The sequence below is a fragment of the Tamandua tetradactyla genome, chromosome 2 (genome assembly GCF_023851605.1).
Source record: "Tamandua tetradactyla isolate mTamTet1 chromosome 2, mTamTet1.pri, whole genome shotgun sequence".
Classification (NCBI taxonomy): domain Eukaryota; kingdom Metazoa; phylum Chordata; class Mammalia; order Pilosa; family Myrmecophagidae; genus Tamandua; species Tamandua tetradactyla.
Genome location: NC_135328.1, coordinates 174899251 through 175187608, shown reverse-complemented (window position 1 = coordinate 175187608; position 288358 = coordinate 174899251). Strand labels below are relative to the sequence as shown.

The 288358-nt window shown below is 49.1% G+C and overlaps 1 protein-coding gene across 1 annotated transcript; it reads right to left on the bottom strand.

Annotated features, from left to right (window-relative positions):
- Window positions 1–55684: 55684 nt before the first annotated feature.
- On the bottom strand, window positions 55685–284406 carry TRABD2B (TraB domain containing 2B). Its single transcript, XM_077149747.1, has 7 exons — window positions 284305–284406; window positions 281788–282348; window positions 90262–90408; window positions 86346–86520; window positions 71891–71981; window positions 68687–68956; window positions 55685–60324 (listed from the first exon to the last, which is right to left on the bottom strand). The coding sequence occupies exons 1-7, from the start codon at window positions 284404–284406 to the stop codon at window positions 60105–60107; spliced, it is 1566 nt and encodes a 521-aa protein (XP_077005862.1). The 3' UTR covers window positions 55685–60104.
- Window positions 284407–288358: the final 3952 nt, after the last annotated feature.

Here is a 288358-nt window from a genome sequence, read left to right as displayed (position 1 = left end):
CAGGCAGGACACGTCCATACACAAGCTCAGATACCTCCCCACTTACATCAACATGTGACACATGGACACAACCACCCAAATCTGCCCACAACACCCATGAAGACATAATGAATGCACAGAGAGGCACAGGCACTCACATAGCACATCAACTTGCAAATACCCAAAGGCACCCTGAGTCGTACACCCACACTCACACGGAAACATATGCCTGCACACACACGCACAAACACACCTAGACACAGATGCCCACACAGCATATGCTCCTTCACAGGCTCCCTGGAACAGGGAGGTAAAAAACACATGCATGAAGACGGAGAAACTGCTTAATCAAATCTACAGAAACACACATTCTCGAAACCCTGCATCAGTGATTCTCAATCAGTATCTCATAACAATCAGATATGAGAGTATATGAGTATGACATGGTATCAGATGAGATATCAGGTATCTGACATTTGATTCAGAAATCTCATGAGAATCAGAATTCTTATAATGGAATCACCACAGAACTTTGTATAAATACTCATACAGGATGCTTCCAGTAGCTGATAAGCTGTGGGGGTGGAGTGCTCGGATACTCATGTGAATTTTAAAAGGCTCCCTTATATAATTAACTTTTATTAAAAATGAACATTTAAATTAATTGACTCACTGCCAACTTTTAGGAGGACAAACAATTTGAGTTGGTGAGAACTGGTATGGTTTTTAAGTGATAACTTTTTGTTGTATTGTTTCAAGAACACGATAATTCAGAACCAAGTTTTTCCTGGTTGATTTCCTATAATTAAACAGATAAGATCAGTGACAACAAATACAGTGTGCTCAGGAGATTGGATTCAATCACAGGTGTTTCAGAACCACTGTCTCAGCTGAGGGGAGGGGCCTCAGAGGTCACCTGGCCCCACTCCTTCCTTCTACAGATAGGAAACAGACCCAGGTAGAGCAAGCTGCTGCTCAAAGCCATAGAGTCATGCATGATTTCTGTGAGTTCATCTATGGAAAACACAGTAAGTGCTCAATACCTTTTAGCTACTATATTTTTGTTATGGTTATCATTGTTTTTATAATTATTATCATCATCATTAGCAGAGCCAGGCAATGAGTCCACATCTTCCTCTTCATTTGATTTATGGACTCAGGATTTCCCTCCAAGCTGAGAAGACCTAAGAGGGCTGTAGCAGTGGGGGCCCAGCCCAGTCCCAGCTTCTTTAATTAATCCCTAATTGACATACTTCAATCCATTCACTTGGCAGTGCAAGGAGCAAAGATGGGTTGCTGAGTGGTGAGGATGGAGGCAAGAGGAACTTGGGGTGGTGGTGGTGGTTTCCTTCCATTGGTGAGGAGCCTGAAAGAACCACAGCTTCCTTCTTGCGTATTGGGGGGAGGCCTTTAGAGGTGCAGTTTTTGATTACTATGAGCAGGACACAGGGGAGCAGCTGCTGGTTGTGGGACTAGGAGAACCCTATCTGCACGCAGCTCTCCAGGGAGTCTCTTCAGGCCTACCAAAGCCTTTGTTCTAACCACTTCTCCCTGAACCAAGGTTGCTGGGTGGTCTAGGGGCAAGAGGAGTGGAGGGCAGAGTGGGGGTGGGGTTGGGAATGCCTTGGGGTACGGGAAGGAGTATAAAGTCGCAGATTTGTAAGGGGTGGGGAGAAGGTGGAATCAGTGCGTGTGTGTGTTGGGGGAGGAGGGCTGGTGCAGAGGGGGGAATTGGGATCCACGATAGGAAAGTTTGGGGGCAGTGGGGGCGACCAGCAGATGTCAGAACTGCTAGGAGGGTCCACGGAACCAATGGAGGTGCATGAGGGTGAGGGTGTAGACGAAGCCCCCCTCCCCGAGACGCTGCAGTCCCAGGTGGCTAGCGGGAGGGGTCCACCGCGAGGCGCTGAGCCCCCTTCCCTGTGCACTGTGTGTCTGGGGCTCCAGAACATGTGGCCGACGCCCCCTCCCCCCCGCCCCGCCGAAGGGCTGCCATTTGGAACGCATTTGCAGACACATGGATTGTTTTTAAGTTAATGCTTTTTAATTCACTCTGTTTCCCAGTTGTCGTTTTTTTATTGAAAAGGCGGATTCTGCCGGTGTGTGTTCCTTTGCGGGTGGGGGCGGGGGGAGCTTCACGGGCAGAGACGCGGAGAGGCAGAGACAATTGTGAGACAAAGGCACAGCGAGACACCGGAGAATAGGTTAACAGGGCCAGAGAGCAAGAAAGAAAGGGACTGGAAGAGGGACGCCCAGGGGCCGGGACACAGAGGCACAGGGAACCCAGGAGAGGAGGGGCACGCGGCCCCAGGGGCAGGGCGGGAGCGAGAGGCCGCTGGTGGGGTGAGGAGAGGTGTGCTTAGAAGTCAGGCTCTCGAGGATCCCGGCGGATTCCCCCACCTCCAGCGAAGGCCCCGGGGGCCGAGCTGGCTTTCTTGAAGCTCTCGGGTTCCCTTCGGCGTCTACCAGGCTGAACTGGCCGCAGGGAGAGGGCTGGAGGAACGCGGCGCACCGTGGACTGAATACACAGGCCCAGGATTGGAGAGGGTGAGGGATCCGATGTTCAGACAGCAAGAGAGAGAGAGGCGGAGGTGTTCCCTCTCCGGTCGGGGCAGACCCACTGTCATCCAACTGAGCCCGAATTCTGCGCGGGGCTTCCGGGGTGCGCAAACTGAGGCAAGCGTCCTAACACTTCTGAGCCCTGGCAATGTCACCTGCAGCCCCAGAGAAGCCAGCCAGCCCTGAGGCCGATTCAAGCAGGAGGCAGCGGACGGTGGAAACCGCTCACCGGCCGGGAACACGCGACTGTCCTTAAAACCTCGACTCCGCGGTTACAGCACAAATCCCCGGGACTTTGAGCCTGGGCCACTGCCCCTGGTTGCTCATGTTTATGCAGGACTCGCGAATGGGATTGAGAGCTGGACCCTAGCGCTTCCTTTCCTCGCAGCTGAGAACCATTTCGCCCCTCCCCATCCCCCGCCCCCGCGACCTTTCCACTTCGCATCTGCTCCCGGTTCCCGCGAACCTGCCCCAGCGGCATCTTCCAACGCGCGAGTGCAGGCACACCAGTAAGGACACACAAAGACGCCATCATACCAGCACATGGTGGTCATATATACATACTTGGGCACACACACATACATGACGCAAGGTCCTGGACTCGGATAGAGCCCGGGTTCCCCGTTCCCCATTCCCCCGGCGGAAAAGGGTTGCGCAGAGCGGCAGCCGCTCCTCAGCTGCTTTCACCCCCGGCGCGCGGCTCTCAGGCCGGGTGTCTACGAACTGAAAGCTCGGGATAATTAGAGCTAATTACTTGTGTGCAAACAGCCTCAGCAAGGGCGCGGGCTGGGGCCACCGCGGGCTGGGGCCACCGCGGGCCTCCCCTTCCTCGGCCTGACCTTGGCTATCGCGCCGCTGCAGAGGGGCTTCGCAGGCGCACTCCAGCCGAGAGCGGGGTGGGTGGGGGTTAGGGTGGGGGTGGGCGCTCAGGCGGAGGGTCCCGGGGACCCAGGAATCTGGGTGCGCCCTCAGCCACTAGAACGCGCCTCCTGACCACACAAGCTGGTGTGCGCTGCTGCCCGGGAATCCCAGGGATGGCAGGACCAGAACTGGGTCCGAAGACCCCCAGGTCCTTCGCGCTGAGCTGATCCGGGCGTGGTCGGCGAGAACTTTCCGGCCCTGCGACTTCTCAAATTGTCTCGACCCTCTTCTGAGCATTCCAGTAGAAGATCGGAAGCAGCTCTTTCAGCGCCCGGCTGCCCGAGGTCGGCACTGCCAAGGAGCGCGGACCTGGAACTGAGGCCGCGGGTCTAGGGAGGGACGGAATCTGGTGCAGGCCTCGGGGCACCTGGCTTGCGGGCCGTCCCTGCCCGAGCGAGCGACACAACCCCGGAAAAAGCCACCTCTCTGAGCTTTCGTTTGCTCGTTTATGAAAATGGGAATGCGGGACCCCACTGGCCTCCTCTGAGGAGCTTAGGTTGCGAAGTCTAAGGAGAAGAAGAAACGCACGAATTCCTTACGTATGGACCGCGCTTTACAGTTTGCACTGTGCTTTGCAGCTTGTACTGCGGGCTTGAATCTGCGATCTCATTTTGTGGCCTTAGGAAGCATTGGTGGGCTGGTATGGAGTGGGGACGGCGGGATAAGGAATTAAATTTCTGTCGTATGAATGAAGCACAGAGAGGTCGAGCGTCTCATTAGAGGTCACGCAGCGAGGCGAGAAAGCCGCGATTCCGAATATTGGAGTTTGAGTTCAGGCCTTGAGCAACTCTCCGCCTCCTCTCCCGGACTCCCCTGGAACCTCAGGTTTCTCTGGGCGCTCCGTGGAACCAGGAAGCTGCCGGCGAGAGTGCAGAGCGCGAAATCTGTCTGTCTGCGGGTCAGGCCACGAGAGCTCGCTGTGGGCCCATGGCGCCCCCTTGCGCTCATGGCTGGAGACACACAGGACTCCCGGCCTGGCGCTGCACCCTGGTCTGTGCTCCATTTCTAATCCCGGTGTTGCCACCCCATTCATCTTGAGTCTTGGGCGAGGCAATAGCCCCTCAGCCTCAGTTTGCGATTGTGGAGACAAGGCTTCTTTACCTCGGAAAGGGTGACATGAAGTGGTATGGGGAAGTGCTTCACAAAGCCCCGGGATCACTGGGTCCCTGATTTTGGATGTCACTGCAGCTTTCTAGGCGCTTCCACCTCTGTTCTGATCTTTGCAGAAGTCCTGTGAGGCAGAGCAGGAGTCATCATTCTCAGACCGAGAGTAACTGAGGCCACTAACTAGTGAATAGTGAAGTCAACCCCCAGACTTGATCTCCTTTCCCTCCCTGTATCACACTTCTCTCCAGTGCTGGGGCTCTGAGCTCTGAATGATCCCAGGTTAAGGAAAGGAGCTTTGGAGTCAGACAAACTCGGGGCTGGAATTCAAGTCTTGTGCAGCTGTGAGATCTCAGACAAACCACAGAACCTCCCTGGGCCTTGGTTCTGAATTGGTAAAATTGGGCTGCAGGTGCTTCAGGATTGTGGGGATAGGGGTGGATTATTGAAACCTCGGGGGCCTCCATGGTGTTGGGAACAGCACCTGCCACCTGCACAATAATCAGGGTAGTTGCTGTGACTGTCCCTGCTGGGGGTGGGGGATGGGGCTTTGCACTCCTCCAGGGGCCAGCTTTGGGCATCCCTCAGGCATGGTGCAGTGCGGGACGTGAGAAGTAGGGCTGTATGCATACTCCTGTAATCCAGGAGCCTTGTCCAGGGCCTTGGGCAGCTTCCTGGAGTCCCACGAGAAAAAGCTTTGGGCTTGCCTCCAGAAACACGGAGGGCAAGGATGCCCTTGGGGGTGAAGCTGGGGTCTTGACCACAAAATGAGAAAAGGAGGAGGTGGCAGGTAGAGTCCTTTTTCTCTACAGAAATAAGATCCAAGAGGCTTGCAGGGCGGAGGAGTTTTGAATCCTGACATAGTGGAAGGGCTGACGGCAAAAGGCACATTTGGGGCCGAGTGAGAAGAACAGAAAGGGCATTGGAGCTGTCTACCCTTTCTCCTCTGCAAGACTGGGGGCCTGGAGCCTTAGGGTGAACCAAAACCAGTGTGGGGCAATTGCAGCTTTCTGAGATCTAGCTGAGAAGCTAGATGCCCGGTTGCAGGTGCAGAGAGGTGGTAAAGTTTGAGCCTGGTGATTCTCAAACTTCCAGAGCATCAGAATCACCTAGCGAGCCTGTAAAAACACAGGTTGCTATTCCTTTTCCCGTTTCTGATGCAGTAGGTCTGGTGTGGGGCAGAAGAACTGGCATTTCTAATAAGTTACCAGGTAATGCTGATACTGCAGGCCTGGGGGCCATAGTTTGAGAATCGGCGCTTTAAACCTTCAGAGAACTTCCTTAAGGCTCCACAGCTTACCAGCCCCATACTCATAGCATGCATGTCTGGATGACTCATTCTGATCAATTTCAGGAAACATTTCTGGTCTTGTGCTCAACATTAGCAGGTACAACATGGCTGGGCCTCCAATCCTCTTGCCCCTGGACAGTCTACTTTAATTGCTGCCTGATGGGGCAATCAAGGCAGGCTTCCTGGAGGAGGTGAACTGAACTTGAAATACTGCTAGAGTAGAGGGAAGTTAGGTTACAGCTTGGGAGAGGTTGAAGGGTAGAAATTAAGCCAGAGTAAGACCTTCTGGTAGTTGTGTATGTTCATGGCAGAACCTAAGGTCTGACTCTAATTTTCTCCCCAAAACATACACAGCCGAAGGCTAGGAGCAGGGAGATAAGAAAGCACAATAAATACTGAAATAGATGAACCATTGAAATCCAGCCAGAAAAGGGCCTGGGCTGGCTGGGGGAGATCCAGGTGGCTATACGGTCCTACTGATGGTGTTGTGAACAGGCGCGGGGCAGGAGTGGCCGCAGCAGCTGTTCCTCCTGCCTTGGTTTCTCCATCTGAGGAATGCATGTCATGTGGTTGCCGTTTCCCCGACCTTCCCAAGCTGCCAGCAGGATAATATATGGAAATTGCTTTGACCTCCTGAGAAAAGAGGGTCTCCAGGAATAGAAAGTTCAGATGCTAATCCTGTCCCCCCAGACTTCCTACTAATTCCTGTTTCCGATGTCAGCCTGGCAGGTTGAGTTTAGCAAAAGAAAGAACAACTTAGAGGGATGATGGTTTTTCTAATGGCCCGGGTTCTCCAAACACATCCACACACAATACACACGCACACATAGCCTGGTCATTGGCCCAGCCTCACGTACAACCTTTCACTACCCTCACTCTTGCACATGCCTCCCACGGAGCAGTCATAATTGTGGAGAATAATTAGAACTAACATTTGCACAGTACCCTGCCATAGACAGAGAGCTTCCACCCCACACTCTCATTTAATCCTCACAATAACCCAGGAGGCAGGGATTATTGCTATTATTAACTAAGGCTCAATGAGGTTAAGTGACTTGTCCAAGGTCACTCAGCCAGTAAGTGATGGGCATGGCTCCAGCCTGGGTCTCCTGCCTCCAAATGTTCTATTCTCGCTGCTGGCCCATGCTTCTTCCACTATGTACTTATGATCATTCATTTATTCAACAAGTATTTATTTTGCATCCGTTATGGGCCAGATTGTATATTAGGTGCTACCCAGCTACTCTACTGTATCTTCTCACCTACTCTTCTTGACATTTTCCCAATCGCCATTTTACAGCAGAAGAAATGAGAAAACAGGGAAGTTGAGTGACAGACTTGAGATTTGAGTCCACAGTGTGAACTGAGAGCCCTCAGCTCTGACCCCTATACTTTCCTGCTCCATGTACACCCACACGCAGAATCTCACACACACACACACACACACACACACACACACCCCTGCCTGTGCGCTGTCTGGATACACTCTTCCAGGCCCATCCCACCCTCCCAGGTGGGGGCTGGAACAGCAAATAGCCTGCACAGGCGCTGTGTATCAGAGCCCCCAGCCTGTCTCTGTCACCCAGACAGTTCAACTGAACAGGCCCAGAAAAAAATCAAGGATAGGATTTTCTCCAAAATGCCACTGGTGTCTCTGGGGATAGAGTCACATTTTCCTACTGATTACACGGTACGGTAGCATTTACAATAGTCACTCCATCCGTCAATATCAGTCGGAGGCAGTGAGGCGCGTGCCCCCCACCCCACCCCGCGCTGACCCAGGCTGAGAGCAGAAGCCGGATGGAAGGGAAGAGAGGACGTGACTCCTGCCCTTCACGGAGCCCAGGGCTGAAGGAGAAATGTGTCCTTTCAGGGGTGGGCCTGGGGCCCCTCTGGCATTGATGCCTACACATGGACTTGAGAGTCACAGGGTTGGATTCTGATCCAGGCTCTGCACTGTCTAGCTGAGTGTCCTTGGATAGTTCAGTTACTTGTCTTGGGGACTCGTTTCCTTGTGTGGAAGATGAGGACAATGAGCAGGGTTGTCTGTGCAGACAGAATGTGACCCTGTTCTGAGCAGCGGGTGAGCCGTGAAGACTTGCAGGCCGGCTGACCTGAGTAGAGATGGTCCCGGGCCCCTGCCTGGAGGTGACCATCCCCATCATCCTCTCTTGTCAGGACAAGTCTGTTAAATGGAATCGCATGGCTTCTTTCCTGCTTTCTGCCCCAAAGAGGGTCAAAGGAGAGACAGGTGGTTAAGGGGGGTCAGCATGTGACATGCACTTATCATGCCAGGACTTGTCAGCCTTGCTTGGAGGTCTGAGTCAAGAGGCTTCTCTTCCCTGGACACTGAACCAGCGGGTCAGAAAGTGCACGAATCTGTTTCCTGCTTTTGGCCACCCCAGGAAACAGAAACGGGATAAGGACTTAGGATGACAGACCCATGTCACAAGGACGGTGTGTGTGACTGTGAAAAAACATGGGCTTCTGATGCTTAGTTTACTTCCCCACTTGTTTAGTAAATTTGTATGCGTGTTAAGTAAATGTATACCAATCACCTACTTTGAGCCAGGCACTGTTCTAGATGATAGGGCTACAACTGTGAACAAGATGGGCAGATTTGCAAATCTCGTGGAGGCTGGTTTCTAGTCAAGGGACAGACAAGGTTCATGTAAGCAAAACACACAAGCAAAAAAAAACCATGAATCCTAGTTCTGCTGTGTGTCTTTGGGCAAGCCATTTGGCCTCTCTGAGTGTAAGTTTCTCCATCTGCCTTGTAGTGCTATTCCTAGACAATGCATTTAAACTGAAAATCACTGCAGACTGCAAAGCCCCATGCCTTTGTGCATTACTCTAATTGTGTGTAAACATGTGTGCTTGCCAGCACCCCTTTTCCTTGGCTCAGTGAACACAGCACCTGTGGGACTCCGGAATTGGTCCTGAATTCCATAAAATTCACAACTCCTCCCACCAGTAATGTAGGGAGGAAACCATATGGTTCTGATATCCTGACTTTGGGTTTGGTTTTGCCCCAAGACAACACATCCTGTAAGTTTCTCTGCTTGGAACTTATTTACTAAGCCTCTTGCTCTAATAGGTTTCATTTGAAGGAAGGCAGAGGAGGTTGAGCTGAACACTGGATATGTCCTAAGCCTGAGGATAGATCTGACTTGGGTGAAGGGGACATGGGTCTGGCCCAAGGTGGTAGACAGGAAGCCCAATGAGGGAGAATGAACAGAAGTGCCACTGTCATCAACACCATCATCCTCCGTGTCCTCCCCTCCCAGCTCTGAACTGACCAAAAAATACTCACACTCCATTGGGCTCAAAGAGCATGACAGTGGTGTCCAAGCACTGGCCTCATAGGGACTCCCAACATATAACACCCATCCCAACTCAACCATTGCCAACACCACCCAACCCAGTGGCCAGCTAAACCCACCTCAACCACACATTTCCCAAACCTTCCAGCTTAACCCAGTCCAACCCATCCCAACAGCTCTTAACCCAGCCTAGTACAATCCAGGCCAATGAACCCGCCTCCCAACCCATCCCCATCCAGCTCAACTGTGATAGCTGCAGTGGACCAGCTCATTGGGCCTCTATTCCTGCCCCCTTCTAATATTTTTATTCTCCAGAGGTTGAAAAACTAAAAACTACATTTCCCAGATGGCCTTGTGGTTAGAGTGCTGGAAAAGATTTAGGTTTCACCAAATGCCACGCACTTGTGCAAGACTTGAAACAAAGACAAATGTGCGAAAGTAGAGAGAATAGTATGGTGTACCCCTATATATCTGTCACAGCATCAACAATTATGAACATCTTTTCCAATTTTGTGTTATCTATCCAAAGAAACTTCTCCTACTTTTTTTCCTGGAGATAAAACCTGTCAATGTTTTGATAATGAGGTGTGCGTTTAGCCAGGGTGGACATGCAGAGAAGCATGTTTCTGGAGCCGGAAGCTCAATTGGCAGCTTCCTGATTTGGCAGATGGTTTCCTGATGGTTGCAAGAGGAGCAGCTGCCTTGGTGGTCCAGTTGTGCAGCACAGCCTTGGGGGTGGTCCTGAAGATGCAGCCTGCAATCTATTCCTTCAGCTCTCCAAATATCTCTGTGAGCTGCGATAGAGTCATTAATACGCTTATTTCTGCTCAGGCCATCCAGAGAGGATTCTGTCTCTGAAACTAAGCGGTAACCCATCGCCGACCCAATCTATCTCCAACCCCGTCTGACCCTTCCTGAAACCAACCCATCCCTAAAAACCAACTGATCCAAACCTGTTCAACCAATCCTATCCCAGACCGGTTCAGCCCGATCATTCTACTCCTGTTTACCTCTTCCAACCTCAGCCTTTCTGAACTCAATGCGACCCAGTCCAACCCAACTTAATCTCCACAAGCCATTTCTTTTTCTAGTTCAATCTCAATGATCTTATCCCAACTCATCTCAACTCAGTCTTTCCTAGACCATGCCAATTGACCCCATGAATTTCAACCATGTGAACTGACACTGCACAGCCCAATCAATTCCATACATCTTTTCTAAGTATCTTCTTTGGGAGATACTGCAAGACTTCTCTACAGACAAGAGGTTGCATATTTTGTTAGCATTTTTCTTTCTTTTCACCTTCTCTCCTGTCTCTCCTCCTTCCCAGCAGACCTTACCTCCTTGTCCATGCCTTGTCCTTTTGACCACACAGTACTTCATGGTGCTTTCTGGGTGTTCGAAATCTCTGGAAGGAAGACCCTTTCCATCCCAGTCCTGCCTTGCTGGAGAATGTCTCAAGAACCACTCACAAATCTCATCTATTATAGGAGTCAGAATTTCTAAAATGGCCTTCCAAAGATTTCCAGCCTTAATCCCTGGAACTTGGGAATATGATGAGATATCACTCCCGTAATTACTTTATGTTATGTGGCACAGTTAGCCTTAAACTGGGGAGGATATCCTCCCCAATGTAATCACATGAGTCCTTAAAAATCAGCAAGCTTTCTCCAGTTGGCAACAGAGGAAGAAATCAGGGAAATGGGGAAGGGAGGGAAGTTAGAGAGACTTGAAGATGGAGAGGACCATGTGTAAAGGAATGCAAGTGTCCTTAGGAATGCAGCTCTTTAGCTAACAAAGGGGATCCTGGCTGACAGCCAGCGAGGAACTAGGGATGTAATTCCTACAACCCAAAGGAACTGTATTTTGCCAATACCCTAAATGAGCTTGGAAACGGATTCTTCTCAGAGCCTCCTGATAAGACCCTGGCCGGCTGATGCCTTGACTTCCGTCTTGTGAGACCTTGAGCAGAGGACTCAGCTGAGCCCACCTGGACCTCTGAGCTGCAAACTAGGATATAATAAATGGATGTTGTTTCTAAGGTGCTCGGTTTGTGGTGATTTGTTATGTAGCCACAGAAAACGAACATGCCCATCTTATGTTCACTCTCAGAACGTTCTTGCTATTTTTTTCCTCAGCAACTTGAGAGATTAGTTATTGTGGAATGGGGAGAAAAATGCGTATTGGACACAGATAGACATAGGGTCAAATCTTGCCTCGGTCATCTTCTATCCATGCAACTTCAGCCAAATTACGTAACTTTTCTAAGCAGAGCTTTGTACATCAGTAAAACATGATGGTAGTAAAGTCTCTAGGTAGATTCTCTTGGAAGAGGAAACACGGTGCACATCACATCCTAACACATAGTAGTAGTTTAATATTTCTGTCATTTCTTTGGGATACAGCTGGCCAATATCAAGTCATCAGTTCAAAGATAGGAGTGTGAGGGAAGCTATTGTTTTGTACGACCCTGACTAATGGGAGGATGATTTTAACAGAAGACCAGTGACTCAAGAGCTAATAGTGGAATTTAAGGCCCAGCATTGAAGGTGGAGTGCCCGCAGGCTGACCTCCACCAGACGCTGGCTACTCTGCCTGTGTTTGCCTCTAGGTCTCAGATGAGCTAACTGGACGCGAGGGGTGCAAATTACCCGATGTAAAATAAATAAATAACTGCATATGCTGGAAATGAACCCACCTGACCTCCCCGCCCGAACCGAGGGGACAGCCAGGCCCAGCCGTGGCCCCTTCCCTCCAGAACTACAAAAGCAAGCAGAGCTCTGCTCACCCTGCAGCGTTTTGCTAATAATCAGGGAGGTTATTAGGAAGCAAACAGTTAGCCTTTTCTTCCCCAAGTCTGAACTCCACGAGTCATTGGAGAGTGCACAGAATGAACAATTCTTGCTCCGCTGAAGGAGACGGAGACGTAGGCTGATGCCAAAACCCTGCTGCGTCTGAAAAGGACCGTGACTGCCCGAGCCGAGTGGAGAAGCAGGACCCCTGTTCGTCTTGGAGGCGTCTGCGGGGTTCAGCACTTTGTCCATCCTTTCCAGTGCTCACAGCCTCCGCCCACCTTGCACCGTCCCTTGGGTAAAGATCTCCAGTATTGTCAGAAAGCCCCGGGTCCAGCCAGTGGTATGCCCGAGCTGGGTTGCACCAGCTCAAGAGAGCCGGCTCTGAGGCCACCATTCAGTGACATCACTTCGGTAGCTTGGAACCGGCCATGCAAGAGCACTTACACCACAGGAATTGGCAAAGGCTACAAATCAGGCTTTATCCAACCTGGAGAACAAAGTATTCTCCATTTGCCAACATGCTGATGATTCTAGCCTTCGTGGCCTGGGGAGAGGGGAATTCCCTTTGGCTTCAGTTTCTTCCTTACTCAGATTCAGGCTGCCTTGGCTATTCTTTAAAAGCCTTTTTTCATTTTTAGCTTATTTAGATGCCAAGGGAAAGAGAGGAAGCTCTGATAACCAAATTGCTGCTTTCATAATAAAGCTTTAGCAATAAAAAGAGTGCTCAGAGCAGTCACATTTAGGGGGAATTTTCTCTATGCCAAGCACTATGCTACGTGTTTTCATCTAAGTCCCCTGTCTGTTTAATCCATTTACACACCTTCTTCGGCCATTGAGCTACATGGGAGCAGAAGCTTTTTATTTTTACCTTGACTCTGGGAATTTAAAAGTCCAGTTAGAAATCTGGGCTCCACCACTTACTTTCAGAGTTACTTTGACCAAGTTTCTTACTTTCTTGGTCTTCTATTTCCTGATCGATAAAACGGAGATAATACTAGTTTCCGCTTCACAGGGATGTTGTAAGTGCTAAGTGAGAAAAATCCGAGTAAGTTGCTTAGAACAGGACCAGGTACGTAGTAAGTGCTAAATCAATGTTAATTATTATTATCCTGGTAACTATAGGCCCCGCACAAGGCCTGGTCTATGGTAGTGCCCAGTAAATGTTTGCATAAAAAGAGAAAGGAGGAAAATAGGTCAAAGATGATAGAGAAGGCAGAAGCTTTGTGCAGCTGGGCTGAGAAATTAGGATGCCTCGCTCCCAGGTCTGGGCTACGTCCCCACTCCAACATGCCACTCTGAACCCGAAGGTCAGATGGTCCTGCTTTTGAACCCTGGCTCTACTACCCATGAGCTATGTAGCTTGTTCTTGGACAAAGTCCCTCTTTTTTCTAAGCCCTGATATCCTCATAAGTAAAACGAGGGAAGAGTATCCACCCCACTTAATGATTCGGGTCCCTAGGTGTGTGAGGGGTGGAGGGCGATGTCGGCAGCTGGCACATAGGAATGTAATGAGTATATACTTTTCCTTTCCTCTGGGCCCCCTTCTGAAGTAGAAGGAAACGAAGCTAACGTTTATTAAGCACCTGCCTTTGCTATGCACTCTAATTAAGGGAGGATTTCATTCCGACAGTGACCTGCCTCATAGGTCTTCTGTTTTAAAATGGACTGAAGCCCAGAGGTGAGGACACTTCTCCAAGACCACATTGCACGGGGTGGAGGACCAGAACTCCACACCAGCTCCAGGCTGACCACAGAGCCTGCATTTTGCATGCTGCGTGGAGGAGAAGCCGCTGGCCCAGGCTGCAAGAGGCTGCAGGCCCTGCTCAGCCCGCCTTATTTGTCCCATACAAATAAACCTAGGCGTGGAGGCCGGGGCCTCCCTGGGGATTGCTCTAGGGCAGGGCTTGAGTTTCACTTTTCACCCAGCTCAGATGGGGGAGTGACGGGCCCGGGGGGCTGCCTGACAGTTCAAAGAGGATGTGTGGCTCGGAGGTCGCAGTTCAGCTGAGAAGTCATTCCCCAGCCCCCTCAGCTGGGAAAAAATGTGTTCAAGCTGTTCCCCACCCCTCCTGGAGTGCTGTCTTTTTCCTCTCCCCTCCCCTCAGCCCTCCCATTGCACTGCAGGGTCAGTGAGGAGGGAAGGGAGGACTGTGGGATCCACTGTGCCTGGCTCCAGCCCACCTCCTACAGGGAGTCTATCTTGAATACCCCTGCTTCTGGCAAGCTCTTTATTTCCTTCACTCTAATTGCACTGAGCACTGGTGATGCTGCATGGATGAAACCGTGTCAGGTAAAAGAGCTGATGGGTTGGGTGGGAGAAATAAACAAACGCAGATCATGTCAGTACAATATGAGATGTGGTAAGATAATGGTAGCTTCCATATATTGCCTGTTATGAGTTCCAGGTTGTATATGCTGTTTTAGTTTTCTAGGCTGCTGGAAGCAGATACCATGAAATGGTTTGGCATGCACAATGGGAATTTATTAGCTTACAGTTTTGAGGCTGAGAAAATGTCCAAATAAGGCGTCATTAAGACAATGCCTTCTATCTGAAGACCAGCTGCCAGTGATCCTAGGCGCTTCTGCCACGTGGCAAGACACATGGTGGCATCTGCTGGTCTCTCCTGAGTCAGGTTTCATTGATTTTAGCTTCTGGCTTCTATTGCTTCTCTCCCCCACCCCCCTTCACTCTTAATTCTATTTATAAAAGATTCCAGTAATAAGATTAAGTCCCATCCTGAATGAGGTGGGTCACACCTTAATTGATGTAGCCTCATCAAAAGATCTTGCTTACAATGGGTTTACACCCACAGGAATGGATTTGATGTAAGAACATGTTTTTCTGGGGGTACATACAGTTTCAAAGCACCAAATATGTACTAATCTCATTTGATTTCACCAGAAATATCATTCCTGCTCAGCAGTTATTCCCTCTGACAGCTGAGGAGACTGAAGCTTTCAGAAGAACCCAGCCCCCCCAGCCACAAGCCTCTCTCCACCTGCTGCAGTCCCAGGGGCTATGGGAAGCCTGGAGAACCTAGTATGGCTTTGGAGAGGAGAGTGCGTGGGATGGTAGCTCAGACCAAGATGGGAGAAGTGGGGATGGGAGACACGGATGGAGGTAGAACTGCCCGGCCTTGGATGGGGAGGGAGGGTGGAGGAGGTGGAAACTGGAGATGGTACCTGGGCTGCACTGACTAGTTGGCTTGGAAAAGGGATGGCTTTTCAGGCAGCAAGAGTGGTTTGCACAGAGATCTGAAATGTGAATGTCTGTTCTCTCTTTGGGGTCATGCTTTCTTATTCCGGGTGCTTCCTCTTGGGTCTTTTGCTCGTGCATCCTCTTCTCCCAGGCCTTTTACCTTCTATCCTCTCCTTATCCCACTGATCCTTTTGCCCAACATGACCACTCACATCCCAGGCTTCAGCTACCATCTCTCTGCCTCCTCACAACCCACTGCCTAACTGATCTCTTCACTTTCATGTCTTAAAGGACCTGAAATGTCAACAAGCCCATTCTGGGGCTCTTGCTTCTGCCATTCAGCCAGTGCCACCTCTCAACCATGGGACAGTCAGCCTGCCACCTCCTCCACCCTCCCTCCCCATCCAAGGCCAGGCAGTTCTTCCTCCATCCATGTCTCCCGCCCCCACTTCTCCTATCTTGCCCTGAGCTACCATCCCATGCAGCAGTGGTCTCCTCGGTGTCTTCCTTCACCAGCTCTTTAAAAAAAATTTTTTTTTATTTAAACAGTTTTATTCCCACACCATACAATCCATCCAAAGTGTGCAATCAATGGCTCTTGGTATAATCACGTAGTTATGCATTCACCACCACAGGCAATATGAGAACATTCCCATTTCTTCTACAAAACCAAAAAACCAACCAAACAAACAAAAATCCCATGTTCCTTATATCCTCCATTATTGACATTTAGCTTTGGCATAGTGCCCTGGTTACAACTGATGAAAGAATAATACAATATTACTGTATTTTATTTTATTACAAATAAAATTCAGGAAACAAAGACACCACCTAACAGGCAAGGGTGGTCTACTCTAAGGGTCAGGGGAAGCTTTCTGAGTAGGAAATGTTTGAGGTGAAATCTGACAAGGGAAGCGGAATGAATGAGGGTAGGGGCTGAGCTGAGCTCAGGAATGGCAGTGGAATCTGGGTATTCCAAAGCTCTCAGGTGGGGGACAACCTGGAATATTCAAATAACTGGGAGTCCACTGCCTAGTGGAGAGAGAGAGAATTTTATTTAATTATAGCCCTTAGTTTGCATTAATTGTATTTTTCCATATGCCACCCTATTATCAATACCTTATAATAGTGATGCACGTTTGTTCTAGTTCAAATAAGAACTTTCTCATGTTTGTTGAGAAAGTTGAGAGGCAATTAACCTCTGTCATCCTCTACTCTAAGTTTTGTCAAGTTCAACAGTTCCAGTTCTTATTCTGTAGCTTTTCTTCTGGTGACATACATGACCCTAGCCTTCCTCTTTCAACCACACTCCTATTCAGCACTGGTACTTACGGCATCATGGCACCATCATGCAGTATTCTGCTATCTGCTTCTGAACCTCTGCAATCAACCCTATTAAACATTCTGTATTCTTTAGGCACTAATTGCCCAATCTCTGTCCTCTTTCCATCTCCTGAACACCTATGCTCTCGAATTTAATTCCCAGAATTTGCTCATTATAGTTAGTTCCTATTAGTGAAACCATACAATATTTGTCCTTTTGCTTCCAGCTTATTTCACGCAACATAACGTCATCAAGGTTTGTCCATGTCGTTGCATGCATCATGACATCATTCCTTCCTACGGCTGCACAATATTCCATCGTATGTATACACCACAGTTCACCCATTCCCTTACCAAACGATGGACACTTGGGCTGCCTCCATCCTTAGGCAATCGTGAATAATGCTGCCACAAACATCGGCGTGTAAATGTCTAATCGTGTCCCCGCTTACAGTTCTTCCAAGTATATACCTAGCAATGGGATTGCTGGATCATATGGCAATTTTATACTTAGTTTTCCAAGGAGCCATCAAACTGCTTTCCAGAGTGGCTGCACCACTGTACACTCCAAACAACCCTTCACCCACTATTGCTTACAGTCCAATTCATCCTCAATGTTGCAGCCAAAGTGATCTTTTGAAAACACAGATCTGGTCATTACATTTTGCTACTTATATCCATGGCGTGCTATTATTTGGATAAGATTCCCATTCCCTCCTGAGGCTCCCAGGGACCTGCATGATCCGGCCCTGCCAACTTTTTCAGGCTCACCTTCACCACGGTACCCAGTGATACTTTGTGCCAACTGCAGTGGACTCCTACTTATTTGAATATTCCAGGCTGCCCCCCACCTGAGAGCCTTAGAAAACCCAGATTCTACTGCCATTCCTGAATTCAGCTCAGCCCCTACCCTCACTCATTCCTCTTCCCTTGTCATATTTCACCTCAAACATTTCCTACTCAGAAAGCTTCCCCTGACCCTTAGGGTAGACCACCCTTGCCAGTTAGGTGGTAACTTTGTTTCCTGAATTTTTCCATCATAGCACTTATCAGTTTGTAATTATATATTGGATTAAAAATCAGATGGCCTCCCATGTGCATTTTGCTCACCACCATGCCTATCCCTAGTGCTATGCACAATAGATTTTTCTGTAATAAAATGTTTTCCTTGTTGGCCATGCTTATCTCCCCCATTAGGCAGTGAGCGCCTTGAGGGCCCGGCCCACGACTGAGTCATCTCTGTCCCACTCACCGTCCCCAGCACAGGGCTCAGCCCAAACCAGGCCCTTAGGTATGATCGGCCAGGGAAGATTCAGGATTTGGCGTGGTTTGGGGGTGACGGAGGTATAGACTTAGGCTGATGTTGGCCAGGGGTTGCTGAAGGGCATGTGAGAAACATTGCATCTGCAACTGATTCTTTACATCTCAGAAAGAAGATGAGCTCAGGCCTTACCACTGGTTTGCTATGTGACCCGAACCAGACACTGCACCTCTCTGGGCTTTAAATTACTCAAGGGGTTGGACTCAATCACCTTGTGGCTCAGGCTAAGATTCCAAATTGATGTTTCTGGACCTGGTGGAAAGGGATTTGCAGAAGCTATGCAAGGCTACGGAAGAGGACGATTTGGGGGCTCAGGGACCATGGGGCTTCATTTCTTGCTCCTGATGTACATGGGGAGGTAAACCACCGATAAGTTGAAGAGGAAATCCAGGCTTGGTCTCCCAGGGGGTGAGCACTAGCCGTGATATCCTTTTATTCTTTAATCAGGGACTTGTCTAACTTTATTGTACAGTTGGATAAACTGAGGCCAAGAAAGGACTGGCCAGAGCCCTATGCAGGGAGACAGGAAACCTGGGTTCTACATCCACTGACTCAGTGTTGTGACCTGGGCAAGGTGCTCTGCTTGTCTAAGCCCAAAGTCCTCACCTGCCTTATGGGAGGAGAGTAGAGTCAGGGGCAGATGGCACAGCAGATGGGAGAGTGTGGATGGTAGTGTCAGCTTCCAGAGCTCCAGGAGGCTGTGATGGTCCTCTGTCTGGCATGGCCTTCCATCAATGACCCAATAGGGCTCTGAGCCACATCCCTTTCCTCCACAGGTCACTCATTTACCAGGACAGAGACACTGGGGGAAGAGGCCTACATGTGCTCTTATCTAATCAGGACTGATCAAGGAGGTGGCTGAGGGGGTAGGGGTGGGGTGGGAGGCTGGGGGAAGAGTGGAAGCAAGGGCCAACTGCTTCCCTGATTCCTCAGAACTTTGGGTCAGGTCCTCCTGGGCACAGCTGCATTTTAGGGTACACTTCTTTCTGCAGGGCATTAGCATCCCTGTGCCACCCACTATGACAAGGAGGTGTCTCCGTTCCTAAACGTCCCCAAGGGAGGTATGTAACCCTCTCTGGGCCACCTCATTAACTCTTCTGCTCAGACCTTATGAGTCCATCTGCCTCCATGGACTGCCAGGCTCTTGGCCAAGGCCCACAGGGCAGAACAAGGTACTCACTGCCTGGCAGGGAGATGGACTGGGCCTCTTTCCCTCCAAAGCGCCATCCCCTCACCCCCTCTACCCCCATTCTGTGAGGCACACTCATTCACGTCTAGTAGCTGTCTGGAAACAGGGCCTCCTCCTACAGTGCATACCATGGGCAGCCAGCACCCAGCAGCGCATTGCTCGGACCCAGTCTCTCTAGCTCCGGTTTAACCCCTGCTCTGATACTAATTTGCTGAATAAGCTGAGGCAACTTCCTTACTCTCTCTGAGCTTCACTTTGCTCAGCTACAAAATGGGAAGTAAAACAGCATCTTGAAAGAGACCAGAAGACACTAATTTACCACCAGGGTGGGTGCACACAGCATCTCCTTTACCCTCTATCTGCCCAAAGCACTGCATTTTAAGCCTACTGCCAGCAGAATTACCACCAGCAGCAGGGTGCTGTAGAGAGAGCACTGTTTGAATCTCAGTTCCTCTACCTACTCATTTTGGGGATTTGGGACAAGTCTCTTCCCAAACTCTCTGAGCTTCAGTTTCCTCTTTTGCAAAATGGAGTGAAAACAATAGGTGTAAGAAAATGTAATTTGATACCATTGCAGTGCTGGGCACTTTGGGGGCATTGCATTAAATATACACTATGGCAGCTGTCCTGATAAACGAGGATGGAGGTGCTAGATGTAAACAGCCAGGAGGCACTGGTCTGATGAAGTGGAATCTGCCTGGGCTGCAGATATATGAACAGGCCCCACGGGGATACCCGGCCAGGAGAAGCATCTGGACACTGGGTAAATTATTCAGACGGACAGCTGTAACACCTGGACACCTGTCATATGCACAGCTTAGGGTACAGCCATCCCTGTGTACATGCACATGGCCCACATGTACACTCACACAACCTATCTACCCACGAACTCAAGTGCAAATGGGTCAGCCCTGCTCTACCCCTTCCCCTCCCCCAGCACCCGTTTCAGGGGAAGAGTCTGAGGTTAAGAGGGGCAAGGGACAGGCCGGTGGAGATAGGGCAATGGCAGAACCAGAACTGCACCCACGGCTCCTGCTTCCCAGACTGGCCCCTTCCAGTGTACCAGGCTGCCTGCTGTAGTCCACTTCAGACATACAAAGTTTCGGTTGCACACCTGCAGGCATACATACGGTCACACAGACTCACAGAAGATGCACACAAATTCCCGCATCGACAACGACGCACGTACACACCACACAAAACAACCAGGAGCGCACAAAGGGGTCTGACAGGGCGCCACACGCAGGGCCTGAACGCACGTACTGCCTGCCCCGCGCCGCCCGCCCGCCCGCACTCTGCCGGCCACATCGCGCGCCTCCCCCGCCCCGCAGTGCGGTCGCTCGGCCTCCTTCTAACCCGGGCGTGCGGTGCCGGCGGGGCCCGGGCCATTATGCGGGCGCATGGCCGGCCGCGCCCGGGCGCAGAGTAAACTTAACCTTCATTTGGGAGCGCCCAGCGGCCGGAGCACGGCGCGCAGCCATCGATCGCCGCTAATGGCCTCGTCTAAATGCGAAGCCGCTGCCTCCGCCCCCCGGGTCAGGGCGCCCCCGCCCTCGCCCCACGCTCTGTGCAAAATGGTGTTTACCAAAGTCAATATTGGCCACGGCGCCCTGCGCACCCGGGAGCCTGCGCTGGCCTCGGCGAGCCCGGGGCGGGATCTGGGCTGCCAGGGCCTCATCCCGCTGTTCCAACTCACCGGGGTCCTGACTAGGGGCGGGGGACCCGAGGGCCTGTAGGAACCAGAATCTCGGCCCTGCCTCGGCTCTCGGGGCGCTGTACCCTCTGCGCAGCGCCAGCTGTGGGAAGAGAGAGCGGGTCGGGCATGGGACCAGCGTCATGTGACTCTTGCCTCTGTCTCTGTATAAATTTGGCCAGGTCATTTCTCTGAGCCCTCGGAGCTGTCATTTTTTTTTTTTTTTTTTTTTTTTTTTTTTTTAGGAAAGACAGAGAGAAGGAAGGAAGGATAGAAGGAAGGAAGGAAGGAAGAAAGGGAAACATTTTTAAACATTTTCTTGTTTTTATTGTATTCTGTTTCTCCGTTTTTGTTACATGGGCTGGGGCCGGGAATCGAACCGAGGTCCTCCGGCATAGCAGGCAAGCACTTTGCCCGCTGAGCCACCGCGGCCCGCCCGGAGCTGTCATTTTTAAATGGAGGTAATAATTATGTCTCACCCCCCCCCCCCCCAGGGTTCTTAGGAAGATCAAAATTTGAGATAGGTAGGGTCGGGTGCCCAGCACAGACCCCAGCAGCAGGGGGTGTTCAGGGCATTTTGCCACATGGTAACTAACTCAAGGGGAGGGATGTGTTTGCCACCTGCTCCCCACCTATGGCACTCTTACTGGTGCTTGTCTCTGGGCTTGTTCCCTTCAGTACAATGGACATAGCACAGATCCTAGAAGGTTCTCCCTCTGAATCCTGGTCTCACCACCGAAGGGCCTGAGACAAATTGATAACCCTTTGGAACCTCTGTTTTCTCATCTGTAAATACTGCAATGATAATTCCAGCTCCCAGGGCTGCTGGGCAAATCTGCCCTCTCAGACCAAAGCGGGGCTGAACTGGAGGAGCTGAGGGCCACATCGCTGCAGACAGCGTGGCAAGCAGTGGTAACCGTGGTGAGAAGCCTAGAACGTGCTGCTCTCTTGGCCCGTGTTCTCTAGGCTCCGAAACACCTTTCCGGGATCCAGCCATTAAGCCAACTGTTGAAATGGCGTCACATTAAGCTCATTTCTCAATAGAACTACCTCCCGTACACTGTTCGGGTCTCCTTTCATCCTGGCACTGCTGATCTTCAGATTGATAAGAACAACATGGTAATTGCAACTACCCCTCACTCTCCCTTCACTCTATGTTTCCATCAGAGTAAGGAACTTTTAAATGAGGGCTGGAGAAAAGTTTTAGGGGCTGGTCCCAGGGACTGAGTGAGCTCTGGGCCAAGCTGGTTGCAGAGGCACCGGCAACCCGCGCCCGCCATCTGGTGGCCACGGCTATGCTGACAGCGCTGCTCCTGAAACGAGGTTGCGGGGTCCTAATTCCTGGAAACTCACAGAGTCTGAAAGTCACAGACTGTTCGAATCACATTATAGTACACTCTTAGGACTGGAGAAGTTTCGATTCTTGAGATATTGCATTCATGGAGTGTTTGAGTGGTAATACTAATCACCGTTTTTCTAGACTGTCTTTGTGAATCTTAAGAGATTACAATCAGACAACTGCAAGGTTTTAGTATCTTAGAATTGTAGGGTGTTAGGATCTTAGAAATGAAGAATCTTAAGATTTGGTAATCATCAAAGAGTGAGAAGATGACACTTTAGACTTGGGACGCAGGAACCGTGGACCATTTGGGCTGGGTGGGTCTTGGTGGGTCCCTCGTTTTGCACGTGAGCGAGGCAGGGAAGGCACCTGGCAGGATTGTGCAGTTCCTGGTGGGAAACCTGGGCCTCCCATCCCCTGACCCAGGGTTCTTTCCATCATGGGTTTCTCAATCAAGGCTTTTCAATCATGTTCTTTTATGGCCATTGCAATAAAGCTGTGGACTTTTGCTCCAGAAGAACACATAAAATATCCCATTATTTGCCTCTTAACCTGAGCTTCTGTTTTACATCCTAAGTCTAAAGTGTAAGCCTCATAAAAGGTAATCATCTAAGGCCCGTTCAAAGAAGAGTCATAAATGGACCATTTAGTCAATGAGTCTTTATTGTGCTCCTACGGGGGTACCCCACTGGTAAAAAACCTGTGGCAGAGGGAGCATAAACCTCAGTCCCAGACTGTGAGCTACTTAACTCTCCTTTGGGGAGGACTGCAGAGATGCAGAATCAACCCAAGATACATAAATGTCCCAAGAGATGGCATTCCATAGTTAGATATGAAATGGGTGCAGGGCATAAGGGAGAGGCCACTGTGGGCTGTGAAAAAGTGAAAGCAGAGGTGGGATGTTTTGCTGGTTGTTCATATCTGTTGCATAACTACCATGCACTAGACTCTCTGCTGGGTGTGTGATGTGCATTCTCACATTGAATCCTCATAATTTTGGGATACTATATGGGAAAATCGAGGCTCAGAGAGGTTAAGTGGTTTACCTGAAGTCACAGAGCTATTAAATTCTGGTGCCAGGAATTGGACTGAAGCCCATCTGATTTCAAAGTCTTTTCTTTTAACCACCAGGTCATGCACACTGCTTTGGTACTGGTCCTTAAATGACTACAATAGTTCAACAATGGAGGGCACATGGAGCCCGTGGATGGGCAAGGCTGGAAGATGGGAAGGTTTGCTCGGACAGGAAACAATACCTTCGCAAGACAGGTTCACCTCACCCAATCTAATCGCATTCGAAGCTTCAGTGCCTTCTGCTCAATCAAGAAAACAGGTATTCTCCTAGGCCTGGAAACGCAGAATTCAGCTCCATCCTTGGAGTGTTTTGGGCTGGAACTGGACCATGTTACTCTAGACAACCAGGCTCCCCTGAACCATGCCTCAGGGGAATACTGCAATCCCTGCTCCCCACTTTCTCACTGGAGGAGGCTCTCCTGCTGTCTCCCCTCTTTCCCGCACACCAACACTCAAATCTCCCTGAGACCCACACAAGTAGATAAGAACCTCCTCCCCACCCCAGGAAAAGGTCTTGCTGCCTTTCCAACCGAATGTCCAATGGAAGGGTTTTGTCACCATCTCCCCGACAGGGTCTGCTACAAGATTCCTTTGGGATTTGGGGGACTCCTGCCCCTAAGGCCAGAGAACCGGCCCCATTCCTACCTCCGCTAGCTCCTGCACATCCAAAGGTTACCAGATTCTGCTTTCCCTCCTCTTAACTATCCCTAAATCCTCCACCTCCTCCTCCTAAATTTCCCGAATCTCAGTCTTACTCAGGCCTCCTTATTTCATATCTGCATTAGGGCAGAGGCCCCCTTCTGAGTCTTCTGGCCTCCACCCTTCCCTGTTTCATGCACCACACACGCAGACAAAGGCTCTGCCCAGGTGAAAATCCTGCCATTGCTTTCTGGACTGCATTTAATGGCTTCTCATCGCCTGCATCTGCTGCCCTTCAGCCTCTCCTCTTTTGTGGCTCTTTTGAGTACAAGGTGTGGCCCTGGATTCAAAGGATAGCTCACCGCTTGCTGGCAGTGTAATCTTGGCCAGGTTACTCTATTTGTAAGTGTGTGAACTGGGGATAATAATAGCACTTTTCTCGCATTGTTGGAAAGATGCAATGGACCCAAAAAAGGCCAAGCACTTATAACATTGCCTGGCACACAGTATACACTCAGTAGAATACTCAGGATTAATAATTGTCATCGTCATCACATCAGTAAGGGTTCTCTGGAGAAACAGAACGCACAGGATATGTGTGTATATAGATGAGATTTTTTTTTTGTAAGGAATTGACCCATGTGATTACGGGAGCTGATGAGTCTAAATTTATAAGGCAGGCCAGAAGCTGACCATTCTGGTGAACGTGATTTTAAATTCTTGAGTCTGAATTCCTTAGGCTGGAAGCTCAGAAGGGAGTGGAGGATGGAGTCTTCAAGCAGAATTCCTTCTGATGCTTGGAATCCTCAGTCTTGCTGTTAAGACCTCCAACTGATTGGATGAGGCCCATTCACATTCTGGGGGATAATAGCCTTAAGGTCAACAGGTTGTAGATGCTAATCCCACCCACCAAATACCTCCGCGGTAACAGGCCAGTGATTGACCAAACAACTGGCTGTCATAACCTAGCTAAGTGGACACATAAAATTAGCCATCAAAAACAGCGTCTTCTTACTTCAATTACTACAGTCCCCCTACATCTACTTGCAGTAGAGGTGGAGGCTGGGACCCAAGGTAGTGCCTATGTCATCTGAGGCAGCCAAACCACCATCCAAAGGAGCTGAGCCGGTTTATGCTCCCCCCAGAGATGCGAGGCTGCTGGCTTCTACCTGCTCTTGTCAATAGAGTATATTCTCAAGCTTTTCGATCGTAGCCGGTCTGGTGGGTGAAAAACAGATCTTAGTGAAGACTTAATTAGGCTTATAATTCTAAGCAGCTTTTCATCTGTTTAGGAACTGTGTGTAGTTTCTTTTCTCGTGATTGTATGTTTTATACTCTTTGCCTGTTTTGGAGGGTGGAGAGGAGTGTTGATGTTTTTAGTTGATTTGTTGGAGCTTGTATTTCAAAGGAAACTTACTTTTGCCGGTGATAGGAGTGGAAGGTTTTTTCCCCCAGTTTATTATTTGCTTTTTATTTATTATAATATCTTCCACATTTACTTTTCTATGTGATCCTTAGAAGCAGTTTGTATAAATTAAAAAAAAGTTCCTGTTGATATTGTTTCCCATAAAGAAAATTTATGTTTTATATAATCAAGTTTATCACTCTTTTTCATTTATAGCTTCTAGGTTTCATCATATTTAAAAAGGCTATAACCACTCTGAGACCATAAAATCATTCTCCCTTTTTTTTTTTTTTTTTATAGTACTTTTAGTTTTTACATTAAAATCTTTGGAATTTATCCTGGGATAGGTAAGGTATGACTTTAGTTTATCCCAGACGATTAGCTAGTTTTTCCAATACTATCTATTGGGTAATTTATATTTTCCCTATTGGTTTGAGATGTCACCTTCATGACACACTAAAATCCTATTATATAGTTTGATCTTTTTCTGGAGTTTCTATTCTGATCTGTTGATCTTTCTGTCTATTTGTGTGCTAGTACCACATTGTTTTAATAATTGTAGCTTTATGAATGCTGTTTTAAAATGTAGAGTTAGTCCTCTTTTGTTACTTTTTTTCTAAAGAATTTTCTGGACTATTATTGCACACTTTTTTTACCATATGAACTTTAGAATTTATTTGTTTAAAAAGCATGCCCATGATCATTTTATTGGGATTACATTAGGTTGTATATTAACCAAGAGGGAATTAACATCTTTATGAACTTATGTCTTTCTATTCATGGTACGCTTTCCCTTTGTTCGAATATGCTTATTTGTCTCTCAGGAATGTTTTAAAGTTTTCTTCACATAGATCTTGCACCTTTCTCATTAAATTTTTTCCTAGATATCTTATATTTATTGTTGGTAGTGTAGATTTTTTTTAATTATATGATCTCTTCTAATTCAATGTTGTTGGAATATATTAAAGCTATTAATTTTGTATCCAGCTAAATTACCGAGTTCTCTTAGTCTTTTAGTTGATCTCTTGGGTTTTAGCTATTCATTTTCTTTCTTTTTTTTTCTAACCTCAAATTTCTTTGTCTTGTCTTCCTGCACTGGCTACTTACTGCTGATGGAACCTCAAGGGGATTCAACAAATAACTCTTCTCTTCCCTGTGCAAGTTCTGAACCAGTGGAAAGAAAGTAGTGAAGCAGATGAGAGCCAAGCAGTTACCAGCATTACTGATGGAGGCTCTTGTTGGAGAATACGGCCCCTATCTGTGGAGTAAGGGGATTTTCTAATAGTGACCCACCCAATCATGGGCAGTGCGGGAATGGACGCGGAGCCTGTCCGGTGGTGGCGTCGGGGTGGGGTGGGGGGCTGCTGCTCCTGGAAGAACAGCTTGGGGCAGGGGCACAGCGGAGAGGAAGGCGTAGTCTCAGGCCCCTCCCTAGAGAAAGGCTCCCAAACATTCTCCCTGGAGTGGAGTGAATAAGAGGGTAGAGAGAGGCTGGGTACGAGATCTGGATTCCCTCCACGATTGAGGAGTGCAGACGAAATACTCCAGCACCCCTTCCTCCTGCAGCGTGGGCCTCCAGAATAAGGAAAAATAAAATTGGAAATCGTGGCCATTCTAATCTTTCCTTTGAAATTCGGTGATACTGCTTCCATGACGCTGACGATGATCTTGGTTTCTTTTTCCTAAGAAAGCTCTCCGTAGACGCTCCCATCGATTTCCAACCTTATTTATTTATTTGAGGTGGATTGTTGAGTTTTATCACATCTTATCATTGTCCGTGGGGACTATTGTCTGATTTTCTTAGCTTACTTATATTTACCTTTTTTTTTATTAGCGATTTGAAGGTTTACCGTAAAAATCATGCATAAGATGCAGGGTTCCCATATAGAACCCTATTATTAATACCTCTTTAGCTCTTTTAATGTGATGAGTAGCAGTAATAGATATCCTAATATTGAAGCATCCTGAAGCATCCTTGCATTCCTAGAATAAATCCCATTTGGAAATAGTGTAGGCTTCTCCTAATGTTCTTCTGGATCTGTGTGTAAATATTTTACTCAGGATTTCTGCATCCAAATCTGGGAGATTTCCCTGTAGTGTTTTGTTTTGTTTGTTCCTGTTGCAAATTTTATGAGTTTTTTTCTAATGTTATGACCTCTTTCTAAAAACTTTCCTCATTTTTCTGTGCTCTCAAATAATTTTTCTATGCTCCAGTAATTCCAATAATACTGAGTGAGCACGGGGGAGGGGCGGGAAGGAGAGGGGAGGAGTCAGGCGTATGTCTTTGACACTTTAAGCTTTGCAGGTGATAGTTATAGCATTGACTATTAGGATTTAAGAAATCTTATCTACCAGTGTCCTCCAGGGCACCCTTTATGCTACCGTACTTTTGGCTGTGTGTCGTGAGCTGGGGTTCCAGAGATGAATCAGCTATTATTCTTGTCTTCAAGGAATGGCAGTCTAGTAGGAATACAGTTATGGAAATAAGTAATTTTAATATGATATGCTAAGTTACAAGATGCATGGGAAGTGTGGAGACATGTGCACATAAAGTACTCATGTGGGTCTCCTTGTGCTAGGCACATCTAAGGTCTGCGTGCTCAGGAAGGCTGGCAGGTGGCTGCCTGCCATCAGATCCGTGCTTATAACTACATGTCCCTCCTTCCTTTTTCTAACACTGAAGAAGGTACCCTCCATGCCCTTGTCCCTTCACTCGTGCTCTGGATCCAGCCCTTCCCCTGACTTCCCTGCCTGGTGACCTGTCTCAGGAACCAGCTTGGAGGTCACCTCCTCCAGGAAGCATTTTCAGACACCCTGGGCATCTTCTTTGGGTTCCTTTTGGACCATAACGCCCTGTATTATAAATGATGGTCTTCCAGATTTATCTTCCTATTCGATGTGAAGTTCCCTGAGGACAGAGCTTGTCTGACTCACTTCATTCTTTCCAGTGTCCGGTGCAGTGTATGATACATATTAGGAAGAACATGTTTGATGAATTGAATTAAATGACCTCATTTAATACTCACAATAACTCTACAAGGCAAGCGGTATTATTGTCTTAATTAGACAGATAAGGAAACCAAGCCTCAAAGTGATTTCTTGCCCAAAGTCCCATAAGGAATTACTGAAGAAAACATGTGACTCAGGGTCAATTCATACCAAAGTCAAACTCCCGTTTCATGCATTCCATCCGTCATTCTTGCCACCATCACCACAGAGATGAGGAGTTAAGAATGGGCGTATCTTGACAGTGTCTCAGCTCTGCCACTTTTCGTAAGTGTAACCTTGAAGAAATTAGTTCACGTCTTGGCATATTAGTTTCCTTCTCTGTAAAATGGGTATAATAATGCCCCTTCTTTCCTAGGTTGTTGTGCAGATTAAATGATGCAGCATATGTGCAAGCACCTAGCACAAAAGGGTTCAGATGCAACAAATATTTAACGAGCACCCATCGTGTGCCTGTGCTGCTCACTGGGCACATACAGGAGACCTGGCCCAGCCCATTGCTCCTCAGTGATCAGCCAGCCACCGGCAGTCTTACAAATGGTGAGTGTGGTCGTCAGATTCAGGTGTCAGCTTGGCTAGGTGAAGGTGCCTAGGTCTATTGCTGTGGACCTAAGCCAAAGGCATGTGAACCTCATCTGTTCCTGATTACATCTGCAGTCGGCTAGGAGACATTTCTGCTGCAATGAATGATGTTTGATTTCATTTGCCGGTGCTTAAATGAGAGAGCTCAATATAGTACAGCCCAACCAGCTCAGCATACCTCATCTCAGCACTCGCAGCTCAGCCCAGGCCTTTGGAGATGCAGAAAGGAATCACCCTGGGCAAAGTTGTTGGAACCCAGAGGCCTGGAGAGAAGGCCAGCAGAGATCACCCTGAGCCTTCCCATGTAAGAAAGAACCTCAGTTGAAAGCTAGCTGCCTTTCCTCTAAAGAGCTAATGAAATAAATCCCCTCTTATTAAAAGCCAATCTGTTTCTGGTGTGTTGCATTCCGGCAACTAGCAAACTAGAAGCGTGGGAGTGGAGAGGAGAGGCCAAGCCTGGGGTAACAGCTTTCCCACTATTGTTTCTCGTGTTTGTCTTGTTTCTCTCAATAGACTGATGCTTTGAGGCAGGCAGAGTGGCTGAACTATGTTCTTTATAGTTGGGATCCAATCACATTGCTGAGTACCCAGGAGATGCTGACTGAGCTCATGGCAATGGAATGACTGACTCATGTTTCTTGGGTTTGAAACTGGTGGATCTCAGAGGACCTCACAACTCTGTCCTTGTTTCTAGTCATACTATTTCAACAAGTGAATGTGATGTAATTTACTTAGCCCGTCTTCCATGGAAGTACAGGTAGGTTGTTTCTACATATTCGCCATTATATGTAGTGATATCCTGGGCATCTCTGTTTAAAAAGCTGTGTCCACATAATGGAATCACTGGACAAATATTTAAGGGACTTGGTACAAATTGCCAGATAAAGCCTATGTTTTTAGAGAAGAAGAAATGATAAGTTGAGAACATGTGCAAGACTTGTTTCCATTCGCGTGGCTTCCTCAGGAGCTCCACAAGTTCCTACTGAAACATTGTATGAGGTTGTAAATATTGTTGGTGATAGTGAAATATTTTCTGTATTGGGATAGAAATAGAAATTATGAGCTAAAATTGAGACAAGAGGAACAGAGTTGGAGAGAAGACAGAAAAGAGATCTAACGTTAGAGGAAGTTCTAACTTTGAACCACAGCCATAACCTCCCTGAACTGCTGTAGTTTGCTGTATTAAGGTATCCACTAGGTGTCTGGGGACATGGTAAAAATGATGACATCTGAAACCAGGAAAATAAAGGGTGAGGACCCAGAGATGTACCCAGGACTTAAGCAAGGCAGAGTTGGGCTGGGCTGAGCTGGACAGCGGTCAGCAACTCTGAGGTTGGCCCCATTTCACAGATGGACTCTAGGTGGCACTGTGGCTGCAAAATCTGGGGGCTGAAGAATTTTGGCAAAGCTGCTAGGAATCCCTGGGAAGGAGAGGGGGGGGATAAATATGAAAGAGGAGCAGCAGACTGGGGAAATGAGTGGGGGTCAGGGGTAGAAACCAGTGGACAGAGAAAGGGCAGAGGGAGATGCCCCAGCCAGTGTTTGGTCCAGAAAAGATGAAATAAGCTAAGGACTCATTCATTCTTCATTCAGCAAGTGTTTTGCTGAAGGTCACCTTCTGCCTGTGGTAGTTAATGGAGGTAAAATAGTGGGCCCAACAGCCACATCCCTGATGTCATATTGCTTATGTAAAATGGGAGTGACAGACATCGATCCATTAACCCCACACATGAATAAGCAGTGGCACACCTGAGATGGGCCTGGATGAAAGAGTGAGGTGCTATGAAGACCTATCATTGAGGAGGTGACCCAGTTTGGAGGATTGTCAGAGATGGTTGCTCTGTAGAAGGTGCTTCAGGTGAGATTTGCAGGTAGCCAACGAGTTGATAAGAAGAGAAAAGGTGGTATTCTGGGCAGAGAGAACATGTGCAAAGACCTGTGGTGAGAGGGATGGTGCACATTTGAGAACTGAAAGGAGAATCATGGCCAAACATACAAAGGAGGAGAGAGGGAAAGAAGGCTAGAGAACAGCTGGTCTTGTCTGTGTGGTAGGCTGCATGGATTAGAGATTTTGGTCTCTATCTTAACATGGGAAAGGGCTGTAGGGTTTTATTCAAGATAGGTGACATACTTAGTTTATTGAGATTATGCTGGTTGAAGTTCCGAAATGGACTTAGGTATAGGGAGACTTCTTAGGAGGCTATGCAGGAACCAGATGGGAGGTGATGTTGCTTTAGCTAAGTAGTGACTGTGGGAATGGATAGGTCCAAAATGCAAGGTTGAGAATACATGATTTGTGAGTAAGCATAATCCTTCCCTCTAGACTGCTGATGTTGGCACCTGGAGGGATATTGGTACCATCACTGAGGTAGGGAATCTTGGAAGATGACCAAGTTTGGAGAAGAAGATAATGAGTTTGATTTAGGGCACATCTGTAGGGCAACCATTTGTTCCTTGTGGTGTCTCTACCTTGGGTTCAGAATAGACAGAAGTGTTAGAAAGAGACGCTCCCTTCTTTTTTTCTTCCTCCATAAGGAAGGAAAGTGATTTATCTGTTAGTAAGATTACAGTACACAAGTGTGCCCTTGCCACTTTCTCCATCTTGCTGGGCTTTGCCTGCCTGCAGTATTGGTATGCTCTACTCTGCTCCCTCTTTACGAGGAAAGCACACTGGGGCCAGGGCTCAGCCTACCTTCTAGAGGTCATCTGAAGATTGAAGCCTCTTTGTGCCCATTATTGTGGCTCAGCAGGCATGAAGATGTGATTCTGCAGAGTTGGATTGGCCCAGTGAACCAAATGCTCCACTGAGTGGATCGTCCCAAGGACTTGACTTGGGGATATGCTAAGGCTGCTCCTGGAAAGTACCACAGAGCAGATGGCTTAAACAACAGAAGTTTATCATATTATGGTTCTGAAGGATAGCATCCCCAAATCAAGGAGGTGGCCGGGCCATGCTTTCTCTTAAAGGGGAGAATCCATTCTATGCCTCTCCCCTGGCTTTCGGTGGGTGGTCAGCAATCCATGGTGTCCTTTGTCCTGTGGTAGCATAGTTCAGTCTCCATCAGATGGCTGCTCACTGTCTATCCCTTTGTCCATGTCCAAATTTCCTTCCCTTCTAAGAACACCAGTCATATGGTATTAGAACCCATCGTAATGCAGTTTGGTCTCATCTTGACTATTAGTATCTTCAAACATTCTATTTAAAATAAGTTCACATCCACAGGACTGGGATTAGGACTTGAATATTTTGGAGGGTATGTTTAGGAAGCAGGATTGTGCCCATACATCCAAACAACATTTTCCAACCAAGATTTACTAGTAACAAAACTGATATTTTAATTTCCACCTCTATTATTCACATATCCTTCTCTCGGTTGGTTCAGAATGAAGAGAAGAGTGTGACTTCTTACCTTAGTGACATCTAAGTGCAGCTATGGATTAGGTCTGAAGCTTGGAGAAGAGGTTTGGCCCAGAGACATGAATGTAAGAGTCACTCTGAAGAAATCAGAATGGAGGAGAAGAGAAGAGGCTCTTAGACTGAGACTTGAGAAACCCCAACACTTAAGGGCTGGGTAGAGAAGGATGAGCTTGCAAAGCAGATGGAACAGGAAAAGTAGGAGGAAAGCCAGGGAGAAGGGGTGCCCCCGAAGCCCACAGAAAACAATGTTCCGAGGAGGAGGAGGTTGACCAAAAGAGGTGCATGTCTCAGATGAAGAGACAGGAAGTGACCTTAGCAAGCCATGTCTCAGGAGGGTAATGGGGCTGCATAAACCAGAATGTGGTGGATTGGAGAGAGTAGGAGGAAGAAAAGAGAGGACCAGTGTAGACAACTCTTTTGAGAAGTTTGTGTGAGACATGGGAGTAGACAGTTGTCATTCTTTTTGGTTGCACAGCTACTACATCATCTCCCTATGTTTGGGAAATTCCCTACTTAGGAATCTGGCTGAGAAACAGCGCATGCCTCCCCAACACATAAAGAAGATGCCAGATACTTATCTTCCCAGCTGGCCTTGAGCTGTGGTGTGAGCCCGGGACAAGGTTTGCCAATCAAAGCATCACTTCAGGCTTGGAATCAGGAGCTAGTGAAGCACAGCGAAGGGACACAGAGGGATAGTTTTCTGACACCAATGGTAGCTGGAAAAGGAAGAGTTTCTGGGCTCACAGGGCAGCAGGGCTGGTGTTAGGGTGTGAATGGGGCCTACTGGAGTACCAAACCAAAGGGTAGTGGTGATGGTTTTGAAAGAAGCAGATCTAAGCTGGTTTTCCCATCCTCCTGGCAGTTCTGTAAACTAACCAAATACCCTTTTTTAAAAAATGTAACATTAAAAATTAACTTTAATGAGATATGCTTCAATGAATTTTGAAAAATGTCTACACCTGTGTGACTACTACCTTAATCAAGATAGAGAAAACTCATTACCCTAAAGAGTTTCCTTATGCCCACCCCCCCTCACCAACCCTGGCTCATGGAACCACCTACTTATTTCTATATCTATAGACTGATTTATTTTGGCTTTTTCTAGAGTTCCATATAAGTTCATTCAATGTTTTTGCATCTGGCTTCTTTCCCTTGGCTTGATGGTTGTGAGATTCATCCATGTTGTCTGTTTATCAGAAGTGCATCCCTTTTCGTTGCTAAGCATCCCACTCTAATAATATACCACGCTATGTTTATCTGGTCACCTGTTGATGAATAGCAAATCTGTTTCCAGTTCTTGGCTTCTATGAATAAAGCTGCTATGAACATTTGTGTACAAGTCTTTTTATGGGCATATGTTCCAATATCCTTTTAATCAGTTCCATTTTTGCTTAAATCAGCAAGAGTTGGCTCCTGTTCCTTGTAGCTGAGAAATCTGCCTGAAACAGAAGGGGAGAAGGGAAATTAGTTGGCAGCTGGAAGGGGATGTTGGATCAAGGAGTGGATTTTATTTTTAAGATGAAAAAGACTTAAACATGTTTAAATATTGATACTCATGATCTGGTTGAGAAGGAAATGTTGATAGACGAGAAAACTGATCATGTGAATTCCTGAGACCACGGGAGGGAGAAGCCCGGGGAGCAGGAATGGCTTTGGCCGCTGCTGGGGGTGGCGAAAGAGGCTCAAGTGGCACAAGGGGGCTTAAGGAGAGGGTGTGCTCTGCTGGGCATGTAGGTCTGGTAGCAGGAGGTTGAGGGAGCTTTCATCTAAGCTCTCCAACTTTTACTAGGAAGCAGGAGGCAGGATTACACACCAAGAGTAAGGGAGGAGACAGGGTGTCAGAAATTGGGGAGAGGGGGAAGATATGTAATGGTTGTTGCAAGGAAGGAAAGAAGGCATTTACCGGAGAAATGAAGCAGAGATTCAGGGCAGCATTGAGAGACCAGTTAGGCCAGCGACTATAACATTAGAGTCATACCAACCAGCCCCATTGCTGACCCCCATGCCCACCTCCAGGCAGTGCTTATGTGCTACATGCCAGCCTGAAGAAGGGGTTGAATGAATGGAAGATTTTTCTAAGACGTAAGTAGCTGAACTGACAATCTTTGCGCTACCCACAAGAGCTAACACAGTGCCCTGCCTATGGCATGTTAAAAATTTGTTGAATGAATAAATGAACTTAGAGGGCATAAAAAATTAGAATCGGTGGCATCCTGAGCATTGGTCTAGTACTATGCCCTCATTATATAGAAGAAATAAATGAAAGTACGGAAAAGAGAAGGGACTTCACCAAAGTCTTATGGTAAACTCGTGGCAGAGGTGGAATTTGACCTCAGGACTGTATGATCTCAAGTTCAATGGTCTTTCCAGGACTGCTTCAATCACTGTTGACTGAATGAACAAAGTCTGCATTCAAATCCTGTCTCCACTACTGATTTGTTGGATAAGTCACTTAAATTCTCAATAGCATTATTTCTTCCAGTTTACGGATTTTGATTCTGGGTCTCAGAGAGGTTAAATGAGAAGCCTAAGACTGCACACCTGGGCACAGGTAGAGCAGGGATTTCATTCATTCCCTCATTTAGTCAACATTTATTGGGTACTGTGGTAAATTAAATGACTGATTCCAGTCTTCACTCCATCCTGTTAGGAGTACACATCCACACTCTTTGCCACATACTTTTTAAAAAATTTATGAAACATAACCACATTCAAACACAAACATTCCTACCATATGATCATTCCATTTTTGTTATATAATCAATAACCCACAATATTATTGCATAGTTGTATATTCATCATCATGATAATTTCTTAGAACATTTTGCATCAATTCAGAAAAAGAAATAAAAATAAAACAGAAAAAAATTCATACATACCATACCCCTTACCCCTCCCTTTTACTGATCACTAGCATTTCAACTTACTAAATTTATTTTAACCTTTTTCCCCCTATTATTTATTTATTTTTAATCCATGTGTTTGACTCGTCTGTCTGTAAGGTAGATGAAAGGAGCATCAGACACAAGGTTTTCACAACCATACAGTCACACTGCGAAAGCTATATCATTATACAGTCATCTTCAAGAAATATGGCTACTGGAATACAGTCCTACAGTTTCAGTTTGCCACATGCTTTTGCAGTGAAGAAAGTTTATTTTTTCCTCTCATGGACATTGGACTTGGCCGTGTGACTCGATTTGGCCATAGGAAAGTTGGTGGACAGGACACAAAGCAGACGACTCAAAGGATGCAGGAGAATGCTTCTGATAGCTGCTGCACTCCAGTGGACCAGCCCAGAACCCAACCTACAGCCTGCAGCCTGCAGCCCACCCAGCACAGCTCTACAGCTGAGCCCAGACTAGGACAACAAAACTGAAGTCCCAGGAGCAGGAGAATGAAATGCCTGTTATAGTCAGCCACTAAGTTTTGGATGGTTTGTTGTGTAGCATTATTATGTCAGTAACTGACTGATACAGGGCCAGGTCCTGTGCTAAGTGCCGACTTTGGGTGCAAAGATGAGTCAGACACTGTCTCTCCTCTTAGGAGCTCACAGTTTAGTGGAGACGAGTACGGCATAACGAGATAATTTGAAAATCAAATGCTACTTAAAAAACTGATATCTAAATCAAAGAGACAAATGCAAATTTGCTCAGTGTTTCTTTTACGAGGCAGCTTTAGAGTATCCTTGAAAGATGAAGTCAAAAAATTAGAAAAACATTTGCTGGACTCTCTGCAGTATACAAATCTCGTTCATACAGCAGAGGCAGCCAAACTTAGAAGGTGCATTTATTGAATGACGCCATCCCACAGCACGTTTCATTGGCTCAAAGACAAACATTAGCAACTGGCTGAATGAAGGAGATTTACTTGACTCTTAACCCTAGAGTTGTATGAAAACATGGATGTTGATGATTTGGCCATTTTATTAGTCTCTTTTTTCCTTCCCTGAAAGTATTAATGATGATGCCGTTGAAAACATGGTAGTTTGCAAAGTGCTTGAAAGCAACTTTCAACCAAACAGGAGTTTTTGGTGAGGGTGGTACCCACAGGACAAATACTTAGTTGTGTGTGCAGGGGGCAGGCAGGGCCACGGAGTGCCTGCCTCCAGGCCGCTGCAGATGCTCATTCACCTGGAGTGAGAGGCATTTACCCAGAACACCTCGCCTCGCTGGGGGGCCTCTCCATGTTAATGGTGCCTTCAGGAAGGTAGCTCAAATGCTAGATTTTATTAAAATATAAAAGAGCAACTGTAGCATTCATCTCTTAAAGTCAATTTGTAATGACATCAGAATTGACTTTGAAAGCACAGGAGCTCTTTGAAGAAAGCAGAAGATGCCTGTTAAAGCATCCCATCTCTCTTTTCTTTTTTCTTGGCATGGGCAGGCACCGGGAATCAAACCTGGTTCTCTGGCATGGCAGGCAAGAATTCTGCCATTGAGCCACCATTGCACTGCCCCCAATCTTAGGGTTTTTTTTTTTACTAACCCCTGGTGCCTCTGAGGAGTGGTGTGACAGGGTGGAAGGAACCTGAGCCTGGTTTTGCATGGAAGGAAGGAGGCGAAGAAGGAGAGGCTGAGGATGAACGAGTGAGAGGATTATTGACGGATCAGGGTCCGGGAGAAGGTGAGCCTGTGGAGGGGCCAGTCTTGCAAAGGAAGCGGGCTCTGCCTCCATTTCCTGAGACTGTGGGAGATGACGGGCAGGTAGTCAATATGTCTGGTGTATGAGGGGGTGAGGCGGGGCAGAAAGTGGGAACACTTCCAAACCAAGGCTTTAGTGAAGTAGGAAGCAAAGATCTTCCTTTGCGAGCCCATAATGGGGTTTGGAAAGAGTCATAAAGGGAGTGACAGCAGAAGGAAAGGGGCTGACAGAGGTGCCAAAGATGGCGAAGGGCTGGGAGGGAGGCCAGGTGAGGCCGAGTGAATCTGTAATTTCCTACCTGCTCAGCTGTATAATCTTATCTTTCAGGAGTGCTCTTCATGATTCAGCACCTGTAATGCCTCCTCCAGGAAGCCATCCCTGATTGGGCATTCTACTTTCCCAGGCTGGGGTTGGGCCCAGTTTTGGGTGTGCCCAAAGCCTGGTGTGTTTCTTTCTGTCATAGTACTTTTCCTAGTGTTTGTGGGACCCTTCACCTTGTATCCTCAGTCCATGTGGGTCACAGATCTGGACAAGTTCCTGCCCCTTGGTCTGGTAGGAGAGGCAAACCTAGCAAGCTTCCCCTTCCGTCAGTCAGAATTAGGTTGAATAATTGAAATAGGGTCAGTCTGACCTTTTTTTTGGTGCATGGGCAGGCACCGGGGATTGAACCTGGGTGTCCGGCATGGCAGGCGAGAACTCTGCCACTGAGCCACCGTGGCCCGCCCCCAGTCTGTTTTGTCTGTCCTCACCCAGCCCTGGCTTTCCACCTTCACCAGCCCCAAGGCCCTGCCTCTCCTTATCTTCTTTCTTTGACTCCTCCTTTGGCTCTCAGACTCAGAGGGTTCCTTTCCTTCCTTGTCCCTCCCGCAAGCAGCCCATGTGCTTCCTGCCTTGGGATTCAGCCTTTTCCTTCAGGGACTTCATTTCTCAGATGTAAAAAGAGGACAGTAACACAGCCTGCTTAGGGTTGAACAAAACGAGGGGTCCAAATGAAGCACTTAACAGAGGCCCCTGGGCACAAAGCAATATCCCCTCTCCGCTTACCAAGGCCCTGCTCTCTGGCTCCGTTACTAACTTACAAGTCCGTTTCCCTCTCTGGGCCTCAGTCTCCCTATCTGTAAATTGCCATCGTCAACATAATTGGTTATGTCCCACTGGACTGTGTGCCCTTCAGGGCAGGGCCTGTGTTTGATTCACTACCTGCGGCATCTCCAGTAGTTGGCACGGGCTGAGCATGATCATGGGCACAAAACAGGTGAGTGTTCAGGGCTGGTAACGTGATTGTAGTGGTATCTGCCAGCCTAGAACCACGGCCTAACAGTGCAAGTGTGGGCAGGTCCAGAAACCTTGCTGCTAACCGCCCATCCGAGTCGGAGGAACGTTCTTTAGTTCAGATTCCAGTCACATCCCGAAGAGCAGGTCTCATTTATCCTTGAGCCCCTGGGTCCCAGCCAGGGACTGAAATGGCACGCGGTCTTACACCTAGCCCATGGGTCAGGCCCTGCACCCTAGTCCGGGCACCAGGCCTCCAGTTTGCCTGTTATCACACACATCTCGTTAAGATCCTGAATTCATTCCATGCAGAACTTTCAGCATTCATACCAGAATTTTTTTATTGTTTTATTTTTGTGAGGGGAACTGGGCTAGAAAGGGGGAATGGAGCAGTGGATATACGGAGAAAGTATGAGCCACAAGAGGCTTGCATTCTAGTGGTAGTGGTGAGAGAGAAAACACATAAGAAATCTATAATATAATGTCAGGTAGTGACAAGTGATATGAAGAAAACGGATAGCAGGTCAGGGATAGAGAGTAGTGGGGGTGACATTTTATAGAGGATGGTCAGGGGTGGCCTCTCTGAGAAGGTGACATTTAAGCAAAGATGTGGAGTGTGTGGGAGGGAGTCAGCATATATCGGAGGGAAGAGCATTCTGGGCAGAAGGAACAGCAGATGCAAAGTCCCAACACTGAAAGGTGCTAGGGAAGTTCAAGGAATGACGGGGAGCCCAGGGTTGTAGGTGCTGAGCAAGCAAGGACAAGGGGATGGGGAATGGGGTCAGAGAGGTGACTGATTAGGGAAGGTCTGGCAGACTGCAGGAAGCAATGGTGATTTTATTTTGAGTATGATGGGGATTCTGAGCAAGGAAACAACATAATTTAATTTACATTTTAAAAGGATCACGTGACCTTGTGGAGTGTAGACTAGGCTTGTAGTGAGAAGGAAACCAGTTGGGAGGCGGGAGAGATAATGGTGGCTCAGCTCAGGGGGTGGCAGTGGGGGATACGAAGTGGTCCATTTCTGATTATCTTCTGACAGCAGAAGCAAGAGGATGGCGAATCTGTAGGGAATGAAAGGGGGAAGTGATCCAAGCTGGCTCCATGGGGTCTGGTCTGAGAAAGCAGGTGGATGGTGGACCTGTTAAAGGAGAAATCACTGGTTTGTTTTGGAAGATGCTAAGTTGGAGATGTCTTTTGCCATCCAAGTGCAGAGGTCTCGGTAGCAGCTAGACGCCAGAGGAGAGGAGAGGCTGGCTGGAGTGTAGATTTGGGACTCACTGGCAGGAAATTTAGAGCCATGGGAGTGGCGGCGGTCTCTAATGAAGTGAGTGTGGGCAGAGAAAAGGCTCCGGATGCAGGGAGCCATTAAAAAAAAAATCCGGTAACTTATAAATGTCATTACGTAAATCAGACTGATGTGCGCTGTAGGAGAGACCAGGTGAAGAAGTGTGAAGGGACTGTAGGAAGCAGAGGAGTTGGTCTGGCAGTGGAAACGGCAGAGTTCGCGGGAAAATGGAGACGGGCTGGGTGCCAGGGGTGATTAAGAGCTGGAGGTGACAGAGTTTTCGGCTCCAAAAGGTAGGAGCTGCAGATGGGCCAGTCCTTGGCATAGGGTAGCTGACAAAGCACAGATTTGGAGTCTTATGGGTCTTAATTTCCATCCTGTAGTCACTTCCTAGCCATGAATCCTGGGGAAGGGTCTCTCATCTCTGAAAATCTCAGTATCCTTATCTATAAAACAGAGTGTGCCAGTCTGAATCTGCAGTGGACCCCAGAAAAGCCATGCCCTTTAATCCTCATTCAGTATTGCTGGGTGGAAGCATTTTGATTGTTTCCATGAAGATGTGACCCACCCAACTGTGGGTGGTAACTTTTGATTAGATGATTTCCATGGAGGTGTGTCTCCAGCTACTGAAGGTGGAGTTGCTTACTGGAATCCTTTAAAAGAGGAAACCTTTTGGAGAGAGTCCCTTTTGGTAGAGCCACGTGAAAGCCAGCAGACACTGCCATGTTTGCCATGTGCCCTTCCAGCTGAGAGAGAAACATTGAACGTCTTTGGCCTTCTTGAACCAAGGTATTTTTCCCCGGATGCCTTAGAACGGACATTTCTATATACTTAGTTGGGACATTTTCTCGGCCTTAGAACTGTAAACTAGCAACTTATTAAATTCCCCTTGTTAAAAGCCATTCCGTTTCTGGTATATTGCATTCTGGCAGCTAGCAAACTAGAACACAGGGTTAGTACTGACTTCTCAGGCCATGGGCAGGGCACCTGAGAGGACAGTTACATGATGCCCTTCTTAGGAACACGTGGAAAATGAGATTCTAAAATGGTGTGAGTGAATGGATATTTGACACTGGCCTTTTACACATGTTACGTGAACTTGAGTGATTATTTTCAAGGTAAATTTATGAATCAAGATCTTACATTAAGCCAAGGAAATTCATCTTTAAGGGTCTTTTGCAGCAAATCCTTTTATAAAATGTATCACCATATACATTTGTGGCTGCTGGATGCTGCCATGGGTCTCTCTGGAGCCCAGAATTTGGGCCTTAATATTTTCCCCAGTTCAGGTATATCCACCTGTGCTGGTTTGAAAATATTATGTGCCCCAGAAAAGCTATATTTTAATCCTGATCTGATTTTGTGGAGGCAGCCATTTCTTTTAATCTTGATTCAATACTAGGTTGGAATCTTTTGATTAGATTATCTCCGTGGAGATGTGGTGCTCAATTGTGGGTGTGACCTTTGATTACAGGGAGATGTGACCCCACCCATTCCAGGTGGGGCTTGATTAGTTTACTGGAATCCTTTAAAAGAGGAAATATTTTGGAGAGAAACTGCAGAGCTGATAGGAAAAACAGAGGCAACAGAGAGAGCAGAGACATGAATGTTTGGAGACGTGTGGAACCCAGCAGATGCTGCTCTCTGCCTTCCCGTGAGATGTTAAGTGAGAACCTGGAGAACCTGGAGAGAGCCAAGGGAAGCCAAGAGATGAAAGCCAGCCCCAGAGATGCAAAGTGAGGAGCTCCTACGGGAACAGATGCTGAAGGCAATGGAGGCCAGGATCAAGGAAGGAACCAGCAGATGCCAGCCATGTGACTACCTAGATGACAGAGCTGTTTCAGACCCATCGGCCTTTCTTGAGTGAAGGTAACCTCTTGTTGGTGCCTTAACTTGGACACTTTCATTTCCTTGGAACTGTAAACTTGTAACTTATTAAATTCCCCTTTTAAGAGCTATTCCGTTTCTGGTATATTGCATTCTGGCAGCTTTCAAGGTAGAACACCACTTAACAAAATCTGCAGTGTTTTCTTCTTTTTTTTTTTTTTTTTTTGGTAATAACTTGGACCTCCATTTTGGGAATGTTTTAGCCATGTCCTGTAATGAAAATTATACGTAGTTTACTTTGTAGTAAATGCAATCATAATTATATGTCACAGTTTCTGAGACTGGGCTCCCCTGTCCCCTTACAAATGAACTGGAGAAAGGATTATCCGGGGTGATCAAAGGCAGAGTCTCAGGGGTTGTCTCATTTGGATTTTTTTTTTATCTCCTTACTCTGCCTAGTTTGGCTTGTGTGACCTGCTCTACTGGCCTGGTTTGCAAACATAACCCTGCTGACCAATCCCAGTTGGACTCAGCGAGGTACAAAGAGGAAGCAACTTGAATTTTTCACTTTTTACAACCACTTCCTTTGACTGAGTAGATGGCGTATCTCTTCCCCATCCCTGGAGAACTTCTTGTGTACATCCCATAGGTTTTTCCATCACTATCAGGTATCAGAAAAGTCTCATTTTTATGTATTACAGCCTTTCATCTGATAAAAATCAATAAAATTTCTCATCAAGTTCAAAGTTTTTATTCCCCCCCCACCATTCCCCCCATATCAGGGTAAGTGCAGTAACCACCTCACCTCACTTGACATTGTTTCCAGCTCCTCCAAGTCTGGGTGGGGAGGTAGAATGAAAGGAAAAGAGGGTATCGGTTCCTGCTGTGTGCAGATGGCCAAATGCTGTTTCTTTGGGTAGTGGATTCTCTGTGTTTTTTTTTCCAAAGACCATACATTATGGACCCTGTGCTTGTTCAAAAGGATGTATGGACCCTAGAAAAATCATGTTTTAATCAAAATCCCATTTCATAAGGGCAGAATAATCCCTATTCAATGCTGTGTGTTTGAAATTATAATCAGATCATCTCCCTGGAGATGTGATTTAATCAAGAGTGGTTGTTAAGCTGGATTAGATGATGACATGTCTCCACCCATTTGGGTGGGTCTTGATAAGTTTACTGGAATCCTATAAAAGAGGAAACATTTTGGAGAATGAGAGATCCAGAGAGAGCAGAGCAGAATGGTATAGCCACAAGAATCAAAGTCCACCAGTCAGCGACCTTTGGAGATGAAGAAGGAAAATGTCTCCCAGGGAGCTTCATGAAACAGGAAGTCAGGAGAAGGAGCTAGCAGATGACGGCCATGTTTGCCACGTGCCCTTCCAGATGACAGAGGAACCGTGACCATGTTCACCACGTGCCCCTCCACTTGAGAGAGACCCTGAACTTCATTGGCTTTCTTGAACCAAGGTATCTTTCTCTGGATGCCTTTGGTTGGACATTTCTATAGACTTGCTGTAATTGGGACATTTTCTCAGTCTTAGAATTGTAAACTTTCAACTTATTAAATTCCCATTTAAAAAAGCCATTCTGTTCCTGGTATATTGCAACCCAGCAGCTAGCAAACTAGAACAGACCCCAACATTGCACCCTTTCCTGATGGCATCTTTGAAGTCCCTTGCAATTTCTGCTTTGATGACCCACTCCCTGTTGCCTCACTCCCTCAGTCCAGCCCCCAGGATCCTGGCCTCCTTCTCACCCACTGGCTGGCCGTGGGCAGTGGCCTATGGAGTGTGAGTCAGTTTTTCCTGTTCCTCAGTGAGGCCTGGAGGGGCTGTATGGCTCCCTTCTTCCCAATGGGGATGTACTGTCATCAGTTCTGAAGCTTCATCTGTGACTCCCAGACCCCAGGTGCTTATAGTCTGGGCTGCTAAACCAAATACCACAGACTGGGTGGCTTAAGCAACAGGAATTGTGTCTCAGTTTTGGAGGCTAGAAGTCCAACAGCAGGATGTGGGGAGAAGCATGCTTCCTTTGAAGTCTGTAGTTCTCACTGGCGGCTCTCTGGCCGTCCATAACTCAATCTCTGTTTCTGTCTCGTGACAATCTGTCATTTTCTATCTCCTACTCCATTCGAGTCCAAATTTACTCTGCTTATAAGGACCCTGGTTGTCCTGAATCAAGGCCCGCTTTAATTCAGTTTGGCCTCATCTTTTTTTTTTTTCCTGGGTGCATGGTCTGGAAATCGAACCCAGGGCTCCCGCATGAAAGGCAGGCATTCTAACCTCTGAACTACCCGTGCACCCCTTGGCCTCATCTTAAAGTCTTCCAAGATCCTATTTGCAAACGAGCTCACATCCACGGAACTGGGGCTTAGAACTTGAACATTTCTTTGTGGAAGACATGTTTCAATCCATAACTCCGGAAAAGTTCTATGTCACATCTGTTGTATGAGACATTAATTCCTTTGTCTCAAAGGCTCAACTTTATCTGATGCATAGAAGAGTGATTAGGAGTGTGGGTTCTGGAGTTTGACATTAGCTGTGTGACAAACGGACAGCTCATCTAATCCCTCAAAACCCAGTTTCCTCATCTGCAAAGCAGGGTCAGTGGTCTTTACTCTCAATGATGTTGTGAAGATTGAATTTTTCTTTATGTGCCAGGTGGTACATAGTAAGCCTCAATGAAGGGAAGCAATTATTTGTGCATTTCTGAGGAGTCCTTTCTTCCTCCAACCCAGGCTGGATGTCAGTTCTTATTCATCCAGGAACGGCTCCTGACATTTGCCTGGCCCCAGGGCTCTCTTTCATAATGATAATGTATCTTGGGCATCCTTATCTTATCTTGTTTGCACCTTACAACAATCCTGCAGGACACTTTATCATTACCATTCACAGATAACAAAACTGAGGTGAGGAGGAATTCAGTGATCTGTGCAGGGTTAAGTGACCTGTAAATGGCAGAGCTGGGGTTTGATCCCAAGCTTGTCTGACTCCAAAGCCTAGTGTGTATTCTACCACTCATTTTACCCCCCTAACTTGCTTGCTCTTTGTTCCCTCTGCCAAGAGGAAGCTGTTCTGTGCTTTATGGACATAATAGGCCATCCCTGTGGATGAGGTCACTTCCTGCTTGGAGTGCATCCTGGAAACAGATCCCCCACTGTTCAGTAGAATGAACTTCCTGTGTTGCATTATGATAATCCCCCCAGCAGCTGCTAGAGGTAATATTGACTCCATCCCTTTTTGGTCCACTATTATCTGAACTACATGAAGTTGCATTTTCTATGTGCTTTCATGAAAAGCATCCAGTTTGTGTTGATTCAACATCGACCTGTGTCCAAAACTGTCCAGTACTATTAAGTATGGAGGTGAAGGTATTTTCTGATCAGAAGCATGAAATCTATTTTGAGAGGTAAGACACATAAAGCAATGCCTAGCAATGCTAAGACATATGTAAAGGGCATTTACTAGCGAGGGAAGCCAGGGTCACAGGAGCTTAAAGGAGAGACCAATTTGTTAGTTGAGTAGGTGGAGAAGGGTAGGAGCTGAGAGAGGAAGTCACAGAAGGCTTCCTAGAAAATATGGTGCTGAGCTTTGGAGGCCAGGTAGAATTTTGATAGGTGAAGGTGAGAAACACATATTTTATGTGTTTGCAGCAAAGAGTGAGCAGGGCCTCAGAAAGGCAGGAACCCAGCATGGGTGCAGGGAGGTATTCTTTCCAAGAAGCCTCTCTTTTACAACCATAAGCGTCTTTACTCCTTACTTGGGGCTTTTTATGACCCCATCCATCTGTTTGCAGTCAGTCTCAGGTTTGCTTTGAAATTCAAAATCTGAAAGGGAAATCTTATATTGGAGTCAGAGCAGGAGGCTGGGCAACCTTTTGAGAAGGAAGGCGCGGCCTCACAGAGCCTGAACCACTGCAGGCAAAGCACCTCTTTGGGTTGGCCTGAGTCCCTGTGAAGCCTGCAATCAAGAGGGCTAGAAGGGGTTGTTGGTTGTTGAGCAAGGGAGAAGCTCCTGGCATGGTTGTGCCCATGAGCAGGAAGCCCTTTGAAGGTGCGATGGCCAAGTGTGAAGACTGAGAGGGCCTTGGTGGGTGCTTTGGGTCTGATCCAAATCCATCAGGCCTGTGTTTGTTTCTCTTTCCTGCTCTGGCAGACGGGCTTGGGCCCGCTGTGTGAGTTGGCTCAGTCCTGGATGCCTTCTGAATTCCCTGGCCCGGTTACCACCCCTTGCATTCCTTAGGAGCCTCAGTATCCCAAGAGAGGCAATGCCTTTTTTTCTTTCTTTTTTTTTTTTTTACCATGCTCACAAATAGAGCAGACTTTCAGTGACATTCATAGATCAAATCCAAGATCCACAATTTGGACTTCCAAGTCCTGCTCCAGAACCCCTACGTCCCTCAGGCCATGTCCCCAAACACCACCTCTTAGGTAACATTGTTTGCTGGCACCAGAAGCCTCTGCTTCCACATCTCTCCATGCCCTCCTTCTCTGTCATTTACAAAGCTGCTGTAGTTCTGGAACCCACCTCTTCAGGAGCGCCTCCTTGTGGGCTCCCTCTTACCTGTCCTGCTTAGACCCCATGCTCTCTTTCATTTGTCCTGCCTATATGCCATGCGCCCATGGCTGCTTTTCCTGCCTCCCATTCCAAACGCCCCCGAGCCTTGCCCTCCCCGCCATAACAAACCGCTTACCCTGGGTGTGCCTTTGGGCCTCTGTTTAAAGACAGGGTCTGCTCGAATGTATTTGGAAAGCTTCTGACATGGATCTGGAGCGCCTAGCCATGTCCTGGAAAATTCAAATGGCCCCTTTATGAGCAATTTCTCTGTTTCAAGAGTGGGAGCTGCTAAAGGAATCAGCTAGAAGGTGAACTTTAGCATTTGGTGCAAACTAAATTTTTTTTAAAGAAGGGTTGGCTTCAAAGCCTGTGAGCTAAGAGGTTGATGGGTGGAGAAAGATCTTGAAACTATAGCCTGTCATAGAGAGAAGACTCTTTAAAGAGCATCTGCTTTAATTCTGTCATTTTTTCCAGTGTGAGAACAGAATCTCAGTCAGGGGATGCCAATAACCGAGGGTTATTTATGAAGTTAGTGGCAAAGCCAGGATTGGAACCCAGTTTGAGGTTTGAATGAGCCTAACCTTCCACAGATACTTGGGGCCTCTGAATGAAGGTGGTGAGTTTGTGGGAATTCAGGACACACGCCCCTCTTCTCTTAGGGCAACAAGAATAATGTCCATTGATGCAGACTTTACCATTATGAAGCATTTCGGGTCTATGGCATGAACCTGGCAAAGCAAGTCATGCTTATCCCCAGGTCCCAGATGAGGCAGTTAAAATGGGGGCTGAGTGACATACCCAAGGAAACATGACTTGGCCTGACCCAAGGCCCTGGCTCTTTGCAATAGATCACATTACCACCCTCTTCTTCAAAAAGGGATGCTGCGGTCTTCTAAAAATCATACAGAACAGGCTGGGGGCAGAAAGCCCACTTTAATTATTTAGTTAAGTGAGTGGATTTTAGCTCCAGCTCCCAGGAACTTACACTGCGGGTCAGGACTTTTCAGTTCTCATAGTCAAAAGAAACACGCAGAACAGGGGCTCTCTACCCAACTCAGATCCTTTATTACAAATATTTTATAATGCCCCTTTCTATACTCAAAGGAAATTTGTGGATGATGTAACATAGCTACACACAGGATTAAAAAAAAATCAACCTAATGCACCAACTGTATGGAAAAAGAGGAACGAAAGGACAGTGGTTTATAATAACATAATATGTAATTTGGTATGTCAGTGCTTGGGCACCTTAGAAGACGTAATGCAGCGGTCAGATGCCTGCACAGATCTGGTGAATGACCGGGCAGGTGGCAGCTAACATTCAGTGTGACACAGGTGTGTCAGTTTGATGCCTCAAATACACAACCAATGCTGTTGTCAGTAAGTCAGCTTCCAGAAATGGGGAACGACTCTTGGTAAAGTTCAGAACAAAGCAAAGTGTCTTCTTCTCATGCACATACATGATACTGCATTCCTCTAAGTTTCCTCATATATTAAAACTTTGCAAAAAAATACTGATTGCATAAAATGGTTCTAGGCTCAGACAATTACAAATGTTTCTTTCACTAATGAATGTCTGGCAAGACATGCAAAAATTATGCAGAATGAGGGATAATTCATTGTGTGGGATTCTTTACAGGACGTCAAGCACCCCTGACCCCTGACCACAAACCCCCCCAATGAGTGTATAGAAGCCAAAAACTCCTCCACGAATTTTTCCAAACCCCCTGTGGGTGGTGATACTACCTCTGTTGAAAACACTGACCTGGAGGTCTTCTCTTGGCAGCTATTCACAAAAGAAAAGGTTTGGATGTGTGCTCTATCTATCTAGATGTTTGCATTTCTTCCAGTGTTGCTTTTGATAAACTTAGTTTAATACTACTCCTAAATAGTACTTAGTCTCCACATTTAAAATTAGTGACATAGATATTAGTAATCATGTGCTCTCTTATTTTAAAAGAGGGAGGCGAAGATGCATACAACCCAGGCTGTGTATTTATGGACTTTGCCTTTTATCGTGGCGATGAGGCATGAAAAACCTCTAGTCTAAGGTTGGATACATATAACGTGTGGCTGTGGGACTTCAAAAGAGGTGGGAGAACCAGGGCAGATTTTTAAGAGGAGGTGGAAATCAAACTAGGCCTTGAAAAACAGGGGGACCTTTTTTTCGGTGAAAATGCAGAGAATGGGTAATTTGCCGAAAGCTGGAGTCAAGAAAATGGGGGTATTGTGTTCAGGGAACCCCAAGTTGGTTTTTGTGGCTGGATTACAGGTTCCTGGGGAACAAGAGGATGTCTGATTGGAGAGACTGGCTGGAGGCACTGCAGGAGGCCTGGAAGGGAGGAGCGAAGGGAAAGGAAGGAGGGAAGCAAGGAAGGGAATAAGGAAATGTGCATTCATATTTGTTCAGATTCCTTGATGGAACCAGGCTTATTTCACTGTTACTACTTCATGTCTGCCTTTCCCCACTACACTGCTGGCTTTGTGAGAGCAGGGAGGGTGGATTTGTCTAGCTCAGAGTGCACTGCACGACACAGGGTAGATGCTCAATGATTATTTGTTGAATACATGAATCTTCTGAATGAATCTAATGAGCCCAGTTCTGAGTGTAGGGCCTGGCACCCCACAGGGCCTAGGTTTGGGGAACGGATGGTTTCTGAAGCCGAGGTGAAGCCGAGTCTCTGGCTTAGTGCTCTGTCTCCAGGAGACCCACAATGGTGTGAGGGTCAGGACACTTGGGTCTACCCCTTAGTGGTTTTGGGCAGTGCTATCCCTTGGCGGTCCCTTTGTCAGTGCAGTTGGGGGCCTGAGCCCCAAGTGAATCAGGTCCTCTCTGGATCCCACATGTAAACCCAGCTCCTTAAGGTCATCTGCTTGAAGGCCAAGGTCACAGCCCAAGTGGCAGCTGTGCAGCTGACAGACCCTGTGCCTTTGGGTCTGGCCTGACTGAGGTGGATAGCTCTAAGGTGGCGGGGCAGGACAGCATTGCAGAATTAATCCTTTCTCAGGGGGTTCTCAGTAGTGCTGCTAGCGCCCTTCCCCCTTCTCCCCATCACGGAGGAAACTGCCTGGGGCCATGTGACTTCACTGTGTGTTTGTGACCAGGCATGGGATATGGGTGTGCATATGCGTGTGTGTGTGTGTGTGTGAGTCAGTGAGTATCTTCTTCCCTCATCCTCTTCATCATCATCATCATCACCACCACCAGGAAAGAATGCCAGGCCTTTAGGCTGTACCAAGCACATGCGCATCCAATTTATCCTGGGACCTTTTACTAACTCTGGGCTCAGGGTAATCATTTCCCATGGTGCTGATGAGGAAAGCAAGACTCGGCAGGAGGATGAAGATTGGTCCCAGGTCATCAGGCCACAAACTCCAGGCTTTTACACTATATATCACGCCACTCCTCCATTCTAAAGCAGCCCATGGCTCCTAGCTGCCCCACAGTCCAAAGTCCCAGGGCTTCAGCCTTCTGGCCATCCCTCCTACCTGAGCTGGGCCTCCAGTGCTCCTTTCCCTGAACCTTCCTGGTTAGAAGCCAGTTAGGATCCCTCAGGTGCCCTAAAGGACTCACCTGTTCAGATCTGGTGACTGTGGGCACACCTCCTGCCCTCACCTAAGAGGTTAGACTTGGGATCAGACTCAGGCACGGACTCTTAAATGTGAAAATCAACTCTCAGCAAGCCAACGTCAGCCTTCCTCCCCGCCTCGGCCCTCCTGCCCTGCTCCAGGGTTCTTGCTCTCCCATCTTGCTCACAGATGGCCTTGGGCCCCTGACTGGTCCCACCCACCTCCACAGGGCAGCCACAGTGATTTGCAGAATCAAAATTCTATCAACTACCTGTAGCACCAGCATGGAAGGACTTCAAACACCGGACTTTGTTCTCATTGCCACATATGTTACCTCAGTTTTAAAAATTAATTCTATTTTAAAAAATTCTAAAATTTACAAATGCTCTATAACCACCCAGCAATTACTCCCCCTTCCCACTGTCCCCAGGTAACTATTAATCTGCTTCCTGTCTCTTCAAATTTGCTATTTCTAGATGTTTCATATAAGTGGAATCAGACAGCATTTGCCCTGTGACCTTTTCACTTAGCATGACATTTTCAAGGTTCATCCGTGCTGTTGTAACATCAGTACCTTGTTCCTTTTTGTGGCTGAGTTGTATTACACAGTATGCACGTACCATATTTTATTCATCTCTTCGTCTGCTGATAGGCATTTGGGTTGCTTCCCCCTTTTGACCATTGCAAACAATGCTGCTAAGAACACTGGTGTACAGATAGATATCTGTTTGAGTTCCTATTTTCAATTGTGTTGGGATGTACACCTAGGAGAGGGATGGCTGGCTTATATGGTAATTCCTTTTTTTTTTTTTAATTTTATTTAAGAAAACCAACAGTACACCGAGAACCACCAAAAAAATGGATATCTTAGTTAGCTGTTCTAGTTTGCTTGCTGCCGGAATGCAACACACCAGAGACGGATTGGCTTTTAATAAAAAGGGATTTATTTTGTTAGTTCTTCAGAGGAAAGGCAGCTCACTTTCATCTGAGGTTCTTTCTTACGTGGGAAGGCACAGGGCGGGGCGATCTCTGTTGGCCTTCTCTCCAGGCCTCTGGGTTCCAACAACTTTCCCTGGGGTGATTCCTTTCTGCATCTCCAAAGGCCTGGGCTGAGCTCCAACTGCTGAGATGAGAGGTGTGCTGAGCTGCTTTGGCTGTGTTAGTTGCGCTCTCTCATTTAAGCACCAGCCAATGAAGTCAACTGTCCTTCATTGCAGCAGGCACGCCTCCTAGTTGACTGCAGATGTAATCAGCAACAGATGAGGTTCACGTACCATTGGCTCATGTCCACAGCAACAGAAGTAGGTGCCTTCACCTGGCCAAGTTGACAACGGAATCTAACTACCACATTAGCTTAACCATAGGCATATTTAAATAAATATCCATCATATGGGAATTCTATATCTAACTTTTTGAGGAACTGCCAAACTTGTTTTCCACATTTTACCTCCCCACGAGTCCCTTCATTTAATCCTCATGGAAACTGCATGAGGGAGATACTCATTTCCTCACCTGCTACCACCATTTTGGAGATGGGGAGATGTAGAGCAGGGAACACAAAGTCACACAGCTAATGAGCTGCTCCCATCATCTTCCTAATAAAGTACCATCTTCCACACGGGGCTCAGCAAAGCCACTGATGTCTGGGCCCCCTCACGCCCTGGGTCCTGTGCTGTCACCACCTCGCCGCCTGCAGGAATGCCAGTAACAACTAACAAGGGTGCTGGGCTTTCGTCTCCAGGGTGCTTTCATACCCACTGTCTCATTCAAACTTCTCCGCAACCCCTTGCCAGACGTAGGTTTCTTAGCTTCATTAGGGACATGAGGAAAACGAGGCTGAGAGCAGGGAAAGGGTGCACGGGGGAAAGGCTGGGAGGGGACCCAGGCCCTGTCCTCCAGCCCAGGGCCCTGGCTGAGCCTAGAGAACTTTGGGGAGGCGTGGGGGAACCACCCAATGAAGTTGGGGAGAAAAGGGCTCCCTGGAGGCCACTCTGTTTCAAATTTGCTCCCGGCGCTTGTCTCTAGTGGCCCATCTGTCGTGGCGCCTCATCTGAGGCCCAGCCAGCGCTGTGAACCCCAGCTGGGGCCTCCTGTCACTCGGCGGGACCCTGCTGGGTTCACACCACACTCCCCCATCCACCCCTAGCCTCTCTGTTTTCCTGTCTCCTCACTCAGGGCTCTTCTGCCCACTCTCTCTTTCATATTCTCTCTCGAGCACTTTCTGTATCTCTATGGTTCTCTCTCTCTCTGTTGATTTATTTTCCTTCTCTGTGTCTTCACTCCCACTCCATCTTTCTATGCATTTCTTTTTCTTTCTCTTTTCCCCTGCCCCATTCCTATCCCCTCTCTCCGGTCTTACGTCCTGCTCATCTCCCTTTACCACCTTCAGGAGTCTCAGGGAAGAGGAGGTGAATGACAAGTAGGAAGGGACGTTCTGGGAAGGCTGCAAGTCTCCAACCCCTGCTTGGGACTTGTGTTTGCGGGTTGGAAGTTTTCTCACTCTATCTCTTTTGTGACTGATCAGGGAGGAAGAAATGGAAAATGAGGAAAAAGAAAGCACAGGCACTGTTTTGCAAGCCCAGAACCGACATAAAACAAGATTTTATGACTATTTTCTGAGAATCATTTCATTTTACAGTGCTGTAACAGTGGCCGGCCCAGCCTGCCTGGCTTGCAGGCTGTAGTGGGCAGCGGCTGGAATCCCCCACCCCTCACCCTGCCCACTCCGGCCCAGCCCAGATCCCGTTCTGATGGCCAGGGTGCTCGCTCTGCTGTGGCAGGCCTGGAAAAGAGGTGATGAGACGGGAAGGTGTCCTGTTCAGCTCGGTGAGCCCTGGGAGATATGAGATCTCTGAGCTCATAGAGGGCCAAGGCGGGCAGGTCTAAGTATATGATTCCTCCCTACCTGTAACCCGGATGTGGCCAGGGCATTCCTGCTCCAGGGTACCTGGCTGTGACCGTCTGGGACCCCCATCCCTTTGGCTGGGCGCAAAGCCTTCCCAGAGTTCCTACATTCCCTGGGGCTTCCACACTTGTGGGGTTTTGGCCTCCAGCTCCCTGTCATTGAGCTTGTTGTCCCTGCTTCACACCACATCAACTTGGGTGTGAAAATCAGCTCCTTTCCTGGTTCCTCCTGCTCCAAATCTTCACAAGCAATGGAAAATTCACTGGCTATTTGCAGAGCAGATGGGGAAAAGAGTCTGGCAGCACTCATGGAAATGACTCCTGTCTGCAGGCCTGTTCCCCACTGAGAAGGCATTGTCCCCACCACCCCACTTTTCCTGTCCATCTTCCTACCTCCTTGGTCTTGTTCCTACCTTCTCTTGCTTTCTTCTTCCTCTTGTTCTCTTTTGCAAGCGCAAAATGAAAAAACTCATCCTCCTTTTCATAAATAACATTTCTCTGCTGTTTTTTTTTTTTTTGCATGGGCAGGCACCAAGAATCGAACCCAGGTCTCTGGCATGGCAGGTAAGAACTCTGCCTGCTGAGCCACGTGGCTCACCCTCTCTACCGTCTTTGATGTGGGAGGAGGTAGTCTTCCTTCCCCCTTTAATACCCAGTGCCTCCACTGTGTTCCAAGCAAAGATGCTGCCCTTTCTGAACGGAATTTAGTGATTGCAATTTGCTTCACCTCCTTTCATGCAAATAAGGAGACTGAGCTCCAGTCAGGGGCAGAGCTTGCCAAAGACACACGGACTTGAACTCAGGGCTTATGATCCAAGTCCCAGGAGTCCGTCTGCTGCAGGAATGGGCTGACCGTGCCTCAAAGGTTGGGCTGAAGAATCCTAGACCCTCAGGGGAGAAAGGGAGGAGCCCCAGAGAACTTCTAGGCCAGCCCATACCCTGAGGTGAAAACCTCTTCCCCATAAAGAGTTCCCAGCCCCAGTTCACGTCCCTCCCATGTTAGATACCTCACGCTGTCCTGATTCGGGGAAGCTCTGCCTCTCACTAAGTTGAAATCTGTCTCCCTATAGTTTCATCCTTGGGTGCAGCTCTGAGCTTTGTAGCTGTGCAGAGAAGTCTGCTCTCTGGGCAGCCTTAGAGAGATTTGGGGTTACGATGGGATCCCCTGGGTCTAATTACTGTTAGGTGCGACTCAGTACAAACTCTCGAGTCTCCCCACTTGCTACCTGCTGCCATATGGAGAGCAGCCTGTCAGGGGCTCTGAGACTTCTCTTGTCCCCTCAGTCATCCATTCATCGTGCCTGAGAGTCCATTCCTAGACCACGGCTACTTCTTCTCCAAGGAGTACTTGAGCTGAGGATTCCATCCCCCCAAGGAAGGACAAGGGCTCACTGTCCTGCTGAGCTTCTCGATGGGGGGATGAGAAACATCTCCTTTCCTGAGAGCACCTTATATGTGAGGGGCAAAGATTATAAGGGCAGCAACGAGTTTTAGACCTCACAGCTTGGCCTCAAGGGGACAGATCCATGTGGGTCTTCCCACCATTGATGACAACCTTTAAAGACCGAAGGGCAGGGTGTCTTTCTCTGGAGCTGCATTCAGCGTAGAGCGGGTGGAATCAAGGTGTGTGGGGGTGGGCTCCAGGACATGGGAGAAGCTCGCTGCATTGGACATTGGATGGGCCCGACCTCCCTCACCTGGCCTGTGAAACGGGGATGCTGGTGTCTTCCATGACCATCACACAACTTGCAGCCAGACATGATGACGCAGAATAGTCGGGTTTAAAGTTAAGAAAATAGACTTGGAGCTTACTTGAGTTCCAATTCTGACTCCAGTATTTAACAGCTGTGTGATTGTGATCAAGTTACTTAACCTCTCTGGTCTCAGTCTCTTCATCTGTAAAATGGGAATAAGGAGCAGTAATTGTGAGAATTAAAAGACTTAATACATGTAGGTGCCTAGAACATGGTCTGGTATATTAAGAGGTGCTCAATAAATATTCGCTAACAGACATTTTATTATTATCTTTATCTGGAAGCAAGTCTACCATGAGTCATCCCTATTGCTCTTAATAGGAGTCAACAAGAACTCATTAACCATGGCCAATGAATGCCCCAGTGAAGGTTTCTGGGGTCTTAGAAACAGAGAGAGATTTCGCCTACTCCCAACTTTTCAGTGACCTGTCGCCTCTGCCCAATCCCTGACCTCCCAAGTTGGAGTGGCCAAGTAAGTCCCTTCCCTGGTGGAACTTGGCAATGTGGAGGCCTTGTGTAGATCTTGCCAGCTCACACTGAGGGCATAATATGTGTGATATGACATGATTATGCTAGGATAGAAAAGATGGAAGACTTCACTCTCTCCCTTTCTTCTTTCCTTCATTCTCCATTTATTCCATCATTTCTTCCTGAGCATCCCCTCCATCCCCTCTATGCCAATCACTCTGCTCAGCGCTGACAACAGAGATGAATGACCATGGTCTTGGCCCTGGGGAACCAAGGGGAAAGGTGGCACATATAGAAAATCTCAGCACAACGTAAGTGTTGAAATGAACAGAGTGCTGTGGGAACAGAGAGTGGTGTGACGAACTCAGCTTGAGGATTCAGGGCAGACTTCATGGAGGAGATACCACTGAATCTGGGTCATGCAGGATAGGTAGGAGCTCAACAGAGCAATGAGTGAGGGACAGAGATGGAAAAGACAGCCAGGTCCTGGGAACAGTATGTGCAAAGGCGGGTGGTAAAAGGGATTTAAGAAACGCTGACTCTGGAGTGTTGAAGACCAGGAGAGGAATTGGTTAAAGGTGAATTACATGCTGGTGACACAAGCAGGGACCAGATCTCAAAAGGCCTTCTGTGACCTTGAACTTGGTCCTGGGAACAATGGGGAGCCAATGAAGAGTTTTAAGGGCAGGGGAGAGATGGGGTCATTTTGTTGTTCATGAAATCTTCCTGGGAGCAGTGGGAAGAATAGACCAGAGGGGACAGAGCTGCAGCTGGCAGTGGTTCCAAATGGAGGGGAGGATGGCCTGGACTGGGGGTGGGGGATGGGGTAGGGGCGAGTGCAGTCCAGGGGAGAGACAAAGGTGGACAGAAATGATAAGGTCTTGATGAATGAGTAAGCACGTGAAAAGGAGGCCTGAGTAGTGAATCCCAGGCCCCAGCTTTGCTCTAAGCACCTAAGTAACTGTGTCTCTAGGCCTTGGGCAGCTTTTTCTGGCTGAAGAGGGTTATCTGGACTTCACTTGGCATGGTGCCTCCCAAGCCACTGGCTCCTTGCCCAAACTACCCTCCCAGAACCTGCCTGATTCTTTGCATGAAATATGGGCCCATTCCGGTTCCTCCACTCCACTGCCTCAGGTCTTGGCTGTTCCAGCAAAGGCGGTTTCCCCAAGTGTTCCCTACTGGGAGGAGGGGGGGCCTGGAGTACACAGACATGGGACACGTTGTATTCATATTGTCTTTTATTAATATATTATGCTACAAAAATATTTTTGGCAAAATAACATTAATAGCATCTTTCTTTTTCTTCTATTATACTCTTAAAGAACTCTTCGTGATCATTCACAGAGGTGAGGGGAAGAGGTGATTAAGAGAACAACACCATGAATAGTTTTCAAATACATTAAGTTCCGAAGCTTGTGTCACAAGGTGAGAGTCAGGTCTGGGACCATCTGAATCTCTTTGAGGCTCAGGAATGGGGGAGTGAGGGGGACTCTGGCTCCATCTCCTCTGGACTAGGGCCTCCCTTGGCCCAGAGTCAGCTGCCCTCCCAGCGGCTGGGAGCCCAAGATGTCTGAGAGCTGTTTGTCCCTGGCAGCTCCTTGGAAAAGGCTTAGACTTGGGACCTGTTCAAAGCCCACTTTCCCTGCAGCAGTGCGAGAACAAAGAACTTGGGGTGGAGTGGGACCTTTGAGGCGGGCGAGTCGGCCACCCCTTTCTGCCTGCCATGCGCTCCCAAGCCCGTGCCAGCCTGTGGGTCCTGGGAGGAAAGCCAGACTCAAAGCCGAGGGAAGGGCTGTGCTGCACCTTCATGGAACCCCAGAGACGGCACACAGGATTTCCCCCACTCCTCACCATCTCCACCGGAACAGCTCGGGTGGGAAACAAGATCTCCATCTGACAGTTGAGAAAAGAGAGGCTCAGTGAGAGGAAGGGGCTTGTCCAAGGTCAACCAGCCAAGTAAAGGAGTATGCAGGGCACCAGGTTTAGGGAAAGGGTAGGGAAAGCTGAGGATATGTTGCTGCTCCTATGAAAGGACCAGCTAGGAGTTCAATTTGTTCTCTTGAAGTCTCCTTTCCCTCCAGAGCAGGAAGGACCTCTGGGCTGGGGCGCAGCTCTCCACCACTGCCCAGAGGGCAGCGGGCAAGCCCCCCAATTCACATCAGGCCCCCTGGTTGCTGCAGAGTGGGGAGGGTGAGGCTGGACTAATTCCTGAGCCTCTCTGGTGTAGATAGCTAGCTGGGGTGATTTTTTTGGCTGGTGGATGAATTTTTTGGATAAATAACAATGTTCAAAGAACCTGAGCATTACAGAGCCAGAAGGACCCTTGAGGTCATCTACACCAAGTCCTTGCCAAGACTTCAACTCTCTTACCATATCTACAGCCAGTGGGCCTCCTGCCCTTGCTCACACACCTCTACAGATAGGAGCCTCACTACCTCCAGGGGCAACCCAATCTATCCCCAGACAGCTCTGGCTTTGTAGAATATTTTCCACTGCCAGAGCTTGTCTGCTTCTCACCTTTCCTCATTGCTTTCTTATTTCCTCTCTCTCTGTCTCCCTCCTTCTCTACTCTCTTTTCCTCTCTCCTTCTCTCCACATCTATTGAGTGGCACCTTTGTGGTGAGGATACAAAGATGAACCCACAGGACCCCTGCCACTGAGGAGCTCACAGGCCAATAGGGGAGCAGACACACAACTGGACAGTCACAGCACCGAATGGTGGGTATGGTGATAAATGCTAAGGTAGCCCAAAGGAGCCTGAGGGGGCTTCCTGGAGGAGATATCTGAATAGCTAATCACAGGATAAGTAGTTAAGGGGAAGAGAACAGGAGTTCCGGGCATGTATGAAACATCTTGTTGATGCTAGAAATGACAAATAGAGTTTAGACTGGTGAGGCACCAGTCTAACTGAGGAATGAGAGACCAAGCTGGCAAGGTGAGCAGATCGTGGAGGGTCTAGAATGCTAAACTGAGTTTGGTTCTTATAACCACGGTCCTAGGAAAACTAGTCTTCAGGGGTCAGCAAACTTTGGCTGCAGATCAGCTCTGACCCTCTTGTCAGCACCTGTCTACCTAATCAGTTAGCTCATCCATCTAGCTGTCCATCCATCTTTCTGTAAGCACCTGAACGCTTGGCTGAGGAAGCATTTGGAATTCCTGTCTGCCCAGAGGAAGAATCTGAGAATGACTTGGGGCTGAACTTGTCCAAAGCCAGGACCCTAGACAGGATGACCTCTAGAGTTCCCTTGAGCAAAGCCATCTAGAATTGGGCTGCAAGTCCCATCTCAATGATGAGTTTCTCTAGGCTAGGAAAGGTGGTTAAATTCGGCCCCAACACGCAGCCTGGCACTTACGTGTGTTCAATAGTTACAGGCTGCATTCATTTACCTCTTTGGCTCTGAGCCTGGCACAGATATGGGCATGCTGTCGGGTGCCTGGACTGTTTACCCAAATGCTTCATCTTTAATTAACCTCAAGCTCCATCTCACCACATCTCACCACACACTCTGCCCCAAAACAGAGGGGAATCTGGCCTGTGTGTTTCTAATTCCTTTACACTTATCTCATCCAAATAGCTCTCTGCATGAACTGTTTGATGTCCAACAGGCCTTCTCAACCTGCTTTATAAGTCAGCTAAGTCTTTCCTGCTCAGAAATAGGAAGTGACATTTTTGCCAAGGATAAACATGCTGCAGCACCAGTTGGGTTCAAATTCAGTTTAGATTTAGAGCATGGTGCCCATGGGGCTGGCTGGACCCTCTGAAGTGGAGCTCAGGCTCTCTGCCAGGTCTCAAGCTCAAACACGTCCATATGGACCCAGCTGAAGAGAATTCAGCTGCTCACAAAGATGCCCGTGGACCTCTGGCCATCCAGTGAGCTGGCTGGAATCCCACTGTCTTAGAATGGAGTCAGCTGCCAAGCTGTGCATGATGGCATCAGGGCCGATCAGCCATGATCAAGCCTGCCAGGGAACCCCAAGGTGCTGTGCTGCTGGGAAGCACTGGGCTGAGAGTCAGTAGAGCTGGCCAGCTGTGCAGCCTTGGGGAAGTATCTCCCTTCTCTGGGCCATATTATCCTCGCTGTATTATTATCTGTCAAATGAGGGGTCCTCTCTGCACTCAGGTTCTAGAACTCTGTATATAATGAGCCACTGGCTTCAAGGTTCAGGGTTCAAGACTGGGAGTCAACCACCCTTGGTCCCTTTCATCTCAGCTGCTACACTGGGGACAGAGGGGCTTCCCCTCAAAGAGAAGAGTCTCAGGTGCCTGCCTGACCCCATTTGGCTGTTCTGCCTCCCCAAGTTCCCCCAGTAGCTGCCCTAACCCTCAACCTCTGATTTAGCAGGAAAGTCTCTCACTGGCTCTATGCGATGACAAGTCGGGACATGGGATACATGACACACTCTTGCCAAAGCCCCTGGGTTGGAGGGACCAGCACGAGTGGCTGTGGTCAAATGGTCTTTGGCTGGGGTGAAAAGCTTGTGCTGGTCCCACTTTGAGGAGATCTGTCTCCCTTGGTGATTCCCTGCACAGAAAAAAACATGGCAGGATGTTTTTTGCATTGCTTTTGAATCACACTGCTCTGGGGCCAAATCCTGGCTGCTTATTAGCTGGGTGATCTTGAGCAAGTCCTTTAAGTTTCCTCATCTGCAAAATGGGAATGGTTCCATCTCACAGAACTGGCATGTGGCTTGGTAATAAATTGAGTGTGCAAAGTGCCTGCCACACCACAGGCTTTGGGCAAATGGAAGCCCTCATCAGGATTCTTACCTCATGATGCCTACAGTCACTGTCCCTTAAATTGCCCTCTATGCCCACCTCATTTGGCCGTGCTTCCCACAGCTTCTCCTCCAATCTAAGATGGATTAATGATACCAGAACAAAGAGGGTCTGCATTCAAGACCCCCAGCTCTGCCACTTGCTGTGTGACCTTGGACCCCTTCCTCTCTTTGGATCTCAGTTGAACTGTCAATCAGATGGGGACTGGGGACTTGCCTCTCTCCACACCAGCACCCCTCCCTGCCCGCCCAAGTGCTTTGGTTGAAATGCCTACCAAGGGCTCGGGAGGGCCAGTTCACAGACATTCAGGGGTTTCAAAATAGCAGCATTCTCTTTCCTAAAGTATCTTCCCAGGCCCTGGGATGCATCCAGGGGAAGGAAGGACAGTCAGGGTTCACACCTCTGGCCTCTTAATCCAGCTTCACAAAAGCTAAGCCTGTCTGCCTCCCCCTCCCTCCGAGGTCCCCTAGAGTGGGAGAAGCCAAACCCAGACACGGGAGGCTTGGCCGATTCAGGAGCAAACCATTTCAAAGCCACAGTCCGCGTGAGGCTGCAGGTGTCCTCGGTTGGCACTGGGGCTAATTAAGGACTTATTAACATAGGCCACATAAAAATAGTTTTATCGGTAGAATAAATACACTTTTCTTTTTTAATATGGACACGTATTTTACAAAAGAGCCCCATAGCACTATGGGAAATTAAGATCCTTCTACAAAAAAGAAGATGTAACTCGGGTACGATAAAGCTCTAGGGTTCTAATGGGTCCCATCTGCACTGCCCGTGAGGGGCCAGGCACCCCTGAAGGTGCTGGCAGGGGTGGCGGGATGCGGTCGTGGACCCTCATGGGGTTTCTCTGGCTTCTCTGCTGGGAGCGGCTGCAGTCAGGAGGGCCCGAGCGTGTGCAGCAGGACGGCGGTGCCCCCTGCGGCCGTGATGGCAGTGAGGAGGCCCAGGGTGGGCGGCGGGTGGCTGGGCACTGAGTTGCCGGCGAGACCTGGCTGGTCCTGCTCCTGGAGCTGGTCAGAGAGCTGGAAGGAGGGCTGGACAGTCCCAGAAGTGTGCGTGGGCTGGAAGGGCAGCGGTGGTGGCGAGGCGGTGGTGCTGGAAGGGAGGGAACACACGATGGGGTGACTGGTCAGCAGCCTCATCCTGGGTAAGGGACAGTGTGCCTTGGGATTCAGACCTGACTTTACTGGATCTATTTCTTCTCATAAAATGGAGAAGGAGACAAGGGGCTCAGACGGGGAAAGTGAGTGCCCCAGAGCCACACAGCCAACCCGGCTGAGCTCCTTTGCCAGGTGTGCGTCACGTGGTTCCAGGGGCTGGGCTGGGCCTGGTGGGCTGCAGGCCTTAAATGTAGCTGCTCAAGAGAATTGGGGCCCAGGTAGAAAGAACTGGAGTTACGATGACGATAGATATGACGCCACAATGGATCCATCCAGCCTCCTCGCCTTTGTAGACAGGTACCCCCAGCCATCCTGCTGCGCCCCACTCCCCAGCCAGAAATAATCAAATCAAACCAAACCAAACTACCCCGCCAACTTCCCTGCACTCATTCTTGTACTACTGTTGATAGCTCATCAACTGTGAGTCCAGCACTTTACAAACGATGTCTACGGCACTCACTGCAAAACTTCCAAGTGGGTCTCATTGCCCCCTTACCACAGATGAGAAAACTGAGGTCCAACAAGTCTAAAAGGCTGGCAGGTCACAGAGGAAGGTGGGGCAGGTTTCTCCACGGGGCAGGTGCTCTGCGGTCTGTCTCACCTTGCATGACCCCGGCATGCTCACTGAAGGGAACAGCCCTTCATGAACTTCAAGACTTGAATTGAGTTTTGGAGGTAACGCGTGAGAGTCTTGGCTTAAGAAAGCCTGGGCAAAAGAGAGATGGGGAGGGAGAGCAAGACTGAGAGAAATAAAAAGAGATGAGGCCAGCACTTGGTAGCGCTGGAAAGCTGGAGGGGAAAGAGTAGGGGCCCGGCAGGGCTTCGGAGCAGATACTTGCTCAGGTCCAGGAAAGAAATGAGAGGAGACAAATGAACAAAGAGAGACAGAGAGGGCAAGATGGGGACTGAGTAAAGAGAGCAGACAAGGACAGAACAGGGACAAAGAGAGGCCACAAGAAGAGAGGTTGAACAGGAGACCTGTGGACAAGAGGAAATGACTCCGTCTGCGAGGAGTAGATCAAGGAAAGAGCTGGGGCTGGCGGCCCGATGCAATGGGGACCAGGCTGCCCTCATGGAACTCCATGGGGAGAGGCTGATGGAGAAGCAGAGATGGGAACGGACAAGCCTCAGCCCACCCAAAGGGTTCAGAGTGTGGAGAAAGCCCAGGGGACAGAAGATGTGTCATGCCTCTCCCCCTGCAACCCCTTTGGAGCACCTGACCCTGTCATGGTCTGGTGCTGGCTGATGGCACTGAGCGGAGATTTCTTGGTTCTCCCCAGCACACACCATCCTCTCCAGCCACATGAAGCAAGGTGCTGCCATTTTATCTACTCACCTTGGAAGACCTGACCCCATGTCCCCTCCCCCGGAGGCCTCCTTTTCGTATGTCCTCCACTGCCCAGTGCCACCTGGGAGAGATAAGGCTAAGGCTCCCATCAGGCCCTGCACACTCCTCACTGCTCACATTGTGTCAAGGTTTTATGTGTTAGGGATGCTGGGAGGGTTAATGAGCTTCTATGTGTAACGTGCTTAGAATGGGGTCTGGCACGCAGATAGTGTGTTGGCTACTTTTATGATTATTAATCTTTTGTGTCTGTTCCTTCCCACTAAGAATAACATCCCCCATTTCGAAACACTTACTATGTGCTGCAGACACTGTGCTTAGTGCTATAAAGGCATCATCTCATCCCATTCTCCCAGCAGCCTTGGAACTTACATTATTATTCCCATTTCCCAGATGCGGACACTGAGCCTGAAGAAGATTAAGTTACTTGTGCCCAGATGCGGCAAGAGGTAGGATTTGCACCTGGACAGCTGGGCTCACCAGCCTCAGTTGGCCCAAGCAGCTTCTCTAGCCAAGTGGAGGAGCAAGTGAGTGATGAAGAGCTGGGGAGTAAGTTTGGTAGCTTCTTGCTGAGACCTCTCAGAGCTGGAGGTGGAGGCTGAGGCCTCCTCTGTCCCCAGACCCTGGAGGTGTCAGTGCCTGTGCCCAGCAGGGGTCATTACCTCAGCCCCTTCCCTTTCTTTCTTTTCTAAAGAAAAACAGAAAAAAACCCTCAAAACTACATAGAACAACAACAAAAAAGTCCATAAAAATTCCTTCCTAGCTCCTGCCCCAGCCCTGAGAAGCTGGGGAGGTTTGTAGCACTGGCTTCTGAAGAGAAGGCCGTGTGCCACTCGAGTTGCCCGGAGCTGGGGCCCCAGGCTGGCCTCTGCCAGCACCCGCCCTCAGAAGGAAAGGCCCAAGGAGGAGTTATGAAAACTATGTCTCGCAAGGCGCCCAAAGGCATTTTGTTTCACACTTTGAAAGCCAAAGTTGAAAACTCTCCCTTGGAGCCTGAGCTTGAGCAGGGTTTTTATTGCTTGGAAAGAGTCCCAGGGAAAGGGGGCGGGGGGGGGGGGGGCTAGTGTTTGGGAAGGGAGGAAAAACCCCTCTAAACACCCCCATCTCTCTGGCCCCCTCTCCTTTCAAAGCTCCGATCCCCCAGTCCAGACTCCGCCCCTCCCAGCTCATGCTTGGGAAAACTGTCTCATGGCAAAGTGGCTTCGAAGCCAAACCAAACACTCTGAGCATTCCCAGGCTCTGCAGATGGCTGGCAACGCAGGCTGAGCCTGCTCCGAGCCGACAGGGCCCTCGAGTGGGGAAGGGTCTGGGTGGAAGGCAGAAGCCCGGGTTCTAGTCGGCATCGCGTTCCCGGTTTGTTGTGACTTTAGGCAAGTTCTGTCCTCTAGCCTCAGTTTCCCCATGAGTACAATGAAAGGGCAGGAACAGCCTCCAGAAACTGTTTTCCAGCAGCAGAAGCCAGAGTGAGATCTTAGGTGGAAGCCCAAGGTATAAAGCAGAGGAAAACAGGGCCTGTCTGTCCCCTGAGGTTCCGCCACAGGGCTCCTCGGAGCGGGGGACGGATCTCAGACTCAGGGTCTCCCATGTGAGGGGTTGATGGGCTCTGCCCTGGGCAGCCTCCTTAGAGGAGGGCTCCCAGGAGATGCAGGGGCGACTGGGCTCGGGGCTCTCAGGGGCCTGGATGGTGGAGGTCCTGCTGCCTGGGGGGGGGGGGGGGGGGTCTAGGGAGGTGCAGAGCAGGTGGTGCAGGAGGGGGTCAGGGGGCTGGAGACCCCATTGTGACTCTGGTCTGGGCCTCAGCCTCTATGGGCCAAGCAGAGTCAGAGCACAGAGATCTAAAGGGACGGGTTTGCTGGCAGCAGATGTGTTTAGGGCCCAGGTCGGCAGGCATAGCTTTGCCTGTGTCATTTTCTCTGCTGGGAATGGCTTCATCTACCCTCAGCCTCGCTTCTGATCTTTAAGGCAGATTTCTGTCCTATCCCCTCCAGGAAGTCGCCCTGGTGCTTGCGGGCCCAGGGTGGACTCTCTGGTGGTGCTATCTGCTTCGCAGAGGGCCAGGGCTGGAGGGGCCCATCCATCGCTGAGATGGGAACTGGGGGTCCAGAGGGGAGACAGGACTTGTCAAGGGCACCCAGGAGAACTAGAAGCTGGGTCTCTGGATTGGCAGGTTCAGGTGCTTCCAGTTGCATCCTCTGGGGGACTTGTTGTTCCCAGGCATGAGCTGGGTCTACCTGCTCCTGTCCTCCACTGGTACCTGACACTGGCTGGGCAACTGGTATGTGCCCAGGGTGCTTCTGTGAAATTGGATGGAGTCTGTACCATCCACCCAGAGTCTCATTTAAGGCGTTGGGCCCGAGGCGGGCTGCAGTTGCATGAGTGGCTCCCTGCTGGGGAGGGTGTGGGAGTGGTGGTGATGGGGCATCTTAGACCAGAGGCTCTGAGAGTCAAATGATCACATCTGGCCACCAACAGTAGTGACAGCCATTTACTGAGAGTTAGTGTGGTCTGGCAGGCAGCTTGGGAGTCGACACACATCATCTTATTTACTCTCTACAGCCTGAAAGCTAGTGCCACGAGGGGCTGGGATTTGAACCCTGTTCTGCCTGAAATCAGTCTGTGCTTTTCTTCCCTGCCTCCCACTTCTCTGACCACCCCAGACTCTTGCAGGAGAAGGCCCAGCTGTACCAGGAGGAACCAGCGCCTGAGAGCCTGGGGCAGGAAGGGCAGGCCTGCAAGGGGAGCACTGAGCCCTCACGGGGGTGGGATGGACAGACAATGGAGCGGAGTGGCTGGGCGATTAGGACTGGAAGGGCAGATGTGGCTGTGACAGGTGTAGGGAGGGGAGGACCTTCCAAGTGCTGCTGGGCATGGCCGCAGGCAATGCAGAGGCGGGCATCAGTGTGTGATGGACGCAGAGCCTTGGTGGGTGCCACCCGGCTGGGGCAGGGGGTGTAGGACACATGTGCCAGGGCTGGGTCTATGGCACCTGCAGCAATGCTTGGCTTCCTGTGCCTCGCTTTCCCCTGCTCCGCAATGGGTACCACGGAGCCCGCCCAATCATACTCTCCAGGAGGTTGGAGTCAGATGGCCCAAGCCCTCTAATGGTGGGAAAAGATACCGTGTTCCTCCCACTGGGTCCCAAACACCAAAGTTGTGGACTCAGAAAACAATGGAACCGGAAGGACCTTCAGAGACCATTTAAGCCCCTTATCGCACAATCGGAGAAACTGAAGGATTGTCCCAGGTCATGTACTGCACTGAGTCCATAAACTGCACACAATCAGAGTGGGAATGGCCTGCCGCCTGGCTTGCCCAGGGTTGTGCCCCTGCCTTGCTGCCACCCTCTTTGGCTCTCAGATGTGGGGGTTCCCTGAAAGTTGTTCTCCTGCCGCTGCTGCACAGCCATCTGCAGACACACACTCAGCTCTTTCCATGAGTCCCCATAAATCATCCTGCCACGGGCTGCTGCTTCTCTAAACTTCCTCCAGTGTGTTTACATCTGGGATAATGAGGGGTGAGGGGAGGCCAGCCCTGCTCCAGGTGGCGTCCTGGCCAGGCGGCCTGCAGCCCCCACCTTTGGGCTCACTCCTTTGTCTTACTCACTCATGCATGCAGTCAGCAAACCCTCAGCAAGACCTCCGGGGACCCAGAGAAGTCTGAGCAGACCTTATCGCAAGGACTTCCCAGCCTGGAAACGTAAATGAGGAACTATAGTGTGTGTGTCTATGCCAAGAGAGTGACACCCATGGGGGGCTGCAGCAGAGGCGAGCAGCAGGGAAAGCTGCTTGGAGGGAGACCTCAGTGGGCTCTGATGGAGGGAATGCGTGCTGGGCAGGTTGGATGATGTGCCCCAGAAGAAAGACGTGTTCTTAATCTGAATCCATTCCTGTGGGCATGGCCCCACTGCAACTAGGACCTTTGGAAGATGTTTTTATTGAGGTGTGGTTAACTGAGTCACGATGGGCCTTGAGCCTCAACTGGAGGCTTTATAAAGACAAGGCCACCTGGAGGAGCAGGAGGTGGAAGTCATTGGAACCTGAAGAGAAAGGAGAAGATGTCCCATGTGGTTCACCATGCGATGGAAAAGCCAAGGACCCAAGGACTGCCAGCAGCCAGCCCCAGGAGGCCGCGGTCTGCAGGGGGAAAGCATCGCCTTGTTGACAAGCAACGGTCTGCAGGGGGAAAGCATCGCCTTGTTGACACCTCAGTTTTGGACTTCTCCTAGCCTCAAAGCCGTGAGCCAGCAGATTCCCATGGTTTAAACCCGTCCATTATATGGATTTTCTTTGAGCATCTGGGAAACTAAAGCAGATTGGAAGGGCTTTCTACGTGGTGGTGGATGAACGTGGCCCTCGGCATTAGACAGACGTGGATTCAGGTATTGACTCCGCACCAACTCCTTGTGCGGTCTTGAGAAAGTTAGCTAGCCTCGCTGAGCCTCAGTTTCCCCCTTTATAAAACAGGCCTACCGCTCGGGACTCCTGATGGAACTGGGTGCCAAAATGGATGTAAGAGTCCGACACAGAGTGAAAGCTTGACAAAGGTCCACTCCCACCCACCCCCGGCAGAGAGGGCAGCAGTGCACAGGCGTGGGGGCAGGCAGGGCACGGTCTGCTGAGGGCACAGTGCACAGCCTAGCAAGGCCAGGGCCCTCAGTAGCCAGTAGGAGAGGGCAGAAGAGAGGGAAAGGAGGAGAAGGCTCTGCATTCAGGCTGAGTGGTAGGAAGTTTTCCTGGTGGTGACAGAGAGCACTGAGGAATCTCAAGTTGAGGAAGGTGTTAGGACAAGACAAGAGCTAGGACTTCTTAGGATCCCATTCCAGTATCACAGGCAGAAGATGATCTGGGAAGAGGTGATGGAAAAGAGATAGCTTGAGTGGGATTTAGGCAGCAGAACCCAGGGGGGATGAAAATGAGAACAATCTATGTGGAATGAAAGCTCCAAAGAAAATGCTTTTGTACTACATCTCTTCCCCAGGTTCCCCCCAGAGAGCTATTCTCTGCTTGCTCTCAGAGACTTTGGTGGCCGGTGGCCTTAGGAGGGTGGGGTGACTCTCCCAGGAGCCACAGGAGCTGGGTCTCTCAGAGGGCTCAAGGCCTCCTTCCCCAAGAAGCAACCAAAAACTTTAAACAAACAGGCTGCCCATTGGTGGAAATTTCCTTCTCCACCCAAGCAGATGGAAGACAGTGATGCAACCACAGTTTACCTGTTGGGACCAAGCAGGGGCTCCCTCTTGCCAAAGAAAAGCAGTTGTCTACTCCTGAAACCAGGCTCTGTATTTCACAGCTACTTGTTGTGAAAAGGAAACTGTTTGGAGTCATTTGCCAAAATTTACTTTTCAGACGTGGTTAGGAGCTGGGGGTCCATGGCTGGAGCTGACAGCTCAGCCTTCTGTCATCCCATGGGCTGACCCACCACTGGCCGGGTCTCCTACTCAGCTGGGTGGGTTGGTCAGGGCTCTGGGTGACCAGCCTGATTAGTACTCTTCATGGGCTTCCAGTGCCTTCATTTCCCCAAGCCTCCCTGGCAGCCAGCAACCCCCACTCCCGCCCCCGCTGAGGGAAGTGCCGTTCTGTAACTAGAAGCCCTCAATCCCTGTTTGGAGGGGGCGGTCCATGCTGGCCACATGAGCCAAATGTGTCCCAGCCAATACAGCAAAAGCAGTGCCTCCACCTTAGGCAGGCAGGGCAGGCGTGGGCTCTGCAGAAGTCCATTTCCCAATAACCCCACCCAGGCACTTTGAACCAAACACCCAAAGGATAAATGGGCTCGACTCCTATTTGCCAGAAATCCTTTTATGATAGTGCACCCACTTGAAGAAACCCGACTGGGTATAGGTCGACCTTTGGTCCAAGGCTCAGAATCCTGGCTGCAGGAGAACCACGAAGCAGGCGGAGTGGAAAGCAGTCCCTGACTCCCTGTATCACCTGGACAAGCCTTGGCTCACCACCTATAAACACAGCGTTTGGTCAGTATTTCCCACTTTCAAGACACAGCTTTCCAGGCCCCTCCTCTGTAGGATTTGTTTACTTAACAAGGACCCAAGGTGATCATTTCGGGGATGTTGAGAACAATTCTGGATGATGATTTTTAAGATCCAGATGGAAAACTCTGAGATTCCAAGAGCCACTTCTGTTTGCTGCAGGCTCACGGCTGGGCTATTGCAGGGACAGGACTCTCTGCCCCTCCCTGGAACACCCTAGGTGCCTGGGTGGAATTGTACACCATCTATGGAGCTTTCTGATGAAATGGGAAATTTAGGGACACTGCTTGGTACTGCAGTTGCAGACTGAAACTGGAAGGCCATATCGTGGTTAAAGCATGAGCTTTGGTGTCAGGCTGAGGTGGGGGTGGGGGTTTGGTACAGGGAGGAAGACGAAGTGGTAAGAATACATTACAATGATTTCTGCCATTGCCCATTTTCAAGAAGACCTATCACAAATCCTCCCATCTATTCCAGAGACAGACCCCATGGCCGAAAGGGTGTCTCTCTCCAAAGCAGATGCCCTCTAAGCCTCCTTGCCACTCAGACTTTCCAGGCTCAGGCAGTTCACAGCCCCTCGATCTAGCCAGTTTGCTCCATTTTCTCCTCTTTTTACCTTCTAGTCCATGGGACAAAAGCACCCCAGGTGTGTCCCAGAAAAGCCAAATGCAAAACAGACTTTCATCAACTGTGAAAGAAATGTCTATTTCCCCATCTTCATAACAGAGAAAACTGTGCTTGCTCTCGTTCTGAGACTAAAATGGAAAAATCAGAGGTGAAGGATGACGAGACTCTGCGAATGGTGAAAAAACCTGCCCTGAAGTTTTCTGCTCAAATTCTCCCTGCCACCCATGCTTAAGGCTAGGGCTTGCCCGACGACCGTGTGCCAAGCCTCGGGTGGGTCTGGGATAGGCGGACCCGGGCCCAGATGCCCGGCTCCCGGGTCAGCCCTGCCTCTCCCCAGCTCACCTGTCCTCGATGCGGACCCAGAGGTCATTGAACTGCCGCGGCCGCTGGTGTTTGTTCTGCCTCTTGTGCCACTTCTTCTGCCGCCCGAACTGCTCCAACTGGCTGAGGCTGTCAGGGAGCAGGAGGTGTGGGGACAGGGCTGGGTCCTCCTCCTCGGGTGGAGCGGTGGGGGTCGCCGAGGGCGCTGCGGGGATGGCGGCAGCTGGGGTGGCCGGGGCCGGGCTCGCCGAGGTGCCCTCGGGAGGGGCTGCAGAGCTCCGGGCGACAGGGCTGGAAAGGGGCAGCACCACATGAGGTCCGTGTGTTGGGGCGTGTCATTCATGTGTGATGGGGGAGTGCAGTGCCATGGGAAAGTTGTCACAGGAGGGGGATAATGCCAGGGTGCCCCTGCTGGGCCCAGAGAGAGGAGCATAGGAAGACTGCTTGCTGGGCTTGAGAGATAAAGCACTGACTCATTCTTTTATTGATTTACTGAATAAATATTTATTGAGCATCGCATCTGCACCAGGTGTTTTCCTAGAACTTGGGAATCAGCAGTAACCAAAACAGATAAAGCCCCTGCCCTCTTAGAGCTTATATTCCAAAGTGGGAGACAGAGGTCAACACATACAGAATGCCAAATGTGATCACTGCTGTGCAGAAAAACAAAGCAGAGGCAGGAGAGAGAATGTGGGGATGAAGGGGGCTGGTTAGGGAGGGAGTACCTCACTGGCAGCTGACATTAGAGCCTGGATTTGCAGGAGGTGAGAGAGTGAGCCCTGGGCAGGGCTCGGGACATATCTGATTTTGGTCAGGGTCTTTGGCTGAGGAACTTCAGATGAATTCCCTAGCTTCTCTGTACCTCAGTTTCCTGCTCTGTAAAATGGGGATATTACAGCATATGCCTCACAGGGGTGTCATGAAAATGAAGTGGGTTAACGCCTGCAAAGCACAGGGAAAGGCTAAGCAGCCGACATGTTTTAATCATTATTTTTTCCATTGTTGCTTGTGTCATTGTCCTACCACCCAGCACTGAAGTGTTTGTGTGTGTTCGTGGAGTTCACAGTACGCACAGGGGTGTACACAAGCACCCACTAGCCTTGGAGCATCCTCTGCTCTTCTCCCTTCTGCTCTTTTCTCTCTGTGGCCCAAACAGAATTCCTTCGGGGGACTTCTGGCCCTGGGAGAGGTTGGGAGTGGTTTCAGGTATCGTGCTGCAGCAGGCAGTGTGCAAGGGAAGGCTGGCATCAGGACTGCAGGCAGCCTGTGCTGCCACCCCGCTCCATGCTGCCCCATGGAGGAGGGTGAGGGGCTTCTCTCTCCTGGAAGGAAAGAAGGCCATCGTCTCAGGCCAGCCTCCCTTCCCCCCACCCCCAGCAACCCCAGATTCCCAGGGTCCAGGCTGCCAGAAGATGCCGCAGCTGCTGGGGAGATAATTCAAAACAGTCAGACAAAAAGATAGATCCAGGAAGCACCTGTGGCCGATGATGGCTTTTATTGTTGGAGTCCCCTCAGCATCCCCACCCCCTCCACCCTGCTGCTGCCTCACCACCCCTCGGTGCTAGTGGGATGGATTTCAGCATGCACTCTGAGACTCAGCTGAGAGCTCTTGGAGCAGAGCTCATGGAGGAGTCTGGGGTGGCGGTGGGGGGGACCTCTCTTCTAGTGCCCAGGCTCTAAGATGAATACGAGCTGAGTTATCTCCTGGTCCTGCCTGCTGGCCTCTCTAGCCCAGGCCTGGACAGACACAATGAGCTTCAAGGTGAAGGTCCTTGGGACCGCAGGGGACAAGGGGAGGAGAAGGGGGAGCTTTGAAGAATGCTGTGTCCCTGAAGCTCTCTTGTATCCCTCACCCTGCGAAAGCATGCCTGCCCCTGGCCTGATGCAAACTGACTCGTGCTGGGCTCAAATGGTTCAGGAAGCACAGTCTTGTCAGGTTGACTCAGAGATGCTGAGAAGGGGTGGGCGGCTGGGAAGGAGCCCTAACATGAGAGTGTTTATAAGTTCCTCCAGATGTGCTAGGAGATCAGCAGATCACAGCTTTGGGTGGCCCTTGGCAAGCCCTGCCCTTCTCTGGGCCCAAGCCTCATCTCTGCAGCAGGAAGGGGAAGGTCTCAGCCGTTTCTGAGTGCCTACCTGCTGAGGTGGCATGGGGGCTAAAGGGGATTAAGAGCCAATGGAGGCCGTAGAGCCAGACTGCCTGAATTTCATCCCTAGTTCCTTCACTGCCATGAGCTGTGTGTCCTTCTGCAAGTTACTTTACCTCTCTGGGCCTCTGCTTCCTCAGTTAGGGGGATAATCTTAGTTCCTGCCTCCTGGAGCTGCTGCAAGAATTCAGTGCATTAGAAGCTCTTAGAGACTGGTACAGTGAACAGCCAGTAATAAATGTAGGCTGTGATGATTGAAGTCTGGGTGTTGTAAAGACAAGGACAGGGGCTGAAGTCACACTGGAGGGCCCTTCTGGGCTGGAGAGGAGTGTTCCTGCATAAAGGCTGAAGCACGGGCCACACTGAACCCTACCATTGACCTCCTGGGCTTCCCAGGACAGAGACCCCAGCACGTGCTGACACCTCCATCATGCTAGGCCTGGCGCTGTGGACCCACAGATGACCAGAGATGGCCCCTACCCTCAGGTAACCCCTGCAGAAAGGGGGAACGGGCACTTTCTGATTATTTGAGAGGAATGAGTGTGCCCTAGCAGGACAAGCAGGAGTGGGGGGGCGCAGCCCCAAGGCAGCAGGGGAGACGTCAGAGGAAAGGTGAGGCGTGGGTGTGGTGGGACAGAAGGGTGGTCACAGCGACGGGACTGGTTCCCAGGGAGGAAGCCGAGCCACTCCTTCCCATGGCACCATCTCGATTCACGGCCTGGAGTCCTTTAGAGTCTTTGCACCCCCACCCCATCACCAGTCTCTAAATCCTAAAGAGCTCTTAAATCCTAATGCTCCCCCAGCTCCCACTGCCCAGACACTGTCACCGCCCGCCTTCCCCATCTCCCCGCCTCCAGCCCAGCCCTCCGCTCTTGCCTCTGGATGAGAGAAAGCCTTCCAAGTCCCGAGGCAGGGCCTGTCCCCATCTCAGCAGAGGCTTTTTCACAACGCTGGCCCGCGGGCCTGAGGGAGAAGGCAGGACGCGGCCTCGCCAGGCAGCGAGGGGTCAGACCCACCTGGTGTGTCAGCTGCGGGAACCAGACCCCCCAAAGGCGCTCCAAGACGCCTGGCTGCCTACCTGTGGACGGCCCGCCCTGCAGGTGTGTGCTCCACCTGCAGCCCTGCCTGCCGGAGGACATCGATGACGGTGTTGTTCCCCAGGAAGTGACCTGGAACACAAGAGACAAGGGGGCTCAGCCCCATGCCAGGCCACCAGCAACTGGGGACGATGGCCTGGCCTGGTGACCCACAACAAGGTCGAGACCTCAGACCCCCCCCAGAGGCAGGGTGGCATCGAGATGAGGGTGTAGCTCTTGTGCCACCTGCCTGGCTCCAAAACCTGGCTCTCCTGCTCACTAGTTGAACCGCCCCGTGCCTCAGTTTCCCCATCTATTAAATGGGAATAATTGCAGTAGCAACCTCCAGATGGTTGTGAGGACGATAGGGGACAGCGGCTGTGTGTAGTTAGGGCTTACAGAGTTACCAGCGGTATGACTGTGTCCCGGACTGACACAGCCTCCAGTGGCCATGTGAGGCCCCTCAAACCCTTGGCACATCTTAGGCTCATTCTTCTCAACTCCAACAACTCCGGCACCCCTTCCTTAGCATGGAAGGGGGCTCTGTGTGCCTGTGTTTGTATCCTCACTAGCCTCCCACGGGGCAAGGACTGCCCTGCATGTGCTTAGTATATGCCTGGATCTGAGTATCCATGGATTCTTTTATTCACCACCATCCAACATCTATGCAGCAGAGCCCACCCTAAGGCCAGGCCCTGGAACGGCCACTGGGGACTCACTGGGGTGGAAGTCATCAGTGGGGAAAGCCCCACTGACTTCAGGGTCCAGCAGACCGTCACGGCGGCATAGGGGAGGTGCAAACACGGAACCGAGTCCTCCAGAAGTGGCCCAGCTGTGTGTGCTGCGAGCGGGGAGGTGGCCTCCCATTTCTCCCCCCACCTTCCCTTCATTCGACAAACACTTATGCTGAACCTGCTCTGTGGCCAGCCCTGGGCCAGACGCTGAGAATATAGAAATGAATTCTTTAGTCCAAAGCCCCAGGGGAGAATGGGGACCCCCTTCCTTTGCTGGGATGCAGGCTTGAGGTCTGAGGACACAGGCCAAGGAAAGGTTCCTTTGGGGGTGGGGATGGGGCGAGGGATGGGGGGCACAGTAGGCACTGAGAAGCCAGCCTCCAGCAGGTCTCTTTCCTCTCTGGGCCTCGGTCTCCCCACTTATTCAATCTGGGGCAGCACTGGGGTGGCAGGATGGTTGCCGAGGGCCCTCAGGTCCCCCCATCCCACGTATCTATGCTGCGGCCCCACTCGCGTGGGCAGGACCTCCCCTCCTGCTCACCGTTCATCCGAGAACCTGGGGTGGGGGGGGATCCCTGCACTATTATTCTAATTGCCTGTGACGGGTGGCGACGGGTGGGAAGCCAGAGGGTCAGCATGTTGACAGCCCTGGGGACGTCTGAGGAGAACACAAAGTGGACAAGCTGTAGGGGAAGGGAGAGGCACCTGGCAAAGAGGGAGAGGCTGGGAGTGCACCGCGGCGGGGACAGAGCGTGAGCTCTGCAGCCTTCCTGGCACCTCCCTCCAGCACATCTTCTGGCTTCACGGGTCCCCAGGGAGTCCCCCCCCCGCCCCACAGCCCTGCAGTTCCTAAAATCCACCTCTGTATCACTGTGAAAGATCACTGGATGGGGACGGGAGACCTGGGTTCCAGTCTGGGACCAACCTCAGTCACTCAGACCTTGAGCAAACCCATTTCCCTCTATTGCCCTCAGTTTCTGTATAAAATGGAGGGCTTGGATTATATATTGGTGATCTCCTCTAGTGCTCAGATTCTATGGGGAAGGTTTTGTTTGACTCCAGAGACCCTTATGAAAACGTCTTCTTCCTTCTTTGCTTCCCTTCCAACCTTCCTCCTCCACTCCTTCCCATTTCCCTCCTTACCTCCTTCCCTTCCTCCACTACTCATGTCATTCATTTAACAAGCACGGACTGAGTGCACAGCTTGTGCTGGACAGTGGTTAAGAGGTAGGATCTGGTTTCAAGCCCTCAGTCTTGTGAATAAGGCTTCTTTGATCTAGGTGCTAAGCACTATGCAGGGGAAGCACAGAGAGTTGTGGGGGACACCGAGGAGGCATCCAACCCCTTAACAAAGACTTTCTGGAGGAGACGCTGCTAGCTGAAAGATTAGGTAAAAGGTAGCTAGGTGAGGATGGGAGCATGATGGCACTGTGGGGGATGGTGTTGCAGGGAGAAGGAACAGCATATGCAAAGGCTTAGAGGTAAGAGACAACGGGGCAAGTTTGGGAAGCTAACTGCAGAAGAGATATGTTTTGGCAAGCTCACTGCAGGCATCAACAGGCCCTGCCAGGGCTCTGGTTCTGATCCAGTACTTTTGGGGAAAGAAGACCCAGGCTCCCTCCAAGGCTCTGAATCTCTCATTCAGTATGTGATCCTAAGCAAATGGCTCCCCTGCCCAGGCCTCAGTTTTACTGACTGTCAAATGGGCATAGAGCTCTTTGATCAAAGCCGCTTAAAGCCCTATTGAGAAAAGGAGAGTGAGCATCCTTTGGGAAAGCTCAGAGTGTGCAGTCCTGAATGACAGGCCGATGACAGTCTCCCCACAGTGGGGCAGGAGCCGTGGAGTCGGCCCACCCTTCCTTGCCCTGGAGCAGGTCAGGCTGGAAGAGGGGGCCTGGAGGGGCAGCCTCAAGGACACAGGCAACAGAACACCCTGCCTGCAGCTCCCGGAATCCGTTCCTGGCAGCAAAGGCGATTCCTGCTCTGCTTCCATGGAGACTTGTTTAAAGACAGGGGCTTCACGGCCCAACAGCAGTTCCTGCGTCTGCCCAGTGGAGAGCAAGAGCCGCCAGGGAAAACAGCCCTGCCTCAGGCTGTACAGAAGCAGCAGCAAATATTTACTGACGGCTGTGTGGCCACCCCAAAAGGAGCATTCCTAGACACAGGCAGAGGAAACATTCAGAGAGGCCCTGCTGGGCTCTGAGCACTCCACTGCGGCATCTTTTTCACATGTCTGGTCGCTGCCCCCATCCGCTCCCTGAAGTCTTCCAGTCTTTCATTGCTTTCCTTTACATCCCTTGACGGAAGCCTTTATGAACTTGGAGAAATTGGAAGCAATCAGAAGCGATCCTTTCAGAGTCCCATCTTCTATTTCCTTAGGCCACACTTGCCTTTACCTCCTTCCTTGCAGGGCAAAGCCAATCCTGGCACAACTCCGGGAGGCCCCCAGAATTGTGCAATGCAAGCCGTATGCTCCAGAGCCTGTGTTTCCAACGCCTCCCACCTTTATTGGGATTTGATTTCTATGACCCAGTAGTTGAGCTGTTGAAACTTGCAATTTCCTTAGCATCCAGTCACCCTCCTGCGCTGGTTCTCTTTGTACGCCTCTCCTTGGCCTCTCTCTGTCCTCTCTGTGGGTTCCTCTGTCTTCTGCCCTATAAATGTGGGAGCCCTTGGGAACCCTGTTCTTGGCCTCCTTTCTTCTCACTCTACTCACACTCTGGACATTATCACCTACCCTCATGGTGGCTGATGACTCTGGAATTGCCATCTTAGCCCAGACCCATCTGTCCAACTGCCTATCGGACGGCCCCACCTAAACATCCTCCAGAACCTACAAAATTGAATGCGCTCTTCTCTCCTGGGATGTCCTGTGTCCCAACTGGGCACCGATGTCCTGGCCAGGTGGTTCTAGTTGTGACCTTTTTCTTTCCCTCATTATTTTCATACATTTCACCATCAAAGTCCCCTTGTCTTATATCTCAGCCATGCTTGACTCTGTTCCAGGACAGCATTGCCTTCTGCCAGAATCCCTGCAGAAACCCCTCCTTGTTCTCTTTAGTTCACCCTCCACACTGCAGCTAGAATGATCTTCCCGTACCCTGGAGGTGACTCTGTCAGAATGTGTTCCCAAAACCCACTGAAGGTGAGACCATGAGCTTTCAGAGGACACGGTCCATGCCTGATTCATTATTGTCTTTAGGGTTAAGCCCAAATCTGGCACACAGTGATGGCTTAGTGGATGTTTGTTGAATGAATGAATGACAAAACCTATTACTCCATATCCTTTCCATGATCTCATCCTTTCCCCAGGAGACTGAGCTCACAGATTCCCTCCTCCTGTAGCCTTAGCCTCGCCTCTTGGTGATGCTTTTCCAAATTCCACCAATCCCAGGATCTTGGCCCTTGGAGCAGTTAGGCAGGGCCCAGCGCATGTTGTCCCCAGAGGCTGGCAGACAGGGCTTTGGCTCGCCTCTAAGGTCAGAAATCCTGAAACAAAGCACCACACCCATCCTGGAACCTGTACGGAAGGTCGTGGAAAGTTTTCAAAGGGGCCCCATGGTGTTGGGACTTTGCCTACATGGCTTGCCCAGGCTCCCAGGGTCTCCTGGCCACTGCTCAGCAGTTCCTTCCAACACTGACAGCTGTTCTCTGGCCAGCTCTCTGCAGGAAGGCACGTTCCATTTCATCTGCTGAGGCGTGTGGAAGAGGAGAGGTGAAGAGAGAACGTGAGTTGTGGAAGATGGGGGCACACAGAGACCAAGACAGAGAGAGAGGAGGCATACAGAGAGACATTCACAGAGAGAGAGAGGAGGAAGAGGAAGAGAGCTCCGGGACACAGGGAAGAATGGAGGTGAAAGACAAAAAGGAGAGGAGGAGAGGGAGGGTCCAGAGGCAGAGGTAATAGAGGCATAACGAGACACGGAGACATTGGCAAGGGCTGAAGGAAAAAGAGACACACCTAGACAAAGAGAAAAAAGGATATAGAGAGGCAGGGATACAAAGCACAGAAAGAGACAAAGATAGGAAAAAGAGATATGAAGACATGGAGATAGAGAGGGAAGGAGAGAAAGGGAGAAAGAGGAGAGAGGAGAAAGAGAACCCAGAAATAAGAACAAGAGGGATGGCAGAGGAAAGACTAATCCACCAAGGATAACACGGAGGACTTCCTGGAGGAGGGGTCATGTAATAGGACCCCTAGGATGGGCCAATTCAAATGGAAGGGTAGAGGAGGACAGTTGAGGCAGGGAAACAGTATGAGCAAAGGCCTGGAAGAGGATTATAGTCCTGAAAAGTGGTGGGGCTGGATTGGTGGTTGTCTCCTCTGACCTCCCAAGCCAGGGCCCACTTAAAGTACACTTATGTAATGGAAAAGGCACCCTGCTCTGGTGGATGCAGGACCCAGGATCTTTTAGTGTAAAGGGTGTGTAAAAGCCTTTGTCTGGGCTTGGTGAGCAGCACGCAGACTGGATCTCACCTCTACCCATCCCTCTCACCTCTACTCATCCCCTGTGCACAGCCCGACAACCTTAATTTACTCTCAGACCCTGGAAGGCAGGATAGGACAGAGCAGAGCATCTGCCTTGGTGCCGTCCTGGCTCAGCAACTAACAGGCTCTGGGACCATGGGGAATTTCCTTCTTCTCTCTGAGCCCGTATGAGTTTGGACAAGATGGTTTTCATGGGCCCTCCCTGATCCACGATCCCATCATTTAGTGATACAAATACAAACTCGGACTTAGTGAGCCTCCTGAGTGCATGATGCCTTTCAAACGTTTCATTTCACCCTCCCTCCTAGGTATCCCCCGTTTGAGGATGAGGAAACTGACGCTCCATGAGGGGATGCGATTTGCCCAGGGTCACACAGCTGGTAAAAGGCAAAGCTTGGACTTGAATCCAAAGTTGTCTCAGCTCACTGCACATTCCAATACACCCACTCTGAAGTATCTGCGGCTGCGAGGGATCCTGAGTTCATGTTTGGGGGCAGGAAATTGTCAGGAACACGTGTACCTTCCAAGGTTCAGCAGATTGGGGAGAAGATTGTGTGAGTGTGCAGAAAGAACAAGCCACCAATTAACAGGGTAATTTCAAGACAGTGTTGGGGCCCTGGGTGGAGGGGAGGAGGGAAGAACCAGATGTTCCCACAAAGGCTCCAGGGTTACACCGGCTCCCCTCGGCCAACACACATGTTTTGTCTCCTGCGAGTACACTGGGTTTCTAGTTTTCTTCCTCTGGAAGAGGGATCCCGAGCTCATATTTATGTGCCGTCTGAAATTAATGCAACAGAAACTTTCAAATGCTAATTGAGCTGCCAGGATGGGCCAGCGGGAGCAAGATAGAGCAGCATTCGTTTTTCTGAGAAGTGTGCCATGAGGGTTGGATGGACGGACGGACCGGAGGATGGATGGACAACTGAGTGCAACTGCAGGGCTTTCAGTCTCCAAAGTGGTGCCCGGTTGGAAATCCAGCGCAGCGAAATTTCTTTTCCCCTGGACTGCAGGCCAGCCCAGGTCAGGGGTGGGGGTTTTTCAGTTCAGCAAACACTGAGGTGATGCTTCCTCTGTACCCAGCCTTGTACCAGGAGCTGAGGCAAGCGGTCCCCACCCCTGAGGCGGTCACAGTGTGGAGGGGGAGACGGACACACAAACAGCAACAGGACAGCATGAGCCATATGCAGTGATGAAGGGATGATCCGGGGCTCTGGGGCAGAAGCTGACGGGGTGGGACCCAGACTAGGGGATGGTAAATGCTTCTCATAAGAGCGGACCCCAGGGACGAGTCTTGCAGGATTCGCAAGAATGTAGGAAGAAGGAGGGTCTTCCCAACAGAGGGCACAGCAAGCACATGCACAGTGCTCCCCTACATCCCCTGAAAGGGTGACAGCTTAAGCCCTGGGGTTTTAACCAGCCTGGACTCTCAGGGCCTGGAGCCCGCCGCTCTCCCTCCACAAACCTTTACTGGGTCCAACTACGCATCAGGCAGCGCCGGGCCCTGAGGACCGAAGATGGGTCAGACGTGGCCCCCTTCCCTCCAGACCTGGGCACTGACGGTGCAGGGGGCTCGGAGGTCAGCAGAGGCAGCTGCGGGGAGAACCTGTGAGCCAGAGCCTGCGATTGGCTCTGTGACCTGCAGGGGGTGCTGTCCAACTCAGGGACCAGGGATCGCCAGCGATCGCCGGGCTGTGACAGTGACAGTCACTCTTCACACCACGCAGCGCTCCCTTCTTAGAATCGTTGCACCCAGGACTCCACTGCGCCGGCCAGCCGGGAGCCCACAGAGTCCTGAGCTTCATTGTCACTTCCCGCTGGAACCTGCAGTGTCCCAGCTCGTCCTCAGAAGCCACACAGCCCGTGGGCCCCCTCTGCCTTACTGCCCTGCCCTCAGAGGCTGTCCTTGGGGACTGCAGACCCAGAGACCCAGAAAGAACAGTGGTAACCAGGACCTAACATCGATGGAACGATGAGGCCGTTCTAGGCATGGAGGCCATTGAATCTCATGCTCGTCTGACAGAGGAGAAATCAGAGGCTTGAGGGAAGCTAAGGAACTGATTTGTTCAAGGCTGCATGGCTCACAGCGAGAAATGCTGGGCTTGTAATTTCAGGCAGTCTGGCTCCAGAGCCCAGGATCTTAATCTCTGACTACTTCACACTTTCTCCGCTTGCCTTCCCCACCCTGCCCTGCAAGAGTGCTGAAGCCCAGTGTTAACATTTCATAAATCCTCCTTCACAGATGGAGCAGCCTTAGAGATCTAGCTTGGGAAGAGGGTACGCTGTTGGTCTCCACTCTCTTCTGGCTTGCAAATGCAGTTGTGCCCCTGTCTCTGCTCCAGAGGGCCAGGATTGGCTGTAATTAGGGACAAGCCAGAAGATGGGACTTTCCTCTGCCTGGCCGGATGCTCTCTGGCCAACAAGTCTGGCCAAGGATTGAGACCCAGAGCAGGTGTGCTGGCTGCCAGATGTGTACACGGTGGGGGTGGCAGGGTGTTGTGAAGCACTGTTGGAAATTTTGAAAAAGTTTTGACCATTGTGGCTTCACTGCCCCAGTGTAGGGAGTGTGGCAGGCTGAGAGAGGAGAAAACAGCTGGGTTTGTGTCACCTATTTTCAAGGCCTCTTCTTTCTAAGGTTGAAAAGACCCTACATGGACCACTGCCACTTTCTTGTGCCTAGCCATGAGCTCTAAGAGACTCCCTTTCCTGAGGCCACCAAGTACAGAACTAAGGCAGGGAAGGAGTTGGATGTGGGTCTTGTCCTAAGGACTCTGGGGCTGATGAGAAGAATTGGAAGTCAGTGGGACCTGTAGCAGGGAAATTTCAACCAGTTCTCACCTCCTACAGGAAGCCTTCTTGGATTTATCCTTTCTCCTTTCAGTGCCAATCATTCAAACCTTGAGAAGAACCACAATATGTTGGGGCTAGAAGGGTCCTGAACACCCACCCTGTTGAAGTCCCACCCTGCAGCTGAGAGAAGAAAGGCTCTGAGAAGTCCACATGGAAAGTCTCAGAATGAAAGAAATTGCTGACCCCTCCCTCATGCCTGGGTCTCCACCTCTGCTCTGTTTCAGTGTCCCAGATCCAGAGGCATGTTTCTGATCAAAGGTGTGTAGCATCTCAGCTGGGACAAGAGACAGGGGCTGGCGTGGGCCCGGATGCTGGGTGTATGAGTGGTAGTCAGGGTAGCAGATACAGCATCTCTGTCTCCAGGGCTCCCACAACCCACTATTTAGCCCTTTGAATTCTGCTTTCTGCTTGGAATTCTATTTTCTGAGGGAGTAAATGGCAGCGACCCCTATGTGGAGTGATGTCCAGGTCCTGGGAAGGCTCTTAGCTCCATATTTCTCCCAAGGAGCCCAAGAGTAGTTAACTCAAATTATGTCCAAATGCTACAATGACAGACTATTATTAGAATCTTAGAATGAAAGGATGTTAAGACCAAAGGATTCTGGAATATCAAAAGCTATATTGGAGTAACTGCATGCTAGGGTTATAGACAATGAGATAGCCCTCAGGCTCTCGTTAGAAATGAATGGACCCTAGAGGTTATCTGTTCTAACCTGGGGTCTGGGTATGTCTCCAATTCAGCTTTCCTAATTCCTGTATTACTCAGACTATTCCAAGAAAAAAAAATATGCTAGAGGATTCCTGGATGACTGAACAAGTAAAGCACAACTTGCAGAAGTCCCAGTTTTCCTGGAGCTAGGGATAAAATTAGCTTTTTCTTTCCATGTCTTAGCCTGGGACATACCCGAGACTTGAAGCCCAGGAGAGTCATGTGATTGAACGGAACAGATGTGATTCCGGTTGATTTGGCCTAGTATATTTTTATAGAACATCTAATAGGTGTTGATCATTCTGAGGGGATATGGGCCCTGCCCTGGGTTGGTTTACACACATGGATGATTTCTAAGCAGCAAGTATTAGGATAAAATCAGGAGACAGGCCTGGGGACAGCACTCACAGTTATATCCTAGCAGTTCTGCGTTGATAGAAAAAGTGTTACAACACACAACCTGAGACATTGCAGGTTTATAGCCCTCACTGCCAATCAGCATTTTCTGTATTCTTAGCACAGGCAAAATAGATAGGCATCACCCATGTGTCCTAACCCTGTCCCACAGCAGACATCACTAATCAATCAGGACCTCTTCCCAAGAGCTCTGCAGTGGCTTAGCATCCTTCTCAACATCATGCTCCAGGCAGGCAGCCATCACCAATCAATCACAGATGGCCCACAGGAGCTCTCCCACCTTTATCCTTTTTCTCCACAGATGACTTCAGCTTCTACTTTATAGAGAAATCAAAAGCTATCAGTTGGGAACTTTCTTAACTTTCCACCACCAAGCCTGCCTGCAAGCTTCCTCCCTCCTTCTCTTCAGTTACAAAGTGAAGAGGTGCCCTCCTCTAACTAAGGCCAGACCCTCCAGCTGAGCTCTGGCCCCCAGCTTTCCTGTCTTCTCGGAACTCAAGGCCAGTAATTCCCTCCTCATCCCCCCTTGTGCTGTGTAATCAGCCTCAGCCTCACTTCTTCCAGGATGGCTGGACTTAACACACTGGCTATGGGCCCCTCCTGAGAGGCAGGGCTTCCCAATGGACCCCAGGTATCACTCAAGCTCAGATGTGCTCAGAGAATTTATACACATCCACATGCCAACGACACGTGAACTTGCATCCCCCCAGAAGTGGTCAAAGAGCGAATGCTGCCGAAATACCACAGACACTAAGAAGAATATTCTTTTGGGCGATTTACCAACCAGACACCCTGTTCCACAAAATCATCATATTTCTCAGATATAACAGCAAGGACACAATGTGCAGAGGAAAAGACCAAGACTGGAGCCCAAGGAGCTAGGGCTCAAATCAGATCTCTGTTTGCATGGCCTTCAGGGATTCACTGGTCCTCTCTGGGCCTTTGTTTTTCATCTGCAAACTGAATATAATGAGACCAATTCCATGGTGTCTCTACAAAGATCAAAGGAAATGTAATCAAAGAGCCTAGAATGGTGCCTGGCATACAGCCCGGGATTTTATTGTAAGAACCCCTCGACCACGATTAAGAGTTTTAAGCCTATGGTCTAAAATGGACATAATCCCATGGGGTAGGTATATATAGATGAGAGGCTGAGGCTCCAGGAGGTAAAATGGCTTTCCTAGGGCCTCTTAGCCAATAGGGGTACTGTCATGCTTTCAACCCCTTCCTGCTGATTCCAAAGCTCTTACCCTTTGCTCTGAACCACCGTGTAGAATAGAACAGAGGAGAGGCCAGTCTGGCTTCAGCACTGGAAATCCAGTGTGTACTAGCGGGCTCTGGGGTGGGATTCTGGAGCTGGAATGGGCTGCTGCAGGGTCTTGCTAGGCAGGGGAGGAGCCAGGCAGGCTCTGGTTCTCTCCCTTTCCTTAGCTTGCTCCCTCTTTCTGGAATTCTAGCGCCCCAGAGCTTTCAGGACCTGAATTTGGCTGGACTTTGAGGAGGCTGGGCTTGTTATAGATTGGCAGAACCTCAGCAGGGACCTGGCTCCGGTTACTGTCCCTGGAGTATCTTCTAAATGTGTTTCTGTGGCCGATGTTTGCTAGAGACAACCATTGAAACTGGATCTGAAAGTCTATGGCGTGAGCAGGCATGTGACTGGGGGATAGCTAGGAGGATTTCCCGTGTCTTAGACCCTCCCTTCTTCTTTAAGGATCTGATGGGGATGGGCCAACAGCCTGACATGACCCCAAGCTGGCAACGCAGAGGCATCCAGCACGGGAGTGTGAAGATGGAGCAGGTATGGAAGCAGGCTGCCTGCCACCTTGAGTACTTGGCTTGGCCCTGCACGTAAATCCTCTAGCCTGTCATTGGATGTGCGTCTTGGGAGCTACATAATGCAGGAGTGTAAAGAGGCAGGAGTGGACTTTTCTCATCACAGATTGTCATGTACAAGTTCCCTGCCAATGACTGTTGTAGGCCCACTTGGCTGGCTCCTTGCACCACAGAGAACAAGTGACCTTGGATCACAGCTCATGGGCCTGGGGTCCTGTCTCAGTTATTCCCCTGGCTTGCCACAAGCCTCCACCCATGTCCCTCTCCTGTGGGAACCTCAATTTGCCCACGGCTATGATGAGGTAGGCAAGTTCAAGCTCAGAAGCTCCTTCCAGCTCTGAAATTCTTGGGTTTAGTGTAACTCTGTAGCTCAGTGTGGGCAATTTGTTCCAGGAGTAGCTGAACCAGAAGTGACAGATGCCAACAAGATCTGCATCTGTTTTTGGAGAGCAAGTCTATGAGAGCTGAGGTGGGGCTCTATTTGTAAAGACCTGACTTTACTGCTGGTCTTTCTGAAGAAGCTTACTGGGCCGAGAGGAAAGCAGGATGGGGAAGCTATGGTCATTGCTCATTCATTTGTTTATTCATTCATTTCCTCATTCATTCTTTTATTCACTCTCCCCAAACCTATGACACGCTGCCAAAGAAAAAGGGATGAGTGTGCCCTGGTGCCATCCCTCCAGGGGAACTCAAGTTGGGTGTGGGAGACAGACCTAACACCATTTGCTGGGCTACACTGTGGGGAGCAGACTGGAGGCAGGGAGAAGATGAAGAAGAGGGTGTTGAGTTGATGGATGCTTGGGATGGGGAAGTAGCAGTGGGAATGGACAGCAGTGGATGGGCTTCAAATCTTTTTGGTGGTTCTATCAGTAGGACCTACCCATGCCTGACTGGACTTTGGGGTTGGAGAAGAAGCTGGAGTTTGGCATGATGCCTGAGTGCTCACCTGGTGCTCGAAGGGACAATCATGTCCCCATGGATCTAAGGTTTAGGGAAAAGGAGGTCTGTGCCCAGGGCTGTCCTCACTCCTGTGATTTTCATCTCTAAGCTCTTCTGGTTCCTCTCCCACAGGAAAGAGCTGTGGCCTTAAAGAGGCTATCCCAGAGGCTATCTTCTGGTTCCTCTCCCTCAGTGACCCTGGTCCTGGGACTTGGGGTAGGTGGGCAGTGAGAGCCCACTGAGGTCAGGTGGGGCATGTGGAATCTCATTTCTTTATTGGTCTCCCTTGTGACTGGGCTCTTCTGGGGCTCCTGCTGGACCTGGAGTTGAGCCTGAGGCTGGATGAGCCCAGAGTGGCTCCTCTGTTGAAGTCAGCTGGGAGCTGTACCAGCAGAGAATACAGTGCCTAGATGCTTATAGGAAGGAAGGTTGGGAAGCCGCTGTATGGTGAGTGAGAAGGAGAGGGTGAGTTGGAGAGGATATTTCTGCATGGTCCACAAAGCTGTTCTGACTCACACTAGGCCATCAGCAGGTGTCTGGCAGCTGAAGAGTGGCCTCAGCCCTTCCATGTGGACAGTCAAGGTCTTCCTCATGCCAGCTCTTCCAGGAAGCTTTCCAGGACTTCCATAGGAAGCCCTCCCTTCTCTGAACCTGTGTCTGACTTGACTAGCTCTTGCAGTTATAGATGTTTCAGCAGGAAGGACCCTTAGAAACCAGTAAGTGCTGTCTCTTTCTGTTCATATGAGTAAATTAAGGCTGCAAGAGGGGAAGGGATTTTCCAGAGGCCACAACAGGTCATGGCAGAGTTCCAACAGGAGCCCACAACTCTTGCCATCCAGCTGCAGCTGCGGCCTTAAAGAGGCTATCCTAGAGTCCCTGTGCCCATTTTGGAGCCACCCCTATGTGCCTTGACTGTGCTGAGGGTTGAAGAGGAAAGAAGAAAGGTACAGACAAGCCAGGTACCTCTGGCTCTTGCCCTTGAAGTATATGAGTGGAATTAGGGGGACAGACTTAAATCATGAACACACCCCATTACAAAATCAGGATGTGCCAAAAGGGCCCTTCTGAGTTAGACTGACTCCTCAACTTGATCTGACTCCACCTGATCTGGCTGGGCAGTGGGTGGGCACTGGGTCAAGAAAGAGAAGGGTAGGAGGGCAGCAGCAATGTTGGCAGTACCGGGCATGGCTGAGCTCTTCCATAAACCCTTGCATTTAATTCCCACAAAACAGGGGGTGAATGCTGTCAACCCAAATTGCAGGTAACATGAGCAGGTACATTGTCATTGTAAGTTACTGAGCAAAACTGACTAATAAAGTAGGCAAATACAATCTCCTGATCCCAATTGGTAAAGGAGAAGAAGAGGAGGGAGAGAATGGAGAGGGAGCAGAGAGATATGCTAAGGTGAGTCCTGTATCTGAACATCTGGACTTCCCTTTGCATGAAGAGTTCAGGTGCCCAAAGAAGGAGGCATTAGCCTTGGTTTTATTATCAGGACAATGCTGATGATAATGGTGGCTGCAATTTTGAGCTTCTCCCATGTGGCAGGTTGTTTTTCTCTCATTACTAATCTTTACAATAATTCAACTAGGTAGATATATTTTTATTCAATTAGTTATGGCTCTCTGCCCATTTCCAGGTAAGGGAATTGAGCCTCAAGGAGGGCTCTATGCCAGTGTCATGCAGTCTGGATGGGGCTGGGTTGAGAGTCCCAGACCCCACCTTTTCCCCACTGGGCCCTTGGCTCTCACAGCTTTAGCCCTGGCTCCTTTCAGGAGGCCCAAGGCTGGGCTGGACAGTGGAGTTGGCTCCAGTTCTGGATTCTCCACATGGCCTTCTGGGGCATGAAAGGGCCACAGAGGTTGTCCTGGTCTCCACAGGGGTCATTCCTCTTTCCTGGGTGAACAGTCACTGAAGAGCCCGGGACTGAGCTCATGTTTGGCCCCCCAGCCCTGCTGCTGAATCCCATGTGGCTTCTCCTGCCCCAATTGGGGCCTCAAGATGTCCCCTTCTGAAGTAGAGGGCAGGATGGGCGTGGTAGATTGAATCACGTCCTCCGCAAAGACATGTTCCAATCTGAACCCCTGGGCCTGTGGGTGTGAACTTATTTGTAAATGGGATCTTTCAAGATCCTATTAAGATGAGGCCAAATTGAAACAGGAGCGGCCTTAATCCAATATGAGTGGAAACTGGGACATGGTGTAGGAGCCAGAGGAGGAAACAAAAGGAGACAGCGCTCCATGGGATGGAGGCAGAGACTGAGCTGCTGCTGAATGCTAGACTGTAGAGAAAGCACGGTCTGCTGACACCTTGATTTGGACTTCTAGCATTCAGAACTGCAAGAGGACACGTTCCTGTATTTAAGCCAATCAGGCTGAGGTTTTTGTTATAGCAGCCCTGGCAAACTAAGATGTTAGGGTCTAACGAATCCCCCAGCCCTTCCAAGGGAAAGGCTCTGCAAATAATCCCTTCCTTCCCCTTGCTCAAACCTGCTCCGAAGGCAAAGAAGCAGATCTTGTCTTCATTCTCCTGCAGAAGCGCCATGACCCTTTTCCCCATCCGCTCATTCCGCTTGTAGATCAGCTCCTGGCGGAAGTAGCTGTCAATCTCCTGTGCTGTCACCTGCTCGTGCGGTGGGAGGGTGGTGTTGATGAAGTTGGGCAGCTGCAAAGGCAAGACAGGGGCTGCCTTAAGTTCTCCAGGGAGCAAGGGGGGCTTCAGATAAATGCTCACAGCGCAGGTGGGGTGGGATAGCTTGCCTTTATTAAGCCTGTACTGTGGACCACACATTTTGCATGCATTTCACATAAATTTTGAAAACCCCATGAGATGGGTATTGTTATTCCAGTTTGACAGATGAAGAAAGCAAGACCAGGAAAGATGCAGAGACATAAGCAAAGTCAAATGGCAGGTGAAATGTCAGAGCCAGGCCAAGGTCCCACATGCAGCATTCTGCCTGGGACTCTGCCTTGATGGGTCCTGGGAGGCCAGGGCACGGCTCGTCTTGTTAACTCCTTCCATGTCCTCTCCATGCCCAGCACTGGCAGGTAGAAGGAATTCGGTTCAGCAAGAGGGTATGGAGGTGCCTGGTGTACTAGGATGGCCACAATGGGCAGGGTGTGCAGCCCAGACACAGCTTTCAGAGACACTGCAAAGTTGTCAGTTCTCTTCTGAGAAAAATGGAGGAGTTAACAGAGACTGAACCCTGGGGGTCTCTGAGAAGGCTGTGACACCTGCCTCTGCCATCTGCTGGCCAAGGACTTGTCCGTTCTCCAGAACTAGAGGGGAAGTGGAGGGATGTGCACCATAAGGTTTCTTTGCCAGGAAGGCCTGATTCACTGTCCTGGGAAGAACAAGACAATGATATGACTGGTGCCTCCTAGACTTGAGCAGTAAGCAACTTGCACAGCTGCACACAGCAGTCTTTATGGTGTGTCAGGAAAGGCACAGAGTCAGTACCTGGGGATTGTTTGACAAACGAATAAATGAAGGAATGGAGTCCCTCCCCACCCTGTCCATCATTCTGGAAGAATAACTGCAACAAAACAGACCACACTTTGACTTAGTGCAGCTATAAGAACAAAGCTTCGGAGTAGGGCGAAGCACAAGAAAGGCTGTGACTCGAAAGAGATATTTCTGGAAACATGCCTCTCATAGGCTTCTCTCTATTCCTTGGGTATGGGAGAGAACATGGGACTATGTTGTGCCAACAAATAAATATTTGTTCAATGAGTGAATGAATGAATGAGCTGAGAGGCAGGAGAGTTAGAATGGTTATAAAACGTGGGTCCTGAAGTCAGACAGCCAGGACAAATCAGTTGGATCCCTCTTTTGAAACTCACTAGCTGAGTCTTCTCTCTATAACTAGCAAGTTACTTGGCCTCTCTTAAGACTCAGTTTCCAAATCTGTAAGTGGGAGTGATACACGTTGTTAAAGGGATTGAATGAGATCAGATTTGGTAAGCGCTTAGCGCAGTGCATGGCACAACGAAGTTTTTAATGAATGTCAGCTATTATACAACTAGTCCGAGGATAGAGTTGGCGCCTCCTCTTTCCCCAGTGACGTCCAGTTGGCCTTAGGCAGGTGGTATAGATGGAGATGACAAACGGTTGGCTTTCAGAACCATCACAGGCCCCCAAAGGCAGCATTCTCCTTTCCATCCTTGCTTCCAAGATGCCGTCTCCCTGGGACCTGTGGAAGTAGCCTGCCTTTCCTCCCATGCTCCCTGACTAGAAGTGTGCATTGGTGGAAAATCGGATCTCCACCATTCCTTGAGGAGCTAAAAAAAAGTTAACAAGACAACAACCCAAAAGTTAAAATTCCAAGCTGTGAAGGAGATGGGCTAGGCACTGGTTGGCCTAAGCTGCCCAGCTGCTGGCCAGCATTCTCTGTGTATTTTGTGCTGATGGGCCTTGGCTCCACGCCAAGGATGGGGCCTGGGTTTGGGCTGGGACTGCAATGGAAGAAAATTAATGATGTCATTAGACTTGTCGGGAGCCTTAAATCTCCAGCGACAAGTTCAAGTGCAAGATGCATGATTACATTTTAAAGAGGACACGTCAGGTCCCCAGGGCCCTTGACTGATAGGTGTGGGATGGAGTGACGAGGCAGATGGGCTGAGCACTTAGGGGATGACTTCAGTGTAGGGTCCCCTGGATTCATGTCCAGGTCTGATCGTCAGGTGTGCAGGTTCTGCTGATGTCTCTGACATCAATAGCCTCATCCCATCTCGTTACTCCATCCATCCAACTGACGCCCTCTGAGAACTACCATCAGAAAGGCCCTGCATGGGGCTGCTGGCTCTGCTTGCCATGCCTTCTCTTCATTCCCACTTGGTGGACTCTGCTCTCAGGCCTGGTTCCCAGATTAGCTCCCTGATGCCTTCCCTGACGGCAGACAGAGGGCCTGTACCCCTGCAGCCCCTACCTGCTCCCCGTCCTTGCCCTGCAGACTTCCAGGGCTCCAGCTGCAGGGCAGCCCCACCTCACCCAGACCTTTCTCCCACCCAGCAAATGGACACTGGATTTAGGCTTGCTACCCGGGCATTTGGCGCTTATTTGTATGGCGGCAGTGTGGCCTTGTCCCGACTCAGGGCCGGAGCCCGCCTGTGCCCCCGTGGGGCAGCCTGGGTTGCTCTCCTGATCTCGGTGGAGCAGTTCATCTCCCCTCTGCCCTACTTTGCATATGGGCCCTGGGGAGGGAGAGACAACGAGAGTAATTGATTAATGAATAAAACATACAGCCCGTTAGATGATGATACATCCCAAGGGAAAAATGGAGCATAATAAAGGCCATGAGGAATGTGAGAGTGGGGGTAAGGGAAGCTGGGGCTGGCCTCACTGAAACGGTGATATCTGAGTTAAGTCACAGGAAGAGAGAGAGTGAGCCATAGTGATAACCTGGGGGAAGAGCATCCCGGGCACTAGGGCAAAGGAAGGAGGAGCATGCACGGTGAGGTCACAGAAGAACAGGGGATGAGATTAGGGTGCACAGGCAGACGCATGGGGGCCACGCTGGCCATCATAGAGACTCTAGATTTTATCTGAGAAATGGGGAGCCAGTGCAATGTACTGAGGAGAGAAATGGCCTGTCCTGACAAGCTCAACTACTTCTTGAATGAATGGATACTCAAACACCATGATACAGGGAAGCACAGGCAGCCTAGAGGAGCCAGGGTACCTAAATCTGTCCTGGAGATCACAGAGGCTTCCTGGAGGAGGTGACATTTGACCATGGCCAGGTGGAAGGAACCCAGGAGGAGAGAGATGCTTGAACAAAGGCACAGAGGTGTGAATGACAAACTGAATTAGGGGAAGAGTTACAAGTTCCATAGGTCAGCAGACTAGGCCCTATGAGGGCATCTTGGAATTTATCCTGACAGCAGTAGAGGAGTCTGAGCAGTGGTGTGCCTGACAAGCCTGCAGTTAATACTTCCTCTAGGACTTGATAAATCAAGGCAGAATGCCCTGGGCTAGACTCAAGTCCAACCTCTGAGTAACTGTGAAGTTTATCCTTCCCTGGGTCTCAGTGTCCCCAGAGATTGAACTGAACCTCTCAGGAGCCTCCAGTCCTGATGAGCTAAACTTCCAGGGTCCCAGGCTGCAGAGCCACACAGACCTGGCTGAAGTTGCGACTCTGCCCGTGATAAAGGGTGTAGCCTTGGGAAAGTCTCTTCCTTTCTCTGTGCCTCAGTTTCAAAGTCTCTTCCCTTCTCTGTGCCTCAGTTTCCCCGTCTGTAAAATGGGGATAACAGCAGCTCCTGGCTACCATGAGCTGGAGAGATTACCTGTGCCTGGTACACAGTAGGTGCCTAATAAATTCCAGGTGGGTTCCTATGGGTCGGGCTCAAGGCCTATTGGAGCTGGTACCCAGAGTGCCCATGAGGCGAGGGGAGGAGGGCTCACCTGGGACGTGTCGTGGTTGAAGATGACGGCATTGAGGTCCCCGCAGTTGTAGTGTTTGATGAGATCCTCCGTGGTGTAGGGTGCCTGCAGGCTCCCGGCCCGCACGCTCTCGTGCTGCAGCAGGGTCTGGTTCAGGGCAAACAGCACCTGGGCAGAGGAAAGGGCTGTGCTCAGGGACTCGGGCTGGCCTCCAGGACCGGCTCGCCCCACTCCGGAATTCGGGCAACAGGCCCTAAAACAGAGAAGGAGCGTGGGGCCCAGCACCGGCAGCGCAGCCTGACCGGCTCCACATTTCCCGCTCCTTGCTCACTGGTCTCCGAATACGTTTTGCCTATTCCACCTGCAGCCCTTGGCCCACACAGGCTCCCCCTCTGGCTCTGGGCACCAACATCTTATCTAACAAGGGCCTGAAATGAGAAACCTAGATGTCTGGGTTTTGGAATGATGGGTGAGATTTTCTTTGAACGCCTTTGTTTTCCTGTGCATTCCTTTCATTTCCTTTTTTCTTTTTTGGTTCTAGAATGAGCAGACTCAAAGCAAAACTAACAAATGAGGAAAAAAAAAACCCAAAAGATGCTAAACCAATCAAAATGCCACCTCCTCGGAAGGCTTCCTCAAACCAGGACCCCTTTGGGGCTGGATTTCCCTGAAGGAAGATCCAAGCTTGCCTTCAGCACGTGGGACCTGAAGCTCCTCTGTAGTCTGAGGCACGGGGCTGGGCCTTGGGGACACAGCTGGGCTTCAGTCGGGCATCAGGATGACCTGGAGGGCTATACAAAAAATCAGATGCCCATGTGCTACCCTCTGGAATCAGAGTGTCTGAGGTGAGACCCAGGATCTATCCCTATTTTTAACAAGCTCCCTGGAGAATTCTTGGGCAGCCTGATCACCTCTGGCATTTGAGGCCTATGGTGCTAATGGAACATGGCCTGCCTGATGCATGAGTGCCCTGAGCAATTATCTAATCCAGTGCCCCTAGTTTAGATGGGGAAACTGAGGCCCAGTGAGAGGAGAGGACTAGCTCGATTCTTTACAGATGGGGTTAGAGCACAGCTTTGTGTGACTGCGTCTCCCAGACTCCTTTGGCCAACCTAAGGAAGGAGTCTGACCGTGGTTTGGGCTATTTAGCACAAATGGAGAGAAAAAAACTTGTTGCCATCTCTGTCCAAAATGTCAGGAGGTGGTCTGCCCTGGTGTTTCCGCAGCCCCTGCTCATATGCCCGCAGGCGCTGATCATTCCGTTGGCAATGTCTTGGATGACAGACCCTTACCCTCTTGGTCTGCACCAATCTAGGCCTAAGCATCTTTCTCTGAGTCCCCCAAGACCCCTGCCCTTCCCACCCAACCTATATTCCTCTGCTGGAGTCATCTCTTTAAAGCATGGGCCTGATGGTCTCTCATTTTCTCCTTTTTGCTCAGAGCTTTTCCAGGTCCCTTGTGCCCTTTGGATAGAGGCCCAGCTCTTCAGTAAAGCCTCCGAAGCGGTGACCTGGACCCTGTTATGGTCTCCAATCTCATTTCTTACCCTGTCCTTACTCTCCAAAGACTAAACTACTCAGCGTTCCTCAAACAAAGCCATCTTTTGCTTCTGTGCCTCTGTGCATGCCATCTGGACTCTGCTCAGATGTCATCTCTTCCACAAAGCTTTTCTGACCACCTCGGGCTGGGTTAAGCCTTCCTTGGTGTTCCTATGGTCCCATGTATGGCAGACATTACAGCCTCCAAATGCTCCCTGGATTCACGCCCTTTTTGGAGTCCTAGAGTTCCCTCCCACTCTGACTCTGGGCTCAGCCATGTGTCTTGCTTTGGTCAATGGATTGTCAGTAACTCCTACAAATGGATCCCCCCAAAGCATTTGTATTTTGCTGCTGTCTCTTCTTCTATCTCTGCCATTGCAAAAGAAGAGGCCCACAGTAGCCTGCTGGAGGATGAGAGCAGAGCTCATCTTCTAGATCAGTCAACAGTCAGCCGATTCCAAGACACGTGAGCGAGCCCAGCCAAGGCCAGCTGAGCCACCAGCCTACACACAATTGGCCCAGGTTCAAGAGGAGTACATGCTTCCTGTGAATGCTCAGGGAATAATTGTGGCAATAGATAACACAATTCCCTCCACCATGATGTGAACATTATATTGTAATTACTATTCAGCTACCTGACTCCCTTCAGGCTTCTTGAAGACAGAAACGGCATTTCATTCATTTGCATATCATCAACGGTGAGCATGGTGCCTGGTGTCACTCCACCCTTTTTCTAGCACTACATGATAACGTGTTCCTTTGTGAGCATTCTAGCACTTCATAGGTCAAGGCTGCTAGTCAAGCCCTAAGGACCGGTCCCTAGAACTCTGGCACCCTGTCTGCATTTGGGTCATGCCACCACCATGTGGCAGAGTAGAAGAGCTCACAAAATAGGTACTTAAAAGTCTGGCCAAAATGCTGACGTTGGCAGCAGGGCCCAGCTCGTGAGCTCGTGAGCTATCCTCCATCCACCTCCTCCCATTTTTGTTTCTGGCTAAGCAGCTGAGCTGGATTTGTACAGAGATCCAATAAGCTGGCCGGGGATGAGGTCAGACCCCAACCCCCACCTCTGAGCCTTCTCTAGGCCTCCTGGCTCTGGCCACCACCCCTGAAATCCAATCTGAAGCCACCTGGTGCAGGGTGTTGATGGCAGCCTGGTGGCTGGGGATGGACCACAGGAGGCAGTGAGTGGACCTGTTTCTGTGAACACTGCTAAGGCAACAGCCCCTTCCTCACACATGCCTTGGGTAAAAGCATCCATGTTGAGCTGGACCACTGTCCTCTGGGAGACTGGGCCACGTAGACTTCCTGTGACCACACCCTGCCTCTGCACACACCTGCCCTGCTGCATCTCAGAGTTGCTTGGCCAAAGCACCACCTGGCCTGGGGTGAGGTCATTAGCCCAAGAGCCCAGAAGGCCCAGCTGGAGGGGCAATGGCTCCCCTGACTATCCTTGACTCATGGAATTGCTTTGGCAATCATGCAATCCTCATGGAGCTGGGGGATGTTCTAGTGATTCCAATACCTTAATGCCTGCCAGGTGCTGAGAAACACCCCTGGCATGTTGGAAGTTCTGTGCAAGTGTTGTTACATAAAGTTGCAGGAAAAAATAAACCCAAACCTTCCTGGATTAGAGCTGGAAAGGCCCCCTGTGGTCATCCGGACCAGTGGTTTTTCAGGCCATTTTTAGTCTTTGTTCCTTTTCCAAAGGAATCTCATTCAGCACTCAAAATGTGGGGAATATAAAAATGTAAACTTTCTGCAGCAGGGAGCGCTAAGGCCTCTCTGTGGTACCTAAGGGTGCCCTGGATGCAGTCTGGGATCTACTGAGTGCATCTTACGCTCTCATGGATTAGAGGAGGACAGGAGAGAGGGGCCAGAGCCTTTGGGTGAGTCTCGCCCAAGGCCACATGGTGAGCCAGGGGCAAAGCAGGCTCCAACCCAAGTCTCTAGGCTCCCTTTGCACTCCAGATTCCCTTGGACTACACATTTGCCTCTGGATTTCCAGAATCTCCCAGCAAATACCCATTGACACAGTCCTTATTAATCCTACACACTTTGCCGCATCGTTGCGAAATAGTCAGCAGTGGCTAGGAAGTAATTATTGTTAGCACATTACAGATAAGAAACTGAGACCAGATAGCTTAAGAGGCAGCCCCAGCATGGCCAGGCTGGAGTGGGCGGGGCCAGGACTATAACCCGGGCTGTCATCCCAGACTCCCCCAACGAAGGCTGGGTTTGGTGGCTTCCCAAGGCTTGCCTTGGTCTCAACACTTATCCCACTGCATTTCCCTTTTCAAGTAATTCCCTGCTCCCTGTGTCTCTAGACAGAGCGCTCCATGTGGGCAGGGGACCTGCCTCTCTGTTCCCCTATTGAACCCCCAAGACACAGAAGACACTCAGGAAATATTTTAGAAGAGAAGGAAGAAAGAAGGATGCTGATCCGGAATCTCGTGCCCTTTCCCCTGCATCTCCTGCCTTGTATCCATGCTTTGAATTTATAGAGCCATCCTCATCCACTCACTGTTAGAATTGCTATGTTAATTGAGTACTTACTATGTGCCAGGAAATTGCTAACTTGCTTAAGTCTCACAACAACTCACATACTAGAGGCACATCTGGTATTAGTCTCATTTAAAAGATTAAAGAAAACGGCTGCAAGAGAGACATTAAGTATCTTACCAAAGGTGACAAAGCCAGAGAGGGGTGGAATGGCTATCCAGGCCTGGGCAGTCAGGTCCTGGAATCTGTACTCTTAGAGATCCAGCAGGGATTGTATCCTTTGCTGGCAAATCAAAGAAAGAGAGTGGAGTGACAGGCTCAAGGCCACACAGCTGGTAAAAGACAGGGTTGGGTTCCAGACCAGCTTCCCAACACCTGGACTTCAGTGTAATAATGTGCTCCTTTCTGAGCATTCTTAGCCCTTCCGATGAACGCGGGGAAGCGACACTCATTCATTCATTCAACACTGACTTTCTGCTGATTCTCTAGGAATCTTGGATGTGTGGATTCACTGGACTTGGTACCCACCCTTAAGGAGCTCATTTTAGAGTCAGATATGCCCTCTGGTCATTGAGGTACAGGGGTGAATGCTAGAGTGGGTCTTATAAGGAGCTGTGAACAGGCGGGGAATGAATTGTCTTGCCCTGATTTCTGTTTCTTGCTCATTCATCCTGAATTCCCACGTCTGGCGTTGCTCACTGACTCCCAGGCCTCCACTACTTCTGTTCCTGGCCACTTAAGAATAACAAACCTTCCTCACACGTAGCTTTGGTGGCCCTCTCTAGGATAATGTTTACGATAAGGCTTTGACATGGAACAACAAACACCAGGAGAAGGCCTCTCACCTTCTCGCCGCCTCCCTGTCCCTGCATGGCTGTGCGTGGAGGCCCGGCCACCAGGACCCCTGAGCCTCCTGGGCCCACCGGCCCATGCTCGCTGGGCATGAGCTGCGGTGTCTGCTGAGTGTAGGCCTGGAATTTAAACACGTCTTCATACACGGGCCTGGGACGGGGTGTGGCAGGCGCCAGGGGGTGCGGACAGGTTTATTGTTCCAGATTAGTCTAGTAAACAGTCCTGGATGGGCTGGAATGGTGAACACCAAGGCCTTGTGTTCACTTGATGGCCCAGCAATGTCACTGTGGGGAGAAGGCAAGAGGGGGCCCTTCGTCAGGAGGGTGGTTTGAACCCAGAACCCCTTAGGACAGGACTGACTCGCAGTCTGCGGTTCTGGCGTGGGCCCATGGGCACTTCTCACCCACTCTGAAGCACAGGGAAATCACAGCAAAGACACCAATCCACTCAGCAATGTTTACTGAGTACCTACTATGTGCCAAGAACTGAGTGTTGGGGATTCAGCTGTGGACAAATCAGACAAAAATCGCTGCTCTTATGGATCTTACTTGCTGGGGTGAGGGTGGGAGACAGAGAATAAACAAAATTAAGTAGTGAAATATTAATATATATTATGTTATGTTATGGTGTGCACTACACAGAGACGATAAAGTGGGAAAGGGGTCTGGAATGCTGAGGAAAGGGGGATAGCAGGTGCAAAGGTCCTGTGGTAGGAGCACATTTAGCATATATGAAGAGGAGTGGAGGTCAGCATGACTGGAGCTGATAGGCGATGACAGTTGATGAGCATGCTAGGTTCTGTGGGCTATTATAAGGACACCAGGAAGCTATCCCATGCCACAATCCTTCTGACTAGGGATTGTAATTCCCATACAACAGATGAGGAAACTGCAGCTGGAATTCAAATTGGGTCCAGCCGGCAGTGCAACTGGGTTCCTTCTGCTGTCCCTGGGCCTGACCTGCCAAACCACCTCCACCCAACCACTGGCACTGAGGACACACACAGACAGGCGAGTAGGGGCCAGCCTGTGAGGACCAGCTTGTGGGCAGTCAGCCGGAAGGGGGAGGAGGCTGGGACCTCAGTCATGGAGCCTGGTCGGAGCTGGCACAAACGGCGAGGTGATCCCACCTGGCCTAGGCACCCTAAGCCACCCCACCATGCACTGAGCTCCTGCTGCAATGAGCATGTGGTGGCTCGTGGCATGCCTGTCTGCCTGGGTGAGAGGAGAGCAATCTTTATTCTCTTTCCTGCTGGGCCCAGCAATGCCTGGCACATTGTAGAGCCTCAACCGTTATTTACTGAGAAAATGAAGAAGTGAATGAAGGGATGGAAAGGGGGCTTTCAGGAGAATGAGGACACCTCCAGGGCTCGCTACTGTCCTCAAAATAAAGTCCATGCTTTTAAGTCCCCGCTGACCACTCTGCCCAACTCTCCCTGCTGCTTTCACTCTGTGCCCCAGGGTGACAGGCCTCGTTCAAATCTCCACTTGTGCCAGGCTTTTTCCAGCCTCATGACCCTGACCTCTGTGCCCCCTCTACCTGGAGCCCCCTCTTCACCCACTGTCTCCCCCCCCGCCCCCATTTTCATCTAGATGGAGATGTCCTTTCCTTCGGGAGACCTGATCTGTAGTCAAGGCAGCTCCCCACTGACAGCCTCCCGAGTGCCTGGCCCTTCCTGGGCCACAGCACCCACCCTGCATTATTATTGTTTAATGCCCTTCCTGCTTGATGGCGAATGCTCCAAGGGCAGGCACATTTTCCTGCTCATGGCTGTTTCCCCAGCAGAAAGTGCTCTTCCTGAAAATAGTAGAGGCTTGAAAAATATTTGCTGAGTGGATGAATGAATGAATGAATGAAAAGCCGAGTGCAGCACCCATCCAGGGACCCCCATCCTGAGCAGCTCCTTGCCAGTACCCACTACCTCCCATGGCACTGAGCTGAGTCCCTGGACCTTGGGCCACATCAATCTGTCAGCACCCTGGGGAGAGGTGGAGGGCAGCTCTGTCATAGGAAGCCCTTTCTGACCTGGGGAAATTTCCTCAAAGGCTAGAGCCTGCCTGGTCCTCACTGAGGTTTATTTATTTATTCTCCTAGCCCCACCAAAAGCACCAAAGCAGTGCCGACTACTTGCCTAGTTCCTGTTCATACTCTGAGTCCTCAAGGCCTGCAGCATAGAATCCTGTCTCCGGACACTGGGCTACGGAGCAGCAGGCATCCAAATAAACACAAGGTTTTCCAGAGCCGAGGCCTGGCTCTGGGCTGGGGGTTGGGACCAGAGGTTTGCTCACCATCTGATTTGCCACTATAAGCCATGGGCAAGTCACTTCCTTCCCTTGGTTTACACCTGTGAAGTGGACCAATTCACACATTCATTGACCAAATGTTTATTGAACACTTATTATATGCCAGATGCTATGCCAGGTCCCCTGGGTACAGCAGTAAACAAAACAAATGAAGATCCCTGCCTTGAGGGAGCTTCCATTATGGTAGGAGGAGTATATAAGCAAAAACAAGTGTCTAACGTGTTACAGAGTGAGAGTAAAGAGAAATTAAGGCAGAGAAGGCAAGAGAAAGTATGTGCAGGTGTGAGAGGTTTGGCATTTTAAATAAGATGGCCTGGAAAGGGCACAATGAGAAGGGACATTTGAGAAGAGGTCTGAAGGACATGACAGAGCTGGCCGTGTGGGTATCTGACACAAGAGTGTTCTGGGAAGAGAGAACAGCAAGTGCAAAGGCCCTGAGGCAGAAGCAGACCAGATGGTTTTGAGGAGTTGGAAGGAGGCCAGTATGGCTGGAGAGGAGTGAGTAAGGGAGAGGTGGGAGATGAGCTCTCCCCCTGGCAGGAAACAGATGCTGCGCTGCCAGCGAACTGGGTTCCAATGAAGCAAGGTCAAGTGAAAGGGGAATTGAAGAGCATTTAATGATGGAATATTCACAAAGTGTGGACAGGTTAAGGGAATCACAGGGAATGGTGGAACACCAAAGACTATTAACAGTAGGAAACTGTTACAGCCCCTAAGCCTTTGGAGAAAGGGGAGGGAGCAGGTACCTTAAGCCAGCAAGAGCTATGGCCACTGGAGAGAGAACACAGCTACAGCTGGACCATGGCCTGGACCTTGACCAGTAGGGAGGAGGGGAGTGGACGAGTGGGGAACAAGCATCCCAAATTCTATCTCCTGCCCACTGATCTCTTGCCAGTACCTCCCACTAAAATGAGGACAAGAGGACCCAGGTGACATCTGGTTGGCTCAGAGCCCATGACTGCAGGGCAGAGAGAGCAGAGGGTGGATCTGGAGAGGCAAAGGGAGAATTTCCAGCCTCGGGTCAGAGAGGTCAAGGGTACCAGCGGTGGAGGAGCCTTTGAAGGACTCTGGCTTCCTTGTGAGTGCATCACTGGAGAGTGAGCAGAGGGACACCGTGGCAGCTGTGCTAAGGGAATTTAGGCAGACAAAGGTGAAGCAGGGAGATCAGACTGAAGATTATGGCAGCTTTTTCTTCCATCTACAGGGGAGGGAATGAACACCCCCTCCCTTCCCCTTGCTCCCATCCCAAATCCCCAGCCACTACCCCAGGAACCTTGGACTCAGCTTCCAGCACAGATGTTCCTTGCTCTGTGGAACACCCACTGGTTGGACGCTGGGGGTGCTGGCCCCATCCTCTATCTGCTCTGCAGTGTGGGCTGGCAAAGCCGGCTGCGCTTTCCTGGGTGGGCACTGGGAGGCCTGATGCACCCTAGGTTTCTTTCCTTCTTTTCTCTGAGTGCTTAGCTGCCCCACCCAAAGACCACCCTTAAGATCCTAGTGTTCCTCTTCAGTCCTTCAAGTCATGCCAGGAAATGCTCGTAAATCCCGAGCCACCCACATGATGAGATTAGCATTGTGGCGGGTAGGGAGGCCAAGCGCTGGGGCTGGGGCTGGGGCTGGGTGAGGGCTGGCTAGGAGGCTTGGGGTCTCCGGGGAAGAAGTTTATGTGGGGTCTGCCCTGTTGGCTGGAGAAGGGGCTCCCTTGGCTTTCAGTTCAGAGCCCAGATAAGCCTGAGAGAGGCTGGAGGGCTGGATTCTGTCCTGCAAGCTCTGGGACCCATTTTCTGGGTCTGAAACACTACGCCATGGGAGAGCTCTTTAGCTCTGACATCGTGTTCCGTGAGCCCAACATTTTAGAGCAGTGTCATCCCACCAACTTATGACTTCGATAGTCTACAGTTCCAGGCACTTTGCATAGGGAAGTTCATTCATTCTTCTTAAATGCTGTTCTCCATAACAGCCCTGTGGGGTTGGTGTTGCTGACCCCACTTTACATATGGGAAAGAAAAGGCTCAGAGAAGTGAGCCTCAGTGTTGGGGCTCTGGCTATATGGCCCAGTGCCTCAGTGCTGCATCTTTTTGTTTTTTTTGTGCTCCTCAGTAGCTACTTCTGATCTCCTAAATTGAATACACACTGTGCATGGCGAAAAAAGAACAAAATGTATGGGAAAGTCCCAGAGAATGATCCAGACTGGCCAATTCTCTCAATTACAAAGCAACAGCAGCCTGCTTTAAGGAAGTTGAAGGTGGTGGCAGAGATGGCCAGAGAAACAGGGTAATTATAATACCAAGAGGGACGTTAATGATTACATGAAAAATAGGGGGGCTTTGGGACCTCAGAGGAAGTTTCCGACCCAGCCTGGGAGTCAGCATGGGAAGCAGCCTTTAAACTTATGAAAGATATGTGAGGTTGAGAGGGAAGATCATTCACGGCAGAGGGCACCAGTGGGCACGGTGGGTGTGTATATGTGCCTGGAGGTAAGCGTGGAGGTCCAGGTTGGGGGGCCCTTCCAGCTCTTGCTAAGGGCTCTGGACTCTACCTGGCCTGCATCCACGGCCCTTCTCTCTGTGATCACCTATGGAGGTCAGAACAAATTGGGAACCAGTTATCATGAGGAATCCCCACCCCCTATCTCTCCAGTCAGTCAGAAGTCTTGGTTTTCCGTGAACAACATCCAGCACGTTCCTGGTTTGAGGCCTTTGTCCATGCTGTTCCTATCTCTAGGGACTGATCAGAGGGTCCATCCCAGCCAGGAAGGTCCACAGCCCTGGGAGTCATGTCCCACGTAGGCAGGGGGAGGGTGGTGAGTTTGCTTGTTGTGTTGGCTGGAGAGAGAGGCCACATCTGAGCAACAAAAGAGGTTCTCTTGGGTGTGACTCTTAGGCCTAATTTTAAGTAGCCGTGACCTATTCTTTGTGGGGTTAAGTTTCATATGAACACGTACCTGGTTTGAGGCCTTTGTCCATGCTGTTCCTATCTCTAGGGACTGATCAGAGGGTCCATCCCAGCCAGGTGAGTCCAGCCAGGTGTGGGCATGAACCTCCTGCTGCCCTCCCCCCCATTACACTTACCCTTGGTGACCCAGCCCAACCCAAAGCTTTAACATCTCAGGACTTTGAAATTTATATTTCCCTCCCCAATTCTCCTCTGAACTCCAGATTCTTTTTTTTTTAAATTAATTTTTTAATTTTTTAAAAATACCAAAAAAACACACCAAAACCCAAAAACACCAAATATTCTAACTTTTGATCATTCCATTCTACATATATATCAGTTATTCACAATATCATCCCGTAGTTGCATATTCATTACCATGATCATTTCTTGGAACATTTGCATCTATTCAGAAAAAGAAATGAAAAGAAAACAGAAAAAAATTCATACATACCATACCCCCCACCCTTCCCGCTCACCGATAACCAGCATTTCAATCTAACTTATTTTAACATTTGTTCCCCCTATTATTCATCTTTATTCCATGTTTTACTCATCTGTTGATAAGGTAGATAAAAGGTGCATCAGACACAAGGTTTTCACAATCACACAGTCACACTGTGAAAGCTATATCATTATACAATCATCTTCAAGAAACATGGCTACTGGAACACAGCTCCACATTTTCAGGCAGTTCCCTCCAGCCTCTCCACTACATCTTGACTAACAAAGGGATATCTATTTAATGCGTAAGAATAACCTCCAGGATAACCTCTCCACTCTGTTTGGATTCTCTCAGCCATTGACACTTTATTTTGTCTCATTTCACTCTTCCCCCTTTTGGGTGAGAAGGTTTTCTCAATCCCTTGATGCTGAGTCTCAGCTCATTCCAGGATTTCTGTCCCACGTTGCCAGGAAGGTCCACAGCCCTGGGAGTCATGTCCCACGTAGGCAGGGGGAGGGTGGTGAGTTTGCTTGTTGTGTTGGCTGGAGAGGGAGGCCACATCTGAGCAACAAAAGAGGTTCTCTTGGGTGTGACTCTTAGGCCTAATTTTAAGTAGCCGTGACTATTCTTTGTGGGGTTAAGTTTCATATGAACAAACCCCAAGATTGGGGGCTCAGCCTGTAGCTTTGGTTGTCCACACTGTTTGTGAGAATATCAAGAATTCAACTTGGGGAAGTTGAATTTTCCCCCTTTCTCACTATTCCCCGAAGGGGACTTTGCAAATACTTTTTATTCACTGTTCCAATCACTCTGGGATTCATTGGGGCATCACTCTGGACAAGCCAACAAAATCTCATGTCCTACTCAAGGTTCCATGTACTTATTCAATTAAGGTGCTCAATTAAGCTGCCTACATAAGTTATATTAGGAAATGCACTAGTCAAATTATAAATTTTGTACCAAATAAACATTTTTTGCTTTATGAACTCCAGATTCTTGTATCCCACTGCCTCCTGGACATCCCACAAGGATATCTAAGGAGCGTCTCCAGCCATGGGTGTCCAAAAACAGATTCTGGATTTCCCCAAGGTCAAAGCTCCTCCTTGTGCAGTGGTTCCCGACGCAGCGAGTGGCACTACCAATTGCTCAATTGCTCAGCTCCCAGACCCTGCAGTCATTCTTCACCCCTCTCTTTCTCTCACATGCCACATCCAATCACATCAGCAAGTCCTCATAAATGATCAGCTTAATAAATAATCCAACCACTCCTCCCTTCTGTCATCACCACCACCTAAGTCCCAAACACTCTCTCTGTCACCTGGACCTCTGCAGTGCCTCCTCACTGGTCTTCCCTGCTTCCTCCTTGCCCTGACCCTCATGCTTGGGGTCTATCCTCACAGATGCTAAACGTGTCAATTGGTTACGTGGCTTCCCCCCCCCCCCACCCCCGCAATTCCTCCAGGAGCTTCCCGTCAGGCCTGGAAGAAAACCCACACTCTTTACCGCAGTCCACTGGCCCGTGGGCTCTGGCCCTGCTGCCTCCTGAAGCTCAACCCCTCCCCTCTCCCTTGCTCACTGCTCTCCAGTCAGTCAGAAGTCTTGGTTTTCCGCGAACATCATCCAGCACGTTCCTGGTTTGAGGCCTTTGTCCATGCTGTTCCCTATAGGCTGGCACAGCTTATCCCTCACTTCATTCAGATTTCTGATCAAATGACACCTTTACACATGCCAACTTCTCACAAAGGTGTCCCCTAATGACTTGTAAAGTAGCATCCCTGCCAGTCTCAACCCCCTTACTTGGCTTAATTTTTCTTCGTGACACTTACCACCGCCTGGCATTAAATTGGATATTAATTGATCTGTGCACCGTCTATTGCCCTACTGAGGTATGTGCCCTAGGAACAGCGACTCTGCCCAGCTTGTGTGCCTTTGCAACCCCAGCACCCAGCATGGTGCCTGGCACGTGCTAAATGCACATGTGTTCATATTTTTTTAATGAATGAAGGTAGATGCAGTTTGCAGCAAGGTCTAAGGTTCACAGTCCATCTCTGCCACTTACTCTGAGCTTGGCTGATCTTCTTAGCCCCAAAGGACTACTACGAGAGTTGAAATAAGATGAGGCCTCTAACGCATACCTTCCTGTGACCGGCATGTGGTGGGCCATCAGTCAGCTGTGGCCATGATTATCATCAGCATTATCAACATTATTATTATTATTTTGTGGCTGCATTTATTGGTTCAAAGGAGGCAGTTTTATTTTTTCTGCTTTCCCAGATCTGCCCTGCTGATGCAGCTGCCTAGACTTCAAAAGGTAAGTCTCCATTTTCATTTGCAAAATTAGTATGAAATTCCTGGAGGGCCCGTCTAATTCCTTCTGGTCTGACCACACAGCAATTACCAATTTGCAGAGCGGAGTGTGGGAGTCTTGCAGCCCTCCAGCGGTGCAAGGATCTCTGCTCTGCCTTGGTCCTGGCAGTGGCCAGGGAAGACCCACTGGACCGGGTAGGCACTTTCAGCTGGCACGGGTTGGGAGGAGAAGAGCAGGCTGGTGGGTGCCCAGTATTGTGAGTGAAATCATAACACACACACATAAGACACCACGTTTGTCTGCTATCCACAGGGTGCCAATTGCTTGGGAGATGAGCTGCAAACAGCACCAGAAAGCGCAGGGCCCTGACCTGGGTTCTGATGTGCGTCCTGATACACACAGACCGTGTCAAGTTCCTGGTCCGGTTCTTTTGGCGAGGTGCTGTGAGAACGGGGGACAGTCCTGCTCCTCTTTGGGCCTCGCCTCACTCATCTGCCAAGTGGGGAGAATAATACATGTCCTGCCTGCCTAATGAGATAGGAAGTCTAAAATTCTTGTAAAGCCTTCCTGCCCTTCCCTAAGAGACATCATTTTTTAGAAACTTCTGTTCCTTAAGCACCGGGGTGGGTTCCACCCGGGGAGGTATTCGAGGAGAAGCAAGAGGAGTTCAGCACATGTGGACTGGATTCTCATTCATTCCTCAGTGTTTGGCATTGATTAGTGTTGGACCCTGTGAGTGCTGGACTGATGGAACCAAATTAGCGCTGTTCCCTCTTTCAAGGAGCTCAAGGTCAGGGGCAGGGGTTGGGGGGGTGGGGAGGAAGCAGCTGAGGCAGCCCTGTAAAATGTTGCCAGCATCTCTCATGAAAGCCGTGGCCGAGCATGGACAGGTGCTGTGGGAGCAGAGCAGGAGGAGGGGTGCATCCTAAGAGGGGGAGGGCCACAAAAAGAGGATGCAGAAAGAGGTGATTTTACACCACACTCTTATGTGAGCATATACTTGCCCATGCAGAAAAGAAACGGAATTCCAGGTAGTATCAAAACCCTGTGCAAAGGAATGGGGGCTGGACATAGCTGGCAAGTTCAGGGAGCTGAAAATGAGTCTCCTCAGCTGGGACCCGAGCAGGGAGCAGAGGCAGGACCAGGCACTTAGACTTCAACTTGGAAGCAGTGGAAAGCTGCTGACGTTTTGAAGAAACGAGTGGTCAGGAAGACTTTAGAGGGGAGCAGACTGCAGGTGGGGAGACAGTCTTTGTCCTGGGCCAGCAGAGAGGTGAGGAAGCCTCACCTGGGCCCAGGGCTTTTGGCATGCATGGAGGAAGGGAGGGGCACCTTGAAATCCCAGGTCCTTCCTGGCTTGGATGTTCTAGAACTCTCCAATTCAGGGCTCAGAGCCCTTCCCATTGCTCATCTCAGCCCCCTCTCCCCTGCCCTGTCTCTTGGGACTGAACCCTCACCCCCTCCTACTCTATCTTGGGAAGCCTTGAGCCTCACTCCTGGGAGCAGCTGGTCAGAGAAGCAGGCCCAAAATGGGACCGAATGGGACACTGGCCTGAGAGTCCAGGGGATGCATCAAAGGAGATGGTTGCATAGAACTTGGCCTCACAGACAGAACTGAAATGCAGTCCCATCTTCACCTGCTGTTTGCCCATTTAAAGTGCCAGGAGACACTTCCTGGCGGCAGAATGTGAGTGCTGCAGACCTTAACTCTGACAAGAGAACATCAGGCCAGGGAAGGCCTTTAGACCCCGTGTTGGGTTCTTCATTGGGTGGGGGGGACATAGAGGCCCAGAGAGGCCAGGAAAGTGCCCAAAGTCACACAGCAAGCCAGGGGATGCAGATTAAGGCAGGAATAAGGCATCAGTCTGCTTTACTTGGAGAGCTCAGGTCTCCTATGCCCCCTTATCCCTTCCCTCCCCCTACCCCAGAAAGGGAAGATGTTTTTAGACCAGAAGTGAAAGAATGTGAAACTGAAATCTGAGCCTTGGGTTTTGGGAAAAGAATACAAAGAAGTCAGACACATCTGGATGGGTGAAGATCTGCTTAACTGCAGATAGGAACCAATCAGTGCTCTCCAAGACCTCCTTATTGCTCAGGCTCTGCCCTGGGACATGGGCTGAGTTGAGTGGATGGCGGCAGAGAAGGAACTCCAAAAGTGCTGGTTAAAGTGACTGGTTGCTTCTAGGATCCATCAGGGTTGGAAGGAAGATTGTTGCAGCCTTGCAACTCCCTGCCCAGAACCTCCTTGTGCTGGCATTGCACTGCCCTGCACCAGGCACCAGGGCCCTACCATATGAGGGCAAGGTGTCCTTGCTGGTGCTCACCTGTCCACAGCTTATACATCCATCCCATCCCACCTTGAAGCTGACCACTTCTAACAAGGTATCCATGTCAGCTCCAAGCTGTATTTGGCTTCCCCTTTTGTGAGCCCCTCTAAAAGGGAAGTACAGCTGTACGCCAGAGTTTCCTTATGACCTGAAGTATCTGAGGCTCTAAGAGATGGAGTGGTTTGTAAAAGTACATGTGCATGCATGAGAAAGTTGTAGATAGACAGATTGATAAAGATGATAGATAGAAATAGATATAGATTGATATAGATAGATAGACAGATAGATAGATACTTAAATAGATGGAGATGAGAGTGTGCTGGTTTGAAACTGCTATGCGCCCCAGAAAAGCCATGTTCTTTTAATCTCAATCCAATCTTGTGGGGGCAGACCTATGTTTGGTTGGGATCTTCTGATTATGTTGTCTCCATGGAGATGTGACCCATCCAATTGTGGGTGGCACCTCTTGATTACATTATATCTATGGAGATGTGGCCTTGCCCATCCAAGGTAGGTTTTGATTAGTTTACAGCCTCCTTAAAAGAGTGCATGGAGAAGGACAAAGCTGAGAGCAATACAGAGAGCAGCAGACACAGATGCTTGGAGGGCCACTGGAATCAGAAGCTGAGAGCAATAGAACACAGGAGTGAAGAACCAGCAGATATTGGCCATGCTGACAGAGGTGTCCCAGATGCTGGCAGCCTTTCCTCCGAGAAGGTATCCTCTTCTTGGTGCCTTAATTTGGACATTTTTACAGCTTTAGAATTGTAACTTGTAAGTTAATAAATCTCTTTTAGAAAAGCCAATGCATCTCTAGTATATTGCATTCCAGAAGCTTTAGTAAACTGAATCAAATGTTGGTACCAGAGAAGTGGGGTGTTGCTGAGTTTGCAATACCAAACATGTTGAAATGGCTTTTTAAATGGGTAAGGGGAAGATTCTGGAACAACTGTGAGGAGCATAAAAGGAAAGGCCTTGAAGGCTGTGAAGAGACTGTTGGTAGAGATATGGACACTAAAGCTTCGTTCAGTAAGGCCTTAGACAGAATGCGTTGTTGCAAAAAGGATGAAAGGCTCTACTTGCTTTAAAGTGGCAAAGAATTTGGCAAGACCGAGTCCTGGTGTTGGATGGAAGGCAGAATTTGAAGATGACAAGCTTAGATATCTAGTTGAGGAAATTTCCAAACTAAGAGTGGAAAATGCAGCCTGGCTTTTCATGCAGTTTATAGTAAAATGTGGCAGGAAAGGGATAAGCTGAGAACTGAACTCTTAGGTACAAAAAAAACCAGAAAACAGATGGATGGATGGATGCATGGGTAGATATATAGAAAGATACTTGAATAGATAGCAAAGATAGGTAGATGGGTGGATAACTAGGTAGACAGACAGACAAATGGACAGATATACCCTATGTGCTATTCAAGTCACCAAGAGGCCTAAGCACAGACTTATACTCACAAATGTAACAAATACCCCTTGAGGCCAGGTGTGGGGCAGGGCCTCTGAGGAGGCTAAGATACTGTGACTCAGTTCCTCCCCTGACTTCTCCACACCAAGGGACCCCATCAATCACTCTTCATGGTCCATCTTCTCAGCCTGGCCTGCCAAGCCCTCCATGATCTGGCCCTGTTGTATCTTCAACCTCATCTTCCTCCCCTCTCTCCCTTATGCTTTTTTTTTTATTGATATTTCTTTTATTAATTAACAGAAAAAAAGAAATTAACCCAACATTTAGAAATCATATCATTCTACATATGCAATCAGTAATTCTTAACATCGTCACATAGATGCATGATCATCGTTTCTTAGTACATTTGCATCGGTTTAGAAGAACTAGCAACACAACTGAAAAAGATATAGAATGTTAATATAGAGAGAAAAATAAAAGTAATAATAGTAAAAGCAAAACAAAACAAAACAAAACAAAAACCTATAGCTCAGATGCAGCTTCATTCAGTGTTTTAACATGATTACTTTACAATTAGGTATTATTGTGCTGTCCATTTTTGAGTTTTTGTATCTAGTCCTGTTGTCTCCCTATGCTTTTATTTCCACTTTTGAAGGGCACTCCATGTGTGGTCTTGGGAGATCACATCTTTCTGACCTGGTGCAGGGCCCACTGGTTCTAGCCCTAACCAGGAAAGGGGCTGCTGTGTGTGGGTTGTCATCTTTAAAAACCGCAAACGAGATCACAACCCTCCAAGGCTTAAATCCTTCAAGGCTCCCCTCTGCTCTAAGAATAAAGATTAACGTCTTCAACATGGCCCCTCAGCTCTATTTGGCTAGGCCCCACAGCTCCTGGGGGAACCATCTCATATCCCATCTTCCTCACTCTGTGTTTTCAACTACTCTCTTTACACTACGGGACCATTGCACTTGCTGATCCTTCTGCCAGGAATACCGTTCCCTTCCCTCCCTTTGGCATCATGAACTCCTATTCATATTACAGATAGTGGCTCAAAAGCATCACTTTTGAGATTTCTTTTCCTGATACTTCAGATCTGCTAGGTGGCTTTTGTCCCAAGTTTTCTTACATCTTTACTCTGTCTTCAGAAGGCCCATGATACACACGTACCTTGCAGATAGTGCTGGTTTGGTTCCAGACTACCATAAAACAGCAAATATCATAATAAAGTGAGCAAGTGAATTTTTTAGTTTCCCAGCGCTTATCAAAGTTATGTTTACATCCTCCTCTAGTCTATGAACTGTGGAATAGCTTTATGTCTAAAAAAATAATGATGTACATACCTTAATTAAAATACTTTATTGCTAAAAAATGCTAACCATCATCTGAGCCATCAGCAAGTCATAATCTTTTTGCCAATGGATGGCTCTGCCTTGATGTCAAGGGCTGCTCACTTTTCAGGTCAGTGGTTACTGAAGTTTGGGGTGGCTGTAGCAATTTATTACAATAAGTCAACAATGAGGTTTGTGGCATCGACTGACTCTTTCCTTTCATAAAAGATTTCTCTATAGCATGCAACACTGTTTGATAGCCTTTTATCCAAAGTAAAGCTTCTTTTAGAATTGAAGTCAATCCTCTTAAACCTTGTGGCTGCTTTATCAACTAAGTTTATGAAATATTCTAAATCCTTTGTTGTCATTTCAACAAGGTTCATAGCACCTTCACCAGGAGGAGATTCCATCCAAGAAATCATTTCTTTGCTCATCCATAAGAGACAACTCCTTATCTATTTAGGTTTTATCATCATGAGGTTACAGCAATTCAGTCACATTTTCAGGCTCCACTTTTCATTTTAGTTTTTTTTTGATGTTTCACCACAACTGCAGTGACTTCCTCCACTGAAGTCTTGAACTCAAAAGTCATCCATGAGGTTGGGTTACTACAAACCTTTAACTTGTAAAAAACACAGTTTCGGCGAAGTGCAATAAAGTAAAGCACAGCAAAACAAAGTATGCCTGTAACATGTCTTCATATATTTTTGTGTGATAATTTGTTTAATGTCCTCTTATCCTAATAATGTTAACTATCACTGATTGATTTGCTCTATTGCAGGCACTTTGCTAAGCTCTTTACAAGTACTATCTTCTTTAAGTTCACAAAAACCCTGTGATGTAGATATTTTTATCCCCATTTTATAAATGATACAACTGAGGCACAGAGTGGTTAAGTGACTTGCTGGAGGTCACACAGCAAGTGGATGAGCCAAGGCAGCCTGGTAATTTTAACCATGGGCCAAACTACTATGTGCTCTGCAAACATGATAAAGGTATGGATGATGTCTGCTTTGTTCATCCTCTCATCCCCAAGACCAGGACTTACAGCTGCCCCCTGAATGTTTACCAAATGAATGAGGGAAAGAAGGAATGGAGGAGGGAGAGGATGGAAGGAGAGGTTGGGCTGCCAGCTATTGACAGCTTCCTTAGGCAGACAGCTTTCTTACATCTTCTACAGAAGCAAGCTGCCCCTGGTTCCTGGGTTGGGGAGAGGGAATGTTCAAACCTAATAAAAGTGCTTTTACAAAAGGGTACGAGGAGCACTCTGAGAACTTACATGTAGAGTCAGAATTGGGTGAAAACTAAACGTGGATCAGAACCTCTGGGATTAGAAGGTGCTTCAGAAATCATGTAGTCCAAGGGTTCTTGGCTGTGGGATTTCCCCAGCCTCTTGTCCCATCTCTTTGGGGGGAAAGTCCTCAATTACAGCGAGAGGGTGTTGTTGGTGTAGTGACAGGGAGCTCATTACCTGTTCACTGGTCCATGTCACAGCTGGGTGTAGGCCTGGACCGGGAGGAGGCCCTTCCTTGTACTATCCTGAAATCTGCCTCCTGGGAGCTTTGTTTTCACACTGACCTGACCTGCTTCCCAGATGGGCATCTGCTCCTCTGGAGATGAGGGCCCGCTGCCTGCATGCACTCCTCCCAAGACATGGGAAGCAGGCCATGGGCTGGCCATCCCGGCCACACCCCGGCCGAAGCAGCCCACGGCCGCCACTGGAGGCTGTGAGCCCAGGGAATTGGCCTGACCGGGAGGCTTCCAGCCCAGCTCCTCTGCAGCACGCCCCCCCCCCCCCCTTTGAAGGGGATCAGGTTCCCCCACAAACATAATTGAACGAAAATATGAGAGAGAAAAGGTCTTTGTTCTCCCATTTACAGCGTCAGAAAATATGTAACAAATTAGCCGTTTATGAGGTAAGAGAACAGGGCTGCGCGCTGCGGCGGGGAGGCCCGGCGGCCGCACAAGGGGGCCTTTCAGCGCGCCGAGCGTGGGGGGCAGGCGGGCAGCGGTGCCCGGGCCGAGGAGTTGGGCTCTGCCAGGGGCGTGGCCGCCTGCAAGCCCACTGGTGGCACCACCCGACCCCCTGGCCTGGACCCTGGGTGGGGCTCGAGGAGACATGGCCCCGTCAGTGAGGGGGTAGATGCAGCTCTTGGAAGAATCGATGGGTAGCTGAGGTCTGGGTTCCAAACCTGCCTCTGACAGGGTTCCGCAGAGTGACCCTGAGTAATGTCCTCTCTCTCCTGGGACCTGGTTTTCCATCTCTAACTGGTGGACTCTGTCCACAGCGATTGCTAAGGGCTCCTCCGAAACTCTCAGGGCACGGATATGTAACTGTGGACAGCCCTCAAGTGGCTTCCCTGGTGACTTCTCTGCACCGTAGGAGCAGGAGGCTGGTCTTGGTTTTGCATGTGAATTCTCTCTCAAACACCTCTGTTTTTTCTTCTATGGTTTGATCGATATTCTGAGCTGCTGCATACAACAGAGGATGCAGGTAAAGGCATGAGGAGGGCAGGGTGTGGGCGGCTGAGCAGGAGACAGCACAGTCAGCAGGGAGAAGAGGAAAGAGGACTTCTCTCGTCGCTTTGTCTTGGCCCTTATTTCCTTCATGAGTGCATCCAGAATTGCAAGCGCAGTCAAGATGAAAGCATTTCAGAGGGACTCTTTGGGCTATCTGGGTGAGGGATCCTACATGTTAGGACTTAACTTCTTCTGACGTGAACCCTCTGTGGGGTTGATGCCCTAATGATCCTAACAATTGACAAATCCACTGCTTGCATTCTAGGGTTTTGAGAGCTCGTGACTGGGAGTTTCTGACTTCCAGCCAGACCATGTATTTCTAGGGTCTGCCTTTTCCCATTCTTTATCCTAGACACGTGTCAGGCACGGTAAGCACCCTGCAGCCTTGCAGGGACAGGAGTCTCTCCAGCTGCTGGAGATGTATGTGGGATTCTCCACCGGATCACGCCCAACGCCGTCAGGGCTTCCCTCGCGTGCTCCTCTCTGCTTGCACCTGGGGCAGCATGCTCAGGATGGCCCCAGGTCTCTGAGAGCAGATACTGGTGAGATCATGGGCCAACGCCAGTCTCGTGTAAGGAATGCCCATGAAAAGCGGGACACTGGGCTTCTGCATGAATATACTGAGTGTTTCTTTTGCAGTCACAAACACATCGCTTTCCTGGATCTGATTTTATTTATTTTGATTGGATCTTAACAGTTCTTTACAAGGCTGAAACTGAAGCTGCCTGGAGGCCCTGGGAGACCTGCTAAAACTTCAAGTGCACCCAGTTTAGCAGAGCGACTTGAAAGTTAATCAGCGGTGAGGGACAATTTGCCTCATTATTTCCAGCTCTGGAATTTGGCGGCAGATGGAATTCTGGGTCTGGTGTGGACGTGGTACTCAGCGAGGAACACAGCAGGGTCTGTCGCCCTCGTGATGTGCCTGCGTGGGATCTGGGGGCTGGACATGCCGATATTCCCTCTGAGGATGGGCGGTGCCAAGAAAGACGGCCTGCCTGGGGGAGCAAGGACAACCAGCCCCCTCTGCCAGGTTCAAGGCCGCTGCTCCAGACCGGCGTGGCCCAAGCCCTGTGCCGGTTCTGGGAAAGCAGAGGTAGAACCGGACGCAGCTGCTGCCTCCCAAATGCAGGTCATGGGCACTCGGGTCAGTTCTTGCAAGAGGGAGCCACGGTCCCAGGGAACGCACAGGAGGGACTGCCCCAGGCTGGCACTTTCTCCATCAAGCCACAACAGACAATTCAGCCTCATTTGCCCTCACTTTCTCTGTGAGGCCTACTCTAACTCCCGACTGAAAATTGTAAGCCCTTGCCCCTGGCCCCATCTCTATCAACTCTGCTATGCTTTTCTCTGCAGCACTTCCCACCTTCTAACAAACTATGTAATTTGCTTGTTTATCCTGTCTCCTCCATCAGAAAGTAAGATGCTCCTGAGGACAGGGATATTTTCTTTGTTCACAAGTACGTCTCTAGCCCCATCACATAAAATGTGCTCAGTAAATATCCTGCGAATGAATGAATGAATTTTGTAGCATTTTATCACACACTCTCACTCCTGGGAACTCATTTCCAAGTCCATTCCCCTAGGAGCCTCCATCCTTTCAGCCGCAGGGGTCTTGGTGGCCCGCGAGAAGGGACGGCAGCGCTCAGAGACCACCAAGTCTAATGGTTCATTTTACAGACAAAGCTCAGAGAAGGCAAGGGCATGTCCCAGGTCACACAGCACAAGAGGGTATTTTCTGATAGACTTTGGGATGTGCCTGATGGAACAGTCTGCTCCCCCAGCTGGCCATCGAAGGCCTTGCCCATTCTCAGCTCGGTGGTGCGGTGGTGCGTCAGCAAAGAGCCCCAGCAGGGAAGGAGGAGCGGGAGTTCTCAATAAGTCTGCCTTCTTCCACCTTGTCTCTTTCCCCAGCCAGCGTGGCCTCTCACTGCTCCCTCGTGGTCTGGGCTGTTGACTGCAGTGCCCACCCTGCCCTAAGGGACTCATTCCCTGTCCTCCCTCGACATGCAGGGATAACAATAATGTGAAGCCAACAGATGCCATCTATTAAACACTCATAACTCTAGACACACATATATAAAATCTCATTTAATCCCTCCCCTTAGGCCTGTGAACTAATTCTTGCTATTTTAATTTTTAAAATAAGAAATCAAGGCTCAGAGAAGTTGAACAACTTGCCGAGGTCACACAGGTTGTGATGGTCAGTTTTGATCCCAAAGTGTTCTCTCCTTCCTCCTGGGTCTTTGGACTCACTTACTCCTCTCCACCTCTCCCCCTCCCCCAGCACGTGTGAGATGTCCTAGAGCCCCTGCTTGGTGTCCCTTCCCGTCCCCCCAGCACTCCTGTCCACACTGCCTTCCTGCAGAAAGGCTTTTTGGTGGACACAGGTTCTCACCTGCACCACCTTCACTCAATGATGTTAAATGCAGTCAGCACACACAGTAGCTACTGCTATGCCATAGAAGGCTGTGTTACAGAGCCTTTAGAGGTTGAGGAGAACTGTATCAGCTGTCCAAGGCTTTGGGTCCAAGTCCATCCCTGCAACAAATCAATTTGCCTCCCTGAGCCTCATTTTCCTCATCAGGAAAATGGGTTTAGGAGATCCCAGGGTCGCTTGAGGAGCTTTGGGGGCCCCTTAGCAGTCTGACTCAGCTCCAGGACTTGGCAGTAGAAGCAAGAATCACAGCCCCAAACCTCAGAGCTGGAAGGAACCTCTGTCTGTTTCTCCAGGGCAGGAGAAACAGCCTTAGCAACAACCCTGCCAGGTGGGTACTCCAGGCTGTGCTGGGGGCAGGGAGCTCAGGCTCGGGGAGCAGCCTGCCACATCCCTGGACACGGACAGAAGGTGCTTTCACACCAAGCTGGACCCTGCCTACCCGTCTCAGTCCAGTCCACGGGCCCCTACCCAGGAAAAGCCTGCACAGATCTGGGGTGGCAACTAGCCTGTGGGCCAGGCCTTCCTCCAGGCAGAGCATCCCCAGCCTTGACAGCCAGAGCTTTTGTGGAGGGCATGGATTCCAGAGCCTCTTCCCCGCCCACATCACCCTCTTTGTACACCCTTCAGGCTGTCATCATCCCTCTTCAAAAGCGGATGCAGACGTTTGAGGGAAAAACATTCTGCAGGGGTTGGAACAATGAGGTGCCGCTGATTAACTCTCAGCCAACCAGAAAATGTAATTAACCTCACTGCCCAGCCCCGGAGCACTGGGGTGATGTGTTCTCTCTTTCTCAAACATTCACACATAGAAGACAGTCTAAGGTATGCGCACATACAAACACATGCAAATGCACACACAGACGTGCATGCAAATGCACACACGCATGCCCACGTGCACACACGTGCATCTGCACACCCTCGTCCAGCGGAAACTGCTCAGCCCTGAGTCTGATCCGTCTACTGAGTATTGCTCTGTGGTCTCTTCCTCACTCCCACCCAGCAGTGGGCTCCCTCTGGGGGACAGAACTGGGTGCCTAGGAACCCCAGAAATTAGACCACTGTTTGGATTTTAGTTGCGGGTGTGAAGTGGAGCCACCACCTCGGCTATCATGGGCACAAACAGATCTCCCTGTCGTGAGCACTGAGCTTCTTCATGGGCAGCAGCCGTGGGCTGGCAGGGAGGACAACAGAGAGAATCGAGCCGTGGAGTCAGCGCAAAGCCTGGCTTTGCCACTTACTTTCTCTGCGACCTTACGCTCATTGCTAGGCCTCTCTCCCTGGGCGTTTCTTCACCTTTAAATGGGGGCCTATTTTTTTGCAAGATGCTGTGAACCTTGTAAGGAAATGTTCATTCTTTGCTTTTTGTTATTAAACTCTTTTTAGCTCCTAAACAATCCTATGAGATAGGCATTATTGTGATCCCCATTTTAAAAGGGAGGAAAGTAAGGTACGGAGAAGTTGAATAGCAACACGCGGTTGCAATGATTATTGCCCTTTCCCAAGATAGCTTTATACTCCATTTCTAGGAAACCAGTGGTAAGAACACACCTGTGAGCACTGTCTACCTCCTAGTCCAGTAACCTGTCATATGGGGAAAGTGACCCCTTTAGGCCACGTCCTCCACTCCTGGAGTCAGTCCCAGGGGCTGGATGAGGGATCAGGGCTGGGACTGGTGGCAGATCAGTAATCCCTGGTGCTGTTCCCAGGGGCCGTGATATCAGCATCTCAACCTGGACAGACAGGTGTGGGGGAAGCACAGAGCTTGGGGACACCTGTGATATTAGAGCCTGCGTGTGGGCCACAGACCTGAGCTGGGGGCCTTGGCTCAGCATCTTTATGGTGGTCACCTGTCCTGAAGGTTCCTCCCCCACCCTGAGGGAAAGAAGACCAGATACACTGGGGCCAAAGGCTTCAGGGAGTCGCGATAGTTGGGGCTGGGCCGGCAGAGCCTTTGGGGTGATGAGGTCTTGCTGTGGCTCTGGCCATCGGAGTGCCGGTGCAGGCGGGAGCAGAGGTACTGAACACGGAGCTGCACGGCGGAGCAGACAGCAGAAAGCCTGCCAAGTGGGTGCAGTGTCAGCACATTCTTGGAGCAAATGCACTGAAAATCCTATTCTCAGACTTCACTTCCAAGTGAGAATGAGGGCTCTGCTGCCCCCAGCGGGGTTGTTCCCGGGTCACCGACTCTGGGCTGGAGGCCTTGGGGGGGAGGGGAGAGGCTTGTTACGATGGGGAACTCATGACCTCTTGGGGCTTCGGGGAACATGTGTGGGTGCTTTCTGGGGCAAAGGGGACAGGGAGAGCAGCTGGTCTTGGAGGAGAGAAGGAAGGTCTTGCCGCAGACTGAGAATAGGATGGTGGGAGAGAGACCTCAGTCCCTGCCATACAGAAAGGCAGAGACTTTCCTACAGAAGGACAGGGTTGAAGCTGCAAAGGCCTCTAAAGATTTCCCTTTTGGTCTAATTCTTTGGATTTTCACAGGGCAGGACCAAGGCCCAGACTGAAGCTCGTGAATTCCCAATTCATAACTCCTTCTGCTAAGAAACTAGGGACGGGCCGAGACTTGGGGGGCTCCAGGAATCATCCCCATCTTCCAGAAGGCTCCCTTGGGCCTCGCTGAATGGTGGTGCATTGCTTCCTCTCTCTGGCTGAGAGCTACAGGCGCTTGCTAACTTTGGCAGCTTCCTGGGTGCTATGTCTGGAGGTCGGGTCCCTGCCACCGACTCCCTGAGGAAGGTTGGCAAATTGCTCATGCTTTCTGAGCCTCAGTCTCCTCATCTGTAAAATGGAGGCTGCTGGGAGGGTCGGTGGGTTCAGACACAAGAGATGTTCACCCAGTCCAGGGCCTGGCGCCCACAGGGACCACCCAGGCTGGGCGTGCAGGTCAAGGATTGTGGGTGAGGGAGACAGACCCTCAATGCTTGCTGTAAAGGGGGTGGGGGTAGGAGAAGGGCCTCTAGGGCCCAGTCAGCCCAGAGTCACCCATCATTCCCAGGTACACAGCGCACCCAATCGGTGGAGGAAGTGGCACTTGGGGTCTACCAGAACCCAAAGTCCTTGCCCAATTCACTCTGCTCCTCAAACGTGTTGAAAGCAAAGGGCACGTGGGAACAGGACCGCGTGGGAGAGGGGTCCTAGCTACTGAGAGGCAGAGCACAGGTGCAAGTGACGGGAAGAATTATTGAGGGTGACATTTGAGGCTCCTGGCCTTTTAATAGTTTCTTTCCTTCTGCTTTGTTGCATTGTTCCCAGGCTCTGGAGCTGCCTGTGGAGCTGCTAATCATGGGCAGTTACCGCTGTGGCACATCATAAACAGTCTGTAAAAGGCCCAGGGAGCTCAGCTCACACCCTCACAGAGCCAGACAACACCCCCCTGCCCCCACGCTACCCACAGGAGGAGAGCAGCTCCCCAACGCTGGCCCTGGACTTGCACCATGTCATCAACCCGGCCTCAGGCCACCGAGGGGGATGGACGGCCAGCCCAACTTTACATGGCTGGTCTCAGGCTCAGAGAGAGGGGCTGAATTTCCAAGGTCATAGAGCACACTTGGGGCAGAGCAGGGACTAGATGTTTTCATCTCACAGGAGAACAGCACAAAGAGGAATAAAAGCTGACCACATCAACAGATGCTGAAGCACTTCCAAATCTGGGGTCTCATTTAATTTTCACAACAGTGTCTTGTAAATGCAGATGGAGAGGTTCAGAAGGAGAAAATCATAGTCTATCACTAGACCTGCTGCTGGGATGAACTTTCCCCAGCAAAAATCTGACCCCATTGCCGTGCTCCAGATTCCCTGATGGCTCCCCAGTGCCTTCTGATGCCTCACGGCCTGATGCTATCTGTTTTAGACTCATCTTCCACTCACCCATAGTAGGGCTCTGAAAATCCACCTAAGACACCCCCCAAGACACCTTCCACCACCTCCATGCCTTCCAGTGATCTGTGTCCTCTGCCTGGACTAGTCTTCTGACACTTCACCTGGCTGGTGCCCGCCTGGATGGGGCATCCATCCTTTATGCTTTTACACAGATTATTTAGGGAATCTCCGGGATTGGGTGTGAGCTCTACAGGGGCAGGAACACAGGGGTCCCGGTCGCAGCTCCCAACACCCAGCCCGGTGCAGGGACACAGCCAAGGCGCTCACTACAGGGACCACCGTCTACACCTGCAGAAGGCACCCGCTCTCTTCAGCTCCTATGGGAGGAATTCCTGTGAGCTCAGGGAATCCCCAGGATGGACACCAAGCTGGCAACAAGCTTCTGAGTTCCCAGCATGTAGCTCTACACTTCAGAGGAAGCATACTCTCCGAGGGTGTCGTAGGGGGCTGGGTCTTGTCTTCCTTGTCTGTCCAGGAAGTGGAGGCTGGAGGCTCCCACTGAATAGAGACCAGGTCTGTTTGCTCACCCATGTATGCCAGGTGTCTGGGGGACGATGGAGGCTCAGCAAATAAATAGTTACTAATCGACCAGCAGTGATTCTCAGGGGGGTGGGTGAGGTGTCAGATGCTTGCTGCGGGTTGGTTGAGGGGCTGTGCGTTGCCTAAAAGTCAAGCAGCCCAACTGGCGTGAAGTTGCTTTGGTGGGTTCCACCCATCACCCACAGGCCAGGGCAGAAGGGCTGGGCGGACTTAATTTCACTTAACGAGAAATACCTGCCTTTCCAGATGAAAGAATATTGCTAATTTTACCATTGCTTTTGGTTCTATTTTAACTCATGAGATGTAATTTATTCAACATAAAACACATTTACCTTGATATCAATTTTATACATTTATCTTATTATTTTTAAAATAGACATTTATTTCAGATCAATAGAAGAGATTATGAGATATTTATGTCGATGTAGAAGGAGCTGCAGTATTAAAAATAAAAAGAGATGGGGAATGCTGCCCTGGGTGAAAGGATGCTTCTAGGAAGACAATCTATAGAAGAGGGTGTTTAGGAAGCCCCCAGAAGGTATTTGTAAGGCCCCAGGCATCCTGAGCTCCAGTTCTCTACTGACTCTCGTGTGCTGTGAGACCTTTGACAAAGATGGGAAAATCCGGGGACCTCATGGTCATGCTCTGTTGATGAGTTCCATGCTCTGCCTGCCTCCTGCTCTCCCAGACCTCCAAGTCCTATACGACAGCAGGTGGGTTGCGGTGTCACTGTAGGGTGGGGCAGATGAGGGCCCTCCAGGGACCCCTGCCAGGGCTGCTCAGGATGCCACTCAGGCTTCTTGTGCCCCTTTAAGGCCATCCATCCCAGGAGGCTCCTCAAAGCCAGCCTCCGGCCCCTGAGAACTGGAAGTTGAGCAATGGAGGAGGCAGCCATTAAATTCCCCAGGAGACTAGCTCAGGGCTCCAAAAATGATTGGATAAGGAATCTGCAAGCAGCAGGGGAAACGCAGCCTGATTTCTCACATCAAGAGGCAGTGTTTTGAGCAACTGCTTGTGCTCTGCAGCCAGACCACCTGGCTTGAATGCCTGTGTCACCTCCTCCAGGTGTGTGGCCTGTGGCGAGTCCCTTAACCTCTCTGCTCTGCATGAGTGACCTTCGAATTGCCAGAATATGAAACATTAGGAGTGGAGACAGGGTCCCCGGAGCTTCCAGAGGATCCAGTCCTGAAAAAAGTTTCCCTCGTCCTTATATTCCTGAGTCACCTGCCCTGCCCTGATGTGTACTGAGGTCAAGGTGTTCGAGCCGTGAGAAAGCAATGGGGAAATTGAGAAGGGACCTGCTAGGGAAAAATCATCAGAACAGCCACATGTCACTCCAGAAATGGGACCTGAGCAGGGGGACAGCCATCAGCACTTTGGCCTCCAGTGGTGTCCCTTTAAGGGGAGGGGACGTAAAGAAGCTGGGGCCCTTCCCAACTTGGGAAGCCACTTCAAGGCTCAGCCACTTGGGCACAGATGCTGGACCTTGAGGAGGTGGCAGTCCCAGCAAGGGCAGGCAGGCTCTGCCTCTCTCCAGCCCTGTGACCTTTGGCCAGTGACACCAGGCAGGGAGCCTCAGTTTCTTCACCTGTAACAGTAAGATCCCTTTTTCTGGGCTCAGCTCAAGTAGATGTCCCCTTGTTTCTTCTAGGGCTCCAGGATATCAGTCCCCACCCCAATGGGGCAGCAACATGCTCCCTGCCGGCTGGTCCACTGAAATTCCAAAGTCTTCCAAGCTGCCCTTCATTCTGCCCAACAGGCCCCCGAGAAGGGTTCTGAATGGAAGACCCCCACATCTCATGGGGAATCAGTGTAGACAGGAAGGGTCAGGGGGAAACCAAATTGCTTGTCCCTCCAGTCCCCTCGCTCTTTCCTTTTGCTTGCTAAAGGGTCACTGAGTAGAGGGCGCATAGTGGCCAGTGGGTCAGCAACCGCTGCTGCCTTCCAGGGGATTTATGGCCTGCACTTCACAGAATAAATAATAAAGGAAAAAACGAGGAGAAAGAACACTCAGTGAATGGCTCCCTTTTGTGGTGTGAGTTTGCAGAGGTCAGAGGTGCAACCCCCCTTTGTCAGGGCTTCTTTCTAAGTGGCCACTTTGCCAGGATCTTCTGGGTTCCCAGAAATCTCTCCCAGAAGCTGCCCCCAGGCTTTCCTAGCACTGAGTTTAACCCAATGACAAAGGCAGGCTCAGCCGCAATAACCCAGCATCTGAGAAGGCTCCAGTGGAGCCTTTAAAGATCATGGTGTTCCAGACGATGGCGTGACAGGGGCAGCTTAGGCTGGTCTCACAGCAGACAGGGGCAGAGGCAGGGCCAGCCCCCAGCCCCCAGCCCCCTCCGATACGGCTCCAACGCGCCCTGTCCCCAGGTGGCCTCTGTGCTGCGTGTGCCCACCGCACATCTGTGTCGGGCGTGACGGCAGTGACAGCGAGACCACGATCAGGAGGTGATGCTCTCATTCCGTGCCTACTCTGGAGCCAGTGATGTGGATGGGGCAAAGGGGACACAGCACAGCCAGGGAAACTGAGGCTGGGGGAGGCCCAGTGATTGGCTCAGGAGAACCCATACAGGTCCTGCCTCTGCCTTGCTCCTAGCGTGTGACATCACGACTGGGCTGGCTTCGGCTTTTCAAATTTTTGCAAGAGGCTAATTTTTAAGTATCCCAGGGGGCAAAAAATGAGCTGGCTGTCACACAGCCCGATCTGGCTTCGAGGAGAGGCCTCCAGCCAGTTCCTACAGGAGCCCTGGGCTTCCCTCATTCCCCATCCCCTAGGAGAAGGGCACAGCCCCTCACAGACTTCTAGGGGAGCAGGAGCTTGAGGGACCTGAGATTGAAGCCCAGTTCCAATGAGTGTCAACTTGGCCAAATGATGATGCCCAGTTATCTAGCCAGCAAGCACTGGCCTGACCTTAGCTGCAAGGATATTTCGTGGCTGGTTGCTAAACTGGAAGGCTGATGTATTAAGTTATCCATCAGATGATTGCATCTGTGATGAACTAAGGCGTGCCGCATGCAACAAGATAATCCAATCAATCGACGGCCTTTAAGGGGGAAGAGAAACTCTTTCATTGCTTCTTCAGCCAGCGAGCCTCTCCTTTGGAGTTCGTTCAGACCCTTCATCGGAGCCGCCAGCTTGCCCTGTGGATTTTGGACTCTTCCATTCCCATGGTTGTGTGAGACACCTTTATAAGTATCCTATTTACAGACCTCTCCTGTTGGTTCTGTTTCTCTGGAGAACCCTAACATACAGGGGGACTGCTAGCATAGCAGTCTTCTGTGCCTCAGTTTACTCAGCTGCCAAATAGGGTTCGTAATCCAAATCCTCGTGCAGCAGTAGCAGATGCTCCAGCTGTGGGGTCATTCTGGACCCCACCCTCTCGGTACCCCCCAGTCCACCTCCAACTCTTCAACCATCACCACTCCTCTCCATCCCCGTTCCCTTGCTCAGGCCACCTGGTTCTCCTCGCCTCAGTCCTGTCCCTTCACTCCATTCTCCACCTCTCTTGAGATCCAAGTCAGAACATGTGGCCACACAGCGCATTCAATGAAGATCCCATGAACAAATTCACACCTGACTCTTACAAGAAAATAATAACTGGAAGTCCTTTGCTGAGTCCTGCTGTTCTTAGGATGAAGTCAACTATATTATCCCAGCATCAGGGCCACTGGCCCCCATGGCATCTTCCTCCTCATCTCTTGTCACTGCTCACCGCCTGGGACTGGCCTAAGGGACTACTTCTTTGTAGGCCTTTCACACGATTAAGGAGTCCTCTGGCTTCAGGGACCCTGAGCTTGCTTCTGCTTCCCTTCTCTAGTCTCTCCTGCCCAACTCTGCCTGCCTAACTTCCACCTGTCCCCTGGAGATGCCTGATGAGTCTCAGGTGCGAGGCCCTTCCCAACAGGCAGGTTCAGGGCAGAGCCTTCCCGTGACCCTGGCACCCTATGGGCCCTTCTGGTCTGACTGCCCTGCCCTCGGCTGATCGTCCTCAGGACAGCTGGCACGCCTCCCGCATTCACGAATGCTCTGGTTTCCAGCCCCAAGGACGGGCCTGGCCCTAAGGACGCCCTCAAAACAACTTCGTCGAATCCACGAAAGACAGTTTGCCTCGTAGTGATGTTAAATGCTGGCCCACTGGCCGGGAAGTTTGAGAGCAATGGAGACAGAACAGAGAGAGCTCAGGGGGTTCACACACGCTGGGCATTTGTTACCAAGAAATGAAGCGACTTAATAAACTTGTGTAAGAAAACCCTGCAGACTGGGAACGAGGAGGAACTGGGTTCTGGTCCCAACTCTGCGGGAGAGCAAAATCACCTTCCTTCTCTCCTAACAAAGGGGGTGCTGACCTGGCTTTGTACAGCTTTGAGGATCAGACAAGATGATGGTGGTGAAAGAGGCTCTGACAAGTACAAAGCACCAGTCAGACCTACGGGACAGCTGGCATTATTCAGGCACAAAGAGAGGTTTCTCCAAGGCCTGTTATCTCCTTTATTTTCGTTCAAGGAAATGGCTCAGGCCATCCTGCCTCCATTATTGTTGGCACTGTGAGCCAGGGAGAGGTAGCCAGAGAGGGAGAAGGAATCTTTAAGAGAGACTCTCTGGGGGACACTAATATTTTTAATAGTTTGTGGGTTGTGAAGCAAATCTCTGTTCTCAGTATTATATATCTCAGCCGAGCCCAAAGAATGTTTCCAGCGTCTTTAATGAAACTGAAGCAGTAACCCAGCAGAGAAAGAGAAAAGAAGAAAGAAGAGATTTATTCCCAGAGATGTTTGCTCAAAGAGAGGAGAAAGCGGCCGGAGGCAGGGGGCCCTGCCCACACGCCGTCCCCCAGCCATCCCCTGCCCTGATCCTGTCCTCTGCCTGTCGCGCCACAAGGCCACCTGTCCTCACCTTTGTGGGACGCAGGCGGCTGTGGGCAATGCCTCCTTTCTCTCCGGCTGTAGGCGGGTGCCTACGCTTTTCCCTGTAATCATCCAGAGAGGGGGGCACACTTGCCAACAGTTGGAAAGATTGGCTTTTATAGTACGTAAGAGAGCCGGCGGCAGCCCTGAGCCGCGGCGGGGGAGCGTAATTATTAATAGGTCCTACCGAGGCCTCGGGAAAAATGCAGGACTGCATGGAGTTTAAAAGGTCAGAGCGAATAACAAAAACAGACTTTCTGGGGAGTCAGAATGGATTTAAAATACACTCAGCGGAGCACAGGGCTCCTTTACTGTGGCGGGCGCAGCGTGAACGTCTTTATGTGTTCGCTGGCGAGCGTGCACACCTCCGGGTTCTGCAGACATTTGTCAACTCACTGCGAGCTTGTCGGAGCTGTCAGCCTCACAGGGTGTGTGCTCTGGGCAAGTTTTAAATGCCAAGAATGGCAGCTTGGCAGCCAAGCTGCAGTGTGCCTGTGTGATCACTTACCCTTACTCTCTATAAAGCAAGCAGGTCAGATGAGCTGGACCAGAGGACATTGTGAACCTGGACACTCAAATGTGGAGGACGGAAAGAACCTGGCCTCTGGCATTGCACGGACCAGGGTTCAAATCCCCAGCTGGGCCCTTAACTGGCCCTTAACTCTTTGAATAAGTTGTTTTAATCCCCTCGGCCTTGGTGTACAGTTCCCACCCCACAGCACTGCTGGGGCCGAGCTGAGCAGATTCTGGGAAATCTCCAACAAGCTAAGGAGTTGAAGACACCTGGTTCTTTCCCTCCAAGCCGGGGCTCTTCTTTCAGAGATTTTTGTTGTTTGTGTTCTACCTGCACTTTAGAAGATTCATTCATTTGATTCGACCAAAATGTATTGAACACCTATTATGCGCCAAGCACTGCTCCAGGCACTGGGAAACAGTCAAAACTCCTGCACTTTGTAGCGTATGCTTTATGATCACTAGTCCCAACTGCAGAAAAGTGGATGCTGGGAATTGAGATAAAAGCCCCAGATCGTACCTGGCTGAGCAGATCAAAGGTGCAGGCTGGAAGAGAGGCTGAAAGTTAACAACTAAAAACAATACCCCCAGGTGAAGCAGCAGCATTTGGTTGAGCAGAGGTACCCAGGCCAATGGTCTGGCCAGGGAAGGATCACTGCTAGAAGAGGATGTCAGGAGAAGACAGGTGGGTGAAGACTGCCTTGGGTGGCAGAGAATGCGGAGACAGATGCAGGTGCATCTGGTCCTTCCTTCTTAGCCACCGAAGCGATCTGGGATCTTACCTCCTTCTGAAATGCATACCTGTGCTTGGTCTACCTGATCGTGCCCTTCTGAGGTCTCCCATGACCCTAACTGACATGCCTTTTTGCACTCAGTGAACCTTTAGGACATGATTCTTCAATCAGTGAACAAGTCCCATATCCATCCCCTATGTTGCCATTTGCATTCTCTACCCAACTTTCCCTTTCATAGCCACATATCCTGCTTACAGGCAAAAGAGCAAGGAGTTGGAAGTCACTGAAAATGGCAGAGTAAGGACCTTCAAAAATTCTCTCCTCCATAAAAGCATTGAATAAACTGATCAAAATGGTCAGAATGAACTTTTTCATAACTCTGGGAATTAACCAAAGGTTTACAACAATCTTAGGAGTATTTATTTAAAAAACAAAACAAAACAAAGCTGCTGGAACCCAACAAAAATAGCAAGATTTGCAGTGTTTTAACTTTACCCCGTTCCCGTCACCTTCTCCCCAGCTCTGCAGCAACCTTCAAAACCAACGTCCGTAATCACAAAGAAGACCCACAGCCTGGCAGCGGCCAATGGAGTGGGCAGAACAGGGCTGGAGTTCTTCAGAGTCTATTCCCAGAGAATTATCATTATTTGACCTGTCTGGTGGATCCCTGGAAGACTCCACTTGCAAGACTCTTTGTATTTGACCTGACTCAGAGCTCACCCAGTTTAAACACTAGAGAAACCTAGAGTATTTGTTCAGAACAGAGGCAATTTTTAACATCATGGCTGCCTGAGGAGGTGGATAACCTACTGGGGCAAACAAAGGTTTGAAAGGAAAAGCTAGCAAATGAGATGTTACAAGGGCTTTGCAAAGCTCCAACATATTCTTGAAAATCTAGAAGGCCACAAATATGCATAGGGTAATCACAGGCCTAGGCTGTGCACATGCTCAGGAAAGACCTGAGGAGACCCTAGGTTCTCATCTCTGGCTGACATTGGGACTCTATGCAAGCAGCAAGCAAAGGCTAAGCTGGAGTTGTAAACTGGATGGCTTAGTGTTGAAGGCATGCCTCAACATAGAGCACATGGAGTCCCTCATCAAAGACTGGGAGACTTACTGATTCTAGAAATTTAACAAAATCTCTGTCAAATCATTAGCTAACCACTGGACTAACAGAGCAGAGACTCCAGAGGTCACACATTAAGAAGAATGCAAATTTTACAGAATTATTTATGAAAAACCACTGAATGTGCAAACAACAAACCCAAGGGATGGAATCTGCTTTCCAGAGTCAAGGCATTATATTACTTAAAATACTGAATTTTCAAAAAAAAAACTATAAGACATACAACAAAACAAGTAAGTATGGGAGGGCCACGGTGGCTCAGCAGGCAAGAATGCTTGCCTGCGATACCAGAGGACCCGGGTTCGATTCCCGGTGCCTGCCCATGTTAAAAAAAAAAAAAAAATACAAGTAAGTATGACCCCCAAAAGCAATTAATAGAAACTGTCCCCGAGAAAACCCAGACATTGGACTTACTTGACAAATAATTTGAATCAACTATTCTAATTATGTCCAAGGAACTAAAGGAAACCAGATCCAAAGAACTAAAGGAAAGTATCACAATGTGTCTCACCAAATAAAGAATATCAGAGAAGAGTTAGAAATTATTAAAAAAATAACCAAATAGAAACTCTGGAGTTGAAAAGTACAATAGCTGAAATGAAAAATTCAAAGCAGGGGCTCCACTGCTGATCTGAACAGGCAGAAGGAGTGAGCAAACTTGATGATAGCTCAATTGAAATTATTCAGTCTAAGGACCAGAAAAAAGAAAAAAGAAGAAAAAAGAACAGAGCCTAGGAAAACTATGGGACTCCATCATGCACACCAACATATGTATGGTGGGAATCCCAGAAGGAGAAGGGAGAAATAGGATAGAAAGAATACTAAAGAAATAATGGATACTCTAGCCTCCTATATTCTGGAGCAGCTAGAAAGAAAAATATGAGAGGATCATATGGTAGCCCATGACAAACTCTGGGATCTGTCCTGTAACCACTTATTGAAGAGTGCTTTGAAAACTACTGCTTTTTTATTTCTTTGATTTGTATATATGTTATGCTATACAATAAAAAAGTAAAAAAAAAAAGAAAGAATGGATAAATACTTCCAAAATTGGCTGAAAAATATTAATCCATATATTCAAGAAGTTCAATGATTTCTGAATAGGATAAACTAAAAAAATATGCACACCTAGATACCTCATAGCTAAATTGTCAAAAGCCAAAGATAGAGAGACTTTTGAAAGCAGGCAGAGAGATGCGACTCATCACATAACTCCAAAAGATTAACAGCTGAGCTCTCATCAGAAACCAGAGGCCAGAAGGAAGTTGGATGATATATTTAAATTCTGAAAGAAAAAGAACGTCAGTCAGGAATTCTATATCCAGCAAATCTATCCTTCAAAAACGAGTAGGAAATTAAGACATTCCCATAAATAAAACTGACAGAATTCATTGCTAACAGAACTGCCTTACAAGAAATACTAAAGGGACTCTTTCAGGCTGAAATGAAATCTCAAATCCAATCAAAGAAGGAGCACCGGTAAGGTGAAGAAAAGACAGTATAAATGAATTTTTTGTTCGTAACTCTTTGTTTTCCACTATCTGATTTAAAAGACAACTGCACAAAATTATAACTATAAACCTGTATTGATGGGCTTTAAAACGTATAAAGACATGCAGCAATGGGAGCACAAAGGAGAGGGAAGAGGAGTGAGCAAAAGTTCATGCTATTGTCATTAAATTTGTATCACCCTGAACTAGATTGTTATAAATTAAGATGGTAATAGTAATCTCCAGGGAAATCACTAAGAAAATAACTCAAACTCAAATAGTTGTAGAGGTGGGTTCACATGCCGGAGCTGTCAATTCATGGCCAGATAACCCTGGGCAAGCCGCTTCCAGTTTTGAGTCTCAGTTTTCTCATCAGTCAACTGGCTATAATCATATATAATCCACAGGGTTACCCATGTCCCCAGTCAGGAAGTGAGTGCACTGTGCATGTGAGAAGAAGACCAGCCTTCTCCACTGGACTGAGGATGGGTACACTGGTGGCCTGGCTGTGAACCTGGTTCCTTGGTCTTCTCGGCTGTGTGAGTTTGGGCAAGTCACTTGGAAACTCAGAACCTCAGTTTCCTGTTCTGTGTGAAGAGGAAACAACAGCCCCTACCAACCCTGGAGGTGAAAGGAGGCCATGTGCATTGTCCTTATTTAGTACCTCACACAGAGTAGGTGACCAATAAACGTTGGGGATTATTCTTAACCCTGAGCAACTCAAGGGCAGAAAGGTGCTTTTAGTCATTGCGGGGTCCTTGGGGCCTGGCCCAGAGCAGCTGCCAGGGAGATGTGGGGTGCCTGTTAAATTGAACTGAAATCACAATCCCTTTTGTCATCTAGACACGAAACTGAGATTCTTGTGACATTCACACCATAGGAGGGAGGACTGGGGTGCGGGAGGCCACGGCTGGAATCAGGAGACAAACGTCCCTGGTGGGAGCTATCTCTGCCCCCTGCTGCTCCCTGAGAGTCCTTGGCCAGCCCAGCAGTACAGAGGATTCCTTAGAAGGAAATGTCATAACCTCAGCACCAAGAGGGACCAGATTTGCATTTTTCCCACAGTAGGATATCTTGCTAAGAATGGCTTCCTAGTCCTGCGAGATTTTTGGGATTCAAGGGTGACCAGGCACATTTAGAATCTCTTAAAGGGATGACCACATTCTCCCTCGACGCAGCACTGTCTTCTCCTTCACAGCCCACTTTCTTGACAGTTTCCATGTCTCCTCCCCACCCATTCTCCCACCCTGACCCAGCCCTGTCATTGCTACAGCCAAGGTGTTCAAGAGCATCTTCATACCTGAATCTTAATCCAGACCTTCTCTGGTATCACCCCCTCTGCCACATCTCCTAACCGATGGCGTCACCTCTACCCTCAGGCTGGTGAGGGGCTACTTGAGCTTCTAGAGAATACACCTTCCATGGCCCTAGAGTCTTCCTGAAAGCACCCAGAGTTATGAGCTGGAAATAATTTCTAGGGAGCAATGATTGCACAAGGCTCACACAATAGGGCAAATGAGCAATAAAGTAGAAATATGTTGCCTGCTACAAGCCAGACCCTTGCTCAAGCTCTTTATGTGTGTTTCCTTATTTAACACTCACAGTGGCCCGAAGAGGCAGCAACTGCTATGATGTCCAGTTTGTCATATGAGGAAACTGAGGCACTGAGGTTAAATAATGTGCCCATATACAGACAGGGGCGCAGCTGGCACTGGCATTCAGGCTGTTAACTACGCTCTTAACCAGAATCCACAGAGTCTCTCAAGGTAGGACATCTGCCCCTGGGCAGCCAGGGAGGGCAGTGGAGCCCCTCCCTTTGTTTACTTTAGGGCTAATTCACAACGTGGGGCTGAATTTCAAGCAAACAATCAGCTTAAGAAAAAGCAAGGCTAACAGAAAGCACAGAAAGAGAGGAGAGGGTGCAACTGATTTATAATTAGATTTTATTGCTGCCCTCTCTTCTCGCTGCCTGCCTCATTCAGGGACATTGGATTCCCTTGCCAGGCACATCCCAGGCTGGGTTCTGAACCGGGCTAACCTTTCTAAGAGTCACCTGCCCAGGGACCTGGAGATGTCTTGGCAAGGAAGTGCATGCTAATCGTCTCACTTTGGAAGACGGAGCACGGGCAGGGCAGGCTGAGGGCTCTGAGGGAATCGCACCAGTAGCACAGCGGGCTTTCCAAAAGAGGGGTGAATGCCCCATCTCTGAGCAGGGTCAGTGGAGGTCGGCGTCCCTAAGCAAAGAGGCTGCAGCTCATTTCTGACGCTCTTGCTGGCTCTCTGGGGCTCCGATTTGGGGAGGCTGCTTGCTGGGTGCCCTTGGCCCCTTTATTAGCCTCTCTGAGCCTTCTTGTCTTTCCTGACCTCTTAACTGGAGGATGTTGAGTGAGTGATGATTTCCAGGATCTGTTACAGGTTTAGACATCTGCCCCCAAGCCGACCGACCATGGGGAAGGCCACCTCCCTTTGGTGCAATGTTAGGAGGCTGCCCACCCTCAGTGCTGGAAGGGCTGGGCGGCCACGTGGCGCAGATTCAGATTCCCAGCGTCACACAGCAGATTGAGCACGCTGGGGCCCTGACCAGTAAGGGAGGAGGAGACCCAGAAACGTGCAGTTCCATCGGAGGGTCAAGGTCGGCTGTGCCGCACTCTGGAGAGGAAACACGCGAGGGGGTAGACAGTCCCCAACTGGAGGGCGCAAGATGGGACTCCATCTGGCCTGCTTCCCCGGGGCGGGCTTTGTCTGCCTTTGTCTGCCTCTGACAACCTCATGCCGGCCGCGGGGGGAAGGGCGCTGGGCGTGGGGCGCAGAGGCCACTGTGTGGATCCCCAACTGGCCTGGAGTGAGCCGCTCCCCTCGGCCTCAGCCCTGCTAAATGGGGACGGGAACACCCAGCTTCTGCGCTGTCATGGGGATGAAATGCGATCACGGATGTGATACACTCTTGTAACAGGATGCGTAACACAATGGAGTAGAAGTAATCCCAGATACAGCGGCTCTAAGAGGCAGCCAGTGTTATGACCCCCTAGTTTGTCATATAAGGAAACTGAGGTACAGAGAGGCTAAGTAATGTGCTTGAGCACACACAGCGGGGGTGGAGCCAGCACTGGCATTCAGGCTCTTAACCAGAATCCACGTAGCCTCTCGGAGTCTATGACCAAAGAAGAGCCCAGAGCGGGAGGGTAGGGCTCTCACAGAGACGGCCGGAGGCGTTTCTCGGCACAGTGACCAGGGGTGGACGATGTGGACGAGGAGGCGTCCCTGGATGTCTCTACTCTGTACCATACCCCCGACTTCACACACCAGGAGCCTGGCCTCTGCTTTAACCCCCCCTGCCAAACATCCACTCTCACCACACACCCCTGGCTGGCCCCCCGGTCAAGGGAGGTCTGCCTCTTGACTGCGTCTGGACGCCAAGCCGGCCCCCCTGCCCGCCGACCCCAGCACCCTCCACCTGGACCAGCGCAGCCGCCTCCTCACCGGGTCCCCGCAATCCCTGCTCCCGCCTGCAGCCAGAGGGATCTTTCTTCTGAAATGCAAATCATATCTCTGATAGGAAAGGGAGAGAGAGAGAGAGAGAAAGAGGTGGAAACTAGCTACGGACTTTGGAATCTGGCAGCTCTGGAGGGGACCCAGTTTCTCCGCAAAGTGCCCTGTGACTTTGGGCAGCCCCAGCCGCGTGGTTACTACTCACAAAGCTGCTAGTTACCGAGCAGAGGCTTTGGGCCAGGGGCTTAGCATATGTTGCACCGTTTAACTTCTCTGAGGCTCTTCCCACATCTACAAAGCAGAGACCCTGACGGCCTTGGAGAATCAAGGCGAGAATGACAACCCGCCTGTGGGGCATTGCTGACGGCGGGGCATTGCTGACGGCGGTGCCTGGCGCAGCGGACACCCACCATGGCTGCTTCCACCCTGTAAACCCCAGCGGGGCTGTGCATCCTCCCTGTACACTGTGAGCGCCTCCAGTGTGTTTTCTTGCTGGATTCAGTTCTGGGCTCCTGGGGTGTGGCTCAGGACCTGGCCAGAGTCCCAGTTTGCTTACTGAATGACCTGAATGAATATCTTATTTGATTCTCTATCAGGTCATAAAAGCTCAAAGAGATAGAAAAAGACTACAGGGTGAGGGGCTGTCAAGTCCATTTCACAGACGAGCAAAGTATGGCTCTGAGATATTTCAGGGTGAGTGTACGCTTTCCATAGCAACCCTTATCCTTACAGGGGGTGGGTGCTTTATCTTTCTATATGTGCACATGATCGTGTTGGGATGTCGGAAATAGAGTCAGTCCACTTTGGGGGGCGGCCTTTCATTCAGTTAACATTTAAATGGGTACCCACCGGGTGCTGGACCCTTTCACTTACTTTTGCCCAATTAGTCCTCAGCAAGGCCAGGGAAGGTATGTATTAATTATATTCTCAGAGATGGGGACTTTGAGAGTTTCAGTATTATGTTCAAGGTCATACCTGTTAGGCTGGTAAGGGGCAGAGACAGGATTCAAACCCAGACCCTCTGCATCTAATATTCTTTTCCCTCTCCAGATAGACCTAATAGGCCTGGCCCCTTGGCCGTCCCCCAAGCAGGTCTAAAGCCAGACCCAGCATCCCCCAGAGCACTCATGTTCAAAGCAGAATTTGGCAGACCCACTGGGATTAATTAATTACAGGCCTATCTCCAGGGTGGCCCCGTCGGCTATCATGGCTGCTGCATACCTGTTGATTGCATAATCCATAAATACATTTGACATCTTTAATTGGAATCAGGCCCCCCCAGGTTCTGCCCACGGTTGAGTTATGAGCTCTAAACTCCCTATTGGCAGCACCGAGCTTCTGCCTGACTCCAGGCCCAGGGAAGAAGAATCAACTCAGGGCTTGATGACATTTCTCAGGGATTAGGAAACAGAGAAAAATTCACAGCTTTAGTGTAAAGACAGGGATCTTCCTAAGCTCCACGGCTGTGCATCACCTCCACCCCCATCTCTTCCTCCTCTAGGAAGCCAAGCTAGACCCTCTGATCCCTGGGCTGCTGCAGTCATGTGACAGTAGGGCCATTACCTGGACTGACATTAAGTTTGACATGTGGACCTTTTCGGCTCTCTTCCTAGAACCCCATGCCCTAGTTTCGCTTACCCATATCCTCTTCCAAGATAGGCCAAGCCTCCTTCTAGCCCAATATACATACACCAGAGGCTGCAGTGACAGGACTCCTTGTTTCCCTGGACACAAGGTCTTCATCTGTTCTCAAGCCTGCAGAGCCACCAAGATGAGGGTCTGAATCCCAGAACTGTCACCTAATTGGTTGGTAACTTTGTACAAGTCACACAACCCATCCATGTCTTCATTCACCCATTCGCTGTCTTTGGACTACCACTTTACAGGCTCTCTAAGAGGCTCAGGGATGCAGGGAGGGTCGAAAGCTGTCACTGTTGAGGGACTCCCCATCTAGAAGAGATGAGATCTCTGCCCACTGGGATGAAGTGTGGACAGAAGGACCAGGGGAGACACAAGGCAGGGGGTAATGAACTCAGTTTGGGGAGGGGCAGAGTAGGGGAGAGGGAGGGTACCAGGAACCAGGTTTTCCTGGACAGCACTGCAAGGCCTCCTCAACCCTTTCCTCTTCCTTGTTGATAACAAAACCGGTTGTGTGAAAATTTACAAAAAAAGCTTGTAGAAAGTGCCTGGTACACTGCAGTTATTTGATATTAGCTTTTCTTTCCCAAATATTCTGTCATTTAGACACACAGGGAAAATGACAATATTGGTAGGGCACACCGGGACAGCAGAAGCTGCTGCTGCTCTTGGATGGAGGCCACTGGTCTAGGGAGTCTGCACACCCCAGACCCCACCTGACCACCCTGAAGGATCAAGGGATCATTTTAGGTCACCTGCTGGGAGCCACTGGAAGGTCGTGAGCCAGGAGTGATGAGAGCTGACTTGGATTTCAAAAGGCTAACTTTGACTCCTATGCAAAGAAAGGGGAGCAGGGGCAGAAGATGGGGGACCAGGTGTGAGCCTATGGCCATGTTCTAGGAGGGAAAGGCTGGGTCTTTGGATCGGGGAGGCAGAGGAAGAGAGGGTGAGAAGTGGGTGCACTCTGGATACATCGTGAAGACAGAGCCAACAGCGATTGCTGATGAACTTGACGTGGAGTGCAAGAGGAAGAGGCATGAAGGATGAGTTTGGATTTTTGTTCTATTTTGTTTTGCTGTTTTTTTGGCTTGAGCAACTGTCAAAAAGGAGGCCCCATTTCCTGAGATGCAGAAGAATACAGAAGGAGCAGCCTTGGGGGTAGGAAAAGAATTAGAACTTGGTTTTGGATGTGCTAAGTTTGGGGTGTCTGCCAGACGACCAGATATTAAGGAGGCAAATGAACACATGAGATTGGTGTTCAAGAGAAAAGTCCAAAATGGGGGTATAAACTTGGGAGATGACTTTGAAGCATGCAGGCAGAGCAGAGAGAAGGTTTGAGGGTGGAGACCTAGATTACTCAATGTTCAGAGTCAAAGTTAGGAGAAAGGGCCAGCTAAGACACCATACTGAATGGCCAGTCAGGCAGGGAACAAGGAGAGAGTGGTGACCTGAAAGTCAAGTTGAAATTGTTCCATGAAGAAGGAGTTACCAACTGAGTCAAAGTCTGCTGACAATACAACTCCCCTCCTAGCAGAAAACAGATGAGTTATGTATGGAACCTGAAGAGTAGAGGGAACCAAACAAAAGGTCATTCTTTCTCTCTCTCAAGGGGCCAACCTAGAAAGGGTCTTTTTGGAAACTGAATGGCCAGGGCTGTTGAATCTCTCTAGATGGGCACCCAGCCCCAGGCCTCTAACGCCAGGAAGAAAGTTCCAATAGAAGCTGACTTTAACCCTAAGCCTGGAATGTCTTTGAACCCCACAAGGAGAGGCTGGAGCTCGGAAGCAGGTAATTTCAGCCAAGTGCACAGTGTTTGCTTAGAGTTTGGGTGCAGCAACCAGCTAATTACGCAAGTAAATCATGTCACCGTCCCCTGCAGCCTCAGTGCAATAACACCATGCTGACCACACTTTTAAGAGTGATATAAGCCTCTGAGTGCGAGCTAAGAGGTTTTATAGGCCACCCTTTGAATGGGCTTCTTTCTCTCAGAGCCCACAAGGGTTGTGTGTGTCCACGCCTGTTTAGTGGTGAGGAGGGAGGGTGACTCTTGGGGGCCACCTTCTCAGACAAGGTCCCGAGCTGGCCGTGGGCCAGCTGGGAGGTGGGGGTGGAGGGAACCCATCTTTGCTGGGTCCTCTGCTAACATCCTTGTGATGTGTTTCTCCTACTGCCCAGACACCCTCTAACCCTCCAACTCAAATCCCTGTCAACCCAACAAACACCTTTTGGGCCTGGCCCTGTGCTGAGTGCTCAGAACTCAGAACTCCAGGCCAGAGCAGGAGGTGGGCAGAGATGCAGGAATTGGGGTTAAAAGAATTCCAGGCAGTGGATGCAGCATGAGCAGAGGCTTAGGGACCTGGGTGGATTCTACAGATGGCTATTCACAGCACAGATCCCTTGAATGAGATGCTCTGAATCAAAGACGCTAGATTGGTTGCTTGAGTTACAAACTGCCTGGAACCCTAGAATGCAAGGCTTTAGGCTCTTTGACCTGGACAGAGACTTAGGGGTAACCTGGTCAGATCTCTGCCCCCAGGTCAGGAGCACCTTCAACCGGTCACCAGCAGGTGACACCCTCTTAGATGGGCGGGGAAACACGCAAGGATTCTACGCCGCACAGGCATCCGCTCAGTATTGCTGTCCCCATCCATCAGTCTCCAGGCAGTGACCAGGTGTGTGCTTGCGACCGGCTTTGCCCCACGGTATTCCAACTGCTTCGGTCCTATCTCTTCCACCCACAAGCAAAACACCCTCCCACCGGGGTTGGCTTTTCTGCTCTGTGTCAGGAGGGAAAGCGCCTGGCCCATTAGCATGTTAGTGATTGATACCAGTCTAGGATCTCGGTTGCAAGCCTGGTCTCTGGTCTAACCCCTACCCTGACGGTTTTACCTCCCTAAGCCACAATTCCTTCTTTAAAATTAGGGTAATAACAACAATAGCTGGCAATTTTGCCCTAAGTGTCCAGCACTGTTAAGAGCTTCAGAGCTATGATCTATGCTAACCTTCAAAACAATCTATGATGCAGGCACTATTATTCTCCTCATTTCACAAATTAGAAGACTGAAGCACAGAGAGGTAAAGTAATTTGCCCACAGTCCCCCAGCTAGGAAATGGTGGAGTTGGAATATGGACTGAGGAAGTCTAACTCCAGAGCCTGCTATTAGAGACAAGGAGGAGGATAATAGTAATAATAATGAGGCACTATCCTTCCCCAGGGACATGCACGGCAAATTCATTGTACAAGTGTTTGTCTTCAGGGGCTCTGGATATGAAGTGTGTGAGTATACGGCTGGAGGCAGTACAGCCATAGAGGAACTGTTTGTTTTTTTTCCGGTGCATGGTCTGGGAATCGAACCCAGATCTCCCGCATGAAAGTCTAGCATTGTACCACTGAACCACCCAGGCACCCAGGAATTGTTTTTATACAGTGAGGGATATATTTTTATCATTTGAGTAATTTCCTCCCAAGGAGCTTAGTTCCCATTAAACTGTGAGCCTCTCATGCAATGGGCATGTCTTACTTGATTTGAAATCCCCACAATGATGCCTGGCACATAGTAGGTGCCTCATAAATGCTTATTGAAGGAACTGAGTTTTCTTCCAGACTCACACAGTGGGTATTCTTTCTCCAGGGCTAAACCATATGATAGGTAAGTCAAGGCTGGAGTCCTCTGTCTTCATGCACTTACAAAGGGGGTCCGGGTGAGGGATCAGGCATAGGAACATCCCCCGTCTGGCTTTATGGCAATACTTTAACAGCTGCTATGCAAAGACTCCTAAAGCCTCTCAAAGCAGGAGCTTAAAAAAAGAAAAAGAACCAATATGGAGCTATGATGTGGTTAATACATTCGGTATGCTTCCCCCTTCAGTTAATTAGAAAACTTTATTACAGGAAAGTTGAAGTGGCTTTTCTTTCTAAAGGAAACGTAACCAACTTCTGAGCAGCAGAGCAAAGGAGTGATGCCAAGAACCTCATTTTCATCCTGCTCTCCTCTGGCCCTGCTGGGGCTCGGCCCCAACTGCCCAACCAGCTCATGCGGGAAACAGACTCAGCCTGGACCTGGCACGTGTGAAGGAGCTAGAAAAGGTGCCAGTCTAGGAATCCTAAGGCCTGGGTTCTGAGCCTGTTCTGATTCTCCAACATGCTGCATGACGGCAGCTGGGGATGCACCTGGTCTGGGCTTCCTTCTCACACCTGCTGCAGGGACTGATCACTGCCCCTGTCTCTCAGATTCTGGGAGGCTGAATGAGACAATGAGATCAATGCACAGGAAATATGGAGGTAGAGTCTCAGGGATGCCAACACAATTCAGGAAAAAATGAAAAAAAAAAAAAAATCCCTGTAAGGGGTCACTGGGTCCTGCACACGAAACCTCTCTGGGGGACTCACAGGTTTTCTCGTCGTTCACCCACCACGGAGATGGTGCAGACAACGGGTGACCATATGGGGCTACAACACCCACCTATACTGAGAGTGAGTCACATCCCATAAAACATTCTGGCTTAACATAATGCAGGCCAGGTAGGTTACAGTGCACACATGTGCGCGTGTGCGCACACACACACACACACACACTCTCACTAAAAAATGAGGGCTGGGTGCCCTCTGACCCTTGGTTCAATAGCTACCTCCCGGGCGGTGATCTTAAAGAGATAGGAGTGCCCAGATCAAAGGACAGAGGGGACAGATTTATGGGTATGCAGGGGGTCCTCCCAGGTGTTTCTGCTCTGAGCCCCTCCCCACTGGAGTATCTGGAGAGGAGGCCTTGGCCTTGGGAAAAGAAAAGAATAAAGGCTTTTTCTGGAAGCAGCTCCTTCTGGGGAGTGTTGCAGGGGGAAACATGAAGCTGGAGGTGGTCCTGCACTCAGGGGAGCTGGCCCTGCTCCCAAAACCCCGAACAGGTTGGCGGGGATACCACCTCAAATGGAAGAGTCTGAAATGCATCTTTTTTGGTTGGACAAAACTGATTCATCCTTTGTGGTGCTCTTTGCAAGCGCCTCCTCCACAAAACCTACCCTGGTTCCCTCTGGAAGCATCAGCTCTGTATTTCCAAAACATGCAACTTCTTTCCCAGAGCTCTTCCTCGTGGAGGGAAGGCCCATGTTTAATTCATTGTCGTGCCTCCAACGCCTAGCACAGTGCCTGGCACAGGGTAGTTATGCAAAAACTAAGCAGGGACTGCTTCAGATTAAATCACTTCTGATGTTATTAAGCGGACTAACTCTAAATAGCACCTTCTTACTGAACAGGTGGGGAAACTGAGGCTCAGAGAGCAGAAGTCACTTGCCCAAGGTCACAGTAGATGGGGGACTGAAGTGAGTATTTCCTCAGACCCTTCTCCAGCGCTCTGCAGCTCTTTTGCACTGCTCTGGGCTTCAGAGGGACGTTTCTGCTCCCTGCCCTGTCTAAATCCACTTGACTAGGCTGCACACAGCCCAGCCAGGCTTGGGGAAATGTCCACATTACGAAAATCATATGAAAGAAATTATGGATGGAAAAATCATTACCTTATAAATCGGCCAAACTGTTCAGAACTTGTAGGAAACAGGGCATATAAAATTCGTATGGCACATTGGGGCTTTGATAGCGCCTCATTACAGCTCTCAGACTCCAGTGAAAAATGTCCTCACTCAGAGAGGGCTAATTTTCCTTTATTAATGATGTGGGGTGGGGCCAATGCCAGAAATTCCAGCTACCTGAGGGCCCGAGAGCTTGGGACAAACTCTTTTGAGTGATGCATCTCTCAAGGCTGTGCTGCCCCATCCCCTTGCTTTACTCTCCTGTCCCCATAGGAAGTAAGATGGGGCGGGGATAGCATCCCCCGCCCCCTGCCCCAGGCCCTGAGCCTTCAGCCCACAAAACCTCAATGGAGGTGGGGGGTCCAGTGGAGTTAGGGGATATTTTTTTTCTGATAAGGGTTAGACCAGAAATGGTAAATAATTCAGCCCCCTAATGGGATGTGGAGTGCTCAGAAAGGGATCTACATATTATCCTCAGGTATGGATATCACAGGTGTGATGTCTGTATTTGGAGCAGTCTGCACTCTGCTAACCATGCTCCCCATAGCCAGTCTGTGTCCAGAGACAGGACTCAGGCTCTGGCAGGGCCAGGACGCAGGCTACGGCAGGGCCAGGACTCAGGCTACGGCAGGGTCAGGACTCAGGCCATGGCAGGGCCAGGACTCAGGCTACGGCAGGGTCAGGACTCAGGCCATGGCAGGGCCAGGACTCAGGCTACGGCAGGGTCAGGACTCAGGCTACGGCAGGGTCAGGACTCAGGCCACGGCAGGGCCAGGACTCAGGCTACGGCAGGGCCAGGACTCAGGCTACGGCAGGGTCAGGACTCAGGCTACGGCAGGGCCAGGACTCAGGCTATGGCAGGGTCAGGACTCAGGCTACGGCAGGGCCAGGACTCAGGCTACGGCAGGGTCAGGACTCAGGCTACGGCAGGGTCAGGACTCAGGCTACGGCAGGGTCAGGACTCAGGCTACGGCAGGGTCAGGACTCAGGCTACGGCAGGGTCAGGACTCAGGCCATGGCAGGGCCAGGACTCAGGCCATGGCAGGGCCAGGACGCAGGTTACAGCAGGGCCAGGACGCAGGCTATGGCAGGGTCAGGACTCAGGCTACGGCAGGGCCAGGACTCAGGCTATGGCAGGGTCAGGACTCAGGCCATGGCAGGGCCAGGATTCAGGCTATGGCAGGGTCAGGACTCTGGCTCTGGCAAGGCCAGGACTCAGGCTATAGCAAGTTTATGACTCAGGCTATGACAGGGTCAGGACTCAGGTTATGGCAGGGCTAGGAATCAGGCTGGGGCAGGGTCAGGATTCAGGCTATGACAAGGTCAAGAGTCAGGTTGGGGCAGGGCCAGGAGTCAGGCTATGACAAGGTCAGGATTCAGGCTGGGGCAGGGTCAGGAGTCAGGCTATACGAAGTGGCAGGACTAGATGCTAGTCACAGCCCCAAAACATATCCAAGTAAAAAGAGTCATAAACATAATATCAGAGAATTGTCAAGGAGGCAATCCTTGCCTTGCCCATGATGTAAGTGAGGAATCTGAGGGCCTGTGAAGATTCCCGACATGCCCAACCTATACAGAGCACTAAGCAGAAAAAGTGAGCCCATGCATCTGATGCAATTCCCCAGATACTCATACTTCCTCTACAGCAAGAGTCCAGTGGGGAGTTGCGGCCAAAGCCTGGCTTCATGGTCGCCTCTCCCTGACCATATGCCCCTGAGAGAAGAGGAAAGGGACAGTCCGTATGTCTTCTCAGCTAGGCACTGCGTTGCTCAATCTCACCCCTATGGCTATGACTTCCTGACATTCCACAGTGATAGCCCTTTGGGTCCGCAGTTTGCAATCCTTCATATCTGTGCAGGGTAGTCATAGCTTTCACACACTGCTTGATTTGAGCTCCAAGGGAACTCTTAGTCCCAAATTACAAATGAAAAAGCGCTGAGGATTAAAACAGTTAGGTACTTTACCAAGATGACCCTCAAACCCAGGTCTTAACTCTCAGTGCCACGTTCTTTCTTACTCATTTGTGAGCACCTCTCAAATCCCCCCAGAAGTGGAAGGTAAGTTCTGAGGTGATGGAAGCTGCATCTCCAGTGCCTGGCACTGACCCCAACACACAGTGGGGGTCTTGGGGAAGCTTACTGCTTTGTTGAACCATGTGGGAGCTGCTGAGGTTGTTTGTTGGGTAAAGGGGTGGACTGGGCTGCTCTGGAAACTGGGCTGGGGAGGGATGACAGAGTTGGCCTGGTCCCTGAAGGCAAACTTGGCTCCCACCTAGCGCATTTGCCTTTGTCACAGCCGCCTGTGGTCAGCACTGGGGGTTACACAATTGCCTTCTTGGTCAGCTCCCTGCTTCCACTGCAGTCCTAAGCAGAACTCTCTGCTGGGACATTTGGCACCAAAGGGGGTTTCACAGGCCTGTTCCTTCCAGATGAAGCTGTGAACCTGGCCAGAGCTGGCCCACAGACTCAGGAGAATTGCAAAACAGAGGCACTGTCCCCAGATCAAATTCCCTTGCCTTAGATCTTTGAGCTACTTGTTTATGCAGAAGAAAGTCTATTTCTCACCCTCAGCTAGGAGGTGGCTGGACCACAGTCAACTGTGTCACTGGGACAAGGCATAGGAAGTGTGGCTTCTGCGGGAAACGTCCACTGGCCAGGAGCCTTCAGAGAGTGTTCCAGACCTCTAATAGAAGCTGGCCCAATCCTCCCCAACCAGAGGAGGGGACAGAGGCTGGACATGGAGTCAGTGGCCACAAATGATGGATGATGAAGGACTTTCTCATGATTAGAGCTGTCTCCCAATAGAGTAGGCTGAGCTCACCAGCAAGGGTGGTATGCAAGTGACAGCTAGGAGTTGAGAAAAGCACCCAATCATCATATGGAAGGCTGGCCAAAAGGACCTGGAAGGCCCCTTCCATCCTTGAAAGAATAGGAGCCTAAGAATCTAGATGCATCCATTCAACGAGCCCTGGGCTGTGATGAATGAGAAACTCTGCACTGAAGGAGCTCCAGGCTGGGGGAAAGAGAGGGAAATGGATGATTATAGTCTAGTATCAAGAGTGCAGCACAGACAGAAGTACAGTATGCTTCCATGGCTAACACCATCTGAGCTGTTCACATCCCCTCGTTCTTAACCACTCTTGTGCACACTGGCCAATTTTCAACTTCTAGCACCTGTGTTTCTTTGCTCAAGGTTTTCTCTAGTCACCACAGACCTCTCTGCCCGAGTAGGCCAGCCTGGGGAACTAATGCCCACCCAGTCCTCCAAACCAATAACTGATAGAACCTGGAGAATAAATACCTCTTCCTTGCCTTTCAGGCGGGATAATTCTGAGGTGTGAGCCCTTCACAGTAACCAAAGTGTCTTAGCAGATGGAACGCTATCTGCCCACAGTGACAATTTGCTTTGCAACACCTCCTTTATTATCTCACTTTTCAGTGCTCTTGGGCTCAACCCCCCCCAAAAAAACTATGTGTACTCAAGTCCTTCGCTCAAGGTCTGCTTCTGGGGGGATCCAAACCAGGGCAAATGGAAGATATCTTCCCTCCCTGCTATAAAGTTGGGGGTCAGTGATGTGGTCAGGGCGGTCTTCCTGGAAGAGATCCTTGGCACTAGCTCTTCTAACAGGGACAGACAGGGTGACAGCACAGCCAATGGCACCTGGGTCTCTGAAACAGCCTGGCCAGTGCAGAAGACAAAGAAAAAGGTGACTGAGCCTGGGTCCAGCACGGCCTCTCAGACTGTGAGGAGCACTCATTCACTCAGCCTGGTGAAGGCTGCCTGTCACACATGGGTCCCCCTCATGCCTCCCAAGTGCCACACTTTCCTTGTCTTACCCTGCCTCTGCTCACACACCACCAGCCCACATCTATCCAAACCACAGCCCACTGTTCAAACCCAGCCTCCCCTCCCCCTCCTAGGGGACATCTCCTTGGACACATCCTTGTCCCATACCCTTTCTCTGGGCCTCTCCTGCCACTGTTCCCTGCCACCTTGTGGGCGCACTGCAGGAAAGGAGCAGAGCTGGGATCCCAGCCTTGACCTCCCAGATCCTAGTCTTTGCTCTTCCCTCCAGGCCATGCTGCCTCCCACCATCTCTGTGCCCCATAGCCTGGCTTAGGATTTGGCCCAGACCAGGGGGCGGTGAGTTGAATGACTGAGTGAGGGATGCGGGAGGGGATGGGAGGGAACAAACAATGCTTGAATCCCACCCCATCTCCTGCAGCTCATTCTGTGAAGGGGCCTGAGCTCAGAGCAGGACTGCTCTGGTTGACAGATCCAGGCCCCTTGGATTCTTCTATGCACTCATTTTCTCCTCCTTCCCACCCCATCTCCAATGCCCATCACAGTCTCCAAGAACTAAAGGAGCTTGTAAGCACCTAAAAATAACGAATATAAATGGTCACAACGGGCACCTAACTTCTTAACTATTAGAGCCTTTTTGGGGTAATAACCACATCCACCAACCCTAGAAAATTCACCAGAAGGCCTGGGGGCGTGCAGAGCGGTAGGTGCAGAGCTCAAAGTCATAGATTTGTGAACAGTGGGAAGGAAAGGGGAGGGGAAAAGAGAGAGAAAGAGGAAGTGATGTTTGACATTATGCTTAGCAAGAAATTTAGCTGGAGAAATGTCAGATAGCTTTCTAGAGTCAGAAGCCTCTGTTCAAGTCCTTCTCTGTTATTTGCCAGGCAAGTGACCTTAGGCAAATGATGTTCAGTGTACCCAACCATAGAAGGAATGATAATTCCAAATGCACAGAGCCACCGTGAGAATTAAATGTATTAAATGCGATACACATATCACAGAGGCTAAGTGCTAGATGTGGGCAAATCAGTCCATATGCATCATTTTCTTGAATTCTTCCATCAACTCTACCAGGCAGGACCTATAGCATTGCAGCTTTACTGATGAGGAAGCTGAGGCTTAGAATAATCAAGTGACTAGCACAAGATAACTCAGCTAATATGTGCCAGATGTGGATTCAAAGTCAGGCCATCTGGCTCCAGTTTCTGTGTTCCTATTCAACACGGTTAACACAGTAGGTCTCTAAAAGCATGTTAGAAGTGACAGAGAAACCAGAAAGCAGGACAAGCTAAAGATGGAGAAGCTGTCTAAAGTTATTTCAGAATTCTGGGCTAAGGGCTAAGCTGGAAAGCTGAACAGAAAGATACAAATTCTCCAAGTAATAACCCCAAACCCAAACACACAGAAGCCACAAATGTGACCCTGGTTGGAGCTGGGCTCCCAAGAAACCTCAGGGGCTCTGGCACAGAGCTGGTCGCAGACTGTGGCCTGAGACAGATGAGGGAAGGAAAAAGGGTTCAGGGCAGAGATGCTGGTGAGGGCTAGGGGTTGCCTGCCCCAAGGAGCCTCACTCACAGGGATTCTCAGTCTGTCTTTGCTGCTGCCAGAGACTAGGAATTCCAAGCAAAAATAGTCTAACTCGCCATGGACAGACAGACTTGAGTTTGTCTTTCTCTACCACCCTTCCCGCTATGGGATTCATTTTCACAATTCCTTTTGAATGACGTGAGCCCAAGAGCTGGAATTTCAGAGAGCTCTGGACCCAACAGGAAGGAGGTCCCTGGACTTGGGATAATTCTGGAGGGATTTCTCATACCATCTGACCCCTAATCTTTCCCTATATTTCAGAGCCAGGAAAGTTGTGCAAGGAAGAAGTGTCTATAGCCTCTGGAAGCATTGTTGAGGCCAGGATGGTTAATATGGGTTAGAGTGGGGGTCAGAAACTTCCTTGCAGCCCTGCAAAGCCACCCTTCACCATAAACCCTGCCGTTGCTGGAGAGAACTCTCTGGAACTCCATTTCTCAGCAGCAGAACCAGAAAACTCTCAAAGCACCTAGTTATGGCCCTGATTGAGACAGGCCCATTTGCGTTTATGGAGCACCAGCCATGTTCTAGGCACTTGTGACATATCATCTCATGTAATCTTAGAGGAGGAGGTATTATTGCATCGTTCGGCAGTTGGGGGCGAGGGGGTTGAGGCTCAGTATTTTGTCCACCCTCACTTTCCCAGCAAGTGGAAGAGCCAGACCTCAAGCCCAGGTATCTGACTCAAAAGCTCTTAACAACCATAACACTCACCCGAAGCTGAATGAGTCTAAGTATTTTCTTCTTGGTTATCACTAAAATGGGGGTGCTGGTAAGTAATACTTCCCTGAAGACCCTCTTGAGTTCTCATGTTCTCTTTCTGAAGCTTATGAGTTTCCCTTGCCTGACTTCCCAAAGGCAGCCAGAACGTGGTAAGACAGGTAAAGGGGTGGGGGTGGGGGTGGGGGTGGGAAAGCCTTCCTCACACCCTGGAAACAGGCATAGTGGAGAAAAGCCTTTTCTAATGAATGTTGGCTAAGCAGAGAGGCCACTGTGCAAATATCCAGATCTGGGACTTGGTTGGTGGTGGGGCCTGAGGGTCACTTACTGTGGGGGGAGGGGAGGTGGTCAAGCTTGGGAATGTCAAGCTCCAGGGGATAAGCAAACACAGATCCCACAGAGCCCACATTCCTCAGCCTGCAGCCAGGGGCCCAGATCCATCTATGTGCCCTGACATTGTCTGGCGGTGGCCCTGCTTGGCCAAGGGGCAGGATCAATATTTGCCAGTACATATTGGGTGCTCCCTCCAGCAGCATCTGTGTTTGGACAGCCTTGCCTCACACTGCCCACGATCTTATTCCAAATGTGCTCTGGGCCCAGCAGGACCCAACAGGAAGGAGGTCCCTGGACTTGGGATAACTGTGGTGGGATTTCTCATACCATCTGACCCCTAATCTTTCCCCATATTTCAGAGCGAGGAAAGTTGTGCAAGGAAGAAGTGTCTACAGGCTCTGGAAGCATCGTTGAGGGCCTGCTTGGAGGCCAGGCTGGTTAATATGGGTTAGAGAGGGGTAGAAAATACTTAGAATCGCTCAGCTTCGGGTGAGTGTTATGGTTGTTAAGAGCTTTTGAGTCAGATACCTGGGCTTGAGGTCTGGCTCTGCCACTTGCTGGGAAAGTGAGGGTGGACAAAATACTGAACCTCAACCCCCTCACCCCCAGCTGCCGAACGATGCCCCCTTAGCCTTGATTCCTCTTCTCACCTTCTAAATTCCACATCCATCCATCTATCCATCCATCCATCCATCCATCCATCCATCCATCCATCCATCCATCCACTCATTCATTCAGTATTTATAAAGCTCTGAACAGCTCTGAAGTCTGTCTTCTCAACGTTCATTAGTCCTGCTCAAGCCCAAGGTCCTCTAGTCTGGACAATCCTAAGAGCCACCTAATTTGGCTCCCTGCTTCCTGTCTCTACCCAACCATCTCTTCTCCAGGCTGCCACCAAAGCAGACCTTAAAAACCACAAATCGGATCATGTTTTTCCCTGCCTAAGCCCTGCAATGGCTCCTACAGCCTGCAGGATCAAGTCCAACTACTCGATGGTTGGCAGGGACCTTAATGATTTCATTACTGCTTCCTTCTGGCCTCATTCGGACTGTTCCCCTACAATTAATGTGATGTAATGGTTACAAGCAGGGCTTCGGAGTCAGTAAGACCCGGGCTTCAACTCTGTCTCTGCCAGTTACTAGCTATGTAAACTGGGACAAGTCACTTACATTTCTGAGCTTCTGTAAAATGGAATGGGTGCAGAACTCGGAAAATGTCAAATTCTTAGCACAATGTCTACTGCCTACAGAGCTCTCATGATTAGCCACACCATAGTCCAGAGACCTGGGAAGGAGCTAGTTGGAAGAATGCTTCACCCTCCCTTGGGTCTCTCTTATGAGACTTTCAGAGTCCCTGTTCTCTTTCACTCTGGTGATTCAGGTTCCATTCTGATCAGGAAAGGAAAGTACTGGGAACGATGCCTTGAGCATTTGAACTAAAACTTCCTTTCTCTGAGGTCATAGAATCAAGATGCAACTGGAGCAGAACCGTTTGATCCAGTCAATGAAACTCAATCACTTTGCTAATTGCCCGGAATAAGTTGTAGTCCTCTATGATTTGATGGTGAGGGTCTCAACTCTGAGTGCAAAGGGCTGCTAGCCACTTCAACAAGTACTTATAGTACCGACAAGGGCATGATGCCTTCAGCCTTGCTAGGGAAGCGACATCACAAGTTGCATTTTGTAGGTAGGGCAAGTGAAGCTTGGAGAGGGAAACAAGTCCACCAAAGAACAAAGCCAGCAAGTAGAGGAGGCAGGATTTTTTGTTTGGCTTGGTGTTTGTTTCTTTGGGTTATAATGCTTTATCAAGGAAGGCAGCTTGCGTAGGCAGTGTGGGATGGGCGAAGAGCATGGCTTTGGAGTCACATACACCAGAGTGAAAAAAAGCACAGATCTTTCACGTGATAGCTGTGTGACCCTGGGCAAGTTGCTTGCCACCTCGTAGCCTGTTTCCTCCTTTGTGAAATGAGAGTAAAACATCTTAGTACAGCACCTTGCACATTGCTGGAACTGCGGAGTCCTTAGACTTGTGGTTCCTGCGGGTTTTGGAGCCAGACTGTCTGGGTTTGTTTTCTTTAAACATTTTTTAAAATGAAATATTTCAAACAAACAGAAAAGTACAGAGACATCTAACAAATACCTCTGTGCCTGCCACCCGGATTTAATATATGCTGACCTTTTGCCATATTTGTTTCAAATAATTTTTAAAAGAAATAAAGCTTTATAGAATCAGAAGTCCTTTTGCCCCTTTCCCTGATCCCATCACCTCTCTTCCTCTCCAGAGGTAATCACATCTCTGAGGCTGGCACATATCCTTTCTTGTCTGTGTTTTTATTCTTTTACTCCATGCATGTGTGTGCGCAAATCGTATAGAACATTGTTTTGTTTTTAAATGTGCATCAATGGCACAATATTGCACATATCGTTCTATGATGTGCCGTTTAACCCAATATTATGTAAGTGAGACTTACTTGTGTTGACATATGTAGGTCATTCATTCTAATCACTGTGTGAATATAGTAAGATTTAGTTATCTGTTTTACCTACTCATGGGACGCCGCCACCCCTTTCCATGCTGCTTTCACTACACTACCATGAAGGAGAGAGAGGGGAAGAGAAGAGAAGCCACCTTCCCTAGGGTTAAGGACAAGTTGCTCTGATTGTCAGGCTGGACTCTAAGAAAGGTCCATGGAACGCTGCTCAGCCTGGGTCGAAGGCAGAAGAATTTCTCCCCGCCGTGTAGGCAGGGACTGTGCCACTCTCCCCTGGGAGGGAGGGGAACATCTGCAGGATATGTAGCATCCTCCAAGCATGTCTCCCCCCCACACCCTGTGGGCTGCTTCCCACCCCTGCTCTGGGGGACATCCGCCTCTCTCAGTCGCCCCGGGCCCAGGCTCAACCCCTGCTGTCCTGCTGCTAGCACCATGCTTGGCACACAGTAGGTGCTCAGGAAATAGTGAATTAAAGAACGAAGTGAAAAATGAATCAGTGTGAATGATGAAAGGGCTTAGCAGATGAATGCAGTTAGTGCTTGAGATTTAGAATCAGATGCGGACTCAGAAAACCATGTCTTTTGGCCTGGGGAAAGCTGTTTAAGGTGGGATGAGATTCCCAGCCCTTGGTCCTAGATCCAGTTCTGCTGCTGATAGGGGTGGTCCCCTCCCCCCGCTGTAGTGTTTTGAGGTTCTGAGTGGACCCTAAGGGTTGCCTTGCTTCTCTACTGCCCCCACCTCCATGCCCTGATCATACATTGTCCACACACAGCCTCTCATTTTTCAAGAGCACAGTCTGGGATGAATTCCTTGCTCACCACCTATGGTAAAGGAGATTTATTATCCCCACGAACTCTTTTTATCCTCTTCCTTTCCAGACACTTTGATGGATTTTATCTTGATAAATGAGGAGGCCGGTCCCTGCAGGCAGAGAAAGAGAGTGGGTGGGGAGATGTGAGCATAGAAAGGGGAAGGAAAAAGTAAAACATACTAAAGGCCCTTGGCTCCCAATGTGCAGGAGAGGCTGTCACTCAGAGTTCCTGCAAAGATGGGAGATGGTGCTTGGTAGATTTCTTGACAATTTCAGCAAAAGTCTAACAGCTTGCTATGTGACTGCAGGAGCCCAGTCTTCCTCATTTGTACTCTCTGGGGTTTTGGACTTAGCTGTCAGACATACATTTTGCATCTAACTGGTCAGTTTCAATGCATGGCAAAGATTTTCCCGGAATGGCCTTCCCCTTCTCTCAGCCCCTGGCTTTTGGTAGGTGCTCCTTAATCAGGAGACCCTTAGCTGAAGGCACTCCTGGGAAGCTGTTGCCAGCAGAGTTAGAAGATGCTACCTGTTCAGGCACACTGAACTTGGGACCAGGACAAAGTCACAGCTTTAACCCTCCTCTACTGTGACCCCCACTCCTGCCCTGGCAACCTCCTACACATCCTGGCAAGGCAAAGCTCCATAAACCCAATCTTGGGGAAGCTTCCCAGACCCCATAGATGGGGTCCAGGGCCTTGATGTGGATTGGATTGTATATCCCAGTTTGGACATGTTCTTGCTCTTGGTCCACATTCTCGTGGGTGTGGACCCACTGTAAATAAAATCTCTTCAAGATGTTACTTCAGTTAAGGTGGGACCCAAATGAATCGGGCTGGGCTTTAATCCCAATTCCTGGAGTCCTTAATCTGCAGAGTGAAAGTCAAGTGGAGAGAGAAGCCAGGAGAAGCCGCCATGTGCATTGGCCACATGACGGAAAAGCCTAAGACCAGGGATCCCTGGCAGCAGCCCCAGAATGCCGCAGTCTTCCGAAAGAAAGGATCACTCTGCTGCTGCCTCGATTTTGGACTTCTCTTAGACTCAAAACCGTGAGCCAATAAATTTTCATTGTTTAAGCCAACCCTTTGTATGGTGATTGTTTTAACACCTGGGAAACCAAAACAGGCTCCTTTCCATCTTTTCCTCTGGGTGTTCCTCCAAATTCTTCCTGATCCCTCTGCCTCAGGCCTGACTGTTCAGCCATTGGTCTCTTCAAGTGATCTTCTGGGGCAGGGGGTCCACACGGGTGTCCCAGGGCCCAGCACAAGGCCAGGCACTGGAGAGGCTTTGAAGAATGAATGAAGAGTGAGCGAGTGAGTGAACCTTCCCTTGGAACTTGTCTCTATCTCTAGATGGTGAGCTCTCTGGACACAGGGGCTGTCCTTTATTTCTCACAGCACCTTTTTTTGACACACAGTAAATGCTCAATAAATGGTGATTATTGCTAATAATTTCTGGGTGCTAGGCACTGGGCACCAAGCACTGGATATCTCATTTAATACTCTTAATAGCCCTGCAAGGCAAGGTATATGACCCCCATTGTTATATGATGAGCCTCAGCAAAGGGAAGCGACTTCCGAATTCATCTAAGAGCAGAGTCAGGATTCAAACATGATCGCCTTGCTCTTGAAGCAGAGGTGTTTTAACTCTGCCTCACCCTGAACAGTGGGGGCTGAACAGAAGCCTGGCAGGCAGGAAGGGTTTGCGTTTGCCCTCCTGGGGTGGAAGAGCCTCAGGTCGGTGGCCTGGTGGGGGATTGGTGGGGGTGGTCTGGGGCCCAGCAGGGAGTCCTGCCTGAGCATGGGGGCCATGGTTGCTTGGCCAGGGCAGTGGGCCCGTCTGTTCCTAAATCAAACGCAGCAACAGCCCCCACCCCCTAACCCCCATACCCACATGCACTCATATCCCGGGGCTTGAGCCTGCTGGGAAGTGGTCTTTGCAGTCAAGTGCAGTGGTCTCTGCTCAGCTGGTGAGGAGCAGATGGGCTCCTGCTGGAATTCACCATTTTCATGAGGCTGGCATTGTACTTCAGCCCCCAAAGCCTGATCCTTTTGTTTACCCACCCTTTCTTACTATTTCTTTCTCCTGCCCTCTTTTCCCCACCTGGCCTGGCCCTTCCATCACTGCACGCCCTTCTGCTGCAAATGTTGTGGTCTTGGTGGTTACTCAGAATCAGTCAAACATGTCTGGGAAGTGGATGTGGTTAACCAGGGGCTCACCCGGCCCAGCTGGTCCATCTGAGCTCCAGTCGGACTCCAGTCCCTGCCTCCAGAAGCAGCCCCACCATCCTGTCTGCCCCCCACCAACTCTCCATTTATACCCCTTCCCAACAACTGTGTCTGAGGATAGACTCATATGCCCTCCTAGAAATGTGTACCTGCTTTGGCTTTGACTTATAAAGCTCTGGCCACAAAATTCAGAAGTCCTTCTGCAGCGGCCCCTCTCTGGCCCAGCACTGGAGTTCAGGGCAGGCTTCTGTCTATACCAGCAGGTATATGGGCAGAGCCCAGGTAGGGGCCTGGCCCAAGCTGCTGCCCACACTGGTGAGAGCACCAATGATCACGCCATTTGCCCCAATGGGAGCCATCTGGCAAGGCTCAACCCAGCTGCCACTTTGGTTATGAGACCTTCCATAGTCCCCAGCTTCTTCCAGACTTGGTTCCTCTACCAAGGAGCTGATCCTAGTCATTTCCTCACATTGGGCAACTCTTCAGGGTTAATCACATCCTCAGATGCCCATAGCCTCACTTAGTTATTCATCTTATGAACAGATGTGGAAATGAAGCTCAGTTGGGTGAAGTATCTTGCTGAAGATCACCCAAGTGGGAATGGAGTGCAATCAAGATGTGACTCTACCTGGTCATACTGCCTTTCCTTGAGTACCAGGCATGGTGCTCGGTGCTAGGGCTACAAAGGTGAGTGAGAGAGGCACTGGACCTTTGCATCCCTCTCATTCTCACAGAGGGTTAAATCCTGGTTGATCTGAATGGACTCAAGTCAACACCTCCAAACACCTTCTCTCAAAACTCTTTTTCAAATTCCCAAAGGCTCACTTTCCCTCTTTTCTCCAGGCTACCACAGTGGGTAGGTACAGGCTCACCCCTGTGGCTTACAGCTGTGTTATGATCTGGGTCAGTTGAGTTTACTTGGACAGCCCTGTCTTCTCCTTCCTCTTGTCTCCTAACCAGCTCCTTCTGGTATAGGGTTGTGCACCCAAAAATCATACCTTACAGATGAGCCAAGGCTCATGTCTTTGAGGGAAATGGTCGTGGTCACTGAATCCTTGTTACAAATGACATGGAGAGTGGCTGAGTCCTAAATTCCTGGGTGACGTGCTCCTCCTCTGGGTGTAGTGTGTTTATCAGTAAATGGGGGTGTCATAGAATGGAATGTCAGTCTTGGTGACCATCTCTTCCAGCCCTCCATGCCACAGGAGAGGGGCATAAGACCAAGAGATGTTTGCTGGTTCCCGGAAGAACTGGAACTACCCCTCAATGATCCCCTTCCATGTTTAAATTCTTTAATTCTTTATACCAGTGAATCTCAACCCGGGTCAAGTTTGCTCCCATCTAACAGGCAGAGGCCAGGGATGCTGCTAAACATCTGACACTACAAGGGCAGCCCCCCACAATAAAGAATGATCCAGCCTAAAACGTCAATGGCACCGAAGTTGAGAAACCCTGGTCTACACTAAGGAAAATGACATGATTTTCTAAAAAACAACACACAAAAAAGTCCTCTTCCTGTCTCTCTGGCCTTTTTCCAGAGTGGTTTCAAGCTGCCTCAGTTTTCTACTTAGGAACAGATAACATTGGGTTGGTTCCCCACTTCCCCCATAGCATCAGGCCTCTCTGGAGTTTTATCCAAAACCTACAGGGTGATGTCTCTGAGGAGGGGTGTCCAGCCAAGAGGCTGAGGTGGCACAGGCAGACATTACCCCAGCTATTGGGTGGTGGTGGTGAGTGCCCTGCTGCCTGAAAACCAGCTTCCCCACTCCACTAGGCTGGAGGGGGAACCTCAGCACTGAGGGACAGGGAGCCACCTCGTGAAGCTGGTGAAGAGCCATGAACCTATTCTGAAATCTTAGCTCCCCCCCTTCTGCCTGTGAGACCTTGGGCAAATCACACCCCTCTCCATATGCCTCTTGGGGTTACTGGGAGAACCAAGGTAGATCCTGCTGCATGCAGAATGCCTGGCCAGAGGCCTGATGCACAGCTCTTGCCCATGGATGTCACTGACCGCTCACGCCCCCATTCACCTGTCCTCACCCCACTCAACACTTTCTACCTTGACCTGGGTCTTCACATTACCCACTGCAATCTGCAGATGGGTAAAGAACTTGCAAGGGGGAAATCCAGACATCACCTTCACCTTCTCCCTATCCTTCCCCTTACTGGCTAGTTTATAGCAAGTATTGCAGATTGATTTTCAGAAAGGCTTTCTGGGGTGGGTCTCTCCCTTCCTGTCCCACTGCCACTGTCCAGACCAGGCCCACATCACTGACCCCAGCTGTGAGTCCCCAGCCTCCTCCTCCTCCTCCTGATTCCAAGGCTTCCCTGTCTACTCCTGTGTAACCAGACCCCACCACACCCAGAAGCCAGATTCACCTTTCTCACATGGAGCTCCCACCTCTGTCGGCTGGTCCTTCAGTGCCTGCAAGACAAAGTCTAAGTGTTCTGCTTGGCATCCCAGGCTCTGCCTTTTTCATTCTGGTCTCATCGTCCATGCACCAAGACGCAAGTGAACACGGCCGCACTGCATCCCCTGACAACTCTCCCAAATACATTTTACATCTCCCAGCATTTGAATAGGCAATAACCCTGGCCTACCATGCCAGTCCCTGCTTCTACTTATCTCAGAACACTGGGTTCCAGTCACGTCCTCTGTCAGGACTTCCCTGGCCATCCTCTCCAGGCCACAGAGACATGGTCATCACACTGACCACCGCATGTGTCATGGTGAAGTTCATGTGTCAACTTGGCCAAGTGGTGGTACCTGTTTGTCTGGTTTGGGCAACTGCTGGCCTGTCTGTTGCTATGAGGGCATTTCATAGAATTAAATCATGATCACATTGGCTGCATCCACAGCTGATTCCATTTGTAATCAGCCAAGGGAAGTGTCTTCTTTACTGAGTGATACTTAACCTAATCACCGGAAGCCTTTTAAGGAGGATTCAGAATAGACAGGCTCTCTTCCTGCTTTAGCCAGTGAGCCTCTCCTGTGGAGTTCATCTAGACCCTCCATTGGAATCATTAACTTCACAGCCTGCCCTACAGATTTTGGACTCTATGTTCCATGGTTATGTGAGACACTTTTATAAATTTTATATTTATGAATATTTCCTGTTGATTCTGTTGATTCTAGAGAAATATTCCCTAACTAATACACCATGTCTTCACAGTCCCCTTTGGTTCCCCCCTTCTCCAGGCTGTGGCCTTGCCAAGGACAGAAACTGTGTCTTGGGTGTGCCATTAACCAGTCCACGGCAAGGCACAGAACAAGCCTGCTTCAGTGCTCAGCTGGTACAGGTTTTACCCCTTAGCAACATACCTTCCAATCCACTTTTCCTTTGGAATCTCACAAGAGTCCTAGGAGGGACATTTGTTACAGAAACAACCTCGACATAAAGAGCCAAGAACTGTTCCCAATGATTGGAAGTAACACTGTCTTTTCATATAAAAAATAACTCTCGAACAGGGGTGCAAGGGTAGTTCAGGGGTAGAATTCTCGCCTTGCCATGTGGGAGACCCGGGTTTGATTCCCAGCCCATGCACTTCCCAAACAAACAAAGAAACCAACAAAAACCAACCAAACAAAAAATTCAACAAATGGTGCTGCAATAACGGGATACTCACATGGAAAAATAACGAAATGTGACCCTGCCATACAGCATACAAAAAAAAAAAACCTCTCAAACAAAGCTAGCCAGGAGGCTAAGGTGGGTAACAGGGTCTGCCACCATCTAGCTGATAAAGACAGCCATCAGGTGCTGATGTCCTCTGAGCCAGGCATCCCGCATTGGCTCACTGGTCCTTGTCATGAGCCTGGCAGGTGGATACTCACATCAGTCCATTTTACAAATAAGGAAACTGAGGCTCAGAGTGGTTGAGAGATGAGTTCCAGGTGGCACAGCAGGAAGAGCTGGAGCTCAAGGAAAGCTGCCCCTTCTACCTTGCTACCTGGCCACCAGAGTGGTGGGCTGCCCGACTCCAGGGCAGAGGATGCCACGGAGGTGCTTTTAGAGAGAACATGTCTGTGTCCTGTCTTGGACCCCATCCCTCTCCCCTCCCCTCTCCACAGCATGGGTGAATGAAAGAGACTCAGTTACCCCAACGGCTCCCAGGCTTCACTTTCCTACCAGACAGTCACTCCTGACCCCTCCTCCGGGTGTCCAGAGGCTGCAGTGTGCCCTGCCTAAGGAACATTAACCTTGGCCTCTGATACTCTCAGAACATGGGGCTTTCATCAGAATTGGGGTGGGGAGTGATCTTGCAGGGAGGTAAGCCGGAGTCTAAGGAGTGCTTTATGTTGGGAGCAGAGGAGACTGTGAAGGTGGTCCTCTCCTTAGGGCTGGGCACAAGGCCCCAGCACTCTGCTTCCTTCTTGGGAAGTGTCACTCTTGAGCAATATTCCTTCTGTGAGGTCACCTCCCGGTTCTGCTCCCAGTGTGCTCCCAGCCTGCTCTCAGCATCACACTCTGTCCCAGCTCTATGCGAGTGGCCATTCCTTTGGTCTGCAGCTGGGATGAGGAAGCCGGGAGTGGGAAACGAAGAGGCCAGCTTCCCTCCTTGTTGGTGGTCTCACTACCCCTGCCAGCCTTGGCTTTGCTTGCCTCTTCTTTTTTCTACAAAGCGTCCTAAAGTCCTTCTTCTTCCAAGTGCAGATTTACAGGGACTGCACTTCTACCCCAACACTGGGACACAGGGCCCAGTGGTGGACTCTTCATTCACCTGGCCAACGAATGCACATGACGTAGTCTCATGGAAGGTTTAAAAACGAACCAGAATCTTAATAGACATTTGATGCTCCAATTTTATGGGGAAAAAAAATTTCATGATATGGGCAGTGTCCCAGAGAGTCCAGGAAATAAGATTGTGAAAATAGAGAAGTAAGAGTCAAGAGACTGGGTTCTCTGCCCAGCTCTGGGCAAACACACTTCCTGTGCCCCATGTGACCTTCATTTTCTCATTGTAAGGCAAAGAGTTTGGACCAGCTGCCCTCTAGTAGCCCTCCAGCTTTGTATCCTGGCTGTGGTCACTTCATTTGGAAGGTGGTGATAATTCAGGCCAGACCAATGTCCTGAGACCAATGAGAGAGGCGGACACTTCTCTCATTACTGTGGGAGACATTACTGTGTATACAGCAGCTTTGGAATCAATTAGGCCTGGATTCAAATCTTGAATATTCCACTTATTTACTGTTACCTAAGGAGGGTTCTCCATCCCTCACATTACCCTTGGATGCTCCTGGGCTCCAGCAGGAAGGTGGGCCCTGCCTGTCCCTGGGCTTGGGACCTCCCAGTCTGGCAGGAGATCCCCCTTGAACATGTAAAAGATTAGAGAGCAAGTAGAACTGTGCAGACCCAAGTTCTAAATCATTATCTCTGGTGCTCTGTCTCTCAGAAGTTATAACCTGAGAGAGGTGAACATGGGTCCGCCATCAGAGAAAGGTCCAGAGGCACAGTTTGGGGATCTTGGCTATTTCTCTACCCCATGCCCTCTCTCAGGGGCACCGGGAGGATTCCTGCTTCCCAAAGAGAAGGGCTCATGACCTAGAAGGGAGGACATGGGCTCCGTTTCCCTGGTGCTTCTAGACCAGAAGGTGGCCCAGCCAGGACAGAGCCCCTCGTTTGCCAACTCCCCTATCACCAGCACCGACCTCCCCAGCCCTTCCTAGTCCAAGAGAGTCCTGAAAAATTCCCAAGGCATACACTGGGGCGAGGGTGAAGGAGAAAGTCTTGGCTGTGTTCCTTCCATGTCTTAGAACTTGGCTGTACCTATGATGCAATTCAATGGTTGAGCTCTCCCTTGGACCCCTCTCCACCCCACCCTTCCTGTCCAAGTCTGTTATTCCCTGACTTTCTAACAAGCGCCCAAATGAAGGCAGGCTAAAAGCCCTCGGGGGGCCTCTACGTCAAGGAATGGGCTATTAGTACATTTCAAAGGCCCAGATATGACTGCAAAGCTGCAGCCAGCTAGGCCCCTGTTCTCACAGCCAATCCGCCCCTCTCCAGCTGGTAAGAAATTTCTCCACATTCAGCTAAACAGTCAGACTTCAGAGCCACCTGCCTATCTCCTGCAAGCAAGTAAAATGTGTAATGACAACTGCATTTACAGAACTGCCCTGGATTATGGACCCAGATGCTCTGAAATCAATCTTGGCTGTAATGTTTGCAGTGGCACATCTGCTTACAAATGAGAAAACACAGTCTTTAGCTGAGAGGGATGGCGAAAATGTCAGCTCTTTCCCCGCTTGCGCTGACATCCAGGATTCCATATCTACCTCTTTTTCTACAAAGTAGGGGGGTGTGGTGTGGAATTTGGGTGTGAAGCTATGAGTTGCTGGTGGTGGGAAGGGAGCAAGGTGATAACAATGCAGGAAAGTGAAGACTAAGTCAGCCACTTCCCAGCTGGAGGACCTCGGTCAAATTAGCTTGTGTGAGCTTCAGAAGGGGCTGTTGAGAGGATTAAATAAGATAATATTTGTAAAGGACTTAGCATTACATCTACTGGCTTCCTTCCATTTCTCTGGAAGGAAGGAGAGCAGAATGGAGGGAGTGAAGAAAGAAAACGGTGATCCCTTCCAAGGACAGGCAAACATGCCCAGTGGACAACAGAAGTGTAAAATTGTATTTTTGCAGGCTCCAGAATAACTTTCCTGTGACATTTTGGGTTTTAATGGATTCCAGAAACCTTAAAATTTCTCTGTAGTTAGAACAGGATGTTTAACTTTTGTCCTTTATGAAAAAAACAATGCACTCACTAATCTCCTCATTCACTGGAAATATGCGGGAAACAACGAGAACTGGGTTCAAAGGAGCAAAAATGAAATGTGATGTTTTAAAATAATGAGCAACCACCACAGTGTTGCAAAATGTGGCTGGAATCAATAACAAAACTTTTAGAGACCGACTGTTGAAAATGATGCTAAATCAGGGGAAAATTACTTGAGAGGCTTCAGTTCTGGAGGCCTTAAGTGGAGTTTGGACTTCCCTTCGTACCTGAAGAGCAGGAAGAGAAGATGCTTTTGTTGCAAGCGGTGTTTGTGTGTATGTGTGAAGAAAGTCTCCCTGCTCCTTTCTCTTGCATGTAAAATTGGAAAAAGGAAACGATTTTACAGGAAACATTAATATGGACAGACTCATCAGTCCTCAAGCCCCGCTGGTATTTGAACCAAAGACAGTATCATTCTTTAATTTGCAATCCCATGAATTCCTGGACTGGATACTTTATGACATCAAGGACTGGTCTGGCTCCGTTCCAGGATCTAACACAGATCTGACATATGGCTGGTCCTCCGTGGACATTTGTTGAGTGAAGGCAGGAAGGACAGAGGGAAGGAAACCTGGCTGAGATTGAGGGTGGGGCTGTGCTTCAGAAAGTCTAAAGCATGGCGTAGAAGGGGGCCACAGCTCTGCTCAGCTGCATTCAGCCCGCACCGAGATGGGGATTCCGAGCTGTGAGGCCCCTCCTCTCCCAGCCTGGAAGATGGCCTCGGTCATTTTTGTAAAAATTGAGATGTTGCCTCATTTGTTCATAAACTGTGAACTCAGTCCCACCATCCCTTCTTCCCTTGGTCTTGACTGTGTCCATGAGTGTTCCTGGGTGACCTGGGAAAGGCTGGATGCCTCCTGAAGCTTCCCCAATGACTGCCCCATTCCTCTTCCTTCACTTCCTTCTTCTCCCCACATGAGTCAGGCTCATCACCCATTTGCCTTTAGCTTGCTGTGTTCCCCCAAAAGAACTCCACATTAAGTAAATTTGTCTCTTAAAGCATCTCGTTTCTCCCACTAAACTGAAGACCCCTTGAAGGCAGTAATTGTCCTTATACATATTCATATCTCCATTGCCTGGCAGTTAGTTGGTTCTCAATAAAAGCTTTAGAGGTGAGTGGGTAGATATTACTATGAAAAAAAAGACAAACTATCAAGACTTGCTGAAAATCAATCACATCAAATATTTTCTGATTTTGAGCAGTAGTTCCATCCATGCACTGGAATGTAAGGAATCTCACTGTAGTTCTCCGATCAGTTAGCCAGGACATGTTCATATGTTTGAACAGGAGTGTGCCACTGCAGTCCCCAAAAGAAGGGGATGCTCAGATGGTGTACACCTTCCCCAAATGACCCCTTGGTCTCCATCCTGGAGCCCCACACTTTCTGGGCTCAGAAATTCCTCCAAGGGGATGCAGGAGCAGATCTGCCAAATCTTAGGGTTGTGCAACTGACCAGGTCTTGGCCGGGGCTGCTTTGTCTCCATCAAAGGAGAGGCAGGAAGAGGACAGGGAAAGACGTCTTGAAGAACATATTTCTGAGGCTCAAAGGCCATCAGATATCATTCGAAATCACTTTGCCTTCGAACACAGGGGAGCTGAATCAGAAACACATGGCACACACTCCCTCCCGTCACCCAGGGTTTGAGAAATCAAGGCAAATCGTAACCGAAGGGCACATGGAGGCCACAGAGGTAGCCAGAGCTGTGTCCCGGCAACTGTGCTAGGGAAGGGTGCAGGGAGCAGAGGAGATTCTCTGTAGCCCTAGCTCACGAGACCAACAAAAACCTAGGATCCCTAAATAGAGGTTTGGGTCCAATTAGGAGAAAGGAACCACATAGTAGCTTGAGCCAGTGATAACTGGCATATCTAGGGTCCCAAGAGCTGGACCCAAGGGCCCCATTATTCAACTTGAAAGATGGTGGCTTTGCCCAACTGGCCAGAAAACATGCAGTTAGACATTTAACATTTCACCCACCAAGATGCTTCTTTGTACTTCTCATATCCCTTATCTCCCCTTCAACAGCAAAGGGCAAGAAGGCCTTCACCTTAGAGTGGAGGAAGAGTGCAGCAAGGAAGGGAGCTGGGGGATCATTAGCTAGAGCCTCCCCCGACCCCACTCGCCTTAGACACGTGGATCTGAATCCAACTGTGACAGTAGCAAACCACCAGGAAGCTCTGCAAATACTACACAGCACGGTGATGCCCTTCAGTTGCACAGAGAACCAATAGGAATTCTGAACTGGTATTTGTAGAAATGTTTACACCTTTCAACACTTTCATAAATAGCTGAAAGTTATGTATGGATTTGCAGCCTCCCCCCAGCCCCTCCCGAGCCCCACCCTCTCGGGGACCCCCCGTTGCCATCGGAGTTACTTATGCACATGGCCCCCCTCCCCTTTTCTGGCACACACTGAAGGAAACAAGCTTTCACTGCAAACATTTTCTGCCCCAGATCTTGTGCTTAAGTGGGAGACTCAGTCATGGTCCCTGCCCTCAAACAGCTCAGAGTCAAGTGCAGCAGACAGATGTGCAAGGAGAAAAATTACAAGGCAGCATGATATATGCTAGATGTGAACAAAATGCAGCAGGAAGCACAACTGCGCCACCATCAACTCTTCCATTTAATGCGCCCGGAAGTATGGACCAGCTTGAAATGACTCTTGAAGGATGAGTAGGAATTTTCCAGGCAAATTAGACAAGGAAGGGCATGTAGGCAGAAAGACCTATGAAAGATATGGAGGCACATAAGGTCAGAAAGTAATGGGATAGCAGGTAGACGTTCTGCAGGGATAGAGGCCACAACATATTAATACGCAGAACAGAGTGATGATGACAGTTGCATTTATATTTTGAATATTGCTTACGGCATGCCTGACAGTATTCTAAGTGCTTTACATGTGTTAACTCTTCATCCTCCCAACACATCTATGGGGCAGGTGCTATGATTCCCATTTCACAGATGAGGAAACTGAGGCAGAGTTGCTTGCTGAAGGACGCACAAGTAGTAAGGGGCAGAGAGTTACCAGGGCCAAAGCTAGTGAGGAGGATGGGAGTATGGGGTGGAGTGGGGGTGGGAATCAAAGGACCAAGGAAACTCCTGCACACCTGCTGGTCAGAGTGGCCCTCCTGGGGCCCCCCCACCCCCACTGCTCTCTATTCCTGAACTAACCAGGACCAGACATGGATCAGGTTTTGAAATCTGATAAGAGACAAGATGGCTTGGAGCCAGCAAGGAAATGCTCACTTCCAAGAAAATTATACTGTTGTTTAAAAACAAACAAAGAACCTCTCCACCCCCATTTGAAGCCTGTTATTGGGAATGACTTGGAGCCCCAAATGAACGTGCTGGTCTCCCAGGGGATGGGGAAAAATGAGGCTCAGAGAAGGAAGTGGGTCCCCCCGAGCCCCTGAGCGGGCTAGTGGTGGCAGAGCCTGTCCAAGCCTCCTGGTCCTCTGATCTCCATTCCAGTGCCCCTTCGGGAACCTCGTAAGTCCATCATCTCCCATCCCTGCAGGGGTTGGCTGTGCCCTCCTGGAAGCCATTCGCCCTCTGCACCAGCAGGCCCAGGTGCCTGGACCTCAGTACCATCAAAGACAAATGGCCTCTGCAGGGATCAGGGGCTTCTCCAAAAGGGCCCCGTGCCCGGTGTACTGCTGCGTTCCCAGGGATATCTGGGATGAGTCATTTGGTGTCTGCAGAATTTCCAAGATGCAGATTCAGGTGGTTATGGAGCTACACACAGATGCAGACACATACATAATGCCACACTGTGTGGAACCTATTCACATCCAAAACTGCAGAACTTTCTGCGACCGGAAGGCTTCCTGCAATGCATCAAACTTTGCTTATGGGGAAATGGGTTCAGCAAGAGGAAAGGTGGCCTCAGTTCCAGGCTGTATGTACCCCCAGCCTGTGGGTTGGCTCTGGCATAGTTCAAATATGAGTATCTATTCATGAGCCCATTGGACTGTGGAAGGCAGGGCTTTTCTGTGTCAAAGATGGGCCAGGTGTGGCAGCCCTACATCCTCAGCTGCTCCATCCACCCTGTCAAGATTAGCCCACAGGGGATCACAGCAGTGCTGCTGACCTCACCCTGCTTATTCCATCCTCTTCTGAGGGGTCCTGTCTCCATCAGCTCATGTCTACCTCACTGTCTACCGTCTATCTGACTCCAGTTCCTCTGGATCTGCATGTGGCCTCCCAGGATGACTTTCCACATCCTTTCAAGGACACAGCTCAGGCTGGTCATTCAGGCCGTTTTGGCTTCAGATGACCTTGACCAGGACACAGCATTCCTCAGCCTTATAGAACTCATTGGCTGGCACCTTCCCTGGCAGCCCAAGGAGATTCGAAAAGAATAAATGGGTAGATGGATGGATGAGGAGAGCCATGACAGGCCCGAAATCCCATAAGACTGTAGCCACAGAACTAGAACCCAAGGGTTCCGTATTAACTCACTGCTCTTTCTTCAACTCCTCACGTGTTCTCCAGGGGAAACAGAGCAGAGGTGGATGGGGAGTCGGTGATAGAAGGGGTGATGGATGGGGTGAGAGAAGTTTAAGACTAGAGGATGAGCAAGGGAGAAGGACAGAAAAAGAGTAAGGTGTCTGCTAAGCATATTCTTGGTAAAGCCATAGGACTAGCCATTAGCATCTGACTCAGCAGCTGGACCAGCTAAACTTAGTAGCTGAGCAATCAGCAAGCTACTTGTCTTTCTGTGCTTCAGTTTCTTTATTTGTAAATTGGGGATAATACTATTGCCTACATTATGAGGTTTGAATGACGTTAAATGTTTGATCTATTTTTTTTTTTTTTTTTTTTGATGTGGGCAGGCACCAGGAATTCAGCCGGGGTTTCCAGCGTGGCACTGGGTCACCATTGCCTGCCCTTGATCTATTTTTAAATGCTTAAGACAAAGCCTGACACACAGTACTTTGGTGGAGGTGGTTCTCATTATTCATTATAAAAAGCTGTGTCCACTGGTGTCCCACTAAGAGGAACATGTAAGATCTCAGCCACAGCTATTATTTCCTACCTGTTGAGCAGGTCCCCTTCCCCACTCCTACCTTTCTGAAGCACCTTCCCTACTGACTGCTGTCAGGAATCACACTTGCTTTGTGTGGGATCCCTAGCACGCATCTCAGGAGCCCTGAACGGGTCTGTGACTGGTTGGCAGCACTGCTAGCCAGGCTCTGCCTGCTATCCAGCATTCGCCTTCTGATACAGCAGGCATTTTCATTCCCCAATCCGTACGCTTCTCACAGCAACCCACGAGGTGGACAGGACATGATGCTACTACTTCTAATTTTACACAGGAAGGCACTGAAGTCCTGAAAGGTAAGACAGTGTGCTCAAGGAGTGTCTGAGCTTTAAAGGCTCAGCACAGGATGTAGGGGTTTTAGTGGCGTTTTGAAGAGGTCCCTTGTGAGCCTTATCTCAAAGGAAAAGATGAGGCTGGGGGAGAATGTGACTTCCTCAGGGGATGCAGAGACTTGAAAAGCCTGAAGACTGGAGGTGTGAAGGTCAATGAAGGGATGTGAAGGGTTGAGCAGTTTGAAGCACCCAGCCTGGAGGGCTCCCATACCTGCCAGACAGCATTGCCTCCCACGCCTGCCCACGTGCTGCAGAGGCAGCTTTCCCAGCACGCCCCCACATTTCCCGCCGGGCCCACAGTCTTCATTTGCTTACTGTTCACCAGATTTATTGGGTGGATGCATCCATTTCTGGTTTGCTGTATAAATAGCTCCAAATACACATTCTTTACAACCAAAAGGAGTAGGAGTGTTAACAGTGTGTGGCTTGGGGAGAGGGGACAGTGCTACGTGGAGCAAACCCACAGGGCCGGGACCACAAGGGAAGTGGGATCTCAGCTCTGCTTCAAAGCATGGTGTCATCTTCCAGATGTTTCTACACAACCAGCTTTTCCCGTCTAGACCATGCAACTGATTTCCCACTCCCAGTGGAGAACTATGGGAAGCTCTGAACATGCTTCATACAATGCACTGCTCCAGTGGCCTAGTGGAGCTGGAGAGAACATCCCACCTCCTGTGTGCCAGACCCTACGGACTAGAACATCATCATCTGGCACATTATTTCATTGGTTCAGAACCTGCATGAATTTCTGCAAAGTTGCTGAACCCATGCACTGTGCTTGGGAGCTGACACTAAATAAAGCTGGATTTTTCTTTTGAAAACAGAACATGAGATTTTCATGTAAGAACATGAGCTATAAGAGCAGGCTGATGCTGGTGGTGGGGGAAGCATGATGCGCTGAAGTGTCTCTTTGACTTTTATTCCATGGGAGTCTTGTCTGAGCAGAAACATGGACCTCAGGGCCATTTGCAAATCAGTGTGTACTCGAAGGAGCCTCACAGGCTTCATGCTTGGCCTGACTGAGAGAAAACTAGACATTCTCTCAGCTGGAGCCTGCCACGGGGATGCTGCACGTTGGTACCAAGGCTGATGGTGGAGGAAAGAGGACGGTGGTGGTTCAGAGGCCTGGCACCAATCCCAGCTGCTGTAGGAAGAGCTGTGGGGTCCAGTCCAGAATCTCAGCTTCCCCAACTACAAATTAGGGGTGATAATCCTGCCCCTTTACCTTCCCTCACCCCTTCACAGTACACACACCTCATCAAAGTCTTTTGCAGAATGAATGAGAGACTAGCTCTAAATATCAAGGAATAAAGGTAGATGATTGGGACACTTATGCTCCCTACCCTGGCTATTCAAAGTCCTGTGAGTCAAACAGCAATTGAAAGAAAGACCTGGAAAGGGCCTTGGATATAAAGATAGTTCAATTGGACTCCTTCTCCTTCCATTTCAGAGATGAGAAGTTAGAGGCCTGGAAATGAGACGTGGTTATTCTCACCTCCTCCTTCTGCTTCTGAACCCACCACAGTGACACACTGGTGGGTTCTGGTGACTGCACCTGGGGAGATCAGTGCCGTGGCTCACAAATTCAGACTGAGAAGTTTGGAATATGTCTCCTGGGCAGGCTGAACCCCAGTGTTAAAAGGAGATTAGCTCCTCCCAGAGAGGAAACATTCTCTGCTTCAAGTTGTTAAAAGCATGTTAGCACTCCATTGAGACTTCTTCCTGAAAACAGTAAAAGCCTGAAATTTTTCTTCTCTGTCAGGGGCAGGGGAGGCTCTTAAGTATAATTGCACTCTCTCTGTCTGTCTCACACCCACCCACCCACACACATATAGCTCTGGATGTTGCTCATTAAAGTAAAAGGTCCTAGATGCCGATGAACTTTCTCTTCAGCTAAGGACAAAGTGACTCTCCTGCCCCTTTGGAGGTCACTACATGCTCCCAACTGCCCAAGCCTCAGGTCCAGGCAAATTGGTGTTTTCCATCAAAATTTCTATAGAGCCTCGTATACAGAGGCACTCAGTATACACATATAGAATGAACGTCTGAAAGAATAATGTCACCTAACAATCCAAGACAAGGGGATATTCCTTCTTACCACCAAGAATCAAGATTTATGGAGAATCAAAAGGAAATGATTCTCCTAGCTCAACAGGGTCCCGGCATCCCAGATGGTCGGCAGAAACTGTGTTTAATATTCCTACCGTAATAGTCATGAAAGAAGAGTCCAGAGTCAGATGAACCTGGGCTCGAGACCTGACTTTGTCACTTAGTAGCTGCGAAACTTGAATAAGCGAGTCTTCACCTTCTCTAAGCTTCAGTGCTGTCGGGTCACATTGGGGAATAATCCTGAGATCACAGGGCTGCTGGGAAAATCAAATAAGATGACTCACGGGAAAGCGCCATGTCAACCCTAACCGGGAACAATGTGGATGTTATCATCGCCCCGTTTACGAGAGAACAAAGCAGAGATGCAGAGGGCGGAAGCCAAGCACAGGCCACCTGGGAGCCACAGTGATCTGTGACTCCCGGCTCAGGGCACAGACTCTGGTAGCCCAGCCGGTCCCTCCTGGAGACCACTCAATCGTTAGAGGGTCAAGAGGGCTCTGAGTGAGAGGAGCTAAGTGAGTGGAAGTGGTGAGTGTGTGCAGAGGTGGCAGTGCAAATGCCCGGGATTCCCAGGATTCAGACTTCTCTGAGAGAGGAGGGCCCCAGTCACGCTTCCCGGAAGCCCACCTGCAAACATACCAGAGACACCCTGGGCCCAGCACGGCCCGTGGCAGCCAGCAGGGGTGGGAGCGCCCGGGAAGCCAGGCAGTGGTGCCTCCCATTCAGTGAAGGGTGTCACTCACACACTTCTCTGCTGATCCATTAAATATGTCAGCAGAGCATGCTTTCAGCTCTGTGCCAGGCACTGAGCTACTTGCTAGGTGATTCGTTCATTCATTCATTCATTCATTCTTCCTACAATAACAAGTACTGGTTGAGATCTTACTATACTAGGCACTGGGGCAGCGGTGGTAGGTGGTGGGCACTGATAGTGACTAAATCACACATGGTCCCTGTTCACACTAAGCTTACAGCCAGTGGGAGGGGAGATAAGGAAAGACTTCATTATAAATTGTGATAAGTATCATGCAGGGATGGAATTGGGGACAGAGAACAATGCTAGGGACAGCAGGAGGCACTGGATTAGGGACATCAGAGAAGGGCTTTGAGATGGCAAGACTTAGGCAAAAGTCTCAGGAACAGAAGAACTCAGCTATGTGTGTATTGTGAGGGTAGGGGGTGGGATGGGGGAGCAGGAGAGTGTTTCAAGTGGAGGAATCAGCCTGTGAAGGCCACTTGGAAGAAAGGGCTTGCGTATTTAAAGAGCTCACAGGAGGCCAGTGTGGCTGAAGCCGAGACAAGCAGGGAAATGACCAAGGAGGGTAGGTGGTCTGTGGGTCAGTGCTCCACTCTGAGGGCGGCTCCAGCTCCAAGTGACAAAGGTCTCTCCAGAGACAAATGCATCAAACTGACAAAGTCCTCCCCTACTCTCTTTCTTTCCCTTCCTCTTCCCTGATACTTAAAAAAATGACAATACTCTGTGCTGGCAGGGGTTGTAGGAACAGATATTAGTGAAACTTTATGGAAGGTATGTTGCCATTCCCATGAAAAAACTTAAATATGCATACCTTTTGAACCAACAGTTCCTCAGCTTAGAATTTACCCTAAGAAAGCACTTGGGATCCATGCAAAAATTATCTGAAAGGATGTAAATGGTAGCATCATTTATAAAATTATAAGTAATCTAAAAAGTCAGTAATAGGGAAGTGGCTAAAAAAATATTTAGTCTTCCATAAATGAAATACCATGCAGGTATTAAGAGCATGTTTGTGAATTGTCTTCAGTGAAAACAATAAGACATCATGAAGCAATTGAATATGCATACCGAGGAGAAGGGATTAAACTGCGATGAATTCACACAATGCAGCAACATGTAGCCGTGTACCAGCGGAGCTGCTGACAACACACAAATATTATGGGTGATACTCAGAGACACGATATTGAATGAGACAGTTCCTAGAAGTCTATACAAGCATCATTCCTTTTTTAAATAAAGCTTTAAAAAACAGTCAAAATGAAACCTTATCTATCTATCACAGGCATATTTTAAAAAAAATAAAAGGAAAAGCAGTACAAACTTTAGGATAGTTCTCACTGGGCCAGGGGCCAGGAGAGAAGGGAAGCACAAAAGTAGAGGTGAGTTACTGATAATATTTTAGTTCTTGGGTTAAGTAGCAGATTCATTGCTATTTCTTATGCATAGACCAGTGTAATGGGGTGAATTGGGTCCCCCTGGTTCTTGTGAATGCGACCTTATTTTAAGAGGGGGTCTTTGCAGATGTAACCCACTTGAGAAGATAGCTGGAGTCCTTATTAGAAAAGGAGGAGAGACAGACACACAGATGGTCAGGTGAAGACAGAGCCCAAGACTGAAGTTAGGCTGCCACAAGCCAAGGAACACCCAGGGCTACCAGCAGCTGGGAGAGGCAAGCAAAGATCCTCTCCTAGAGGTTGTGGAGAAAGCATGCCCTTGCCAACACCTTGATTTTAAACTTCTGACCTCCAGAACCATGAGAAAATAAATTTCTGCTGTTTTAAGCCACCCAGGTTGTGGCACTCCGAGATGCCAGCTTTAGGAAGCAGTGATGAGAAAGTGACGACAGCACAGCATGCAGCAAGCATTATTATTAACCAAAATACAATAAGGTGTGGCCTGAGTTCACTTTTATTAAAAAGGTACCCACACATATAACTATATACTTACTGAAAATGGGTAGGACAACAGCACAGCAAAATGGTAAATGATGATGATTTCAGAATGATTGCGATATTATTTGCCCTTTTTCATTTCCACAATGAAGTTATACTTCACAGTTCGGAAAAATTTGTTTTTAAAAAAAGATGGTTAATTCAAACGCCACTTATAAATTGTTCTCAGGGATGCCGAGAAGAGCTAGATGTGGGAGTGGGGATGCCTCACAGTCCGGACGTTAGAAGTGAGCGGGCGTGGGAGCTGCTCCTGACGTGGCTGAAATATGGATGCAGAGCCACGAGGGGCCATTCCAGAGTGAACCCCCTTGCTTTTTACCTCCCATTTCAGCCATCAGTGTCTACTCCTTGTTCCGAGGAACAACTGCTTCGCCCTTTTCCCCACCCTCGGTACCTAGGATGGGAGAGGCTTCTTAGAGATGTAAATACAGAGATGAATGGATCAATCCATCACTCAGTAATTTCCTTTGGGGTGACTGTTTTTATTTATTTTTAATAGGGAAACAATAACTACACAGAGTACTGAGATAATCAATGTGGTTTTAAGCCACACTAACATAAGGTAGTATTGTTACCCAGTAGAGAACACTAATAGGAGGTCAGAATGGGGGGAGATGGGAGAGCAGAGGAGGTAGCAGTTTGCTTTTTTGGAGATCTGGGAAGGCTTTAAGGTGAAGATACCGTGGGGAAGGGAAATGGAGGAAAAAGCTGTGCAAAGTCCCGCAGCAGTAGTTCTCCTCTGCCCCTCCTGAGCCTCACCTGGGCAGGCCCCCTTCGCGTGGGACACCTGCTCCCATCCAGCTCTGTTTAGCACTGCGTGGTTAAGTCTGCCCCATTCTGGGATCCAGTTAGCAGGCTTGTTTGCCTCCCACAATGAGCTATGATTATAACCTGAACATTCTCGGTAATAAAAATTGCATTTGGTCCCCCATTTGCCGTCATTTCATTTTCTCTCTTAATTGTTTGGAACTAGAGGGGGCCCCTTGGAGTAGGGGGAGGGTAATTGGGGAGGGGTGGGCTAGAGAGGGAGATAGAAGGCAGAGCATGGAAGCCCATGAATTTCAGGGTTGGGGGAGTAGATTTTGGGGCCCGTAGGCCACAGGGAGTCACAGAAGAATCTGTGTTTTAGTGGCTAGAACACGCCACATGGCAGATGCCTCCTTGGCCAAGAATGCCTTGGGTTTTCCTCAACTCTTCATGGTTGGTTTGGTCACATGCCCACAATCAACATGGGCTGACCATGGCAGGGGTGGGAGAAGGAAGTATGTGTGCGAGCACAGGTCTGTACGAGTGCAGGTCTGTGTAGGCTTGTTTGTGAGCCCCCATTTGTGAGAATCTAATGTATCTGTCCCCACGTGTCATGTGGCCCACATGTGTCTATGTATGTCTGAATATATCTGAGCATCCGAGCATCCCATGTTTCCGTGTGAGCCTGTGACTGATTAGGATCCTAGAAAGAATAAAATCAGTTAATGTTCAGGGGCTTCTTAGCATGCACCAGGAACTCTGCTAAGAATTTTATGGTCATTCTCTCATTTTTATCCCTATAATGGCACTATTCCATGAGATTGGCACTATTGCTACCCTACTTGGCAGCTGAGGAAACTGAGGCACAAAGAGGTTAAGGAACAAACCCAAGGTTACACTTCTAGCAGAAGGTAGATCCAGGATGAGACTGAGGTTTTCTGCCCTGAAGCCGTGACCTAGTGTGTCCCACGAGTCTGCAGGAGCGTGGCCATGTGCCTGGGTGTCCATGTACTCATGATCCTGATGGCATCTGTGCTAAACTATGTGGCCATGAGTCTCTTGTGTCACCAAGGGCTCATAAGCATCAGTGTGTCCATGTGTCCATCTGTCCAGGTATAACTGTGTGCATCCAGGTGAGCCCGTGCTTACATGTGTGATCAACGTGCATGTGTTTCTGGGTCGCTCTGGTTGTGTGCTTGGGCCCGGGTGTTGGTGCACACTTGTGGGGGAATTGGGGAGGACTCTCTGACACGCTGCCTCTGCAGACGGAGTGACAGTCCCATTAATTCCCGTTGCGTGAGTCCTGTGTGCCTCCTGCCTTCTGAAGCTTGGAGAAATCTGCCAGACCTCCCGCTCTGCAGAAAGGCAGGCGGGTGGCCGCACTGCTGGGGGCCTGGCAGGGTTTATTTTCAGCAACTGAGAAGGCCTGTGGCATTTAATGAATTCCACTTCCCATGTAAACACCAGCAAACGGAGGGTTCCAAAGGCAGAAGCACTGCCAGCCTCGTGTCCCCTGCGGCTGCCATTGTGTGGGGACACACCATTCTGCCACCCCGCCTCCCCCAGCATTGCTTCCCAAGACTGTCTGCTCCTTCCCTCTTCTCTGCTGCACGGTGTCTCCCCTGGCTCAGGCCTTACCATCTCTAGCCTGGACCCTTTTTGACGGCCCAGGGCCATTTCTTCCCCATCCCTCTCCCAGGGAACAAGAAGAAGCTTCTACAGCGCAAATCTGTCTGAGTGTGGTGAAGCCCATTTGTGACTGTCAGAACAGTGTGCTGCCTTCGATATGCACCTGGGGGTGCCTGTGTGTGCGATGCCCACCTTGTGTAAGCACACACAGCGCCTATGCTAGTATAAGCTGAGCCCTGCCACAGCCCTAGGAGCCTGGGTTCAAGTTCTCTGTCACCCTTGACTGACTCTGTGAATGCTAGAATACTATGCAACTGTAAAGGGCAGCAGGAGTTGCACACATGTCCAAATCAGGCCTAAGGAAATAGCCATAGGTGGGTAGTTTACAGAGCAAACATTCTTCTGCAGAATGAGGAAGATGGGTGGAAGGAAAGAAGTCCCTGAGGGTCAAAACAGAGGTTCATTTCAGGAAGGAGGCAGGTCCCCAGAGGGAGTCTGAGACTACAGGGACAGAGAGAGAGAAGAAGCCGCCCATTCCTGGAACGCAGAGTGGGTCCTGCTGCACCGAGGCTTATCATGTGACCTTGGGCAAGTCATGAAATAACGCAACAATCTTTTCTCAGATGGGAGTTTTTATTTTTAAAGTTGCAATAATAATTATCACTATAGTGGCTCCCACTTCTTAAGACATAGTACCAAGTGCTATATGAATTATCTCACCCACTCCTCACGACATCGCGATCAGCTCTCTACCTTCATATCCCTGGGTCGTAGATGAGGAAATTGGGGTTCAGAGATATTAAGTACCTTGTCCAAGGCCACGCCTGGGCTATGCAGCAGTCAGGATTTAATCGCAATCTCAGACCGTTCCCACAACTTTGCTCTTAACAGTGCCTGGGTGTTCCAGCTCAAAACCTGGTATTTGAAGTTTGATGTTCATTGTCAGCTATCTCAAGAATTTTAATTTCATTTAAACCTGTACCTATTCGCAAAAACAAGATGAAGGTGTACCTAGAGGGTAGGGAATAGAAAAGGAATGCTGAGGGAACACAGCCAGAGGAGACTCGGCGACGGCTGCCTGAGACTTCCCGTGGCCTTACATCTGGGAGTCTGAGAGGAGGTGCCTGGCCGAGTCTCGGGGCAGCTTCTCGGATATCCTGAAGGGACCCAGAGCCTGAAGCCCTTAGCTGTGTCACAAAAATCAGGCATCTGGATGGCTACCCAGACCCAGAATAAACAAAATGCCCCAGAGCATAATGTACCGGCTGTAACAAAGCAAAACACATTTACGATCCTCTTGTTCCAACGGGCAGGGAAGCAGATGCTCAAATGTTTCTGACATGATGTCTCACTTAGATGTGTAAATGCCATTGGCTTTCTCTTTATTTAGCAAGTTGCTTTTATCGTTGGTTTTAGTGAAAGTACAAAATATGCATAAAGTGTTTGGGAGGTCCATGCCCGCCCCAAGTCTGCTAGAATCTCTGAAGTTCCTGAACCATTCATTCTTTCTCTGTGGGGGGGGGGATCAGACAGCTGAGCCCAGTGGGTTGGGAGGGAGGACTGTGTCTGCTTTCCAAGGCTGGTGACCAGGTACATGAAAATACATCATAAAAGCCCTAGACCAAATTTGTGATGGTTATATAACAGGGGAGCCACAGAGCCTCCAGCTTCACTGTGGTGGTTAGTCATTAGGGCAGATCATAAATAGTCTGGTTCTCCAGTCTTCCCAGAGCACCACAGGGTGGCCCTTTCCTACCCTCCTTCAAAGCTCAAGTGACCAGGTGACTTGCTCTGGACAATGAAGTGTCACTTCTGGGAGGACACTTTAAGAACTAGTATGCAATTTGCCCATGCTCTTTTCTTTTCCATATTCCAGATAGTGGCTGCTCCAACACTTGGATCTCTGAGTGAGGATGACGGAGAACTCGTACACTACCTGGTTTGTGACAGTCATGTACTATAGGTAGTATTGTGGTCTTAAGCTCCTGAGAGTATTGGGGTTGTTTGTTTTAGCAGCAGAGCCTAGCTGTCTTGACTGACCTCCTCCCTGCAACACAAACATCTGCTGGTGGTCACCAGAGGTATTGTGTAAAAGATATTGGTTCTACCCGGTCCTTCTAAAGGCATCCAGGCCATTCTCCACACAGCAGGCAGTATGAACTTTTATTCCCCCTATTCTTATAAGGAAATCAACAAATTAGGGTCGGTTTGGCAAGTCTCTCCCCTTGCACGTCCTACAGAGCACCCTGGTCCCAGCATATCTCTCTGTGGGGATAATAAATAGCCCCAATGAAGTTTGTTCTTTAACCCATTGGTTCTCAAACTTCAGCATGCATCAGAATCATCTAGAGGGTGAGTTACAACATTGTTGGGCTCTACTCTCACAGATTTTGATTCAGTAGGCTTGGGGAATGTTTTGAGAACCATTATTTTTAGATAATCAAAAAGTATTGGCAATGTCCCCTGAGGGATGGGAGAAAAAAACATGGAACTATTAAATTTTGCCACTGTGGAAACTCCTGATACTGTGTTAACCATTAGGGACCCCAAATCAATAGGCTAATTCCTTGATCTTGAGGCTTGCTCTTGTGAAGATTATACATGTAGCAAAGAAACTTAGCCTACCTATAGGAATGCCTAAAAGGTACTTCTGGAGGACATCTGTTGTTGCTCAGAGGTGGCCTCAGTCTCTCTAAGCCCAACTCTGCAAGTGAAATCATTGCCGTCCTCCCTACATGGGACATGACATCTAGGGGTGAAAGTCTCTTTGGTGGCATGGAGATGACTCCCAAGGATGAGTCTGGCCCTGGCATCATGGGATCAACAATTCCATACTGACCAAGAGGGGGTGTCATGGTTAGGTGTCAACTTGGCCAAGTTGTGGTACCTGTTCATCTGATTGGGCAAGCGCTGGCCTGTCTGTTGCAATGAGGACATTTCATAGGATTAGGTCATGATCACGTCAGCTACATCCACAGCTGATTCCATTTGTAATCAGCCAAAGGGGAGTGTCTTCTGCAATTAGTGATGCTAAATCCAATCATGGGAAGCCTTTTAAGGAGGACTCAGAGGAGACAGGCCCCATTCCTGCTTTGGCTGGTGAGCCTCTCCTGTGGAGTTCATCCAGGCCATCCATTGGAGTCATCGGCTTCGCAGCCTGCCCTGTGGATTTTGGACTCTGCGTTCCTACGGTCACGTGAGACACTTTCATAAATTTTATATTTGCAAGTGTTCCCTGTTGATTCTGTTTCTCTAGAGAACCCTAACTAATACAGGGGGTAAAGAATTGTAACAAATAAGGTATCAGTGGCTGAGAGAGTTCAAATAGAGTAAAGAAGCTATGCTGGAGGTCACTCTTATGCAAGCTTCAGCTAGACATTGCTACCTACCATAACTTGCAACCCCCAACCAAAATTGTCCAGAAACCAATAACCTCCGGATGGGGCCCTGGACTACAAAGTTCTGAAATGCAGAGGGGCCAGCCTCTCCAAAACATCACCTAGTTCCATCCCCCAACCCTATATTATTGACAGCCCCTTCCAACAGGAAAAAGTTAGAATGGGCATGGCCCAAATACCCATAAAGAGTGGGAGAAAGATCAGAGGTGATGGTGGCGTTATACAGAGAAGGTAGGGTTCAACAAACAAGTATGATTGCTGAATTATTGTATTGATTTTTTTTTTTTAGTCTCCAGTATTTTAGAGCAGTTAGAAGTAAAAACCTAAAACTGTGCAATTGTAACCCATACAAACTCTGAAATCTGTTCTGCAACTAATTGTTGTGAAGTGCTTTGAAATTTATAGCTTTTTTGTATATATGTTATTTTTCACAAAAAAGGGAAAAAATAAAACAAACAAACAAACAAAAACCACTGCTTTAACCCACCTCACATATATTTGCAGAACTGACCAACAACCCCGTGCAGGATGGGTGATCACCACGCCCATGCAGGCACCCACCTTTCATGAATGGTCCTTTTTACCCATGAGGTAGGTGAAGTAGGGATTCAGCGACTTGTCCAAGGTCGCATTGCTAACAATCTGATATAGCCTGAGGTAGACCCAAGGTCTTCTGATGCCCAATCATGTATAGTTCCAAAGGCTATTGGTCTTTCATAATTTTCTTTAACAGCAGACAGAGATGACTGGCAATTGCTATTTGGAAACTACCTAAGAGTTGATGCCCAGTTGGCCCTTGAATACACAAGCGTGAAAGTTATCCCACCAGTTATTTTATGGTCAGCGTACAAAGTGTTATCGCTCTCTCTATCTGGGCAACAATCCTAGCACCGTGTTCCATACATAGTAGGTATTCAATGAATATATGTTTAATTGAACTTTTTGTTGAGCACAAACTCAGGAAATAGCAAAGAGAAAGAATCCTCCTCTTTTTATCTGTGCTGCATCAGAGCAGTGTGGGCTTTTAAACCACAAACTTGATCCTGGCAAGACCCAGTCTCCCCAGGCCACGCAAAACTCCATAGGATGAGGTTCAAGAACTTCATGGACCTTATCCCAGCTTACCTTCCCAGCCTCAGTGCTTACCTCTCCTTATTTCATACTCTGAGCCTGATTCAGATAAAAATTATTTTAGTCATTCAAATCCGCCATGCCTTTTGCACAAGATGTTGCCTATACCTAAACCACTCTTCTGTGTCCTCCTCACTCAACTAGCTTTTCTACACATCTTTTGGGCCTCAGCCGTCACCTCTTCCAGGAAGCCCAAACCAAGCTCGGTGCCTCCTTGGTACCTCCACACTTACAGTTTGTATCATAATGTACTGTCTACTTACTAGAAGTCCCCCCTTCTAGGACTCCTCAAGGACAAGGGCTATGTGTGTTTTGTTTCCCATGGTGTCCCAGTGCCCATCCTGGTGTCTGACACATAGGAGGCATTTAGTAACTGTCGAGCACTGTTGAATAAATGGGATGACCAATCCCTCTGGGAGGGGTCCTCTGACAGCAGGAGGAGGCAGCAGTTTAATGACGCAAGGGAGGCTTCCTCATAGACTCCTCCCCCAAATCGCAGGCTGAGGCAGGGAGCTCATGATGATAAATGGAGGCTTTTCAAGTGCCTCAGTGGCTTGGGACACTTGGAGGGCAGCAGCCCGGGGCCTCCTAGGGTGCTAATGGCTTTCAGGAGCAGTTTGGAAAGAAGTCCCGCCAATAGCCCAAACAAAACCTAACCTCGCCAGGCGCCCCGACTGTCCTGAGTGCTCAGCTGAGAGAGCTCAAAGGGATTTAATGAATTATTATGGGCACATTTCTTCCTGATAAATGACAGTCTTATGCTCCATTACCAAATGTTGGTTGTAATATTTAATCAAAGTCTAATTTCATGCATCGGTTGGTTTTAGAAATAATATTTATGAGTCTGGAATGCCTTCAACCTTCAGGCATGTGACTCAACAAAATCTTAGTTTGTAGCTACTGGTCAAGAATATAGGAAGTGAGGGCAATGGCGGTGCAGTGGCAGAGTTCTTGCCTGCTGTGCTGGAGACCCAGGTTTGATTCCCGGTGTCTGCCCAAGCAAAAAAAGACTGAAAAAACAAAAAAAGAATATAGGAAGTGAGATAAAGAAACTTCTAAAGTTCACCACTGTTTGCTGTATGCCAAGTCCTCTACTTGATGTCAGAGACATGAGGAAGGGTGCAGCCTATTCCTTCAACCCCATGATTCATCCTCAGGTCCAAATGTTTGCCCTTAGGTGCTTCCATTTTCATCCAAACCTGATTTCTCATTCAGCCCATCAATTCAAGTTCCACCTCCTCCAGGAAGCCCTTCCTGACCAACGCAGCCCCCGGGGATCTCCTTTCTTTTGCTTACTTGCTCTCTGTCCATCACACATGTGCTGTTCTGCATTGTGGATGACCTTTTCCTCTGGAAGTCTCAGACATGCCATTGGACTGTGGGTTCCACTGGGAACAAGCAGGATTGTTTCCTGTTCATCTCTACCAACTTCTTATTGACAGGCATCTAGCTGGTGTTAGTGAAAGTCTATGTGATTGGACAGAATTTAGTTTATAGTCTCTGGGCCTTGAGCACAAAAGAAGTTCAAAAATTATCTGATTCCATTTGAAATTATTCCCTGAAGTCTATCTTTCCCCTGTGCTCCCTATCTCTGTGAACACACCAAACTAGGTACTGAGAAGCCATCCATGAGTCCTTCCTCTGACTCTTTATACTGCCTACTCATTCATTCATTCTCCCATTCCATCAGCAATAACAAGACAAATGTATTATCTCACTCAAAATGCCAGGCTGGGAACAAACAGTGCCAAGTTGATCAGAAGTGGTCTAGTGGAGTTTCACCTCCTAAATTGTTGTTCATTTTGCTTCTCTCATCTATATCTCAATAGCCACTGCTTTGGTCCAGGCCTCTGCATCTCTAATAGGCTTCTAACTGTTCAGTGCTTCCTGTTTCCAACCTTCCCACCTCTCCATACCTAGTGTCAACATCATACCTAGTGTCGTGGGTTGAATGGTAGCCCCTCAAAAGGTACGTCTATGTCCTGATCTCTAGAACCTGTGAATGTGACTTTCTTTGGAAAAAGGGTCTTTGTTGATGTAATTGAGTTAAGGATCTTGAGATGAGACCATTTTGCATTATCTGGGTGGTGCTAAATCCAAATACCTGCATCCTTATAAAGAGACGGAAGAGGAGTAGGCTATGTGAAGGTGGAAGCAGAGGTTGGAATTACGTAGCCAAGGAGTCTGGAGTCACCAGAAGCTGCAGGAAGCAAGTAAGGAATCTCCCATATAGTCTTGGAGGAAGCGTGGCCTTGCTAACACCTTCTGGTCTCCAGAACTGTAAGAGAATATATTTCTGTTGTTGAAAGCTACAGGAAACCAATATACCTGGTGAACATTTTTGAGAATGTGAGAAGTGGCAGTGAGTAGGATGAAGGAAACAATAAGTGAGGGTCAGGAGGTCTGGTTTCCAGCTCTCTGCCTGAGCCTGGGTAAGCCTTTCCCCTCTTTCAACCTGTTTCTTCAATTATAAAATGGGCTAATAATCTACACCTTGAATGTGGCTCTACCTTGGAGGCAGATCTGGAAGTAATAATAGGAACCATTTATTTAATGGGCAAGCACATTATATGTATCAATTCACTTAATATTCCCCAAAATCAGCTGTGAACAGCAGTTGCTATTCCTAAGTTTCCCATTTCATACCAAGAAAACTGAAGCTCAGAAGTGAGGAGACTTGCCCAAGGTCAACAGCTTTAAGTGTTAGATTTGGGACCCAACACACAAATCGTAACCACACCATGCTGCTCTCTCTTAGCCAGTGGAGGTGTACTAATTACGGCTAATGGCTTTATTTGTGATTTTGGATGGGGTGGAGCTTGGAAGTTATGAGTCAGCTTCTCCAGAACGCGAAACAAGAGACATACTGTCTTTGGAGGTAATAACATTTAACACTTGAATCTATGACTTGTCAAAACATTTTAAGATTCTTCACCATAAGCTAAAGGTGTGAAAGCCCATGTGTGTGCGTATATGGGTATGTGTGTGTGTGTATGTGTCTGTGTGATTACATGACAAAGCCAATAAAACAGCTTTATCTCGAGCAAAGCATGCAGCTATTGCCAGGGGCACAAAGTGCCAAATAGTGTTCCCATAGGCAGGGGGCCACCCCGGGAAATCAGCCTGTTTCCTACCAGTGCTGGTAGGCAGCGAAGAGCTGGCACAAATCAGGAGGAAGGTGGAGGCAGACAAAGGCAAGGGAGGCAGGCTTCCTTCCCTTAAGTCCCTCTAGCTCCCCCAAACCAGTCCTGGGCACTCCCCGCCGTTCTCGGCAACTTCCTCTCTGATGAGGATTTCCCTGACAACGCGGAGGATTTACAACGTGAAATGTTTCCATTTTCCTGACATGATGTCTGTGCTTCAAAGCGGCCGTGCCTGCCCTCCGGAGCCCAGGATGAAGGTGATTTCGAGAAGGAGACAAATGAATCAAAAGGCTGACACCCATCCCTTTCTTTCCCCCCCAAAATACATCTGTTTATTATTGAAGGGAGGTTTGCATGGTTCCATGATGAATTGTCTTCTCCCTCTATAGCCGTGTCCCCTGATGGCTGGGAAGGCCAAAGTGTCTTCCAGGAGCATCTGCTTTTGATCTCTGGTCCTTTTAAATCTTGGGTTAAAATCTTTAGCCTGACGGGTCTGAGAGGCAGCTTCCAGAGCAAAGGAGCGTTAAAACCCTCAAGAAGGATCATCTGTGCGCTCTCCGGAGAGAGCCCCACACAATTCCCCCAGACAGGCTGAAAACAGAGCAGAGGGGTCTTTCTGCTTGGAGGGAGGCCCCCACTCGGGGTCTGGAAGCAGAGCTCTCATCTGCAGACGCAATGCCCTTTGGGACGCTGGAAGGAGTGGGGGGTGGTCACAGGCTGTCGTCCGCACTCGGGGCTGGGTGCTGCCTGGAGAGAGGCGAAGCCTGTGGTCCCCTGCCCAAAGTGGGCAGCACTGGCCACCATTCTCCTTCCTGCCCCCTCTTTGGGTCTCCTCTGAAATGTCACTTTGTTTTTGACCACCTGTAAACAGGGTGTGGTCGACACTGCCTTATTCTCCAGACGCATCTCCTCTTCCTCTTGGGCATGCAGCTGGTCTGCTTCTCCAGCCTGCCTTGCAGGTGGACCATGCCATGTGACTGATTCAGCCAATGGAATGCAAGGTCACTTCCAGGCCTCACCCCTAAAGACTTCCCAGGTGTGAGCCTCATTCCTGCATTCACATGGGGCTGGGCGTCTCCGGCCAGGGCAACCTCGCTGGAGATGGCAGCGCCTCTGTCCACCAGAGGCCCCGAGTCTTCCCTCTGCCCACCGGGAATACCCACATCCGGGCTGTTGAGCCACTGAGACTTGGGGTTTGTGGGTCACAGCAGTTAGTGTCCCCCAGGTTTGGTCCCTGTGGTTTATACCCCCCAGCCCCCTGCATTCTCAGTTGCGCTCAGCACACTTGGACTCATTCACCTCCCTGGAGTAACGTGGGTGGTGTACGTCTCTCCCATGAGACGGCGTCTTCTGCACCACTGAAGATGGTGGCCGACAGCTCCTGGCACACAGACAGAACCAGTAAACCTTTGCAAGCTGGATGGGTGAGAGGAAAACCTTCAGAGACCCGAGGTTCTCCTTAGCCTTGGGGAAGCTGCCTAGAATGTGAAGTCAGGTGCCGGGATTTCCCTGGGGAACGGGGGATAAGAAGGGGCACCACGCAGGATTGAGAAACGACAGATACAAGAAGTTAGTTAAGTGGGGACAGGGGACTCAAGCTCATCAGGAGCAAGAGTGCCAACTAAACTGACATCCACATATTCACTGTGTTCTTACATGGAAACTGCTTTAGGGAGTGTCATCAAAGCAAGATTATCGTTGAATATTTGTCATGCCTGCAAAGCTACAAAGTTTGGTTCCCAGTTCCTGTCCCAGGAACTCTTTATTTCTTATCAGAATGCTCTCTATTCAGGTCTTTTCAGGCTCTAGAGTCAGAGTCCTTGAGAGCATTTTCTTCAGCAGTTTACCACATTGGCAAGGCATGGTGTGTCTATGCCCCATGTCCTCAGTCAGCCCTGAGAACCGAGCTTCAGCAGTTCCTTACCTGAAACTGCTCAGGCAGAATGTTTCTACAGTAAAGCCAAATGAGATAAAGTGCAGCCCAGCCCAGACCTCATTCCACAGATACTGGGGGGCTTTGCCTCCACGGGTACTCTGACTTCATGAAAAACCTGACCTGCTTCATGAAAAACCTGACCTGAGCCCCAACAGTCAGGAGCCCTGGGTACAGATTCCAGCTCAGCTGTGCAAGAGTTTAGCATCCTTGGTTTTTTCCTATCACTTCTCCAAGACTCAGTTTCCCTTATTTACAAAGTGGGAACACAGGATATTCTTACCTCCCAGGTTATTGGGAGAATAAAGGGTAGAGAGTTGTGTGGAATTGCCCAGCACAGTGTGGGGTTCGGGAATGCCCAAATCACATCAGCAGCAGGTACCTGCATCTTAGAATGCGGAAGGAAGATGGGACCCTAGTCCAGTGTTAGACTTCCCACAACGAACATGTGAAGGAGGCAAGGCAAATGTTAGCAGGATATTGTCAAACTAAGCAAGGTTTTGCTACTAGTTGAAGATAAATAGCTGCTGAGAATCGGTGACCAAGGACTCTGTGGTAGGACTTCTGACCAGGTCTCTGGACTCCTGGACAAAGGTGCTTCCACTTCAACACACCTTCCCTGATCCCTAAGGCTCTGGAGACACGTGGTATTCTGCCACCCATTGACTGGACAACCTTGGGCACAAACTGTACCCTTTTTGTACTTCGGCTTCTCCATTCTATAAAATGGGGTGATGACGTTCACATCTGAGGGCTGTCATGTAGGTTAAATGGGTTAAAACTTGTGAACGTGTCCTAACCAGAGGAAACATGCCACAAATTAAATGATCAGTTCCGTGGTCCTCTGAGCTTTTCCACGACCTGGATGACATGTTAAAGTTGCTGAATGTCTTGGACTGAGCCTCCTTTCCCTCATCTGTGAGATCCCCTGCCTGCCCCACCAACCTGCTGTGACTGTGAAAGCAAGCACGGATGTCTCTCTGCTTTGTAGACTGGAAAGCACACCATTATGTTAGTTGTTATTAATAAATAACTGTAATAATGATTATTATAATTAATAATTATATTAGTCACTGCAGTTATAAGCGGTAGATGTAATTCTAGCAGCTACTGGGGTCACAGGATCAGTGGTGGTTGTGGTGAAAACGATGCAGTGCAGGCAATGAGAAGTGAGAGCAATGAAAGCCCCAGATGTGGCAGCAGCAGGAATTAGTGGCAATGGTCGGTGTGGTGTGAGTGCCAGCCATTGCCAGCTGGGGGTAACAGTGGCTTTCATGGACATGGCGGTTATAGAAGGGGTGGTGGCAGTGACAGGTTTGGAAAACAGGATACGGCAGAAGCAGTGATGGAGGCCCGGTGATTGAGTTACACCAGCCTCCTTTCTGTTACTGGATCCCGCAGGGTGGCCTCTTGGGAAATGCCAACGCTGCTGTGGCCCCGTCTGAGCACCCACATCCTACAATGTGAGCAGGCTCTTGCCGCTGGGTGTCCATGGGGGGCGTGGGCCAAAGGATCGATGAGCCTGACTCTCCAGGCCTCTGGTCTGCCAAGGGCCTCTTCAAACAGCCGCCCAAATGCAACAAACTCTAGGAGCCTTCGTGAATCCCCCGAGCTAATGTGTGTTCTTTCCTCCTCTGCCCCTCAACACTCACGGGCTCACTCAATAAATACTCACTGGGGGATTATTGTGTGCTGAGCTTTGATCTGGGCCCTGGAGAAGAACCAAACAATTCCTAACTTCAAAAAGGCTACAGCCTCACCAGGAAGCTGACCTTCGTTAGGGGAAGTAGGTTGTGGTATGGGGAGGCTCACAGGGCTGTTCCCAGAACAGGGGTTGGCTTGTGGTCCAGCCTTGTCCCGTAGAGTTGGTACCCACCAGCCACTCCGTGACTGATGGCTGGTTTCTATTCATCCAACAGACATTTTTGGAGCAGGTATCATGGAGAGGTGGCGAGTGCAGTGGTTAAGAGCCACGGCTGGGCCCCAATCCTGGCTCTGCCATTAGCTGAACACCCCAAAATTTCTTAATCTCTTTGCCTCGGTTTACCTCATCTGTAAATGGGGTAGTGATAGTACGTATTTCACAGGTTTGTTGTAAGGAGTAAATGTTTATTTTAAACATGTAAATTATTACATACAAAGTGTTTACAATAGTGCTTGGTACCAATCGTGAATGCTGTGGAGTGTCAGCTATAAAAATGCTGCAGGCCATGCGAGGCATTGGTCACACACAGTAATGAGCAAAACAAGATCCAGCTCGCATGGAGATTGCATGATCTTTTAGTGAGACAATATGATAAGCATGTAATGATATTCTATCAGGTAGTAAAAACAGCCATGAGCAGTTAAAACAGGGTGCAGAGAGAGTGATGGGGCAGTGAGGACTTCTCTGAGGAGGTGACATTTCTACAGGAGCTTGAATAAAATGAGGTATAATTCATGTGACCATCAGGGGAGAAAGAGTTCCAGGCAGAGGGCAAAGTAAGTGAAAATGTCCTGAGGTAAGGGCACGCTTTGCGTGTTCAGGAAGAGTAAAGGACCAATGTGGCCGAAGTGACATGAACGAGGAGTTCAGTGGTAGGAGATAAGGTCAGGAGATGTGGAGGCTTTTAGGCTGTGGATTTTGATTTTACTAGGAGTAAAATTGGAAGCCAAGGGAGGATTTTGAACAAAGAAGGGTGAATTGATCAGACCTAATGTTTAGAAGGATTGCTCTGCTGCAGTGTGGAGCACAGACTCTGGGGAGAGGGGAAGGGAAGCCGTAGGGATACTAGCTCGAAGAGTATGTGTGACGTGCAATCAGCGATGGTGGCTTGGGCCACGGGACTAGCAAAAGAGGTGGGAAGGAGCTGTGAAATCCTGGATGTATTTGGAAGGAAGAGCCAACAGAATCTGGGGGTTGATCAAATGCAGAGTATGAAAGAAAGGGAGGATTCGAAGATGACTCTCAGACTTTTGGCCTGAACAACTTGGTAGAATGTTGTCATTTGCTCCATTGAGGAAGCCTGGCTGAGAATCAGGAGCGGGGGGAGAATCAACCGTTTGGTTTTAAAGTAGTTTGAGTAAGTCTGAGATGTGTACTTGCCTCCAAGTGGAGCTTCTATCAGACAGCTGAGAGTTCATATGAGGGGAGAGTTCAGGCTGGAGATGCAAATACAGATATCCTCAGTGTATAGCTATGGATATGGGGAAGTACAGATAGAGAGGGGAAGAGGGCTGAGGACTGAGCCATGTGGAGCCTTCCAAGGTTCAGAGGTCAGGAAGATAAGGCAGAATTAGCAAAGGAGACAGAGGAGTGGCCGGTGAGTAGAAGAACCCGAGAGGGCGGTATTCCTAAAAGTAAGTGAAGAGTACATGCACATAGGTTGAATAAGATATGGATGGAAAAATGGCCTGTAGATTTATCCATGTGCATGGATGGTGAGGAGGTGATAACAGCTGGAGGAGGCATTACATCATCTGGAGGAAATGGAAGCCATAATCGGAATGTCGACCACCTGTGGCTCCTGGAAGCATGTGCAGTGAAACAGCGGGTATGCACCAGGGTCTCAGTCTTAGGGCCCCGGAAAGTGCAGTCTGACATGCGAAGCCTTAAAATTTTAGAGGGCATCCAGAGGAATAAGAAGAGGTAAAAAGGTAAGCTGGTGGGGATCGATTTATACACACCATCTAACCACGCAAATGGTGCCACGGGTTCTGGGCACCCCATGGAAGCCTGGTAAGGTCAGCAGTGGAACAACCCCACGGTGTCTGGACAGAATGTAGTCAGATGGCTCCTTAGCTAATGGACATGTCTCATCTACCCAGGACGAGATGATAAAGTTCCTGACTTCTTTGTTGTTTTATGTTTCAGATTTTAATGCAGTGGGTTATATACACAAGTCTCTGATACCGGAAAAAAAAAAAATCTGTTCTCTAGGAATCATTGCTCTCCTCATCCCAACTCCAGTCTTACTTAGAACAGACCGAGTTCACAGAACTTTCACCAGGGAGCCGGGAAGAGGGAGTGTCAGCCTGTAAAAAGACCACCCCTTGGAAATCAAACATGAGAACAAACCCTCACTCCATCACTTAGGAACAGTGTGATGCTGGACAAATAACTTGTCCCAGCATCGCTGGATGAGTTTCCTATGTCTCATCTTTTTAGGAAAGCCCTACTCACCTCCACCCTTACCCCAGGCTGCTTTAAAGGTTCCCATTAAAACCCTGCTCTCAGCACGTGTCACCTTACATTTCAATTGCTTAAGAGCTTCTTACTTTCGGCTGTGAGCTCCTTGAGAAGAGCACCTGTGTCTTACTTGACAATGGGTACTCTGGATGATTAAGTCACTTAGCACACATTTGCTGAGTAAATGGACAGCTAGCTACCTTTCTAGGGTTATTCCAGGGACTAAAGGAGAAAAAGCATGAGAGAATTCCCAGCCCTGGGCTCAGCAATGTGAATTGCCTGTATTCATTGGAAGGGTGGAGCCTTGGATTTCATGAGTGCCCGACTTCTCTGGCTGCTCCTGGATTTGGGGATGGGGCCTGGAGACAATGGTCTCTGAGGCCTGGCACTAATTCATAGCCAAGGACAGACCTCTTATACCCTAATAGTCCCAAATAACCTATTCTGGACCCTCCCCCCCCCCAATTAATTAAGCTTCTCCTTGAACTTAAACTATTTTCAACTTTTAAATTCCTTTTCAATTCTGTTTCAACCTTTCAATTCCTTTATATTCTTTCTTTTATTAAAAAAAACTATTCAACTAACTTTTATTGTGTGCTTAGTATATGCTGGGCACTGCTACAGATGTAGAGGACACACAGCAAGCAATTTGGGGTGGGAGTCAGAACAAAAACAGTCGTGACTCCAGAATTAAGAGCCAAACTGCCTAGGATCACATCCTGGTGCTGACATTTACACGTGTAACTTTGGGCAAATTACTTAACTTGCCTCAATATCCTTCCCTGCGTAATGGGGTTAATAAAGGGAGTTCCCGTACTGGGGCTGGGAGGATTAAATGAGTTCATCATGTGAAACTCTCGAGCAGTGTCTGACACAGGCTGTGTGCAAAATAAGTGTTGGCCACTCTTAGAGCAGTGAGGACCACACAGTCCCTACCCTAACGCAGCTTCCTTTCCAGCGGGGACACAGATCACAAGCATATCCACAGGAAATGACAAGATATCTCGTAGCAATAAATGCCCAAAGGAGGGAGTGACCCATGCGCAGGGCATGCTGTCTTAGATACGATGGTCTGGAAGGCTTCTCTGCCTAGGTGACATTTTGAAGAGTTTTGAATGAATATGCACCCATGTGCGACTGAGCCATGTGGATATCAGGGGAAGGAGGACTCCAGGTAGAGGAAATAGCCAGTGCAGAGGCCCAGTGTCCGGTGATTCTGGCCACTGTGGGAAGCATGGCTTTCTTTGATTCCTTCTACATTCCCTTTTTCAAACGTTGATGAGCACTGGTGCAAATGGGTGGGGTTTGGGGAACATCTCTTGCTCCCAGCCCACCTTTTCTTCCCGATATTTCTATTCTTCAGCTTCCGCCCCCGCCTGCCTCGTTCCCCAAGCCTGGGGAGGTCTCCTCTTGGTCAGTGGAGGGCAGAGTGGTGGAGGCCAAGAGCCCATGGGCTTCTGCTTGGCCTTATTTTTCCCAGCTGTATGAAGTGAGGGGGTTGCGTCCTGATAGCGTGAGGACTCGTGTGTGGTTCTGTGATCTCCACGGTGGTCTAGAGGCAGGCACAGAATGAATCTCAAGCACGATTAGGAGATTTCACAAAAGGCATGGCATTTGCAGTTCTCCTTGCATGCAGTCTCTGGGGCCAGGATGAAACAATGGAGAGGGGCCTGCCAGGGTCTCTGTCACCAATCACATCACCTGAGTGCAAATGCAAACGTCACATGAGGGAAAAGGCTCTGGGGACAAACTGCATCACAGAGAGCCTTACAGTCCAGGAGCTCAGGGAATGGGCTGGCTGATAGGTTTGCTAAGGTATTGTCCAAGCACCTGTCATGTGTCTGCTAAGAGTGCCAGGTGCCAGTGGGGACTCAGAGAAGCAGCAGGAGAGGATCTCTCTGCCCCACCTCCAACTGCAGAAGGCAGGACTCCAGGGTGTTGAGATCGAATCCCAGTTCCACCACCTACTCAATGTGATCCTCTAGGCACAACACTTCCCCTCTTTATACCTCAGGGCTCTGAAAAATGGGAACAATCCTTCTTCCTTCCCTTCCTGCCTCAATGAGTAGTTCAGTTGACCAATAATGTTCGTTCATATCTGCTGCACATGTGACAGCTCATGTAAACTTCAAAGGCCATCTGGACCACATGCGTATTACTGCATAAAAAGACTCAGGGGCGAAAGACCCCAGGACTGGATCCAGCCCTGCCATCTGCTAGCTGTGTGTCCTCAGGTAACCTCCCATGTCCAAGTCTGAGTTTCAGCATCTGTAACATGGGCTGTCAGGCTACCCTAAAGATGCACTGAGAAATGTATGTGAAAGCTATGAGCTTTATGAGCTATGATGAGGAGCCTCACATATATTAGTTGCTACTCTTTCTGGAGTGGTAGGAGTATTTCATTTGACAATAATGGGCACCACTGGGATTAAAGGAGCTGATCCTTTCTTCCTGGGACACTAGGATCCTAAGGCTCTACCGACCCTGCCCAGGCCTGTGCTATGTGGGAAATCCATCCACTTGGAATTAGGCTGTAGGCTGGGACTGGCACTGGGAATACCTGAAGTGCTGTTTCAGGCTGGCTCTGCATGACCTATGTGACCAATGTCGTCCCTGGAGCCAAGGAGCACCGTGGGGACACAAAAGGAGCACCGAGACGCGCAGCCACCTTCTCGGACAAGGGGCATTTGCAGGAAGGGGCAGTAGGCTGCAGGCAGTCAGAAAAGGGGGAGTTATGGGTTGAACTGTGCCTCCCAAAAAGACACGCTCAAGTCCTAACCCCTAGTTCTTGAATGTGACTGTTATTTGGGAATGGGCTCTTTGAAGACATTATTAGTTAAAACGAGGCCAGCATGGAATAGGGGGTCTCTAGACCAACAAGACTGTTGTCCTTATAAGAAGCGGAGAACTGAGCACAGACAAACCGAGCACGTGGCGACCGCCACGTGGGGACGGAAGCCGAGACTGGAGCCAAGCATTGCCGGCAACCCACCAGAAGCTTGGAAGAGGCAGGGCAAGATTCTCTCATACAGACTTTGGACTTCTAGCCTCTGGAACTGCGAGACAATACATTTCCGTTGTTTTAAGCCATCTAGGTTGTGGCACTTTGCTACGGCAGCCCTAGGACAAGAAGACAAGGGACTTTTTTTTCCCCAATTGGTCAACAAAGATTTCTTGGCTCCTGCTAAGTGTCAGGTGCTATGGAAACACTGATGAATGATGCAGACAGAGGTCTAGTCGGTCTTACTTTGCCCCATCCCCCCCCCAGCAAATAAATCCTGAGATAAGAATTCAAGCTCAAGCAGTTAATTTGGGACACGTTCCCAGGAACACAGTTGAGAAGTGAAGAAATGAGACAGAGAAAGGAAAGAGCCATTGAGGGTCAGCCATGAAGCATGTGATACTGTGGGTGGCAGGAGTTCAGTCGTCCTGGGAATTCACGGGGCCTGGAGAGCACAGCCTCAGTTATCAGGCTCCCCGGGGCAATGGAGCTGGGGGACTCATTCACCAACTCCCAGTAATCACTGCTAAGGGGCCCTAATTCCCATCACTTCCAGCCTGCAGCAGCATCCAGCAAAGCAGATTCCAGTGACCAAAGAAGCTCACAAGCAAAGAAATGCAGGTGTAAGCAGCTGGACATGGGGCCAGAATGCACCGCGGGGGTAAGGATGAAGGTGTGTCATCAGGGGCACAGAAATCAGCTGTTGCGCTGTCCTCATGGACAGTTTATACGAGTTATATCATAAAATGAGATAAAGCTAGCGATGGAAGATTGCTAGGCAAAGACTACGGCAATCAACTGTGTTTTAGTAATCTAGCCTGGTTTCAGAGTAAGGGCAAATTCAGATTTCGTTTGTTTATTTTTTGCGGTTTGTCTCTTGAATCTGTCACCTTTCAAAACACTTCAGTGGGCGGGCCGCGGTGGCTCAGCGGGCAAAGTGCTTGCCTGCTATGCCGGAGGACCTCGGTTCGATTCCCGGCCCCAGCCCATGTAACAAAAACGGAGAAACAAAATACAATAAAACAAGAAAATGTTTAAAAGATGTTTCCCTTTCTTCCTCCCTTCCTTCCTTCTATCCTTCTTTCCTTCTCTCTGTCTTTCCTTTAAAAAAAAAAAAAAACAAAAAAACAAAAAAAAAAAAACACTTCAGTGAAGTATAGCATACATGCAGAAATGTGCACAAATCATAAAGTTTAGCTGGATGATGACTCCCATCAAACCAGTACTCGGATCAAGAAAGGGAACATTATCAGGGCCCTGGAAGCAAACTTCCTTCCCCAAGGCCCACTATCCTGACTTCTGAAGTCATTGATTAATTTCTCTTGTTTCTGAATTTTATATGAATGGAATCATATAGTATGCATTCTTTGGTGCCTGGGTTTTTGGTTTTAACTCAATATCATGTTGGCAGGATTTGTCCATCGTACTGTATATAATTATAGTTCCTTTTTCTCATTCTTCTATCATATTCCATTATGAGAATCAAATGGAATATTTATCCAATGAATAACTTATTCTTCCCATGTATTAGGGATGGGTATTTGGGTAGTTTCCGTTTTTAGCTATTTCTAATAGTGGTCCTAGAGATATTCTTGTACATTCTTTTGGTAAACATATGTAAGTTTTTTCCACCCAGGGGCAGAAATTCTGGAATGGAGGGTATGCATACACTTGGGTTTAGTAACTCTCGCCAGTTTTCCAAAGCAGTGGCTGTGTGTGAGGGTTCCATTCGTGAAGGAGGTCGTTTCCAGCAGGAGAATGAACAAGGTGTGAGGAGAGCATGTAGATGCGGACGTGAGCATGGCATACCTCTCATTCCACCAAGAGTGGGGGATACCTCTTTGATGCGTGTCTCATGACATGTATCGAGGACACAGACATGGTTCAGACGAGACTCCTGCCCTTAGGAATTCACAGCCTGGCAGTGGCCAGACACATTCACAAAGAGCCAGAAAAGCAGGCGGAAAGAACTCAGGGGAAACAGCTCAGTCAATGGAAGGAGTGGAATGAGGCTCCTGGCCTCCCAACTGCTAATCCACCCTGCCCCTGCCAACCCACACCCACCCCAGCTCTAGCATTCTAGCTTAGGTTCTTCTTGCCTTATAAGGCCCCTAAAACTACATCTCAAAGGGGCTTGGAGATACTCAGTGAGTCCTTATAACAGAAGTCAACTCCTGCAGCTCCTGCTCCACTCCAAGGAGGTGGATGTGACACTCTCCAAGGGAATTTTCAATGGAAAATCCTCATCCCAGCCTGAGCTGTGGACTTTAGAGGATGAACTCAGAGAGTGTGCATGATCTCATATGGCCCACTCAGCCCCTCGCTCGGAGAGCCAGCCCAACATCCACTTCTCACTGAAGGTCCCATCAGAGCAGAGCCTGCATCTGGTGACTCTATGCAAGCGCTGCAGCAAGCTGTGGGATGATCTATTGAACAGAGGGAAGCATGCACATTTCCAAGTTCAACAACCTTGGTGCCCAGCACTGGGTACCTTTGTACTGCCCCCTCCTGCCACCGTTAAAGAAAGGCTCCTTGTTGGGGAGAGGAGCCTGCTAAGGCTCTCTCCACGTCTCACTTCCCCAAGGACCAGGTGTTTTGCTCGGCAGCAAACCAGAGTTGTCCTGGAACCAACCTTGTTCAGACTCTGTCACCCCGTCCATCACCCTGGCTTGGCTGCAGGGCCCAAGGCAGCAGGAGATGGAGTTCACTCCTCATTTATTTTCAACTTTCTTCTCTGGGGAGACTGGATTAAAAGTCTCCTGGAATGACTGTGGCAGAAAGCCCTTGGGTGATCCTTTTGGCTGATGGGGGCCTAGAGGTCCCACTTGGTAGAGATGGAGTAGGGCAAGAACCTGTGTCCCCTCCATCCCCCAAAGCTTCCAGGCCTACCTCCCACCAGTGTTTGCCTTTCTCCCAGGCCTGCCTGTGCTCCCCATTGCTGATACTTTCCTCAATACTGGAGGGAAAAAAAGCTACCTGGTGCCTTGGCCTTAAACTGCAGGATTCTTTCCAGCGATGGCTGTCGGGGCACAGTGCCAGCACTGGGGCTGCACAGGCGCACATTATGACCTCCAGCCCCAAACCGTGGGCTGTCCCTGCATCTGTCAACTGCAATCTCTCCTGGGCCCCCAGCCGGCCCCTCCAAACAAGCTATCTTTATGAAATGAAATGACTGCCCTTCATATATTAAACTAACACCTCCCGAGGAAGGACCTCACGTCAGGGTCCACCTCATAAAGGGACATTCACGGACTGGCAGAGGGAAGCCGGTTGAGTCTTGGCCCTGGGCCCAGAGGGAAAAGAGGATGGGGAGCTCAGGGCCCTGGGGTTATAGCCCAGAGGGGGTGGCTAAGGGAGCCAGGATGGTGGCTGTAGGGGCAGGTCTAGTCTAACAAAGAAACCCCAGGTTCAACCGAGCAGTGCGGCCCAATGGAGCTGATGGGGCAGGTCCATGAGTTGGACCCCTGGGCATGGCTGTTTCCAGCTTGGTCCCTAGGGCCATAGTGTGCACTTCCCAGACCTCCCTCTGGAATGCAAGCAGGGACCCTGGCAAGGAGGTGGGGTGGAAGAGGTGGCAGATGCCAAGACCTATTGCCTAAAGATAATGAATCTGCTGCAGTGGGGGTAGACCCAGAGGTCCAGCCTGCAGATTCACAGAAGTCAGGTGGGCTTGGAAAACCTGGACTCAGCAGCCTGTCTGCGTCCTGCCCACCCTCTTGGGGGTGCCTTGCACCTCTCGGCCTGGGCACTTGGCCAGCGGGCAGTTTCTCACTGGCCTCGTTCTGGTTCTGATACTGTCACTGTTGGGCAGGTAACTCCATCTTTCTTGCCTTCCATCTCCTTATATGGAAATTGCAGGTCTTGGCAACTAATATCAAAGGCCATGAAGTTTAAATGAGATAGTGCCATAAAGTTTAAATGAGATAGTATCAGTAAAAGTAGAAACTCAATGCAAGCTCTTTTCTCTTACACTCTACCAAATATCCAGATTTTGAAGGAAAACTATATTTAAATTTGCTCACAGAGCCTCCATTCTAGTTGGAAAGGTTGATAAGGTTTTAAAAAACAACGACAACATGCGTGTAGCATTACAAACACAGAGGAGTAAGCCACTGAGTAAAGTTTCTGAGGCTTCAGAAGAAGTGTCATAAATCTACATCAATTCAACCAATGTATTCTGAGGTCCTACTGTGTGCTAGGCACTATTCTAGGTATTCGGGACAATTAGTGCACCAGAGCCCAAAATCTCTGCTCTCTTAGGTCTTAAACTCTATTGCATGTGTAAAGGTAAAACAGAAAATAACCAATAGATATAATAAGCAAGTTACGTAGTAAGTTAGGAGGCAGATGGTGCTATGGGAATAGGAGAAAGTGGGTTTGGAGCAAGGAGACCAGAAGCACTGGGCTGCGGTTTTAAATAGAGTGGTCACTAAGAAGGTGACCTTTGAATAGAGACATGTAGGAGATGAGGGAGTTGTCATGTGGTTCTGTGAGGGAAGAGCATTTGAGGCATAGGGAACAACCCAAGCAAAGACCCTGAGGCCTGGTGGGAAACAGCAAGGAGGACAGCATGGCTGGAACAGAGCAAGCCAGGGGGAGAGAGGTAGGAGGTGATGAGAGAGGAGGAGACAGTTGAGGCCATCCGGTCCAAGCCTTGTAGGGCTTTGTAGAGGTATTTCTTAGGTTGCCATGGAGGTAATAATCTATGGAGTGGCCCCAGATGGAGGAGGAAGAATTCACGAGCCAGGAAGCAGGAAGACATAGGGGTGTGCCAGACGATTGGCTCTTCCACAGGTGGAGTGCCCTGGAGGGGTCTTGGCCTAGTGGAAGGTTTTTGATGTAAGTTTTGGCAAAAAGATGAATTATATCGAGGAAGGAATAGCTCCTTTTATTTTTAGGCAAGGTGGACCTAGAGTATCTCAGATCCCACATTCACTACTTTCCTTCCCAAGTACAGACCTGTCCTCATCCCAGCTAAGTCCTCTCTGCCCTTCACCCCACCTTCTCGCACATACACACACACAAGTTTCCAGCCTGCCTCTCTGCCCAGCTACAGAGAGGAAACAGCTCAGCCACCTCATGCTGCCAACTTACTCCTACCTCTCTGAGACTCTTTCTTTATCTGTAAAATGGGGCTGACCATATCTCCTTCACAGGGCTGTTGACAAGGTTTAAATAAGATAACACTTGCAAAAGCACCTTGAAAGCCATAGCATCCTATACAGAGGGAAGGGTGAGCTGTGATGCAGATACAAAACAAAAAAATACCCTGTAAGTGCCTCCCTTTAGCATCTACCCCAATCCCAATTCACTAGATAATCATTCTAACAGGACCCAGAGGTGTTGGCACATTTTTGTTGAGTGAATGAACAAATGATTTAACAAATGAAGGAAAGAGAGAATCCTGTACTGGTTGTAAGAGGATGTATGCTGTGAGAAAGGTAGTTGTCAGTCAGCCCTGAACCCTCATGATGGCTCGAAAAACAGGTACAACCTCCCCCATTTCTGCAGGTCACTGCCCCAATCTTTGAGCCCAGGCTGCTCTGCTCGCCTGATAAAAGCCACCAACCACTCACTTAGCAGGTGCCATTAGAACGCTAATTGTGGTTGATTAGACTTGATCTGAGGCTCCCATTTGACTGACCTCAGCATGACAGGGATCCTGGAGGCAGAGAAAACACACAGAAAGAGGAAAGACTCTGGAGCAAAGACCCAGCATAGAATCTGATGGAGAGGCCAGGGAGACACAAGTGGTGCAATCAGAGGTGAGTTATAGATGTTTGCATCTATACAAACAGTCTTGATTTATTCCACCTCCTGGGAATACTCATGTTTTGCTGCAAAAATATTAACATGTTTGATGGTGAGGTAGGTGCTCCTAGACCCCACTGGGTTGTTAGATGATAGACAGAAATGCACCATACTTCTCCAAAAAGTTCTGACTTTTGAAACCAATGAGGCTTCGAGGATTGTAGATAAAGGATTTGGGGATCTATTTTACTCAGTTGCAGACTTCTTTAATGTTTGTCCCTTCATTCTTTCACTTATTCACACACACATTCATTCCCCAAGTCTTCACTGCCTTCACCATCTACTTTAACCATTTTCCTGTTGGAGAAGAAGGTCCTGCTCATCCATTTACTCATTAGGAAGTACCCACTGAGGCCTGATGGATGGGAGACCCTACTCTGGGTCCACAGGGCTTGCCCTGCATATCCACCCATCACTGTGCTTGTCCCACTGGTCTCTGGTCCTCTGTTTCCATCTGACTTCTCCTCCAGGCTGGGGTTCCCGCACACACAGAGCTGAATCTTCTGCTGTGCCCAAGAGCCTGATGCATGTGGGTCCCAGCAAACGGAGTGCCTTCAGAGACCTACTACAGAGATGGAGAAGGCCCAGGCCCTGCTCTCTAAAGCCCTCATGCAGACCTGGAGAAGCAGGTCACCCACAGCGGAACTTCAATGAATTACAGACCAGCAGGGCAAGAAGGTTCAGTCCCCATCCAGGGCTTCGATCTCCTCAACCAAGACCCTGCCAAGGTCACCCAGACATTGCTGTGACCCACTCTATTAAACCCAGGACTTAAGAAGTTGTTAAGAAGAAACCTTCTTCTTGGTATTTTATACATTCATTAATTTTGGAAGCAGTAAGAGGTAGTTATATTCTAATGGGGGAACACTAGAGAAGGCTTACTGGATGAGACAATAGTAGAGCATTTTGCAGAAAGGAAAGGATTTCAGTAAGCCTTGTGTGTTTGTGCAGTGGTGGCATATGTGTGTGGTGGGTGGATACAATACTGCAGAGGAAGTGCTGGGGAATAATGGTAAGTCCTAGTCATGGCGGACAGGGTGGTGCTACAAGGAAGGACCTGCTGCCCCAGCTGTGGCAATGCTGTCAGAATGCAGCCTTCAACCAACAACCCCTTCGGGGACTGCCTCAATTGCAAGGTTCAGTCCTTTCAGGGGGCAATTTACATCCAATCGACTGACCCTTGCAGGTGTATGTAGGTGCACCAGACAATTCAGATACAGAGCTTACCCCATGGGAAGGTACTGGGTCCTACATAAACTTGGCTTCTTCCTCTGCACAAATCTGCTTTCTCTTGCTCCCTTTCCTGGACACAGGGGTTGATCCCAACGGCACTCCCTAATAAACAGTATGCCCACAAATCTCTGCTTCCCAGAGAAGTCAACCTGTGACACTGAAAGCCAAAAGAGGATGTCTGGCCATCTACAGAATAAATGCAACCCCTATTCAAATTCCAGTGGCCTTTTTGTAGAAATGGGAAAAACAATTCTCAAATTCATATGAAACTGCGAAGGGACCAACATAGCCAAAATAATTTTGAAAAAGAAGAACAAATTTGGAAAACTGACACTCTCTAATTTCAAAAAGCTACAATAATCAAAACAGTGTGATACTGGCATAGAGATAGACATCTCCATCATTGGAGTAGAATTGAGAGTCCATAAATAGATCCACCCATTTATGGTCAATATTTTCAACAAGGGTGCCAAATATATACAATGGGGAAAGAACAGTCTTTTCAACAAACGGTGCTGGGAGATCTGGATTTCCATATGAAAATGAATGAAGTTGGATCTCTATCTACTTCACACCATATGCAAAAATTAATTCAAAATGGGACAAGGACCTGAATGGAAGAGCTAAAACCATAAAACTCTTAGAAGCTAACAGGCAAATCTTGGCAATGAATTTTAGATGTGAGATCAAAAAACACGCACAAGAGAAACAATAGATAAATTTAACTTCATCAAAATTGAAAACGTTTGTGCATCAAAGGACATTATCAAGAAAGTGAAAGACAATCTACAGAATGGGAGAAAATAGTTGCAAATCATTTATTTGATAAGAGCTTAATATCCAGAATACATAAAGAACTCCTACAACTCGAGAACAAAAAGACAACCCAATAAATGGGCAAAGGATCTGCGCAAACATTTTTCCAAAAAAGATACACAAATGACCAATAAGCACATGAAAAGTAGCCCCATATCATTAGCCACTAGGGAATGCAAATCAAAATCACAATGAAAGGTCACTTCACACCCAGAAGGAAGGTTATTATTAAAAAAAAAAAGGGGGGGGGAGTAACAAGTGTTGGCCAGGGTGTGGAGAAATTGGAGCTGTGGTGCATTGCTGGTGAGAATGTAAAATGTTACAGCCACCATGGAAGCAGTTTGGAACTTCCTCAAAAAGTTAAAGATAGAATTGCCAAATGACTTGGCCACACTGCTCTTGGGTATATACCTAAAGGAATTGAAAACAGAGACTCAAACAGAAACTTGTACACCAATGTTCGTAAGTACATGATTCACAATAGCCAAAAGATGGAAACAACCCAAATATCCATCAACAGATGAAAGGACAAAAAAAGGTGGTACATACACACAATGGAAATGCTATTCAGCTGTAAAAAAGGAATGGAGTTCTGATACATGGTATAACGTAGACAAACCTTGAAAATATTTTGCTGAGTGAAACAAGCAAGGTACTTAAGGACAAATACTCTATGATTCCACTTATACAACTAGAAATAGCAAATTCATAAAGGCAGAAAGTAGATTAGAGTTTACCAGGGGCCAGAAGAGGGAAGAAGGAGAGTTGTTGCTTAGTGGCCACAGTGGGTTTGTGCATTTTAGAAATTATAAAACAAGGCATGCTGTCCCTCAAATGTCAGGACTTGTTTGGCCTATCATGCCATTTTGTCCTTGTCCAGGCTTAGGGTTCATAACACAGAGACAGGGTGCTCTCAGGAATTCAAGGCTAAAGCGTTAATGCTGCAAATTGACGTTGGCTGAACACCTACTATTTGTCAGGAGCTAGACCAGGCATTTTATTCCCATTATTCAATGGAATCATCACAGCAATTCTACCAGCAAATATAACTCCTTATTTTTAATAGGTGAAGAGACTGCACACTGGAGAGGTTCAGTGATTGCCTAAATCGTGCAGTTCGGGAAATGCAGAGCCTGGAAATCAATGCAAGTTTGATTTTCCAAAGACTGTTTCTTCCTCACAGGTAGTCCCACGCCCTGGACTAGAACAAAAGCCCTGTGACCTCTAAAACTATGCGTTCTCTAAATGGGGGAAGGAAAGACCTACTTTTCTGCTCTCGGTGCTAGCTAAGAGGTGAGAATAAGTCCAGGGTTCGGGCTCAGGCAGTAGCCAGGGTTGTGAATCAGGCAGAGGCGGGGGTCAGGGCTAAGCACCTGACCTGGGGCTGAGGCTCGGGTGTGTGTGTAGGTTTGGGTTCAGCCTGAGAGTACAGGGCAGCATTTTTGTCTTTGTAAAATTAACTAACCATGACCCTGCTGGAGTCACCCTGCTCTCTCAACCCAAACCATCCTTTAGGAGAGAAAGAAAGCAGAAAGGGGTGGGAGTGGGCGCCAAGGAGTAAGGAGATGGATTTGAAGGGATTCTATTCAACCTTTTATCCATCATCAAAACCCTCCGTCATTTGGATAGCTGTGCCCGTCTGTCCCATAACATTTAGAGACAATCATAAAAGGGAGGGTAATGACTGCAATTACAACTGAAGGGCTGGTTTGATGAATATTAAACAGCTTTGAACATCAAAGTATTGACTGAAGTGGAAACCTAATATCTCTCCTTCCAGCCCCTTCTGCCCTGCGAAAGGGCAAGGCAGATGGCCTGGCCTTCTGTAGGACTGTCAGGAACAATTTGCCAGAGTCACTGAGTGGCACTTTGAACAAGTCCTTCTGCCTAGCAGCCAGCCCAGGAAATAAAGGGATCTGCCATTACCTTCTCTGCAGCAGTCAATCAGCAGAGGGAGAACAAGGGTCTGCCTCACAGAGGAAGCATGGAGCCCATGAGCAGTTGGGGGTCTCCCTTCCTAGAGGCATCTGCTCAGGTAGGGACAGACGGGAGGTCTTGCCCAACCAGCCTGGGTACAGTGGCCGGGAGGATGGGCTGGGCAACCAGGCCAGCCTCTCTCACCTGCTCTCATTCCTCCCAGGCCCTTTCTTTCTGATTCTTTCTGCCTGCCAAGTCCTCCTCTTCCATGCACGGTTGCTGCAGAATAACCTCCATCCTCTTGTCCTCACTCATTCATTCCCTATTCATAGAGCCCAACAAGACTCCCAGCACTCAAGTGGTTCACAGTCTAATGATGGAGAAGGACATACACACAGGCAATCCTCTATACAGCGGTAACAGCCACAGGAGGGGTTCAGAGGAAGTCCTGGCCCAGTTCCACATGCGTATGGGAGCGGTGGGGGAAGGTGTCTAAACTGAGCCCTGAAAGATGAGTGGAAGTGAAATGAAAGGTGAAAAGCATTTCAAGCTAACAGAAGAGCACAATTAGCGAGGCAGACCTGGGCCCTCAAAGAACTCATGATCCAGACAGGGAAGCCGATGTGACGACAGTCTGAGTGACAAGTGCAAGGTGAAAATCCAGGGGGAAGGGCAGTTGGAGCTTCTCGACCAATCATGGAAGACTTCACAGAGGAGATGCCCCAGGAGCTGAGAATGAATTAGGGAGAAACTGACCTCACCTGTGGGGCATGGAGGGCTAGGGCACCCCAGGAACAGGCAGCCACTGTCCCACTCTAAGCTTCCTCTGATCACCTCCGCTCACTCTTCCGCCTACTCACCAAGCACAATCCTCACCTGGCCAGCACCCACAGTGACCCTGTTATTTATCGTTCCTGAACTGCCAAACGACTTGGACCTTGCTTGCTCCTGCAAGCAGCATCTCCCATGTTGGTTTTGATCAGCCTTCACCAAGAGCTCACCAGGTGGCAGGGACCATGTCTGCTGCTTTCTCATTGAATCCTCATGATTCCATAGCCTCGAGATTACTGAGAAAGCTTCCAACCTTTTTCCAGTGGCCAAGTTCTCAGGTAAAAGCCTCTCTTATAAATCAGGTTTATGGGGCAGAGAGTAAGAGTCCCTAAAAAGGTTGCAGAATGAATGAGCCTCCTCTTTGCTTGGTAGGTGACAGCTAAGTAGATCAGCTAATGGAAGTCTAAGGAAGTAGGGACATCCCACCTCCCACAGGAAGGACTCCTAGTGTCCTTAGCAGGTGGTTCAAGGCCGACTGCTGTCAGAGCCCAATGACCCTGTAGTCTCTTCCCTGATGATCCCTGCTTCTCTGCACTCTAGTACCAGGGCTGGACAACTCAACTTTCTGTGATGGTGAAATCCTATAATACATCTGCACTGCCTAATACAGTAGCCAGTAGCCACATGCTGCTGTGGAGCACTTGAAATATGGCTATTGTGACTGAGGAATCAAATATTTTGTTTCATTTAATTTTAGTTCATTGGCACATGGCCAGTGGCTCCTATCTTGGACAGCACAATTCAGCCACCCACAAGTTCATCACAGTCTCCCAAACACGCCAGATCTGCTCATGCCTCTGGCCCTTGGTGTACACCGTTCCTTCTGTCTAAAATGTCACTTCCTTCTTCTCTTTCTGGTTTCAAAACACAGCTCAAGTTTCCCCTCTTTGGAGATGACTTCCCCAGGCTGGGGGAGATGCCTCCTGTTCCCCACGGTCCCTGGGTTTCCTCCAGTCCTAGCATCCCCCTGTGTGGAGTGTCACCCATTTATTAGCCTGTCTTGGCTTCTGGACCAGGGATGTCTGTAGGAGGAGCCCCCCCCCCCTCCAGATTGCCTGGGGGTTTCAGCATACTCCCTGTGCCCTGACCTTCCAGGAGATTTGGCTGTGCCTCTCCTCCCCAGCTGAGCAGCACAGCCTTGGCGCCCCTGCTGCGAAGCACCAGCCAAGTAAAAAGGTTGGGAATCCCTTCCCAGGGCATGGGACTCCTCGCAGGGCAGGAACTATGTCTGGTTCACGTTTGCGTCCGTCCCAGTGTCTGCCCAGAGCCAGGCTCAGAGACGGGTGGAGACTATGTGCAGAAGGAGGGAGGGACTTGGAGCTGATTGGTGGAGTGAGAACTCACTCAAGAAAATTATTAAAAGCCCAAGATCCACTCCCACGGTGCTTTCTGGCCTAGGGGTGCGGTTAAAGGGTCTGGCGGCTTGGCAAGGCTCTGAAACAGGTCTGAAGGCAGGTGGAGGGAGTGCCCTCCCCAAATCCCCCAGGATAGCACATACCTCCCATTACCATAAATGAGAATGACTACTAAACTCTATGTTAAGCTAAAAACTTAACACCCAGTAAATATTTATTGATCACATGTAACTCTGACTAACCCCTGCTGTGCGGAAATCTCCACCGAGGCAGGCTACAGGATCTGCCCCCCTCCTTGGGGTAGTTCTCCTGCCTCTGCCTCCTGGCCTCCACCCACACTTGTTGAGTGCACCCTCCAGGTCTGGTCCTGAGTGATGAACAAGCTCCCTCCAACAGCTCACACTCTGGGGAAGGAGACTGGGGTATTTCCCCAAACCTTACAACAGCATAAAACATGTTACATGCAGAAAAGGTGGTGACAGGACACCGAAGGGCTTGATTGCAGTGGGGAGAAGAGGGAAGGCTTCCTGGAGGAGGAGGGATCTAAGCCTGACTGTGAAGGATGAGCAGGGAGGATGTGGTGATGGGTCAGGGTCGGGGAGGCTGTTAAACGAGATGGAAACAGGGTGACCCAAGGCTGGCAAGGGGGGAAGCATCTTTCTATTTCTCCCCCTAGGAGTGTCTGTCTCTCTCTGCCTCCTTCCATCCTCCCCCTCCCCCTGGCCTGGCTCTCTTTCCCTGCCCCTTCCCTCCCAACCCCAGCCCTTGGTCTCACCCGGCATGGATGCATGAGAACATATAAACATGTTTTGGGAGGAGTCATTTCACGGTGTCCTATGCTGAATCAGTTTCAGAGACAGAGAGAAGAGCAAGGAAAGGTCTTAGCTCTGGGGAAGGTCCAGCCACTGGTTGCCTGATCCTGGCTAGAATTCTAACCAGCCCCCACCCTGCCCCTGCTACCCGTAGACCCAGGCACTCTGAGTTACTCCTAAGCGTAGAGGCCTTCACAGCTTTACTGAGGAAATAAAACTCCAAGAGTGGAACAGACTTTCCCAAGGCCCGGCCACGGTCCACGGCACAAGTTGGGTAGAAAGCCAGGTTTCCGGACTCCCAGCCCTGGGCTCTCTCTGCTCCCTGTCATCAGGGCCCCACGAAAGAGAAATCGAAACAGCTACATTTGTGTAATGCTTACTGCTTACCAGGCACTGAACTGAGTTCTTAATATGCTTAATATGACTCATCTAAGAAACTCATGACTCATTAATCCTAATGACAACCCTATGTGGTTGAAACTCTTATTTCCCCCATTTTACAGAGGAGGAGAGAGAGAGCGGGGAGTCAACTCAGGCCACCTAGTGCCAACCTCCCCGCTCTCAGCCTGTGCTAACACCTTTCTGAGAACCCAGGAATTCTGATTCTAGCCTCCAGCTTGCCCTTCTCCCCCTGCTCTCAGTTGTTCTCCCCTGATAGGGTTTGAGCATGGCAGGCCTCCCTCAAACCTCCCCGCTGTGGACGGGGCTGATTCCCCAAGTCTGGACCTGGTCCGCTGCAATCCTGCTTGGTAGCAGCCTGGCTGGGGGCTGTCAGCCGGCTGTCAGCCACACCGCAGGAAAAGCGGGGTTTCTCCACAGCTGCCCCTGCAGTTCAAAGGAACAGGGGCCCACCGTCTTGGCTGGGATGGCCTGTATTATGACAGGTCCGGGAACCTTAAAAGCAAAAGACAGCTTAATAATGCAGCAAAGAAAACACAAGTCCCTTGGCCTGGTTCTTGAGGGCAGCCAGGAGCTCAGTGGGGGGACGTGCCAGAGCCAAGGCCTTGTGCTGTCGGACCCCTCTGGCACCAGGCGCAACGTGCCCAAAGAAAACACGGTGCCTGCCCAGTTTCAGCCCCTTCAACGGGCAATTATGGCCTGTCCCCTGAAATAGGCCCAGAAATCGCCTGCCCGTGTGAGCAGCCCATGTGAACACCAGCCGGCCGCTGGCGTCGGGAGGAGGGGGTGGGGGAGTCTGGCTCCAATAACGCACGTGTTCCCGGCACAAAACTGTGACTATTCAGGCAGGGACGCTATAACCTCCAGCAGCTGCACGGCCCAGGCTGCCTTGGCAAATACACTTTCATGCTTATTGGAAACACTTTCCCTCATGACGGAGGATTTGTTCATTAGTCGGGCCAAGCTACTAACATGGTTTTTTACGAGGGAGTCTGTGGTCATTGGGTTCTGATTTTCTAGCTCTCTGCAGTCACTGAATGAAGGGGATGTTGGGCCAAGAATAGCTGGGTGCACCTCTCTTAAAGAAAACATACTCATAATGGGAACTAATATAATTTAAAAAATTGTTTATTGCACACCTATTATCTGCCATGCGCTGCACCGGGCACCTTTTGTATTTCCCTGTATCCTTTCAGCTTAGCAGATGAGGAGACTGAGGCTCAGATGTGAATTAGGGCTCCAGGCCGCCCTGTAAGTGCGGAGGGGAGCTTGGGTTTGAACCTGGCCTGTCTGTCGGGTTTGGTTCTCTTTCCTTTACGTGGGAAGATTCGTACTTGTTGTCCCTGCTCTTTAACCACCTAAAGAAAGAAGACCCAGGCCCCCAGGGATCTTGCAAAAAAGCAGAGGAAGGAATCTTTGCTCCAGAAAGCAACAGGATATACAATGACGAGGTTTCGTTTGACCTGTTTGCATTCTGTATAATTGATTGAAAGAAATGAGAGTTAAGGATCCTTCTAGGAATAAAGGTTAATTCCAGGGTTCACATTAGACACAATGTCTTAAAAACCCAGCTGGGAAAGCAACTGGGGTAACATGTTCCTCAGCATATGTGGGAGTATATTTGCCTCTTCTTGTACTTCGGATTTTCTCAATTTCTTACCCTTTCTCATTAAAAAAGCAATATCATAAATGTTCTCTCCAAGGTAACTGGAAACTTGGGAATGACCTAAATGTGCTCTGTGGTCATTAGAAATGATACCATGAGTATGTTTTTATTGGAGTGGAAAGATGTTCATGATGTATGGTTGACTGAATAAAGGAGGTTTCTAACAGAAGATACAGTAATGATCCAATTTTTATAAATATATATATATATCCATTTATACACATATATAGAGAAAGACACAGATTTGCACTGGGAAATGTCTGGAAGGACGAACACATCAACATGTTAACAGTGATTATCTCACGAGATGGTGGAATTTTATAATTTTTTGTTTATGTTTTTTATAATGATTACACTCTACCTAATATTGTACTAATATGATTTTTTTAAAAGGGGGGGAAAGAAAGAAAAAAAACATTGGAACCAGAACACAAATTGGATGACTTTGGGTGAATCACCAAAGCTTTGGAGCCTCAGCTTCCCTATCTGTAAAATGGGACTCATACTCCCTCCCTCCAACATTGTTGCGAAGATTCGATAAACTACATGAAAAGAAGCTGGTGTAAAGGAGAGCTCAATCTGTCCTGGCTCCAATCTTTGGCCTCCTTCGCCTCTTTCTCTCTCCTTTACCATCTCACTGCCTCTTCCATCTTCTTTCCTTCTGCCATCCTGTTTGCAGCTCTCTCTCTTCCAAGCCTCTTGCTTTTTCTTCAACCTATGCTGGCCCAGGAGCCAGCACAGCCCAGACACACGTATTTCCCAGCTGGGTAGCAGCAGGCTCTGCACAGCCCACAGGATCCTCACTTCACTCACTGAGATGGCTTTGGAAGCGGGCAGTTTCAGCATTCTGGAACGCCTGCACTTTCCATGCCCCACTCTGCAGGAAAGCCAATCCTGAGACAGCTCTGTCTAAACTGCTGCTTCTAGAAGAGAGAGCAGGCTTGGTTTATAGACCTGCAGTGCACAAATCTAGGCTGGCAGATGGGGACTGGAGGTAAGGAAAGACTTTGAAACCCCTTTTGCCTCTTTTCCTGCCACCCTGCTTTCCATTTTCCCATCTAGCTCCTGAGTGTTATAGGCTGTGGGTCGCCACTTTGCCTTTTCTCCTGCCATTCCTTGGGCTTGGTATGCTCTTAATTACAATGAAAGACTATTACATAATTATGGTGCAGGTTATAATTTTCACTTTAACTGTATGGGGTGGGTGTTCTTACCACCCGTTTCACAAGTGAGGAAACTGAGATTTACAGGGTTAAATAACCTGTCCAGGTCAAAGGGCTAGAACATTACTTGCATTCATCTTCCAGGGTTGGTTTCATGAAGGTGTAGTCTTCTCAAAACGCCTTTCCTGACTCCTGGCCAACCCCCTACATCTCTGTCTTCCCAAGACCATCTGGTCATTATGTGCCAAACAGAAGTGGTGGTAATTAACCAACAATGTTCTAGATGGCCATGGCAGGCAGCAGCCTGTCACTCAAATAAGATTGGTAACCCTCAGTCGCAGAGTCTTGCAGTGAGTAGATGACCCTCTCAGAGTCCAGAATTCTTCCTGCAGCCTAAACCACCCCTGGAGCAGTAAGATTAGTACGCTGCTTAGTAAAAGCACAGAGCTACATGCTGTGTGACATGGGCCCAGGCATTTATCTCTCTGAGTCTGTTTCTCACCCATAAAATGCAGGTAAAACCCCCTGTCATATGGCATAGATCACTCTTCTCTCCCTGCCCCCAATATCCATTCTCTCATTTTTCAATAGTAATGAAACCTCTAATTTTTGGCTAGGCACCTGGCTGCCCAGGAAAGACCACATTTCACCACCTCCCTTGCAATTAGGTGTGGACAAATGACCAAGTTCTAGCTAATGGGATGTGAGCAGAACTGATGGGTATAATTCCATGCCCCACTCTTCTTGTCCAGCCTGGAATGTAGATGGCGCATGCATCGAACCACCCTGGGTCGGGAGCAACGCCTTGTGAGGGCAGAGAAAAAGTAAAAGGAGCCTGGATCTTTGACAATTTCATGGAGCAGGGGTTCTGCTCCAGTTTTGACTTCTACACAGGAGAAAATGCAAATGTCTAACTTACAGCCACTGTTGCCTTAGATTGAACCAATATTCCTTCTCCCAGCCTCATAAGGTCACGGTGATGGTTAACTGAGCTAAGGTGTGTCATGGGCACTTTAGCAGGGGCACAATGAATGGAAGGCATTCTGACTGTTACTGTTAACTTTTCTCCCCTGGCATAGCTGTTGGAGATTCACTCTACACAAACCTAGGAGAGACATCACATCGACCTCAAAAACTGCTGGTACCTATTAGCAGTTTGGTTCCCAGGCTGTTCTATAATAGAAAGATACAGACCTTAGAGAGCAAAGGTCTTCTCTTCTCAGGAAATAGAGACTAAAGAATCCCCAAGTCATTCAAGCTGCTGAAATCACTCAGGACAATGCACCATCGGTTCTCTATGGGCAAAATATTCATTCTACAAACACCACCCATGGGTGGTGCAGATGTAGATCAGGGCAAGGTCCCTGCCCCAGGAGTTGCTCACAGTCTCTTCTGAGTGTCTAGTGTCCCCTTCAAAGCCACAAGCTTCCAGAGGACAGACCCTCACCTTCTCCATCCCTTGTTGCCCCACCGGGACCGGCTATGTAATTTGCAGGGCTCACTACAAAATGGCTTCTTATTCATACGTTATTAAGAATGTAAAAATGGTGAGAGCAGAGCCTTAAAGTAAGCATGGGGCCCTGAACTCACTATTCTCAGGCCCGTGCAGCTGGCTCTGCCCCACCCAGCATCCAGGCTCTGAGCTGCACACAGTAGGCAGTGCACGAGCGAATATTCGTCAAAGTGATTGAAATCTGTGTCAATCACAGAGCCCCGAATACTTTGGCCCCATCATCAAAGCAGTAGGGTTGGATGTGGTTTTGTTTTCCTTTTTCCCAGTTCCAATTCTTTACATCCCTTGGAGGAGGGGGCTGGAGGAGGCACGGGGGTCAGGGGCTAGAGGTCACATGGAAAACAAACTTTCCTGGATGAGTGGGCAGGAGCAAGCAGCCGGCATTTCTGAGCTGTTCTCCTTCTTGTTTCTTGCCACAAGATATAAACTAATCTATTTAGTTAGAAAAACATGGTTTATTGCAATCTAAGTAATTTGTATTTCTTTTTCTACCACAAGATGTAAACTAATCTAGTTAGCTAGAGCACGTTGGTTTAACTGAATTCAGAGTAATTACCCTCCAAAGCAAAGCGATGTGTGTGTTTTTTTGGTTTCCCTGCCTTTAAAAAAATTTTTTTCCCCTTTCCAGTATTCAAAGCTTGAGATGTATATGCACTTATGACTAAATAAAACCCAGCCGTTTTTTGGTTTGCGGGGGCCTGGGCCTTTCTGGAGGGTCTCAGCCTCCATCACCACCACCTGGGATTTCCCGAAAATGTGCTGGAGGTGGCATGGAAAATCCAGTATGTGCTCTGGTGGAAAAACAATTTGTAACAACATTTCCTGGAGCACTAGAGTTCTAAACTCATTGGGAGTGTATTTACCATATGCTGGGAGGGCTGAGAGAGGGCAACCCGAGGCCTGGAGAGACGGATGCTGAGCCTCGTCCCATCCCTGCAGGCTGGAGGCCCCTCCGAGGCGGTCCCTCTGTGTGTTCACCCCACACTATAGGGGACACTCAGTACCTTCAGGGACAGCCGTGGTCTAGGGGCTGGTCATGAAGCATTTTACACTCCCTAGCCATTGCTATCCCCCTGTGACAGGGAAGCCAGGGGCTCAGAGGAAGGGAATGACTGGTCCAAGATCACAAATCCAGGAAGCAGCAGAGAACTACCATTAACCACTCCTAATTCCAGAATCCCCCTTCATCTTCCCAACAGAGGCCGACCTTCCTTCCACTTACCTTGGCGGTAGGTTGCCGGGTAATTCTCTGAAGTGGCCTGACCCATCACTCGACCACTCTTAGCTATGTGAAAGTTTCTCCTCACTTCACTAATTCTGTCCCCCGCCACCGCCCATCCAGGCCCGCCCTCTGGGACTCCCCCAAACCTTTCTTTTCTTCTGCTCCCTACAGGTATGTAGGGCAAATGAGTTCATTCGCCCAAGCTTCTCTTCTCCGTGATGATGCCTGGTTCTTTCAGGTCCTCGTAGCTGCCCTGATTCACTCTCCCTATCCTTCTCTAGCACACCCACTATCTCCTGCACATCCAAGGGCCCGGGAGAGGGCATCGTCGGGGTGATGGAAAGAGGATTTGGCTGGAGTAAGCCAATATGTTTTCTACCCCAGGAGAGAGACACCCAGTAAGGATTCTTTGGTTCTGGCCAATCCACCTGGCTGCTCACCCAGTATCTTTTCTGCCCTTCGTTCTTGGACCAAGCATCTACCCATCCCCACCTGACTTTAATAAATGGTACCCTAAGTGGCCTTTGAGGCCACAGTGCAGCTCCAGGATAGGAACGCATGGGATGGTCAGTACCCCAGGAATCTGAACCCCTATCAAAACCATCTGGGGCAGTGCGGAGTTCCCACTTTGCTTCTCCCTTCCTTTCCTTCCTGGTCACACTACCTCATCATCTGCTTTCAGGAGAGCAGCCACATTCCTCCTGATTGAAAATATCAGGAAAAGAGCAATAAACAAAGAAAGGAACTTAAGAAGAGAAACTTGCTCTGTACCTGTGCGGACAAATATTTTCTCTTTTAATCCCCATATCAATTCTTACGAGGGATAGTATTGTGGTCATTTTATGGGCGAGGAAACTGAGGCATGGTCAGTTAATTGGCCCAAGGTCAGCAACTGACCTTGGGCAGAGCCAGGCTGGAACCCAGACATGCCTGACGGCAGATCCTGTGTCATTTGCACAGCCTCACATGGCCTCCTGCCTCGAGTGAAATGCTGGAACTCCTGTTACGAGCCTTCTAGATTCTTTATAGACTTCCAGGGTTCCCAAACAAACCATATGGCAGGGCCGGGTAATTGGAAATGAGGTGGGGGAGGGGCTCACGCACCTTTGCGGGGGGGGGGGGGAAATTCTGGCATCTGGCAGGCTGAAGCTGTAAGCCTGCGACCTCTGCCTGCGTTCCAGAAGGGTGGGCCAAAGATCACAAACCCCTTCCTTTCCCTCCGTCCTGGCTGCATGACTACGGGCCCAGCCTCTGGAGGCCAGAACTACCCCCAAGAATGCAAACGTGAGGCAGACACCAGAGTGTCAGGAAGAGGGAGGGCTATGACCCGAAACCTCTCCCAAACACCAGTGTGTTTCCCTTAGGGAATGGTCTCCCCCTCAGCCCTCCCACTCAGGTTCCCGGTCCTGGTACCTGGACAGATTTTATGGCGCCTGCCCTGGGGAGCAGCAGAGGACCTGGCCCTCCTGCGGGATGGTGAGGGAGCCGGGCGCCACGTGATGACGGCCTGTTGGAATTAATGAAGGAAGGGGATCTGAGCCAACTCTTTTGCCCAAGAGCGATTTTAGCGGCAGTGTGCAATTGGTTAATTGAAATCAGGGGTGAGCCGGCGTCCAACCTAAATAGAAGACTACTCTGGCACTCGCTGGACCTCTCTCCCTCCATCGCCAAACCTTCCAGGGTGCCTGTTCCGGTCCCCCACCCCACCCCCCACCATCCCTGGTGGAGAGAAAGAGCTTAGCCACTGCCGCTGGGGAGGAGGCCTGAGTCAGCAGGACCTGAAACTGGCCTGGCTGGGAGTGCAGAGCCGGAGCTGCCCTTCCAGCGAGGGCTGTGCTGGGAGCTGAGCCTGCCCGGGCTTTTCATTTTATTCACCCAACAGGCACCGGCCAGGGCCCTGAGGGTGCTGGGTCCTGTGCAGGAGGCTGGGTGCTTGGTGGCGATTATAGGACGGCATGGTCCCCTGTGCCCAGGGCTGTGGACATCGAGCCGGTTGGCACCTCTGCGACTCACTTATGGGGGAGACACAAACAGCCCACTTAAGAACAGCAGGATTAGCACAACAAGGCGGAAGCAGCAGGGAATTGGAGCTCCTGGGGGCATTAGGAGGAGCAGACAAGGTTGTTCACCGATGCATTCCAAGTAGCTAGGACACTGCCAAGCACGCGGGAGGTGCTAAGTAAGCACGTCCGTGCCTGAGAGTGGGAGGTGGACAATCAGGAAGGGCAGAGGGGACATCAAGGGCAAAACTGGGTGGTGTGAGGGCACATGACCTGTTCAGGAGACTAGATCAACTTTGGACCTCAGGATGTTGGCGAAGAGGAGCTCAGGCTACAGGCTCTTCTTCAAGCCCCTTCTGAGAACTGAAAATACCTTGCCCAAGTTCCCACACCATCCATCAGTGATAGATTCTGGAGCGCTAGAGGCAGTGGTCTTACAGAGCACATAAATAATCTGCCCTCCCCAGTCCCATCCCAAAACCCACTGAGAGAATCTCTGCTGACCCCGTTTTACAGATGGGCAAAGTGAGACCCCAAGAAACAAAACAATGTGCCTGGGTTCACACAGCTTATAAAGGGCTGAGCAGGGATTCAAAGTGAGGGCCCAGGCCTGACCATGCCCAGCTGCCCTCGAGGGCTGGTCTCAGTGAGGACACAACTGAAGCAGAGCTCTGGTATCCTGCTCCCCCTTTTCCTGGAGGCCCCGTCGGGAGTGGGGTGGGGGGAAGGGGCCCCCCGTCAGATACCATCTCCTGTGACAAGGGCATGAAGAGGTTGCTGTGCCCAGAGCAAGGTCCTGGGAGCTGAACACACGGGGCGAGCCTGGTCGTGCACCCCACCCCCACCCCCCCATCCCCCGCCCTGAGGAGGTGACCCCAAGCTGCTGAACAGCCCAGCTAACAGGTCTCCAGGAGACACCTGTTTTTCATTGCAGGCCCCTGTGGCTCTCTGGCAGTGGCTGTGTTTGTTTTGGGGAGGAGGGTGCAGAGTGGGAGGGGGAGATTTGTTTCTACGAGGACCTAGGGTTGCTGAGGAGGCCACAGACAGCCCTGAAGGGAATCAAGAGTGGAGAGGGCCTCCCTGCTGCAGCACCAGACCAGGTCTGTCGCTTCTCCGCCCTCCCTAGTGAGGGAAACACAGCAAGCCACAGAGGGAGAGGAAGGCAACCGAGGATAGGCTCTTAAAGGAGCTTCCCCCTGCTTCACTGTGTCCCCTCGCAGGGGTTCATTCATTCAGTCAGCATTCAAACATTCCCTGAGCATTGATCTGGAGGCCGTCACTGATCTAAGCCCTGGAGCCATAAAGATGAATTAAACATACCCACGGCCTCCCGGGGCTGAGTCTGGTTGGGGTTCAGTCTGGCGACCCAGGCCATCAGCGTGCTGGGTGCTGTGTTAGAGGGCAGCAGAGGGGGCAGGGAGAGGAATGCAGGACAGGGGGAGCTAATTCTACTGGGGGCAGGGGCCAGTCGAGGAGGGCTTTCGGGAAGAGGGGTGCTTTACCGAGTCAAAGGTACAGACCAGATCAAAGTACAGGCAGAAAAGGGGGAAGTGACAGCTCACTCAGGATGAGGTGCACTGGCTAGGGGAATGGAAGGGAGAGAAGATATGGCACATTGGCTGAATGGCAAGACATTCCACATGGCTGGAGAAAAGCATGTTGGGGACAGAGCCAGATATGGGGCAGGAAAGAGGAAGAAGTCATTGGGGGAGCTGAGAACCCTTCCTTTAATCCTTCCTGTCTGCTTTCTTCTCTTCCCTCTCCATTCAAACCTGTTTTTCTTTTATCTTTTTTCTCCATTCTTCGTCTTTTTGATCTTCCCATTTTCCCTTTTCAAGCTTCCTTTCTTCCTCTTATCCCTATAGGAGCCACTTACCTATAAAGCTCCAACCATATCTCAGGCATTGGCCCAAACACTTTACGAAATTCTGTGCATGTACTTATGTGAAGTAGTTATGATTTTACAGATGAGGAAACATGCTCTGAGGAGCTGAATAATACAACCCAGATCATGCCACAGTTCTTGCACAGAAGACCCTGGGTTTGTAGCCAGAAGTCAATGCTCAGGTGTCACAGACTGGGTCCAGCCCACAGAGGACCGACGCGAGGTCTCCTCTGAAAACACGTGGGCCAGGGCAGTGAGAAGAGAGAGGCTCACAAGTTCTGGCTCTGGGCCTGACCCTGTGATGGGCGCATTCGGGCCAAACGGGAGGGGAAGACCCAGTGCCGGTGCTTCCCAAGCCTGGCAAATTCCCAGGAAATGAGCAAGATTCATCTAAGGCAGTGCATGGCCCAGGGAGAGACAGCCCAGCTCACGCCTCCTGCAGGAACTCAGAGAAGGGCCAGAAGTTCAGAGAGGGCTTCCCAGAGACAGGGATTGTGCTGGATTCTGCAGGAGCTGGGCACGTAGCGGAGGGAGGGAGAGAATTCCAGAAGCCACTAGACAGTGAGCTGAGCTACCAGGTGCTTATATCCAGGACGTTCCTCTGAGATTCTAGCCTCTTTCCTGACACTGCGAAAATCTATTTCCTCATGTCTGGGGGTGGGTGGAGCACAGCAGTGCAATGTGGTAAGAGAAGTTGCCGCCTTCATCACTCATGAAACATTCTGCCAAATAGCAAGTGGGTAGGAAGCCAGTGTTATTGCTTCCCTCCCAGCCTTTTCCTGGCAAATCCTCCTGAACTCCTGCTAGGATGTGTGACACACATATTAGCTTGTGTGTGCTGCAGGCGAAGGGCTTCAGAGTCACGATGCCTGGGTTTGGTTTGGTTTGTCTTGTGAGGAGTAGCTCACTCTCGCGTTACAAAGCCTACTGACGTGCATTTTCTTGTCTTATTCTCACGACAGTTATTATTATTCTTATTTTGTAGCAAGAAGCACTAAGAGTCAGAATAAAGTAACTTAGCAGTCAGAGCACTGATTGGACTCAGAAAAAAAATTTTCCTATTTAGTCATCTTTCAAGGTCCGCACGGAATGTTATCTTCTCTCTAGAGCCTTCTGTGGCTCTCCAGAGCGCCCCAAGCAGAGCTCAGACCCAGGCTCTATCACACTGCGTGGAAACTGCGCTTTCAACTGTCTGTCGCCACGACTGAGCTGTGAATTCTTTCTTTTTCTGACTCTCTAGCACCTCTAGGCAGTGTCTGGCATGCAAGAAGTGCTCGCCCATTATGTGGCAAGGGGATGAATAGGAAAACACCTGTCACCATATTTTGAAAACCTACTGTGTGTCAAGAATGAACACATAAATAATCTGATCAATCTGCAAGTCGGATGGGATTAGCCTGCAAAGGAAGTAGGCTCAGAGGGACCTACCCAAGGTCACATTGCTAATAAGCGGCACAGAAGAATTTAAATCCAGGTCTGTTCGATTTCAAACAGTGGCCTTAACCGCCGTCTTACTGGATAAAGCAATTCTCGTTGACTTCGTTAATTCTTCATTCTTTCTTCGTTCTCTCCCTCTCTCCCTCTCCCTCCACCCCTCCCTTCTCCTTTTCCTTCCTCTCTCCCTCTCTCCCTTCCTTCTTCCTTTCCTTTCCTTCCTTCCTGTCTGTCTTCTGAGGTAGGGCAAGAAGTAGTAAAGGAGGCCACATGGAAGGATATACCCCAGATAAAAATCTGGGAGACTGGCCATAAGTCAGGATGGGGCTGAAAAGGCAGAAGATGAAGTTCTTGGAGCCCAAGCAGACTGGCCCCCTTCTGCGTCCCTGCATCGCCCAGGGGAGGTCAGTAATGACAGCTGCACAGTCAGGCCTGGAGGTAAAATTATCCAGTTACTTGAGCTGACTTGGGTGGACTGGTCTTGGGTTCCTTTAGCCTGGGCTGGCTAGGGCAGAGGGATTTGGGCAGCTCAGGTCTGTGCAGCCCCAGAAAACCACCTCAGGAGCTCAGGGACCTCCCTTCTTCCTGTCTCAGCTGAGAACCCCTGCACCTCCTTGAAAGCCCTGCTTGGATGCCCCCTCCTTGGCAGTGTCTCCTCAGAGCCCACCAGGCTCCAGTCAATTGGGGCTCCCCCAGCCCCCCAGGCTGCCAGCTCTCTCTCATCATCATTCTATCCTGTAAAGGTCCATTTTGTCAGTTTCCCCAACGAACCCAGGCTTTGTATAGGCTTAGTGCTCTGGGCTTGCTCGCTAAATGAATGAGTCAATAAATGAATAAGTGGTCCGTGAATAAGTGAATGGATAAATTATTAACTGAAAAAGGAAGTAAATGAATAAATAGTTAATGAGAGAACAACAGAGTGAGTGAATGAAGGAGTAAAGAGCTGACTGAAAAATGGATGAGTGAATAAACTATGTGCACTCAGCCCTCCCTTCCCAGGGAGACTGAAAGATCTCTTAGCCATAGGGGAGCTCCAGAAATCTAAGGTGAGCCAAACAGTGAAGTCTTTCCTGAGGGTTGCCTGAGGCTGTAATCCTGTCCCAGCAAGGTAGTAGGAAATGGAGGGGAGATGCCTGCCCTTAAACCCCTCCAGGAAAGTCGGGGAAAGCAGCCTGGCCGCTGATGGGGCTCTGCTTTTGCCAGGTCTGGGTGACCCTGAGGAAATCACGCCTTTCCACGGTCCTTAATTTCCCCAACTCTAAAATGGGGAAGCCTGGATTGAACTAGACAGTTCAAAAGAAAGAGCACTTACATCTCACTGTCAGCCCCAGGCCTGAGCTGTCAGCCCCATGCTTGACCATCTCGTGTCATCATCCATCTGACATGGGGCAACGAGTGTGCAGTGTGCAGTCAGAGTGTGGCTGGGGGTAGGGTCAGGGAGGGCTTCCTGGAGGAAAGGGGCTGGAGATGGATTTAAATAGATGGAGAGATGCTGAGAGGGCTTCTGGGTGTGGGGACCAGCGTGAGCAATGCCTGGAGGAAGAACGTTCCCTTAGGTAAGGGAGATGCAAGGATGAAGAAGAATCTAAGAAGAGCAAACTGACAGACCTTGACCTCATCAGCAACCTTTTGCACAAAGCTCAAGTCCCTTTAGAGACACTGGTTGGCTACATTCTAGTTGTGAGATTTTGGTATTTTTATAGTAAAATGGGAATAATCACGGTATCTAGATCATAGAGCTTTCCTGAGGATAAGATGAGGTAATGCATGCTCACTGTCTGCACGCAGCAGGAGCTCAGTGTCTCTAAGGGACAGGGAGAGGGAGCTGTTACTATCCTTGTATGGTGAAATCAGTGTGATCCAGAGAGGGGAAGTGACATGCTGAAGGGCACACAGCAAGCCCACCCTGGGTCTCTGGACTTCCTGTCTCCAGGCCTAATCCCCAGCAAATCAGAGGTCAAGGGGGCTTGATGTTTAAGATACCATCCTCTGCTTCCTCAAAATGAAGCATGACCTGGGCCACGTGGGACTGACTCCGAAGATCTCCACCCCAGACTGCTGCCTCATTCAAGGTGGCTCCTGGGGAAGCTGGCTGATTACCCCTTGGAGGCTGCCCCGCCAGCCTTGCCCTGGAGCTGCTACCTCTTCGGAAGCTACTGGAGAAGCTGAGCTGCATTCCGCAGGAGGGCTTTGAAGGGGTAAACCTTGGTCTGTGAAGTGTACCTGGAAAAGGCCAAGGCTTTTGTAGCCTAAGGCGGTGAGCAAGCTGGGAGCGAGTTTAGCCACACTGTGCCTTGCAGAGTCCCCTGGCAGTCTCTTTCCCCATCCTAGACTGTAAGTCCCTGGAGGACTTTGGACTCTTTCTTTCTTCTCTGTGCTTCTGCGGTACTGCACACAGAGCTGCCGCTCAACAGGTGCTTCTGAATGAATGAACGAACAAATGACACTGGGGGAGAGCTGGAAGAGCTCTGAGACATCACTTAATCTATCGCTCTTATTCCATGGGTGGACAAACTGAGGGCCTACAAGGGGGAGGGACCTTCCCAAAGTCACACAGAGTCAGCGCTGACCCAGAACTGCAACCCACCCTGTCAGGCTCCATGTACAGTGCTCCTTCCAGTGCACGACCCACCTGGACTAAGGACGCTACTTATTTCATCAAGGAATTGGAAACACCTTTGAGGTTTGCATCCTCAGCGCACTGTAGCACACTAGGCCCGGACACACAGACACATGGTCACTAATTTGTCCAAGTGGATGCAGAATTTCTGTCCAAGTGGATGCAGAATTTCATCTGTTCGCAGAGCTTGCTGAAACCTCTACCCCCATGTCGGCTCCATGGGTGGTCTCTTTCCCCTACTCTGCAGATCCCACAGGTGTGACAGATCAGGGCGGACTGATTGCTGGGTCAGGAGGACCTGTAAATTTCCTAAAGGGGAGACATTTGGGGACTGGAGATGCTGCTCTTACAAAGCCCAAATATACAGGTTCCCTCTGCTGCCAGAGTCAGCAGACTGGGAAGCAAGTCCTGCGGTGGAGCTGGTGGGGCAGACTGGGCTAAGCAGAAGCTACTTAAGGCACTCCAGGACTTTTCCTGACACTCCCCAGGCTCCAGAGGTATCTTTGAGCTGTGACACTCACAGCATTCATTAAGAGAAGAGAGAAACACAAAGTCACCGTCTCTCTCCAGGCATCCCAAACTGATATCAGCGATAGAGGCTCTTCCATCCTACCCACCTACGTGGTGGTGTCCCTGCTTCATTTTAGAATTGGTTATTTGCATTTTACTGCCTGCTGCAAAGATGAATCTGAGAACCTGATGTTGTGGGGGTCAGCAAGCCAATGGTCTCTGAAACTCTCTTTGACTCCAGAACTTTTATTTGCAAATATGTGCGAGGAGACTCTGGCTGGCGCCTCTGTATCCCCAGCATCAAGTAAAGGAACCTACATCCATATGCATGGTGGTCGGTCAATAAATGAGTAAAAAATAAATTATGGGAGTTGGTATTTATTCAGTATAATACGTGTGGATTCTGTATAAATAATATCTCTAATCCATACCTCAACTCAAAAAGTAGGTCCTGTGAGCCCCAGGTGATAGGTAAGGAAACACGTTCAAACAGGTGAGGTAAATTACCCATGACCACACAGCTAATAAGTGGCAGATCTGGGGTTCAGACACAGGGTTGTCCATCTGCAAAGTCCGTGCCCTTCAGTTGTCTGTGTTGCTGTAGTCCTCAGGTCTCCTTTGGGCTGGTGGAATGAGTAACATCTACAGTCACTAGTCTGGTTCCCTGGGTAAACAGCAGTGTGAGCTAGCCAGAAGGCCTCAGCTGGCATGTGCCCAGCCTCTCGCTGGGCACAGAGGGGCCACTCACTACACATCTGTAGGATGACAGAACCGAGAAGCCTTGGTCAGAGCTCCACCAGACGGCAATGTCAAGACAGAACTGGCGTCTGGGGCCAGACTGAATTGGTCTGGGGCCAGGTGGGATTTATTTGGTCCTTGGCCAGGGTCAGGAGTTTAATCCCAGGGTTAGGGCTAAAGTCTGTGGTCAGGGCCTTGGAATTGAGACTACAGATCACAACATGGGGAAAAAAACTTGGCTTTACTAGCCCCAGACAGAACCCAGCACAATCAAAGGATGGAGCTATGAGAGACAGAGCTATGCTCGCTTTGTCCATTACTGGTGTGTCCGCCTGGGCAAATCACTGGGTCTCTCTTAGCCTCAGTTCTCCATCTCTAAAATGGGATAATTATATGCATCTTTGATCCTTCCCTTTTCTTTACTTCTCAGATCCAACCAAGCATGAACGTTTGTTGATTCTACCTCCTAGATGTTCCTCAAATCTGTTCTCATCTGTCCATCCCCATGACTCTTCTTTCACTTAAGGTACCATTATCTCCCCTCTAAAAATTTACCATCGTCTCTGAAGGGTCTCCCCACATCTACTCTGAATTTCCCCCATATGAGTTCTTTGCAATCCACTGATAGTGACTTTTTCAAAAGGACAAATCTGCTTAAAATTCTCCATTGGTTCCCTAAGGCTCTGAGGCTAAAGTTAAAGATCCTGAATGGGTCTTGGGGTCTGGCTTCTGCCTTCCTCTCCAGCCTCAACCAGGACCTCTCTCCCGTGCACAGTATGCAACCCGTGCACCCAGCCGGCTATTTCCCAACGTCAAATGTGCCAATCCCTTCCCACCTCACGGTCTTCAGATGTGCTTCCTTGGCAGGAAACCCTCTTTCCCACCACTTTCCCCTGTCCAACTTGTTCATCTTTCAGGTCTCAGCTCGGATGTCACCAGAGGAGTCCCCATGTCAGTCATTCTCACATGCCCTACCCCACTTCTCTGCACAACTTGCCATGAGAGTAACTAAATACTGACAGATCCGGACAACTGCTCATTCAATGTCAGTCTTCACTAGATTCTCAGAGAGAAGGGACTAAAGACGATTTGTTCAGCATCTATCCTGGTGCAAAGTTGGAGCTCAACACATATGTATTTATGGATGAATTAATTAATTCTGGTCATTCCTGACTATTCCACAAGGCTGTGAGAGAATCGTATGAAAGGATGGCTGAGACGGTTTTGTTCATTGTAACCAGCTCTTACAATGTGAAGTGCTGCATGGGATTAACGGTTTAGAACATTCCTGCCTCTGCTTAGTCTTCAGGTTTTCCCTCAAAGAGTCAGCTGAGTTACAGCTGAAGGTGTGCACAGCCTGGAGTCTGAGGACTGGAGGTGAACCTATGACTCTGTCACTGAGTGCCTGGTTCCCTCACCTTGACCTGAGTTTCTGTCCAGCTCCCACAGGAAGAAAGGGAATCCCAGTGAAACCTGTCCTGCTCACCCACTTTCACAACAACCATGAGGAGCAAAGCGAAAAGTGATACAGGAGTGATTTGTGAGCTGAAAAGCAGTTCATCCCAGCCAACACCTGATGTTCAGCACATGGACACCTGCCCTGAAATAGGGTCCATCAAAGAACCCAAGCCAAGCAAACTTTCTGGGGGAATAACAGTAGCAGCAATTGGGTAACAACTAATGAAAAAAGATGCCCCTCCCGCAGCCAGGACAGATAACCTTTACATCTCTGTCAAGTTCCCACCTTCTAAATACTTGACCCCAGCTGGGACGGGTGCTGTTGGAACCTGAGGCAGCTAGCTGCCTGACAAATGGGGCAGCACATTCAAAGCAGTAATTTTGCCTGATCCTAGGCAGAAAGAGGATCAGAACTCAACAAATTCAAGATGTCCTCCCAGTGCTCTAGTTGCATGGTTATTTATTTATTTATTTATTTTTGATGAAAGAAGGTTCTGTTGGGGCAAGGGCAGGGGACCAGTGCCTGTTGGTGGGATGGAGTCGAGGGAGCCATCCCCACACGTTCTTAGTTATAGTCCTTTATGACTCACAACCTACAATTGTGGAAAGGGGCAAGGTTCTGCCTGCAATCAGAGGCAGGGTTCAGGCTCATTTGGGGCCAAGGTCAAGTGTCAGGATGTGACCCCAGATAGCTTTGATTCCTGAAAAGGTTCCTACCCCAGAAAGGAACCTCAATCATCCCCCTAATCTCTCCAGTGAGCTCTCCAAGGCTTTGCGAAACTCAGTCCAGAAATTTCAGCTTCTCTACCAGGTAAGATATGACAGAAACCTCTCCTGAGTCCAGTTTTGATTGGTCCCGTCTCCAGTTCCCTCTTGGTACTTTTCCTTGCAAAACATCCCTGCCTCGTCCTTTGGTCTGGGGTAGTGGTATTGAAAAAGACCTTAATAACACATTTGCACTTCACAGAACTTTTTTTCCCTTTTGAACTAAAAGTATCAGGGAATTAAATTAAAAAAAAAATAGGAGACTCCCTGGCAATGTGAGAAATGATTCCCAGAGATGAATCCAGACATGGCACCATGGGATCAACAATTCTATCCTGACCAAAAGGGGGAAAGAGGGTGGGCCATGGTGGCTCAGCAGGCAGAGTTCTTGCCTGTCATGCTGGAGACCGGGGTTCGATTCCCCATGCCTGCACATGCAAAAAAAAAAAAAAAACGTTGGGGGAAGAAGTATAATTAATAAAGTATCAGTGGCAGAGAGAGTTCAAATAGAGTCAAGAGCCTACTCTGGAGGTTGCTCTTATACAAGCTTCAGGTAGACCTTACTACCTGTCAAATCCTGCCAACCCCCAACCAGGACCATTCCAGCCAATCCTAAAGAACACGTAGGGCAATTTATAAGATTCCACAAGGGTTCTAGGCACCAGAGTAACTTTCAGAAACCTACAACCTCCAGATGGGTCCCTGGACCAGGTAAGTCCTGAAACCTAGCCCAGCCTCTCCAGAACATCAGATAGTTCCATCTCCCTACCCCATATTACTGACAGACCCATCCAATATGAAAAATTTATACTTGCTGTAGCCCAAACGCCCCTAAAGAGAGGGATAGAAAGATCAAAGGTGATGGTGAAGTTATATAGAGAAGGTAGGATTTAACAAATGAATATGAATTCTGAATCATTAAATTGGTATCTCTTTTAGTTTCCAGTATTTTAGAGCAGCTAGAAGTAAAAACCTAAAATAGTGGAATTGTAACCCATGTCAAATTCTGAAATATGTTCTACAATTAATTGTGGTGCTGGGTTTTGAAATTAATAGCTTTGCTGTATATATGTTACTTTTTCACACACACACAAAAAAGGAAAAAAAGTCAATTGTGATGATAAAAAAATATTTAAGGCCTCTAGCCTCCTATATTCTGGAGTAGCTAGAAGGAAAAATATGACAGGATCTTATGGTAGCCCATGACAAACTCTGGGATCTGTCCTGTAACCACTTGTTAAAGAGTGCTTTGAAAACTATTGCTTCTTTCATTTCTTTGTTTTGTTTATATATTTAATACTATACAATTAAAAAAGTTAAAAAATAGGAGAGGAACAATTTGAAGGAGGAATTTTTATATTTTATATAAAATAAACAGTTCTGATTGATGGTTCAGTTCATGAGATCCAAGCACTGATATTCAGATGAATAGGGAAGTCTCTGCACCGTAACAGCAGCAGCAACCAACATTTACTGAGAGCCGGTAATTTACCAAATTCTATTTTCTCTTAATTCTCTCTCTGAATCCTCAACGAACAACCCAACGAGGCAGGTACCATTATTATCTTCATTTTATATACTGTGGAGGATGCTGGAGTTAAACGGCCGGGTTTGATTTAGATTAGATCCCAGAGGGCACAGAAAATCTCAGAGCCATTCAGTTTAGAGTAAAGTCTTCTCCAGGGGTTCAAGAGTAAAATCTTTTCTGGGGGTGCAAAAGATGGAGTTAATAATGCTTTGAGCACTTACTACACGCCAAGCACATGCTAAACATTTTGCAAGCATTATTACATTCAATTCTTGGATCAACTTATAAGACAAGTATTATTATCCTCCCTTATAGAGAGGATAAGCAGCTGGCTAGAATGTCTGTATGCCCCTAAAGTCTGAGCCTGCCCAGGTGCAGTAGGAGGATTAAAGAGGAGGCTAAGTCCCTGTCCCTCTCAACTTTCTGCCATGCTACACAGGAAAAGGCACCCAGGCCCAAGCATGAAATTAGAAAATTAACATCTCATACCACACTGTGGCACAGAGCCAAGAGGGCATTTGCTCTCTCTCTCACTCTGCAATTCTGCTCTGGCAAGTCATGGCTTCCTGGGGATGCTGGAGCCAGGGTGAGGTGTTCCCAGCATGTGGAGAGGAATGAAAGCTTTTTTCCCTGGACGTTCTGGCTCTCAGTAAGGAGCACTTGTGCCTCGACCCTACTTGATCAGCCAGAGCTCTCCCGCTGAGCAGGACAGGTGGTCCTGGGAGCCCCAGGCCAGGCTTGTCCTTCTATAACCCCTTTCCTAGCAGGCATGCCTCCAGATCCTGCCAGGAGGCTGCTGGCTCTGCGGTAGCATTTGGGTGGCAGATCCCCTTCCTGTTGAGAGACGTAGTGATTGCTATCCAGTAGTTCTGTGTACAGAGGGATTGGGGAGGACGGGGGTGGGTGGATAGGGCACAGCTTCCAAACATTTTTATAGAGGAAGGAAGCTAGGTTGACTTCCCTGGGGCATGCAGCACCATGGGTTGGTGCAAACCTCTCGGCTCCATCCTCCCTCCTCCAGCAGTCCCATGCTTCAGAAAGCATGTTCTAACAGCCTTTATGAAGGGCTCACTGTGTATCTGGCTGAGAGATACAGACACAGTATAAATCTTACTTCCTAGGTTCAAAAAGTGGATGGAAAAAAAGACACGCCTCACACAAGCCCATGCAGCATACATACACACAGGTCTAATGGTCAGCAAGTGCTGGATTGTATGACGTGGGCCAGAGCTCCTATGAAGGAGAGATGGACATGGGTGGGAAAACCCCTCCAAAGAGACAGGGCTTGAGTAGGCTTTGAAAGTTCAGAGTGGCAAGAAGATAAGAGGGCATCATGAGAAGGGGAGCCAGCCTGGACAAAAATGAGGCTAGAGGTGAGGTTGGCCCGTGGCACAAACTTTGTACCTGTGAGGGGTTGCCCTGAGGACTGGGTGGGGTGGGTATGAGACCACCAGGGGTGCCTGGTACATCCTTCCTGCTCTGGTGACTCAGTCCCGAAACCCTGTTTCCCTGACAATTCAGGTAAATACTATGGGACCTGCAAATCCATTTGCAAACATCCACTCTTCCGGCACCTTCTCTCTTCCAAGTAAACAAGCCCAAAGCCATCCCACGGAGTCTTGAGCATGGCCATGCCAAGCAGCAAGGAGCAGGATGCAGTCATGAAGCAGACTTCCCAGGGAGGAGTGGACTCCTCCTCCCGTGCCCCTCCCTCCAGAGAGCCCAAGCCCTTCTCAGCCTCAAAGGGCTGCAGGTGAGAAGCAGACAGATGTCCCAGCCACCACCTGCAGCTGAAAAATGCTGAGGCGACAAAGGATGCTTCTGCATCAGAAGGGGCCTCTCCACTAGGAGAGATGCAAAGGCGCTGACCCTAAGGGGCCAAGAAGGAGGTCATCAAGGGGAAAAAGACACTGAGAGAGAGATGGGCAATGAGGAGTACAGGGAGGAACAGTGGACCAGGCATCGGTAGGACTGGGCAATCCCTGTCACCTCTCTGGACGTCTGGTCCCTCGTCTGTAAAGTGCCCTGATCACTGCACAGAAGCTGACTGGAACAGAAAGGAATGGCAAGGATGAACAATGCCTGTGTTCCTCTCCCCAGCAAGAGTCAGTCTTCAGGGATAGGTGGGTCCTTGGAGATGGTCCAGCCCTTGGTACTTAGTGTGGTCTATGGACAAGAAGCATCACCTGGGAGCTTGTAAGAAATGTTTGCTCTCAAGTCCCACCCCAGACCTTCTCAATTAGAATCTGCATTTTAACACAATCCCCAAGTGACTCAGGTGCACATTCAATTAACCCGGGACGCATTGTCGTAATCATTTAGTCCAACCCCTTTATATCATCAGTGAGGAAACAGATCCACTGGGGGCAAGGCATTTGCAGGAGGTCATACAATATGTAATAACAAGGGGCCTCGGTAGCAGCATGGTACCTGGGAGGATCATGGACTCTGAAATCAGAACAACCTGGGTTCAAATTTCACCTCTGCCATAATAAGCTCTGTGACCTGGGGAGAAAGCTAATTTCCTAGAGCTTTAGTTTTCCGATCTGTAAAATGGGTATAACACCAGCTGCTCTTTAGGGTTATGGTGAGGATTAAATAAGGTGATATAGCAGATGCTTTGCACAGTATATGCCTCAGGCTTGGGTGCCCAAAAGTTTCACCTTCTACTGCCTCTAAACTCTATACCCATGACTACTGGGCCCAAGAAGCTGAGAAAAAACTGTTTTTCTACATCCAAAAATGCAGACTGCAGTTGCTGAACTGAGCAGAATGAAAAGGATAGGCAAGGGGAGCAAAAAAATGCTTGAAATCTAGACTAATTGTCTTCTTTAAATTCCAAAATGTTCCCAATCAAATCCTCTACTAAAAAGCCAACCTGCAAACAGATGCCCCAGCACTTAGTACAGTGCCTAGCACATAGCCAACACTCAATAAGTTTGATGAGTACTTGACCGAAAGGCTCTCACTCTTAGCTAGTGCATTCTCACTTCTCCCATTTTCCTCATTCTTCAAGGCTCAACTCAAATATCACCTGCTCCAGGAAGTCCATACTGATACCCCCTGTTGGGACTGATCTCCAAGGTTATATCCTAACTGCTTTAATGTAACATACAAGGCTCTGACTATCTCTCAGCATCACAATTTGACTTTAACTAGATTACCTGCAAGTCATTAAGCACAGGTGCCTCTTGCCTCAAGGCCTTTGCACAGGCTGTTCCTGTGCCTGAAATGCTCTTCCCACAAAATCCCCTCTTCATCTAGTTCCAATTCATCCTTTGTGTCTCAACCTCTATGCTCCCACAGGGCAGGCTCTAGGATGAGGCAAGTGAGGCAAACAGACCACAAAATTTAAGGTGACCCTCACTCTCAGGGGCTGGCCATGTACTTAATTGACCTTGAGAGAGAGGGCCTCCTTAAATTTTGAGCTCTAGGTACTTCCCTTGCCTCACTTTGGTCCTAGCCCTATTTCTCTGCATCCCCACAGAAGCCCCCCATGCTAAGCTATTTATCAGTCTCCCCCTCTGGACCGTAAACTTCAGAGTCAGGATCATTTCTACCTTATTCATCATTTGACTCCCAGCACTTGCACAGAGCAGACATTAAATAAAATGCTGGCCGAATGAATAGAAAAGCTTGGTCTCCTTCCTCTTATCCTTCCAATTCCAGCGAAGGTGCCAGTGCCATAGCACCTCTCGCCCTCTCCCTTCTACTCTGTAACGCTGCCCTCTTCTCACTGGACTGTACTCCTTGGGGGCAGAATCCGCCTCTGTAGATCCCGTACCCAGCACAGGGCCTGGCAGAGAGCGGGTGCTCGGAAATGTTGGCTAGGATTGGATCGGTCAGGACAGCTCCAACAACGCCCTCGGGGGTCTCCTCCCCGCCTGTCCCTCCTCATGTCCCTCTTCTGCAGCCGAGGGGTGGGGGGAATCGGAAATACTTATCTGACTCTATCTTGCTGTTTACACCTCTTCAGCCAACTTCCAACGTCAAGGCCCTCCGTGCGGTCTCCCTCTCTACACCCACCTGGACCACTTTCTGCTTGACCTTCTTCACCATTGGCTTGCTATCCCTAAGCTGCTTGCCTTTTCTGCAAACTCAGCCACCTATCTCTTGGTCATACACACGTAACTGTGGCATTTCATGCACCTGTGTCCTTGCCCACACTGACTCTTCTGGCTGGAATGCCCTCTCCTCAGGTCTCCTTTGAGACATCAAGTGGGTCTCTTCTATTCCAGGGACCATCCCCTGGACTCCTCTACTACCCTGGCGCTTTTGCAATGCTGCTCCCTCTCCTTCCAGATATACTCCAGGTATACCATCCAGGTATACTCTTCCTGGCTCTTTTCTCCTGTCCAATGGCTGTTCATCCCTCAGCTCTCTCTAAGCCAAATGCCCTCTTCCACAATGCCAATGCACTGACTCCAGAATGAAAATAGCTGTTTACTATGCAGAACTCGTTCCCCTCCCCCTGCTCCTCACCCCCTCCTATCTATACCAACTCTGGTATACTACTATTCGTGCAGGGAGATGGGGGATCAATTCTCCCTCCTCTCTGATTCCCCAGCACCTAGCCAGGTAGGCGCTCAGGTGAGTGGTGGAGACTGAATTAAACGGCAGAACCCTCCTAGTTCCCTGGAAATCACATTCGACCTCCCCCTCCTCCAGAAGGTGGGTCCGGAGCCGTGGTCAGCCAAGGGTTAGCGTCCGATTTCCTAAATACATTTTGGTGTCTGACAGAAGACGCTGAAGAAGAGAAAGACCAGGAGGCCAGGTGATTTATGAGGGAAGGCTTGGCTCTGACAACGGTTTAGCCCCAGAGATTAGGGCAGGCAGGAGCAAAGTGTGCAGCCCCTTCCTGAGGGCTGGCGGGATTTCTCAGGGTATCTGCACTTTGATCCCTTTGGATCAGCACTTAGCTCTGAGCTGACTCCAGCAGCTCCCTGGCTGTGGCCGGCTTTTCAGCTCTGCTCTGCATCCTGGGATGGAACCAGAAGAATGGCAGTTTGGGAGGTGGGGGAGATAAGGAAGCCACAATCTCAGAGATACTTAACTGGGCCTGCTTTGTCCCTCATTCTTTCACCCCACTCTGCCCTCAGAGCTTTCTGGTAGACAACAGGAGACTTACAATAAGTTGAGGAAAGTAATTAACACCCCATGTGCCAGAGACACACACGCACCTTTGCTGATAAGTTGCAAACTTCCAGGTGGAGACTGATGTTCCACTCATCTCCTGGCTCCCATCCCAGGGTCCCTTATCTTAGGAATAAACATCTGGGGACTGCGAGTCATTCATCTCCAGGGCCCATGGTGGTTAAAATGCGATCTAGATCAAAGGTGATGGTGGAGTTATACAGAGAAGGTCAGGTTTAACAAATGAGTATGACTGCTGGCTCATTAAATTGCTATTTCTTTTAGTCTCCAGTATCTTAGAGCAGCTCAAGGTAAAAAACCTAAAATTGTGGACCTGTAACCCATACCAAACTCTGAAATCTGTTCTACATCTAATTGCTGTGCTGTGCTTTGAAATTTATTGCTTTTTTGTATATACGTTATTTTTCACAAAAGAGAAAAAAAAGTCGATCATGATGATAAAAAAATGTTAATTCCTTCTAAAAGAAAATGTGATCTACAGCCAAGTCCCTGACATTAAAGATAGGAAATCCGAGGCCCAGAGATGGAAAGGGACTAACCCAGAGTCCCACAGCAGTTTATGACCAGATACCACATCTGCTGCCTCTCATCATGGTGCCCCCAAAGACCACATCCTATGGGCCTGTCCAGGTGAAGGAAACACTGTGAGGGGGTGAGGCTGATGATGGGGGCAGGAGGAAGGGCTGACTATACCTTTACAGGGGTGAGTGACAGGTTTTCTAAACTTCTCCCTGCTCTAGAATACTAGGACTCTATATAAAGAAGGCAAAGCAAGAATGATTACCCCCAATTTTTCAAAAAAGGAATCTAAAGCTTGTAGACGCTCATTCCACATATAAACAACCATTCATTCCTTCATTCGTTCACTCATCAGTGTGTTCGAATTCCTCCTATGTGCGAGGTATTGTTTCAGGTGCTGGGGATAAAGCAGTGAATGAGACAGAAAAGGCGCCGCCCCTCAAGGAGCCTACATTCTCGTGAACGCCATTGGAAATAAAATAGTAAACAAGTGAAGACATGCTGGCGTTCAGTAGAGCAGACTGAAGATGTCATTGATCCCATCAAGAGATGGGGGCTGCATCCCCTTTCTTGAGTCCCGAGACCTCTCCAACTAATAGATAAGGCAGAAGTGATGCTTCTGGCCCAGGACTCCAGAAGACTGGCAGTTTCCACTGTCTGTCTCTTGGGATACTCACTCTTGGAGTCCTGGGTTGCCATGTGAGAAGTTCAACTGTGTTTTGGACTCACCATGTGAAGAGCCCTTGAGACTACATGGAGAAGGACAGCTTTCCAGCTGAGCCCAGCCTTCCAGCTGTGCCCGCCTTCTTGAACGAAGCCTTCTTAATTTCTCCAGACCCAGAACAGCTACCAACTGAAAAATACCAAGTGAACTCAGACAATGCTACACAGAACGGACATGCCCAGCTGACTCCTGCCTATAGATAATGAGCATAATAAAATGATTGTTTTAAGCTCCTGAGTTTGGGATGGTTTGTTATGCAGCAATAGAAAACTGCAGCAGTCATGATAAACATCATGAGTGAAATAAAGCAGCATAAAGTGCTATAGAGTGACAAGGGTGCTACTTCAGCTGGGGTATTTGCAGGTACCTTTCTGAGAATGGGATATTTAATTATATGAAATTATGTTTAATTTCATAAACAGGAGCGGTCAGCAATGGGATGATCCAGGGAAAGAGCATTCCAGGCAGGGGAAGAGTACGAACCAGAAGCCTGGACTGGAAATGAGATTGACTCATTTGAGGAAGACCAAGGCAGCCAGACAGGCTGGAGTGGACGGAGAGAGGTGAAGAAATGCAGTGACAGCAAGGTCAGATCACAAAAGGTCCTGGGCACAATGGTGAAGGCTTTGGATTTAATTATAAGTGTAACGGGACGAAGCCATGGAAGGTTTATGCAGGGGAATAATGTGAGTAATGTGATGCGGTTTACATTTAATAAGGATCCCTCTGGCTGTTGTAGGAGAAGAAACTTTGGGAGAACAAGTATGAGAGAAGGGAGACCCCTTAGGAGGCTACTGCAAGTAATATCAGTTAGCTTGGACAACAATGGTGTTTGTGGAATAGGTGTTACGAGGCAGGATCCAAAATTCAGAGTGAAGTGGAGTTGCGAGGACTTTCTAGTGGTTTGTATCTGGGCGTGGTGAGCAAAAGAGAGGAATCAAAGACAGTTCTCTGGTTTTTGGCCTTAGCCACTCACTGAGCTGGTGAAGCCCAGGGAGGAGCAGGTTGGGAGGGACGTGAGGGTAACTGAAATCCAGAGTTCTTTTATGGACACGTTAAATTGAAGATGTCTGCTAGAATCCAAGAAGAGATGCCATGTCAACAGTTGCAGATATTGGTCTAGAGCTCACGATTAGATGCACAGACATGGGAGTGATCAGCATGGATAGGCAGCTCATACATATTGATACCTCACAAAGTCCCAGCCTTAATTCTAAGGCTGCTACGTGTATCTGCAATATAAATAAATGGTATAAGTGGAGTGCAAACGTGGTATTTAAGGCCATGGAGTGGGATGGATTTCCGGGAGAGTAGGAAAGAAGGTCTATCAAGGAGAAGACTAAAATGGTTGATAATTGGCTTTGCATAATGGAAGTCGTTTAGTGACTTTAACAAAAGTGATGTCAGAATAGATGCAAATGTTCCAAGAAATGATCATGATGATGAATATGCAACTTTGTGATGATATTGTGAATTACTGATGATATATGTAGAATGGAATGATCAAAATAGGAAAGTTTGCATTTGTTTGGTGCTTTTTGGTATTTAAAAAAATAAAATACAAAAAAATTTAAAAAAAAAAGTGATGTCAGAGCAGCAGTGAGAATGAAATCCTGGCAGGAGTAGGTTGAGAAGACAATGGGATTAAGGAAGGGAAGGCAGGGGGACAGACAAGTCACTAGAGGAGCTTAGCTATAAAGGGAAGCTGAGAAATGGGGCAGGGGCTCTGAACGATCATTTCTAGATGGCGATGTATGTTGAATGATCCGGTGGACAGGGGAAAACCAAGGCTGAGAAGAGAAAGGGAGAACACGGGGGACGAATCCATGTGTTAGGGGAAGGGATCTGAGAACAGAGAGCCAAGCAACTGTACCTGCCACAGCATGGCCGAGCCTCGGACTCTCAGAGGAAAAATGCCACGGGGGTCCACTGCCAGACCCACCGCTTAATGGCCGACTGACTCTTGGCAAAGCACTGTTTCCTCATCTTAGCATTCCCCATCTCACAGGCTAACAGCTGTCCAGTGACTAGCTCAAGGACGGATGGTCTGAGCTTTGTGGTTCGGCCCCAGCCTGCTGGGTGGGGAGGACAATCAGCACAGCTGGTCTCCAACCTTCCCTGGCATTCAGGGCCCTCTCTGATATGCCTCCTGCCACTCCCCAGCCTGCACTTTGTGTTTTGATAACAATAAACTACTGGCAGAGTCTCAGATAGAGACAAGCACACGCTCCTGTTTTCCAGCTTTATATCTTTGGAAATACTGCCCCTCTGCTCCTCTACCTGGAATGTCATTCTCCACCCAACATCCCTTTAAAAATCAGCTTGAATGACTCCCAGGGGTGTAAACCTTCCTGGTAACGTGGGACAGAAATCCTATAATGAGCTGGGACTCAGCATCAAGGGATTGAGAAAACTTTCTCAACGGAAAGGGGAAGAGCAAAATGGACAAAATAAACTTGTCAGTGGCTGAGAGATTCCAAACAGAGTCGAAAAGTTATCCTGGAGGTTACTGTTATGCATTATATAGATATCCTCTTTTTAGATTAAGGCGTGTTAGGCTAGAGGGAAGAACCTGAAACTGCAGAGCTGTGTTCCAGTAGCCATGTTTCCTGAAGATGATTATATAATGATATAGCTTTCTCAATGTGACTGTGTGATTGTGAAAACCTTGTGTCTGATGCTCCTTTTATCTATGGTATGGCCAGATGGGTAAAATATATGGATTTAAAATAAGTAAATAATAGGGGGAACAAATGTTAAAACTAAATATATGTATATTGGGTAGATGGAAATACTAGTGGTCAATGAGAGGGAGGGGTAAGGGGGATGGTATGTATGAATTTTTTCTTTTTTCGTTTTGTTTCTTTTTCCAGAGTGACACAAATGTTCTAAGAAACGATCATGGTAATGAACATACAACTATGTGATGATATTGTGAGCCATTGATTGTACACCATGTATGGAATGTTATATGTTAAGAATTATGTGCATGTACATTGTATCAATAAAAATTAAAAAACAAAAACAAAAAATGTCAAGTTCAAACCACCAAAAAAAAAAAAAATCAGCTTGAGCATTTCCCCTCCAGGGAGCCTTCTCTGTCCCTCTAATCTCCTCGAGGCCTCTGGACCTAGCATACCATCACGGCATTTCTCTGGTGGTTTGCCATCTCTGCTGGTAGACTGCACAACTCTTCACGGACAAAACAGTGTTTCAATCATACTAGTAGCCCTAAGGCCTGGCCCAGTGAGAACCAGTGAGCCAGACCATCCTTGAGTGGCAGGTGAACCGGCCTGGCAGAGGGAGGAGGGGTGGGCAGTGCTGTCCAACAGAATTTTCTGCAATGATGGAAACGTTCTATATCTGTGTTGCCCCATATATTAACCACCAGCCACATTGTGGCTATCCAGCACTTCAAATGGGCTAGTACAACTGAGAGAATGAATTACGATTCAGTTTACTGTGAATTAAATTTAATTTAAATAGCCACATGCAGTTAATAGTTGCTATAACTGACAGCACAGGGAGCGGGTAAGAAGAAGGGGTTGGGAGACAACTGATATTAAGCAACTAGTACGTGCCATGGTTTGGACACTGTCTAACATGCTAATCTTCGCGATGAGGCCGTGAGACGGGAAATACTATTATTCCCGTTTTTCAGACAAGGACCTGGAGTCTCCGAGAGAGAGGCCCTGACTTGCCTGCATTCCCTTAATTGCAGAAGGCACAGCAGGTCGTCACATTCCCAAACCCCTGGTCCTTCACACCACACCAGGCTTCACACCCCTCCAGGGTCTCCAAGACCTTCTGGGATCTGCCCTGGCTCTCACTGCATTTCCAGCTTGTCTGCATCTCACTCCCTGCACCCCAGCCTCTCTGGCTGCCTTGCTGTCTCAGTGAGCCAATCTCACTCCTCCCCAGTCCGCCACCCCGCTCCCACAGCCCGGCACCTGGGAGGAAGGCGCATTCTTCAGGCAGCACTGCCTGCAGCCTGCTCGCTGACACAGCCTGAACGTGGTGGGGCAGGAGGCCCCTCGGATGCCCACGGGAGGGGCGGGCCGGGGCCCCGAGTCTGCGAGCATTCTGCTACACGCATCCCCGCTTGCATGGGCCGCTTTGGGGAGTTCTCTCGGTGCTGTTGTAATTTATTTTTTCTGCTCTGATGATTGCTCCATGTCTGATTATAAATGCCTTCTTGGCTGGGTGCCCAGATTCAGAAAATTCCCATGATCTGCGTCCAAAGTTGATGGAGCCACAAATGGGACTTATGTCTCTGTTTCGTCATCGGCCACATTTCTAAGGTGGGGTGTAGGGCCAGAGACAGGGTTCAGATAGAGTGTTGCAAAAAGAGGAATCTGGTAGCCTAGAATTCCAACAAGAGTCCTAAAGAGTCTTTGAGGTGCCACTTAGGTGATCTTGCTCCCCTCCTCTTTAAATAGAAGGCAGGGTCCAAGTCAGAAGCAGTGGATGATACAGCTTATAGCAAAAGGGACCTCCAAAGAAGACAGCCAGTCCTGCCAACACCCTTCTCTTTATTCACCTGGAAAATTTCCACTTCAGGAGGCAGCTTTGGTGTCCTCTCCACCAAACAGCTTCTCTGAAATGCCCCATCCTACGTGCAGATAGTCTCTGCTCTCCATAAATCTCCTCTTTGCCTGAACTATGCTGAGATATGGTATGTACCCTACCTCACCTAATCTTCACCCTCTCCCTGAGGTAGTGAGAGAAGCACTACCCTTATGCACACTCTACAGATGAGGGCACAGATGTTGGGAGAGGTTAAGTGATTTACCTAAGGATGACATCGTCCATATCTTAAAACTTCAACTTCTGTGTGAGACTAAAAGGAAAGATGTTTATTTGGTGCAATATTTATATTTTGGGTAATGCATTTCCTAATTTAACTTGTATGGTCAGCTTAGTTGAACACCATAAGTACAGGGAATCTCGAATAGGGCATGAGAGTTTGTAGGCTGGTCCAGGTTAGTGTGATGCCCCGATAAATCCCAGAGTGATTTGGACAGTGAATAAGGAAGCATTTGCAGGATCCCCTTAGAAGAATGGGGAGAAAGGGGAAAGATGCAACTTCCCCATTCGGAGAATTTCTGATGCTCTCGCAAGCAGTGGGGATAACCAAATCAATAGGCCGAGCCCCCGGTCTTGGGGTTCACCCCTATGAAACTTATTCCAGCAAAGGATAGATTAAGGGTACTTAAAATTAGGCCTAAGAGTCAACCCCAGAGAACCTCTTTTGTGGCTCAGATGTGGCCTCTCTCTCTAAGTCGACATGGCAAGGGAACCAACTGCCATCCCCTCCTACGTGGGATGTGACTCCCAGGGGTGTGGATCTCCCTGGCAACGTGGGACAGAAATCCCAGGATGAGCTGGGACCCAGCATCAAGGGATTGACAAAAGCTTCTTGACCAAAAGGGGGAAGAGAGAAACGAGACAAAAATAAAGTGTCAGGTGGCTAAGGGATTTCAAGCAGAGTTGAGAGTTTATTCTGGAGGTTATTCTTACACATTATATAGATATCCCTTTTCAGTTTATGGTGTATTGGAGTAGCTAAAGGGAAATACCCGAAACTGCAGAGTTGTGCTCCAGTAACCTTGTTTCTTGAAGATGAGTGTATGAAGATAATAATGTTTACAATGTGACTATGTGATTGTCAAAACCTTGTCTGATGTTCCCCTTATCTGGGGTATGGACAGACGAGTAAAAAATATGGATAAAAAATAAGCAAATAATAGGGGGAACAAAGATTAAAATATATTGAGTAGATGGAAATACTAGAGGTCAATGAGAGGGAGGGGTAAGGGGTATTATATGTATGAGTTTTTTCTTTTCTCTTTTTATTTATTTTTCTGGAGTGACACAAATTTCTAAAAGATGATCATGGTGATGAATATACTACTATGTGATGATATTGTGAGCCACTGACTGTACACCATGGACGGAATGTTTGTATGTTAAGAATGCTTCTGTTTGTATATTGTTTTGTTAATAAAAATATATATATATTTAAAATGATTTACCTAAGGTCGAACAGCTTTAACTACTGGGGGTGGAATTTGAATTCAGAATATTCTGACTCAAAACTTTAACCTCACACACTGTGCTTTCACAAATGCTCCATGGTGCTGCCACAGTCCATTTCCTCTCCTTTTGCTTCATGGAATCAAGCTTCTCAGGGGTAGGGGACTAGTCCCCAACTCCACTCAAAGTGGAAGCTCAGGAAATGACTGTGATGTGAACCTCATGGAAAGAAAGTCCTGCTGCACAAAGTAGGTAATGAAAGCAGGGCAGTCACTTACTGCTGACAGGATATTTAAATGGATTCAAAGAAGCAATGGGCAAATTCTTAAATAAGAAAGCAAGACATGATTGCAGAGACAAACGGTACATCTCAGCAGGGACCCAAAGACCTGAATTTTCTGGGTTAGTCCTGATTTCAAATACCACATCCCATTAGTCCCTAACCTTACTGCTATGACCTAGAAATCCCAATATTTAGGTATCCAAACTGTATCTCCTGAGTGACTTCTCATGCCCAGAAAAGGCATCCCAAAGGGCCCATCTGACTTATAATTCAGGATTCAGGAAACAAAGCTGAACAAAGAAAGAGCGTGGACTTTAAAGATAGGCAGACCCATGCCCAAATTCCAATTATGCCACTTAGTAGTTGTGCAATCTTGGACAAATTATTCCCTTTCTCTGAGCCTCAGATGTAGAAAGAGGACTAAGAGCTGCTGTCTCGCAAAGCTGTTAGGGGTGGTAAACAGGAGAGTGTATGTAAAGCACCTGCACAGTACCTGGCACACAGGAGGGGCTCGGTTAAGTGTGAGGTTAGCTCCTTCTCTTTCAGATGAGGTCAGGAAAAAGAGCCATTCTTAGCAGCAGCTTCTCAGCTGTGTGCTGTAGGAGCTATGTTCTTATAGACCAAGAACTGTGGGAGAACATTAGTTTAACTGTGGCTGAGACCATAGATGGGAATGCTTCATTATTTATAAATTCACAAAGAATGTGGATCAAATAATAGCCTACCCTAAGACCAGTCCTACACTAGGGCAGAAGGAGAGACAGAGATGGGTAAAATCCACCTCCCTCCTTCCTGGAGCTCATAATTTGCTGTAATAGCAAAAACAACACACAGCAAAGGAGAACTGAGGACCCAGTAGCTACATAGAATGGAGAAGGACAGACAGACAGTGTAGAGTCCCAGATGCTGATGAGGAGCTCACCAGCCCTGTAGAAGTCAGGGTAAGCTTGTGCAAGACCTGAGTCTTAAAAAATGGGTAGAACTCACATGAGAGGGAGTTTACAGTTATGGAGGGGCACCTAGTGAACAAAGGTGAAGGCATGAAAAAAGGTAAAAAATCATAGAACTTAGGTTGTCATTGCATTTTACATGTAGAAGGGATCTACAAAAACAATTCACTGTGGTCCCCTAAAATATCCTGCTTCCCCCACTTATTAGCTGGATAATCTTGGCCAACTTAATACTCAATGCCTCAGCTTTCTCATTTGCAGAATGGGGAATAATAACACTACCTAACACAATGGAACTTTGTGAGGAACAAGTCCATGGACACCAATTACGATATACCACTGAATAAATAAGGACCCTCATGACACCATCATCATCACTATCACCACCACCACAGTCAGTGTCATCACCATCAATCATTGCATCACCATCAGCACAAGCATCATCATAATCTTCATTATCATCATCACCATCATCACCACTGCCACGTGCACCACCGTCACGATCATCACTACAAACATCATCACCATCAACATCACCATCACATCACCATTATCAATCTTTGTCATCATCACCACCACCACCACCATCATCACCACCCCCACCATCACCACCATCATCATCACCACCACCATCACCAGCATCATCATCATCACCACCACCATCATCATCACCACCACCATCATCATCACCACCACCACCATTATCACCATCACCACCACCATCACTACCACCACCATCATCATCACCACCACCATCATCATCATCACCACCACCACCATTATCATCACCACCACCACCATCATCATCACCACTACCATCATCATCACCACCACTACCATCACCACCACCTGAGTCATCACCATCATCATCACCACCACAACCATCATCATCACCACCATCATCACCATCACCATCATCATCACCACCACCACCACCATCATCAGCACCACTATTGTCATCATCACCAGCACGATCATCGTCATCACCACCACCATCATCATCATTATAAACATCAATACCATCAACATCATCATCACCATCACATCACCACTATCAATCTTTATCATCCTCACCAGTACCACACTGTCATCATCATCATCACCACCACCATCATCATCATCATCACAGAGAATAAAAATGAGGTCTAGAGAAAGGAAGGAACTTGTCCAATTTGACTTGGAAAGTCAAAGATGCAAGCCAAAACTTTTAATTTTCTAGCAAGGACAACATTTTTAAAAACAAGCTTCCTGTTAAAAGTGGTAGCCCAGAGACTCCTGACAACAGAGCAGGGGTCCTGGAGACTAGGCCAACTCAGTGCTTACATAAAAGTGTCTTCTCTCAAGGTCAGTCTTTCTGCTTGCTGCCCTGGTGATGCCAATGCCCCTCAGCTAGGGTCTCAGCACCTATAGTTGTTGACATGGAAATGCCCTAAACTTAGAAACCCTGAGAGAGGAATCAAATGCACCAGACTTAGTGATGGGATGAAGGGGTGGACATAACATCTATCATGGCTTCCTTGTTCCAAGAGGAAATGGGATAAAACCCTAGCTTCTCACCCCAATCCCTCAGAAGTCTCCAACAATATTACCATTCTCCAGTACTATGACTTATTATACATTTTGCCAGCCACAAATGAGGCCTAAATTACAGATTGTAGCCACCAAACCTCAGGCACAGACCCACAGAATAAGACTTGAGGAAAATTAGGTAAGGCCAAAGGGAACTAGGGCCTGGACAGACTAGAAGACAAACAGAAAGGGATGTATGGTCCTCTCCCACAACGCTTCTCTCTCTGGGTGTTGTGCGTGTGAGAGTAGCGCCAAGGCTGCAGGTGGTGTAGAGAGCAGAGAGGACAAGCAAGAGAGAACTCAGGACGGAAGAGCCAAAAAACCTCTGGGTTATCCTTGTCCCAGCTCTACTCATTTTTGGAGTATGACCTTCCACAAACCTATTCCTTCCTTCATCTGTAAAATATGGTCCTTTCTGCTTCAAAGCCTGGGCTAAAATGGGAGGTGGGGAGAGGGAATAGCTAAAGTCGGTGTTTCATTGTATCCTCTTTCTGGATTCATTGAGGAAAGACATTTCTCTTCTCCTGCCTTGAGAAATAAGGTGTATTCTGCAACTTTAACCAGGGGATCAAAGAGGAACTTAAGCTCTCTGGGACTGGGGTTGGGGAAGGTTGCAAAGGAATTATCCACCTTCCTTTCACTGGAATCTTGTGTCCTTATCTGTGAAATGGTAGGGGTGAAGCACACAGCACTTTAAGATGTGAGGTGATGGAGATGCACACAACTGGAGAAAAGGCTCTGGTTCCTCAAAGTACTACCTGTGACAATGAAAGAGTGCTCGAGGAGAGTGCTGGAGAAGTGAGAGTCATTTCTTCTGGGAGTAGAAATCTGAGAAGGTTTCATGGAGGAAATAGAATAAGTGTCTAAACTTTGAGGGGTTCAGAATCCCACAAAGAGAAAAGTAAGAGTGCGTGTGTTTGCGCAAGTATGTGTGCACATATGAGAGAGAGAGACAGGTAGATGGACACGGGACACCAGGGGGTAAAGCAGCTTTGGGAAAATCAAGAGGCAGAAAAGAGCACCCTAGCCTTCAGAACCTGGAGTACGAGCACTGAGGAAGACGATAAGGAAGGCTGAGGTTATACGGTGAGGAGTCTTAAACTCCTATAGAGCCCACTGCAAGATTTTCTTATTGTTAATTAGCCAGTTCCACTTTGCACAGGATCTGGGGAGGGAAGAAGTGATTGAAAGAGCAGGCACGGAGTTTTAAAGATTTTGGAGTTAATGTCCAATAAAAGCCAATATGACAATTAAGTGCTTAAAAGGAATATGACCTTCCACAAACCTATTCCTCCATTTATCTGCAAAATATGGTTAAAGTGGCCTAATTTACAGGAGACACTGCTAAATGGATATAGTAATGGTTATTGTGATTTGATTTAGAGAAGTTCTATTTGAGATTTTATCCTGGAATAGTAAATGACAATGATAATAAAATAAAACAGAAACAAACAATGATGATAGCTAACAGTTGTGTAGGTTTGCTATTTACCAGGCACTGTGCTGTATTCTGCCTGGGTTTTCTCTTCTAATGCTGTCAACATCCCCATGTCACAAGTGCTACCACTATCCCCTCTTACAGACAAAAACACAGTGACTTTGAGAGGTTAACTAACATGTCCACAGTCATACAGCTAGTGAGAAATTGAGCCAGGAGTCTAACCCTGATATTAACTATGAGACTATTTTAGTGTCATTGTTTTACAGGTGGAAAAATTGAAGCACCCAAAGGACAAGTGATTTACTCAAGATCACACACCTAGTCTGTTCCCTCCTTTCCAAGTCATGTATTCCAACATTGATCAGAGCTTACTGTGCATCAGGTCCTACCATGGATGAGGACTTTGGTACCCATCTTCTGGAAGATTCCACAGCTTCCCCACTGGCTTTCCTGCCCCCAGACTCTCCTCTCTAGTCCATCTCCTACATTGTACACAAAGCAGTCCTGTGGAGATCCAAGCCAGGTTAAAACCCATTCAGGGCTTCCAATATTCCAGCAACAACTCTGACCCATAGGATGTCACTGAAGGGTCTTCACAGTGTGGCCCCAACCTAATTTTCCAGTCTTTTTGCAGACAGCATCCTTGATGCAACCTTTATTCCAACAACATCATGCTTCTCCCTGGCCCATACACCATGCACTTTCCCCGTGAGTCTGCTCTTGCTCTTTGCTCCTTCTGCTTTCAATGCCCTTAGACCTCCTCTCTGTCTTCTAAATTCCAGTTCTTCAAAGCACGACCTTGTGAAACTTCCTACATTCCCAGGTAGAATGAATGATGCTTGCCAGTACTTGCACCTTGTAAAAAGGAATCACACCCTTTTGTCTCACAGGTAGCTGAGTAGTTACTTCTCTACACTACTAAAGTGTGAGCACCTCGAAACCAAGCAACTCTGTCTGATGATGGTCATAGTGATGATGAAACGTTTAGGCCTGTGCCAGTTTGAAAGTGTTGTGTACATGGAAAAGCCATGTCCTTTAATTCTGATTCAGTTTTGTAGAGTGGAAACCCTTTGATTAGATTATCTCCATGGAGAAGTGGCCTGTCTAATTGTGGCCTTTCGGTGAGGTGTAGATGTTGCGCCACCTTTTTTTGGCCTTTTGGTGGGTCTTGATTGGTTTACTGGAGTCCTTTAAAAGAGAAAACATTTTGGAGAAAGCTCAGAGTTGATGCAGATGTTTGGTGAACAGTTGCTTCAGAGCTGACAGAGACACGGATGCTTGGAAATACTTGGAGGGCCAACAGGGAGAGCAGATGCTTAGACACAGGCAGAGCCCAGCAGACAGTGCCATGTGCCTTCCCATGGATGCTAAGCAAGCCAGAACCCAGAGTTGTGTCCTAGAGGAACTAAATGACAGCCTGCAGGTGCTTAGAGAGGAAACCACCGGCATCAGAAGCTGGAAACAACAGTACTAGGAACAAGAACCTGCTGAAGCCAGCCGTGTGCCTTCCCAGCTGACAAAGGTGTTCCAGATGGCACCAGCCTTTCTTGAGTGAAGGCAACCTCTTGCTGGTGCCTTAATTAAGATATTTTCTCAGCCTTAAGACTGTAGACTTGTAACTTATTAAATTTCCTCTATAAAAACCATTCAATTTCTGGTATATCACATTCCAGCAGCTTAACAAACTACTACAGGGGCTTTACAGCGCATGTCTCATTTAAGAAAACTGAGGTACAGAGGGATTGGGGAACGTGTCCAGGTTCACACACCTTGGAAAGATCAGAGCTGGGGCTGACCATGACTGTCTGGTCCAGAGGCCACACAGCCGCTGAGCCACTGCTGAGCCCCAGAGTGCTCTGCATGTGCAACATGCCCACTACATGTTTCCCCCAGTCAACTGAAAAGTAGCAGTGTCAGCGCTGGGCCCAGGCCTCGTGAGCCCTGCCTCAGCACTCAGTGCACGCAGCCCCGAGGGCACGGCGCACTGCAGACCACGCCCCAGCTGTCGGCCTGGCTGGCTTCCTGGGCATGACTTTGCCGCCAGGCAGTCTGGGGAGGAAACAAGACTGGCCCGCAGTGAACCCAGTCACATCTCCCCAGGTCTGACACGGACACGAGACCCGGTCCCCGCCCTTCTGTGCACAATGATCGGGCGGAGGTGGGAGGAAGGAATAAAAATAGGCAGGCTTGGGTCTGCGAGAAAATTAAACGAGCAGTGTGGGAGGGGAGTTTGGGAGCCATGTCAGTCCAGGAATTTGGAGGGGAAAAATGCCCATAATGGCATATTTTCCAGCAGTGAAAAACATTAAGACCCACTTTAAAAATGTAGGGCTCACCACAGTTATTCCTGGATTCTGGCCCAGGAGAGCAGTCGGGCGCATGAATGACACTCTCCACCCACACTCACCCACTGCCGGCTGGCTGTCTCTGTCCCAAACAACTTGCTCTCAGCGCACCTTGTCTGGGTGACCTTCCCAGATGCACCCCTCCCCTCTGCTCACTGTGGTCCTTCTGCAGCAGTGGGCAGTTTCAAAGGCCAGGGAAGGACAGAGAAGGGAAGGATCTTGGGAACCCATCCTTTTGCCCACCACACCCCCTGCCCTCACTCTGAGACAAGGAGAGAAGGGACCTCTTCAAGGTTGCAGACCTGCAGTGGCAGAGCCAGGATGCACATCTGAGCCTTCAGGCTAGAAGTTTCTGCATCCACCAGCCACACTGCAAGTGTCTCTTATCCTCTGTACCCTGCCCAGCCTTATGGACACACACACATGCACGCACATGGACACGTGCACACTTGCAAACATATGTACACACAAATGTGTGCATGCACACACAGAGAGACACACATACACATGCACAGTACATGTGCATGCCTGTGTATACACACAACACATGCACACACACACATGTAGCCTGGTGCAGGAAACACTGAATTACATTAAAAGCTGGGAACCTGAGGTCCAGTTTTATCTGGTTATTGACTAGCTATGTGAACCTGGCTAAGTCATGTCACAGCTTCAGTTTTCCCATCTGTAAAGCAGGTTAATACTCCTCGCCTATCTCTTAGGGCCGTTGTGAGGGTGAAAGGACAGAAAACATAAGGAGGTACTAATGAACAAGGCTGACCTGTCTTCTGAAAAGCTGATTGATGGCCTGGTGGCTCTGAAGCCCAGCTACATAGATTTGAATCCCATTCTGTCACTCAGTATCTGTATGACTTTGGGCAAGTAACTTAACTCTCTGTGCCTCAGTTTCCTCATCTGAAAAATAGGGATACTCATAGAACCCATCCCACAGGGTTTTAGTATGAAGATTAAATGAATTCACACTTCTGAAGTTCTTAGAACAATGCCTAGAATATAAGTATCCAATAAATGTTAGTCAATATTATACCATTAGCAAAATAATACTTATTAACTTTGCTTTGTCCCGGGCAGATGTTAATGTCTGCTGAATGAAAGAATGAACACTATCCAAACATGGGGGTGGAGTGGTGATGGAATCAGGTCTAATCCCACCTGGTAGTGGAGAAGAGGTCTGAAATGACCTCTACTGGCCCTTTTCGTCTTCAGACTACCTGATTCACCAGGGATGCTGAGAGCTCCCTCTCTCCCATCCACATTGTCGTATCTTCCACTTACAGGTGAGCTCTCCTGGAGAATAACCAGGGCAGTTCCTCCACTCATCAGCGCAGAGAACTTAAGCAATTAAGAGAAGAGCAGGGTGGGTCTGGGAGGCGGTTGGGGTAGGCTGAGGGAGCCAGAGCAGGGGAGGCAGTGCTTCCATAGCCATGGTGCTTACCCATCTTAGAAGTCCTGCTCCACAATTTAGCAAGCATTACTCCAGGAAAGCACATCCTCCAGGCCAGGCAGGGCTCAGGGGCTGCACTGTTCCTCTCCATGAATCAGAGGGGCTGGGACTGCAGCCTTAGAACTTCGAGGACACACCTTAGAAGTTCATCCCTCACCACCCACCTAGAGTCTTCCAGAGCAGAAGAGGAACCACAGACATACTCTGGGTCCCAGGCTTGGATCAAAATAACAATAATACAGTCAACGATAATAACTGCTCACACAGTACACATCTACTAGGTGTCAGCAGGCATTATTTTAAGCTCTCTCTGAGTACTAACATTTCTTGCCTACAACCTACGAGGTAGATATTATTATTACAGTTGTTTTACAGATGAAGAAATGGAAACACAGGAGGCTGGGAACTTGCCCAAGATTGCACAGGTATTAAGGGGCAGAGCTGGGATTTGAACTTGGCTGTATATTTGAGAGCTCATACTTTCCACTTTCTGTACACCAGCATTCACTGGGCTTGCCATTTCTAAATACTTTAGGGTATCTCGTTGAGCTTTTGTTTGCCATTCTGAAACCTTCACTGTAAAAATGCTTGACTACAAAAGAAAAATACAGGCTTTGGAGCCAGGGAGTGGTGGGTTCAAAATTCAAACATTTGGCGCTTGTGAAAAGTGCCTTTCTCTCTCTGAACCTTGGTTTCATAATCAGAAGAATTGGGACTAACCGTGGTGTACTAGCTAGGGTTCTCTAGAGAAACAGAATCAGCAGGAGATAACTGTAAACATAAAAGTTATAAAGGTGCCTCACACAGTTGTGGGGCTATAAGGGCCCACGGTCTATAGGTCAGGCAGGAAGCCGGCACTCCAGTGAAGGCCCTCAGTGAACTCTCAGGAGAGACTGGCTGGCTGAAGCAGGAAGAGTGATTGCCTCTTCTGAATCCTCCTTAAAAGCTTCTGGTGATTAGATTAAGTGTCACTCACTGCAGAAGACACTCCCTGTAGCAGCCAACATGGTCATGATTTAGGTCCATGAAATGCCCTCACAACAGACAGAGCAGCACTTGCCCAACCAGACAACCAGGCACCACCCCCTGGCCAAGCTGACACATGAACCTGGCCATCACACGTGGCTATCCCAGAATGGGATTCTGAAGGTTAAATGATGGCATGTACACAAAATACCTAGATTATGACATGGTACATTGCTTACATTTAATAAATGCTAGTTTTCTTTCCCCATTTTTGGCAAGAAATTTCAAATGTGGGTGAAAGGTGCATTTGTTCCCCACAGTCAAATTGTAAAATGTAATTAATATCAAGTTATAAAGTGCTTCTTAAGAATATACTTTGTTATACATGTCAATTTGGTGAACTCTCAGCCTCATAGAAAAAGGAGGTGAGAAGCAGGAAAAGCACAAATAATCCCAAAGCAAAAGCAAATCCACGTTCATTTCTATTGATCTTGGGGCATATCAGAGGCTCTTGATTCTGTAAGGGCCATAGGACCACAGAGTCAATTCCTTATTACAGATGGGGAAACTGAGGCCCAGAGAAGGACAGAGTAAACAAATCAAACTACTGGCAGAGTCCAGTCTAGAAGTTAGGTCTCCTTACCCCAGCCTGGTGTATTGCCATCTCATGAGGCAAGCACATTTGTGTCCTGTGTCTCAGGAAATAACAATGGAGAAGGTTTCATTGTCTCTCTCCCAACAAATTTATACATGAGCTGCATCAAGGAAAACAGGTCACATAGTAGAATATAAGGAAACGGTTCATGATATATACCTTCAGAATATTCAGGAAGACAATCCAACTTCCTGGAAGTCCTTAGAACATGGCCCACGCTCTTGAATCAACAGTGAGCACCTACCAAGCACCTACTGTCCAACAGTCCCCATCTTTGTCTATTGCTCTTTATATATTATCGCTTCTTAATCAATTCTGATAATAGTACCATAAGATTCAAAAAAAAAAAGTGAAGAGCCATTATTTCTTTGGGCGGGCCAAGGTGGCGCAGTGGCGGAGTTCTCGCCTGCCATGACGGAGACCCAGGTTCGATTCCTGGCGCTGCCCATGCAAAAAAGATTCAGTCACTCAACTAATCACTTTTGTACCCCAATGTGTGCTATCATGAGCAGTTACATATACAGCTCTGTCTTGGGAGGACTTCCCAGGAGGAGCATCTCAGAGGAGCCTTGGAAGTTGAGAAGGAATTTGTCAGATAGGAGAAGTGGGGGTTGAAGTTCTGGGATAGGAAATAGCCTCCCAAAGGCAACCATAGTCTGTTAAGACAGGCTTCCTAGACCTGAGACTTGTAGAGGGCCTTAAAGGAGGGTGCTACCTAGGGGCTCGGGGATGGCATTGCAGTCCAGGAATGGAGGGAAGCCAAGACAGGGTACATGGTATTCCAGGAGGGGTGAAGGTGGCAGGGAGGTCAGTGGGAGATGTTAGTTTCAACTGAATGAAGTGGATAGAGAGAAATTTGGGCACCAAGCTGTGGATGGTAGGCCACAATAAATATTTGTTGAATGAATGAACAAATGCATTGACTAAGGGCCATTAGAAAAAAAGACAGACCAAGGGAGAAAAAGGAATAACCAATGGGAGGTATTTTAGGAAGCAGAAGGCAAGATAGTTAGATGTGCAAGAGATTTACTGGGGGTAAACTTGTGAAAGGGAAAGGGGAAAGGGAGCCAAGCCAAAGTAGGCAGGAAAGCCTTCATACTGTGATGCAGGTTGGATACTGTGAAGAGAGGGGGGATGAAAGGAAGGAAGGAAGGAAGGGAGGGAGGGGGAAGGAAGGAGGGAGAGAGGGGGAAGGAGGGAGGGAGGTGGGAGGGAGTGTAGGGAGAGCCACAGACTGTGAAGCACCTCTGAGAAGGTCTCTGCCAGCCCAACAAGAAGTTCCAGCAAAAAGAGTGCTCCTAGAGGAGTGTGGGCAGAAACGGACATGCCCTAGCACAAATGCCATGCTCACGTCGGCTGGGGCTACTTGGGAAGAGCAGAGGCTCAGCTCAGACCCTCGGGCAGACTGAAGGGGCTGCATCTGGAGGCCAACTCTCTGCACTCCTCGCAGCAGGTCTTGGGGAAGTGAGTAGTGCTCACTAAGACATGTGGCAATGATACTGATACAGGAACAGTGAGGAGGACACATACAGCTCTGTCTTGGGAGGACTTCCCAGGAGGAGTATCTCAGGGGAGCCTTGGAAGTTGAGAAGGAATTCATCAGATCGGTGAAGTGGAGGTTGAACTCCTGGGATAGGAAACAGCCTCCCAAAGGCAATGAGTTGGAACGAGTCTGATTTGTGCAGTAAATATACAGTTCAGTATTTCTCGAACTTAGGAAGGGCTGGGGAAGTCAGGGAGAGGGGACCAGATCGCGGAAGACCTCGTGGGCTATGGGATGGATTCTGACTTGAGAGAACAGGCAGCGGAGGCTGTGTGTGTGTTTCTGCTATAGATCCCTCTGGCAGTGTGTGGAGGGAGATGGGAGGGCAGCGAGGCAGACAGAGTGACACGGAGACTGTAGGCATGTTCCAGAGGATTGACTTTGGAATCTGTGTCCACCAGCCTCCAAAGCAAATCTTGATTTGGACAGGGATGTGGCAGTAGCTCGGAAACTAGTCTGAGAGCAACAGGCTTTGGAAGGAAGCTGGAAGGCTCTCAAAAGTCCTGGAGCAACCTAGGCAAGCCTAGGGCTTTTCCACCAGGATTTCACCAGGGGCAACAAACATTTGCCTACTCAAGACATTTTAAAACTTTACTTTAAAGTAAGTAAATTCCCTGATAAATCCCAGAGTGAGTTGAACAGTGAATAAAATAGTATTTGCAAAGTCCCCTTTGGGGAATGGTGACAATGGGGGAAAATTCAACTTCCCCAAGTTGAATTCTTGATATTCTCATAAGCAGTGTGGACAACCAAAGCTATAGGCTGAGCCCCCAGTCTTGGAGTTTGTTCATATGAAAGTTAACCCCACAAAGGATAGGCTAAGCCTACTAAAAATTAGGCCTAAGAGTCACCCCCAAGAGAGCCTCTTTTGTTGCTCAGATGTGGCCTCTCTCTCCAGCCAACACAACAAGCAAACTCACCAACCTCCACCCCCAGCCAAAAAAAAGCTTTTCTAGCCTGCTCTCAGAGATTTAACTTAGTTCACTTTTTAATTAATGTATAATTTACATCGAGTAAAAAGTGCAGTCTTTTTAGTATGCTGTTCTGAGAGTCTTTACAAACCCGTACAGCTACATATGCACATAAATTGAGATACAAAACTGATCCATATCCCCCCAATTCTTCTCTGTCCCTTTGTAGTAAATTCTGTTAACCACTGATCTGTTCTGTGTCTCTACAGTTTTGTCCTTTCCAGAGTGTCACGTGAATGAACCATGCAGTATGCAGCCTTTGAGTTATCATAGGTTTCTTTCACTTATCATAATGCAGTGGAGAGTCATCCACATATGGCCTTATTGGTAGTTCTTTCCTTTTTGTTGCTGAGAAGAACTTCACTGTTTGGAGGTACCACAGTTTCTTTATGAATTCCCTGGTGTAGGGTCATTTAGTTTGTTTCTGATTTTGGGTGACAACAGGTAAAGCCACTATAAACATTCATATACAGGTTTGTGTGTAACCGTGAATTTTTATTTCACTTGGGTAAGTACCTAAGAGTGGGGTGCTGGATGTGGAAAGAGTAAGTTTAACTTTATAAGAAACTGCCCAACTGTTCTATAGAGTGGCTGTACCATTATGCATTCCCAGCTGCAAGGGGTGAGAGTTCTAATTGCTCCACATCTTTGCCAACAGTTGGTATTGTTAGTTTTTCTTGCCGTTCACATAGATGGGTGGGAGTATCTCACTGTGGTTTTAATTTGAGTTTCCCTAATGCCTAAAGATGCTAAGTGATTTTTCACATGCTTATTTGCCATCCATATATCTTCTTTTGAGAAGTGTTCAGATTTCTTGTTCCTTTTTAAAAGTGGGCTTGTTTTATTATTAATGAGTTTTGAGAGGTCTTTATATATTCTGGATATAAGCCTTTATCAGATACATGATTTACCTTCCTCTTGATCTCCAGGAAGATTTTACCATCATGTATGATGTTGATTGTAGGCTTCCTGAAGATGCCCTTTATCGGATAAAGAAAGTTCCCTTTTACTCCTAATTTACCGAGAGTTCTTCTCATGAACAGATGTTGAATTGTGTCAAAGGCTTTTTCTCCATCTATTGAAATAATCATGCGGTTTGTCTTCTTTAGTTGTTGGTACAGTGAATTACGCTGATTGATTTTTTTTTTTTTTGCATGGGCAGGCATCAGGACTCGAACCCAGGTCTTGGGCATGGCAGGCAAAAACTCTGCCTGCTGAGCCACTGTGGCCCACTCCTATTGACTAATCTTGAACAGAAGTTTAAGGCTTATGTTCTTCTCACCTTATTTTTCCAACTTTACTAGTTTTCATAAACACCTACTATGTACCAGCTCTTTAAATGCTTTATATCTTTTCATCAGTAAACACCACAACCTCATACTTTCCCCTAGGCTAACAGCATGGAAATCAAGTTCCAGAAAGGCCGAGGGCCTCACCCATGATCACGCAAGGCCATTAGACACCAGAGGCCCAAGAGCAATAGGGGCAGGCAGCAGAGGTTGTCAGCATCATAATCTAATTATACTTAACACATACACATAAAACTCCTGTGCAGAGCAGCTTTGCTGAACGATACTACAGAAGGCAGCAACAGAGCAGCTGGACAGAGGGAGGGATTAACCACCACTTGGACATTCCTGGAAGATACCCAGGGAAGAGGGGAAACGGCAAGCCCAGAAGAGAGGGCTGGAGGAGTAGGACAGTCGATTGAGTTCAAAATCTTGGTAAATAGCGTAGGAGTGAACATGGCCCATGGAGCCAATGGAGGGCCAAGGCAGGCAGGGCACAAAACTGGATTTTCCTGTGTCATGATGCCGAGGCTGAGCAGGGCTGACAGGCGCTCACATCTGCAAGCACTTTCCTTCCCAATTCATTGTCTCCTCCATCCTCACAATAACCCTGGGAGGTTCTTTGTTTTTTACAAGTGAGGGAGCTGAGGCTCAGACAGGTGAACGGCTTGCCGATGATTACACTCCAGCTCCCAGAAGCCCCAGAACCAGAACCCAATTCCTAGTCCAGTACTCCTTAGCCAGAATGGCAAAGTAGCAAGCAGATCGGATATTGTGGAGCTGAAGACAGGTAACTATCCCAAAAGGCTCTGGGATTAGGTCCAAAACCAGTGGCAACAGATATCCCGGAATTGGAGGATCATGGGCTTTGGGAACTTAGAGTAAAAAAAATTCTGAAATCCTGATGACCCTTAAAATCTCAGGGTCAAAGACTATGAAATAGTGGTGACGGGCCCTGTGGTTGTGGGGACAAAGACTCTGGCCTCTGGGTCAAAGGGCTTGGTATCCTAACAGCATTTCCTGGGTGTCGGGCAGGGATATCCTTCAGGGGTAGCAGACGGGGAAGCTGAAGGCCAAAGAGCAAAAGGGCTCTGAAAAAGGTTAAAGGGGGTCGAGTCACGCATTAAGCTGCCGAATCAGGCCAGGACTGTCACCTCGGCCAACCTGTGGTACGCGGCAAACCTGGTGGCAACGATACCTCTCCCAGGCTGTTAACTTTTTACCCCCCACAGCCCATGACCAAAGAGCAAAGAGACAGGGGTTGGGTATAAAAGCAGGATGTGCAGATTCCCCAGCTCTGTCTACCGCTTGGGTTTACTTTTCGGGAGGATGAGACGCACCAAGGCAACGCTCCAAGTTATTTTCTTCACACAAGGTTTGGTGGGAAAAGAAATGTGCAGTTCTTCCGACTCCACAAGATTCCAAGCCCCTCCCACGTGATGGAATAAGATGGCCCTTCTCCCTCCCCTCCTTTTTGGCATCCTTATCTCTGTATTCCTACCCCCTTGAAATTCCAAGACGTTTGCCTCTTCCTCTTGGTCCCCTGTACTTCCCATTTCTCTGCCTCTAACTTGCCTCCTCTTGGTTGGTCCCTCCTCCACCCCGAGTCGAGTCTCCTCACCTCTCTCTCATTCCCCCAGCCCTCCCCTCTCTAACCGTCATCTTCAGCTCCCATGACTTGGCTAAACACATGATATTTAATTTTTATTACCTCCTCGGGACAAATCTATAAAGAGAGTATGATCAGTGCCCATATTGTAGACGTGAGAAAATAAAAGTTTAGGGAGGTCATAAAACTAACATAAAGACACATCTGTTGTAAATATCAGAGCTGGGACTGAATAGTATTGTAATACTACTAATGAGATTAAAAGTAGCTAGTAAAAGTAACAGGTAATAATAATGATAATGTGAATGACAATAACAATAATAACAGGAATCACAGATCAAACTAATAGAGCATTTACGATGGGCCAGCCACTAGTCTAAGTACTTTTTATGTAGTGACTGATCTATTCCTCCAAACAACCCTTGAGAGTAGAACTATTATTATTCCCATTTTATAGATGAGGAAGCCAAGGCACAGAGAGCCAAGTAGATTACCCAAGTCTATCTGTCTCCCAAGCCTGTTCATCTACCTTCTCTGCTCAGCTCTCCTGGCCACTCCCCATCAGTCTGCCCTATAACTGTACCTTTTCAGGCCATGCTTCTTCAAAGCTGTGTCCCAAGGTCCTAGAAACTTTCTAGAAGAAACAATAATTTATTCTGAGGAAAATCTCTGGAAATCAAGACACGATATTTCAGATGTTTCATTCATTCATTCAAATATTTGAATGAATATTTACTAAGCTCCTAGAAGGTGCTAGGTATAACATTCTTGTGGGGAAGGCAGATAAAGAACAAGTAAGCAAATAACGTACCATGATTTCAGGAAGTGACAAGTGATATAAACAAAAGTAATTAAAAAGAGCGAGCGAGGCAAGGGGGTAAGGAGCAGGGAGTGGAGGGAACATTTTACATCAGAGGGACCCGATATCTGTCAAGGACAAGCCACACACATTGAGAGAAGGTGAACTACAAGTCTAAAGTCTGAGACAGGGATAAGTTTAGTGAGCTAAAGCAACAGGAAAAACCAAGCAAGACCAGCGAGGAGAAAGCAAAGACAGCAGTATTTGATGAAGTCGGAGGGGCCGACAGGACACAATCACATAGAGGCCAGGATACAACTTTGGAATAGTCTGCATAGGAGGAGAGACCGGCCATGATACCAGGATAGTGAGAAGAGATGGTTGCAAGACAGAACAGGCCGGGGACCCTGAGGTCACCTACAGAGGCTGCCTCGGTGACCTTCCACCCCTGCTGATCTTTGCCTCTACCCAGGGTGCTGGAAAGATGTGCCCCCCGACCTGATCCCAGCCCCCATAGCTTAGCCAACACCACTTCACTGGGTGAACTTGCTAAGTCCCTTCCCTCCTTGGGCTCATTCACCCATCCATGAAATGAAGTGGAAACTCAGCTGGCAGTGGTGGGAGGGACATAGGGCACACCTGAGACCTTAATCTATGGCCCTACTGCCCCTAACAGCTAGCTCCAGGAGGGCTTCATTTCTGGGTCCACAGTCCCTGGCACGAGGTAGGCTCTCAGCACATTTTCATGGACTAACAGGCCCCAGACAGAGAGATCTGGGGGAGGGTGGGAGGGCGTCACAGGGTATGGTGGGCCCCAGAAGTGCCACAGAGCCCAGGGAGACCAGGCTGCAGTGACCAGCCAACCCATGGCTCAGCCATTGTTTCACACTTCCTTCCCGGCGGCCGAGCCAAGCGGGCAGCAGTAGGCCCACTGGACCACGGGCAGACAGGCGGGTGAGCAGGCGGGGGCGAGCCGTCGGGCACCGGGAGAAAGGAGGGCATTGTCTGCCGAAACCCAACCAAGGGGCCACGGCCACAATGCGGGGGATTCTTTCGGGAGAAACAGACATGCCTTTCTTTCCACCAACCGCTGCAAAAACAGCCCATTGGATTCGATTCTCTCCCATTTCACCCCAAACAAATGATAAATAAATAAACCTTGGTGAGCTCAGAGCGCCGGAGCCAGGCCGCTGGGCCCAGCACAGACTGGACGCCGTCCTCCCAGGGCCAGGAAGGCTCCTGTGCCAGGTGGGCCTGCCTGCATCCGTGCTGCCAGGCGCGTGGGCGAGTCTGGAGGGGATGGCGGGGGGTGGGGGGCAGGCTCCCAGCTCCAGCGGTCTGAGGAAGTCCCTCCAGATGTGGGGGCAGGGCTGGCTCAGGCTGTGCAGTCCTCAACCCAAGGGGACAAGTGGTGGAGAGGGCTGGGAAGCCCTTCAGAGGAAGAAAGCAGGCTGAGCCATCCCCCATGGGCACCAGGCCAGAAAAGGGCTCAGTGCCTCCTAACCCCTCACATTTCTCCGGAGATTGCTTGGCCATGATTTCACTGGCACCCTTGGCACAATCCTCCCAGCTCTTGCTCAGTGAGGTAATGGGACAGCAGGTTATTATTCTCCCCACTGCATAAGCAAGGCAGCTGAGTCCCAGAAATCATGTGCCTTGCTCAAGCTTACGAAGCAAGGCAATCACTGAAGGCGATCAGTGAATGCCAGAGGTGCCCTTCCATCCTCCTTGTGCGCTAGATGGTCAAACCAAGACACAGAGCAGTAAAGAGCACTGCCCAGTGCCATAGGAGCCAGGTATTCTGACATTCTGAATCAAACAGTCAACATCCTTGGTGACCTGGCCAGGAAGTGAACACTCCTATTGCTAGAGGCTTCTCTTGCCCCAAGGATTTCCCCCAGATGTTCGCTGCAAAACAGAGACGAGAGCTTCAGGCTCATCCGAAGATGCAGGACACTACAGCGAGTACTACTGCAAGATCCCCCTCAGCCTGGGCCCCCGTCATGCTATGTCTTCATCTGGCCGCTGGCTCTGCACTCCTGTCAGGTTCCTGTGTTACTTTCCTTCATAGTTGCCCAAACCCTCCTCTTCATTGAGGCCCCAGTATGTCTCCTCCTCCAGGAAGCCTTCCCTACCCACTCCTGCTTCCATTAATCTAACCCTCCTTATAGCTCTTGTCTGTTCTGACAACTGGACGCCACTGAGACCCCAGGTGAAGACGTTTTGTGGCCCTTAGGCAGGATGCAGAGGGTAGCCAAGCACACCCCCTCCCCAAACTAGGAACATGCCAGGCTGCTTCAGCTCTGGTCCCACACACTGGCTGGCGTTCCCTTTATCTAAGAAACTCTTTCTCCTTCTCCTGAAGTCTAATTCCTCCCCCTCTCCTGCTCCTCCGCTGCCGTCCTCACCCCCCAAGCTGAGTCAGTCTCTGCCCAAAGCCCTGGAGCACATCTCTCCCCCATGGCACCCATCTGCCTCTCCTGGGCTCGCAGGTGCATGCCTGTCTCTCCCACTCGGCCGTGAGCCCCTTAAGGGTAAAATGCACAGTGCAGAGAGGAAGAGCCATCCCCAGGCTCCTTGTTCAATATTTGCTGAGCATACATGAGTAAGACAAATTACTCCCACTCTTACGTAACTGCTCCTGCCACATGGCTTCTCCAGGGGACCCTGTGACCTTATCCAAGGGCAGGTCTGGTCTGTTTCTCTTCTGGGTCGTTAGCTCTCAAGGGAAAAGCTCTCCTCCTGCTCTGTCTTTGGGACTCCACCTGGCTTGCACCCCCAGCCTGAGAGTCCAGCTCAACCCACAGGCGGCTCTGCAAGTCCCCTGCGATTGCTCGGGGTTGGCGGGGGGGGGGGGGGGCCGGGGGGGGGGTCATTGGCTCCTAACAGTGCATGATTGACAAATGCCACGGAGGACAGCTAGCCCAGAGAAATGGAGCAAGAGGGGCCAGGCCTGCAGGGACTCGTCCCAGTGGCAGATGGAACACAGAGGTGCCTGGACCAGCTCCGAGGAAGAATCGGTGGTTTTTTGAGAGCAATCAGAACAGCCGAACATTGAACACATATGTATCTGCAAAAGCCTAACTCTTTCCTTGGAGGTTTGGACAGACACTTTCGTAACTTTTCCTGACATCACTGTCAAATATCTCCAGGGTCCAAGACAGAGTTTGGGCCTAAATACTACATGCTCAAGTCACACGGGACTTTGCTTTTAGAATCAGAGAGCTCAACATGACACAGAAATCTTCCCCACCCTATATTTTGCTAAAGGCTCACTCTTTTTTTTTTATTTTTAAATATTTTTATTGATAAAACAACATACAAACACTGTTAACATAGAAACGTTCCACACGGTGTATAATCAATGGCTCACATTAACATCACATAGTTGTATATTCATCACCATGATCATTTTGAGAACATTTGCATCACTCCAGGAAAAGAAATAAAAAGAAACAAGAAAAAAGTTCATACATACCACCCCCCTTCCCCCTCCCTCTCATTGACCACTAGTATTTAAATCTACCCAATTTATTTTAAACTTTGTTCCCCTTATTATTTGTTTATTATTTTTTATCCATGTTTTTTACTCATCTGTCCATACCCTGTATAAAGGGAGCATCAGACACAAGATTTTCACAATCACTTTTATAGTCACCTTGTAAAAGCTATATCATTATACAATCATCTTCAAGAAATAAGGCTACCGGAATACAGCTCTACAGTTTGAGGCACTTCCCTCCAGCCACTCAAATATACCATAAATTGAAAAGGGATATCTATATAATGCATAAGAGTGACCTCCAGGATAACCTCTCAACTCTTTGAACTCTCTCAGCCACGGACACTTTATTTTGTCTCATTTCTCTCTTCCCGCTTTTGGTTAAGAAGGTTTCCTCAATCCCTTGATGCTCCAGGTCCCAGCTCATCCTGGGACAGCTCATTTCTGTTCCACATTGCCAGAGAGATTCACACCCCTCAGAGTCAGGTCCCACATGGGGGGGGGAGGGCAGTGAGTTCCCTTGCCGTGTTGGCTTCGAGAGAGAGGCCACATCTGAGCAACAAAAGAGGTTCTCTGGGGGTGACTCTGAGGCTTATAAACCCTAAGTAGGTTTTAAGTAGGCTTAGCCTATCCTTTGCAGGAATAAGTTTCATAGGGGCGAACCCCAAGATCGAGGGCTTGGCCTATCAATTTGGTTGCCCCCACTGCTTGAGCGAAGGCTCATTCTTGCCCCTTCTCAGCCAAAAGAAAACCTGTCCACTTACAATGGCCTCCAGGGCAGTGGGGATGGCGAGGCACCATATATCCAGTACAGCTCTGGACTTACTAGGGAATGTATCTTCGTGACATACAAGAAACACAATCAGGCCACCTGTAACCTACCAGGCCTGTGACCTTCAGCTAGTCACTCCACCTCACTGACTTGCTCTTTGTTCTTAAATAAAATGAAAATAATGAATCATTATTGAGAGGCAGTATCCCAAGGTTGCTATATAGATTAATGAAATAAAATGCTGTTCGTGCTTTATGCTTGGCTTCAGGAGATGCTTTAAAAGTGTGAGTTTCCTCTTCCCCTACCTAGCCTATGAGTTCATGGCTGAGCAGCCCACCCAGGGCTCCTTGGCTCAACTCCAGTGCTCTTTTTGTAAATTGCTCAGCCTACCTCATAGGCGTTCAAATGACTTCACAGAATCAGAAAATATAAGCTTCATTTCTCATTGGAGTGATGGCTAGTTTCCTCTCTTTCAACAGCTCTCATTTTGAAGACAGAAACAGTCTCATTTAAATAAGTATTTTCTGAGGACCTAATATGTGCCTGGTTGTAGAAGCACAAAACGCAGCTTCAAACAACTGCAAAGACAAGGGACACCAGGTAACAAGTAAAGGCACTGAAATTCACAGCTGCAGTCAAATGGTGGGGTAGGAGGACAGTACTTGACAGGGTAACTCAGAGGTCACTGAGTGATTTCTGATCAACTAGAATGAGGGGAATCTTCCCTCAATCAGAATTCCTCTCCTCCATCTTCCACTCGAACTGTAGCTCAAAGGCCACAGTGAACAACCAAGAGCTTTTTCGGGCCTCTATTTGCCCCATCTCCATTCTCCTTGGAAGCTCTGTCCTTGATCAGCTGGCACTGTTCACTGCTCCCACCTGCACCGGGTGCTGTCCAGGGCCTGCAGTGCCCCAGAGAGGGAGGAGACATGCAAAGCTCCACCTGCAAGGCAGACCCATAATAGGGCAGCAATTGCAATGGAGTCTGATGTGTGCCGGGGAGCGGGTGGAGGAGAGGTTGTGGGGTACGGAGGAGGGAGTAAACTAAAATGGTGCTTGGGGGAGCTGAGAGTTTTCCAGAGGCAACAGCACACGAATACAGACATATTGTTGAGCTGTGCTGCACGTGTGTGTGTGTGTGTGTGTGTGTGTGCACATCTGTATGTGTCAGGGGCATGGATTCCAGCAGAGGGAATAGCATGACCAAAGTAGTACAAGCACAAGTGCAGAAGTACAAAAAGGGTGGGACAGCAAGAAGTTGCATTCTCCTGGTTTGCCACCCACATTTCTGACCACAACCAACCCCACGATCTGAGCCAATACAACTCCTCTCCTTCCTCTTGGCCCCAAGGATGGCTATTGTCCCAATCTCTGTCGCTGGTCTCCTCTCTTTCTCCCTCTGTAGCCCCCCTCCTCCATACCCATGGCTTCAGCTGTGCCCAGAGACCGCCCAAATCTTCATCTCCTGTCCAGACTCCACTCCTTAGGGCCCAGCTGCCTGACAGCCTGTCCACTTGGGCCGGGCACCTCACGTCCCAGTCCCGTGAGATGGAAATGGAATTTATTTCTACTGCATCTGACCTGCCCTTCTGAACTGACTCCCCACACCCCGTGCTCCCCAGACACACAGGCTTCTGGATCTCATCAGCCGCTCAGCCCTAGAACTAATTTTTTTCATGATATTTCTCCCAGCTCTATTTACCTCTCCACTCCCACTGCCTCCACCCAGGCCTTGTCACTTTCTAGGCTATTGATGACAATTAATCACTGATCACAATTATTAAGTTAGGAAACTGCTCCAACTGCTTCTAGTCATCTCTTCCCTTGATGGTTTTCTCATTCCAGTCCTGTCCCTCCTTTATTATGATCCAGTTGTCTATAGTACAAACATAAGTAATAACATAGACGAATACCACCACCTGGCTCACCCTAGTACGCAATGCCACCTGTTACTTTCTGCTCAAAAGATGGCCAGCAGCTCTTCATCACAAACTTAGCCTTCAAGGGTCCTCTGCCCTGAGCCTGTCACCTCAGTCTCATTCTAGGCTTCTCTTCTATAAACAAAGGCCATTGCTCTGTTCCAGGCACACAGCTTCAACTCACACTTCTGGATCTCATCATACTCAAACCCACCTGTATCTTCCCTAGTGTCCTCACAGAGCCCTAACTACCTAAACTCATTAACTTCTGTCTCCAGACTGCACCCCACCCTACTGTTCACTGCCGACTCTGCTCGTGTGGTCCCTAGACCAAGTCCCACCAGGCCAGGGGCTTGGCCAATCAGCAATCTGTAGTAGGGGCTGGACTTGGTCTGGCTGCCAGAGACTTGACTTCAGTTATAACTATGAAGAATTCTGGGCAACTTTTTGCCCTAGGCTTCTGCCTCAGTTCCCCTACTGGGCACTCAGATAAATCCCTGAACTCTGGCCTACCTCGTTGGATCCTGACCATCCAACCAGATTCTGCTGGTCTCCTGGACACTGTTGACTAAACTCTCCACCGTACAATTCCTCTACCAGGAGGAAACTGGTGGCCACCCAATTGCCCCTATGATTTCCTGCCTCTACTTCTGTGAAAATCCCACCCTCCAGGTAAGTGCTGAGTGTGACAGAGAGCTACAACTATGGAAACCAAGTACAACTTGACCACAGCCCAGTGAACAATCTATTCCCAACTGCAGCTCCCCCTCCCCCCACTCCTTTACCCCATCTAGAAACTCAGCTGCCCTGCAGACAGCCAGCTTCTCCAGCCCCTTGGACCCTGGACCCTGCCCCTTCTCACTGAAATAATAACATTGCAAAGAGCTGATACTTAATCAGGACTTTAATGTGCCAGGCACTGTTCTAAGCACTTCACATACAGGAATTCATTTAGTGGTTGCAGCAACCCTCTGAAGTAGGTACAATTATACCCCCATTTTATAGATAAAGAAACTGAGGTACCATGGTAAGTGGTGGAACAGCACATGAGCCCAAGCAACCCAGCTTCCGAGTGTGTGCTCTTCAGCCCTCTGCTTCATCCCATGTCCCATCCCATGCAACTGAGCCCTCCCAAACAGCTGGTGTGGTCAAGAGCTCCCGGCAAGGGCCAGCCATGTGGCCAGCAGGGAACCACGTCCACTCTGAGGAACGGTGTCTACTTTTATGCCACGAAAGTAAACCTGGCTGATTTAAATCACAGTTGGAATTGAGCTTCTGTTAATTCCAGTATCCTTTTGTCCATTCAATAAATATTGATCGTACGCCTGCTATTTCTAGGTTTATGTCCATCCCAGGGCAGTGAGCATTAACTGACTTAAACACACATATACATTTATCGGATGGAACCTCTCCCAAGCAGGGGGAAACAGGTCCTGAGAGTAGGCACCATCTCACCAACAGGTGTCTTGCAATATGCACTCATTGGGTGTTCGAGATGATAGATGGCAGGTGACATTTGGTGGAGGCTTGGCCACTCCCAGAATGCAGGTGGTGAACAGAGATACCAGACAGGATGAAAAGCAGATCCCATCCCTCCTGACTCGCAGGCCAGCCTATTTTCCCACTGCCTGGAGTTGCCTCTTAGGGAAAAAGAAATTGATCTCTGCACTCCAAAGCACTTTGGAGGAAATGGGCAGATTGTTCCTTTAAACAGGGGCATGAAGAGATGTGAGAGTAACTTCAGTTGCTCCTGAATATGGAAAGAATGCTGAGGGTCAGAGGAAAAAAAGAGGTAAGTCAAGAAAAAAGCTGGTACGTAACAGCGGAGATAAACTGAACTGATAAACAGCCTTTGAACACTTGGGTTATTTATTTCTTTGCTTCTAGTTCTTGTGCGGCTGTTAATTCCAGTTAAAATTCCCCAGTGCTCGGCTCACATGTGTGGTACATTATGTACCCATCTGGCAGCAAAAATGACACCTCCGCTGGCAACGGCACTCTGAAGTTTCAAGCACACTTATATGTTTGTGTCCCAACAACAACAATGTCTTGTATGCAACGAGAGTTCAACAAACATGTGAGGAAGTGAACTTGGGCCAGGCCCAAAGGCTGTGCAAACAGGCACACTTTGTGAAGCAAAAAGGAGAGGGAGGACCCGGGAGAGACACGGGCGGTGGCGGCCGGGAGGACCCCTCTGCAGAAACGAAGATAATTTGTTCTGGAGGTTGTTTTTTTTCCCACACGCCCTCTGCTAAAAACAAACCCTGGTCAGAAACACTCCTGCTCTGATTGTCCATGGAAAGGCTCCCTGGAATGTTGGAACGAGCCTCTGGAATGTATAGGTTTAACGAACCAATTTGGAAATTAACATAGATGAAAAGAGAGCGTTATGGAGCCACAGCACACGGAATCACTACCTGAGCTGTGGAGTGGAGTGGGCAGAGACGTGACTCAGGGCTTCCGGCAGCAGGGTTAGCACCTTCCAGACCCCAGGCCTCGGCCAGTCTGCAATTTTAGGGTTATTAGAGTGCTCAAAGATCACCCACAGTCTTGAGGAGGGAAACACAATCTTTGTTAAGAATTCTGAAACACAGAAATCACGGTTTCCAAACTTTTTACGGAGAAAAGACCTTCCCATTGAATGTCGTGTTCTGAAATATTTTCCCTACAAAACCAACCACATCCCCAGCCTGAATGATTTTATCCAAATGCCAGTTCAGGCTTCTGATCAGAAAAGAGATAACATGGATATCTGATATTTTTGACGGGGTGAAACCTTGAAATCTGAGTTAGCTTTGTTGTTTTGCTTCCAATAAATATTTCTTTATATTAAAAAAAAAATACTATACAGCCTTGAGATTTCACCTCTGACCTTCCTATGTGGTTAGGAAACTTGGGACCCCAGGCCGGGATCCAGCGTTTCGTTCAGCTTCTCTCCTTTTGCAGACGAGGAGATAGAAGCTCGAGGAAAGGAAAAAGGTGCCCACCACCCACTCCACATGAAATGGACCTGCAAGGCCTGCCCAGGGTGCTGTCCCCAAGCCACACCGTGGATGTCACTTTGCCTCATGCCAGGGCCTTACCTAACTCTTCAGAGCCTTTTCCTTCCATCCAGGGCACAGAGCCATCTGCTAGTTCTACAGAGAATAAGTCTTTTTTGTTTAGAGATGTACTCAGGGACTTTAAGTACTGCACATGATTCTCCTAAATGGCCTTTGATTTTTCTTCCAGGACTTGATCACACAGGTTCGATTCAAGCCTCAAGCCCAGGTTGCAGTTTTAATCCAAAGTCCCTGGGGAAGAGGGAACAGCCCTCTCAGATGGGAGGTGGACAGAGCTGCAGTGAGAGCCTAAGTCTGATTTTTCTGGGACCTTGGAGGCTGCACCTCCGCATGACAAAGCAATGGGGCTATATGGCACAAGCCCAGGAGCAAGTTACAGATCTGGACTTGCAATGAAGCAGCAAACCCCCCTCTCCACACATACACATACACACAAACACGTACTTTCCCCCAAAAAATCCCCTTTGGGGCCAGAGATTCCAATGAACTCCCACAAAGGCAGTTGGGATGGAGTGGAGAGGAGGGAAAGCCAGGTGCCTCTTGGCTCTCTGGGGGTAACATCTGACTTCCTTTGCCCAGCTTGACCTCAGGATTGTTGCCTCGCTGACCCTGACCCTGCCTGCACTCACCGAGGAAAGAAACTGACTTTGGGGATTCGGTTTCTGCAGGGTCTCTGGCAAGGTACCCCATGTGAGAATGTGACGTCACACTCCCCTTCCAACTTCAACACATGGGGATACGGGGTCACCTCTTTCCTGCCACAAAATGATCCAGAGTTGGCTGTACAAGTAAGAGTCACTCTCACTTCTAGCCTCTCAAAATTCTAGATCATGAAGAGCTGTGCAATGCAAAAAGGGACTTTGGAAACTTGAGGCTATATCTGAGCCATGAAGGAGAGAGCAGAGAAAGAAAATTTCTCACCTATCTCTCCTCTCCATTCTGCCAAGAAGACTATTTTGCAGGCAGATACTCATCACTCTTTATAAAGGCAGGACAGAACATAAACAAACAAAAAACCAAAGCTGCATTCGCCAATCGCGGCCACTAGAAATGATAACTGTCACTTGAACAAATCTTGGGCGTTGTTTACAGAGAGCCCTATTAAATCCTTTTGAATGCCAGGGCAGGGTCCAAGGGTTTGAGTCGCACATAAACAGGAGAGCAGTGGGATAGCTGCATGTTATGACATCTGGAAGCACCGGGGCGGAGTGGCTGTGGCTGTGGCCAGGCCATGGGAACCCATGTGGCTACCCCCCAATGCTGACACACGCAGCCCAGAGCCTTCGCACACGCCTGCTGGAGGCCAACCCGGTACAGCGGTTGTTACTATTTACTGCCTAACAGCTGGACTCGACACTTGCCTGGCTGTCATCTGACACCAAAGGAAATGTCACCCATTTCTGGTGGTATAAGATGAAGACCTCGCCTTCATCTTAGATGAAGGAAGGGACATAGCTCCACTCAGCTTTCAATGCAAATGACCAAAGGAGATGCTTGCCAAACTGCCTGATGAACACACGTCAGAAATCTTGGTAATTCAGACCCAGCTGGGAACAAGGTCACTAATCTGAAATGCATGCATGCAGTGCTATTCAGATTTATATTTGAATAGGAGAGCTTTGCCCAATCTCAAAAAAAGGACTTTAAAAATCAATCAGGCCAACCTTTCAAATATATACAGTTTGACAGACTTTGGTCATACTTCAATAAAGTTGAAAACCTTTAAAAATTATAAAACCAAGCCTGTCACTTGATGGACATTTAAATGCCCTTTGCCATGTGCTTGGATGAGTCCTTACCTGGCTGCTGCTTGAACAGCTCCCGGGACAGGAACTCACAGCCTCTTCAGGCAGCTGCTCCACTACTGGACGTCTCTATTAGCAAATTCTTCCTTTATTAACCCAAATCCAGCCTTCTAAAAGCCATAAAGAACACATTGGATCCCTGTGCCCAGGGAGAGCCTTTCAGAAACTGAACCGCTACCAGCACTGGCCAGGAATATATGGGAACATGGACATATGAGCACACACACACACACACACACATACTCGCAAATATGGTAATATTTCACTTATCTAGACACCCGTTATCTTGCAATGCCCCATATCCAGAACACATGTCCGAACAAAAAAACCGACACCACCCTGCATTCATGTATCTGACCCTGAGAAGAATGTTTCAGCATCTTCATGAGAAATTATTTAGTTTAGTTTTGGATTCTCTTTTAATAAGTCTGGTTCTCGGGTTTCCTAGAGCACAAAATATTAATCAGCTGATAAGCGGCAGACAGTGTTGGCGCCTGTAAGAAGTCAAAATTTTCAGCCTGACCCCGATGGGGGAGGGGATGATGATCAGAAAGACACCAAGGAACTAAAAGAAAAACAGCAGCCAAAAGTCATTCAGAGAAAAGGCGATCACTATTACATACCTGGCCACGTGATGTCAGGGCAATTATGGATGACCTTGAGTCTCCAAGAAAGAAGTACACTGATTAAAGAGGCTGCTATTATGTGTGCAAACATACGTTAAAAAGCTTTCCGATCCAGAGCGGTTATGTCAGCTAACATCATGATACCTAAAGGTCATGCGTTTATTATCTAGATTACTCAGTTTGGTGTAAGAGCTCATGTTACACCGATCTTGCATAAATTGCTGTTGTTATCTGAGTGTACAGTGTGGCTTTCAAGTACAAATGATATTAATGATTACAATGCATAGGGCACCAATGACCACGTGGTGGGCACCTCCCAGGGTGACTGATTTCCTTGGTAACTGGAACGAGGTAGAACAAGTACTGCCTGGTAGAAGCACTTGGATCACCTATTTTTACAGGGCTAACCGCTCAATTTAGCATATTAATATTTTGTTCATAACAAATACATCCTTGCCTTGTGATAACTACGCTCATGAACCAGAAGCACATCTCTTGCAAACATTTATTTTCAATTCTAATTTGCTCAGCAATCCTTTTCCTGGAGAGCCCAAGAAGGTAAACTGCAGACTGCTCCTATGACTGTGGTTGCAGACTTACTCCCTCCACAACTGGGTCCCCACGCTCCCAAGCCCACTGGCAGAAGACCATGACCTTGGCCATGAGCAGCCATGGAGGACAATAACTCTTAGGTGTCTGGGCAGCTGGGGGACATACCGCTAATGCCCAGCAATGATGATCCAAAGTTAGGTTTAGGAACACAGGATCATACCCAGGTGTGCCCATGCACACGGACACACACTCCCAGACACACACCTGAGATCATCACAACTGCTCAGCAAATAGGAGCCGCAAGTGGAAGCATCAGCAACAATTCGGGTGCTGCTCTGACCAAACGAGACAAGACCATCTTGGAAGGGGGCACTTCTGATCCCCCTTCTCCTGCTCTACTCCTATTTTCATCACAATATTACCTTCTGAGCTACTATTTTATTTGCTTATGTTTATTATTTACTGTCTGTCTGCTCCCACTAGAATAGCAGCTGCATCAGATCCCTGCGCATTGCTTCGCATTGGAGTTGCCATCTCAGCATCCAGAACACTCACTGACACATAGCAGGTGCTCAGTAAATACCTGTCCAATGAATGATAAATGACCAAATGGCTGACACAGCAGACTACAGGAAGCTACCAGCCCTGGCAAACATTCGGCACACATGCAATCTGCAGTTTCCTCTGTGTCTATCATTAATTCATCACAGCCTATTTCCCAGGAAGTCCAACAGGGTCTCGGAGTCATTCTCAACACAAGATTTCAGGCAGCCACTTACAGTCAGCTACTCATTAGCATAGGAAATAGACTCCATTTGCCAGTCCTGGCCCAGGCTGTTATCACTGAAGCCTGGAGGTTTGGTTTATTGGCTTATTCGTTTTTTTAATTTTCTTTCTCAACTGGATCAACAAGCCCTGGTCTCATATCTGCTGACCCGGGGCAGGTGCAAATAAAACCTCCCTGGGTATATCTGCTCACACAAGCAGGGACTCTGGGATGCAGCCCAGACCACAAAAAAAGCTTGGACTTGGCGTTTTATCTTCATCTCAACCAGCCTTTGGCCCCTTTGAAAAGGCTGACATTCTCTAAGGGATCATGCTTAGCCAGAACTTACTCAGACACCTTCACAGCTGAGTGCCATCTCATAGCACCCGCACACCTTGCAGAGCAGGTACTGGACCCCATTTCACAGAGGTTCAGTCAGGGAGTGATTTGTGCAAGACCACCCAGCCAGCAATGGGCAGAGCTGCTTTCTAGATCCAGGCCGATCTGGAGCCATTTTATAAGTTGAGGAAACAGGCTGGGAGCGATCCATGACTTGCCAGAAGTCACACTCTAGGAGTTTATGAACCACTGGACTATATGCAAGGTAGCAAGGGGCTACCTCTGAGTCATCAGTATCTCCCTATCCCCTGGCCCAGGTTCTGGTCTTGAATAGAAAAATGAATGAAACAGTGGCCACAAAGCCTAAAAAGATTGCATAGTATGGTGTCTGTAATTTGCCTAAATGAAAGGTCAAACAGAATCAGAATGAACAAGCCTAAGGTTTCCTACAAAACCAGCCTTGAGATTCAGTGGGAGAACCAGCAACATCATCCAGATCCCGGGCGGAGCCGCCAACCATGACTCCCCTACCCCACGTCCTCACGGCCAAGTGACGGGACACTGCCCTCGAGGAGACCTCCTTCCCAGCCTCAACTTCCACTTCTCCTTCTATTTTTCACCTCGTATTCCACCGCTACCTCCTTGTCTCCCTGACCCTTTTTCCAAAAAGTATGGGGAAGGGTCCTATGGCTCTCTCTTCAGGCTCTGTGCTGCTCTGATCCAGACTCAAGTAATTATTTATTTGGGGGGTTCAATAAACTTCAGCAAAGGAATGAAGGGATAAGTAACTGAATTTCAGAGACTTCAATTGTCCAAGGCTGGAACAATTTTGTTACACATTTATTCATGCAACAAATATTTATTTACGTCCCTATTCTGTAAGAGGAAAGGTGCTAGGCTCTGGGAGGTAGAGCGGAGCGAAAAACAACAGCTTTCCAAAAGGCCCCTTGGCCCTTCTTCTCCTCCCCCTTTGAACCATTCCACACTTATTTTCAAATTTACCCTTCTATAGCTGAGTTGGCTCTCATCCCTCCTATGCTCAACAACTTTTAGCAGCTTCCACTACCTACTGAAAAATGGCCAAATGTAGGACAACATTCTAGACTTTCAAAGTCATAGCCCCAACCTCATTTCCTGTGCCTCTCTACCTCTTCGCCTCCATTACATATCAATGCTCCAGCCCCTACCTGAGATAGCCTTCTCATCTCTATCAGTCAGCTACTGCTGTTACAAACCACCCCAAAACTTCATGGTTTAAAGCAATAATCCTTTATTCTGACTTGTGTGACTCACTTGCATGGGTCAACTGGGAGTTGGCTGGGCTCAAGGTGTGTGTCCGTCTGGCCTTGGCTCTTCACTGTGGTCTGGGATCATGTCTGCTCCATGTGTGTTCATTCTGGGGCCCAAGCTGAAGGGGCAGCACCTATCTGGGGAAAGCTGATCACGTAGAGATGGCAAGGACACAAGAGGGCAGGCCAAACTGGGCATGCCTATCCTAAGGCCCTGCTCACTTCATGTCTGCTAACATCTCACTGACCAAAGCAAGTCACGTGACAGAGCCCCAAGTCAAGGGGCAAGGAAGTCTCCATGGTTTGCCAGGAAACCAAAGCAAGTCAAATGGCCAAGCCGTACATCAATGGAGGCTGGGAGAAGGGAAAGACAAGGGGTGACTATTTGTGAACCATAATCTAATCTATCACCCAATCGCTGCCTAATGAAATTGGGCAGCAAAATTAAAGAAATCAGGCTTTGGAAATGGAAGGTCTGGGACTGTACCTTCATTACACATCCTACTTTCTGAGAGGCTGAGACAAAGTGTGCACCCAAAACACCTCATTCATTTGATATGCCAGCACCAAGAACTTACTAGGTATAGCCATACCATGTCAAACTCTAAACCAGACAGGTGAGCAAAACAGACAGGTCTCTGCTCTCTTCCTTCAAAGGTGGTTTGAAGGAAGCTGCTTAACCTTCTGAGTGTCAGCTCTCTCATGCCCAAAGTGGACAGAGACAGCTTCCCAGTACATGAGAAAACACTTGGGAAGCTGGCGCTGGGATCCAGTCACCAGTGGAGAAATGCCTATAGCAAATGCCATTTCCTCCATGCTGCCCTGCCTGGTCAACCCTGTTGAGAGGTACTTCTCATCAACCTGAATCCTTAGAACAGCTAATAACCAAGCAGCTAAAAGTGTACCTCGAGGAAAGGCAATGAGTATTTACTGAGGCCCACCCCCTGCCCAACATCCTGACCTCACAGTCATTACATTTTAGTGGGAAGATAGGTGCTCCCTGAAGGGGGGGGTGCTCCCTGAAGAGGGGTGCTCCCTGAAGAAGGGTGTTCCCTGACAGCACTGACCCGGTGCCAAGCCCCGTGCTCAGCAGACTGGTCACTGAGTCTCCGGAACCTCCTCGATCATTTTTCTCACCCTTTCCTGGAAATAGCCTCAAATACCGAGGTTTCCACCAAGGGCTTCCAATTCACCCAGAAAGCAAAATGCAGTTAATCAAAGCAATCTGGACTTTTCTTTCCACTCCCTCCCCCACTCCACCCTCACCACAGGGAAACTTCCCTAAGTGATTATAAGTTATAAAAAGGATTTGGCATATTTACTTTGTCAAAGATCATGCTTTTGTGGCATCTCATGGAGCACAGGCAGATTAAGGAGCCAAAAGTGAGATGGACTATCAGCGGAACCCAAAAGGGAAAGAAAACAACAAAACCTCAAGATTGGGGCAATCAAAAAAAAAGCCCCTCTCTTGGTCTTAGTTAATAACATCTAATCACACGCAGATTGTGTCTTTCCAGCAAAAACAACACTAATTAAGTAGTTACAAAACTTGCTGTTATTATTAGAAGTATCATTATTATTATCAGATATTAAATTCTGGCTAGAAATTCAAAAGTCTTTCTTTAGGATCTGGTTTCTTCCGATTTTCTGTCAGTGGTCCCCCACTGCCCTTAGAGCCGACCTTGAACTCCTCCTGCTATTGAAGGTCATCCAGGTAGTGATGTCAACCGATTTTCCAACCAGTCAGTCATTCAACAAAGACTTTTCAGCACCTGTTCTGACTCCCACACTGGCCGACGGGCCATCACTTTACCTCTCCTTCTAATTCCCAATAGAAAACACTAGCCACATGGCTCAGCCCCTCAACGCCTTTTGGGTTTACAGCTCAGTTTCCATCTCCTCCAGAAAACCTTTCTTGATGTCTCCAGGCATCTCTGAGGACATGCGTGTTTCCTCCCATGGCTGAGTCTACACATACACACTTGTATGATCTTTGCTGGATGTGCGACACACACTCCTATCTTCTCCTCACATCTGTGTCTTATCTGTCCACCCAAACAGGGGCCAAGGCTTGGGCCTAATACAGCATCACCTTGGATGCCATTTAGTGAATACTTGTTGACTAACTTTATTTTGGGTATAATTCAACACAAACCAATATGTGCTTACTATGTGGCAGCTAGAGCAGGAAAAAAATAAATTTCTATGGGCTGGACACTGGGAGAGGCCAGAAAGTATCCTTTCAGCTCCAGGCCTGGGGTGGATCCATACCCTGGTGGCAAGACCTCTTAGCTAACCTGGCAGGTTCTTCATACCCAGAATCACCGACCCTGGTCGTTGGATGTTGGCACTTATTATTTCAATGATGTGAACTACTGAAAAGAAAGATGGGATTTAAACTGGAAAATATTAAAATGAGTCAACAAATCATGCTGTTCTAACCCTTCCACGGACAAGCTACCACTCAAAGGTGCTGCCAGCAATGCTGCCAGGAAACAGGGTTACATGGAGTTGCTCGAACAAACCCCACAATATTTGTACCTTTACTCCTCCAACCTCCCCTCATGTCAATTAATGGCACTACCAAGAACCAAAGTTGCAAACGCCACACCAAGGAGTTTTCCAGTGTCTTGATTTCTCTGTAAGCAACCCATCAGAAGTGTTATCAGCTCCATCTCTAAAATAAAGCCAAACACACCCACATCTCTCTTCCTCCTCTACCTGTTCCCACTTAGTCCAACATACCACCATCCCTCACCTGGACTCTTCCAACAGCTTCCATACTGGTCTCCCAGCTTCCTCTACTCTCCCACAAGAAAGCCCCTTCTGTGCACGACAGCCAGAATGATCTCTTACGTTAGAAAGGAAGTCAGCTGTCCCCTGCTTAAATGACTTCCAGGACTGGAATAAAATCCAAACTCCTTTCTTTGATCTGTAAGGCCCACAAGATCTCACCTCTGCTCCGCTCTCTGTTTCATCTCCTGACACTGTTCCATGCACACAAGCCGTCAGTCATACCATCTTGTCCCTTAAATAGGCCTCGGGACCTTGGGATCTTGGCATTTACTGTTTCTTCTGTCCAGAACGTGCTTTCCCAGGTGCTCATGGCTGGCTCCTCGTCATTCCTCTGGATTCAGCTCCAAAGGCACCTCCTCAGACAAGCCCAAGGGAGACTGAGCAGCCACTCCCCAACCACCCTCCACACCTATGTCCAGGCGCCTCTCTAGTCTACTGCTCCTGTGTTTTCTTTAACACTCTTTATCACTGCCCAAATTTTTTATTCATTTGTTTAGTCCTCACTAGAATGAAACGTCCATGCAGCAAAACGATTTTTTTGTCTTGTTCACCACTGTATTTTCAGCGTCGTAACAGTGGGCAGCACGTTGTAAGCATTCAAAACACATTAGTTGAGGTAAGATAACTCCCTGCTCCTTGGGTGTGGGCTGCTCAAAATGACTTCTCTCCAAATTGTAGAGTATGGAAAAAGGGGGAATAAAGAGTCTCACTTTACAGTAGAGAAACCTGACAAAGACGACCTCAGCCAAGCAATCAAGGTCAACATCAACAGTGACAAGTCATTCTGATAGGCTGTACCCCCGATATGATGTGTTGATAATGGCACTACATTTTGTGCCTCCCCAATGCACCAGACCCCAGGCTAATCATGAGAACATCAGAGCACTCCCAATATTGGAGGAGATTCTACAAAATACATGACCAGTAATCCTTTAAAATTGTCAAGGTCATGAAAAACAAGGGAAGTCTGAGAAACCATCACAGCCTAGAGGAGCCTAAAGAGACATGATGACTAAATGTAATATGTTATCCTGGATGAAATCCCGGAACAGAAAAAGGACATAGGGATAAACTAAGGTAATTTGAATAAAGCATAGACTTTAATTAAGTGTGACAAATGAACCAAATTAATGTAAGATGTTCATAATAAGAGAAACTGGGTGTGGGAAACTGTACTACCTTCCCAACTGTTTGCATCATTGCTCTGTGAACAACACACTTTGCAGCATTGTAAAGGCAGACATCAGCCTCCTCTCACTGACCTACTGCTTGTTCTAAATAAGGAGGTTTGGGCCAATGACAAAAACAACCACGCCACCTCTTTCAAGTTGAAGCACATTTTCTCACTGCTCTCAAGTCCCTCCATTCATAAACACCACTGAAGGCCTACTGTGCGCCAAGCCTGGGTTTGGTTTAACCACCAACGTCCATTCTAGATGGAGATTCAGGACACACACCCACACACACACACTGAACAGACTGTGTGAACGAACACCAGACTCTTTTCCAAGGGGTCATACAGTGCAGGGCGACTATAGATGGCACAGACAGTTAGAGAAGCCCCATCGTGGGAATTGGAGCAGTTGAGAAAATGTTCCTGCAAGAAGGGCTAGGTTGAACCTGGAAAAAGGAACAGGATTGGAGAGACAAGAGAAGAAGAGAGGACACCCCAGGCAGAGGTCACAGGACGAACAACTATGGCATTTGGAGCCAACTGTGGGCTCCCTCAGAGCAGCAACGGAAGAGAAGTTGGTATATTGAGCTAGGCCAGACCAGAAAAGGCCTCGAAATCTTCCCAGACCTTTCAGGCCTGGAATAAACACCTGTCCCATGGGGCCTCCCCCACCCCGACCCCAGCTCGAGTACCTTAGCCACAAGTGAGTCCTCTCCCTACTCAGTGGCCCCTCCCCAGCACTTTGTACTTTTGCTCAAGCCCCTGCCTTTGTACTTCTGCTCGCGATTCCTTTTCATGTGCTGTTTGCATTCTTATCCCATCTCTCCATCTGTAAACTTCACAGGGGCAAAATCCTTTCCTGCCTCATCTCTGCCTACTTGGTAGTAGGACTCAAAGAAACATCTGATAAGTGAATAAAAGAGGTGATTAAGGGATGGATTATAATCTAAGAAGCCAGAACTTTATCCCTTACACAACAGGAAGGCTTTCAAGGTTTGCAGGAAAAACTACAATAAAGAGAACATTTTCTCCACTATCACACCAATCCCTTCCTATGCTTTGTTTTCCTTCAGCACTTAGCACTCAGCTAATCATTTGTGTATTTGCTTCTTGTCTGTCACCTGTTAGTCATTCAACAAACATTAACTGAGCACCTTCTCTATGCCAAGCATGTTCTAGGTGCTAGGGATAAAGACAAAACAGATACAAATTTCTACTGTCATGGAGCTGATATCCTAGCAATGGGGTGAGAGCAATAAACAATAAAAATAAGTAAAATATACAGTATGTCAGGTGGCAAGGAAAAAAGCAGGGAAGCAGAATAAGAAGTTGAAGGGAGTGGTTTGCAAGTTTAAATAGGGTGGTCAGAAAAGATCACCTGAAGGAGGTGGGACAGAGAATGAATGAATGAATGAATGAGTGAATGAGTGTCCAGGGAAGGTTAATCCATTATTTCTAAATTTTTATTTTGAGATAATTTCAGAGTCATATGCACTTGTAAGAAATTATTCAGAGATCAGTGCACCCTTCACCCAGTTTCCCCCTTTGGCATCAACTTATGAAAGCATAGCACAGTATGAAAACCAAGAAGTTGACATTGATACAATCCACTAATCTGATGCAGATTTCACCAGTTTTATATTATATTTTAAATAGCATTTATATTTCATATATATTCTCATCCGTGTATATTTGTGCATGGTGCGTTTAGTTTTATGCAATTTCAAAGGTTAACACATGGTTTTTGGCATGGGCAGGCATCGGGACTTGAACCCAGGTCTCCAGCATGGCAAGTGAGAACTCTGCCTGCTGAGCCACCATGGCCCGCCCCATATTTGCACTCCTTTTTAATCCTCACAACCATCCTAAGAAGGCAGATATTCTTATCCCCATTTCACACGTGTGAAAACAGAGGAACTCAGAGAAGAACTTGTTGGAAGCCACACGGTTGACAGGCACAGAAATCAGAACCCCAAACCCAAAACAGTCTGGCTCTTTCACTGGGGCTCTTTCCTGAACACAAGACTAGCAGGCCAGAAAACGGTGAAGCAGTGACCAAGCAGAAGGACAGACTCCAGGAGAAACTGGAGGGGAGAGGAAGTGAAGGAAGAGTGGATAAGGATGCCTGTGGGATTTTAAGTTAGGGAGAACAGAAGAACTATTCATGGGAAAAAGGAAGTGGAGACCTGGAGGGCTTTGAAAGAGAAGAGAAGGGAGATGCCCTAGTTCAGCCTTAATGACACACAAGCTTAAGCAAGGCGATTTACATCTCTGGGCTTCACCGTTTTCCTTCACAGGAAAGCGGTGGGAATGGTCACCTGGGTCCCACTCAGGGAGAGATGAAGAGGTAGCCCTTTGCAAAGCAGAAGTGCTAAACCAATTTCCAAAACCAGAAACAAGGTAATCCCACCCTGCCACCCAGACTGGCTGCGGTCTCTGGACTAGAATAACTGGCTGACTTTCCCCAAGATGAAAATGCAGAATCTAGGTCAACACACACTGGAGAGAACCTCACTTTGTTTACAAGAGATAGAGAGTACGTGTTCCTAGTAAATGCCTTTGAATCCTGGCGATGATGAGAGACCCAAGGCTGTTTACCTCCTTGGACATTTACTTTTCTCATATACAAATCAGATTGGGTGCCATCAGAGCTTTGACGCCACCTCACACTGCGGCCATCTGCCATCCCTGCTCCTCCCCAGGGCCCCACACATGGTTTGAATTTACAGGTTTTAGCAGCTTTCATTTATATTGTGTGAGGATCATGGAATGACCAGCAAACAGAAGCTCTGATCTGTGCCCTGGAAGAAACACAGAAGCATAAGGAGGGGAACTGGCAGCGGGGACGTCTGAGAAGATGCCCCTAAATCAAGGAGAAGTGGCTGCCATTCATGGGGTGGCCCAGTCAGAGCCCTTAGAGCCCCTTTGGGAAGGAGGGATCTGCAGGTTACCAAGGTCCCAACAGGAGAAGGCTAGAGCATGAGGGTGAGAAGGAGCTCGGCGGTCACAGCCATCCAAAGCCAAAACACCTGGGTGCTGTGGTGGAAAATGCAGATGGCTACATGGATGTTTCACCTTCCGCAACCAGATAAGTGAAAATCTGGGAACAATGGGGTGCTGGGGGGGGGGGGTTGGGGGACTTTTTGTTTTCTACCCAGATACTCAGGTGATGGATGAAGTGTAGATACGGCTAATCATTTTACAGCTACATGAAGAATCAACGAGCGTACCTGGAGCTAGGACCTAGGGAAACTGAGATGCATTAAATGAGGTCCCTTCTTTCAAAGAACTTCAGTCCAGTGGAGGAAACAGATATGAAAACATAAAAAGACAATTTTAAAAATACCCTTTTCCAGTGAGGTTGGAGCCTGTCTAGAAAGCGGCTTTGCAGCAGCAGGGGTGGGGTTTGTGGTTTTCCATGCACTTGCACAGCAAGGGCTCAGCGAGGGCACGGACCTGCCTGGGCTCATGTTGCTGCATGAGAAGAACTTGTTGGAAGCCACACGGTGGACAGGCACAGAAATCAGAACCCCAAACCCAAAACAGTCTGGCTCTTTCCTGAACACAAGACTAGCAGGCCAGAAAACGGTGAAGCAGTGACCAAGCAGAAGGACAGACTCCAGGAGAAACTGGAGGGGAGAGGAAGTGAAGGAAGAGTGGATAAGGATGCCTGTGGGATTTTAAACTTGCAAACCACTCCCTTCAACTTCTTATTCTGCTTCCCTGCTTTTTTCCTTACCACCTGGCATACTGTATATTTTACTTATTTTTATTGTTTATTGCTCTCACCCCATTGCTAGGATATCAGCTCCATGACAGTAGGATATCAGCTCTCATGCAGTGCTCTCACCGTTAACAGACCTCAGATCCTTTCATCCCCTACTTCCACTTAGGAAACATTCAGGAACCACCAGCCTCATCCCACCCCCACTTTGAGTGGTAAAATCCTCAAAATCTCCATCAAATTGGCCACCTGAAATTCAGGGACATGTTATTCTATAAGAACTAGGTTTGAAATGGCGATCAGGATCTCAGGCTCCCTCACATAAGACCCTGTGATGAGATAACTACATCATCACTGGTCTCATTCAGCGGCCACTGTTACCATCTATAGTCTCTAAGAGAAAACACCCACTGATTTCCAGTCCAGCAGCTGGGAGTTCTTCTCCACTAGCACAGCAGCAGGAGTTTCCTGGATCTGAAGGAGGGAAAAGACCTTAACATGGCAGCAGCCTTTGCAAGCCAGGAGGCTTAAGAACTTACAGGTAAGTGTAGGTGAACTGTCTGTGTTTGATAAATGAATGAATGAGCAAGCTGATCACTAACTGGAAGAACTTCTATGTTACCAAACACAGGCAAACACCCATGACCAAGCCCAAACCTAATGTGGCTTATGAGGTCTCCATGACATGGCCTCTGGGTACCTCTATGGCCAATACCCCCTGTCGCCATGCCTCCCACAAGCATTGCCCGTGTTTGAATGAAGGTATTCTCTTAAACTGGATCACTATCTGTTTTAGTTTTCTAGGCTGCTGAAAGCAAATACCTTGAAATAGGTTGGCTTGAACAATGGGAATTTATTAGCTTCCATCTGAGGCTGAGAAAAGATCCACACCAAGGTATCAAGGCTCCAAGGCAATACTTTCTTCCCAAAGACAGGTTGCTGGTGATCCTTGGTTCCTCTGCCGCAGGACACGGCACAGGAAAGCGTCTGCTGGTTTCTCCCCCCTCTTCTGAGTTTCAGTGATTTCATCTTCTTGCCTCCCTGGCGCTCTCTCTCTCTCTCTCTCTCTCTCTCTCTCTCTCTCTCTCTCTCTCTCCTCTCTCCACTCCATTCTCTCTCTCTCTCTCCTCTCTCCACTCCATTTAGAACAGTTTAGAACAGACTCCAGTAATGGGATTAAGACCATCCTGATTGACATGGGCCACATCTTAACTGAAGTAGTCTCATCCAAAGGTCCTACTTCGAATGGGTTCACATCCACAGAAATGGATTAGATTTCAGAACATTTTTTCTGGGGTACAAACAAATTCAAACCACCGCACCTCCCTATCTCTTCTGCCCTCCATCTCCTACCCCAGGCTCTTCATGAATACAGGGAACACCCATTTGTGTCTCAAGGCTGAATTAGATGACATTATACCACATTACACTAAAGCCAAGCCAGGTATTCCTAAGAAGGAAAGGTCTGTCTCATAATCAAATCACATGTCTTATACAGCAAAGGGCTCTGGGACAGCAGGGATACAGTCTCATCCATCTTGGTAGAGGCCACAGGACCTCAAGATGACCCTAAGCCTCTGCAAAGTCCCAGCTGCCACGCTGGCTCAGGGTGAAGGCTCAACAACGACACTGTGGGCTGAATGACAGACAGGTGGGAACTGAAATTCTGCCCAGCTACTTTGTCAAATTGAACTGGGATCCTTCAGGGCTGGAAGAGGGCACACATCTCAACTCCTGACATGTCTCCACTCCTGCACCCACAACTGAGAGCACCGCAAAGAATCCCCAGGTATCCAGATTGGTGTCCACTTCTGTCACACCCTCGGTTTGCCCTGTCATCTCTTCATGGGCCCAGGTCAGCTTCTTCTCTCCTCATACCCCCTCGTCACACCAGGACCCCACTCTTAGCAGAGGACCTCCCTCACTCCCTAATTCCCAGAGGGGCAGCCTTCCTTAAGAGGGAACTTTGGAAATCTCTCAGTTTCCTGCCCCCATCACCTCCAAACTTTTCACCTTTCACAGCTCCACTTTCAGAAGAAGAGCAGCCCTTCCTCTATCAGCTTCAGTTCCTCCACCTGTACCCTGGATCACTTCCTCTCTTTTCATTAGACACAGAGAGGTTGAGGGCACAGACCCTGGAGCCAGACTGCCTGGGTTTGAGCTACAGATCTTCTTCGCACTGGCTGTGTGACCTTGGGCAAGTGAAGGAACCTCGCTGTGCATCAGTTTCCTCATTTTACAATGGGGCTGATAATAGTAACTACCTCAGAAGCTGCTGTGAAGATTAGGTAGGGCAATGCATGTACAGGGCTTAGACTAATTCTTTGCTGTCAGCTGTGAAACACCTCTCTCTTGGGCACCATCAACCCCTTCCTTTTCCATCAGGCCCATAGTCATCTCTGAACCCCCAGTATGTGAAACAGAGCCTGGCATTGCCTGGTCCCAGTCAGTTCCTGTTAAACAACTGAATGAATAAATGAATGAATGAACAGTTGAATAATACTAATTCAATTCATTAAGTATGTATAGAGTGCCTTTCAGAGAAAGAGAAGAGGAAGGCACATGACTGTTTTCAGGAATCTCGTGGTCTGCACGGGGGAAACACACATATGCCTAGACTCCTGAGAGTATAGTGCTAGAGCCACTGATGGTCAGTAAAGTCCTTCCTGGGCTTTTCCCCACCTGACTATCCCAATCCCTCTGAGTTGTTGTTATTAACATTCACTCTGTCTGCACAGTGGAGGAAAAGAGGGAGCATCCACCCCAGGCCACGTAGCTAACCCACAGTAGAGCTGGGCCTCAAGCCAGGGTCTCCTGCCTAAACTCTGTGAGCCCTCCTCTGTGAGTGTCCCTTCCCCAAGGGATGGTGGGCAACCATGGAGAAGCCAAGCCCGAATGAATACAGCTTGACATTACACACTAAGCGTGGTCAGGGAAAAAAAGGACCGTCCTCCGGGTGGTCAGACCACACAGCTCCCAACAGGCCAACCAACCACGCTCCGGTACTCTGGGAAGAGATCAACAGCCATCTTCTCTGATGGGAAGGGTTTCACCTCAAGACACACCCAGTGTGAAAATGGGCCAATAATAATAATTAAAACGACCACGACTGAGACCACCACAGTTAACATTTACTACCTCTTACAGTGGGCAGGCCCTCAGCTATGCGGTTTATATGCACTGTCTCATTTACTGCTCGTGACCATTCCAGGGGGTAGCTACTACTAGGAGCCCTGTTCGTTAGATGTGGAAACTGGCCGTCCCTCACCCAGCTAATAAATTGAGGAGCTGGAATTCCAACTCCACATCCAGTTTCGTACTTAACATATCAAAGAATCTAAGTAGAAATCCGGGCTCCATCATTTTGCAAAAGTACTTAGCTTGGATTTCCTCGAAATGGGAAAAATAATACTTACCTTTCAGGACTGTTAAACCTGGGGCCCAGCACATAATGGGCACTAAATAACAAAGAACCCCTTGAAGGCTGGATATGAAAAAGAAAGAATAAAGCCTGATGGAGGAAGGGATAGTAAGGCCTTTTTTTGCATTCTCTCCACATTTCCCCAACCTGGTACTTCCGCCTAACAGCCCCCATTCCGTAAGAATGGCCCTTTCTACTCCCATCTCCAGGAGCCCAAAACCTATTCAATCTTCAACGTCTTGCTCAAAGCCACTTCAACCAAGAAGGCTGCATCTCCGTTCTCATCACCCTCCTGGCAAAAGTACGCTGATTAGAAGCAGAATACCACAAAATTGCAAGCAAGATAACCAGCATCTTGCACTAGGTTAGGCAGATCTGGGTCAATCAAGCCTCCGAGTCAAGGTCAAGTGCAATACCCAAGCTTTATTACTACCAAGGTCCTAATGTGTCTCAGTTTACCCATTCTATGACACAACTCTCTAAGCTGCATCTCAGCACTACTACAGAGCCTGCTGCTCAAAAATGTCTGATGGACCAGTGGCTGCTACAGACATCCAGCTGGCGATTCAGGGGCTATTGGAAGTCTCAGCACCCGGGTCCCTGTGTGATCAGAAGCAAACTGTCCCTCTCCGAGCACACAGTATGGGAGCAAAAAGGGGCAGGAAACTGGTCTAGGTCCCTTCTAGGTGGACTCATGGGAGACAGGGAGAAAACGCCATAGCACATGTGAAAGCCTCTGGAAATTGCAAAGCATTATACAAATGGTTGGAATTCTTATTGCCGATTAGGCTTTTGACTATCTTCAAATGTAAACGAACTAAGGTTAACAGAAGAGACAAGGCGATTCCCAAAAGACTTTCTCCACTTTTACCTTCCTCTCTAAAGGGGGCTTTCAAATTGGACTAGAGGCTTAAGTTACTAGCGGTCTCCAGGGTGCATTAAGTCCCCAGGAGATAAAATTGGCCAGGAAATTTTAAATAACCTTGATAGGGAGGAAGGAGGTAAATCCTTTAAACAGAAAGAGATGAAAGGGAAAAAAAAAAAAGGCCTCGCTTTTTATCTTTGCACTGTGGCTTCCCCGGGCAATGCTGGCGGAGCGCCCAGCCTCCGTCTCCCTGCGAGGTGTCGGTCCACCTGTGTCGCCGCCGTCCCTGGCCTGGTCTGGCCGAGGGCTCGCGCGGGAGTCGCGCGCCGCGGCCCCCACGCCGCAACCGCCCCCGCCCGCTGCTCTTTTATGGAACGTGCTCTTGCGTTCCCGTAATCCCGACAGCAGAGGCGGCTGCTGTGGTCTTCGGGAAAGAGCCGGTGCGCGGCGAGCGCAGAGAGCTTTCCGCGCCAGGGCCTCCGAAGTGGGCCTGGCACAGCCCTTGCCATCTGTCCGAGGGGCGCCGAGACCGCGTCGTAGGTGGATGCCACCAGGCAGACCTTTTCATTCAGCCTGGTCTGTAGGCACAGCCCACGCCGAGAGGGGCCAAGCTGAACTTCGGGCAGTTCCCAGAACGCACCACTCATGCGCTTGCACCTCTTATTTACTGGGTCTAGAACCTCACATCCCTTTTGCCTGGCTTTTACTCTTATATAGGAGCTGGACTTATCCTGGACTTCCTCCTGGAAACCTTTCCCCGTCTTCCCAGGGCTGGGAAACCATGCCTAGTCTGCGCATGACCCCCCACCCCCACCCCCGGCCTCCCTCTTCCTGCTGTAGTGAAAGGCTGGCCTGCTCGTTCCTCTCCCCACCCAGAAGAGAAACACGTGGGAACATTATCTTTCTCGCCCAGTTTTTTTTCTAAATCTCCAGCACTTATCTTGGTGTCTGGCAGATATCAGGAACTTAAAATTATATATTGAATTGTATAATGATGATCATTTAGAAATACATTAACTAGAAGGTAGTATTTGCTGAGAGCTCCTTCTGCGTCAGGCACTTTGCAGTACTGTGCACACAATCAATCTTCACAGCACTCTCATGAGGTTGACAGATAGGGAAACAGAGGCACCAAAAGGCTATGCAAGAAGCCCAGGTTACCTTCTTAATAAGTGCAATGATTCTGGGCAGTGAGGGATCATTAAGCCACCGTGGATCGATTCCAGGAGACTTCCCAGCGGAGAGCGCTCCGTAGCCAAGTCTCAACAATGATGCGTAAATTCATTTAAGGACTAACTATTGGTTTTGAAGGTAGAATCATATTAGGGTGTTCCTCTAAATGAGGGGAATGGGGAAGACACTTTAGCAGAGAACAGTCTCCCAAGATAAGAGCAATGAGAAGTAAATTGTAATGCTGCCCCCTGCCCTTCCTGATCCAGTGGGAAGATAAAAAACAAATCCTCTGGAAAAAAATGGTGACAGCCTCTCCGCACTCAGGGCAAGGTAATATGTGCACTGCCAGGTAGGTGTGGGGTGGGGGGAGGAGGCAGCGGGGTGAAGGATGGTCATCGGGTACTGTTCTGAAAGTCTGCAGATTCTCCCAAAGGAAAGCACCTTGCCTGGTCAGTTAGGGGAGGAGCACAGTTTGCAGCAGCAAGGGCAACTGCAGACTGCACATGTCCTAAGGTCTCAGACCATCACCCAGGGATGGCCTCAAGGCCCGGATTTTTATGAGCCTAGTCCCATGACCTCCTTGCTCTTTTCAAGGGTAGCCAGGCATTCAGGGTGGCTACGGACAACTCACCCTCCGATCCTTTTCAAACATGGTGACAAAAACAGTCACATCTGATGGTCCGGTGGTCCGAGACAAATTCTGGGATCTGTCCTGTAACTACGTGTTGGAGAGTGCTTTGAAAACTATTGCTTTTTTCTTTTTTTTTTGCTGTGCATGTATGTTACATTATAAAATTTAAAAAGTTAAAAAATATATATATACATATATGGGCCAAATGTGGCATGGGGTATAATTGAGCAGGATTTCAGAAATGTCTCTTTCAAAACAGGAGTCAATGAAAATAAAGTGTAAGTATTATTGTATGAAAAAAAAAGCCAGTCACATCATTACATTCCAAATCCAGCCTTTGCACCTTCATTCCAACGGCTGAGTTCTGATCAGGTAGCATCAGGCCACAGGGGACAGTCCAATCTGGTGACCAAGGATGAAAGTTTTGCTTGAAAGTGGCATTTGTTTGGAAAGCCCAGGCTTTTCAAGTGGGCTGCCCCCAGGGACCCTTCCCGTTTCAGAAGAGGAAGAGTTGGGCAGACAAAAACCGGCAAGGGGCTCTTAGGCAGAGGAAACAGCATAAGCAGACGCTTGGAGGCCTGACCAAGGATTGGATGTGGAGGGAGACAAGGATAATTCAAACAGTTCAGCCTCACTGGAGCCCACAAAGCAAATAAAGGGTAAAAATTAAACATTTAAAATGAAAATAAAGTGGGAGGATGGGGTGAGGCTGGAGAGGCTCTGGACAGTAAAAAAGGAGGGGAAAAAGAGGCCTTTTTATTGCAAGTAACAGATGAGCAAAAGTAAACAATGAAATGTTCCAGGGTAGATAGTGATAAACCCAACAGGGACCCATGGATGTTACAAAGTCCTGACCTGGCTAGCAACAGTACTGAACTCATCCACAAGTCTCAGGCAGAAAGTGTGAGGGGTTTCTGTGAACACAGAGGCCAAGTCACAGTCCTTCTCTAGCATCCAGAGCTGCCAATACCCCAACCACAGACCATACCACAAAGCCCCAACTTCAAGACTGGAACACAGTCTAATTTTGCAATCAACAGCAAGCACATTATGAGCTAGGTTTTGAATCAGGGTCAATTAGGAAAGAAAAGACTACCTAAGCAGTAATTATAATATAAAGCAAAAAATGTAAGGGCAGAAAGAATGTCATAAAATTCTCTGAGGGAAAGAATATACTTAGTGGCTCTGGACCAAGTCTTCTCAAGCAGATTAGGTCCAGGAGTATTCTAGGACGACTTCCTGGAGGAGGTGCAGCTGGGAGCTGAGCCTTGTAAACTTCATAGGGCTCAGAAATGGGGGGGAAAAATGGAGAAAATTCCTGGAAAGGGAGGGGGCTAGCATAAGCAACAGATTTTCCAAGCTTTGGGGCAACAGTTTCGTGGATATAGCTAGCAGCTATACAGTGTAGATTTAAAAGCCTGTGGATGCTGGACGAGCAGCTCGGCGTGACGGTTTGGCAGCCGCTGAGCAAAGCTGAAAGCTGGGCCACCGGCTGCCTGTGGATTAAGTGGGTAGACACAGAGCCAGTGATGGGAGATAAAAGGGAGTGAAGTGGATAATATTTAGAAGCAAACGCGAGGGAAGAAGAGCGTCAGCAGCTTGGCTGGCAGGCTGCGGCGCTGTCGGCATTCTTCAGTTTCCTCCCTAGGAAAGCTGCATTACCAGGCGACCTCTTCCTGGCTTTGAGAGATGTCCAAATGGGAACTAGTAACAAAGGCGTGCTCCCATTTTTATCTCCGTCAGAAAGTGCTTCACAGGTCAGGCTTCTCTCTTTGGCCTGGGATTGGCGGGTGGGTTGGGGAAAGGAGATCAGACAACGTATTTGCAGATGGGGTTTCTTGGAATTCTTGAGAATTGGTCCCTTCCAACTCTAAGGTTTTAGAAGTCGACGTCTATGCGCTGAAAATTCTTCAAAGCGAAGAGGCTAGGATTTCATAATGAGAAGATTCTTTGAGTCCAAAAATGTCTCTACGCCAGATGGTCTAAAATTTCATTCACCATTCTTAGATTCCCTGAGTCTCAGAGTCAGGACTTAGGATTCGGAGAGTCCAGTAGCCTGGATGTCTTCATTCTGTGAGCTTCTGATTCTGTGATTATCAAATTTCATGACACTGTGGGCACTGCCCCCTGGATGGCCTCACTCTCCTTTGATAGATGTGCCTATCCTATGCTCCTGCTTCTGAGTACTTTTTCCCCAACTTTCAGATAATACATTACAAGTTAAGGTTTGAGTTAACCAAGTCTTAGAGAGCATGCAAAATTTATAGCTCAACGCAAACAAACATCTAGGCATAGAAAGAATCTGAATATACACATGCCTTGGGGCCAATACTAGGGGGTCATCAGAGGAACTTTCACACCATGTGACAGAGATTTGCTGATGAACAGCTTCCGACCGCAGGGCTCTGGGTGGGAGACTCGGCAGGTGTGGCAGGCTGAAGAAGCACAGGGTAAAGAAAGCCTGTTTCCCAGCCAGGTGCTGGAGCTGTATGGTACAGACAAGCCAGCCTGTTTTTCATCCAGCACTGACCAGGGGCTCTCACTCTGTGGGTGACGTTTGGGCAGAGGAGGACTCAGCATGGTCTGAGGTCCTCAGGGGGTGCCCAGAGACCTTGGGTGAGGTGTTTGTTCCCTCCACTCTCTGGAGGGCACTTTAGATCTGGCAGAAAACCATACAGCAGTGGCCAGTGCTGTGGGCTCAAGGGACTATGGGTCTGTGCCATGGCCACTAGGGAGCTCAGAGAAGACTGGAGGACTTGAGAATGACCACGTTGGGACAACACAAAATTAAAGGTTCCAAAGATGGGGGCATTCAACAAGAAGAGAAAAGAAGAGGGTCTTTATACAAAGTGTGCGAAATCAGAATGCCCAAGAGACCATGTGCCTGAGACACTTTGTGCCTCAGTTTCCACAGCTGTAAAACAGGACTAAGAACACCTTCTTTATGGGGTGTAAAAGCCATGTGCATTCAGGCGGTGCGACGGTGGCTCAGCTGGCAGAATTCTTGCCTGCTATGCCAGAGACCCGGGTTTGATTCCCGGTGCCCGCCCATGCAAAAAAACAAAACAAAACATGCGCACTCTTGCTGGCGAGGTGGTGCACTCTCTGCAGGGAAGGACTATGTCATTCCTATGTTTGTGCTCCCAGCATCCTGCGCTGGCCAGAATGAGTAAGGGAGCAAGTGAGAGGAGTCAGGGTGGGAGAGAGGACCTAAGGCTGGGCAGGCATCCAGTGGACTGTGTTGAAACAGGCTGGGGCTTTCTCTGCTCTGCAGACTGGCAGCAAGAAGCAGCTGGCTCACCCGCCAGAACGAAAGGGCTTCTGGTAAGTAGGTATCAACAGCAGCCTGCCACAGAGAAACTGCCAGCACCTCCCAGTTGTGGATAACTCAGGCTCAGGAGAGAATGACCCAGAAGCATCCCAGATATGGGGGCCAGAGACGTATACCCGAGTGGTTAGAACTGGGAGGACTTTGGAAACTGATTTGCCTAACTTTCATGGGACTGAGGAGGCAACTTAGGTCCAGAGAGGGAAAGGACAGACCCAAAGTCCCTGGCAAGGTAGGAAGGAACTCAAGACTCGAGCCTGCTTTGTATTTGAACACGTATTTTAATATTTTGTGTCCTTGTAAGATGTGTGGTGGTTATTAAAGTTCAAGGATGAAGCGCTTCACTGTGGCTTAGATGATCTTTCTTTCAACATTCATTAATTCAATGGTGCTGAATGGTGAAAGTGAAACAGGGATGGTCAAATCGTGGTCTCTGATCATTCGTTGTTAATTCGCTTATTCTCCATGCATTTATTGAGCACTTGCTGTATGTTGGCTCCTCAGGGTCCAAATATAGAGCTCTGACTATGAATCAAGGAAGTCATTTTTTACTCAACTGTGCTGGCTTAGCCTGCATTAAGGTGCTGTCTTTATAGTGGTCCCTTGGAAGGCTGGAGATAACATTCCAAAGAGGCAGCTGATGCCAGAATGTCTTTGGAAATTGCTATTTTAGAATCACCTTCAGAGGCAATTTATAAGTTAGGGAGAAAATCAATTTCAGTACTTTTCTATTAGGTTTCTCTTTATTTTTATTCTTTTTAATAGCAAGAAATGATCTTCTCCCAATTACAACACACACACACGACATTTTCTACTCATCAGATAAAGCTATCTAAATATTTAAAACAAAAACCAATTAATATTTCAGATGCTTGAAAAGCATGGGCTTTGGAATCAAACAAATCCGAGTTTGAATCCTGAGTCCACCTGGCGTGGCACTGTAATGACAGCCAAATGGCTTAAAACTTTTTGAATCTCTTTCTGTAAAATCCATATGATAACATATTTTGCAGCATCCCTATAGGGTTTGGAGGCAATGTTCTTAAACGGTCTAAGGCAGCACTATGTATAGAGACAATACTCAATAAATGATGATTTTGTGGCTTCTGATGCTCCTAAGGAGGGTATCAGTTGGACACCGTGAGCCATGCCCAAGTGTTCAGGCACCACACACAGTGGATAAGTGCCAAAACAGAGAAAAGCAGAGTCTTCACTGTTTTATTATACCTCAGAGAGCCATATAATTTAGAGGTCTAAGTTATAAACCCAGTGCTTCCACGGAGAGCAGGATGAGGCCCCAAGAGGGAGAAGTAGGTCTTCTAAATCCTTCCAGCAAGGTAGTGGAAGCCAGTCCTAGGAGGCAGCAGACAAAGCTGATGGAAGTCTGCAAGTTATAAGATCTGGACTCAAGCCTCATCAGGTATCATCAGGTACCCAAGGACAGTCCCTCACCTTTATTAATCCAGCTTTACTTTATCCGGTCAAAGGATAGACAGTAGACATGGCTGGTGAGAGAAACAGTCAACACGGCAGAGGTGAGGCTTTCCATGCAGGTCCTCCTCCGCCAGGAGCCAAATGACCACAGAACCCAAGTGGTCATTTTACCCTCTCACCAGTCTCTCACAGATAATTTCTTATCAGGTTCTCACAAAACCAGTCCACCTTTGACAGGTGGGTAACAACTGCCCCGTTTGATAGATAAGAATACCAAATCTTGCCCAAAACCGGAAAGCAAGTCTCCTATCTTCCCCCTAACACATCAGGAAAATCTTTAGATTTTCCCCACCCCAGCCTCCACAGCCAAAGGAAATAATTTCTCTACAAGTGAAAATTCTCCAAGAAGTAAATCTGTAAGGCCTCACATCCTAAAGGGGAGAAAGAAATAGAAGGGAGGATTAAAGGACGACTGGCAGGAGGATAGCAAATATCTAGACAGGAGGAAGTCTAGAGAGTGTGGGGAGGCAGGAAAAGGCTCATCACTCAGCATCAGAATGACCGGCTGTTCCTTATTAGCTGTGTGATCTTGGGGAAGTCATTCAGCCTTTCCAAGTGCCCACCTTATAGAGCCATAGAGTTGCTGCGAGAATTCAATGGCATGAAAAAGCATGTGAAGCCTCCTGCAGGGTGCCTGGCACGTGGAATTCATTATAACTGTGCTATGGAATGTCAGGACTGGAAGGGTCTTGAAAGATTACCTAATCCTGGTGTCTCATTTCACAGACAGGGAAGAAAAGGTCCAGAGAGGGGAACTGACTTGCCCAAGGTCACATAGCAAAACTCAAAGTGATGTTGGCTCCAGAACTCTGTTTATTTTAAAATCAGAGACTAAAACCTACCAGCGAGCCCAATCACCCAAACTGTGCAAGAAACTCGTTCGGCTCTAGCAGGTCTTCCAGCCGATGGAGTCCTGAAACTTAAACCTTCTTTCTCCACTTAACAAGGAAAAATATAGTATTTCTGCCCAGCAAAAATATAAAAAACACTAAAATTAAATTAAAACTAAGGCTTTGACAAAAAGACACTCTTTTAAGGCTTCTTTTTCCTGCCTTCCTCTCTCACTCCCCCCACCTCAAATATTTTGCAATAACAGTAATGCAGAGAGGAAAGAAAAAATAAAAATCTGATGCACTTAACAGATATTTCGGTACAATAATGCATCACAGATGTTCATATCAAACTATGCACGCGCAAACACAATTTTACTGGGAAAGCTGTTGCGTTCCTGTCTTTTGGGTTTTGGGATCCATAACTATGCCCTCTAACTGGGCTCCAGAACCCCACCCTCCCCTGTCAGCCCAGGGCTGCCCAAGGGTATGGAAGGGAGATTTCATCACCTCACTCCAAAATGATAACAGGACAAATTGCCATGGTGGGACACTCTGGCAGGTGGTGAAGGGTGTGTAGATTAGGAGTTCTATTTTCTTTTGTTTGGCGCTTGCTTCCTGCAGCCCTTTGAGGAGCTGGACCCAAGAGCAATTATAAGAGAGGGCCTAGGCTGGTGACGGGATGGGCACGTTTTGCAGACCAGAGATTTGAGTCTGTTTGATCTTCAAACATGGGTATGGGGACTGTCAGCGCGCTCCTTGCCGGCCGACGAATGGCTCTCAGGAACTTTTCCTAAAACATAACCTCACGCACTTTCCAGCAAATGTTTTCAACCCACCAAAGCCATCATTTGGTTGAACAGCAGTGTTTCCAGGCCCTGAAGAGAGATAGTTTTGTTGTTTTAAGAGAGACAGATTAAAGCCAGGGGCTGTTTAACCAGAGGGTTCATGAGCTCCCTTCAGCCCTAGTGGGATTCCTTTGTGGTACAAAGAGAGCGTTGAGAGTGATGGTGGATTCCCACCTCCCGAACCTAAAAAAGACATCTGAACCGAGAGGCCTCCCACAAATCTTCCTCCAAAATGAGATGGGCGGGAGCGCTGCCCTCCTCCACACACACACACACACACACACACACACACACACACACACACACACACACACAGAGATAATATCAGCTCCCAAAGCTGGCAAGGGAAAAGTCACTTCAGAGGGAGAAAGCTGGTATGTTCAGAGGAATCAGTGCTGGGCCAGAGAATACACAGGATTTTCCCCCATGGAGAAGGAGTCAGGCGTCGTCAGAACCCCGCGGGGCGTGACTAACTGCCCCAATATTCCTGCCACCAGGGCCCTCTGGGTAAGGACTCCACAATTATGGGAGAGCCAGCAGGAGGACCGACAAACCAGCCTTTCATTTGGCCGGCAAATCAATCTGGCTTCTTACCTCCCCCGGGACAATATTGCATTTCCCCTGGAAAAACAAAAGCCGGAGAGCTCCGAAGGGGGATCGGTTTCGGCTGCTGTTTCCCTGGTGAAAAGCCTGCAACAGTTCGGGAGCAGCAAGCAGGACTGGCCCCCAGGGGTGGAGTTTCTGGCCCCACTAACTGATGGGGCTGTCTTCGTTATGGGGGAGTACATCTTGAAAGGGGTGTGGGGGGAGGTCAAGCTTCACACAGGACATCGGCCCAAGTCCTGCCTTGGGGTGTCCTTGTAAGAGCCATCAGCCCTGACTTAGAGCCCCCATCCCAGGATGGACAGCCCTGTTCTCGAGGCACAGATGTGAACTCTTTGTTCCCAGGGCCTCAGAGTTGAGTTTGGGGCCAGTGAGTTGCAAGTGACCTCTGCCCAGGGAGACCTGGCTTTTAATGACATTTTTCTGGATCAGGCCTCTGGCAGCCAGAGACTTTAAACCTCCTAAGCCCCTCCCTAAGCCCCACTCCTGAGGTTCAGAAATCAGAACTGTCAACCTTTAGCGCACACACTTCTCTGGAATGATTAACCCCCAAACTGTCCTTGCTGACTTTCTCGCAGCCTAGGGAGGTTGCCTGGAGCTTTGCAAAGGCCCAGGAAATTCGGCAATGCTAAGTCTCCACCAGCAAACCAGCACTACACAGACCCCAAGACTCCCCCCACCCCGCCACCTGCCACCCCCACCGCTGCCAGTACCAAATGCCGAGCCTTCCACTCTGCTACCTTCACGCACGCTGCTACCTGAATACGCTCAGACAACAATCTAGAAGACAGTCTCCTGTTCCCGAGACACCAGGGACCTCGGGAAAACCTACCACAAACTAGCAACTCCCTCTTTTTGTTTTTGATCACTCTGATGCTCAGAGGGAAATTCTTTCTGCTCAGGCAAGCACAGCAGGTGGAGAGTGTTATTTCCCCCAAGCAGGTAACGCCACTGAAATAGAAGCAAACACCCAAACTCTTAATCCAAATTCCGGTACACATCAATTTCCCCTCACACCACACACACACACACACACACACACACACACACACACAAAAGCAGCCAGAGAAACTGCTCCACGCACCAAGAGACCCTCTCTCCCTGCGGGCGGGGAGGACAGCTCTGGCTGCCAGAGGTGGAAGACATCAGAGAAGAGCATGGCAGCGCACAGAGGCCACCTGGATGGTGGGGGTGGGGGGACCAGGGCGGCGCGGGCCTACCTGGGAGAAGTTGAGGCCATTGAGCGGATGGCACTGCTCTTCAACCCGCTCCACGGCCCCCGTGCTCTTCTTCATCTTCTCGGCCTGCTGCGCCAGGTAGAGGTCGAGCACGGGCACGCCGCGGGAACGCACGTCTGTCTCGGTGAGCGAGTTCACCATGAGCATGACCCACACGGGCCTCTTGCGCTCCCAGTTGCCCGCAATGGCATTGAATAGGTAGTCGGCATACAGCCCCTTGCCCCGCTGTGCCGGCGTCATCCACGAGGGCATCATCAGCTTCACGTAGTCCAGATGGCGCTTCAGGCGCCAGTACAGCTCGCGAGGCAGCACGTCCTGCAGGTTCTCCCCATGCGGCAGCAGCTGGCAGCTGGCCAGGGCCGAGATGGTGTAAGGGTCGGTTAAGTCCAGTTCGAAGTAGACGCGGGCGCTGGCCTGGAAGGCCGCCTTGGAGTTGTCCGGGATGAAGTCCCAGACCCGGGTGTACGGGACGTGGATGGTGCCGAACAGATAGGCTGGAGGGTCTCGGTGAATAGTCCACAGGAAGGAATTCAGGTCCCTCTGCTGCAGGGGGAGAGGGGAGGGAAGACCGTGAGGCTGAAGGCAGCAGAGGAGAGCCAGCAGGGACAGAGTGGGAGGCAGAAGGAGGTGGGAACGGAAGGCCTGGGCCTACATCGGGCAGTGGTGGACAGCAAGGGTTTTGGAATTTGAAAGACCACGTGCAAGCCCTGTCTTGGCTGTATGCTCTTAAGCAATTCATTTCACTTCCCATGGACTCAGTTTCCTTATCTGTAAAATGGGAGTGAGAGCAGCTACCTCAGGGGTAGTTGTGAAGATTAAAAGAAACAATATATGTACATTTAGCCCTAAGCGCAGGACTAGGCACAGAGGAAATCCGCAATGGAGAGAAACTGCCAGGACTCTGAGAACATTCATGCACAGTCAAGTCAAACCTTCACCGGCCGTGTTTCATGTGGAGGGTGGGGAGAGGGGGACCAAGCGCCTAAGCATCCCGTGCTGGCAAGAAGGGAGGAAGTCATAACTTTTAAATCCAGCCATTAGAAGATACATGCCAAGAGCACTTTGAAAGCAGAACACCTATTAAAAATAGCACACCTATTTAAATAGCTACTTCTAATTCTTCAGGGTGGATACATTTTTCTTTTTAGAGGGCAGGTCTGGGGTGTCAGCTACTCTGCTGGACCAGCTGTGATTACAGAAGAGAAAATGCTTCAAAACCTGCAAAGCCAAGTGTAGTCTCAGGCCTGGGTTTGGGAGGAGAGGATTCCAAAGAGTTAGTCCCAAGCAATATGCATATTCTGGGTGCTTTCCAGGCTCTTCCTCTAGAAGGTGTATCTGGTCTCCAACCCCAGTTCTCTCTCATTTACTATGACTTAAGCTCTGACTAGGTGTGTGGTGGGGGGTAGGTGGTGAGGGGGTGGAGGACGGGCATGAGACAGGGGTCATTTCTCCAGCTCCAGTTAAGGCCAGAAAAATCTTCGGACTGCCTCCTGACTGACCATTTGAAAGCTTTAGATCAACTCGTTACATTTTTCTGCTTGATTCCAAAGCAAATGAAAAGTATGTGTCCGGCTGGGTGGGTGGAACAACTCTACTCACTGACTCTACTCACAACCCCCAAATTGTAAAAGCCCAGCGTACTGAAGGAGGCTATAGCTCTGTGTCCCTGGGCAACCTGCTGACTCCCGTTCCTGCACAAGGCAGGACACAGGAGGTGCATCTTGTCCAAGGTCAACTAACCCCCTGTTCATAGGGCAGCGCCTGAGGACCAGCAAACATCCCTTACCTGTCTTCTGGCCTTCAGTCCAGGGCTGCACTTTGAGGGAGAGATACTGGGGCAATCAAGGGATTCCTTCCTTGTTTTTGGAAGGAAAATTGGGAGAACCACTGATTACTCAGTCTCCGAGGAACATTAGGCCAGCATGTCCTGGCCTTTCCTTTTCCTCTCCTCTGGAATCTTCCCGCTTTTCACAAAATACGGACACTTGGGAGAGTGGGTGCTGGGACCTGAACTGGAGTGGGAGAGAGAAGCCGGAACGAGCACCAAGGGAGTGTCCGCCTTAAGGCAGCTTTGGAGGGCAGGGAGAGAGAGGGAAGCCTGGCGGGGAGAGAGAGAGAGAGAGAGGAAGGTGAGTTTGATAGAAGACAGAGAAAGGCACGGAATGGTAGAGAGAGTCGAAAGTGGGCAAAGACCAGGTAAAGATGACGGGATAAAAGTCAAAAAGAAGAGAGTCAAAAGGGGCACTGAAAGAGGAAACATCCAAGAAAGACCTAAAATCAAGAGAAGAGAGAGCCAGAGAGCGTCAGCGTGTAGAGAAGGAACCCGAGACGGGGAGCGGCGCCCCAATCTCGGCTCGCCGGGACAGAGCTGCAGCCCCGGCAGGCAGAAGCGAGGGGAAGGCGCTGCGACCGGCAGGCGGAGGTGGAGCGGGTGGGCTGAAGTGGGTACGCAAGGTAGGACCGGAGCCGTCCTCCCTGCCCGGGCGTGCGCTCGCTCACCGATTCGGGCGGCCGGCACTGTCCTCCGTCCGGGGGCTGCGGGAGGGCGCGGGCAGTGGCGAGGAGAGCGGCGAGCAGCGGTCCGGCCAGGGCGGCGTGCATCCTGCCGGGACCCGCAGGGCGCGGGGAACCCTCCTGGGCGGCGTCCCCTCAGCGGGGCGGGGAGCCCCCAGCTAGGCACCGAGGTTCCTTTGAAGTGCGGGGCTCTAGCAGCGGGATGCCGGGAGCCCTCCGGGGCGTGGCTGGATGTCCCTGCAGGACCTGGGGGTCCCTCTGGGGCGGGGCTCCGTCTGTTGGAAGAGGGGTACCCTCTGGGGCGGGGCCCCCCCTCACCAGGGCGCGCAGCCGGGTTGGCTGGGCTCTGAAAGCACGCGGGGATCCTGTCGTGCGCGGGGGCCCCAGAGCTGCGTCGGGGACCAGGGGCGCGCGGGATTCCTAGGGCAGTACCGAGATAGCGGGGTGCGCGGGGGTCCCGGGACTACACTGGGGACCCAGGACGCGCAAGGGTCCCAGGGGTGCGCGGCGCTCCAGGGGGCGCGCAGTGGGACAAGTGCGGCAGAGGGCGCGGCGGGGCGGGGGTCGGGGCTGGCGCGCCCGGCTGCCCCTGAGCCCGGCTCAGAGGGGCGGCGGGCGGCCGCGCGGCCGCTGCCCGGGCTCCGCCATGCTGCTCCGCGGCCGGGAGGGAGGGAGAGAGGAGGGCGGGAGAGCGGCGCGGAGCCGGGCCGGGCGGGGGGTTGGGGCCGCCGGGGCGGGGGGAGGGGAGGACCCGGCGCGGGGGGCGGGGGACCAGGGCCGCGTCGGGCCGCGCCGGGCCGGGCCGGGCCGCAGGGAGTCGAAGCGAGCTCCGCGCCCGGGCGCGGCGAAGCGGGGTCTGACGGGCATGGCAGGCGCTCGATCGTTCCCTCTCTCGCTCGTCGCCCGCTCCCTCACACACGCGCGGAGGGAGGCGAAGCCCGCAGCAGCCACTTCCCAACTTTCTAAACTTCCCAGCGCGACTTTTTCCTCTCTTCCCCTGCCCGCGCCTCCTCCTCCCCCATCCCACCCCCTTCCCTTCGCCAGCTTTTCGCCCGGCTGTAGCCTCCGCGTGCGGTCGCCAGAGGGCGCCCGGGCCGAAGTCGCACTCCGCCAACTTCATCTGGCTCGGCGGTGAACGCGGACTTGGCTGGCAGCGACAAATTTGGGATGTGGACCCAACTCGCCCAACGCACCAGCCGCGGCGTCCTGGCGGGAGAGATCAGCGGGAGGGGCAGGAGTGGGCAGGGCGCTCCGCTCCCAGACAGGCTGGGAAGGCAGCGCTCACACGAAATGCAAGAAAACTGGTATTTACGATTCTATCACAGACCTATGCCTAACAGGCATGCGCTTAGAAGATGCTTGCTAACATCACTTGAATTAAAAAAGAAAGAAAGAAAAAAGGCAGTAGAAAATAATCATTGTCACAACTGTTCCATGGAACTTTCCATCTGAAGAAGGCTTTCCCATCTGTTTCCCTGGATTCGCGCAGGATCCCTGTGAGTGCCCTGGAAAGAGTGAGAACTAATATCCCAGTTTTTTAGACTATACGAAGTGAAAGTTTCTCAGAACCATCAAGTTGGGCCTCATTCAGTTCTTACAGGGCATATGGGGCTTAAAGAAGGCTTTGGGGCCCTTTTTCAACAATTGGGGAAATTAAGTCACGGGCACAACCACTTATTTGTTAAATGAGAATTCGCTCACTATTCCTCCCCTGGCATCAGAAACTGAAGGATAAATCAGGGAGAATTGTCAGGAACCAAAAGACTAGAAAGTGAGATGGTCAGAAACAGACATGCCGAAAAGGAATTAAAATACAGGATCGTGAGTGCCAAGAAAGACAAGGTAGTGGGAGAAGAGAAGAAGGACTCTTAAGAGAGCCTGGAGGCCCAGGGAAGACTTCTGGGGAGTGGTCTTGAAAGGTAAGTCAGAGGTAGCAGAGCAAAGGAGGTGCATGATGTCTTCCAGGTGGAGGAACAGCAGGTGCCAAGGCCCAGAGGTATGAGAGAGCAGGTGCCTGCAGGGGACAGCCAATAGGCATGGCTGGAGCAAAAAGCAAACGGCAGGAACCAAAGTTGTGTCTTCCAGCCAAGCTGGGGAACTTGTACTTTGAGCAATTAGGTGATGCAAGTCATTGCAAGGTTTGAAGTAGAGGAGTCACCGGAGCAGATCTGTGCTACCGGGGATGGATTGGAGGAGGCGAGTTGGAGGCAGAGGGACCAGTGAGTGGAGTGCCAGGCCCCAAGCCTAGGCTTCTAACCTCCAGCCCAGCTCTCTCCCCATTACTCCTTCCCTGCCTTTGGGCACCAAATAGAGTGGCTGAGGATTGACTGCTCTAGGAGGGCAAGGAAGGGAGACCAGCTGAGCTAGAGGGGCCGAAAGGCTTCCCCAGGCACAAGATCTGGGCCTTTGCAAGGAAAGCAAGAAGGGGAAAGGAAGGGGATGCCAGAGACTCGGCATTGAACCACATGAACCACATGAACTTGCTATTTTTGTAGGCCAGTCCTAAGTGAATGTTGTCAATGTCATATGGTTTGGCTTACTGTATGTCTAGGGCACTCTCAGCTTCTCAGCCTTTTACCCAGACGCACACTCGGTGACAGACGCAGAGCAGCCCAGAGTGCCTGGATGGTCTGAGGGAATAGTGTAGCCTCCTGCTTTCCACACACAGAGCTCAGAGAGCTGCAGCACTGCAAAAGAGGAGCGCTTTAAAGAGCCTCCACTCCCCGAGGCTCCAGCCCTTCCCACAGAGCCTCCACTTACACTGGGTAAGTGGGAAGGAGTGGGAGTGTGATTGTCTTCATTGGGGAAATAGAAGACACAATCAGATAGCAGGCAAGAAAGGGCCTGATCAAGTTGAAAAGTGATCCACATAATTAAAATGATGCTGCATGTGAATATGGGTGTGTGATTTTTAAAAACATTCCCTCCTATATTTCTCAGAAAAGTTCCACGATATCTTTTTTGCTGAAGTTATAAAAGTTCCCTAGGCTCAGTGTCATGGGTGCCAACTATGACTTCCTCTTCAGTGGCTCTACCCTTAGGCTGTGCAACCAAGGACACCACAATCGTCGCTCTGTGCCACCCTTTTTCCAGCCAGCTTCCTGTCCGCCTCACAAAGTGTGTGATGGTGCTTTGGGCTTTCGCTGATACTGTTATTGATACTGTTCACAAGATGTGAGACCAAACAGGTTCTTCCACTTCCGGGTATATAGCCAAGTTCATTGAAATCACACAGCCACACAAAAACATGTGCACGGATGTTCATAGCAGCGTTGTTTAAAAGAGCCAAAAGGTGGAGAGTCCAGATGTTCACCACCTGATGAATGCATGAACAAAACTGGTTTATCCAAACAATGGAAGAGTATTCAACTGTGAAAGGGAATGAGGGCTGTTTCATGCTACAATACGGAGGGACCTAGAAAATATTATGCTACGTGAAAGAAGTCGGTCACAGAAGACACCATATTGTATGATGCTGCTATATAAAATATCCACAATGGGCAAATCTAGAGCTGCAGAAAGTAGATTAGTGGGTGTCTGGGGCTGAGGGTAATGGGGAATTTAGGGGATGATAGCTAATGGGTATGAGATTTCTTTTGGGAGTGATGAAAATGTTCTCAGATTAACTGTGGTGTTGGTTGCACAACTCTATGAATATACCAAAAACCATTGACTTGTACACTTTGAATGGGTGATTGTGTGGTGGGTGGAATTTTATCTCAATAATGTTGTTCTTCCCTTTCCTTCCTTCCCATACCAAAAAAAAAAAAAGAACAAGTAGGTTTGGGGCCCCCGGGAGAGAGTGCACTTTAAGAACAAGGGTCTTAGTGTTTTTGAGCAATTTTGTTTCCACCTGGTATACTGAGAGTAGTCTTGCTTGATAAGACATATAGTCTCTTGCTGCTTCTGCTCCCATCTTTAAGGGCCCTTTGTACCCGACATCAGAGTTCTGAGGTCCATGGCTGCAACCTTCCCAGGAGGCTGTAGACAGGACAGGGCTCGGGAGAAAGGTGGTGGACTCAGACCCAGCCTCTTTTCC

Excerpts from the sequence above, each read along its gene's own strand:
- TRABD2B (XM_077149747.1), bottom strand. The coding sequence starts at position 284,406 with ATGCACGCCGCCCTGGCCGGACCGCTGCTCGCCGCTCTCCTCGCCACT. Across the intron at positions 90,409-281,787 it reads ATGGCCTCAACTTCTCCCAG|GTGCTGTTTGCCCTGAACCA; the intron begins GTAGGCCCGCGC and ends TCCTCTGCCCAG. Across the intron at positions 60,325-68,686 it reads TGGGTCCGCATCGAGGACAG|CACCACCGCCTCGCCACCAC; the intron begins GTGAGCTGGGGA and ends CCTCCCTTCCAG.